At 47.6% G+C, this 283248-nt stretch overlaps 9 protein-coding genes, 2 long non-coding RNA genes and 2 other non-coding genes across 18 annotated transcripts; 6 read left to right on the top strand and 7 right to left on the bottom strand.

Moving 5' to 3' along the window:
• Window positions 1–53206: 53206 nt before the first annotated feature.
• NEMF (nuclear export mediator factor) lies at window positions 53207–84387 on the top strand. 2 transcript variants are annotated; one of them, XM_059723432.1, is made up of 33 exons: window positions 53207–53323; window positions 53516–53584; window positions 54997–55099; window positions 55585–55710; window positions 55804–55952; window positions 56195–56262; window positions 56635–56721; window positions 58419–58495; window positions 60896–60966; window positions 61057–61132; window positions 62174–62236; window positions 62708–62785; window positions 63158–63366; window positions 66343–66528; window positions 66922–66985; window positions 67787–67875; window positions 68422–68525; window positions 69857–69919; window positions 70327–70439; window positions 71573–71630; window positions 71987–72045; window positions 73823–73943; window positions 74086–74392; window positions 75754–75796; window positions 75889–75938; window positions 77682–77829; window positions 78305–78382; window positions 78469–78663; window positions 79171–79203; window positions 80421–80527; window positions 80619–80662; window positions 80765–80844; window positions 84046–84387. In XM_059723432.1, the coding sequence occupies exons 1-33, from the start codon at window positions 53265–53267 to the stop codon at window positions 84121–84123; spliced, it is 3255 nt and encodes a 1084-aa protein (XP_059579415.1). In that variant the 5' UTR covers window positions 53207–53264; the 3' UTR covers window positions 84124–84387. The 2 variants fall into 2 exon arrangements, with proteins under 2 accessions (XP_059579415.1, XP_014456804.1); XM_014601318.3 differs by lacking the exons at window positions 53207–53323; window positions 53516–53584; window positions 54997–55099 and having other exon boundaries at window positions 55621–55710; window positions 55804–55923.
• Window positions 84388–84920: 533 nt separating this feature from the next.
• On the bottom strand, window positions 84921–103171 carry KLHDC2 (kelch domain containing 2). Its single transcript, XM_059723433.1, has 14 exons — window positions 103075–103171; window positions 102229–102700; window positions 100594–100673; window positions 99366–99483; window positions 97929–98044; window positions 96514–96595; window positions 96284–96367; window positions 93781–93861; window positions 93640–93698; window positions 93027–93136; window positions 91732–91804; window positions 86980–87067; window positions 86364–86416; window positions 84921–86054 (listed from the first exon to the last, which is right to left on the bottom strand). Exons 2-14 carry the CDS (start codon window positions 102382–102384, stop codon window positions 85931–85933), a joined length of 1224 nt encoding a protein of 407 aa, XP_059579416.1. The 5' UTR covers window positions 102385–102700; window positions 103075–103171; the 3' UTR covers window positions 84921–85930.
• Window positions 103172–113778: 10607 nt separating this feature from the next.
• Window positions 113779–153769, bottom strand: KLHDC1 (kelch domain containing 1). Of its 2 annotated transcripts, XM_059723430.1 has the most exons (15): window positions 152732–153194; window positions 151515–151585; window positions 150185–150302; window positions 148820–148938; window positions 147729–147807; window positions 144834–144917; window positions 143485–143568; window positions 133649–133707; window positions 131046–131115; window positions 130497–130630; window positions 127008–127120; window positions 126133–126205; window positions 123465–123549; window positions 116531–116583; window positions 113779–114292 (listed from the first exon to the last, which is right to left on the bottom strand). In XM_059723430.1, the coding sequence occupies exons 1-15, from the start codon at window positions 152753–152755 to the stop codon at window positions 114061–114063; spliced, it is 1398 nt and encodes a 465-aa protein (XP_059579413.1). In that variant the 5' UTR covers window positions 152756–153194; the 3' UTR covers window positions 113779–114060. The 2 variants fall into 2 exon arrangements, with proteins under 2 accessions (XP_059579413.1, XP_014456805.1); XM_014601319.3 differs by lacking the exons at window positions 113779–114292; window positions 130497–130630; window positions 131046–131115; window positions 152732–153194 and adding exons at window positions 115600–116206; window positions 153629–153769.
• Window positions 153770–158221: 4452 nt separating this feature from the next.
• On the bottom strand, window positions 158222–158820 carry LOC102562578 (UDP-N-acetylglucosamine transferase subunit ALG13 homolog). Its single transcript, XM_014601300.3, has one exon. The coding sequence runs from the start codon at window positions 158818–158820 to the stop codon at window positions 158257–158259; it is 564 nt and encodes a 187-aa protein (XP_014456786.3). The 3' UTR covers window positions 158222–158256.
• Window positions 158821–158932: 112 nt separating this feature from the next.
• On the top strand, window positions 158933–194171 carry POLE2 (DNA polymerase epsilon 2, accessory subunit). Of its 3 annotated transcripts, XM_059723427.1 has the most exons (20): window positions 158969–159013; window positions 159981–160035; window positions 160827–160927; window positions 164775–164850; window positions 166322–166399; window positions 169738–169831; window positions 171174–171248; window positions 172203–172286; window positions 173714–173770; window positions 174165–174213; window positions 175000–175072; window positions 178246–178418; window positions 182589–182678; window positions 182907–182961; window positions 189491–189550; window positions 189658–189735; window positions 190282–190390; window positions 192415–192591; window positions 192827–192894; window positions 194007–194171. In XM_059723427.1, the coding sequence occupies exons 4-20, from the start codon at window positions 164786–164788 to the stop codon at window positions 194023–194025; spliced, it is 1404 nt and encodes a 467-aa protein (XP_059579410.1). In that variant the 5' UTR covers window positions 158969–159013; window positions 159981–160035; window positions 160827–160927; window positions 164775–164785; the 3' UTR covers window positions 194026–194171. The 3 variants fall into 3 exon arrangements, with proteins under 3 accessions (XP_019351633.2, XP_059579410.1, XP_059579411.1); XM_019496088.2 differs by lacking the exon at window positions 159981–160035 and having other exon boundaries at window positions 158933–159013; XM_059723428.1 differs by lacking the exons at window positions 158969–159013; window positions 159981–160035 and adding an exon at window positions 159022–159206.
• Window positions 194172–195004: 833 nt separating this feature from the next.
• On the bottom strand, window positions 195005–197265 carry LOC109285317 (uncharacterized). Its single transcript, XR_002093064.2, has 2 exons — window positions 197019–197265; window positions 195005–196931 (listed from the first exon to the last, which is right to left on the bottom strand). It is a non-coding gene; the product is annotated as an uncharacterized LOC109285317 (long non-coding RNA).
• Window positions 197266–197534: 269 nt separating this feature from the next.
• On the top strand, window positions 197535–217969 carry DNAAF2 (dynein axonemal assembly factor 2). The gene is made up of 3 exons (XM_014601298.3): window positions 197535–200318; window positions 212171–212317; window positions 215468–217969. The coding sequence occupies exons 1-3, from the start codon at window positions 197535–197537 to the stop codon at window positions 216041–216043; spliced, it is 3507 nt and encodes a 1168-aa protein (XP_014456784.2). The 3' UTR covers window positions 216044–217969.
• A 599-nt stretch (window positions 217970–218568) lies between these two features.
• Window positions 218569–220164, bottom strand: MGAT2 (alpha-1,6-mannosyl-glycoprotein 2-beta-N-acetylglucosaminyltransferase). The gene has a single exon (XM_059723431.1). It carries the CDS (start codon window positions 220070–220072, stop codon window positions 218702–218704), a length of 1371 nt encoding a protein of 456 aa, XP_059579414.1. The 5' UTR covers window positions 220073–220164; the 3' UTR covers window positions 218569–218701.
• Window positions 220165–233167: 13003 nt separating this feature from the next.
• LRR1 (leucine rich repeat protein 1) lies at window positions 233168–244804 on the bottom strand. Its single transcript, XM_059723429.1, has 4 exons — window positions 244579–244804; window positions 244243–244341; window positions 238153–238880; window positions 233168–234264 (listed from the first exon to the last, which is right to left on the bottom strand). The coding sequence occupies exons 1-4, from the start codon at window positions 244747–244749 to the stop codon at window positions 234012–234014; spliced, it is 1251 nt and encodes a 416-aa protein (XP_059579412.1). The 5' UTR covers window positions 244750–244804; the 3' UTR covers window positions 233168–234011.
• Window positions 244805–244939: 135 nt separating this feature from the next.
• Window positions 244940–254228, top strand: LOC106738167 (uncharacterized). 2 transcript variants are annotated; one of them, XR_009460342.1, is made up of 4 exons: window positions 244940–247673; window positions 251870–251966; window positions 253369–253531; window positions 253852–254228. It is a non-coding gene; the product is annotated as an uncharacterized LOC106738167 (long non-coding RNA). The 2 variants fall into 2 exon arrangements; XR_002093050.2 differs by lacking the exon at window positions 253369–253531 and having other exon boundaries at window positions 244982–247673.
• Window positions 254229–255678: 1450 nt separating this feature from the next.
• Window positions 255679–255786, bottom strand: TRNAL-CAA (transfer RNA leucine (anticodon CAA)). Its single transcript has 2 exons — window positions 255749–255786; window positions 255679–255724 (listed from the first exon to the last, which is right to left on the bottom strand). It is a non-coding gene; the product is annotated as a tRNA-Leu (tRNA).
• Window positions 255787–259636: 3850 nt separating this feature from the next.
• On the top strand, window positions 259637–260176 carry RPS29 (ribosomal protein S29). Its single transcript, XM_006277132.3, has 3 exons — window positions 259637–259752; window positions 259853–259952; window positions 260045–260176. Exons 1-3 carry the CDS (start codon window positions 259691–259693, stop codon window positions 260051–260053), a joined length of 171 nt encoding a protein of 56 aa, XP_006277194.3. The 5' UTR covers window positions 259637–259690; the 3' UTR covers window positions 260054–260176.
• Window positions 260177–265604: 5428 nt separating this feature from the next.
• On the top strand, window positions 265605–265712 carry TRNAL-CAA (transfer RNA leucine (anticodon CAA)). The gene is made up of 2 exons: window positions 265605–265642; window positions 265667–265712. It is a non-coding gene; the product is annotated as a tRNA-Leu (tRNA).
• Window positions 265713–283248: the final 17536 nt, after the last annotated feature.

Genomic DNA, 283248 nt, shown 5'->3' with positions numbered 1-283248 from the left:
GGGGAAGGGCTGGAAGAACTGGGATTACTGAGTCTGGGGGAGAGAAGACCAAGGCAGGACATAACAGTCCTCAAATACTTGGAGGGTGGTGAGAAAGAGACCATCCATAAACTGCTCTCCGAGGCTGCATAGGACAGGGCAAGGAGCAAAGCCTCAAACTGCAGCAAGGGAAGTTTAGGTTGGAGACTAGGAGGAACTTTCTTATTACCATAGAATAATAACTCTTATTATAACTTTCTTATGACTTGAGTTTGGCACTGGAACAGGTTGCGGGACCTCCACCCTTCGAAGCCAGCGGCTGGGACGGTTTAGTCAGGGACAATCCTGCCTCAAGCAGGGGGCCGGACCAGATGTTGCCTTGTGGGGGTCCTGTCAGTCCCACGGCTCCGATTCGATGCAGGAAAGGCTGACAGGATATATTCAGGCATGGCCTGGCCAGTATACGCTGCTGCCGAAGTGTAGACAAGCCCTCCAAGTCCTTCAGTGACCCGTGCGTTCAGTGAGCTGCCCTTGCAGGAAGGGCGGACAGCAGAGGATAAGAGCCTACTACCCCTGTTGGCAAGGTTTACAACTTGAACTCAAGTAGCCGGCACCAGGCCTGGCGCTGAAGTGGCGGGATCTAGGTCCTAGGGACCAAGGAAGTGTGCTCCATTGTCAATCCACTAGGTCCCCCACCAGGTAAAGGCAGCTCCCAGTGTTTTGGCAGAGGATGCGTCAGTGGGGGCAGGGTTGCAAGATACATGCCCTTTGGGTCCAGGACTCCCCTTCACTTCAGTACTTGGCCCAATGTAGAGCTAAGTGCATTAAAACCTCTGCAGCTCGCTGCATCCCCATCCCCAGCCTGGCTGACATGAATCTCTGCACTGCTCCCCTGGGACTGCAGACGCTGGTCGTCCTCCTTCCGCTGCAGATCTAACGCAGCCAAGGACATTTTCCAAATGCAGCTGAAACAGGCCATGCACAGCAGAACGGGGGCGCAGCTCCTGCAAGGGTAGACTCAGGACCGAGCCATGTCAGAACCGGAGACAAGATTCATCCTTTTGCTCCAAGAAGCCAGTCAGCCTGGAAGGACAGCTATCCGTCACTCATAACTGCAAAGACAGAACTTGCTCCTGTGAGCGGTCCTTCCCGTGGCACTGTCCCTGTTGTGACCGGGGGTCTATGCAGCCCGGCTGGCAGGAGAGAAGTGGCAAGAGAGGACCTTGTTATTCTGAGAGGGGTTTTGCCCCCAAGCTGTATCCTAGAGGGTTTTCACTGTATATCCACTGTAACCTGGTCTAACAGAGCTGCCAGCCCCTACCGCAGGAACATGGAGAAGACAGACATTAGAAAACGTTTCCAGCCCTTTCATCACTTTATTTTGCTTCTGCTGATCCAGCTTCGAGTTCAAACTCCCACCCAAAACTTACAGTAGGGGCCAACCTTTGGCAGGGGTCAACTGGCAGAGCTGCATGGACTTGAAGGGAACGACGCTGATTTGTATCAGCCCAGGGGCCTGGCCCGCGGTTTCTCATGGCAAGTCCCCAGCGAGAACTAACGATGCCACGATGCTGATGCAAATGAGATGCCTCGAGGGGTTGCAGATAGAGCAAAGCACTGCAAAGAGCCATGCACAAGGTGACAAAAGGCCTTTGGGGGTGGAAGGGGACAGAGAAGAGACTGTTTTCATTACAGATGCTGCAAAGAGGAAAAAAGGTGTCCTTCCTGTCCTCTAAATTACAAGCAGTGCTAATCTCAGCAGCAGCTCAAAAGAACCTTTAAAATGTCATGAGACCTGTTTGACTGCAGCCCGGGTGTCAGTCATGTTGCGTTCGTATAACCAGAGCCCTAAATGTCATCAGATATTAATATCGAAGATACAGGCTTAGCCAAGAGTACACCATGCTATTTACTGAAGCAGCATTTTTTTTTGACATTTGTACTTCTTACCACTCAAAAGAAAAGAAAGAAAAAGACGACTGACAAAGATTTAGGGTCAGCGTCTGACCTACTTCAAGTCATCGCCAGACAGGAGAAAGTCCCTGGCATTTCTAATAGGGAGCCGGTTGTTAAAATCCACCACACTGTTCCTAATGAAGAAAAGGAGATACAACCGGAGGCACGGATTTTGCAGACCCGGCAGACCCAGTTTGCATGTGTCCCGTGGCCCCCCCACAATAGAAAGGGTCTTCAGAGATACTGCCATTGTAATGCAATCCCATGCTAAGCCCTTTGTACAGGCCAGCAGCCCAGAGACAGAGCACAGAAATGAGGGGCTGGAGCGGACCTCAAAAAATCATCGAGTCCAACGTCCCTGCTCTGGGCAGGAACACTGCGGAGATCAAATGACCCAGCCAGGTGTCTGTCCAGTCTCCTCTTGAAGACTTCCAAGGTTGGGGACTGCACCCCCTCCTTGGGAAGTCTGGTCCAGATTCAGGTTGCCCTTACTGTAAAGATGAGCATGCCTGGAGGGCTGGCAGTCACCCCAGCAGAGACAACCCACACTTAGAGCGTCCAAATGAGCCTTGGGCAAGATCTCTGCACCCGGGGAATGTCACCTGGAAAGGACTGGCACCTGCAGATCACACCAGGACGCACGCAAGACGGGATGACACAGTCCACGCTGCGGCCAATTTGAGCAGAACCAGCCTGCACTGGTGCAAAGGAAGGGTCTGCAATCCATGCTAATGCATGCAGGCTACAGCTGCACATTGTTATATCACATGGGCTGGCCCCACAGACCAGCGGCACTTTCATCCCTGGAGGAGAAGCACAGGAGGGTATGTATGGGCCCACCTGGGTCTGCTCTCTGGACCTCACTCCATGCCTGTTTTAGTGGCATAGAGCAGGAGGGAGCCACACTTCCAGCTGGAGGAGCGAGACCCTCCTGACAGAGCCTGCCAGGGTAGGCACAGGCCGGCGACCGGGCCCAGAAGTCACTGTTTTTCCCCGCTCTGACAGCACCACGAGTCATCTTTGGAGTCAACGTCTTGGTTTGCAGAGAGCCAAAATGTTGTTTCTTGGGAAGCCGAATATTTATCTAAGATGACATCTTGGCAAGCGCACGCGAGCGAGCTCATCAGCTTAACAACACAGAGCTCTCCCAGCTCCGTAAAGGTGGGAGAGGGAAAAGTAAACCAGCAGAGAGGACTTACAAAGCGCTATTGCATGTAACGTCTTTATTACAAGGCAGAGAGACCGAGCAAGTGAAGCTGCTTCGTTGTGATGCTTAAGTATCATGTTAGCAGCCTGCTTCATGACCGATACACATGCCCCACCTGGGGACACGGTTAGCTGTCCCAGACCGCTGCACAACAGAAATAAGTCTGAGCTGCTTTCTAGCTCGTATGGAGGCACTGTGGGATTGAAGCCTTCTCATGAATACAAAAGAGGCGATATGGTCACTAGGGAAAATGCACCTGTGAATTGCCATTCTCCGTCTCTCTCTAACTGCCACCATTAATATTTTCTGTGTTCTTCACAGCTGTCAGAACATGCTGTCTTCTGCTTTATTCCCACAGCCTAAATCCTTCTCGCCCACTACATAGCTTGAATGCTAATACCTGACCGTGGCATATTATTCATCTTATCAAAGGCAGGACAAGTATTTCAAAATGCTGTAGTGATTCATGCTAATTAGAGAAACTGCTGCACAATCCCATTCTCTTCCTCTCTCCCCGCCTTCCCAATGCTTACGAGTAAATATAAAATACCCACAGTTTAAGAGGAGCGGAACAGCCCTGGGAACAAGTTGGCAGCACATGGATATATTTTACAATACTTTATGAGCAATAAAATGCATCCCCAAAACACAGCATACTGCCCTGAGCCAGAGCCAGGGCAAATGGCTTGCTTAGAATAGGCCAGACTGTTCAGAGGTGAGCAGAGGAGAAGAGGGGAGGAAAGAGTCATTGCAACAATCATCCTATTAAAGCCAATAAGCAAAGGAGCAAATATTAAGCAAGTTCTTAACAGACAGGTTAGTCAGAGGCCGTGGCAGTGCAAGGGTCTCGTTTAAGTTTTCCATCTACCTGAAGCTCACTGGGGTCTGCGAATCCAGCCGGGGTCCCCAACTAACAAAGGAGAAAACAGCCAGGGCATTGTGTGGCTGAAATTCTCCCTGTTGAGAAGCCAGCATAAGGTCTATACAAACCCTTGCCAGGCTCCTGAACAAGACAAGCCTAGGCTACACTGCCAACTTTTGACAGTTTACCAGGTGTCTCAAGGCATCCAGTGTCCCTCAAGCTCCAGCTCCTGGAGTCAAGTGATTTAGGAAGACATTCAGCTTTCCTCAAAAAGGAAAAAAGGGCAGTTTCCAGCCCTCCCGGCTGCAGAGGCAAGCTGGTAAATGTGATCAGAGCATGCACTGAAGGCACCTGCTGCCACTTGGCATCACTGCCTCTGTCTTCCCATCTCTCACGGCAGGATATTCCTGCCAGCTCTCCTTGCTGGATCTAAAATGTGGCAATGGGACAGGCTGTCACCCTAGACCCCAAAGCAGGGCTACCGCTGCTCTCTGTTCCCTCTGTAGGCATACAGAGTCTTGTTGGCATAGCTGCCAACTTTTGTTCGGTTTGATTTTCATGCAAATTTCTTAAAGAGCCCATTCTCTTATTAGCAAATACTTTCAAATCATTAGTGGATTGGTGTTCATTTAGCCTTGTGGCCAGTGCACTCCATCCTGCGCAGCAGCAGAACAGGACAGGCATCCGTGTGGTCCACAGCTGTGCAGCAACACAAGTGGATGGCTACTGGGGGTGTTGCTGAGGGGAGCTGGGTGCATCCAAGCAGGCTGGAGCCTTTCCCCCTTGCCACACTGCCTTCCCCTTCTGCTGCCTCCCTGCCTGGCCCTGTCCCAGCAAGGGAAAACACAGGAGAGAAGGACTGTGCACTGGGCAGGCACCGCGACGGCCTCTATTGCCCAGATGTGAGCAAGGGAAAGCAGGCATCTTCAGCCCCTTCCAGCTGACAGCCCCAGAAGAAGAGAGAGGGCATGTCCAGTGATGCTTGTGCTCTTTCTCAAGGGTCCAGCTTGAGCCAGCAGCACAGTGCCGGGGGATGGCATAGCGTCCATCCATCACCGAGAGCACCTCCTCCCGTAAGTGGGGGCAGGTTTGCTCACATGGGTTTGAAATGGGGCAGCTGACTCTTAGCCAAGACCCACGGGGTGGTCTCCTGCCTGTATCGTGCTGTGCCCAGGCACCTCTCATGCCCAGCAGGCGTTGAACCCGACCACTCACCAGGTACAGTGCAGATCAGCGGTGGGTTTCAACTACTGGTGCAGACAGGTGTTTTACTTGCACACTTACAGTAAACCACATGGCTCTCTTCCCTGCCTGAGCCTCTGCGCTCCCAGGTGAGACATGCGTCCCTTCCTTGCCCGACCAGATGGCTCTACTGCTTTTCCTAGGCATGTTGCTCTTCCAGACCGGGACAAGTCCTGCTATTTAATAATGATTTAATAGTGGGGAGGGGCTGTTTCAGGGTTAAGGTAGGAGGTTTTCCTCCCAACAGAAGTGCATTTAGCAACAACCGTGTCCTCTGCTCCCCTTTGTCCTGTGCTGTCATTAGCACAGCACGGGGAACAAGCAAGTCTGGATGAAGATCATCAGTGTCTGCAAACTGATCTAGCAAGACTCATTCTCCAGCTGACCAGCATCAGCTTCACCTCCTCCCACAATTCCCAGGTGGGTCACCACTGCCACCCTGCCTTTGCCTGCTGAGGCAGAGCTCCCTGTTGTAGCTTCATAGAGAAAGTCAGAAGCAATTAAGACAGTTCTCAGAAAATGGGACTTTTCTAATCCTCTCCCTCAAAGGGGAAAAAAAGAGGTCCCTAGGAGTGTCCTATGTACTGTAAACTGATGGGTTAGTAGCATTTTATCTGGGGTCTACTTACAGTCAAGAAAAGACATCACTACAAGGAAAAGAAAGGACGATCTCCATGTGATTAAGATGGCAGACTAAGGGTAATGCTGAACAATTACAGTGAGAACATGTTCCCCTCAGTTTTGCAAGTGAAGCAAAAGCATTACTGATAACTACATTGAAGAAGTGTGGCAGTCCCAGATTCACCTGGTTTTTCTCTCGATCTGAGAGCTTTCAGGAATAGCCTGCAACAGGGGCCACCCCTTTACTGCAGTTGTTATATTGCAGCCATGACTTTTGGAAGGTGAAATGTGCTCCTTGGTCTACATGGAAACCAATAGGTAAATGTCTGCCCAGAGCGTGCATGGTTTCACGGGGTCCGGAGCCTCTCGCTTCAGAGGGTTCAAACGTCATCTTGCCGGAGGGCTTGGCAGGGGCTGCAACACGACCCTTGTTCAGTGCAGTCCTCTTCCCACTGCACAACATCGAGACACCAAACTCACCCTTGGTTGCAGTGGAAAGGTGTTCAGAGTGTTTCCATGACCATAAACCAGATACAACTGTTCTGCCCACTTCAGGAAGCTAATTGCCAGACAGGTCTGTAAGCCGCAGCTCCACAGAGCCAGACCCTCACATTTCATCCAGCAGCGCTTGGACTGGGCCCAGCAACTTCATCCTTTCAGTCCTCAGGAGACTAAACTGCTGCGTGCCCCTGGCAGAGGACAGAAGAGACCAGAAGACCACAGCTGCCTGACACCCCCGCACCAAGAGGGACTGGATCACGCGCAGGCGAATCCCACAAGCAATCCAGGCTACAGAGGAAGATGAAAAACACTCCTGGACTCTGTCTGCCTGTCCTGGGGAAGTTTCCTTCCTAACCCCAAGTATCTGTGCAAAGCATAGCAGCCAGGTACCAAGAAGAAGGGCTCTCTGCACCAGCTCAGGGCTCTGGTCCTCCCTTCCAGAACCCTGCAGGCAACCGGCTGGAGCCCCGAAGCATGAGATTTGGGTCCTGTCATAGTCTTCGTGCAGACCTGCAAGTGGGATGAGTACAACGTGGGGTGGGCAGAAATTTTCTCATTCTCTCCTTGGGTCAAGGAGGAGAGGAACGAGCAGAGTGGTCCCTGGAGTCCCATTTCCAGGAGCAGCATGGACCACCAGAGCATCCTGCTGGACCCCTGCATGCACAGGCCACACAATTACCCAGCGGGCACACCGATGCACAACTTTATGGAAGAAATTCAACCTTATCTTAGCGACCTGACGGAGCAGTCCTCTGCTTGGCTCTGCCACTGACTCACTGTCTCTCCGCCCCAAGTTTCCCACTCTAAAGAGTGGTATTTCTCCTCCGCATTGCTCCCCTCCCGACGCATGTGCCCTTGTCCCTGACCCCATCACCTACTGTGCCCCCAGCCCTGCCGTGCCTCGGCTTTTATGCCTTCTTCCAAGACCCTCCTTTCCCATGAAATGCCTTCCTGAATCCTGCGACATGAGTTTCTCCTCCACACAGGCTTGGACCGAGAGGACTACCAGAAACTAACCAACGAATGTTATGGAATTAGAGACGGAGGTGGGACAGGACTTCAGGAGATCACATCCCATCCAACCTCCTGCTCAAAGCAGGACCAACCCATCTAAACCATCACAGCCAAGCGTCTATCTAACCCACTCTTAATATTTGTCAAGGATGGAGATCTCACAACCTGTTGAGGTAATCTGTTCCAGTCTTTCATGGCCTGCACAGCTAGAATAAAGATTTGCCGACTACCCAACATAAAATGTCCCTTGTTGCAGTTTACGACCATTACTTCTTGTCCCATCTCCTGTAGGCACAGAAAAGAGTCTTCCCGTATTTCAAGACTGGTATTAAACCCCCGCAGATCTTTCAAATCACGCTCTCCCAAAAATCACACCCATTTTCTCTTTTCTAGAAGAAATAATCTCAGTTCTTCCAACCTTCCACTACTGTTACCACAGACCAGGTTGCTGTTGGCTTGTTTGCAATAATGGCACACTGTCATCTCATATTCACTTTATGGTCCGCTGTAACCCCATGTCCTTCTCTGCAGTACTGGAGTCGAGCCAGTCGTTTCTCCGGTCTGCATCTGTGCGTACGATTGCTCTGTCCCAAGTGCAATACATTATGCTTTTCCTTATTGAATTTCACCCGATTCGTTTCAAACCATTTCTCTAAACTCTCAGGATCATTCTGGCTTTTAATCTTGCCCTGCAAACTGTCTGTAACTCTACCCATCCTCTGCAAATCATCTGCAAATTTCCTAAGTGTATGCTCAATTCTATCCTTCAAGTCTTAATGAAGATACTGAACAGTACAAGACTAAGGACAGTCCTGCTTAATACCACCTTGCATTTAAAGAGTGGGCCGTTGACTATTACTCTTTGAACACAAAGATCCAACTTCTTAGGCACCCCCTTGGCTTACTACTGAGAATGCCATGGGAGAGTGATAAAAGCCTTTCTAAACTGAAGGTGCATCACATCCACTGCTCTCCCCCACCCACAAAAGCCCATCATCTTGTTGTAGAAGGAAATAGACTGGTCAGGCATCATTTACTCTTTACAAATCCACGTTGGCTATTCCCGATCACCTTGTTGTCCTTCAGGTGCATAGGAGCAGACTCTTTGAGGAGATGCTCCACGATCCATCCAGGTACTGATGTTAAACTAACCAGTCTGTAGTCCCCTGGATCCTCCTTGCTCCCTTTGTTAAGCATGGGTACTATATTTTCCCTTCTCCAGTCATCCCAGGTCCTGGCCTGACTTTCACGAGCGCTCAGAAACGACAGACGATGGCTCTGCAAGTACTTCAGCCAACTGCTTGAGTCCGTTAGGACAAAAGTCATCTTGCCCTACAGACCTGCAAACATCCAGCTGGGCTACACGGTGGGGCAGCAGGAGCTGCAGATTTTTACGAAGTGCTGCTTATCTACTTTTCCCCGCAGGCTTTGTATGTTGTGTGTCTTCTCTGCTTGTGAGCATGGGCAGCAACTCGGCACGGACCGGATTCAGCAAAGCCTGGAAGTACAGGCCTGCCAGTTCATGTGAGCACGTGAGCAGAGGCAGAGGAAGACAACAGGACCGCTCCGCTGAAATGTGTTGATGCTGCATCGACACAAACACAATCGCAGGAATATCATCGAGATCATCGGATGGAAGAAGCGACTGAAATCCAAAATGCCATTGCTGTTACCAGCCTCAGCAAAGCAGTGAAGGATTAACTACGAGGGAGGACTAAACACCCATCTCCTACCTAGCACGGGTCACTTCACCACAGACCATGTGGCACAGTGATATGGAGGAGCTGGCATTGTCCTCTCTTCCCTGTGCCCACTTTCTTGTTCAAATAGGCTTCGGTCTCTGCACCTGTCACTCTCCTAGTCGCTGCAAGATCTTTGACAGTCTGAAAACAATGAAGACACCAGTCACCAAACCCTGCGTTCACCTGTCCGCCGCCTGCCAAGAGACCGGGCAAAAAAAACCACAACCAAAGAATGTAAGACAAACCCCAGAGCTTCGACTTCAGACTACGTTAGGCTGAACTTCAGTAATATATGAAAAACGGTTTTCATTTTATACAACAATGCAGGGGTTTTAAAAAAAAAAAGGAGGGTAAATCTCACACGCTGTAAAAATAAAATCCCATCGCTTCCTGCCAAACAAGATATGAAGCACGTGATTCCTTTTTGCACAATGGCTAAGATGAGGGACCACGGAGACAATGCCATTTCAAAGCACTCTATTACTCACCTGTCAGCCCTAAGCTTGCAACACTGTCATCTCCTTTCTTTCCTTCTTTTTTTAAATTAACAAAGATGAGGATTCAAACTTTTTCCCCTGCAGGTCTGAATACATTAAATACGAAGCACATTCCCTCTTCAGGGATTTCACCACCATTTCATTTCACTTATTGTTTTCGCAGCATTCCTCATAAACTTGTTGAAGACTATTGGGGGAAAAAAAAACCAAACACAAAAAAACAGTAGTTGTTTCCTGCTTGAGCATCAGCCTGAAATGAATCAGTTTAATTTAAATAATCTCAGATCCCACTGGGAAATCCCTATTTAAATTTTAAAAAGATTGTTGTCTCTAGCACTTCTAACCAATCTGGGCAAGTAACGGAGGTATTTCCCAAATTTAGAACAATTTCAGGTTTCAGAAATATGCTCGGGCAAAGCACACCACATTGACAAAAGTTAGTGTATGTGCAGGCTCATGTTCAAACAGTAAAACCAGTTTATAAGAGAACATCGAAGCAAATGAAGGCCTGCTCTGTTGCAGGCTTAAAATACTTACCCCTGTTCTCTGCTTTTAGGAGCAGTAAGGGACACGATGCTACACACACACACACCAAGACACCATCTCCGAGGAAAGTCAGATTGTTGTAGCTGGGCTTTAGAGTTCAAAGGCACTACTGCAGAATGGGAACGTGCCTGTGAGCAAGACTGCAAAAGGATATTTCACTCCTAATTTAGGGGCCACTTGGTCGGTCCTTCTCAGAGCAGAAGGCCTGCTAGAAAAGTTGGGCAGGGGCAGCATTAGATAGCTTCGGTGGACTCTTTTGACTCATGACAATTTTTCTTAGAGGGTCTTGGCTTTTAAATGGGGGGCGAGAGCGGCATGGTTGACTGCTTACAAGTCGCAAGTCCGAGGCCACAACAGAAGTGCTCGTGGTGTTGCCTTGTCAGGTTGCAACGAAGCTGTGGATTTGGCTAAAATACCTTGTCACCAGGATAAGGACAAGGACAAGAAGCTTTTAAATACAAGCTCAGCCCTAGGAGGTAGAAACCCACTATCCTGACCTTTATCCACATCACTTCAGGAGGTAAAAGATTTCTCTGTAAAGACAACTTGCCGTACATCTCGGGCATCAGCCCCAGCCCAGTTGCATCAACCGTGCAAAGGCTGCAATGATCATGCCAACGTAGACCTGACCCTGCAGCCTTGACTGCATGAGCAGATGCCCAAGTCTCATTTGAAGCTTTGGAAAAGGCTCCTGCTCCTCACAGGATCGGGGCCACAGGCTAGTCAGGCTGTTACAACACAAGGACTTTTTTGGTGGGGTTGACCAAGCTACCCGGAGCAAAGGCAGTACATGCACACAACCAACACATTGATCAGCATTTCAGGACTTAAATATGAAGCGAAAAGATGTTACCTCGCCAGGAAAATATAAAAGTAGCTTAAATGCAATTTAAAGGCATCTCTTGGAAAGAAACCATCTTCTGAAAGAGTTTCCATGCACAGAAAATCGTGTCAATCAACATATCTCCTGGCATTAAAATTGGACCCGCAGAAGCAGTGTGCTACACATATTGAGTAGGCCACTATCACTCCAAGACTTTTCTCCTGTTGTAAGAATAATTTTTTCTGAAAGAGCCTTGTGGTGTGAAGAAAATTAAGCTGCCGACTCAATTTGGGAGCAGGCCTGAAATAGTGTTTCTTGAAAGGCTTATGTTTGAGGGGTCACAAATAGCAGATGGAGGTTTGTAATGTGTAGCAAAGTGGAAATCGTATTTTGATAGACTTATCACAGCCCAACTGCCACAACTGCAGCGTCAATAAAGGGGGAGAGGCATCCTGCTGCTGCTGCTGCTGCTGCATGGCGGACCAGACCCGCATGCACTAGAACGAATGCAGCCGTCCCACACCACGCGCCTGCGGAGCAATGACTGTCCCCTCGCTCTGCAGCAGAGGGGTGACCTGCTTGTGTGCACCCATGCATCTCTGCCACTCCAGCATAAGCATGTGCATGGACCTGGAGCAGCGTAGCACAGCGGGCAGGGGTTGTAGCAACACTTGTGCTCTGGGGGTGAAATCTGCCCCTGGACCGAGGGTCAGCGCAAAGCCCAGGCCTGCCTCACCGCTCATTTGGAGGCTGAAGTCTTCCTCAAGCAGAGCAGAAGCTGTAGCTCCCCCCCCACACACACACTCACCTTTCCCAGGTGTGGATTAAGCTTTTTCACTGTGTTTATGTTAAGGTGCAAGACGGGCTGGGGATGGGGGTCCCAGGGCTCTGCTCTCAGGGTGTACCTACACAATGCCGTGCCACGCTAGGTGGTGATCCCCAAGCTGGCTCTAACACGCCGGATACCAGGAGCAGCACGGCCATGTTATCTCAGCACTCCTGCCCATTTCAGCAGCATACACAGGCAGCCAATAGCGCACAGTGCCAGGGTCAGGGTGTAATATGCCCACCTCCAGTGTGCACACCTTGGTGGAGCAACTGCTTGATAACGAGACAGGTGCCTCCAAGTCACCTGGAAAGTACAACAGCACCGTGGGGCCAGGAAGAGAGGAGGGACCTGCTCCGAGTCCAGAAGCTAGGGCTCTGCTGTGCTGCCTTGCCAGGGGGTCGCACACAGCAGCACATGTCGGGGCCCAAGGATCACACCGAGGCTACACCGCTGAGCATCTCTTCACAAGCCAAGAGCATCTCCTGTTACAGAAACCAAACGTAAGCCATTCTCATAGATTTCTAAACCAAGCTGGGAGTGTGGAGGGAGCAACATCTGAAGCAAGGAGAGAGTGCACAGCATCACGCAGCAGGAATACAACAGGTGGGCTGCAAAGACTCTAGAAAGGCCCCATGTCCCTGAAGTCCTTGCAGTTGTCTCCGCAGCTCACCCAGCACTAAAAACCATTCCCCTTGGAGCAGGGAGAGGAGCCAACTGCATCCAGTGCCCATCACAAACCTCCCCCCAGGTTTTGGACGGGAGATCCCTATCCCTGCCATCACGAGCCGGTGGCAGCAGCTGACCCCAAGCACGCTGCTCTTAGGAGACCGAAGCATATTTTGTACTACGCAATGCTCCTCGCTGCGGCTCCCGCAGGTGGGAGCTCTCGTCTCTCTCCATGCGAAGAAGCACGTTTCAGACGCTGAACGCTCTTTAATCAATGCGTATAGTCTTTAATTCATAAAAGCAGGTGCAAGCTGTGGGGAGGAGGCTCCCAGGTGAGCGACTGAACCTGCAGACCAACGAGTCAACAGAGTCCATTATAAAAACATGTTAATCTGCACGGAGTGACTCACCGCCGCCCCCACAACAGCAGCACAATGCAGGGTCCCGGTGACGTGAGGCTGGAGAGCTAATCGCAAGGCTGTCAGGGAGAAATTGTGATTCAAATGGAGAGGGGAAAAAAAATCTAGTTCATTAAAGTGAATTCTGCAGGTAAGGAAGAGAGGAGAGAAAGCAAAACCCCGTTATGATCTCCCTGCCACAACAGAAGGTTTTTACAGCAAGAGACTGATGGTGCGCTAATACCCTTAATTCTATTGAAAACCCATTATTGCACAGCCCCGCTACAAAGCTTGACATTTCTCAACAAGCAGATAACATCTCCCATTACAAAAATCAAATATAAGCCATTATCTCGCATTTCTAAACCAAGCCGGATAGCGCGCAGAGTACCATTTGAAGCAGGGAAGGAGGGCAGGACAACATGCAACAGGAAATGAAACCAGCCTCAGTGTCTGCTCCTGAATAGACAGGCACAGCTCCATGTAACCCCTGGTTAGTCCCAGCCAAGCCCCACTTCTTCTCGTGTCCTATCTGAGATGGTTGATGACAGGTGTTTAGCAGAATTTGCAGATTCGCTAGGATCTGGCAGGGTCGCAGGGAGTGTGCTTCTGCTGTGGCTGTTACAGCCATAGGAAAAACTTATATATCCCCCACTTATATCATGAGCAACATCCTGGCCAACGCAACAGGAGGTGTACCAGAGCCCTCCAGAGAGAAAATACGAATCTCCACAGCATGAGCTAAGCAGCTACATTACCAAGGCAGCGCAGTAATCATCACATAGCCTCTGCACGAGAGCTGATAGCAGAGGGGTAAGAAAATCTACAACATACAACCAGGTGGTTACAAATAGCTAATGCTTCCCAGTGCAATTCCCATCCAAGGCCTGGCAGACTCGAGAGCCACCTCATAGCATGGGGACATCTTTCTTAGGTCCTGATCCCACAGCAGCCAAGACAGGGGAGAGTCCCTGAACTCACATGGGACCCCCCATTTCAGCAGAGGGCAAGCGCAGGGGTCACAGTCTCTGCTCTGGGAAGGTCCCAGGAAAGCCAATTGGAGTTTTTCAAATGAGAAATTCAGGATGTGGCCATTATTGCTGTAATTTTTCTCCCCAGCCTTAAATACAGGCAAAGAACCTTTATGACCTGAGAGCAGAGTCGCTAGTCTTTGCTTTTGCTTATCATTTCTGCACTACAGATACAGCAGATGGGAACTCTCCTGCACCTAGCAGTAAACCTAGGACTGCGCAGAAAGGAGAAACCCTTTTTGCAGAAAACATTGAGGCTGCAGCACATGTCAGAAACAACCAAAAAAACTTTTCCAAGCTTTTTTGTGTGAGAACAAGGGACACTGCTCCGCCCCCACCACCTGCCCATCATTCTTGACGGGCACTTTGCTAGTATTTAAATGATGATTAAATGCATATTGAGAAACATAGGCTCTTCAGCTTGGTGAAGGCATTGCCCTACGATTTGATACCCAGATTCTTATCTTTGCTCTGAAATACGGCGAGTGAAGATTTGAACTCGGGTCTCCTAGATGAGCACCCCCATTCCTCCTGAATGTGTAGTGCTCACTCTTCCTCTGGGGTTGATCAGATTCCATCCTGGAGATGGGAAAACTTTCCTGGTTGAAGTTGTGATAGAGGACCACAGGGCTAACCACCCCCAGCCCCAACCAGCTCTGCAAAAAAGTCAATTTACAGACATAAAAATGCAACTTCTAAAGTATTATTATTCAACATTATTAGCACAGAAGTCCCTATGGGCCTCAAGCAGATGAGGCACCACTGTGCTAAATTCACTGCTGATTACACAAGAGTAGATTTCATAGACATGAGGGCTGGAAGGGACCTCGAAGATCATTAAGTCCAGCCCCCTGCCCCAGGGGCAGGAAGTCAGCTGGGGTCAAAGGATCCCAGCAAGATAAACATCCAAGGTTTCTTGAACGAGTCCAGAATAGGTGCCTGCACCACATCTGGAGGGAGGTCTTGGGGGCTCAGACCATAAAGAAAATTTTTATCATGTCCAGCCAAAAACAGTCTTGGAGGAGTTTATGACCATTAGTCCTTGTCATCCCTTGGGGCGCTCTGGTGAACAGATGTTCCCCCAGATCCTGATGCACAGCCGTTACATACTTATAGGCAGCCAGCAGGTCCCCCCTGAGCCTGAGCTTTTCCAGGCTGAAGAGTCCCATGGCTCTCAGCCTCCCTTCATAAGGCCTGTTCTCCTGCCCTCTGATCATGCACGTGGCTCCTCTGGACTCTCAAGCTTCTCCACTTCTTTCTTGAATTGTGGAGCCCAGAACTGGACTCAGTACTCCAGCTGCGGCCTCATCAGGGCCAAGTACAATGTGAGGATGACATCCTGGGATTTACTTGAGAAGCATCTATGGATGCAAGCCAAAGTTTTGTTTGCTTTATCAGCTGCGACATCGCATTGGTGGCTCACGTTCATCTTGTGGTCAATCATGACCCCCAAGTCTCTTTCAGCCACGGTGCTAGCAAGTGTAATGCCGCCGAGCCTATAAGTATGCTGCAGGCCCACCCCCCCACCCCCCCTCTGAGATGAAGTACATTACATTTATCGGTATTAAACATCATTGGGTTTGTATCCACCCACTTACTAAGTTTATCCAAGTCAGCCTGGATCACTAGCCTGTCCTCAGGTGTGGACGCTATGCCCCAAAGTTTAGTGTCATCAGCGAACAGATGCAAGCCAGCGTTTTGGTCATTTTACTAGCCGCAGCATCGCATTGAAGGCTCATGTTCATCTTGTGGTCAATGATGACCCCCAAGTCTCTTTCTTCCGTAGTGCTAGCCAGTGTAGCACTGCCGAGCCTGTAAGGATGCTGCAGGTTTTTCCTCCCAAGCTGGAGATCCTTGCATTTATCAGCGTTGAACACCATCAGGTTCTCGCCCACCCATTTGCTGAGCCTGTCCAGGTCAGCCTGGATCACCCTCCTGTCTTCAGGTGTGGATGCTTTGCCCCAAAGTTTGGTGTCATCGGTGAACTTGGCCAGTCCGCTTGTAATACCAGTGTCCACATCATTAATGAAGATGTTGAATCATACGGGTCCCAAGACAGAGCCTTGGGGGACACCACTGGTCACTGCACATCATGATGATTGACTTCCATCAATTTCCACCCTCTGGGTCCGACCACGGAGCCAATTTCCAGCCAGCGGATCATGGTGGACCCAAGGCCACAATTGGCCAGTTTCACCAAGAGGTGATCGTAGGATATCAGATCAAAGGCTTTTTTGAAGTCAAGATATATGACATCAATCTCTTCTCCCTTGTCCAGGTGATAGGTCACCTGGTCATAGAAGGAAATGGGATTGGTCAAGCAAGACCTACCCACAACAAACCCATGCTGGCTATCCCTCAGGATGTTGGCGTCGGCCAGTCCATTAAGGATGGCCTCTTTAATAATCTTTTCTAAGACCTTCTCTCAAATAGAGGTCAGGCTGATGGGCCTATAGTTTGCTGGATCCACTTTCCTCCCTTTCTTGAAGATAGACACCACATTGGCCTTCTTCCAATCATCAGGCACTTCACCAGAGCACCAGGAGCTCTCGAAGTCCCGTGCCGGGGCTGGGCTATGATGCTCGCCAGCTCCCTGAGTGCCCTGGGGTGTAGATTGTCAGGGCCGGCTAACTTGAAGGTGTCCAGCCTCTCAAGGTGCTCCTTCATGAGGTCAGCATTGATGGAGGGCAGGGGATCTCCCTCACCCGGACCTCCCTGTCTCGTAGTGGGCATGGGCGTCCCATGGGACTGATGAAAGACCGACACAAAGTACCCACTTAATAGGTTGGCTTTTTTCTGGGCGTCAGTTGTCAGTTGTCCCATCTGGTTTAGCAGGGGTTCAAAGTTGCCCTTGCTTTTCCTCCGGCTCCCCACATATCTGAAAAAGGACTGTTTATTTTCCTTGATATTTCGTTTTCTTTTTATTTACTTTTGATTCAAGAAATGCAGCCACATGCCTGTAGTGGCTCAGGCCAGACACCGGGGGAGGGGGTCTTCTAGAGCACAGCTCTCTGGCACTAGCCAGCATGGGCCATGCATTCACTTCCTCTTCCTGCTGCCCCTCCCCCCCAGGTCTCTGGGGTTTGCAGTCCACAGTCACAGCAGCAGGACTCTGCAGGGTTGCTCATCAACTCCTCTTCCTGCTTCCAAGTGCCTCTGACTGACCCCGCTCCCTGGCCCCAGGTCCCAGACAGCCCCTGCCTCCCCCCTTCCCAACCCTTCTCTGCTGAAGCAGACAGCACAGTCCAGCCCAGGGATGCAGAGCATGCTGGAGGTCTCTTCTTAAATCAGGAAGGGGTCTAGGACAGAAGTTTCATAAACTGGCTTGACCCAAATCAGTTAAGTCTCTGATATTACATTCAACCAGGTTTATTTTAAACCAGTTTCAGCCATTTCAAAACTGGTTTATGTGCACTGAACTTCTGTTCCCTTACACATTTAAACCAGTTTGATGACTTAAGCCAGTTTACGTGCAACTTCTGTACCTAGCCCCAGTGTGCTTCTGGGATGGGTGACTTGGTGTCAACGCTTCCAAGATCCAACTCGTCTGTGCTGTTATTGAGCCTTGCTGAAGCCACACAACAGGCATCCGCAGCAGAGCTCGGCAAGAAGAGAGCGGCAGTCTTCATCGGCACAGTGCTGCTTAAGTAGGAGGCGGCTGCTTTACCAAGGTGCAAAGGTAAACCTGTGCCTTCGGCACTGCTTTATTGCCAGCTGTGATTTCTGCAGCTGCTGAGCCAGGCAGGAGCAAGGGACGCAGGACTTCAGCTAAAACCATGCTTATACCATTTGCATCCAAACAAACTACCAAAAGCCGACACTCAAGCAAGCTGTTCTGTCTGTTCAGCAGCAGCAACTCCAGCACTCGTCCCTCCGGGACCCCCCACTGCCTGCTTCCCAGGCTGAGAACACTCCATTAATCATTGCTAATTGCTTTAATACAACTGCTTGCTAACCCCCTTCTGCTGTTTTCTTATTGATCTCCTGGGACAGGGAGGATTTGTATATTGTAAAAAGCTCTCGGTGGTGCCCAGAAGGAAAGGCCTGTCAGAGCAGAGGGAACGAGGCGGGGGAGTGCAGCGAATGCATGCATCAGGGAAGGGGACATGCTGGCCTTGGGCCTCCCTGCTCTCTGAGGTTGGAGCATCTTGGAGGTGCAGCAAACATAGCCTTGGTCCTCAGAAGAAAGTATAAGTCAAGTCTACACCCCCTCTTCCAACTTGAAACCCTTGGTGGATAGTCCCCTGCTGTCCTCTCACTTCCTTGTGTGCTTTGGAGCCTGCTTGGCTGTTGATGCTCAGCCCTAACCCTGGCTGTCAAAGCCAGAGATACCAGAGGAGCACAGTGAGGAGCACCTCCTACCCCAGAAGTGTGCTGCTCCCATCCAGCCGGCTTGCAGGGGGTACAGGGACATGCAACAGGACAGGCTCAGGGTATGGAGGGGGTAAGGAAACCGGCCTGTGCCCCACCCTGACTGCTGAGAGCAGAGCCTCTGGAAACCTCTGTCACCTCCTGACTTCTCTAGGTCACACCAGGGCCTTGCACAGCACCCAGCGGTGGGAGCAGCGAGTGCGAGAGGCACTCACCCAGACAAAGGGAGCACTGCGAGGAGGCTGCCTGGCTACATACCCACTCAGAGGCCAGGTGACAAATCTCCTTTCCCCTGCGGACTCAGGCCACAAGACTGTTTTGCCCGTCTTTCTCCCTTATCATCATCCCCTGACTGCAGACCACACTGCACTACATTTGCTTCCCTGACTGGGAGCTGTCAAACAGCAATTGCAGAGCAACGCTGCCTGTGCTTCTGTTCATGAACAAAATAACCTTCTCCAAAACCACTCCTTGTAATAGCTCATGCTCATAGCAGAAAGTGCAGGTGCAGCATAGCACGGGCAGGGTTATATACACCTCGGGTACTCCTGGGCTTGTCTCTACTGCTGCAACAGTGGGTCTGTCATTTGGTGGGGGGAGGTTTGGAACATGATTTACCCCAATTCCACCCACCCAAGTCCAGACCTGGAAGTCTGCTGCTCCAGGCTTGTTCCCAGTGACTGTTCTTGAGCTTTCAGCAGACCCGAGAACGGCCTCTGTGGATGAACAGACTCTATCAAATAGGTCTGGAATAAGTCTGCAAGCTTTGGTGGGTGGAAGGTGTAGGGCTTTGTCCTTGCTGGCAGCTGCCCCTGCAGCAGTAGAGAAGCCCACTGAGGAACTGGATTTAGCCAAATGCAACAGGCAACTCGCACCCCCACTGCCCCACAGGAGCAAAGACACAGCAGTCATGGATTACCTGCGAGCATTGGACATGGTGCACGCACAGCGTACTCGGAGGTCTGCCCCACAGGCTGCCAAACTCCGAATATGCCAACTTCAAGGCTAGTACATGCCAAGACAAGTGAAAAGCGCTACCTTGAAGGAGGAGAAATTAGATGCACCCATACAATGCGAGAGCAATCCAGCTGCGCAGCAGTACTGTAAGGAAGGATCTGGGATTATAGTAGATCACAAACTCAGTATGAGTCAATGAAGGGATTTATTTATTTATTTTCAAAAAAAACAAAACAAATCTCATTCATTAACGTGTCAGATTCAAAAAGCAATTACAAAACTCTGCTCAGCATTGGTGAGGCCTCATCTTGAGTGCTCTGTCCAGTTCTGAGCACTGCATTTTAAGAAAGATGTAGACAAACCGGAGAAAGCAGCAAGAATCCCATGAGGCTTAGACAACCAGACTTGCAAGAAACAGCTGAAGGAATCGAGTTTGTTTAGGCTAGAAAAGAAACGACTGAGAAGATAGAAATAAGAATGATCATACAGGACATAAATGGTTGTTACAAAAATGATGGTGGTCAACTGTTCTCCATGTCCACCGCGGGAAGGACAAAAAGATATCAGTTTAAATTTGTGGGTGTGACCTTGGGCAAAATGCAGATGAGAACTTGGGTACCTGAATTCTGTTTAAGTCACAATTTAAGCACCTAAGTCTGAGTGAGCAGTCCGCAAAATCCCTGCCTAACCACCTAGGTGCCTAAGAGTCCAAGAGCACTGATGGTTTTGCCATTAAAAGTTATTGAGATACCCAAGGTTCAGGTCCACCATCTTGGCTGACACCTACACTCTGCTTATGGCTGCTTGGGATTTGCAAATTAGGGATCTCTGCACCAAATCCCATGTGATCCAGTACGTGTACACTCTGAGCACACACCTAATACACAGAGAGCATCGAGTTCAGGATGAAGGGCAGCACCTGTGGTCACTGTCATTCATAAATAATTAATTAATCAATTAATTAAAAAAAAAAACAGTGTTGAGGCTGGAGGGGTCACCCACCTTCTACAGGATAACCAAGTGGTTAGGGCTGTCACCCAGGGAGTGGGAGACCTGGCTCAATTCCTAATGCAACACATCCCCCTTCCCAGGAGAGTGGCCTAATTATCCAGGCATCTGCAAGGCTTAGCTATGGGCATTTCCAGCCTCCCTTGTTGAAGCTGAGCCACCATAGGAATAGCTAGTGATGAAAGCACTCCCCCAGGAAGAGGGGGGAAAATCTGGTCCGTATTCCTGATAGTGACTAAAACGCTATAGTGACTCATTATTGCTAAAACAGTTGCAATAAGAGGTAAAAACCCTGCTAAAGGATCAATTCCCAGGGCAGAAGATTGCTCCTACCAGGAAACCAGCTGAATATTGCACTTGCTTTTTAGGCAAAAGGCAACCAAAGAGAACAGTGCTGTACTTCTGATTGGTTGACTATCATGAGCTTGCCTGGAAAACAGTGACAAAGACAACAGCCTCAGTAACTTGGGATAAATGGCCCAATGATGTGGATCACACTAGAAAGCTCCAACACACTAATATGGCTCTGCTTGGATTTTTAATGCAATGGCTACATTCATTCAGCCCTGATCCAACTTCATAGACATCTCAACCGGACAGTGATGTATTTGAGCCGTTGCAACAACTCTATTTACTGTATTCTTTCACTCCACTAATAAAAAGGTTTCCTTTTTCCTTAGAACAAAAAAAGGGAATAGAATCTATGTTCCCACAGCTCGGCAGGAAGACGAACCCTTCTCAGTAGGGTTCTTAGAAATATTTACTGGCTACTTAGGCATCGCTTTCATTTTACCTGACCGTCAGTGGATCGATACTGACATCAAGCGCTCAGGCCAGCTAACTGCAGATTTTTATTCCTAACAGTGCTCCAGACGTTTCAGGGCTAGAGGTTGCAGCTGTGTTGGTCTAAGGACATAGGAATGCTGATGGCTCTGTTGTGGGGTGTTGTAATTCGGAGGGGATGGGGGGTGGAGATGTGTTGGCAAATTCCTGGATCTTACAGCTGCACCTCCAGAAATGTAATATATCTCATCCAATGCATCAAATGCCTGGATGGAAAATATGTAGGAGACCAAACAACAACTGCGCACCAGAATGAACATGCACCGGAGAGTGGGGGTGGACGGGTCATTTTTGACCTGGAGGGATGTGGGCAGTGGGGTCCCCCAGGGCTCAGTCCTCAGGCCTGCATTGTTCAACATCTTCATCAGTGACTTGGATGAGGGGGTGAAAAGCACCCTGTTCAAATTTGTGGATGACACTAAGATGTGGGGAGAAGTTGGCACGCTGGAGGAGAAGGACAGACTACAACTAGATCTGGACAGGTTACAGGGGTGGGAGGATGAGAACAGGATGGGTTTCAATGCTGACAAGTGCCAGGTGCTGCACCTGGGGGGGAAGACCCAGCAGCAGACCTACAGGCTGGGGAACGCCCTCCTCGTCAGTGCGGAGGCAGAGAAGGATCTTGGAGTCACTGTTAATTCCAAGATGAACGTGGGCTGCTGTAACAGGGGGCCTTCTCGGAGCCGATTTCCCTGTGGCCTGCCCACCTGTTTCTGGGCTAACCGCCTGCTTTCTTTCCTGCCACGCCTTGTTGGTAATTGATTAATTGCTGTTAATAAAGCAGGAGGCTGCCCATTTTCTGCCCCGATGCCAAGGGGCGCTATCTGCGGCCCCATTCCTCCCCTACATCGCAGCCCAAGCCTCGCAGATGGCATCCAGATGTTCTCACAATCACCGGCCCACACTCTGGGCCCCATAATCCTAGTGTTGAACCCCTCTATGATTCCTCCATTCCAGCAGCCTAATCCGCCTTCATCCTAGGCAGCATAGCTCCCTGAGCTGCTTCCCCTTACAGGTGTGGTCCCCCCAGGACCTTTGGCTACTAGCCCTGGCCCAGCTCCAGGCCAGTCGGAGCCCCAGGCCCTTGGCGCTGGGCATTCCTCGCAGTGGGTTCCCGGCTCTTCAACCCTTCTGGTCCTGGCCCCAGCATGGACCAGTCAGGGAAAGTCCAGACAGGCGTGAGTCTATGGCCTCACTCGCTTTCTCCGAAGGTCCACCCTCCAGACCCTACAAAGGGGTAATCCACCCGGTTGTGGGGGCTAGGGGTTAAGGCGCCCTGACCCGCCTTTCACCGGGGTGGTCACTGTCCTGGCATTTCCTGGGGGCTCCCGCACCTCTGAGAGCCCCACCAGGCCACTCACTCCCAGCAGGTGCAGTTTTAGGTTGTGCCCAGGACCAGGAGCCTCCTAGCCATCCCCTACAGCTCCTCCCTTACCTCCAGATGAAACCAGCAGCCCTACAGCCAAGCGGTATTGTTGCCTGGCCCCCAGCAGCAAAACTGCCCTGTTTATATGGGCAGCCCTAGATCCAAAATGGCCGCCGCCCTCATCAGGCACCTGCGGGCTGCTGTCTTCTCGCCCTTAAAGTGGCAGGCACAAACAGTGCCCTGCCACAGCCACCAATGTGAGGAAGCGGTCAGTAAGGCCAACCACACCTTGCTGTGCATCCACAGATGCATCACGAGCAGGTCCAAGGAAGTGATCCTCCCCGTCTATGTGACACTGGTCAGGCCGCGGTTGGAGTACTGTGTCCAGCTCTGGGCACCGCACTTCAGGAGGAATGTGGCCAGCATCAAGAGAGTCCAGAGGAGGGCCGCATGCATGGTCAGGGGGCAGCAGGGCAGGCCCTATGAGGAGAGGCTACGGGACCTGAACCTGTTCAGCCTCCACAAGAGAAGGCCGCGAGGGGATCTGGTGGTCGTTTACAAACTGGCCAAGGGGGACCAGCAGACATTGGGGGAGTCCCTGTTCCCCCGAGCACTACCAGAGATAACGAGGAATAATGGCCGTAAGTTGACAGAGAGTAGATTCAGACTAGATATCAGGAGGCACTACTTCACAGTCAGGGTGGCTAGGATCTGGAACCAACTTCCAGGGGAAGTGGTGCTCACAACTACCCTGGGGTTCTTCAAAAGGAGGCTAGATCGACACCTTGCTGGGGTCGTTTGACTCCTGCCATGGCAGGGGATAGGACTTGATGATCTGCTCAGGTCCCTTCCGACCCTAACAACTTTAAATTATGAAACCTATCAAAGACAAGAATACCCAACTATACATGGGGGCACATTTCTCACAAGAAAACCACCCTCTCTCCAATCTCTCAGTTCTAATACTCAAAGGGAATTTACAAAACACCTTTCACAGATGGGCCTATGGACTTCACTTCATCAACCTCCTGGATACAAAAAGTCAAGGACTAAATATAGACACTGGATGTATGACACATTATAACCTGCCTAACATCTGACTTCCTAGGTACTGCTCTACTGTATCCCAGCTACATTCATTCTCCTCTTCCCCCCTCCCCAAGCCTGTTTCTCACCCACTGACTTCTCAATTTACATCTTCACTCACTGCCTGTCTTGCCTGCATGCCCTCCTCTGGCTTCTTTACTATTCCTTCCATCCAGGAAGAGCACACACCAGCTGCAGATGCTTCTTCAGCCTGACGATGGATATTTATACCCAAAAGTTTGCTAAGAAGAATTTTTCCAACTATTTGAGTTGGTGTAAGAAAAGATACTAGATTTACCCAAAGCACCTTGTCTGCCAGATGTTTCAATAGTGTTGTTGTGGTGTTGTAGCTGTAATGGTCCAGAAAATATGCAAGCAAGGGTTTTTTTGTTCACAGTAACTTTATTGGCCCAACTCTGCCTGCCTTTGACTTTTGTGGACAATTATCTTTTATTGGACTAATAAAAGGTATCATCACCCACAAAAGTCAAAGGCAGGCAAAATTGGGCCAATAAAAGATGCATCACCCACAAAATCCCTTGCATCCCAGAAGATCTAGCCAGCCTCTGTTGCTACTGAAAGGTATCAGCAAGACAATACTCGAGTCCATAAGAGAAATGTAATGCTTTGTTACCCTAAAAGTGACTTTCAGACCCAGCAGCAGGTATCTCTGAATAGAAAGCCTCACATTCCTCCTGCGTTTTGAAGGCAAATCACAACAAAGGAAAACAAACATATGAGTAGTGACAAATGTGCCAAGGATCCTGGCCAAGGTCACCAAGCAGGCTGCACCTGTGACTTTTCCTGGTTTCCTCAAGCATTATTGCTCTCCAGCCGCCAACCAGCGATTCTCCTGATGCGGTCACAAGAGTCTGGCACTCAGACAGGCTCAAAGCATGCCACTGTTTCCTCTGGGAGCAATGACAGTGGTAACAGGGACCAAACAGCCCCCGAAGCAAAGCATTAGCTATTTCAAATGAAAACATTAGAGAGAACAGCTCACAAAACAGCAAGCAAAACCCCTTGACTGAGCAACCCTTTGATTTTTAGTTCTCAGCCTGGTGCTCACCTGTAATTGCTCCTGCATTTGTTAAGAGGTTTCCTATCTAGGTCTATTATGTTTTTTGCTACTTGCCTACCCCTAAGGGTTTATTTATGTTACAGTCCCAGCAGTGGCAGGGCACATGGATGCACCCACTTAGTTTCAAACTGGCCCACTCAAGTCCCAGCAGCTGTCCAGCTGCCACAGCGAGTGTCACAACTTGCAAGCGTGGCACTAGACTGGCTGGCAGCCACCTGCTGCCATGCTCATACATGAAGAGGCTCCAGATCTGCTGAAGGCACCCTGCTCCTCTTCCCCCTCCATTACTATGCGCAAGAAGAGCAGGGCAATGGACCACACTGTCCTGGGGAGCTGTGAAATCTCCTTCCTCGGAGGTTTTCCAAAAAAGAGGGTGGATAAGTACCTGTCCGGGCTGGTGTAGCAACATCTATCCTGCATTTGTCCCGGGGTGGGGGGACTAGATTACTTTTGTGGTCCCTTCTGGCCCTAGGACTCCTTGTTCTGCTGCATTTCTCTTCTAGGAGTAGTTGCAGCATTGAAGCCTGGAGTGGGTCTCTCCATCAAACCCCTTGGTACCGATGTCCATCGGCTGAGCGTTGTCGTTCCTCTCCACACGGTATACACCAGCCGATGATGCCTGCTGGTATCTCTGTCCAGCTTCCTGGAGTCCATCGGCATGAGTCTATGTACTTGTTCTGCTCGAGTGGCTCTTATTACTGTAATTCTTTCTCCGTCTTTGCCATTTTCAAGCACCTCTCTAGGGTTATATCTGGTTCTCTCAGTCTCCTTTGTAAACTAGAATTACATGGCCTACAAACAATGCTGTCCCTAATTAAGGAAGCTTTACTGGATGGCAGAGTTTGCAGCTCTGTCCCATAAGAATCTATTGCATCTTGGTTAAAAAAAAATAACACAAGCTAAAAACCACCACTCTCAGTCTCAGTCTGGCTGGGAGCAGAGTACTCATGGTCACAGCCCTGCTAGGTGCCCCCCAACTAAACACTCACCAAGCTGCTGTGTGAGGTCCCAGATTTAATGGGACTCTTGCTTGGAGCAACCAAGACAGTGCCTAGACTCTGGGCCCTCCTGGACACGGTCTCCTTAAACTGGCCGACGCCACCACAGGTCACGGAGCAGATGGTGGTTCTCTATTAAAAGAGCTATTTACAAAGATGCTGAAACGAGCCTGGGGTTTCCAGTCACACCCACACAGACTGATGCTGCCAGCCGCAGCCATTTTCAAGGGCCTCGGCTAAGTTGCAGAAGTAATGCTGAGCAGGACGCCCAAAGCCTGTTTCTGAGTAACCACCGTGTGCACTTTTGCAGGTGTGACAGCCAAACTTGGTAAGCAAAGCAAGTAAAGGAAATCTCAAAACAATTAAAGAAAGCACAATGCCTAAAAGATGATAAGAGAAGACGATACATTAAAATAATCCATATACACTATATCATAGCCTTATCTTAAAGTAGTAGCAGTAGTGATTGATGTAACCAAATGTATTTGATGTTATTTTGCTATAATAAATACAGTTTTTGTTAAAATGTGTAGATAATTTGTAAAAACAAAAACAGCCCTGTCAGAGAAGACTATAAAGTACAGTAAAGAAGAAACAGGAACAGCACTCCACAATGGGGAAGGAAAGGAGATTAGAAACCCTCCCTCTTTCCCAAGGACAGAAATCTTAACCACCACCGTCCAAGTCCACAAGAGACCTGGTTCTGTCCAGTTGCAAAAGTTTCAATGAAACAAAGAAATTTAAATAAAACCAATCAGCAGTCATTTATTAGAATATTAAAATCAGTCAGTTATGAATATTGGGCATGGGCTGGAAGGAAATTCAGAAAACTTAACAAATTCAAGAAGGCCTGCTGCTACTCAGCATGCCCCTCCTGCCACCTCTCGTGTCTCCCCAGCTGGCAGGGGTGACAGTGTATGTGGTGCTGTTGCAGGAAACCAGGTAAATGTGGGGATAAGGTGTTTGTTCTCATGTTTTAAGTGCAAGCAAATAAAAAGTTGGGCTGTAGATCTGTTTCTGCCTCTTATCATTAGCCTACCCACAAGGTTACCTATAACGTAGGTAGCACCAGCTTCATGCACTTTCTCCAAACTCCTCCCTTCTGCAACCTAGGTTCCTCCATCCTTGTTCCACGCAGGTTACTACCGTTATATTGCACTCTCGGGGTGGGGGCAGCAAGACGTGTGGGCAAATGGCTGAGGTGTGAATATGCCCACCCCGCCTAACCCCCTGAACTCCCTTGGTTAGCCTGATGCACTAGGCTGGATGGCCTCTGCCTGGGCAGCCTGTTGGATCACCCCCTCCAGGAGCAGGAGCCGCCCGAGCTGCAGGCAGTCAGCCCACCGGTGCCTTTTTTCTTGCCTATGATAAAAGTGCACATCTCTGCCATCCGTCTTTGGATGTCAATTTGGAGTTAGAGGCAGTGATCAGGGGGAAGCACCAGCAGGTCCTGCCCCTGGCTCCCACATCATGAGCCACTTCCCTCTGGGCTTTTGTCCAAGCCAGGGACCAGAGTCTGTGCCCATCCTCTCGTTTCTGGACTGCATGCTCAGCTCTAAGAGAAAAGGACTCCTAAACTAAGCAGCCACTTCAACATAATACTTACCCCTTTCTCCTGACCTCCTCCCCTGAGTTTCTTCCTACATCCTGGAGGTGCCATTTTATTTATTTAATTTTTTTTGGCAGCAAAGATTATTTACTTTTCTCCCAATTCCCATCGCTCTCCCTAGTGAAGGGACTGATTGCAAGCACCCTGGGCCTTCCCAGTCAGGCAAGGGGGAAGAGACACCAAACCTGTTCCTCAGGAGTCATCCGATTTAATTCACAAACTCATCGGAAAAGTATATTACGCACATGCACACATGGAGCTTTCTTCTTATTTAGGAGCTGTGCCACCCAAAGACCCAGAATCTACCCTTGCCTCCTGGATCAGGGTGCAGCTTGTGCTTTTTCTCCACTTCAGGTTCATGCAGTCGCTCCTTCTCTTTCCCCTTCCGAGTGCCGCTGGGGTTTCTCTTGCTGCAGATTTATGAGCTGCTTGGTCTTCAAGTGCAGCATTTCTCTTTCAAGCTGCAGCGTTTCCTTCTGGTCTGCAGCCTTCTCCGTGCAGCTGAAATGGTGACCTTGGCCTGCCGCTGCTGCCGCCATCCTCTCCTCCACTTCCCCAGAAGACCATTCCCGAGATCACCCAGCCCAGTCTGGCCAGCAGTCCCCTTAATCTCTGGTATCCCTGATCCTTGCAAGTCCCCTCCCCATCCTAGAATATCATCTTTTCTGTCCTTCCCAGGACAGCAGGCTCATCAGCCGTCTGTCACTTCTTCAGAGTTTAAATTCCTCTCTCTGCATATTTACCCCAGCTGGCTTGTCTTGAGCTGCTTGCCCCTAACTCACCTTTCCCAACCTATGCTAGGTCTTTTCCTGAAAGGGCTACGAGATGGGGTTATGTTTGTTTTGCTGATGTTGGCACCTACTGGGTGTTCATCACTGTTCTTTGTCCAGCACACCGTCTGTTACCCGCCTAATTGTGCCCGAGGTCTCTGCCGATCTCTCCGAGCACATCGCTTCCAAAACCCTTAGTTGTACTTGTTACAGACAGATTTCTTTTCTCCTGGGAGCTATTTTTTATCTCTTTTTTTATGCAAGAGTACTGTGTTATCTTAGCCCAGAAGATACCATCCACCTGTGCTGCTGCTTCATGTGTATTGGCAAGTTGCTTACCTAAAGCCACTGTGTTTCCTCCTTTCTCCCTTGCTTGTTTTTACCGTAACCCACTATTATTTCTATTCTGCAGCTCTGATGCAAGTATTTGTATTATGCAGTTGGGGAACAGACACAAATAGACTGCTTTTTCACTGCCCGGTCCCGGTATAACTGTTTACATTGGTGCAAAGCAAATGTACAGTGCAACCCAATCAGACTTCTTTATCATTCACACACTTGGCAGCATTTCCTCTACTTGTATCCCGGTTGAAATACCTGCAGAGGGTACAGGGCAGAGGTGATCCCAAGGGTGAGGGTAGATGACTTGCCCAAGATAACATGGGGAAGACCCTGAAAGAACTGAAAAAAAGAGTTGAAATCCCCCAGTTCCTAGTGCTGCATGTGAAAGTCATCCCCTCGTGGCGTGCTAGTGGGAGATGGTTGTAAATGCAGATATGCAAGATTTTATGCCAGTGACAATTTGCACTCTGAATTAATGCTTCTATTATAGTTCTGCTGGGCATAAGCACTTAGCTGTTTGGGAATGTGTGATTCCCTTCTCCTCCAATCCAGCTAATATTTATGAGGGTGATATCTTTTACTGAACCAGGTGTATAGCTGGGAGAGAGACACAGACCTGAGGAAAGGTACAACGCTATGCAAAAGCTCATCTACATCCCCCCCCAAATGTACAGGTGGTCCAATAAAAGATACTAGTCTCCCCCCAGATCCTTGCCTCTTGCATTTTTTCCTGGATCATCATGGTTACAACATCACCCCAGCATGAAGCATATCATCCATTCACCATTTCTAATGTTTATGGACACTTCCCACCCACTCTCTCCAAGGAAAATGTGCATTTTAATAAATTAATGTTTTCAACTCACAAAGGGGAAGTACATTTATATACCGTATTGGATATCCCAGCAATGAGCAGGTTTTCAGTTTTGGATGCCATGGTTTAATCATATAATGCACCTCAGTAGCTTCTTAGGTTTTCATCCCATTATGAACAACAGCAGAAATTCTTGCTTTTGAGACAGGAATACAGGCCAGTATAGCCCTGGGCTGTAGTGCTGCTGCCTCTCCACAGGGCATAATGGCAGAGTGCATATTTCTGGCACATAAAGTGTTAAAACAGCTTTTGAAACACACACAACACTGCTTTTATCACAGCACATTTTAAAATAATCTGAAAAGCCACTGTATTACTGCTACAAAACGTAGCCAATTCAACCTGGTTCCAGGACAGCAAGAATCATTCAGAAGTCTTTCCAAATTTAAAAGAAAGCAGTATTTCCATAGCCAGTGGCTCTTATCTGGAACAATGTGAAAAATGGAGTTCATTTAGTAAGACACCTTGGTTCCAAAGTAAGGGAAGTTTATTGTGAAGCCTAAGGTTTCAATAAGGAACTTGCATTGTCCTGAAACTGAATTATCCTGGAAGTCATGCTCACATTTTGATCTAATACATTTTGCCCTTTAACATTTACAACCCTAAAAATAAATAAGCCATTCCTGGTCTTGCCAGGTGCTTATTGCTTCTGATACGTTTCAGTCATTAAAAAAAAAAAAAAAACCAACCCCAAGGATCATGGAGTACTTGGAAATTGTAGGAAAATCTTTCCATTAACAAACACAGCAAAATCAACCAATTAAACAAAAATAAAGGATGGGAAGCAAGTAGGAAGCATAACTGGTTAAGTGTAAATGTACTTATTAAAAGGAAGAACTGCTGATATAAATATCTTCATTAGCCCACTCAAAATCTACATGACTGCAAAGGAAAGAGTGTAAATTATTGAATGCAATGTAGGAGAGGATGGGACCATAAATTAGCTCTCAACATTGCTTGAATTCACTTTATTATATAACCTCCTTAATCTTAAAAGCAAAGCTTATAAAGGGTTGGAAGATGGGAAATACCTCTAAGGAGGATTATATATCATTGGCCTGCACCTGTAGGGAGCAGACCAGAAAAGCTGAGGCTGAAACTGAGCTCACACTGGATATGGGAATCAAGGACAATAAAAAGTCCTTCTTCAGATATGTGGGAAGTTGAAAGAAAAAAATAAAGGCAACATAGGACCCCTGCTGAACCAAACGGGCAGCTGACAACAGACACCCAGGAAAAAGCTAGTCTCCTTGATTACTTTGCATAGGTTTTCCCACTGCCCAAGGGGGATCACCTGCCTGGCAGGACACAGGATTACCAGGGTAAGAGCAACCATACACATACAAATGGCAAAGGCCTTGTGAGGGAACAGCTTGAGAGGCTGGACATCCACAAGTCAGAGGGCCCAGAAGAAGTGCACACAAGAGTGCTAAAAGAGTTGGCTGACATCATAGCACAGCCAATGGCAAGGATATTTGAGAACTCGTGGGGCTCGGGAGAGGTTCCTGAAGATTAGAAGAGGGCCCATGTGGTGCCCATCTTCAAGAAGGAAAGGAAGAAAGACCCAGGGAACTTCAGGTCAATCAGTTTGACCTCAATCCCTGGAAAGATCTTGGAAAAAAAATATTAAAGAATCCATCAACAACAGGCTAACAGAAGGAGTCTTCCCGAGAGATAGCCAACATGGCTTTGTTAGGGGTAGGTCATGCCTGACCAACATCATTTCCTTTTATGACCAGGTGACGTGTCAGCTGGACAGGGGAGGAGAGGCTGATGTCATTTACTTGGATTTCAAAAAAGCCTTTGACTTGTTGGCTCAAAAGACCAGCTCACGGGTTCATAATGAATTCTAATTTATTGTATGGGATGTGAAGTTACCAATAAAATCATAAATGCAAACTTTGAGTTATGAGGGGTACTGGCCACCTTAACACACACCGACATACACTCACTCATTCGAACCCATGTAGTATAGTGTATAGTAGCTTCTGTAGTGGTTGCAAGAGCGCTGGTGTTACTCTATCTACCTATCCGAGGCACTGAGGATCTGCTGTCAATGGTCAGCTTCCTCCAAGGCAATGTCTTCTCCAGGAGGTCACCCGCTTGTCCTTCTGTCTCAGTAGGTCGGGTGCTGGATGAGAGGGCACCACTGAGGGTCATGCTTCACTGCCTTTTATCCCTTTCTGGCAGGCTTGTGTGATCCCCCAGCATCATCGTGGCTGCCCAACCTGGAGGTCGCTGTCCCACGTGGGTCGAGTAGTGCATGACAGTTGTCAGTCACAGTGGTCTCTGCCTGCTGGTTCATGCAGTTTTGGGAGTCAGTTTGTGATTTTGATTAATTTAACAATGGTATTGTTAAGGGTTGCAGGAATAGTCAACAGGGTGGGTGCTCAATTCCAGGAATCAGTTCTTTGGCTTGATTAGGCTGGTAGAGTCAAGTTTTGTGATGGTAAGTTTCTCTGGCTAGGCTATTGTCAATTAACAGCCAGAGGCTCTTGCTTTGTCATTTGATTACCTAGTGATCATCATACATACTTGCATTCACTCAAGGGACCAGCCCAATATAGCAGATTTTAATCACTTTACAATTTCAATGCAGTTTTTAACAATGGTCCAGGGTGTAACTTCATTCTTCAGGGAGTATATTCCTCGAGGGCTTAAAAGTATAAAATATAAAATACAAAATGCATGGTAAAGATGAGAAATATAAAAATGCACTGTGAAAAATACATAAAAATGCAAATGTGAGGTAGTGAGGATCAAAGGCTACTGGGGACAGTTAGTGAGTTAGGTTAGCACCAGGATATCTTTACAGTCTTTGCAGTGGACAGTTTAGTTCTTTTGTTTTCTTTAGTGACACTGAGCTTAATTGAGATATAGATGTAGTTTCTAGGTTTCTCCTATAGAAAGCCACTTCCGCTTTCTGGCTTGCTCTGAGCCGTGCCACACCCATGCGATGAGTGTGCTAGGTCTCTGCAATATTCAGAAGGAAAAAGAAACGCACAAAATGGGGGGTGATGGCAAGAAGGGGCTTCTTGTTATAGACTTGGTCTCCCATGATGTCCTCATGGTAAAATTGGGGAGCTGTGGCATTGGCAATCTTACGGTCTGGTGGCTGAGGAACTGGCTCAGTGGTTGGACCCAGAGAGTGGTAGTCAATGGAACCAAGTCAACATGGTGCATGGAGATGAGTGGTGCCCCTCAGGGTTCAGTCCGACCCCTGCATAGGCAGGAAAGAGTGCCGGGATTAGATGATGATGAAGACATTGAAGAGTATCGGTCCCAGGACCGAGCCCTGCGGGACCCCACTGCCCACACCCTTCCAGGTCAAAACCGACCCATCTACCACGACTCTCTGGGTGCGACCCTCTAGCCAATTCGCCACCCACCGGACTGTGTAGTCATCCAAGTCACAGCCTCTTAACTTGTTCACCAGTATGGGGTGGGATACCGTATCGAAGGCCTTCCTGAAGTCTAAGTATACGACATCCACCCCTCCTCCTGTGTCCAGGCGTTTCGTAACCTGGTCATAGAAAGAGACTAGATTGGTCAGGCATGATCTGCCCGCCACAAACCCATGCTGGTTTCCCCTCAGCATAATTTGTCCTGCCGGGCTCTCACAAATGTGAGCCTTGATAATTTTTTCAGAGACTTTGCCTAGGATGAAGGTGAGACTGACTGGACTATAGTTGCCCGGGTCCTCCTTCCTCCCCTTCTTGAAAATGGGGACCACATTGGCCCTTTTCCAGTCCTCCGGGACTTGGCCTGTGCGCCACGAGTGTTCGAATATTCCTGCCAGTGGCTCTGCAATGATGTCGGCCAGTGCCTTCATCACCCTCGGATGGAGCTCGTCCAGGCCTGCCGACTTAAAGGCATCCAGTTCTTCCAAATGACTCTGCACCATCTCAGGGTCTACTCATGGCAGTCTGGCGCCTTGCTGCTGCCTCTCTACAACCCCAGTGAGAGACTTGTCGTGCCCCTCACTTAGGAACACTGAGGCAAAGAACTCATTGAGGAGTTCAGCCTTGTCCCCCCTGTCTGTCACCAATTGCTTCTGCCCATTTAGCAGAGGTCCTATTCCTCCCTGGGCCTTCCTTTTACTCCCTATATATCTAAAAAACAATTTCTTGTTGTCCTTTACTTGGGATGCCATCCTCAGCTCCATGGTAGCTTTGGCCTGTCTAACTGCCTCCCTACAAGCACGAGCAGAGGAGGTATACTCCTCTTTAGTAATCTCTCCCCGTTTCTGCTTTTTATATGCCCCCCTTTTAGCCCGTAGACTGCTCTGGATTTCTCTGGTCAGCCAGGGAAGCCTCCTGGCCCCTTTCCCCGTTTTTCCCCGCATCGGGATTGTCTCCCTCTGTGCCTGAAGGATCATTTCCTTAAGGCACAGCCATCCTTCCTGGACTCCCATCTCTTCAAAACTCCTACTCTGCAGTGCGTCCTTGACTAATCGCCTGGGTTCATTAAAATCAGCTTTCCTAAAGTCCAGCACTTTCACCCTACTAGTTACCTTACCCACTCGACGTCTTATGGTGACTTCTATTATTTGGTGATCACTGTCCCCCAGGTGACCACTGATCTGTAGGTCTCCTACCATGTCATCCCCCGTTGCCAATACCAGGTCCAGTAAGGCATTCCCCCTAGTGGGACCATGTACCTCCTGCATCAGATGGAGGTCCCGTACACAGGATAGGAACCTATGTAGTATCAGTCTCCCATGGGCGCAAGCACCTACACTGGATATGGTCAAGAAATGCCTGGATGCTCACCTTGTTGGGGTTATCGGACCCCAGCTGAGTTCTTGCCCCTGGGGCAAGGGGCTGGACCCAAGGATCTCACAACGTCCCTTCCAGCCCTAATGTCTATGAAAATAACCTAGGCCCAGATTCTGCAAAAATATATGGTATAAACACATGCATTCCCTTCCCTATTCACACAAAAATGTTAACCACATGCACACAGGTAAGGAAACTAATAATCTTAACCACTCAGTTTGTTGATTCACCCTACTGTATTGAATACAGACTAGGCAGATAGATTGGAAAAAAATCCAAAGAGATCACTGATCTCATGTAAGGATGAGATTTCCTAAAGCTCAGTGATTTATGTGGAAAAAGAACTAGCTAATCAAAGAAATACCCAATTACCGGTGGGGGCACATTTCTCACAGGAGGGCCGCTCTCTCTCCAATCTCTCAGTCCTGATCCTCAAGGGAAACTTACACAACACTTCCCAGAGACGAGCCTATGAGCTCCATTTCATCAACCTGCTGGATATTAGAGATCATGGACTAAACATAGGCAGACAAGGTTCCTTGAGTGAATTTGATATCTTTTATTAGACCAACCCAAATAGTTGGAGAATATTTATTAAGCAAGCTTTCGGGTTCAAAAACCCTTCGTCAGGCTAAGGAAGCGTCAGCAGTTGGTGTGTGCTCTACCAACTGCTGAAACTTCCTTAGCCTGACGAAGGATTTTTGAACCCGAAAGCTTGCTTAATAACTATTCTCCAACTATTTGGGTTGGTCTAATAAAAGATATCAAATTCACCCAAGGAACCTTGTCTAGCTAATCAAAGCACACCTGAAGCTGCTGCCATTACAGGCCATTTAAAATTTTATTTTGATATTGCCTTTTGGAGTCTGTCATGGTTTGGCATAAAATAATCTTCCCCTAATTTCTATAGTTTTGACGCGAGGTAGTAACAATAACTCATTCTGCAAGGAAAATGAACTGTTAGGTGAAAGAAATAGCTACCTGTATCACCAAAACCCCCATGCAGTGCTTAAATTTGTCAGTATTTAATTGTTTTTTCTTCTTGAAACAGCTTGCCCTTTTCCAATTCAATGAAGAGTATAATACCTCAGCTATTCTTCTCCTGTGTTCTTCCATGTCAGTCCTTGTAATTATTCTTATAAAGCCATAAAAAGACCCCTTCATTATTTGATTTGGTCCATGTCGCACTCAAGCTTGAAGTGGAATTACTTGCAGGAAGCAATTTCACGTGCATATCCCTGATGTGGAATGCAGCACATTCCTAGCATCTAATGAAGTAAGTTGTTGCCTATGAAAGCTCATACCTCTTTGAACCAGTTAGTCTGTCAGGTACCACCCTACCCTGCCTTCTGCTTCACTGTAGACTAATTCAACTAATGCCCTCTGTATAGGGTCTTATAACAAGTGAGCATCCTGGGGCCAGTCGGGTCGTTGGCCCGCCCACTTGTCTCTGGGCTAATCGCCCACTGACCGCACCTGCCACACCTTTGATGGTACAATTGAAAGTCAATAATAAGGCGGGAGGCTGCCCATTCACTTACCCTGATGCCAAGGGCCTATGTACACAGCTCCAATCTTCCCTATACCCTGTCCCATGCCTTGCAGATGGCATCCATATCATTCCAGTGCCTCATGTGCAGATTCACTGGGATCTGCACTCCCATACCCTCACACCAGGACCTTCACTTCAGTGCCACACATCGGGGCCCTCACTCCAATGCCCTCACACGTTTTAATTGTAATTCCCCACTCAGTCCCATCTGGGACTCTCAGTCCCATTTTTAATCCCGTACCCTACTAGGGCTCTGTATCCAGCATGCCCCACACTGGGCTTCCTAATCCCTACATGCCCCACAATGGGCTTCTCAATATCCCCAAGCTCATCTTGTTGCCCCAGGAGCTTCGTATTTAGCTCTCCATAGGCTTAGGGCTCCACCCTGGGAGCCTCACACTCGGCTCCTTTGTATGCCTTGCTGTGAGCCTGGGCTGTCTCTGGCCTCTCTACCTAGCCAGGACCAGGAGCCTCCACCTTCCCCCATAGCTCCTACCCTGTACCTCCAAGATGTCATGAGCAGCAGCTCCAACCCAGTGGTGTTCTTCTCCCAGCTGCTAGCAGCAAACTGCTGGCTTCACTGCTCAGAGCCCTGTTCTTATAACAAGCAGCTGGGCCCTGTTCCCAATCAGGCAGTTGTGCCTGATTGAGAGTGCAGCCACCTGCAAGTTGCCTTGCTGCTTGCCCATGACCCTACCTGTAACTGAACAGGATATCTACAACTTCCAGAAATAAAGTTAAAATTAAAGATAAGTGGGGAAATTATATTATTATTATTATTATTAAAAAAACCCCCAAAGCCTAAACTCAAATTGGTTCTGCCCTTCCTGTGTCTCTACAGTGACTCCTTCCATGACTCTTCCAGTGTCTGTAAGAGCTTGGCAAAGTGCCCGCAGGTGTGAGGAGTAATATCACTCCAAGGCTTCATCCTGTCCTATAGCTGTTCTCCCCCTACCTGAGGGAGGGAAGAGATTCTGTGTCTTCAGATCAAACTCTCTTCAGACAGTAATATTATAACTTTCCTCCCGAACATAAGTGTCGTTCAGAGCAAGAGAAATGCAGATCTATTTTGGAAAGAGAAATCTCTGCTGGCTTTCCCTATCTCTCTTCAGTAAGAAATAAGAAACCAAAGACCAGCAGCAAGAGTCATTTGATGGAGACCTGCTGCTTGGGCCATATCTATACCAAATAGCTCCGTAGAAGGAATAGCGTGTACTTAATTTTTATTTGAATGTAATGAGATGCCTCCAGATAGTTTCTGATACCACAGACACAAAAATATACCCCAGATGCTCAGAAGTTAAGACAAAACTGGACCCAGCTGTCTCTTATAATTAAATTTCAAAGGCTCAAGCTGAGAGTTTGAGTGTTGGCTGGAAGTTTAAAAGTGCTGGCAATTAAATATTCACAACTAAAACTAACACTCTGTTAAAATAAGGGGGTGAAGTTCACACTTCCAGTTGGTTTTATTGTTTAGTTTAACTCAAGAATCAAAAAGACAGCAGCACCTTAATGAACATAGCGAAGATTAAAGCCACAGAGCAGACCCTATATGTGTTTAAACTTTAATCCAAGTAGTCCCATTATGAAGCCAGATTAAGCAGGTACTTAGTCTTCATATGATTAGGATGTTTGCTTTATAAAGCAAGGAAGCTCATATTACTTTTAAATAAAATCAGATTTGGGAAGAATCCAACTCAGTTTGAGACGGGAAGTACAATATGTGAAAGGGTAATTCGACTAAAAATTCTAAAGAGCAATTAAATCTACAACAGGCACTGCCCACATTTCTAAACTATCCCATCAATGGTAGTGTCTGTATCATCACATTCTCCCATTTTGACAATATTTCTCTCCACCCCGCTCCACATGTGAACACATGTGCCATGCACATGCTAAGAAAAAACAAAGAATGGTCAGGTGAAACCATCTATGTACAGAAAACTAGTATCAAAATCTTTTAAGCATCATGGATGCAGCAGCTAGAAGCTGCCTGGCTAGAGACCTATGCAAAGTTCTTGGAAACATCTTTCCTTGTAGCTCAGGGAAATTAAACAGAACTGCCAAGCATTGCAGAAGTGCTCCAAGCCCCAGTCACAATCAAGTGTTAGCTGCTGTACCAACACATACAAAGATGGTCCCCATCCTCATTAGCGAGGTCTTTGAAGCAACCTAAAAAGTGTAGGGACTTCTGTATGAATACCAAGCATTTGTATCTACTGGAATTTAAATGCAAATAAACCTTAACAGCTACAAACCCCGTTCAAGCTCGCTTTGTGCCACAGCAAGACACGTCCCCTGCAGATTTCCACCAATGCAACAATCTCTTAGGTCAGTAACATAATTGGAACTTAACCAACTGGAAGCAGCAGTACCACGTCATCCTTATTTGCAAGACAGTTTCCATTTTGATCACAAAATTCAGTGCAGGCTGTCAAAAGGAGCGCATACGTTCTGTAAATGCATCACAATTATGTACTCTCTCGTGGAGATTCTCTCCAATCCTCAGTCTCACCCTCAATGTAAATCAAGTCACTTCAGAGTCAAGCTAATTGTTTTCTCTGTGCTCAGACAGGCATAAAACAAAACAGAAGTCTTATGTCACCTGGATGGAATATCAGATCCGTGCCTGCTGGTTCAAGAGTTTTCCACAGCTTGCATTCGGTAGGAGTCTCATCAGTCCCCTCGCCAAGTTATAGCCAAACTCAGAGCTCACCCATTACAAGAAGGCCCAATCCCAATTCCATTTTATTTTCAAGTTACTTTAATCGTGACGGGTTTTTCTTACGATCCTGGCAGCAGTCTGTCTGGCTCATGTGTGCATTAGCACAACAAAATCCCAACTAGAGGCTTTCTTCCACGTTGGTTTTGGATTGTCATCTGCAAATGAGAAGAGTGGCAAGACTTATTTTTAAATTATTTGGAGAGCTGCCACATCACAGATTGTTCTGAAATTATACTGCCGATGAAGGGTTCACAAAGAGACTGTGTTGCTTACAGATTTTCTGAATTTAAAATGCCATTCAGATTAAAGCTTCATGGGTTTCTTAGGCTTTACAAGCCAGGTACAGACATTACACTTATACCAGTAGACGTGATCAGGTCTACACCCAGATTGAACAGAAGTTTAGCACGCAGACTGGTTTAAAGATAACAGAACTCAGTCTAAGACAGACCTGGATCAATGATTAAGTCTAAGACCGCAATGAAAGTTTATCGAACTTCTATACCAGGTCCTCTTCTGACCCAAGTTAAGTTGCTGTCCTCCAGCATCCCAGGATGCTTTGCAGACCCCGCTAATCTCTTCTCGCAGACAGGTGTGCTAGCAGCCAGCCCACACCCAGCTGCTCTGGCCGAGCACCTAGCCGGCCTCGCCCCCCAGCTCTCACAGCCGAGTCAGCACGGCCCCTCCACCCAGACTCCTACCTACAGCCAGCTGTCAGCCGCAGGCAGGCGGTGGGGGGAGCGCCTGTAGCTCAGTATTTTTCCATCTTTATATGATGTCCCTAGGCAGGGGGAGGGGGTGCTCCGCAGAAGGAAGGATTGGGTCCCTCAGAGCTCCAACAAATGGCAGGTGCCCAGCATGATTCCTGCAAATGTATTGCTGCTGCCCACTCCTTCTGCCACAGAGCGGCCGGGCCACCCCCCGAGCCCAGCCCTAGGTCACCAGAGTAGGTCACTACAGCATGCCCAGCAGCCAATCAGGGGTGGCCTGGCTGCTCAGCTTCCCTTGGGATTCTCCAGCACACCGGGAAGCGTGTAGGAGCGCCCCCTACCTGCTGGCCTTGGCCACTGCAAGTAGCCTACATGCTCTCCCCCCCCCCAACTGCCCAAGGTGAACATGTGTTTTGTTCACTCCCAAATTAACCTAGGGCACTTAGAGTAAAGAACATGATTTAGATTGCTTCCACCTCAGGCTTTCTGAATGTCTGTACCTGGCCGAAGACAAAGAGGTGAGACTTAAAAATATTATTTCAGGTCTACAAATTGTATTATTGCTGTTAGTAAAACAAGCGCCTTCATTGGGAGCAATTTATTCACAGAGTACCAGGAAAGAACAGGCATTTGGCTGTTGCCTGGGAGCTGCAAACTGGCTTTGTAATTTCTGCAGTATCACGACCATTAGTTTTGGAGGCATATATTGGGTGGAAGATTTTTCTAACGAGTAAACTATTTTATTAAACATAACAACACAATACATAGAGACTTTTCTCTGTGGCCTGATCTACATTATAGAAAACTACACCATGTAAGAACAGATGTTACCTAACTAGACATTAACACTTGGTGCAGGCAAGGATGTATTGTGCTTAACACTAAGTCAGTGAGCCATAATTAAATCTAGGACAGAAATATAAAAGGCAAAAAAGCCCTTGTCTAGGCTGAGAGCTAGCTTGTCTTCAACATCATACTAGTCAACATTGATGTATGAATGCAATGCAGCATCTCAAGACTCAAAACTAAAACACAAATTGACTCCAAGAAATTAATTGTGGGAATGCTTTCCCTAATCAAGACAAATCGAACTTATTTATTGTGGGAGATGTAGTCAGCCATGTTTGTCTGAAGCTAGATGGAGAACAGGGCAGGTGACAACTTGCAGACTTACTGTTTCAGAGAAGCCTAATCAGTTAGTCTCTAAGGGGCCACCCTGTCCTGCCTTTTCCTTATTTCTTGTAAGGGAATTTGTGTTGATTATAGCTTGCATTTGGGAAGAGGAAATGCTGGAGCTCACAAGGGAGACATCTGATCTCTTAACTCCAACCGACTTCAGGACTGAGGGCACTCGGCAACATACAGAACTGGTCGAGTGAATGGACAAAAAGGTTTTCCAAACATTTCTTGAAATATTTAGTAAAATGTTGGCTATTGCACTCCAATGGGAATTCCATCAGTGTAACTTTCTGGTCCATATAGTCAACATACATAAAAATACATATTTTTAGTTGTAAATTCAAAATTCAATTCCCCTGAAAAGAAAGAACAAAAATGCCTGAAAATAATGGTGATGCTTTCATATTATTCAAAGAGTTTCTGCTGGTGAGGTAAAAAAAAAAAAAAGTGGTTTTTGTCAAAATAATACAGTGGAATTTTTCTCTGTGATACATATTTTCTCAGAGTATTTCTGAGCAATGAAAAGTTATGGATGCTTACATGTGGGGATCACAAATTAAGGAAAGCTCAAACAATTTTTTTTTTTTAATTCCCTGATCAGAAAAAAAAATCCTGCAAGGATGGTACAGCAAAGAGGTTACAGTCAGAGTTATGTAGATGAATTATCAACTGATAGCAATCAAAATAATAGGGTCCTGTGAGAACAAACCTGGCACTGATGTTCCTATGGCACCGACTGCTTAAGAACAGGACTAGGTAACCTGGTATATTTTCTTATGAGAATTATGAAACAATAACAGCCTTCCCCCAGCACCTTTCGAGCAGCATGTGTGCAGAAGGGATGCTGCAAGGGGGCTCACTGAAGTTAGCACGCCTGGTGAATTATGAATGCAGACTGAAAGCAGGTTTCAGTCTCACCTATCTCAGATGCTCTCAATCACATCATGTCTAAGTTAGGCATGAACGTGCTTAGACCACTACCTATCCTGTTGACCATATTGTCTCCTTGTACCCATCCGTTGTCTTACCTTATACTTGGACTGTACGTTGTCAGAGGCAGGGGCTAGCTCTTTGTTCTCTGTTTGCACAGCATTTGACACCATGGAGCCCAGATCCATAACTGGACTTTATTGGTACTACAGTAATATTATTACTACTGCAACATAGAGGCCTGGATATGAACCCTGCCACATCCCAAATCTCCCTGAAGCTATTTTCAGCTAGTCTTCACCCTTTTTGTTCACAGTGCTGAAGGTCTAGTTTACAATCACTTGAAATGTAATGTTAAAGCATAAAGCCATTGGCTCGTACACACTGGGTCCTGCGTCCAAATGTTATAGGATAGGGCAAGCCTCTCTGCTATGCAGGGAAGAAGAGGAGAGGTGGGGGACCTGTTATAGGTCCCAGCTCCTGAGAAGCATCAGAACAGCCATCTGGAGGACAACAGTCCTTAAGGGTTGATTGGGCACAGCAAGCCCTGGCCGTGCCCTTGGCTTACTCCCCCTGCCAGGGTTGAATGGTGGGGGTTGGCAGAGGCAAGAGTACTTCTCCAGGGCTTGGGATTTCTGCTGCCCGTTCCCTTTGCAGCCACACAGTCACTAAGCAGCTCTGCAGTTTGCCTCCAGACTCTGCAGTTGCCTCTCAAGATTTTAGCCTGACTCTAGTTTCTTCTTCTTGCTGTTTTACCTCAAAACGTGATGGACAGTGCCGACTCTGGCATTTTTTTCCATTATTCAAAATGGCTGACCTTTCCTATACCGTCTTTGGGGCTGAAGCGACATGGTGGCTGCTATTACCCTACAGCAGAGACCCCACCTCCCACATACACACACAGCTTCCCTACAGTAGACCGGGAGGCAAGGCTATACTGGGTCACAATAGCCAACACTTTGCACAATGCTCAGTCAGAAAGGAAAAAGAGTGCTCCTCTGCGCTTTGGGGGCTTAGATAAGACTGGGACTATAAGCAGCAGTGTAGGTAATGCAAATGTGTGTGCGCAGAGTGAAGGGGAATCAGGACATTGATTTAGGGGTTGCAACAAGAGATTGGGAAGGTGCATAGGCAAGAGCTATAGGAGACTGATGGCAGCTCCCCTCAACCCTGCACTGGGGGTGGCAGCTTTCTCCTCCAGCTTCACTAGGCAGAAGGAAAATAAAAAGTCTGACATCACTGATGGCTAGAAAATAGTATTTAGAGGTTTGCTTTTGGGAATTGGCTTGTAAGTAAAGTAGATATGCATCAGAATAATGCTGCCAGGCAGCAGCAAGGGTTAATTGATTTATAAAAAACTTGTCTGTGACAAAGTTTGTTCAAGGCTCAATGTGTCCGATATGGGCAAGTATCATGCAGACACACAGACTGGGGAATTAAAGACATGTGCCACAGTGTGCTATAACATGAGATAAGGGACTCTGCTGTGGTGGCACCAGGTCACAGTGCCCAGCTGCAGGGCCCTTGGGATTTCTGGTTTTAGGGAACAGACCAAATTAGGAGAAGACCAGGAAAGAACCAAATTGGGATGTGTGCACGTGATGGATTTGTGAAACAAAGGAATATGCTGACAGGACAGAACGTGGGCAGTATGACAACCACAAACAGACCAATCAGTGATGCCTAGGATGAAAAGTCATCAGAAGGAGAGAAAGGATACAAAAGGAGGGATTTTAGACAAGCAAAGGGCCTCTGAGAAGGGTACACAAGTGGTCGGTCTGAGGGTTTAGGCCCACCCGGATCAAGGTATCTGGGTCATAAATCTAGTGCCAACAATCATCATATAATAAGTAGTAACAGTAGGAGCAGCGCTACTAGTAGTATTTTAGAACATCAAATTTAACGTAAATCTTACAATTTATTTTAACATACAAAGTTACCAGACATTGAGGCAGACCAGAGCAATCATTGAAAAATAATATAAAAACTGATCTGGAAGAGGTAGGCAAAGACATGAAAAGGTAGAAGGAGATTTTGCAAGATAGGAGATAGACTAGGCTTTAGTTAAGGCAGATATATGTCCTTGAGGCTGGTCAGATTAGGGAGAGGGGAAGGGAGAAGAGAGAGGTAGCAATATTATAATGGTCATCTCATGAACAGATCAGGGAGAGTGCCACAAGTCAGCCCAGTGCTAGAGTCCTATTCAGTTGCTCTAGCAGAGAATATTGTTAGAGAAAGAATAATAAAAAGTGTCAGCGCAGACATACTGAAGTGAAATAGTTGCTGGGGTTAAAAGAGGGGAAAAAGCAAAGATACCAACTAAATATATATATATATATATATATATATATATATATATATCTTGCAAGAAGTGAGATAAATAAGACTTTGTCAACTGTGAAGAGCAGTCAAGGAGGTAATTGCTAGATTTCGGTGTACAAAGAACAATCATCTGCTTTCACCAGGAAGGACTTCCGATTTTAGGGTTAAAAAAATAAAATAAAAAGGAACTTCTAAGAAAACACAGAAGTCAAGTTTTCACAAGAACAGAAAGAAGGGATCCCATCGAAAAGGTTGCAGAAGCACAAAGACTAAAGTGGGTGGTGTCTGTGGCAAGCAAAACTCTTAGTGCGGGGAGTTATATGGGGGAGGCAGGGGACAGGGAACAAAAACAGAGACACACACAATAGATTCAAGCTACCCGAACTGTGAACTCAAGTCTGAGAGTCCTTCACTACCTGTAGGTCACCCACTTTTTTTCATCCTTTATGAGCAGCTCTGTCATCAGAAATGCAGTCTTCCATTTGGGGGGCAGGGGGGCAGGTGTGGGCTCTCTTTTTTTTTATGTAAAACACTCTGGGAGAAAGACATGGGTTTATAGAACAGGGTAAAACAATTTGCAAATTCATTCTGGTTCTGCAAAACCATAAAACTGCCTGAGCTTTGCTCCTCCCCTACTTTCGAAAGGTTGTTCTGGGGAATATCTGTGCTATTTCTTCAGGTTTAATCATTCTACATTTCTAATATGGATTTTTTTTTTAAAGAAAGGAGTCCCTTATTACCCTGAAATCAACAGTGCAACTGGGAAATTAACTTACAGCCAGATTTCCAGCTCCCAACAGAAACTTCGAAAATTCAGGCTGGAAGGGAGCTCAGGAGTCACATCTAGTCCAACCCCCTGCTCCAAGCAAGACCAGCTCCAACTACATCATCCCAGCTTCATCTAGCCAGGTTTTGGAAATATATATGTAACTAATATTTCTGTATGTAAGATCTGAGGCCAGCAATATATATATAATCTAATTCCCAGCCAGGGTTTTCTCTAGCTGAGTCTTAAAAACATCCAAGGATGGAGCTTCCACCACCTCTCGGATGACCTGTTCCAGTGTTTTACTACCCTGCTATTTAGAAAGTTTTTCCTAATATCCAACCTAAACTTCCCTTGCTGCAGCTTAAGACCATTGCTTCTGGTCCAGTTCTACTGGACCACGGCTTCCAAGAGTCCCTTTCAAAAACAACTTTCCAAGAAGCAGCATCAAATCAGCCTTGGCTAATATAGGACCAAGTAGAAGGCAGGGTAGATTTGCACCTTATAGGCTAACCAAGCAGATATATACCCGGTCCTGCACTGCACTCCATTCAGGGGGCTTCTGTGTGGCTCAGAGCAGGATCAGGGCCCTGGTACCTAGTGCTGCCAGGCTGGGCTTTTAAACACTGCTTAATATTAGAATCACTGGAATCGTTATTTCAGGACCTGCTTCTGCAGACAAGCTAAGGAGCCCCCCCCACTTTTTTTTTTTAATCTCAAAGGTTTCCCCCTGTTATAAGTTTACTTTCACCCACCTGGGTTTTTGTTCAGCCCTTTCACTGCTGCGAGCTCTAGGTCCCCATCCTCAAGCCTCGGCTTCAACCCCCACACCGCCCCTCTCCATTTCCCACTCCTCAATAGCTGCCTGCTCAGTTTTAACAAGGGACGTGCCTTTGCTCTGGGAGCCGTGTGACTGAGGTCTTATCCACAGAGGTAGTTACACATTGATGGAGAAGCATTAATAATCCAACATTTTTCCATAACAGCAAGTACAAAGTCATCTATAACCCAGCCGCAATAAGTCACACGCAGGCTCCCCAGATTTCCACAACAGCTCAGCTTAGAAACACGGGACATGAGACCATCTCCCTTTGCACTGCTTCCTAACAGATGTATTAAGAGGATAACATCCAGCTGCATCAGAACGCCCAGGGAGTAGCCAAGCAGTCAAAATGCCTTTGAAGATGCTGATGAGTCCTTAGAAACCACCTGGAAAAATAACACTGTGGAGTGAGGCTAACCTTGATGAAGTCCTTGTGGAAAAACTTCATCTTTGAGTCCTTGAAGAGGACTCTGCTCTAATTAGCCAGCTAAAACCTAACAGGGTCTAGGGGCCAGCGAGGCTGTGCTATGGAGAAGAGTGGGTGGACAGACTTTGGGGCTTTGTGTGAAGGCAGGACCCTGAAGGCAAGAAAATAATGTGCCAGCATGGTGCCAGTGCATCCGCGTGCTCCTATCCTACACCCAAAATGTTCTAGCTGGGCATGGCTGTGTCTGTGGTGACTAATATGCCATCTGGGCTTTCAAACAATCATCTGGAGCTCATTTCTGAGCCCTGCCTGGCCCACAGACGGGCTGTGGCAATGTTTGAATAGCTGGTTGAGGCACGCGGTGATGGCAGTGGTACCACCCCTTCCCTCCTGCAGTTCTTGGAGGGAGGTCATGCTAATGGTAGAAAGGTGTGTTGCCAGAAAACAGTGTCCTCCAGCAATATCTCCATTTGGTGGCTGACTTCCTGGGGCCCATTGCAGCCAGGTGTAATTCGCAGCACCCCTGGGGCCTCTCCAAACTGCAGGGAAGGGCTTGCCCCAGATCCTCCAAGGATTGGTGAGCAGCACTTTAGTCTCTTGCAGCTCCCCATACCCACAGCCATGCCAGTACAGGGCTGAACCTTCTCCCGCTTCCCCTGTGCAAAACCCCCCAATATGCGGGGGTTGGACTCGATGATTGGGGGTCAGACTCGATGATCTATTGAGGTCCCTTCCGACCCTAACATCTATGAATCTGTGAATCTATGAATCTATACGACTCCCCACCTTTGCAGTCACATGCAGAGCAGTCCACACCTGTGCTGCTGCCAGCGAGTCGCCCGCTGAAGCAGGCAGATGCAGCACCCGTGGGATGGGAGCAGGAGCCCAGAATAAACCTTTCTCTCCACCAGGTGTCATTGCTGCGGCACAAACGACTGTAATTGCATGAATACTCGCCCTAGTACAGAGGATGCATTTTAATCTAAAAGCCAGTTGGAAGTTATTTTAATATCTCTTTTTTAAGCTCCAGGAACTTAACAAGAAAAGACTTCTGTGGAAATATGAAAGCAGATGTCAATTTGAATATTGTTCATGATAACGATGGAAAAAACCCTTGCAGTGTGTAGGGAAGGACAGCCGTCCGGCGTATGCTCGTTCTCCCTCTCTCTTTTTTTGTCTAGTCTGAAGATCCAAAATTAGCTTTGATTTCTAATAGCTTCTTAAAGCTCCTGTTCTCAGTTACAACAAGGCTTCTGGAAGTCTGTGTTAGATTGTGCAGAACAAAGTGGGAAATTCTCTCTAGGCACATTCAGGTACATGTCAGACAGCCCTGAGCACAGCAGTGATAAGTGCAGACTTCAGCTTTCTTTACACATTAGCTCTTATACAAATGTTCAGCCTGGTTCTTTACTCATCCCCTGCTCCCTGCCAGGTAGAAATTACCCATATTTTTTCTCAATATCAGTTCCTCCTGCCTTTGGCTAATGTTGGGTCCCCATAGACACTGCTTGCTTGCTATAACCAGACCTTGCAGCCACTCCTGGGAGTAGCACTTACTACTTTGATCGGCAGCATAGCTAAGGGGTGATGGGGAATGAGTGGGGCAGCAGCCCTACCACCACCTTTGTGAGGAGTACAAAAATACCCGTGACTGCAGCACGGGCTGCCCTAGACAGCTGCCCAGGGTACCCAGGTGCCCAGCTATGCCTCTGACTTTGATGAGTCTCATTAATTGTATGACACCAGTTGGCAATGAACCAGCATTACGCAAACCGTCAGTACCTGGCCCACACCAGGGAAACTAATGATCCTCCTAGCAAACCAAATTCTCTGTACTTTCTGAGGAATCCTGGTATCATCGCCACCACCCACCATTGCATTACATCCGGCATAAGTGTCCAGATAATCAGGCCCCTCCTGGGGTTGTGCACCCTTGGGGGTCTAGTCACACTGCAGCTTTTAACTTTGATTTCGTTAGCAGTCAAAGCTCTCATCCCCTTAACCGGCAACAAGGAACTTGGTTCAGTTGCAGTCCCTGCTGCTACTGATTCGGGCATCCATTTGGTCTCTGGAAGACATTAATTTAATGATGCAATTGTGGTTTAAGGAATCTTATCACGGATCCCCAAAATCACACATCCTGCTATGCTGGATGCACACAGCAGGACATGTGATTTTGAGGATCTGGGATAACATTCCTCAGATCCCAGCTGTGCAACTGCTGGCATGCAGGAAGCCCAGTGTGGTGCAGGAAGCAAGGGAATCCCTGACGCTAGGCTCTCTGCTGCCCCGACCTGCAAAGGGTGCCACAGAAAGTGCAGCATCAGAAGCTGGTCTCTGACACTGTGTGTCCAGCAGCACCCCTTCAACTTGAGGTGTGCAGAGAGCCTTCATCTTTAAAGGTCTGGGCGCCAGTAAGTCCCCATGCCAGGCTGCACCCGGACTGCTGCAAGTCCAGGCAGAATGGAACGAGGAAAGGAAAAGCAGCTTGTGTTTCTCGATGATGGAAACTTTTATAGAGGCAAAAGGTACGTGTATGGAATAAGTTTAAGGAACTATCCAAGTTGCTCTCCCGGAAAAAAACGTTGCCTTTTGCTGCCATCTTGAGGTCAAACTATCTGCCATAGATGCAAAAGAACCTGCTCGAAAGTTACAGTATTTTTTTCAGTAAATAATATTTTGTGGTCTCCCTATCATTGATATCATCGTCGCCCCTCCACCCCCACCAAAAAAAAGGAGCAATATAATAGCAATGTCTTCAATAACTAAATAACTAGGCATTTTATTCAGACTGGGTTCCCTTGCTCAATTTATTCAAATTAGGTTATGTTGCTTGTCAGCTGTTGCAATCTAAGGCAAAGGGTAGTCTGGTTAGTCCTAAGAAAAGAGCTGTGCAGTGTGCAGACATTTGATAGCACTGGGAATTAATCTGTTCCCATTTAGCTTTTTTCTGGTATGAATTTAGGGCACGCTTCCTTCCTGCTGCCATTGCATTTAATGGCAACCCTCCTGCTGATTTCCCTGGGACCAAGGTGGAAGCTTCTACAAATACATGCTATTTTTTTGGGGAGTGTATTTCAGGTTAAGCAATAATGGCGAGCAGCTCCAGATACATCGCATACCTAAATGAACCATGGTTGATGCAATTTGCAGATGCAGACTATTCGCCCTTGTCATTCTGTTGTCTAAATCCTGAGTTAAACAAAAGCCCTAATCAAAACGCTGGAAACGTCCAAGCATCCCATTCAGAGTTTTGTATTTAAACCGAGATTCACATCTGAATTCCACATCCAGTGCGTCCTTGTGTTTACAATGCGCTGAACTAAACCTCTGGAGCCCCGACCTCTCTTGATCTGAATACAGGTGCCAATGAAACGCTGTACTTAAGCACGCACCTAGCAGTAAGCATATAAGGAACAATCTCCCCTGCTCAGCAAAGCGTACTTGACCCTTGACTCATATCCCAGTAGGTTCTGTTCATTATAAACTCTTGCAAGGTGGATGGACAAGAGCTCTTATAATTTTGCATTTTTTTTTAGCAGAGCAAACATTGCAATGGGAGTATATCTCTTATACAGAACAAAAATGGCACAAGCTCAGTTTGTATGTTCTTTGCAGGACATCTTTGAGCTAAGAGCCATTCTAACTTGGGTAACCAAGTTTCAAACAGAAAGCCTGAGAATCATCCTAATCTTTTATTCCAGCTTCTACATCCCCTGTTAGCACTTCCCATTACCAACAAGAACATATGTTCTCCCACTCCTGAAGCCAGATAAAGAGGAACCGGTGCAGGCTCTATTAACTTGTTAGCCTTTAGGGTCCAGTGCATCAACTGTTAAACAAGGACAGCAAGTCATGGAGTTACGCCGCAAGGGTTTCCACTTCCTGATGTATAATTTTGTGCATGTTTGTGTGTTCTGTCTAGTTACCTATGTAAGGGAAAAAGACTGCGGGCTGATTCAAGGAAATAGTCATGTGTCAAGTTAGTACATGACAAATTAATTGCAAGAATAATTTAAAACAGTAAGAAAATACCCAAAAATCTTTGCAGATGGAAATGTACCTTTTTATGTGATTATATCTCTTTGAATATGTCAATAAAACAATGTATTTAGCTTTGACATAACTTACTTAAGACCAAGACAAGAAGCTACCAACAGTACTAAGTGGCTGTGGGCTCAAAGGTAAAGTGTCATTGTGGATCAAAAAATGCCTAGTAGACAGAAGGCAAAGTGTTAGATTTAAGGTTAGGTGTTTGCCAGGATGAAAGCTAACTAGATGTAGGGTTGTTTAAATATATTTATAAATAATCTGGAAAAGGGGCAGTTCTGAAAGTAGCAGATGACAAGACCAGATTGGTTTGTGAGGGATGGCAGAGACATGGGCACAAACTAGGGGAACAGGCAATGCAAAGGCAACTGAGATCCAGTAATGATGACCTGATGATCTCTAAGGTCCCTTCCAGCCCCTAACAACTATGAAATTATGAAACTATGTGCACATCAAAATGAAAAGAAAAATGTTCATACAGCTTGCTGGGTTCTCAACTAATTATGTCAACTCAGAAAAACATTTGGTGTTCATAGCAGACAACTCAATAGAGGCCTCTGTCCGATGCACAGTTTGCAGTCAAATATGTTCGGATGCAAAAGGAATGGAATACAGCTGAGGTGACTGACCTGCGTCATGCATGCCACAAGTAACATGGGCAGCCTCCATGTGTGGCATGCAGCAGACACGCTGCAGAAGGGACAGGTAACACAGCGGCAGATAGGGCAGGGAGCAGACAACAGAGTAGGAGATTAGACCAGGAGCACAGGGCCAGAAGCAGAAAGCAGAGCAGCAGATCAGGCAAGGGAAGGGGTTCCAGGTGGTACCCCAGGAGGGCGTGAGGTTAATTTGTGATACTACCAAAAAGGTTGGCTCCCACTGAAATACACTGAATATCATGATGGCCTTAGATAAATCAATGATGTCGCTACATTTGCCTCTTGTGCATAATACTGCAGAGGTCCAGAGAAGTATGGTGGGGCAAATCAAGGGCCTGCAAATACTGCGCCCCCCAGATAGCTCAGTCCCAGCAAGAGAGCAGGGCCCTGGGTGTTTTGGGGCACACTCACCCCACACTGATGCAGGGGGCACGTGCCTGCCTGGCTTCCCTTCCAGCACAAGGGACAAGCCTGGTGCTCACACCAAGCAAGTCAGCAGACACCTGGGTTTCCCAATGGGATCCTGCTGTGAGGGTGTCTCCAGTGATGTGAGGGAGGTGGACCAGGGTGTGTGGGGTGGACATGCCTGGAAGAAACAGCTGTGCCAGACCTGGCTGCTGAGAAACACTTGCCAGGCCGTCGTTCTGCTGCACCCCAGGTAAGAGCCACGGGAGCAGATTCCTCCTTCTCCAGCCCGAGCCCCAGGGGAGCTCTGCCCTGCCTGGCTCCTGTGCAGACCAACACCTCTGGCTAGGCTACTCCATCAGCTGAAGGGCCCAGGACAAGTCATCGCCGATCCCCACCATGCATGCAAGAAATACCCATGCATAGGGTGACATATACAAAAAAGAGGACACCCGTCGGGGGTAGGTACCTCCCCCCTGCCCTGCCACAACCCCAGCACCTGGACAGCTTCCCCCAGCGCTGGCAGGCACCCAGCCCCTTGCACACCCGTCCCCCCTCACACACTCCTGCCACGCACACACACATATACACCATAGCCCCCGGACAGTCCCCAAGCCCTGGCTCTCCAAGCCCGTCCCCCCTAGACTTACCTGCATCCAGCTGCCGAGGCTGCTCCCCTCTGCCTGGCTGCATGTTGGCCACATGCACATGTGCACACAGACGCACATGTGCCCACTGCCTCCAATTCATCTCCCCCCTGCTCTCACCAGCGGAGCAAAGCAAAATCCCAGACATTGGTTCAGATTTTTAAAAAACCCACCCGGACGGAGATTGGAGGGTCCAAAAAGACGACATGCCCTGGAAAACCCAGACGTACGATAACCCTCCCCATGCACGGCCTTGCTAACGGTCTCCCTTCTCCCCCAGCCTCTCCTACCAGTCGCATCCTGGCCAATCCCTCCTGTTGCTGGAGCGGAGGAGCAGCCCTCAGGGAGATGCGGGAGTTGAAGCGGGGACCTGAGGATCAGCATCAGTCCCTGAAGAAGCCTGGCCCAGGGCTGTGGCACTGCGACAGGCCAACCTGTTTCTCCGTCCAGCCCCGGTGCTCCCGTTTCCTGCTAGTCGATACCAGCACGTGCTGAGAGCACTTCTCACCAGAGAGCTCACGTGTCTCTCGTCCCCTCAAAGCCAAGGAGAAGCCAGCGCTCCTGGAGATGCTCCATGACGTGTGTCACCACCGTCTTCTGCAACCAGGCAGGTATCTCGGTGCCTCGGCCCCTTTTACGCTCCCCTGCCTAGAGGGTCAGGGCTGTCCCTGTGGGAGCAGCAGCAGGAGCGGTGGCCACAGGAGTGAAGAATGAAGATTAATCAACTTCTCCTTTGTTCGCTGGCTGGAAGGAGGAGGAGGATGTATTCATTTTTGGGGTGAGTCTCCTCAGCCAGGACAGGTGAGACTCTTTCTCCAACTTATTCTCATGCTTCAAGGTGTAAAGGATACAAACTTGTGCCTTTTGCCTCTTTTGTTAGGAGCCGACTTGCTAAACCCCTGGTAGCTACGTAACATAAGCAGTGCCCCAGACGGCTGCTGTAGGAGGGTGCTTACATTTCTCTGTCACTTTTTGGTGGTGGAGAAGAGGCGAGGCCACAGGCTCACACCTGAGCTTTGGCCCCTTTGGGGGAAGAGGCAGGTACGTGAGTCGGATGGCAGCAAGGCCCGGCGTGCGGCAAGGGCGATTATTGACGGGATTGTAACTGCGCCTTAATTGTGTGTCTGAGGGCGAGCACGAGACGTGCAGCTGTCCCCTCACTCCGTGTCAGCTTGCACAAGAGGCGGTGACCTCCGGCGGGCTGCAGTGTCGTCACGTTGCTACGTCACGTCACTGGCAAAGAAAGTTTGTTCTCTTGAGTTGCACACTCCCTGGTCTCGCCTGGGATCTTCTATGACTTCAGCAACTAAATGTGCAAAAGACAGTGGTCAAGTTTGCTGGGTGCATCTCGGTGCTGTCTGGGGGGGGGCATATTGTTTTCCAACTGGAAGTTTCCCTCAGCTGTTAAAAGAGACTGGAGTCACCCAAAGGGCCTGGCCCAGAGCCGAGCGCGGCACAGGCAGCCGCGCCGTGACGTAACGGGCGGCCCCGCCCCTCGGGGGGTGACGTCACGGCAGGCAGGCTCTAGTAGAGTGCGGGCGCGGAGCCGCTCGCCGGGCGCGGTGGCGCGCGCCTGTAATCCCGCGACTGGGAGGCGGAGGCCGGCGGATCGCTTGAGCTCAGGAGTTCTGGGCTGCAGTGCGCTATGCCGATCGGGTGTCCGCACTAAGTTCGGCATCAATATGGCGATCCCGGGGGAGCCGGGGGTCACCAGGTTGCCTAAGGAGGGGTGAACCGGCCCAGGTCGGAGACGGAGCAGGTCAAAACTCCCGTGCCGATCAGTAGTGGGACCGCACCTGTGAATAGCCCCTGCCGCCTAGCCTGGGCAACACAGTGGGACACGGTCTCTTTTGCCCCCCACCCCCCGCTCCATTGGGGGAGGGGGAGGGTTCTTTCTCTTTTTTTTTTTACACACTGCACGCGCGCGCCGGCAGGGGGCGCTGCGAGCTGGGCGGGAGCCGCGCGCAACGCGCTGCGGACCGCTGCGGCCGCCGTAAGGGGCGGGGCGGCGCATGCGCAGAGGCTGGGCAGTGCTCGGGGCTCCCGGCCGCCTCAGACCCGCCGCCGCCGCCATGAAGTCCCGCTTCAGCACCGTGGACCTGCGCGCCGTCCTGGCCGAGCTCAACGCCAGGTGCGCCCGCCCCCCCCCCGAGACAGTCCCCGCCCCACCCCTGAGACACCCCTTTCCTCTGACCCCCCCCCTCCCCCCGAGAGCCCCCTCCCCGTCCCCTCCCCGTGGCCTTTAATCGTTGCCGAGTCTGACCGTGCACGAAGGAGATCCTAGGCTCACACACGCCTCGTGGGTTGTGTTCTGTTTTAACAGCTTACTGGGGATGCGAGTGTACAACGTCTACGACGTGGATAACAAAACGTACCTTATCCGCCTGCAGAAGTAAGTGGTCTTAACGTTTCTTGACGCTCCGTATTTATTCAGACCTACAAACCGAGCGTAAGTATGGCGCGTCGTTAGCGGTACAGGCTTGTTTCCAGTGGGTGAGGCGCACGGTGCGGTGGTGGTTTTCTGCCTGGAAGAAGCCGTGTGGTTGTGGGAGGTCTTGGGAGCGTGGCAGGACAATCCTTGTGAAGAGGGGTGAAGACAAGTGAGATACAGATAATAACGAAAGAGCGCGTGCCTGGAATAAATAGCCTTTCTCGAGGAAACGCCAAGAGCATCGCGTGGGCTGAAACGGCCAACAGGTCTGACCAGGTTGCAAGTCTCCCGTGCTTGAGACTGGGGTTTATCCAGGTTGATCTGCTCCTGCCTCTTTCTAAATACTGCCTTTCCCTTTCCAACGCGCCAGGCCAGCTCCGCTGTGAGCAAGGAGAGCAGCCTTCTCACGATGACTTTCTTAAGAAGTGCGGTAATCCCAGATGTTGAAGTGATCTGTTTAGTTTTGTAAAATCAACCTTATACATGTAAAAACATACTTTGATTTTTTGTTCCCAACCTGGTCTTAATAGTATTTCTGCTCTGCTAATATTTTCACTCGTTCTTACGCATGGATGAAGGCACACAAGTATCTCTGGTACCTTCATGTTCAGCTCAAATGCCACCATAGATACTTCCTCAGGCCCAGAACACACCAAAAGGATCCAGACCGTGCCAGGACAAGAAATGCAAAACCTGCCAACACAGCTCCACCACCCCCACCCCCCCGCTATCACTACACCCCACAACAGAGCCATCAGCATCCCAGGATCTTACAGCTGCACCTCCAGGAATGTGATATACCTCCTCCAATGACCCAAATGCCCTGATGGAAGAGATGTAGGAGACCTGACAACAACTGCGCACTAGAACGAACGCACACTGGACACCTATCAAAGACAGAAATACCCAATTACCGGTGGGGGCACATTTCTCACAGGAGGGCCACTCTCTCTCCAATCTCTCAGTCCTGATCCTCAAGGGAAACTTACACAACACTTCCCAGAGACGAGCCTATGAGCTCCATTTCATCAACCTCCCGGATACGAGAGATCAGGGACTAAACATAGACATTGGATTTTTGACACATTATAATCTACCTGGCAACTGACTCCCCAGCCCAGCCCAGCCCCTGGCTTCTTCACTTGTCATCCCATCCAGGAAGAGCACACACTGACTGCTGCAGCTTCCTTAGCCTGACGAAGGGTTTTTGAACCCGAAAGCTTGCTTAATAACTATTCTCCAACTATTTGGGTTGGTCTAATAAAAGATATCAAATTCACCCAAGGAACCTTGTCTACCGTAGATATGTAGTTTCTGTAACAAACTGATGGCTTTTAAAGTGTTAAACAGCGATTCTTTTTTTTTCCCAACAGGCCAGAATGCAAGGCTACTCTTCTCCTTGAATCTGGTATACGGATTCACACAACAGAGTTTGAGTGGCCAAAGAATATAATGCCATCTGGCTTTTCAATGAAGGTATATTAACTTACTGTTTGCTTTATGAGAAGATTGGATATCAAAAGACTAACGCTTTGTATTCATTTTGCCAGCTAGTTTAGCAGGAGACCTGAGTGGGTCTCACTTCAGGGTGAGGGCCTTTTTCTCCTTACAATGACCCCAAATGATTCAACTGTTTTTGTTACTATAAGTGTGAGTGCATACCACCAAAAATGTTTCATTTCTTTCCATTTAAATTCATTAGTTTTCATGGGGATGAGTATAGCATAACTTGATTATCGGGTCAGAGTATGACTCGCTCATCTTTATAATACCAAGTTCTACAAGTTTAGCCATTCTTTCATTTATCTGTAGTCAGTGTGGTAAAGCTATTAAATCAATGTCACAGAAGGGGCAGTAGCTGAAGAAATATTTCACTGTAAAATACCATGAGTAGTTTTATTGTTTTACAGCTTCTTGTATATTTGCATGCATTTTAACATCCTCCTTTCCTCCTTTGGCAGTGTCGTAAGCATTTAAAGTCTCGAAGGCTTGTCAGTGTGAAACAGCTGGGCATTGACAGAATTGTGGATTTTCAGTTTGGAAGTGATGAAGCAGCCTATCACCTGATCATTGAGCTCTATGATAGGGTAAGTTGACAACTTTTTTTTTTTTTTTTAGAATAGTATGTTTTAATATGGACTTTAATCATGATTAATTTTTGACATTTTGTGCTATTTCAGGGAAACATTGTTCTAACAGACTACGAGTACACAATTTTAAACATCCTGAGGTTTCGCACAGATGAAGCAGATGATGTTAAATTTGCAGTCCGGGAACGGTACCCAGTGGACAGTGCTAAAGTACCTGCACCTTTACCTACTTTGGAACAGTAATTACATTATTTCTGTAACATCTGTACTGGAAACAAAGCAAAACCACTTCTAAATGTAAAAATAGTATATGTCTAAATAGTTTTTTTAAGCTTGTAGTATTTTTTAGGTGGGCAGGGTGCCTCACATACAGAACTGAAATTATTTGGTTTCTTTTTCTATCAGTAAAATGCCCCAAATTTATTAAGCCCTGCACATACATTGTTTGGGTTGGCAGCTGTCCTCTCTGTTTGTTTCCTAGGCTGACTGAAACAATATCAAATGCACCTAAAGGGGAACTGCTGAAAAGGGTCCTTAACCCACTTCTCCGTAAGTAAAATACTGTCACATACTTCATTTTGTAAAGGATGTGCATTCTTTTTTGACCAAAACAGAATAAATGTTTAAAACAATTTGAAAAACTCTACCAGAAGTTACGAGGCACTACTTTCCTTCTCTATAGATATCTCTTTTTTAAAAGACTAAATGTTTAATCTGAAACCTACCTCTCAAAGTTGTAGGAATGTATCTGGGATTCTTAAAAAAGCACTAGAGGGTGTAGGGCCTTCCCACACAGTGCTTATTGTGTTACTAAGGCCTAAAATTAAATGTCTTATTCAGGGTAGAAATTAATTTAGTCTTGATGTAGACTTCAGCCTGAACGTTAGATTAGCTTTCTCTAATTGCTTTCTCTCTTTATAGCTTATGGAGCAACACTCATTGAACACTGCCTTATAGAAATGGGATTTTCTGGTAGTGTCAAAATAGATCAACATATGGACAGTAAAGGTATGTGAACATGGAATATTTATAAAAATGAAAGCATAGCATATGGCCCGTGTATTCTCAAGTTATGAAATATCATTTCTAAAGAGGTACAAAGCCTTTTAATGCAGAAGTTCTGACTGCATAATTAAGCATTTATTTAACTTTTTCCAGTTTTGGGATGTCCCATATTCTCTTTATACCACATGAATTGTATGTGCCCTAATATTTTTCTATCCCTTTCACTCCGATTCTAAGTATTTATGGGTGTATGTAGACAAAATGGGGACCCTAAATTGAAGCAGCTTCAATTTAGGGCCCTTTAAACCCCCGTGTCATGCACACACTCAGAATTACTTGCCTCTTCGGCAGCAGGAAGGAGAGGGCAAGCTGCTGGTGGGCGGAGCTGTCTCTGGGTTGTCTGGGGTGGGGGTGCTTCCCTCCGTGGCAGCAGTGGCTCCCACCAGGCAGCACCCGGCTCAGGCAGCCCCAGGGGGCACCGCAGCTGCAGAGGGAAGCACCAGACCTCTGCGCAGCTCAGGCAGGCAGGGTCCAAGGGGGGGGGCAGGGAAAATGATCAGGCTTACTGTTGGTTAGGTTTTTTTTTTCCTTGGGTAGAGCCTGCCTTCCCAGGCTGCTGCCAGGCTGCCTCCAGGGGCTTCCTGCAGAGCCCCTGACCTGCTCAGAGCCCGGTGCTTCACTCTGCGACTATAGGGCAGCAAACTAAAACTCTTCGGAGGAGTTTTAGTTTGCTATGCCCCAAGTCGTTTAAGGCGTATTACGCTGCTGAATTTGCTACAGCGGCTAGAATTACTGCACAATACGCTGCCAACACATGCAAACATCAACACCATTAGAGTGGTGCAAAAGCATTTAACCCACTTTAAAGCGTCGTGCACACATACCCCTTGTTTTGTCTACACACAACCTATAGTAGCATCATGGAGGGTACAACTATTCTGGCATTGAAAAGATTAATAAAGGGCTTTTCATAAGAGAGCATTGTACAGAAGAGTTAGTGTCAGAATCCAGAAATCTTATATGGATTGAAATACAAGCTTGAGGATTTTGAATGTATGAAAAAGAGTTTTTTCTTACTCATTTGGAAAATGTAATTACAGATTGAGGTAATAAAGTCAGAATGAATGGTATTGTAGTTGTAATCGATATTTTTGGAAGGAGGGCTGTTTTATTATGTACATCTTTTATGAATAAAAATGATTTAATGCTTGCTTGTTACAGCGTTGTGTGATGTGGTAGTGGAGACATTTTAGCGATGATCTTTCAGAAATAACTATCTTAATCGTATACCCAGGCACAAACTGGCAACTTCCCTTACATATTCTGGTTCATTTGCAGTTGTTTGTGCCAGCACTTAAATATTTTGTGTGAAACTTTTTTTTTAACTGTGTTTATAATATATCTTTTTATGATAAAAAGACACAAATGCGGCTTGCTTTGAAATTGAACAGTTGTAGCTAATGCAAAGAATTGATAACTCAAGATAACTTAGTAAGATGAACTCTTTTTAAAAAACTTGATTATAAGATTGCTGCTTTAAGGGATTTTCACAGGGTAGGATACCTTCTAGAACTGACTGGATAGGTACATTGAAGAAAATTGCCCTGTACCTTTAACTAGAAATGCAGATCAGTCTCAAGCCTACAACTGCTGTTTAAGTAATACACTGTTTATTTTTAAAATACCCAATTTTTCTTTAGAAAATATTGAAAAGCTACTTGCTGCATTACAAAAGGCAGAAGAATACATGAAGATAACTGAAAACTTTAGTGGAAAGGTAAGTCTTCATAGAACCATGCAAATACAATGAAATCTGATCAGTTAGTCACGGGGATAACCTGTCACTGGTCTTTGGTACACCGAATCCCTACTAGAGTCGTATTGATTTGTTCACAAAGCACCGTGGCTGAAAAGTTACTGACCTGTGCCCTCAAGCTATCAGACACTCACAAACCATTGACTACTGTTCTGCTTTTCTTATCTTGGCAAGACGTAGACAGACTGAGGTAAATTAGCTGTGTTAGTCTGAAGTCGAGTAGAAAGCTGGGTAGATTTGCACTTTCTAGACTAACCAAAGTAGATACATAGCACAAGCTTTTGTGAGCAGAAACTCATTTCATGGAACGGTTGATTGTCTACATCTGACGTTATAAAATTATCTTATGTTTTGGACATGAGTGTGTGGGGGATATGACGCAGAGATCTTTGATTATTTTACACCATCATAATTAGATAGGTCTTATATAGTATTTCTGTACAGAGTGTTTTTGTAGTAGAAAAAGTGCACATTAAGTACTTATCTGTATAATCATGCTACTATATATAATAGACCTGAGTGCATACAGCTTGCACATGGAACTTTTGTAATATATTTTTTCATTATAAATTTTGAAAACAATTTTAGTGCGTCTTGATATGGCATGCAAACATTATCTCATGAAAAATTGAAGATGGCTAGCTACCAGTAATTAGTCATTTGTGAATAATTAATCATTATTACTAGTCTTCTTGGAGAGACTAATTAACCATATTTTACTAGATCAATTACATTTAAGAATTCTAAAATTAAACTCTGTAATAAGAGCTAATAATTCTAATTGGAAAGTGATGTACATGTATGCTGCTGTTGTTTCTGTGTTAAGTGCTTGTGCTATGTCTTTTATTAATGTTATGGTGTCATCTACTTATCTCTTTTTTCCTGTGGTCATAACTACCCTGCAAACTGTAATGCTTCTAGAAGTTCAAGTAAATTAGCCCATTATAAATTCCTTGCTGCCACAGCTAGATTGCTTCTGATATCTGAGCTGTCTTATTTGAAATTAGCTTAGGGTGTCTGCACAACATTGTAGACTACAGAGAGACAGATTGTTTTTCTCCAGATACTAACAGAGAATTCATAATGGACCGCTTGCCTTGCAGCTGTCAAATGAGTTAAGGGAATCAATTTAATGCATCTGCTGTCATTGTACTAAAGCATTTTTGCTGATTTTTTTTTTTTAACCTCTAAACTATTTCAAGGCTATCAAAATAATTTCTGTTAGCCTGCTGTTTGCTGAGAAATCAAAATTTAATGTCCTTGTCTTATGTCTTCAAGGTATTCATTTGTTGGTAAGCAACGTGACCATAATTTATTCTACGCTTAATACAATACATAATTAAGTCCTCATTAGAAAGATAGCCAGGTATGCATCTGTTTATTACAATAACAAGTCTTAAGCAAACTTTGAGCTTAGTTCACTCTCACTTCGATTTTAGTAGCCAAATTGAGTGACAGTCTAGCCAATCTTTTTCTTTCATGCTATCAGGGAACAGACTTAGAAAAACATATTTTCTTAATGCCTACATGGAAGAGACTCAGTCGTACCACAGAGTGAGCATTTTGATTCTGATTCACCATGTTTTGCATGCTAATCTAAGTTATGTTGTAGGGTGTAAATTTTGAAAATCTTCAATCTGTTGTTGAAATTCAGTATCCAGTCTGCAATGCAATGGAAAAAGAGCTAGAGATAGATGGGCAGAATTTTACATAATAATTCAGTTAAGCACATAAGTAGGGACCTACCAAAATCACGATTTTGCAGAAATCACGAAATACGACATTGGCCTCGAAAGTGAGCAATGTCTGCAAAATCTGTGCGGGGGGGTGGAGAAAAAAAAACTTACTGAAAATAAAATGCTGGCTCCCCAGAAGGAGCCAGCAGTCCTCACGACGCTGTCACCTGGCTGCACAGCCCACTGGGAGGGCAGGTCTGCCTGTACGAAGGGCAGCCCAAGATGGCTGCTGCTCCTCCCATTGGCAGCAAGGGGCAGGGCCAGATGACAGATAGCCCTCACAACCAATCAGCGGCAAGGGGTGGTGCAATGTGATAGCCCTTGTAGCCAGTCAGCAGCAAGGGGCAGGGCCACTAGGGCTTCAGCCATTCATAGGTATGGGAGCGCTCCGCCATGATCAGCCCATGAATATGGCAGCCGGCCCCGCAAAATCAGCCAGCTGCCTCCTCAAATTAGGCAGATCCCTACACATAAGATCTCGGTACTGAAGAAGTAAACATTTGAGACCAAACGCACTGGGAAACCAAATGTCTTTCACCTGTTCCTATCTTAGCCAGAGAGAGGAAGATACCTTTCTCGTGAAAACCAAATGAATGTGCATGGCTTTTTTAATTATTTTTTTTAGGGTTATATCATACAGAAAAGGGAAAAAAAGCCAAGCCTGGAACCAGATAAGCCTGTAGAAGAGATTCTCACGTAAGTATCTGATGTGTTACCTCCTTTTGCTACTAGTTTGCATACTATAAATTAGTTTTCAAGTGATACTATTAAATGCATATTTTGCAGATATGAGGAATTTCACCCTTTCTTGTTTTCTCAACATTCAAAATGTCCGTACCTGGAATTTGAATCATTTGATAAGGTACAGTGCTTTTGCTGATACTGTACTTAAGTGACTGGCTAGTATGGAAAAAGTTAAAGAAAATGTGGTGCAGAAACTTTTAATAAAAATATAGAGTCCTCAAAAGTAGTGACTAGATTCCATTTGATGGGTAAAATTACTTAAGCAGTAAGTATCCTATAAGTTATGGGGAGGGAGAGAAGCTAAATGAAATGCCGTGTGACGATAAGCTGACTCTGATGGTCCCAGTTTGTGTGTTATGTCTGGTGACTGAAATGCAGCTTGAGGCATTTGGTGCAAGACATGTTCTGAGCGCATTGTCATTCTTAACTTGTTTAAACAAATTTTGTTGGGGTAAAAATAGGAATTTTTAGATGATAGATTTATAGCTGAGGGTAATAGGAAAAGGTATGGTGATCTATAATTTAAAAACCACAAGCACATAGCACAGATTTCCAAAAATATGAACATTTTGCCCTTTTGGGTCCTTAGTTAAATACAGCGGAGTAAATGTGATCTCTAGTCCCCTTTTCATCCTCCTGCAGTTCTTCCCTTTTGCATTTTTTTCTTTTCCTTCATAGTATTGGTGATTTTTAGTAGCTTAAATACATCCAAAAATTATATGTTCAAAGCAGAGTTTCTGCCTGTTGGAGCCACTAAGTAAGAACTGGACTGGCTGTTATGTGCTTGATTTGGAGTTCATTTTGAACAATCAGTTCAGAGATGGCTGTAGCTGTAGTAGTTTCAAAGACTGCACAACCTTTGGGCTAAGGAACAGGTTCCCCTCCATTACCACATTGGTTGGTAATATGGAATTTAGGTTCATTTCAGCAAGGTCCCTAACTAGATGACTAGCTCCGCTCTTAAAACATGGGATGGGCATGAGTACTTTCTTGAACTGATGTCTTTGCTAGATGGAAAGAGCAGGGGAAGAAGCTTAGACCAGGAGAGTCAGGGTTCTGGTTTGCAGTTGCCTCCTCTGTGAACAAAATCTCCCTGGTCCTCTTAATTGTTCCTGATCCAGGTTATTGCACTCTTTGAGATCAGTTTCTTCTCTTGAAGGCAGTGGATGAATTTTATTCCAAACTAGAAGGCCAGAAGATTGACCTGAAAGCTTTGCAACAGGTATGGTCTCATTCAAAAATGGAACAGCTGATGTTACTCCTGCAGAACTCAGGATATTGGGCATTTGCTCAGTATAGGCAAACTGATTGTATATTGCTTGGATAGTGGGAGATGTTTTGTTCAGCTAAAAATAATGGGTTGGCCTGTGTGGAGCAGGCTTGAAGCCAGGTGCATCCAGCACAGTTCTTGTTTGAAAACTGCTTTTACTACTAATGTTGTTACCAAAGTTATGATGCTCCTTGGATGATTATTAATCTGTACACCTGTGTCATTGAGTATCTTGTAACGGAATCCCTATCTAGCAATCACTGAAGTTGCTTTCACTATGCTTTCTGTAACAGTGCTGCACAGAATCCTCTTCCACTGCTTTCTTCTCTGCATTGGAACATGGCACAATGAATATCTAACAACATTTTAGATTATCAAAGGTACAGTTTGTAAGAATTTCTTTCTTCTCCTTTGTTTTGAAAGGAAAGACAAGCAATGAAGAAGCTGGAAAATGTTCGTAAGGATCACGAACATAGACTAGAAGCTCTTCATCAAGCTCAGGTAGAACTGACATGTTTTCATAGGATACGTCTTAAATAAATTATTTTTAACATTCCATGGAGAATGGGGTCTGTCATACTACTAAGTTTTAAATCATAGCCCAAGATTAAATGCTTTCTCACTGGTGAGCACTTTGTACTTTGTTGGGGAGACATGACCTGCCTGCAGTGATTGTCAGTGCTTTGCACTTTCTCTGTAAGGCGTCACCTGACCAGACCTAGTTGCAGGAATTGAAACTTCTCCTTGATTTTTCATGCAGTTTCATTAATTGGATTTATATTTAATTTAAATCAGCATTTTAAGAAAAAAAAATGTTTTGTTCTGTTTGATTGTTTATTTGAGTTATAATAAAGGCTTTTTTTTTTTCTCAAGGAAATTGATAAGGTAAAAGGAGAGCTTGTAGAAATGAACCTCGAGATAGTAGACCGTGCTATCCAAGTGGTTCGCAGTGCATTGGCCAACCAGATAGACTGGACTGAAATTGGAGCGATTGTAAAAGAAGCTCAAGCTCAGGGCGACCCTGTTGCAAGTGCAATCAAAGAATTAAGGCTTCAGACAAATCATATCACAATGCTCTTGAAGTAAGTGTGTTGTAGATCAACAGGTAAATTGCATGAGCAGCAAAGTAACTGGGAAAAGAGGATCTTCATTTCTATTTGCATGGTTTGTCAGTTCCCAGTTGCTCAGTGTGGGATAGCAGTACTAAAGGGACAAGGCTTTATGAGCAGACAGATGGATACACTCAGCTGGAGCTCCAGAGTCCCTCTTCCTTTTTGTTTATTCTTTAACTTAGTTAGTGAAATAGATTGTTTAAATAGACAAAAGCCAAAGGTAACAGCTCATGCTGAAAAGTGGCAGAAAATGTCCCGGAGGCAGTAAAAATGCTTCTGGGGTCACAATCACTCTTGCCTCTGGGACATTTTCTGCCATTTTCAGCATGAGCTGTTACCTTTGAACTGTTTTAAGTAGACAAAAGCCAATATAGCAGGCAACTCCAAGCATGTTGTTCAGTGATCCCTAGAGTTTCTTGTGATACTTTGACCCCAGGGAAAAAAAATCCTTACAAAGATTTAAATGGTGGAGTGCTGGCTGGTAAAAAAATAAAATAAAATAGCCCAGTGGGAGTGTTAGATTTCAAGATACAGATGACTTATTTCTTACAGTAAAAACCTTGACAAGGAGCTTCATATTTGATTGGAGCCTAGAGTGCATTTAGAAAAAAGATTCACCATTTGAGTTACATTACTGTTCAGTGCCAATACAAAAACAAAAAGGTTTTTGAATGTAACAGTGGGCATGTCTACACGTGCGCTGGATTGCGCAGTTCCAGAGCCTCACAGGTTATTTCCTTTGCTGCTGCACAGTAACATCGACATCAGGGTTCGTGCCCACTGACACTATGTCACCATAGCATCTTGTGTAGACGCACCCTGTGGAGTATATTAAAGGTATAAATCCAAAATCTAAATCCTAAATCCTCTGTAATCCTAAATCTGAATCTGAGCTAGTATATGGAAAAGCCCAATAGAGTAGAAAACCGATAGTTGAAAATGTCTTAAAAACTAAGAGAGCTCTCAGAAAGCTCCTCTAAAAGTTAACCTACAGATTTCTAGTTACATAATCCAGCTGCCAAGTACAACAGAAGACTGAACTATCTTGATTCCAGGAATTGGTTTGCACTCCGTATCACAATTTACTTTCTGTGTTGTAAGTCCCACTGATGCTTCAAACTTTATTTTTTTTTTTTTTTGACAAATTAAAGTCACACGAAGTGAATTTCACATCCAGGGTAAAAGAATCAATGAAATAAACAGTCCTACTTAACTCTATGAAGAGCATTACTAAGCTATGTGCTGCTCCTTTGTCATTTGGCTACACTCTGCCAAACAACAATAGAAAGCAAGGCTCACTGTGCTGATAAGGAGCCAAGAACAACTCAGAGCAGTACGTGTTCACAATAGCTGTATGTATATACATTGGCTGTTGATGATTGAACAGGAATTTTACAAAATCTTGCATCATTACCTGCCTATATGTGTAGAGCAGGCTTGTCCAACATACGGTGGCCCGCCAAGCCATTTTCTGTGGCCCACGGTGCTGCGACAGGAAACTAACGTAAACACTGTTTACTTTCGTTCCCACCACTTGTCCCTCCCCCAGCCCCTCAGCAGCTTCCTAATGGCTGCTGAAGGGCTGGGGAAGGGACAAAGTTCCCACACGCACCACTTCAGCTTGACGTTGCCGACGCAGTGCGGCTCCTCCTCTCCCCCTTCATTTCACTGCGTCCCATCCTAGCCCCACCCCTCCCTTCCTCATTTGCATGTTGGCCCCGCCCTGCACTGACCCCGCCGGCTGCGCAGTCTGGAGCAGGTCACGGTGCAGTGGACAGGTGCAGGGGGTGCAGAGGCTGGCGTGGAGGGGTGCTGCGTCCGGGCCCGCAGGAGATGCTGCTGTGGCTGTTGGGGCGGGAAGCTGGCACCACTCCCGCCTCCCCGCATCCCCCCGCGCCCGCAGACATCATGCTGGGGGTGGTAAGTCATGGGCCCTGGGGAGGGAAGGAGCCCTGCCGGGCGGGCTCAGGCTGCCCCAGGGGAGAGGGAGCAGGGGGGTGTCCCTGCACGTCCCACACCCCTCTGTAGGGTCCCCACATGTCCCCCTGGCTGCTGAGCCCAGTCACGCAGGTATGGAAGCATCCTCAAGGCCACCCAGGTGGCAGGGAGGACACAGCAGGGTCAGGTGGCGCCCCTTGACCCCTGCTGCCCCCCCCCCCCCCCCCAGCTGCAGCTGGATTGGACAGGCCGCGTGAGCGCCCGCTCCTGCCGGCCCACTAGGTGATAAAAAGTTCATGATCCGGCCCCACATTCAAAAAGGTTGGACACCCCTGGTGTAGAGCCACAATCTATCCTTTACTTTGCACAGATGTCAGTAATAGAATATCAGACGTCTTATCTTGGTTTTCCTTTTTTGGAACACGTAGCCTCAAAACCATATATACTAAGCATACTTTCTCTTTTAAAAGCATAGCATATTTTTTAAGTTGCTAGCAGGATTGAGCTCCTTAGGTAAGATGGATCACAAATGCTGCAACAGAACAAAGTTTCAGAAGAAAAGTGCTGGTTTGTTAAGCCTGAAATGTTACATTCAAACTTTTACTGAATCCAAAGTAAAGTTCTAGCTTTGTTCAGGTTTCTTTCATGGGACTGGAGACCCTGGAAGCTGCAGCCCTAAGATAGGAGGTGCCTGGCATATCTGCCCTGGAAACTGCCTGCTTGTCTGCCCTGTTCTGTGAAATTGAAGTACTTGTCAGTGTCACACTACCTGCTTCTCTTAGCAGTGAAACCAACAAAAACATCAGCCTCATGTTGCAGGCTGTGATGCTTTTAATTGCAGGATCCTGTGCTTTGTTTGCAGCTAATATTTTAAAAATTGGTTTTGATCCAGTTTGTGCCAAAACCAAATTTGGGGGGAAATGAAATTTCTTGGAGGAAAGCATAATGCTGGATTTTTAAATAAAAGGTCTGGAATATTTCTAATACTGTTCTTTAATGTTGGGTTAGGAACCCTTATGTACTGTCTGAGGAAGAGGAAAATGATGATGAAGCTGATCCAGCAAATGAAGAAAAGAAAGAGTCAAAAGGAAAAAAGAAAAAGAATAAAACCAAACAGCTGAAGAAACCACAGAAAAACAAGCCGTTGTTGGTTGATGTTGATCTCAGCTTGTCTGCCTATGCCAATGCCAAAAAGTAAGATTTAGACCAGGCTTGGTAGTTTACTATCTTAGCTATAGAATGGATGCTTCCCTGCTCTTGCAGTGATGGCTACTGCTGTTTTAGTATCAAGTATTCTCTGACTGCTATGTTAAATGCATGTTGATCACTGAGCATAGACACATGCGCATAAGAGTAGATTCTTTCTCTCCAAAGTGAACATCAGCTCCATACCCTGCATGCCTTGTGAGGGAAAGAAGTAACTGATTGATTAAAGTTTTCAGGTGAACAGGGCTGCACAGTAAGAAAAGAGTTAAGCCACATATAACAGTCCATTACCAGATGGAACACTTACTGCAGATGTGAAGTACAGTGGGAAGAAATGGTCTATATGAATGAATGCTGAGTAAATTGATCTGTGTTTCACAGGTATTATGATCATAAGAGGCACGCAGCGAAAAAAACACAGAAGACAGTTGAAGCTGCAGAGAAGGTATTGATATTTTTTCTGATTTGTTTTGAATATCATGAAAAGCAAAGACCTAAAATACTTCCAATATGTAAAACTTGAACTTTCCTCTGAATTTTCAGATTACTTTTTGCATTTATAATAGTTGGACAACTGCATTTTTTAAGCCTCCCCGCAGTTCATTTCTCTTTATAGCTATTAATTTGCCAAACCGATTTAATCAAATATGAGGCTGATAAATTTCAGCTTTAAAAATGACTTGGTTTTTATCAGTATTGAGACTGTCAAATGGCTTTGTGATGGAACAGAGTAGCTATGATAGCAGGAGCCATAACGATTAGGTATCTGGTAAGTTCTTTAGAGTATACGTTATAGAGAAACTACAAGACTTGGTAATGAAGACCTGTGTTTTTCAAAATCAAAAATGTTTACTGACACAACTGTAATTCTGCATGTTAAGAAATGGTATTTAGGCCTAGAAATACACCTAGGCAGGATAATTTTAGAGATAGCAGGGCCCATCAGTTAGGCTGTTGTTTCTAGGCCTAAATACCATTTCTTAACATGCAGTTGTGTCAGTAAAAGTTGTTCTGAAACATTTATGATTTTGAAAAACGCAGGTCTTCATTACAAAGTCTTGTAGTTTCTCTATAACGTATACGCTAAAGAACTTCAGATACCTAATCGTTATGGCTCCTGCTGTCATAGCTACTGAGCTCCATCAAAAGCCATTTGACAGAATCTCCATATTCCCTCACTGTTGAATTGGTGCTTATATAATTACTTCATTTGTGGATTTGTGATTGTCCATGTTTACCTAAACAGGCATTCAAATCAGCTGAAAAGAAGACAAAGCAAACACTGAAGGAAGTTCAAACAGTTACTACCATTCAGAAAGCAAGGAAGGTTTATTGGCAAGTAATTTTTTATGATTCGCTCTGAGATGTCATAAACTTGTGCATTTTTAAAAGAACACTGTCAAAAAAAATAAGATGAAAATAGCTTTCCAGGTACTACACCTGCCCTGGCTGGCAGCTGCTGTGGTTTCACTGTGATAGGCTCTGACCCTGACTGTAGGGAAGGAAGCCTTCAACAGACCCCTGCATAAGTACATACATCTGCCTGTGCAGATCCTTTTGTGGGATTGAGGCCATATCATCGTAAATGTTTGCCTGGGTCATTTGTATATCCAAGAGAGGAATTAGAGAGCTTGTATAAAAGGTGTAGTACAGCAAATACTGGTAGTATAGAAAAGCAAGGTACAGACAACAAGACTTTTTTGTTTATATTACCTTAATATCAGTGCTTGTATTGAGCTGTACAAAATCAGTATTTAAGAGTACAAGTGGTCAATGATGCAATATCTTTAATTAATGAAAGAGATCTCGGCAAAAACATACCCTCTGTGATAAGTAAAGAGTTCGTTATCTTACGCTAAATGGTATGATACAATTTGACAGGTTTGAGAAGTTCCTGTGGTTCGTTAGCTCTGAAAATTACCTCATTATAGCAGGAAGAGATCAACAGCAGAATGAAATGATTGTGAAGCGATACCTGAAATCAGGTTAGTAAGATTAAATAAGGCATGTCAACACAGATTTTGTTTTCTTTGCTGATCGTCGTGAATTTATGTATTGTGGCTATAAAACTGAAGAATACTGTTAGATCTGTTTATTTTGGTCACTGAGGAATGATGTTATTGGCTTTTTTTGGTTGTTGTAGCTGATAGTTATGGCCGTGGGCCTGGAGTACTGTGGCAAGTGTAGTCCAGTCCCCATGCTCCACTGCCAGCCCAAGCCCACAGCAAACTGCAGGTCCCAGCGCGGAGGGGGAAGGGGTGCTGGGGTGCAGTCACAGGGCACCACACTCAGTAACAAAGGGGCTCCTGCAGCTGCTGCCATGCCAACACCATGCACACAGCAAGGGTCTGAGCACTGGGACTACTGCAGAGATGTTAGGCTGCGCACAGGTTGAGTAAGGTGCTGTGCGAGGGACGTTCCCCTTTGCCAGGCACCTTTGCAAAAGCCGCTTTTCCCTGGTGACCATGGGAACTTAATTGCATGGGGCCCACCGGCGCTGGGGCAGTGGTGTGCTCTGGGGCTCCAAATGCGCCCAGCACTGCGGAGCTGCAGGTAGGACCCGTGAGTGAGGGGGCGACCTGCATGAGAATAAGGTGGTCACCACCTTCCTCATCGAGGGCCAGAGCAGGCAGGAGTTGTGTGTGTGTTAAACGCAAAACAAACAAACAAAAAGGTTTCTTTATGTCAGTAGTTTAAAATGTCTTGCACCATTGCTAAATATCAGTTATTGGATTGACATCAGCCGATGCGGTTGGTTGATCATTGGCTATCAGTATCAGCCAAGAAAATCTTTATTAGTGGTACCTCTGATATAAGCAGCTATTTGTATGTGTTCTCATGTTTAATCTGAAATTCTATACAATCTTTAAAGTCTCTTGGATTTTATTTAGTATGTGTACAAGTGATCTGATGCAGTAATTTAGAAATAACCTGAACTGAGCTCCAAAGCAAATTAACAGACCTTAGCTTTTGCAGCTGCTTGTGTGCGTTTCACAGAGGAGAATGTTTGTGCATAGTTACAATTAGTATTTCCCTGCAGAGCATTACAGTACTTCTGAATTCAGTTTTGCATTCACATACCAAGAGGTCTTGTGTCACGTAAATTGTTATGATGTTGACCTCTGAAAGACTAAATGATGAGAAGTTTGAGATTAACCAGCAATCAGGCCTGTAGTTTGTTCCCCCTGAATGTATGGGGGTTTTGGCTTGATCCAAGTAATTTAGTTTCTGAGTAAAGTTGGGAACCCTCTTATAATAATCACTGTCACTACTGGGGTGCCTTTTGAAATGTACCATCTGATCTCTTCTGTTTTAGGGGACGTATATGTGCATGCTGATCTTCACGGTGCAACAAGTTGTGTCATCAAGAATCCCACAGGTAATTCCATTGAGAGCAAAAACAAACAACCCCAAAACAGCATTTAAAAGGTTGTATTTATAATATAATGTAGACTCTACCTTTGTCCACACTTCACTTTATAGTCTGAGTTTGAGTTTGCTAGTCCAAATTCTATCACTACTAATACTCAGCCCAGTTAGGAAGTTGTCCTCTGACATGATGCATAAGGGAGTTGCTTTCAGAACTGCCTTTCCAAGACTCCACTTTGAGACCCTTTCTGTAATACCTTTTATTTTCTGAAACATAAAATTATGTATGTGTAAAATGTTCATTATTTCACTTCAAACAAAGATTATATTTAATTTTGGTCATAGGACTTAATTGATGTAATTTATTTCCTAAAACACATGTCCACTAACTCTGATATTTAATTGTTCTCATTAAAGGTGATCCGGTCCCTCCACGTACCCTGACTGAGGCAGGCACAATGGCATTATGTTACAGTGCTGCCTGGGATGCCCGTATCATTACTAGTGCGTGGTGGGTTTATCATCATCAGGTAAGAAAACCTTGTGCATTAGTTTTGAGAAGTTAGCCTGAAAGAATCGATGTGGAACTGTAGGTGTGCAACGAGACACCAAAGAGGCAGAGTTGCGTTCCAGTTGGTTATTGCTCTTACAAGTTCTCCCTGAGTGTCCCAAAGTGGTTGGGGTGTGAATTTACGGAATAGGGTCTGTGTGGGGGAAGAAAGGTGGTGAATTTAGCCTCTTGGAAGAGAGTATCGTCTTGAGGAAATGAATTTATAAACATTATTGATTTTTTTTTTTTAATTTCTAAGTAGAATTTTAATTTGTGTATTAAATTACAGGTAATGTGCTTTGGTGGAAAGCATCTAGAGTGGTAAAATGAGCAGGCAACATTAAATAAGACAGTAGTAATCTCTAGTTTAGATTCAGTCACTTTTTCTCATAAACCCAAGTGTGATTTGTCCTTTTTAATATAATTTTTTATGGCCTCATATTGGAACAAAGGTTGATTTTGCACACGTTTGTGGTTTCCCTACTTGCACATCTTTGTGTGGTATTGGATGCTGTCTCAAGTACAGACAGTGAAAGGCTGGTCTCAAGAAAGTTCTGCTGTTTCACAGTCAGATTACCAGTCTTTTCTGCTGTGATTTGAACCCTTTCATCTCAAGACTTAAGGCTTTTTTCCCCTAACTAAGAAGGGACCTCCTGTGAGCACAGCACTGGCATTGCCCTATACCAGAGGAATGGGGAGGTTTACTTTGCAGTGCCCAGTTAAGTCAGCTTTTCAAAACACTGAAAATAAACTGAACTGGCCCATTTTAAAGCTAGAAGGAACTATTTCATCATCTAGTCTGATCTTCTGGATGACACAGACCAGAGCTTTCTAGACCATGACCAATAACTTGTTACTGAGCTAGCGCATCTCTCCTAGTCAGACAGTGAATTGTTATTTTAAGTCTGAATCACACGAGGTTGTTCCTCAGCAAATCCTCCCTGTAGCACTCGGCAGTACTGCAGAGTCACAAAATTATTCCCTAGAAACCAAAAACATAGATGGCCTAAGTGTCAGGTTTTACTACTGTTGATACTTGGTGATGCATGGTTTTTCTCGGTATTATTTGAAAGATAAGAGTTACCAACTTGTGCTGCATGGTACTTTGTTTAGGTATCTAAAACAGCACCAACCGGAGAATACCTGACTACCGGAAGCTTCATGATCAGAGGTGAGAATTAAAAGGTTGCTGTCCACCTGAAAATACAGCTCTGTCTGACAACTCTCTACCTTCAAGTAGCACTGAAACGTTGTTTATGTTGGTTAATGTTTTGAGCCGAACACAGAAGTGTGGGGAGGGGGAGGCTTGGCTTATGTGGGGAAAGGCAACTTAAATTGCTTTCCCATTCCTCTAATCCCAGTGTCGCTTTGGAGCCAAAATAGGCCCCAGTTTAAGTTTATTGAAACCTAAAGCAGTTACAGAAGATCCCTGATCTCATGTGGCTGTTAGTTCCTGTACCTGGAGCGTGGGCTGGGATAATCGTTGCAGTTTGTGTACTGAAACTGTTTTGTACATTTCTTTTCCAGGGAAAAAAAATTTCCTTCCACCTTCAAATCTTATGATGGGCTTTAGCTTCTTGTTTAAGGTATTGTCTTATTCGCTGATAGTATGCATCTCCTTGTCACTCTGATAGGTTATAATTTTGTGTTTCTGTCACAACAATGCTATGTTGCCTAAGCACATTTCCCTGTCAAGAATTCTGTCAGTGTGCCCTGCATGGACGAGGACCCTCTTAATGTAGCTCACAGGCATGGGACATGCAGCTTAGAAATACCAGGCAGAGAATACAGACTGTGGGCAATGGTCAGTGATTCTGAAAGGAAGCGGAGATTCTGGTTGCCAACTTGAAGACTGACATTTTTTAGTTCTTCACTTTCAGGTTCCTTGAAAGTGCTACTGGCTTTTTATTCAGCTTTCCATGCGCTTTACTTAGACCAACACTTCCAATTGTAATTTAGGTGCAGGTGGCCTCTCCCTCCCCACTTCCTTCCCCCTGGTTTTCCAGAAAGCCAGGGAGAAGTAGGCATTTTGTTAGTGGAATGGTACCAGATAAGAAATATAGTTATAGGAATCCTAAATCCCACGTGTGCTTTTTCTGATCCTTGCAGCTTCTGCTTCTTCCCTTTGTGCACCATCCTCCTCTTCCTTGGTCCCTGCTCTGCATAGGCTTTCTGTATGCTGTGGGAAAAACAGGCTTCCTTCTCCATTGTGTGATGTTAGCTTACAGTACTATAACGGGTCTACAGTATTAGGGGGGACCTACACTGTGACTTATCAGCTGTTCCTGCCCCTGACATGGTGGGCAGCAGCAGCTGCTGATGGATGATGTACCATTCATCCATCCGGCACAGCCATCTCAGACACTCAGCTGTGTTGTCTTTTCCCACTTTGGAGTTCTTTGAAAATGTTTGTCGGTCCTGCATCCCAGTGTGCTTCAGCACCTGCGTGCTCCTTCACAGCACGGGAATCCTGCTGCACAGCAGTCTCCAGTGCCGCTTCAGTGCAGCTGTTGGAACCGGGAGCGCCTATTTTTGTCTTACCTACTAGTGTCTTCACACCTGTCTCTCTCTCCTCATTGCAGCTAATCTCAGAAAATGCTGCTTCTGCCAGTTCAGTATTTTTTTTACTGACATGAGGCTCCCAATCTTAAACCTTCTCTGTTTAAAACAAATGAACCCTGTGAGCACAATTGCTTCTAGCTTTCTTCCGCCAATTCTGTTGGAAGTGTTGGCAGAAGTTTCTGAAGCTCATCGTTTGTATTCTGACCAGTGGGTATGTGACTAGATGAAATAGGATACCACTAGCCTTGTGCTTCCCGGGACATGTTTTCCAGGCTGGGTTTAGAAGATGCATATTCCTTAGTGGTAAAATCGCTCAGAAAAGAGGAGCTCTAAACTAAAAGTGAGGAAGCCAAGCGTTTATGTAAATAGCATTAAACTCCTGGCCTTAATCACCAGGGAGAGAAATGTGCATGAAATGTGAGAGAGAATTTAGGAAACTCGAAGAGTTTCACAGGAGGGGTATGAGACTGAAGGGCAAACTGGAACAACAGGAAGGTGATGCTGAAATAAACAAGGGACTCTAAGACCCCCCACAAGGGTTTCCAAAGGATGGCTAGTATTGATGGTGTAGTGAGCCTCATCCTCCAGCTCTCACTGAAGTAAAACTACATTCTTTCCCCTAATCTGAATGAGAGCTGGATTGGGCCCCTGATGAACATCAGCATCAGGCTCCCAAACATCACTGGGATGGTGTGAAGTGCCTAGTGTTCCAGCACTGAAGTATCTCCTTGTGTTTGCTGTAAGCCATGTTCCTCGGAATCAACTTTTTGTCCAGTAAAAAGGACCTACTTCTCTCACTAGGTGGATGAAAGTTGTGTTTGGAGACACAGAGAAGAAAGGAAAGTCAAAGTGCAGGATGAGGATGTGGAAACTGTGACCAGTGGTAGCAACGAACTGGAGTTGGAAGACATTGAACTCCTAGGTATTATCCGGGGGATAACGTAATAGGAGGTGCTGCAAACTAATAAAAACCCCCTGAGGTATGCAGTCAGCATTCTGATTTGTGCAATTTTAGTCTAGTGTCTTTAATCTGAAATGTTTTTTCCTACGTCTTCTATAAACAGCACCAGAAGGAGATGACAGCAGCAGTGATGAAGAGAAGGCAGAGCCTCAAGAAGCACCTAATGGTGTAAACATCAAGACTGAAACTAGCCTGGAGGAAGCTCTTGCTGAAACTATCCACGAGGAGGCTGTTGCTGACCCAGACAGGGACAGGATAAACAATCCAGCAGCACAGGAGGAAACCTCCGAAGAAGATGGTGCAGAATCTGAAGAAGAGGTTGAAGGTCAGGAGCTTGCAAGCGAAGTGAAAGATGAGGAGATGCAGTATCCAGACACTGCCATCGATCTGTCACATCTCCAGTCACAAAGGTAACTGAAGGAGCCGTGATATTTTCCAGTAGTGCCACCATTGCTACTGCCTTAGAGGGCTGTTTGAAGGTGACCGGGGAGGCTATTCCTGTCCCTGGTGTGTTGGACAGCAGCAGCAGCTGAGTGTGTGGTAGCCCCACTGCACCCTCTCTGGCCATTTTGCCCAGATCTTCCTCTTGCACCATTTTGCTTCCCCCTTCTGTGTATTGTTGTCACCCCTGCAATTCCGCATTCTCTGGTTCGGAAGTGGAAACACCAAGGTCACTTCTGTTTTTATCCTGCTTGCCAGGGCCTGAATTTATTGCCATCTGGCTGTCCATAGGAAATGGGCCCTAGTGGGTAGTCCTTACTACCGCAGATTCTCACAAAAGACATTAGTTAGAGAATGGAGTAGGCCTCAGAATAAAATACTCTGATCCTAGACAATGAGGCATTTCAGGACGAGCTTATGCAAAAACTACCAGCTGTCCTAAGGAATAGGACTTCACTTTCTTGCAGCCTTGGTTTCTTTTTAATACATATTTCATGTGAAATAAGCATTTGTGTATGGAACAGAGAGCTAACAAACACATATTAGTCTAGAGAAGAGAAGACCGAGGGGGATTGAATAGCAGCCTTCAGCTCCCTTCAGGGGGGCTGCAAAGAGGATGGAGCTGGGCTGGTCTCAGTGGGGGCAGATGACAGAAAAAGGAGCAACGGTCTCTAGTTGCAACAAGGGAAGTTGAGGTTGGATATTAGGAAGAATTTCCTTGCCAGGAGGGTAGTAAAACACTGCAACAGATTACCCAGAGAGGTGGTAGAAGCTCCATCCTTGGGAGTTTTGAAGACCTGGCTTGACAAAGCTTTAGCTGGGATGATGTAGTTGGGGCTGGTCCTGCTTGGAGCAGAGGGTTGGACTAGTTGTGACCTCCTGAGGTCCCTTCAACCCTCATTTTCCATGATTTCTATGATTTCTGTTCCCAATATATCAGACACCAAGCCCCTCCTCCCCCTGTCCTCAAAGCTGAAGCTTTCAAAAGAAACCTAACTTGATTGACTGAGGTTCCTTTGCAAATCTTAGCTCAAGAGACAGGCATTTGACCCTGGGTTAATGTATCTAGCTATTGACGTAAAAGAGAGTTCCATGACTATTATAGAGGACAATGAAATAGTATGCCAGAGTGCATTGATTTATAATCACCTCGGGTGCAGCAAATTTTCTGATATACATTCAAGAAAAGAAATGATGTTTCCTGGATATGTTGCCTAGTAGATACCCCTCTGAGAGCTTGTCTCAGCTGTGGCTGCCTCTAAGTTAAAGCAGTTTGGTAATACAGTTCATTCTCTAAAGACACGTGCTGTGCCTTTCCATTTCTTCACAGATCCCAGCAGAAGATGATTATAAAAGAGGAAGTATCCGACTTGGTAAGCCCCCAATAAGCTTTTCAAACAAATAGCCCAACTTTATGCTTTGTGCTAGTGGAAGTAATGAAATCTAGCTCTATTTCACTTTATAGAGCGATAGCAAGTCACATGGGCGAAGGCATTTGTCAGCCAAGGAGAGAAGGTAAGAATGTCCTTCCATCCGAGGGAAGGAAAGGTCTAAATACATCTCTGTTTAAGGAAATGTTTGTTTCTCAAGCAGGAGCCCTGTCTGAAGAAAGTATAAGCAGCCTGTTCCCTTCCATCTTGAGTTCACAGTGTCGATATTGACTTGCTCTGAGTAAGGCATTGCCTGCTCCAAAGCCCCCACTCAGATCTGCTCTTGATTTCCAACATGCAGCTAGCACTGCCCTTGGCTCTCTCAAGCAGTTGGTAGAGTTGTCAGGCAACCCCAGCTCAGTTCATATAGATGCTAATGCAGATAGATGAGCTGAAGAGATAGATACCAGGAAATGCTGATCAGTGAAGTGTTTCAGGCAGTTGAATTGCCTGGATTGTCAGTCTTATGCCTCCAAATGGGGTTCTGCCACCAACAGCCCTCTGCACCAGAGCATCAGGGCCCGCTCCTCAGCAGTATTCAAGTGTCTAAAGTCCTTTGAAGCCCTCACCCCATGGGATAGAGGCACATGCTCCATGTCTCAGCTTCTCAGTGCTTGTCAGAGGGTCTTGACAAAATAATTGTGCAGCCCACACTGACAGTCTCTCTGCATCAGGTGTTGTGCAGTATAAGGGAGATCTCAGCATTTCTTCTATCGGCATGGCCTCCCTGGGCTGGCATGTATAGTCTGGAGAGCAAGCTGGATGCAGGAGCTAATCCTTAGGAGGCCAAGATAATGATTGTGTTTGCTTTAAAAACCACGTGGTTCCCCAGACAGACATGTCAAAGTACACGGAGGTGGTTTCCTCTGTGAATAGGATTTTAACAGCATTGCTTGCAGTAGCAGAGACAGGGCTCCATGACCCAGGTGGTCCATTCCTTAGAAGATCCCAATTCTTGTCTGCCCAGTCCTGAATTAACTGGTCAAGGTATGAATGTCTATATACTGCTCAGTGTGTCAAAGGTGTTAGGGAGGAAATACAGTTATTCCTCCCATACTCCTCATAAGCATAATGATAGAAGCTGTCATGCCCAGAGTCCAGGCTGGCCAGATTTGGTGTGCTGCCTTTTCCAGAGACACTAGGAGGGTTTGGGATTGCCAGCGTGCTGTGCTTGCAGCTTGCATTGGGAATAGCTTATTCTTCAGGGACCAGTGCTGGACCAAGCTGCAGAAGAAGGCTCTGCCATTCACTTTCTCCAAGGGAAAGCAAGACTTATTTAATTCACTGAATGGCGAGGTTGTGGGAACAGTTGGCCATTTGTTATTGGTGTTGTAGCCCCACTAGTATTAGTCCTTGCAGATTTGTAGAGCTGCAGGAGGTAAGAGAACATGTAGACAGTCTGATGTTAAGAGCAGGAAATCGGAACTTTTTGGTTTGCCACAGGTATAAAGAAGAGAAAGTGGCTTAGCTGTAAATTCTGTTCCTCGGAGAGATTCAGGATTTCTGTCAAAGAGAATATCCTGCCTTTTTTGAGCAGTCCATGGTTTGTTTGGTGGGAATGGGTCCTGATTGTCACATATTGGTTGGAACAGCAAGGAAGCTTGATTCCCGAGGGGGAGGTGAGAGGGACAGGACACTAACGGATTAGAGCCTTGAGTTTGGGGAAGTCCCACCTTAGCCGCACACAGAGACAAGTCCAGAAGTGACCACAGTGTGCATCTTCTGGGAACCAACTTGTAATGGTTGTCTATGTTTTTACTATTGAATTAATTAAAGGCGAGTTATTTTGGAGGGGATGTCTTAAATGATTTGCTCTCGTTTCATGTAGAGAAATGAAGAAAAGGAAGCAGCAAAATGACACAGAAAACTTGGAGGCATTAGAAGAAAGGGAAAAAGAGAGTAACTCTCTGCTAACACCACCTGCTGCTGCCAGTAAGAGCATGTCGGCCCCTCAGCCCGTGAAACGAGGACAGAAGGTAGACAACAAGAAGCTGCAGAAACGACTGTTTCACCCCAGTGAAGAGAGGCCTTGACTTGTGAAGGGTTCATTTTGTCACACTTGTGCAGTATTCTTTTTTGTATGGTCAGAGATGTTGCGGTATCTAAACACCTTGAGACTTTACTGACCACTTGTCATAGAGTCATAGGAGAGGACCCTTGGGAGGTCACATCTAGTCCGACCCGTTCGTGGCAGGAACACTCATCCAGATAAATCTTTGTCTAACCTGCAGTTGGTAAAAACCAGTTGCTGAGTGATTGCATATTTCCCTGACAAAAACTGAGATTCTGTTGGACCGGTGTAGTGTTAACTCTTAGAGGAATCCAGGGAGACCAAATGCCATGTGTGAGTGAAGGACAGATCAGGAGTTTGATCTGTAAATTTCTCTGGGTTAATGTTTCCAGAAATCTTTGTGCTTTACTGATAGCCCGCTACTTTTATTTCTCCTACAGAGTAAAATGAAAAAAATGAAAGAGAAGTACAAGGATCAGGATGAAGAAGATCGTGAACTTATAATGAAGCTCTTGGGTGTAAGCATCTCTTAACTGCCTGTCCTTCTTACCGATTGCTCTGTGTTTGGTGTAGGTTCTCAGTCATTTGTGCGTGTGAAATCTAGTCTGCAGGGTCAAACAAAGATGATAAATTGAAGAAAGGGAAGAAAGGAAAAACAAAAGAAGAGCCAGTGAAGCGACCACCTCAGAAACCAAAGAGTGGACAGCGGGCAAACGAAGGCGTGAAAGAAACGCCTCCAGGCGGAGTGGTGTTGCACGACTCGCAGGATGTAGCCCCAGAAGAGCAGCAGGATGAGAAGGTAAATGCTGCGCACTCGCTCTGCCCCTGCTTTCCTGGCACCTGGCTGCTCAGGCTCTGCTAAGCCATAGGTTTGCTGCAATTATAATGTTACGGAGTCCATGTAACATGTCAGTGTGGCACCGTATTTTGTCCCTCTCTGGAACACAGCCATCAGGAGCTGACATTGAGAGATGCACTGGTCGGCTGAGTTTTACTGGGGATCCCTTTGTGTTGCGTTCTGTAAATCATGTAGCTGAAATATGATTGAGTAGGTAGATGATGCAGCTCAGTCATTCCAGCCCAGTCTCTCTCCCAGCCTTGCACATACCGAGGACGTTTGGGAGGAGGAAGAAAAAGCTCTAAGGAATACAGCGGTACAAATGTGCTTGGCTTCTCCCTTAATGTGAGCTCTGGTTCTGTTGCGTTGAGGAGCCTGTTTGTGTGTGCTGTGAACGTGAGCTTCTGGAAGAAGTAGTTTCATGTTCTGCAAGTTCTAATGTTTCATTTATTTACATCCCTCACGCAGGATGAACAAGATCAAGATCAGCAGGGAATTGAGGTAAACGTTTATCTTCTAGCCTCTACTAAAATACCAAGATACAAGTGTTTAGAGACAGCTGAGAGCCTCCCTGCTCATCAGTAACGTCGGCCTGGCTTCTGAGGTTGTCTGAACCACTCACCTTGTTACAGGAGGATCACCAAAGCATTTAGTTTCCAAGTTTTTTGTTGTGTTTTTTCATAGAAGTTGGGGGCTGGAAGGGGCCTTATGAGATCAGGTCCAACCCGCCTGCCCTGAGTTTGAGGAGATTGTCACAGAGGTTATACTCTCGGCCTGCCAGAAGCAGCACTAAACAGTTGGAAGTCTGTTGCCTGTGACCTTGGTGTAGACCCCAGGAATTCAGCCCTTGCCTTTATTACAGAGAAGTAAGGCTGGAAGGGGCCTCAAGAGATCATCTAGTTCACCCAGGGATCAAACCTGTCACCTTGATGTTATTAGCACCACACTAACCAACTGCTCCTATGACAGAATAACACTTGGGGTTACTATGTATGCTTAGCATATGAATGGTCAGTCTGGATAAAGGCATTCCTTTTCAGATGGAGAAGTTTGCCTTTTGCTTTCACCTGGAAAACTCCAGGGGCCTCCAGACAGACAGCAGGTGATCCCACATCCCTAGTAAAGCCTGACTATGATGAAAATTGGTCTTTAGTTTAAAAGTTGCAGTTCACTTCCAGACGTTAAAAAAAACACTAAACCCAAGAACCAGAGAACACTTTTGCTCAGAAAATGTCTGTAGAGATGGTTCACAGAAGTAATCAGTACTTGTTTAAAAAAAAGAAAGAAAGCACTTACCAGAGGGAGACAAGGTTTGGGTGAATCTGATATCTTTTATTAGACCGACTTAAATTCAGGTCAGGCTGAGGAAGCCTCTGCGATTGGTGTGTGCTGTTCGTGGACACAGTGAATGTCATTGGAGAGGCAGCTGTGCTGTCTTTCTGAATAAGGAGGTCTTCATTGACCAAGCAGAAATATAAACCCCACCCAGGAAGTCCCAGACACCACGCCTGAAACTGAAATTTATTTTACCTTGTGCCTTCAGATACCTTGTTGAAAAGTCAGGGCTGTCTGTCCAAAAGCCTGTTCTATGCTGAATATATTTCAGTGAAGTAAGTGGCAGAGCTAACAGTGCATCTCAGTTTTCTCTTTGACAGTTTTCTCTTTGGCTTGGAGGGTGTTGTGGTTTTACAGCAGGGACTCTGTGTTTGCTCTTCCAGGAAGGAGAGACTTTGCTGGATTCTTTAACAGGCCAGCCTTACCTTGACGACGTACTCCTCTTCGCCATACCAATATGCGCGCCGTACACCACCATGACAAACTATAAGTGAGTTGCAGCAATCTGTCTGGAAAAAATCTTTGGCAATTTTCTAAAGCATTTTGAGCTAATTATATAATTTTTTTTTTTCTTTTGAAAGATATAAAGTGAAGCTTACACCGGGCACCCAGAAGAAAGGAAAAGGTACTTGCTGTGTAGAGCACTATGATCTTTTTTAACCTATTTGTTTAGGAAGGTATTTTCAGATACCATCTTAAATCTTTTTTTTTCCTTTACTCTTTCCAGCTGCTAAGACTGCCTTGCATAACTTCATGCATTCCAAAGAAGTGACTGCAAGAGAGAAAGATTTATTTCGCAGTGTAAAGGTAAATAACTCTCTGGCTTGTACAAAGCGTATTGCAGCTAGAATGAAGAGGAGTGCCGGTCGGTTCTGATCGGAGACACTTCTCAGAAGAAAGTGTTTTCTGTTTTATTTTTGCATTCATCAGAAGGCGCAAAAATATATAGATTTTAAAGACCAACCTTTGCTGACCCATGGGTGACACAAGTGAGCCCAGTGCTGCAGACATCATAACTTGCTTCCCCTGTCAACCTTTTTTAATTTCCTGAAGTTTTAGGGTTTGTGATCACCATGTTGTCAGCAGCCCTGGGTTCTGGATTGTCGATCTAGTTTGACCTGCATGTCACAGGACTTTAATTTCACCTGGGTACCCAGCATGGAGCTGAACAACTGCTCACTTGATTAGAAAGGACTTCAGCTATTAGTTCCTGATGCATTTTCATTGCTAGTTTAAAGAGCCTTTTACTACTTTCTGTTTCTTCCTTGTGAAGGTACTTGCATGTAATTAAATCAGTTCTAAGTTTAGACAGATTGGGTCTCATAGTTTTATAGTTTCATAGTAGCTAGGTTCAGGAGGGACCTGAACAGATCATCTAGCCTGACCCCCTGCCACAGGCAGGAATGAATGCTGGGTTCACAAGACCCCAGACAGGTGATCGTCCAACCTTCTCTTGAATTTGCCCAAGGTAGGGGCGAGGACCACGTCACTGGGAAGTTGGTTCCAGATTTTGGCCACCCTAACTGTAAAATATTGCCTTCTGATCTCCAACTTAAACCTATTCTCCATCAGCTTATGACCATTGCTTCTCGTCACCCCAGGTGGTGCTGGGCAGAAAACGGCTCTGCCTATTTGCTGTTGATCTCCCCTGATGAGTGTGTAGACAGCCACCAGGTCCCCCTCAGCCTTCACTTGCTGAGACTGAACAGATTCAGGTCCCTCAGTCTCTGCTTGTAGGGCCTGCCCTGCTGCCCTCTCACCAAGTGAGTGGCCTCCTCTGAACCCCCTCCAGGCTGGCCACATCCCTCTTGAAGTGCAGCGCCCAGTACTGAATGCAGTACTCTAACTGCGGCCTGACCAAAGTCGCATAGAGGGGGAGGATCACCTCTCTGGACCGACTTGAGATGCACCTTTGGATGCATGACAAGGTACGGCTGGCCTTGCTGGCTGTGGTCTGGCATTGGCGGCTCACGTTCATCTTGGAGTCAATAATGACTCCGAGATCCCTTCCCGCCTCTGTGCTTTCAAGAAGGGAACTCCCCAGCCTGTACGTATGCTGTGGATTCCTTCTCCCAAGGTGCAGCACCCTGCATTTGTCTGTGTTGAACCCCATCCTATTCTCATCCGCCCACTTCTGTAGTCTGTCTCAATCTAGTTGCAGCCTCTCTCTCCCTTCAAGTGTGTCCACCTCACCCCACATCTTAGTGTCATCAGCAAACTTGGACAGCGTGCTTTCCACCCCCTTGTCCAAGTCGCTGATGAAGATGTTAAACAGAGCAGGCCCGAGGACCGAGCCCTGGGGGACCCCACTGCTCACATCTCACCAGGTTGAGTACAACCCGTCCACCACTGCACTCTGGGTGCACCCCATCAGCCAGGTTTTTACCCATCCAGCTGTGCAGGCATCACATCAATGCCACAGTCGCTTAATTTATTGAGAGGATGGGGTGAGAGACAGTGTCAAAGGCCTTCTTGAAGTCTAGAAAGACTACATCCACAGCAACACCATCATCCAGGGATTTAGTTACTTGGTCGTAAAGGGCAATCAGGTTGGTCAGGCAGGATCTGCCTTTGATGAACCCATGCTGATTGCCCCTGAGCATGATCTCCCCTGCCGGCCCCCCACTGATGTGCTCCTGGATGATTCTCTCCAAGATCTTCCTGAGCACCGAGGTGAGGCTTACAGGCCTATAGTTACGTGGGTCCTCCTTCCTCCCTTCCTTGAAAATCGGGACCACATTAGCCAGTTTCCAATCCCCCGGCACCTGGCCAGATGACCATGAACGCTCATACAGCCGGGCCAAGGGCTCCGCAATGACCCCTGCCAGCTCCCTCAACACCCTTGGGTGGAGAGCATGTAGACCTGCAGATTTAAAAATGTCCAGCCCTTCCAGAAGATCCCCAACTACATCTGTGCTGACTGAAGGCCTAACAGAGCTATCCCCAAGATTGTCCCTACCTCTGGTAGGTGGGATGTCCTGGTCCCTGTTCAAGAAAACGGAGGCAAAGAAACTGTTAAAAATATCAGTTTTCTTGTCTGGCGTGGCCACAAGATTACCGTTTGTGTCTTGCAGGGGCCCTACATTGCCTGGTTCACCAGCCTTAGTCCTTTTTTGTGGCTTTCCTTTGCGCAGTCTCCATTTTAAAATGTGTGCCGTACTGTGGCACCTTAGAGTGACAGAAAATGATCTCCGAACCACTACTCCTGTTACATATCTAAGGGTCCCATCGTCCTGTCAGGCATGCCAGGAGTTCATTATGTGCCCCTTAAACCCTCCTGGGAGCTGCTGCTTTCCCAGGATGTTCTGTAGGTATGGCTTGCTGTCTTTGTTCCTTGGTGTGTGATCTATTAGATTTATATCCTGTCCTATCCAAAAGGCTCGGCAGTTCTTGCATTTTTTTGCACGGGCCCTGCTCTGCAGGATTGCTGCAGTCCTCATTTCTCATCTGCAGATTTTAAGCTGTGATATCTCAAGGTCAGTTTTGAAGAGCGTCAGGCCTAAAATTGATCCTGATAATATCACGTTAAATAGAACTCTCTGATGGTGTCTCATCACCAAGCACTTTAAGTGCATTAATGAGAACTACTGAATCTGCCAGGGTGTTCTGGCGATCCATTGCTTTCATCAGTGGGAGCTGCAGTCCTTTCGTGGGTTCGTGATCCTCTTAACGCAGAGGGGACCGACTTTTTTGGCAGTCGTAGCAAACCCTCCCCAAGCATCACTTGGATGCCCTTCTTCTGGCCAGTCTGCTGCTGGTACTGCCTGTTCCCTCCCCCGGGTCCCGGGGGCACTGCAGGTTGGCCACGCCACTCGAATGAGTTAGGAGGCTTTAGAGTTGTACGCTGTGAGCTGTCTGGCGCAGCCTCACCCTCGCTGCAAAGTGCCACTGCTATTGCTGATAGTTGTGTAACCTCATTTGCAGCAACTATTCCAAAAAGGGAAGAGGAAGCTGGTGAGCAGAACTCTTTACACTGTATGTGATCTTAATTCTTGCTTTGTTTTATAGGACACTGACTTATCGAGAAATATTCCTGGTAAAGTGAAAGTATCTGCACCTAATCTCCTGAGTAAGAAGAAAAAATGATTGCTGATATCTATGTAATCAACAGTAAGCAAGTTCCTGGAGCTGCCTGTAGAAGAGGGTAATGCCACACCTGCTATCTGGGCTTCTTCCAGCCTCCTGATCGACTAAGTTAACTGTTTAAAAGAATATAATCGACTTGACTAACCTGGTCAACAGGCAGAGATGGACTAAGGCAAAATCTGACTTGTGCCTAGACATATTTATAAGGACTTGGTACATGGGGTTCAAGTGTACAAGTAAATTAGTATTGGCCTCTGCTCAGAGGAGACTGGTTTCATGTGGTTCCTTGTTCTGTCCTTGCAGGACTTCAGTACAGCTGGCAGGATAGTTTGTCTCCACGCTTCTGGGCAGAGGCATGGCAGGCTGTTCAGTGACCCTCTATGTGCAGAAGGGGACACACTGTTTCCCAGCTTATTAGAAATAATGTGTTGTGGCCTGTGGTAACTTTGTGAATGACAAGTAACGAGTCATTAAGGGCCAGAGGTGGGTGGCAAAACAGCCATTTCAGTCTGGTTTCTAAGCAGCTTGCTCCAGGCAAGTGGTACAGACTGGGGGTCCCCACCCACACGGGTAGGACTGGATGCTGGATGGTATAAACACTGCCCTGGCCCTGAGGCTTGGAGGCATTTTACTCTGCTTAGCACTCCTGTGTGATTTCTGAACTGTAGCCACCAGGGTCGTTTGAAAGCAGTTGTGCTATGTGGAGTGCTGTGTGGATCCAAATCAAACCTGTCCTGCAATTCTGCTACAATGAAAAGAACTGACACAGGAAGTAGAGTGCTGAAAGTGACTTGCTCTCATTTTTAAAGCCCTTTATTTGTATTGGTTTCAAGGATTTAACTGCGATCTCCCATCAGTAGTGGCTGAGCTGGAGCCCATGGAGACTGAGCATGAGTAAGGCAGATGCAGACAGTTCTTGGCATGGATTAGACAGCAGCCCACACCAAGTAAAGTTTTCCAGTTAAGCGGAGCAGAGCGGGCACATTTGAGCTGGTTCCACAAGACGCGTGGGGCTCAGAAGCAAGGATGTTAGGCAAAGCTACCTCCAGGCAGAGCTGACCATCCTCAGCCAAGGGCGCTAAGTACCTCAGGAGCCTCCACTGCTGCCTAACAGTGGAGGCTTAATAAGTGAAGCTCCTGAGAGGCGAAAGGCAAAGGAGGCGCGAGCCACATTTCACCACAGAGGCTCTAAAACGCTAGAAAACAAGTCAGAAGCAAACGCAGGAGAAGCAGTCACAACAACAGGAGTTTCCCAGTGGAGAAGCTATTCCCAGAACAAAGAAACTCAAGGTTTTCTATCACTATACACTTATAGATTGTTTTTGTTTTCTAACATTTAAATACTAGCACAGGCCATTCAGGGAATCTATCCTCAGATTACTGTACTTACTGATCACTACTAGCATAATGCTGTGTCTTGCCCCGTTTAGTGAGTACTGTCGATCCTCAAACTATTGTCTTACCTACTCTACCTCTTGGCACTGGAGAGCTGACCCCCTCCGAAACAGGTTTCTTACAGTCACTTAATGAAAGGGTGGCAGTAAGTTGAGCAGACCCGCTACTGGTTAAGCACTGGATACATCTCCACTTGCATTAAATACATTTATTGCAAACATCTTTACACAAAAATAGGTTCTCTCTAGGCCATTCACATGCACCTTAAAGCCGAGAAGCTACTACCTACAACAATGCCGATTTGTAATCTATACAAGTTTCACGCCTGCCACACTTAGTTGGTAAAATTAATACATCTTTTAGAAACGCTCATCCATGCACTTCTTGTTCGGTGTGATTGAAAGCGGGAGTCTTAGGAGCCAGACGTATTGTTACTGCCAAACCGCTGGTTGACACTATGAAGCAAGTGTTTTGGGAGGCAGTTCCAGGAGCTGGCTAACATCTCTTTAAAGCAGATAACTGCTTCTAGGCACAGCCTGGAAAAAAAGAAAAGGAGAGTCTCTTAATAGGAGCTGACCTCTTCCAATACCATAAATAGCAACAGGTCAGAAACTTCTACACGAGAGCTACTCTGCTGTTTGTTCCTTTGAAACTATTAGCTCTTAAGTGGCAGTAGCCATAATATTGGCTTTGTTACACCAGCGATTAATGGCCTTCCTTGGTAAACAAGCCAATAAAAGTTCCCCAAAGCCCCTATGCACGCCCAGGCACCAAGTCCTGAGTGCAGTGAGGGAGCAGACAGTAATACTAAAGTAAAGGCAGGGGTTCCTGTTTTTTTGTTTTACCTCACAAGAGATTTTGGTTGCAGAGAAAACACAAGAATCTCGTTGCTGTGAGCCTGGAAAGAGAGAGAGAGAGAGGTTTCTGGTTAAGTACATTTATATTGTAACATTTGGGAGCCCGAGACATGAGCTAAGCTCAGTGTGCTACAGGATGTATAGCACAGAACAGCCTCCGCGGGCCTGGCCCAGAGAGCTCACAGCACGCCGGGCACTTAAGTGCCAGCAGTCTGGTGAGCCACACGCAGGAGGGTTTTGAGGTAGGAGGAGGCAGGACATGCTTGTGTGAAAGTTTAGAAAGGCAGGCAGCGAACACTGCACCATGGGCTGGTGGAGCAGAAGTCAACCCACCAGTACAGACAGGGGAAGAGAGAGATGAAAGCAAGCAGCTTGTCTGATGCAACAGAGAAGGGGGAGCCCAAAGACAGCTCATTCCTTAAATCAGCAGCAGCTGAACAGGTTTTTTCCTTCTGAAGCTTTACTGGTCTCACTGGCAGTAGGAAAAGGTGTTTCACATCCCAGACCGGGTACGCGCTGCACTGGGGAGGGAGGGGGTGTTCCTGCCGACAGCAGTGCTAGGGTGGAAACACGACGCAGGCCAGATTCTGACAGCCAGACTTACCGCTTTGGAGTGGGCAAGCAAATTGTTGGCACAGCCACCAAACACGATCACCTCCCCTTCCTCGCTGGCACAAGCCGTGTGCCACAGCCTGCAAATGACAGGGGAGAGGCAAAAGGCAACATCAGCCATTACAGGAGAATGCTAAAGCGTAATATGCAAACATGAGGTTCCACTCAGGCTCACTTCATGAATACTTAGCGCTGCACGGGGCAGGATAGCCCTCATCTGACCGAGTGCTTGGGTGAGAAAGCGAAGCAGGGCCGAGCAGCTCAAAAACACCTCACGCAGACAGGCAGTCCTGTCGGTAGGCTCGAGAAGCTGCGCTTGGATGCCGATCTGTTTAACAGCTAGTCTGTAACTCGTTACACTACACGAGGTTTGCTGCCACAGCTTTAAGTACTTAATCCAAGTTTCCGAACCCCACAGGAAGACCAGTAGTTCAAAGCGCCGCAACATAAGATGGGTGGAAGGTTAGCTCAGCACGCCAGGGCAATATTTGCCAATCCGATCGCCAGTGACAAAGTTCTTTTCCCACTGCCTATCCTGAGCGCGGTATCCCGCAGCGCACAATCCAGGCAGACTTGGCGTCCAACACCTAGGCCAGCATTAGGGACACCTATGCCTGAGCACAGAGTCTGCTGGAGTGTGGCAATTGCCGCGCTCCGCCAGCCTCCTGCAGCTCGTGTATCAGCATCCCCACATGCTTAAAAATGGTGCTGGGGGCACTTTAGCTAAAGCTTGTCGAACGAGCTGTAGTTCAAGCACCCCCGCCACCATTTTTAAGTGTGGAGATGCTGACACACAAGACGTGGAAGTATTTCAATGAGAGTGGCTCTCAGGGTCACCACCCCTCCCCACACCATCCCCAGAGCACGTGTAGAAGTGCTCTGGGTGCCTCAGCCCGCTTCCTGCGACATGCCGCTTTGTCTATCCCAGTATCCGAGAGTGGTTGGCTTAAGCCCAGTAGCACTCAAAACTGTGGTCCCTTCCAAAACATTTCAGCAAGGCGTTAGTGCCTGGTACAGATCATGCTGATGAGGGGGGCTGGCTTTGAGGCTTTTTAGAGACTGGCCAGGTTAGAGCTGGAGTCCTCTGGGTGATCCCATGGCCAGCGACAGTCCAGGGTCCTCAGCACCCCGGGCTGGCAGAACCAGCAGGGTGGCTGATCGCTGACAAAAACACCAGTGGGACTCTAAGGAGGCCTAGGGCGTAGCTTAGGGATGAGGGTAAGAAGCTTCCCTTGCCTTGTTTTTCCGTTTCCAAACTTGGGGGCAGTTTCATAGATTTCATAGACATTCGGGCTGGAAGGGACCTCAGAAGATCATCGAGTCCAGCCTCCTGCCCAAAGGAAGGGCAGGACGTCAGCTGGGGTCATAGGATCCCAGCAAGATAAGCATCTAGTTTCATCTTGAAGGTGTTCAATGAAGGCGCTTGAACAACCTCCGGCGGCAGGCTGTTCCAGACCTTGGGGGCTCGGACAGTAAAGAAATTCTTCCTTATGTCCAGCCTGAAACGGTCTTGTAGTAGTTTGTGACCATTCGACCTCGTCATCCCTTGGGGCGCTCTGGTGAACAAGCGTTCCCCTAGATACTGGTGGTCACCCCTGATAAACTTGTAGGTGGCCATCAGATCACCCCTGAGCCTGCGCTTTTCCAGGCTAAAGAGCCCCAGGGCTCTCAGCCTGCCATTGTAGGGTCTGCTTCCCTGCCCTCTGACCATGCGCGTGGCTCTTCTCTGGACTCTCTCAAGCTTCTCCACATCCTTTTTGAATTGTGGAGCCCAAAACTGGACGCAGTACTCCAGCTGCGGCCTCACTAAGGCCGAGTACAGGGGGAGAATGACGTCCTGGGATTTGCTTGAGAAGCATCTATGGATGCAAGCCAGCGTTTTGGTCGCTTTACTAGCCGCAGCATCACATTGCAGGCTCATGTTCATCTTGTGGTCAATGATGACCCCCAAGTCTCTTTCTTCCATAGCGCTAACCAACATAGCACTGCCGAGCCTATAAGGATGCTGCAGGTTTTTCTTCCCAAGGTGGAGAACCTTGCATTTATCGGCGTTGAACTCCATCAGATTCTCATCCGCCCACTTGCTGAGCCTGTCCAGGTCAGCCTGGATCACCTTTCTGTCCTTAGGTGTGGATGCTTTGTCCCAAAGTTTGGTGTCATCGGCGAACTTGGCCAGTCCGCTTCTGACTCCAGTGTCCACATCGTTAATGAAGATGTTGAACAGTATGGGTCCAAGGACAGAGCCTTGGGGGACCCCACTGGTCACAGGGCACCACGATGAGTGACTTCCATCAATTACTACCCTCTGGGTCTGACCCCGGAGCCAATTTTCCAGCCAGTGGATCGTGGGGGACCCAAGGTGACAATTGGCCAGTTTCTCCAAGAGACGATCATGGGACACCAGATCGAAGGCTTTTTTGAAGTCAAGATATATGACATCAATCTCATCTCCCTTGTCCAGGTGAGAGGTCACCTGGTCGTAGAAGGAAATGAGATTGGTCAAGCAAGACCTACCCGCAACAAACCCGTGCTGGCTATCCCTTAAGATGTTGGTGTCGGCCAGTCCATTAAGGATGGCCTCTTTAATAAACTTTTCTAAGATCTTCCCCGGGGTAGAAGTCAGGCTGATGGGCCTATAGTTAGCCGGATCCACTTTCCTCCCTTTCTTGAAGATAGGCACCACATTGGCCTTCTTCCAGTCTTCGGGCACTACACCAGAGCGCCAAGAGTTTTCAAAGATCTGCGCTAGAGGCTGGGCTATGATGCTCGCCAGCTCCTTGAGTACCCTGGGGTGAAGATTGTCAGGGCCGGCTGACTTGAAGGTATCCAGCTTCTCAAGATGTTCCTTCACAAAGTCAGCATTAATGGAGGGCAGGGGATCACCCTCACCCGGACTTCCCGGCCCTGTAGCGGGCATGGGCGTCCCATGGAGCTGATGAAAGGCTGACGCAAAGTACCTATTTAATAGGTTGGCTTTTTCCTGGGCGTCAGTTGCCCCATCTGGTTCAGCAGGGGTCCAACGTTGCCCCTGCTTTTCCTCCAGCTCCCCACATATCTGAAAAAGGACTTTTTATTGTCCTTGATGCTCAAAGCTAGCTGGAGTTCAGTTGCAGCCTTGGCTTTCCTGGTCAGCTCCCTACAGGACCAGACCAGTGCAGAATAATCCCCCTTGGAGGTGACTCCCATCCTCCATCCTTTGTAGGCCTTTCTTTTTAGCCTCAGGAGGTCTGCTAGGTCCCTGGAGAGCCAGGGGGGCTGCTGTGCCCTCTTGCTGCCTTTCCTCCGAGATGGAATAGACTTAGTTTGGGCATTGAGGATCGCTCCCTTGAGGAGCAACCACTCTTCTTGAACTCCCCTCTCCCTGCGGTCACAGTCCCTTAGGGCCTCACTGACAAGCCTCCTGAGCTTGTCAAAGTCGGCTTTCCTGAAGTCAAGGACTTGCGTGTTGCTGACTGACTTGCCAGCTTTTCGGCGGATGGTGAAGGTGATCAGCTCGTGGTCGCTGTCACCCAGCTTCCCATCGATCACTAGGTTGCCGACTAGGTCATCCCCAGTAGCCAGTACCAGGTCGAGCAGCACTTTGCCTCTCGTTGGCCCATAGACTTCTTGAGTCAGGTAGAGGTCAGCCACGCACGAGAGGAAGCTCTGCGACCGCTCAGATTTCCTCCCACGAGATGTCTGGGTAATTGAAGTCACCCATGACAACCATGGTCCTGGAGCAAGCTGCCTCAGCCAGTTCCTGGGCAAACTCCTGGTCTAGCTCAGGACTTTGGGTGGGAGGTCTGTAATAGACTCCCACCATTGTGTCCCCTGTGCCGTGTTCCCCACGGATTTTAACCCAGAGGGTCTCCAGCCGTCCACCCTGGTCGCCAATATCGGCTTGCAGAGACGCGTAGCTTTCCTTAACATAGAGAGCTACACCCCCGCCCCTTCTCTCTACATGATCCCTTCTGCACAGGGTATAGCCATCTATCCCTGTGGTCCAGTCATGGGTGGAGTCCCACCAGGTCTCCGTGATCCCTATGACATCGTAATCGTTTGCAGTGAGCAGGAGGATGAGTTCCTCCTGCTTATTCCCCAGGCTCCTGGCATTAGTGTACAGGCAGGCAAGTGCCCCCTGGGGGGCTCCTTCCTTGCCCACAGATTTTACCAGGGCTGGGGCCGGGGTGGGCTCCCTTGAGTGCCGTGATCCGCTGGCTTTGCAAGGATTGCTCAGCGGGCCAGCAGTGGCGGTAGTGCCCCCGTCCCCCAGCGGGCTTAGTTTAAAGCCCGGTGGAGCAGGTCAGCCAGTCTGGCTGAGAAGAGCCTCCTCCCCCAGGGGAGAGAGGTGGAGACCATCTCTTCCCAGCAGCTCGCTGCCTCTCTCGCCAAAGAGCGGGCTGTGGTCATGAAAGCCAAAGCCTTCCTGACGACACCAGCGCCGCAGTCTTTGGTTGACCACATAGATCCTCCCGTCCCTTCCTGCGTAAATTCTTACTGGCAGCCTGTGGAAATACAGGCATCTAAGCGAGAGGTACTGACTGCTCATGAATCACCAGAATCCTCTCAACAGACATTCAGGTCCGCCTCTGGCAGCAGCGACACGCTTCCTTCGGAAAGCTGCTGCTCATCTGATGCATCATGTCTGAAAACGGGGCTGCTGGGATACACGTGGGACTCAGGGCTCTCTCTGTACTAATGCCAGGCTGCCTCACTGGTCTGTGCAACTCAAGACAACGACAAGCCCCCACACGCAACCCCTTACCTTGGTTTTTCTGAATAGTTATGCTCAAACTGTATCCACTCATTCTTGCTGATACAATAAATCCAAGCGTCACCTGAGAACAAAAAGACACAACACCAAAGGTGTCACCACTGCCAAACTGAGCATAGATTTTGGCATGTCGTCAGCATCCAACCTGACAAACTGCAGACTCCCTGCCGGCTGCGTGAAAGCTCGTCCTTGGTAATGGCTGATGTTTACCAGGGCACGGGGGGAACCTGCGCTCCCTTGTTGACAGTAAATTTTACTATGATTGTTACCCTCTAAATAGCACCTGCTCTTACAACCAGTAATTGATGTTGCTCCGCAGGGTGGTCAGCTCCCACTGCAAGGAGATGCAACAAGCATAATCCAGCCAGCTTTAGCACCGTTAGCCAGGCTGGCCAGCAGAAGGAATGGCCAACCGGAGGGCCTAATACGCACATGGATGCGCTTTTAGTCCAATCACCAGCCCCCTCACATCCAGCTGAACTATGCGTTTACTAACCAGCTAGGTACCAAGCAGATGAGGTGTGGTGCCTAAACTGTATTTATGGAGTAAAAACAGTTTATCTTATTTCTCTTACCCTGCCTAGAGCTGAGCTAGCCAGCAGGTACAGCCAGTCACTGCTCTGAGCCTCCCCCGTTCTCAGCTATTCCAGACCTCCCCAATTCCTCCCAGGAGCTGGTTCCACTGTGCAGATTCAGTCCACTCCCAAACAGGCTCGCATACCACCCCTGGGGCGGTTTACCCCTTACAGCCTGCCCAACAAAGCCTACAGTAACACAGAGTGTTATTCCATACTGTCAGCAAACTGGTTCTAGTAAGGGAAGGTCTCATGTCTCAGCCTGCATTACCTGCTTCGGAAGGATTTTAAAATTGGCCTGGGACATTTACCAGATCTTCATCACCTAAGGCAAGAGCCCAAATAGAAACTGAGCACGATGTGCAACTTGATTTGAAAGTTTAATTCACAGGCCCGAGGAGGGACCTGCTGAGCTTGATGGTGGTAGGTGAAGAGCTCACAGGCTCTACACGCTGTGTAGTCAACAGCTGGGACTCAGGACAGCAGAGTTTGATTCCTGCTTCTTCCACTGTCTGCTGGATAACTTTGGGCAATTCACTTGCCTGTGCCTCCATTTCTCCCATAACTGGACTTCTGCTAATTCTCGAGGCGGAAGGCACCAGGCGATGGCCAGGTATTACGCTGCTGGCAGAGAGTCTGCAGCTGAACCAGAGTTTATACATGCAACTGCTCAGACTGAGACAAAAAAAGTAGTTTCCTGGAGCTACTTACTCAGTGGCTGCTTATCGGTGGTAAATCCTCCGAAGAGAAAGAGGTGATCTGATGAGATTGGCGTTAAAGAATGCCAGGATCGGCCTACTGGGCAAATGCCTTGTGTAATGCTGCATTCAAACAAAAGCACTGCACATTAACGGCTAGCTACAATGAAAAACAGCCCCTCCCCCCCCTTTTTTTTAATTTTTCAGATATTTAATCATCCGCGTGGTTTAGTGCTGTGAAGTACTGTGATCAACTACTAGCAACAGCTTCAAAGTTCTTGTTTAGGGTGCACAGCTCAGTTTTTAGATGTCAGGTCAGACTTTCTAGAAGAAATCCTTGAAGATATCAAACTAAATCAATGAGGATAGTCTCCTAATGGCAACTGGTGAGGAGCTGGCAGCAAGAAAGTATTTTGTTTATTCAGATAATTTAAAAAAGAAAGAGATTAAGTAAAGAAACAAGGTAACGGAGCATAGCCAAGTTTGGATCCGTCTCTGGAAGCAAAGCATAAAGGATCGTAAATGCTCTGAATTTCTATTAGAGTCACTTTTCCAGTGAAAAAGCACGGGTGCTTATTCAGTTGCATGCCAGCTTAGAGAGCCAGTTGGAAAGTTTTGATACCTACGTTTCATTCCATTCCCAGGTGTCCAAGTTAAGGTAATAAAGGTCATTCATTCTAGAGTCCTAAAACAAAAAAGAAGAATCAATTGAAGCACTCAATTTGGGGATTCAGAAGCAAAAGCTGTAAGATTGTGCTCACACTTACTCGGTATCTGCCTCCAAATACGTAACCTCTGTTCCCAACAGTAGCACAGGCATGGGCTGCCCGAGGCGAAGGTGTTTTACCCTGTAACAGGAGAAGACAAAATGAAAAGGAAGACTTGGTTGGCAGCATTCCCCAAGCAGCAGCACAGCTCTGAGGCGTGACACCTGGTCAGAGACCTCTGATCCCTTTAGAAGGGAAATGTCATTTACATCCGAAATGTAACTGAATGCCATTTCCCACAGGCCAACCACCAGCCCGTGGGCACAGAAACGGTTGGTTAGCCCTGGTCTGCAATGGTGGGTGTGGGTATGTGAAGCTGGAAAAGAGATTAATAAGGAAAAAGAAGGGTTGCTTTTTCCTTGAAGCCTTAAGACTACTGAATAGGGTTACCATACGCCCGGGTTTTCTCTTTTTGAATCCTCCCATCTTCGTCCTGGCGGTTTTTTAAAATATCAGCTGTCTCCACTCAACTTCAAAGTTTTTCCTGGCACTTCCTGGCTTGCCCCAGCAAGGAGCTGCTTGGGGCTGGGGAGAGTGGGGCAGGGCGATTGGAAGCAGGGGGTCAGGAGCGTGGGGCACTGGCAGGGCCAGGAGCTGTAGGTCGGGGGTGAGGGGTACCAGCACGGTCTGGGGGATGAGGTGCTGTGGGCTGGCAGAGAGGGTCAGGAGCAGGGCACGTGCATATCACTGCCCCCAACGGTCGTACCACTCCTGACCCCTCCCTTAACAGGTGTCCTCTTTTCTGAAACTGGAAATATAGTAACCCTACTATTGAGTCCTGCATCAAAGCAAGATGCAGACCGTCAGGGATGTTTACTGGGAACTCTCAGACCTTGAAAGGGTGAAGTGATGAATCATCAACTAATTTATCTTGCATTTATTTCTGGGATTTTTTTTGAGATAGAGGTAAAGTGTTTTAAGCGCAATCGAAATAAGAAGCCTTCCCATTTCAAACCAGGTTTCACTTCCTTGGTATTTGTTTGCTCCTCAACTGAATGACTGCTTTAAAAAGTCCACTGTGTGAAATCACAGCTCACAGACATCTTCTTTACTCTGATCCTCATTATTGTTCTTCACTATAATTCAGCAGCAAAGTGAAATTCCCAAACTCTCCCGAGCTGTCAGCTTGTACGAATTCCACTTTGCCGACTGCCCTTCCAAGATCGCAATGCCTGCGTGGGAGGGGAAGCAAAACAGTGGAAAAAACCAAAATGAGGAGATATCACAAGGGAGCCCAAACAGACAGCAAGCGTCCCACTTCCTGGAGGAGAGGAGTTGGGATATATCTGCTACATTGCAATGAAAGCTGAATTCCACTGATGTGCTAAAAAACTGTAATTAAATTAAAAAACCCTTTGCATATGTAAGGGGAACTTTCCAGGCTCGTCCTACCAACGGCGCTTCAAAGCACCTATACAGTGCTTTTCTTCACAAGGACAAAGCCACTTACAGACTCAGAGCCTGGCAGAATCTCTGCGTGAGAGAGCAACAATCTCAGTTTCACAGACAGGAAAAGTGAGGTAGAGAAAACGAAGAGAACTTGCGCAGCCCCAGCGTTTGGTAGAGCTGGAAGCAGAATCCAGATCCCCTGACATCCAGTTTCATGCCAACCATAAGACCAGTGCCCATTCCTTGCAGTAGGCCATAGCAACACTGCACGTTCCAGGAAGTGCAACAGGAACGGCCGACACTTGTAACAGTGCAAAAGCAACAGAGCATTCAGCCTGCCTTGGCTGTGAACGAGTGCTTTAAGTCACTGCACAGCAATCCCTCCAACTCATCAAAATGGAACGCAGGAATCGGCAGACTGGCTGAGGCCCAAGATCCCTCCAGTTCAGGACCCTACAACTGAGGCAGCCAGCACCAGAGAGCTAAGCAAAGAAGTGCAAGCAGCCTCCTGCGCAAGCAGCACTGACAGGCTCGAGAAAACTGCCCTCTGACCGCTTAGGACACTGGTAGCATGCACACATGGTGTAGGGTAGGGCAAGAGGACAGGGGGCATGGGCAGCAACCGATTTCCCAGGGATTTCAAACACTTCTTAGTGGCAAACAGCCTTTGCCCATCTCTCCTTCAGCAAAACACCAGAGAAGCACCAAGCAGAGCTAGAGCTCAACTGTGCGATGGGACCCTCGGGCCAAAGCACTACAGGAAGTGGAGAGGTAAGGAATAAAACAGAAGGAGCCCAGCAAGTGACTGGAATGCAATGCAGAAGTGGCACTTCAGAGCAAAGTCAGCCACTCTAAGCTGCTACTGAAGCCAGCCACTGCTAGGAGGCCCTGGATGTATCCATGGAGAGTTCTGAGTGGCAGCCACTCTCCATCTTAATTAGGATAGAAGCGCAACCAAGAAGTGTTTGGGAATACAGCCCTAGCAGTCGACAGACATTTGCATAGGAGCTGCCTCTCTTTGAAGCTAGTGGAGGCCCTGAAAATAGCAGGACAAAAACCAGTTCTGCTGCACAGCTGCTATTTCATGTCAGATTTCCTTTTTAAAAACACTTACTGTGGTTATCGGTTGGCTCCAAGTGAACGTTTCAGTGTCCAGAACGTGTACATGGTCGTTCCAGCCTCTGGGATGACCCGAATTCTTAGAAAAATTGATATTGAGACAACATTACATTTTGAGAGAACACTTCTCCCTTGTCTTCTGTTTGTGAAGTGCACAAGCAGAAGACAAGTTTTCAGCATGTTAAATAGGCGGGCGGGGGGGGTGGGGGGGTGGCAGGTACTCACCCAAAAGGAAGTTTCATCGAATTCAAAAGTTCCTCGTTGCTTCTCCTCAGGAAAGTAGCCATAACCTCCAAAAAATATTAGCCTATTTAACAGAAATTGAACACATATTAGCTGGCAGTCCTGGGCTGTAATCTCATGCACTACAAGTCAGTGCTCAGGAACGGCAGTAAGTGAACAAAATACAAGGAAACCCAGCAGGCTCCCAAGGTTTTATTCAGGCAGCAAGTGATCTATGTGCTGGGGGCTCCCGTCGCTGCCTGTACGTCATCAGCCACACTCCAAGCCCTGAACCTGCTTCCCAAGAACTGCGGCCTGAGCTTGTAAGTTCTGCTCAGGTTCTAGGTGTGAAGCCACCTGGGCTCCACCTCCCTCTCTATTCAGCCACTTTGCAGTACAGACTCAAATCATGGGGGGTCACACATGTACCTCTCCCCTGACATCACTACTGCTCCCATTCTTTCCTCACAACTCTGTCCCTCCCCTCCCCGGGAGCAGAATGGCACTGGTATCACTTTGCTCACCATTTAGTCCACCGCTTCCTTCACAGACTGCTCTGTGCTGCCAGACTAATCCCTGCTCTGTGAAGCCAAGAACGTCTTCCTAGCACACAGCTCCCCAGTCACAGGAGTACATGCAGTCTTGGGGGACCACCTGGAGGGAATGCTCAAAGACCCACCATTTCAGTGGCAGCAATGCAAACACACATCACTGCAACACCGTCCTGAATTAGTTCGCTTAATTTGGCATTCACTGGACTAGGAAGCAGAACCAGGAGCACGCCAAGCACCTTGACACGAAGGGGACACCCCATCCTGAAGTTCAGCAACACATCTGCTTTGTGCCTGTGTTACACCAGGCTTAGCAAGGCACTTGCTAGTATGCAGTCAGGCAGAAGGAAAAGCAGGTGCGGTACACCTCAGATAACACCTCCGAGAGGCAAGAGCAACAACCCACTTCGTCAGATGCAGCACCTGGTGAAGTAGGTTGTTGCCTACTAAAGCTCATGCCACTCAAATACTAAGATGCCACACTGCCCTACCTTCTGTCTGACTAGACTAAAATGACTAACCACCTGGCAACACTTTGCAATGCAGACATCATCCCATCTAGAAGGGAAGTGTTCCTTACTTTTGGAGGTGTTAAACGCTGAACACTTAAAACACTGATATGTGGACCCAATTTAGGATTTTAAGCATGTTTGTATGCCTTTTTATACACAAGTATTATATAAATATAAAATTATGTTTAAGAACACCTTAAGTTTTGTGTTTGTGTGCACACACACAGCATGCAAAGTGTATTCCCTTCACCAATTCTGGTCACACCAGATACAGGACACTGACAAGAACAACAGATAAAGGGGGGGGGACACATCCAGTCAATGAGAGAATTAGAGTTGTTTGCATAATCCTTACTTGTTTTTATAAACCCAAACTCCAAGTTTGTCCTTAGATGATGGGGGAACTCCTTGACAGTCTACTCTTACCCACTGCAACACATTGTCCTTAGCTCTTGAGTTTAACATGTAGAACTGAAAGAAAAAGAGAGACTTTGTTAACCTACACAGTGAGCTTAAATCTAAAGAGTAACCAATGTTTATTAAATGTTTGAATCCTAGATTATTATGCAACGCTACACAATTCCGTCTCCCCCCGCCAAGCTTCATGCAGTACAAGTTCAAGTACAGGGCCAAGGACACTCGGCATCTGACAGCAACCAGCCTTATCACTGCTCGTCTCCCATGACAGGACGACTGGCATTGAATTTACTCCCATCCAGAGGCTGACACAGGATGGCTGGAGGAGTGTAGAAAGCAATGGCTCTCTCCATTCTACTGCGACTTGAATCCAGTCATCGAATTTTTATGATACAGGCATCTCTCCACTTTGTGTATGATTTTATATGTAAATGAATAACTGAAACTCTAGCTTTAAATGAACTCTAAAATCTAATCTTGTCATAAACAGGAAGCAAATCATACTTCAACTCCAGCTTTAGAGTATCTTCAGATATAACCTCTGAGGTTACACTCAGTGGGCACATCTACGCTTCCACATTTACTTTGCAGTAATCAAAATTACTGCACAGTACAGGCGCACATCTACACACGCATACCTGTACTGTACAGTAAATATGGTGCCTTATGCCGACTTGAGAGTAAATTACCATTTGATACCGTCACGCAGATATCAAATTTACGCCTGATTGGTTACAGCGCGGTAATGCCCATTAAGACACCTTACTGTGCAGTGTCTGTGAACTGACTTGGGACTAACTTTAACTACTAATCAAGCTACTGAAACCAGGTCAAGGCATCCTTGATTTCCACCCCAGTAGGAGCTTAAGATTTCAGTAGACTCTGGAAACTCCAACCTTGCAAACTGCTCAGGTAGTATGACTGCAGAACACGTTTGGCTAGTACACCAGGATTATCACCGCAACTCATGCAACTATTGGATAGAGTTGACCTATTATTTCTTGTCAGCCAAAAGATTCTTTGGCAGGTGAAAAAGGACGTTGCTTGGATTACTTCAATTTGAGGACGAGACTGAGGTCAAGAAAGAGTTAATCTGCATGTTCCAAGCAAAGAAAGGCAGATGAAGATATCCTGTTGGAGAGGCTGTGGAAGACTCAGCGACCTCCTGCACACTGATGTTCACTGTGACAGAGACTCTGCTAACCCCGTCTATCTGCCCAGAAGAAACCTGTTGTAGTGTATGAGGCGGTATTTTCCTGCTTTGGATGAGTTTGTAACGAGCTCAGAACTCACCTGCCTGCATTCAGTATAAAATGGGGTTGAACGTTATTCACTGATGAAGGGTAACAATGTAATTCATCTTTGAGTTGCTGACCTTATTTGTATTGCCACGTGCATGATGTCCGCCAAATAAATACACCACTTGGTCAACACACACAGCACAACTTCCAGACATGGAAGGTGGAACATCCCCCTCTGTTTTACTTTTCTTCCTAGAAAGACAGTTTTAAAACACCTTCATACAATAAACAGAAACTGGATTAGTATTTTGTTGAGAGAAAAAGCATTTAGTCTGGCAGTCTGAGTTAAAAGCTGAGCACAGGTATGCATGAGAGGCATGCAGGACTGGTTATCAGTCATCCCTGTCTTCTTCCAATATTTGAAACATGCTAATTAGGGAATCAACCATTTATTTTACTTTATTTGGGGGAAGGAGTCCTCTGTGCCTGATGCAGAGGCCTGAAGACTCCTTCACCTCCAGGAAGAAATGGGTAAATCCTCAAGCAGAGAAGACTTTCCCTCTCCACCCAGAAAATAAATACATCTTAGTAAAAAGAAGATTTTCACTTCACCCTGCTTTCATTTCTGCTAAATGTATTCATAAAAACATACTTCTGTGCCCAGGGCTTCAAGTGGCCACAAGGACAGCAACTGCAGACAGGCGAGACAGACTACAGCCAGTCAGTGCTGCTCACTGAGGAGTCAAGGGTGCTCAACACCTTGCAGGTTGAGTTGTATTGGGAGCTCAGACAGCATCTGCTCCACCCAACAACAGACAGGCAGCTATTGCACAACTTCCAGTTTTCTGTTAATCTAGGAGGCAAGAGTCCTAGCTACAGCTGAGGAGGTACTTTGGACTTAAAATATATATATGGTTACAAAACTACAAAGAGCAGGCTATTTAAATACAAGCTTATTTCAACATTTACTGTAACACAAAATACAAATATATTGGGAGCAGAGAACCTACAAATTATATTCCTAAATATGGGGTCTCAAACATTTCAGTGATAGCCATACCTTACGGAGGGTCTTATTAAACATCTATTCTATGAGGCTCATATAATAAACCTTGTAACAATCATGGTCATTTGCTTAATTCTATTTTTCCCCACATAAGCAGTTTCACACATTTACAGTTTTGTGGTGGGTTTTGCAGCTAGAGACAAAGCATGCCTGTTCTACACCAGCAGCCAGGTCCTGGCAGATCATGAGCAACTCTTGCATGAACTGTCTCTGTGGCTTAAAGATCCAACTTGAGATTTCCACTTTTGCTCTCTTAAATTAGTGCTTGTATTTTGAAAGCTATTTATGTACTGTACCATCTTCCAGTCTCCATGTTGTAGATCCATATTTCATCTTTAGGCAGATAAAAGTCATAAAAGCCCCTCACTTGAGCATTCTGCAGGGATAAGATGACAAGGAAAAGCTACCATTAGAGAAAAGTTTGACATTTAAAACTGAGTAAGTTCAAGAGTTTTAGGTCCCCCCAAAGCCAACCTAGTTGTAGTGGTTATGGAAGAGAATAGGATGAGGGGTCAGTAAGGGTAGTGTATGCTGCAGTCCTTCGATTCCTGCTTGTTTAGCAGCCCTCAGGAAGCAGACACAAAACAAAATGATTTGAGCAGCCTCAGGACCATGCTCGCTCGAGCTGGGAATCAGGCCATCTCATAAGTGACTACAAGAGCAGGCAAGTGTTAATGGGGGAGAAAAATCACTTCCTCAGCTGTAAACAAGGCACTAGAGCAGCAGTGCTCAAGCTTCTGCTGGCACAGGCCAAAAGAGTGGCTCCAGGCTGGTGAGCGGACCAGACAGGACACTAGGAGCTGGTGCAGGCACAAAGCTACAGGTTCAGGGCCCACACCTCTTCCAGCTGACCCATATGCCTGGTTCAGGCCCAGGGCAACTTCCGTGTGCCGGTCTGGCGTGCACAGGACTCCCCATGGGTCCAGAAGTTTGGCAGCAGGGCAGCAGCAATTGCTGCTACTGTTCCCCTACAGCCAAACTGCTGAGCCCACGGGGACCCCTGAGTGCTGGATGAGATGGTCCCATGCGCTGGATCTGACCCACAGGCTGGGCTTGAGTATCAGCACTAGAGCCTTACTTCAGGACATTTGAAGGCAAATTTAACTCGCTGGAGCTTATCCTACCTCTTGCCTTCGAGTAAAAATCATGCACACACGTGATTAGCAATCTATTCAGGATATGCACGTTCTAATGCATCTAGAGCAGGGGTTGTCAACTGGGGGTACATGCACCCCGGGGTACTCGTGAAGGCCCTAGGGGGTACGCGCAGGCAGGCAGGCAGGGGTGGAGAACCACCACCCCGCACTGCCGCCACCAGGAGCAGGGGTGGGATGAGGGCAGTGGCACCCCTCTGCAAGCCGCACAGCGCCACCCAGCCGCTCGGACCTGGGGGAAGGGAGAGGGGGAAACCTGCACGCGGCGGCGGCTGCCACCACCATCCAACAACCCACACTGCTGCCGCTCCGCATCCAGCTACGCGCCACCCCCCGCCCCCCGCAAGTGGCCACCAGGAGCACACTTATTAAAAAAAAGACTGAAAATCCCTGACCTAGAGTAAAGGTGAACACGCACATCTGACTTCAGTCCGCTAGCAATACTTCCTCCTCTCCCAGACGTTATACCAGGCAAGAAAACCCAAACCAACAGAAAAACTGCTTCCTACAGAAAACCACTTGCAAACATAAAGTAAATTATTCTCTAGATTAACAAGGGCTTCACACCATTTTTAAAGCCTTAAAGATCATCTTAAAACCCTAATTAAGCGCTCGGCACGTGAAGCCTCCTTTTGACAGCTGTTACGTTACACAGTCTGGCCGCACGCAGAGAAGACCCTAACGAGCGACACCCGGGCGAGCGCACAGACGAGCTCTTTGTCAGACGGGGACATCGCGTAGATGGCAGTAAAGGAAGAGCAGCCCAGAGAGGCGTACCTTGTAGCCGCCCCAGACGTACATGCACTGTCCATCGGTCACCGCCACGTGCCCGCTGCGCTCCGCGGGGCTGTCGATCTCCAGCTGCTCGAAGCCGTCCTCGGCCGGAGCGGGGACCTCCTCGTCTGCCTGGAGCTCCTCGTTGTCGTCCGCCATGTCGACGCCGCCCTGCGCTCACGACGCGCGACACGGGACGGGACGGGGGGGTCAGGGCAGAGGCCGCGGAGCCGTTCCTGACACGGTCCTGCGACGCGCGGGTTTCAGCGGGGCGCCCCACAAGTCCCGGCTGCCATCTGTGACCCGCGTCCCTCTCCCGCGCGGGCGCTCGTGTCGGTTGACAGCAGACGATACGATACGCCGCGCGCGTGCAGCGAAACCAGGCTCAGAGCCCAGGCTCGCCCTCAGGGGTTTCTTGGGAAAAGTCCCGGTTGCTGCACCGGCATCCAGCCAGGACGCTGCCGACGCCGCGAGCCTTGCGGGGAAGAGAGAAAAAATCCCCGTAAAACCTCCCGAGCACGAGGCGCGCGAGGCGAGACGAGACGAAAACGGCCTGGAAGTGCAGCCCGGGGCGCCCCCTCGCCTGGCTCCCGCAGCCCGACCCCTGCGCGCTCCCAGCTGGCCCGGCCCGGCCCGGCCCGGCCCGCCTCACGGGGGGAGCCGGCGGCAGCTCGCGGGGCCCGCGCCGGCCGTTTTTCCTAACGTCCAACTCGCCGCGGCCGGAGCGCGCTGCCCCGTGGTGCCCGGACACCAGCCCCGCTCCATCCCGCGGCGCCCCGCCCGCCGCCACACCACACCACGCCCCGCCCGGGCTGGGGGGGGCCGGGCCGGATCCCGCCGCCTACTCACCGCCCTCCGCTCCCCTCAGCAGCCGCACGCACCCCCGCATCCGGCGCCGCGGCCCGTACTTCCGGCGTTAGCCCCACCCCCACAGCCGGCGCCGCGGTTCGTACTTCCGGCGCTGGCCCGACCCTCGCCGGGATGCGCGCGCAACCCCGCGGTGGGGCCACGCCCCCGGCAGCCCCTGGCGGCGCGGGAAGCGGGACACGTGCTGAGTCCGCCCGCGCTGCCTCGGGCACGTGGGGCGCGTTGCGGTCGCCTGGAAACAAACAGACATGACTTCCTGCGCCCGCTTTTCAGAAAACGAGGATCCCTGCACGAGATAGTGGGGCGACCGAGGGGAATCCGGGACAGACGCTGCCCCGGGGTCTTGCAGAACTTGATGTTCATATTTTGGGACCGGCCTGCCCACTGAGGAAGGGGTGGTCACACCTCACACGACCAGCGGCGCGGTTTTGCGGTGCGCTACGCATCTGGCCCTGAATGAGGAGCTGGGGTCATGGGCAGAATCCTTCCCGGGTCACCCCAAAACGCAGGTCTCCGCCACCGCGGTCCGCTGCAGCCCTGCCTGCCCCCACGCGCCGCGTTCGCATGGCAGCCCGACGATCCACCGTGTTACGTGCGCTGCCCATGACTACGGAGCTGAGTTTGGGGTGGGATGATGGGGCGAAATCCTCCTGGGCTCACCCCAAACCGCAGTCTGCAGCGCTGGGCACTCCCTGTGCAGAGAACAGCGCGACCAGAAGGGCCGTTCACACGACAGCCCCGAGGCCTGCGCGCTACGTACGTTGCTGAGAGGAAGGAGCTGAGTTTGGCTGGGGTTACGGGGCAAAAAGCTCCTTGGATAACCCCCAAATACATGTCTGTGCCACCAAGGGACTCGCCGGGAGATGCCCGGGCAGCCCCCTTTCCCACCTGAAGCTCGGGGGTTGTGCGCCTGCCTGCCAGCTTAGAGACCACAGCCCTACGTGCTAAGGACGTTGCACCAAATAAGGAGCTGCTTTGGGCTGGGATTATGTGGCAAAACCCACCTCGATCACCCCAAACCAGACATCCCCGTCACACGGGGGTTCCTGGAAGAAGCCTGTGTAGGTCCGAGCCTGACCTGAGCCTAGTTTTTGAGTACCAGACTGCCAGCTGACATGTGCTGTGTGCATAACCCCAATAAGGAGCTGAGTTTAGGCCAGTATTACATGGCAAAATCCCAAAACACAAATTGCTGGCACCCGGAGACTCTCCTGAAGAAGCCTGGGAGGCCCCTGCCTGACCCAAAACTTGGTTTTTGTGTGCCAGCCTCTCAACTGACAACCCTCCAGACCTGATATGTACATTGACCAAAAAAGGAGCTGACTTTGGGCTGTGACTATGGGTGAAAATCCTTTTTGTGTCACCCCAAACCACATGTCCCCAACACTGGGGGACTCCCCCAAAGAAGACAGTCAGACATATTTGCAAACGTATCAGTTTGCTAAAACAAAGGTTTTCTCATTGCAGGCACAAAGCAGTTGGGGTAACGTAGGATACTGGCGACTATTTTGTGTTTCCACATCCTTGGTGAGACAGAGCTGGGCTTTTAGAAATAAGAAAGGCTGGATGTGGAGAGACACCCGACACTGAAGAAGAGTTCTCCAAGGCTCTTAGCAAGGAAAGTGTCCCAAGCCATGTCGTTGCTCTACAAATGTCTCACAAACAGTAAGGACACCAAACAGATGACTCCTTTGCACTGGCAGCCCCTGCAGACAAGCTGGCTCCAAACATACTGGCACCTGCCTTTCCTTTGGACTAAAGCAGCAAGGCTGAGGGGAGGATACTGGTGCGTGGGCAGCTCGCTGTCTCCATATGCACTGCCCGGGCTTGTGTGCCCTGGAGAGGTCACTCCAGCCTCACTGTATCTTTCAAGCAAGGATTACGTTCAGCCAGAGGATGCCTCACTCGGCGTAATTCTGTTGTCCTGTGAGTCAGGCAGATGCCTACTGCTGCTACTATTGATGCTAATACTGGGATTTTCAGTTCTCATCTGTCTTCTGTGTTGTTATTGGAAGGAATAGTATGCATCGATTATGATGATTTATTTTTGCAATTAATACCATGTTTGCCTGAATCCAAGAAGGCTTTGAATGTAGGGTGACCACCCCAAATAGGTAGATTTCATACACAGAAAATTATAACATTATAATTCTATAACTTGCTGTAAATTTCCATATCTAGTCCTCATTATTGGAGGGTTTTCTTAAACCTGCCCCCAGCTGTGGAGGGGGGGAAGCAGGCAGCCTGCCCCTGCCCCTTGCTCCCTTGCCATTTGCCCCTCATGCCTGTGCACTGCCACCTGTCCCCCGATCCACAACCCACCGCTGGCCCCATTCACCTGCACCCCCACCCCATTCTCAGCCCATGCTGCCACCTGATCGCTGTCACATGTTGCTGCCCAGCCTTGCTGCTGCTTGATCCCCAGCACCTGCTGCATCCCGTTCCCAGTGCATGCTGCTGCCCCATGCCCTGCCAGATCCCTGCCCTAGACGACTGCTTGCTCCTGGACCTCACTGGAGACAGAGAGCTGGTACTCAGATCCAAGATGAGGCATGCTTTCCCCACACTACTCATCTTGGATTCTAGTAAATACAAGTTTAGAAGAATCAGTGTGGGTTTATAAACACACCGTATGTTTCCATGTGAAAAAAAAATAAAGGAAATAATATTTATAATGTGGAATTTCCTATTGGAAAGCAATTTAAATACATGTTTTATTTGACCTTAATAAATGACAAATAAATAGAAAACAACAACAGGCAGAAAGTAGAAACAAATAATTTTAAATGAATAACTTGACACATTCATAGTGAAAAGCCATGATGAAAGCTTATCCAAAAAATCCTCATATTGGCTTATATTTCTGTCTGAGAAGGCTGTTGCAGGTTTAATAAGGAAAACCAAAGCAGAAAAACCAGGGTGTAATTCTTAACATGGTCTGAGCCTGAACCAAGTAGTAAAAAAATGCAACCATGTCCCATTGTCATTCAGGTAGGACCTATGCTCATAGTAGTATGTAGCCAAAAACTTCATATTTCTATGCATGTGTTCTGCATGTTTGACGAAGGTTATGTTCCACAGTAACAACTTTATATATTCCTTATCTGCACGCCCTCGCTAGTACGCAGAAGGTACACAGGTTGGAAGGGCTACTCAAGCCTGTTTCCACTATTTGAAGCCTTGGATCATACTGTTTGGCATTAAAGTGCACAATTGTAAGAAGGCAGGCATCTTCTTTGGGTAGATGGGATATCTTTTATTAGACCAACTGAGTAGTTGGAAAAAAGTTCTTTGCAAGCTATCGGGTGCAATCACCCTTCTTTAGACATAGGGAGTCTCTGCTGTGCTGAGATCTTCAAGAATGAGAGAAGCTAAAAGTGTGACAGGATGTCAGTGAGAATGTAAACCGGTGGAAATCAGGAAAACAATGGGTAAAGGAGGGAGGTAGGGAGGGAGGGGAAGACAAGAGAGAAATAATGCCAAAGGTAAGCAAGGGAGACTGCTGTAGTTGAGTTCTCCAAGGTAGAAGAGAGGCAGTCTGTGAAAAAGTAAATAGCTGGAAATTGGGAAGACAAGGGGTAGAGAAGGAGAGGAGGGGAAGAAGGTGAGGAGAGGCGGAAGTGTAAATGGTAAGGTCACGGGTTATAGGTTGTAGCTGTGTTGGTCTAAGGATGTAGGTCGGGGCAGGCAATTATTTTGGGTGGAGGGCCTCTTACCCAGTTTTGGCAAGCTACCGAGGGCCACCATGCCCTTTGACAGGTGCCCCGCCCCCTGGTCACCATCTTGGGACCAATGTCCCAGGACCAGCACTGGTGGGGCGCAGGCTGGCAGGGGTCTGTGGAGCCGGGCTGGGCTGCAGCAGCAGGGAGTGGAGGGAGCTGGCTTGGCTCCATAGAGCCCCTGCCAGCCGGGACCCTGTACTCCTGCCGCCCTGCTCTGGGCCCTGCCAGCGCTGGCCCCGAGACACCAGTGTGGGCCCCATGCACGCACTCACTCCCAGTGCCCCCCAGCCCCATGGTACAGGTGGGGCGCAGCGCACAGCCCTGATCCCCTGCTCCCCAGCAGGGGACAAGCTGGTGCTGAGCGTGGGAAAAAGTGGCCCCTCGCCTGCCCCATGGCCAGCGCTCCCTGCAGCAGCTGCTTACAGCCCTCACAGGGCTCTCCAGAGCAGGAACAGACAGCCCCACGCGGGCTGCGAGCAGCTTCAGCAGGGAGTGCCGGCCACAGGGCAGGCAAGGGGCTGCTTTTCCCCCATGATCAGCCCTAGCATGTAACCCAGCCCCGCTGGGCCCCATGCTGGCTCTGGGCTTGCCTGTTGGGGCTGCACACAGAGGCAGCAACTGCAGCCCTCCCCACCCCGCTTGCCGTGCCAGGCAGTGTTTGCCACCGCCGCGGCTCTGTGCTGCCCAGCATGCAAGCTCCAGGCGGGCAGCAGCAGGAAACACTGCCTGGTATGGCAAGTGGGGGGGGGCGGCCCACAGGTGCTGTCGCTGTGCATAGCCCCGACGGGCAAGCCCGGAGCCGGTGGTGTCCAGGCTGGCAGTGGGGGCGGGTTACAAGGTGGTGCTGAGCGTGGGTAAAGCAGCCCCTCGCCTGTCCCATGCCCAGCGCCCCACACTGCAGCTGCTCGCAGCCCACGTGGGGCTGCCTGTGCCTGCTCCGAACAGCCCCACACGGGCTGCGAATGGCTGCAGCAGGGAGCTCTGGCCACAGGGCGGGTGAGCAGCCACTTTTCCCTGGTCCCCCCACCCCCCCCACACACACACTTTCCCCTGCCCCTTACCTGAGGTCTGGCACAGGGCAGCCACGTGGTCCCAGGCCAGAAGCCCCTGCTGGGGGGGCCGGATGGGGGGGCGGGGCCGGGGGGGCCCTGCTGTTGCAGGAGCCCGCCGAAGATTCCCCTGGGTCCTACTGCCCCTGGTTCCTGTCATTTTTGACAGGAAATAAGGACAGATCAATATTAATTTTCCAAAATTTTTAGGGGCCCTGCGGGCCGTATAGAATGGCCTCGTGGGCCAGATCTGGCCTTTGGGCCGTATTTTGCCCACCCCTGTTATAGGCAGACAAGGTTCTTTGGGTAAATCTGATATCATTTATTAGACCAACTCAAACAGTTGGAATATTTCTCCTTAACAAGCTTTCGGATAGAAATACCCTTCGTCAGGCTGAGGAAGCATCTGCAGTTGATGTGTGCTCTTCCTGGATGGAATTGTTGGCTACAAATGACCAACTCAAGATCCTTAAAATTCTAGTTTATTAGACAGATTGAAATGTTGCGATGAAATCAAATCATAAACCTTGGGGCCAATCCCCTCAAGGACACACTCGCGCGTGCGCGCACGCACGCACGCACACACACACACACACACACACAGTAACTAGCTATGAATATCTGATCTGTGAAGCACCAGAGTCAAGTATACCTATCCCACAAGCGTTGGAGTCTGCTGTCGGTGACCAGTCGAGGCTTCTTCCAACATGGTGTTGTCTTGGTCGCTGGTGGTCCTTCTGGCTGGACAGGTAGGGTGCCGGTCAAGTTGAAGATCAAGAGGGGGCCATTGAGGGTCACTCTTCATTGCCTTTTATCTGTCCTTGGCAGATTTTGGTGACTCCCCAGTTTTCGGGCTTGCCCAATCCAGGGGTCATTGACCCTTGTGGGACATCCCCCTTGGTGGCTATTGGATGGCAGCTGTCAGCACCAGGGGTCACGTCCGCAGGTACGTGCAGTTTTGGGAGTCCATTGATGTATTTTGATTAATTTATCGTTGTCATGAATAGGGCTCTGGGAGCGGTCAATCTGGTGATATTCAGCCCCAAAAGTTGGTCTTCGGCTCTGGTTAATACAACCCGGGGCTTCTGTCCCTTTAACAACGAAGGTTCAGGGAGTTCCCGGCTGCCACACTGGCCCCTAGCATTTCTTTCCTTAATCTGAGGTTTGGTAGGTGTCAATTGTGGCTGGTTAACTTGTTACTGTAGTTAGCTACTGTGTTACACATTCAATTACTGATCCACTCACTCATTCAGGGGTTGGCCTGATACAGGGAGGCGGCAGTTCGATTCCCGCCCTTGCCAGCATTGTTACAGGGTAAAGAGTATAAAAATACAAGAGCATCAAATATAAATGCCATGGCACACAAATAGATAAAAATATCAAAATACAATAAGGGGGGGATATAAATGCACACCTACAAAATGTAGAACACCTATGTCATTTCATAAAACATGATTCCTTATACCAGAAAGAAAAATACCCGAATAATTCTATATCTTGTAGTGAGAGAGGGAGAAGAAGAAAGGAGGAAGGAAGAAAAGATGGAAGAGAAAAGACATATCCAAAGAGGGGAATTATTGATGGAAGGGGAGCCTCCTTGTTACACTGGGTGGGGAGGCAGGCAGGAAAAGGGGCTTCCTGTTACAGATTGAGTAGTAAAGAAGCCAGAGGCTGGTATGCAGGCCAGACAGGCAGTCAGTGAAGATGTAAATTGAGGAGTCAGTGGGTGAGAGTGAGTCAGTGGGTAAGGTCAGGCAGGTACCTGGTGAATCAGGTGCCAGGCAGGTTGCAATGTGTCATAAATCCAATGTCTATATTCAGGTCCATGGTTTTTTTTGTATCCAAGTAGATTTATGAAGTGAAGTTCATAGGCTCGTCTGCAAAAGGTGTTTTGTAAATTCCCTTCAGAACTGAGAGATCGGAGAGGGAATGATTGTCCTGTGAGAAGTGTGCACCCACAGGTAGTTGGGTATTCCTGTCCTTGAGAGATTTTCAGCGTGCGTTCATTCTGGTGTGCAGTTGTTTGGTTTCACCTACGTATTTTCCATCAGGGCATTTGGTGCACTGGATGAGATAGGTTACATTTCTGGAGGTGCAGGTGTAAGATTCAGGAATGGTGATGGTTTTGTTGTGGGGTGTAGTGATTGTGGGGGTGGTGGAGATCTGTTGGCTGGTTTTGAATTTCTTGTCCCAGCATAGCCTGGAACCATTAGGTGTGGTTCGGGTCATAGGGAGTTTGCTTCTGGTGATGAGGTTGGCGAGGTTTGGTGCTTGTAAGAGGCACGTGAGAGAGTGTAAGGTGAGAGGCAGCCTCCCAGCCCTCCCTTCTAAATCTGAAACGTCTGTTATTGATGCCAAATTACACCAAGGTGACCAAAAGGTTGGCCCCGTTGTAACCCCTGCAGTAGTCTACAGTGGGGTGGCCCTCGGTTTTGGTGCAAAGCACAGTTGTGGGTAAAGGGGAGAGAGTCCAGGCAGCAATCACTCCCTGGATGTATTCAGTCGACTCCTCAGATTGGAAGTGCTTCTGAGCACAGCGCTCTGTAGTGGACGTAGGTGATGCACTACAGTAAAAGCATCTGGAAAAGCCCCAGAGCCAAACCACTGGTATAAGGCAGGACCTAAAAGACCTGGGGCTCCACGGCAGCCTGAAGAGGATCAGCAGAAACCCCTGGCAGGACAGAGGAGTGATAGCTACCCCCAGCAGCATGAAGAAGTGGTGTAGACCCCCAGAAGAGCAATGGAGCCCCCCGGCCTTGTGGAGGAGTGATAGAGATCTCCAGCGGAGCGGCAAAGACCCCCAGTGGAGCAGGGGAGATCTCTGGAGGCAGATCCACAGTAGTGCTCCATAGTATCGCTCTACAGCATCAGTGTGACAGTAACTCCTATGCAGACCTCCCTATCCAGCCCCTGTACCTTGGGCTGGCATAGGAGATGGAGCCCCAGGAGAAGGGCAGCAACCCCTGGCAGTGGGGAGCACCGGGTCTCTGGGATGAGCCTCCCTACCCAGCACTTACCCCTGGATGGCAGCCCTACATGAGACTCCCTTCCCCAGTGACAGAGCTAGATGGTAGCTCCCTGGGTTGGTTTGCTGCTCACTGTAATTGTGATCAATTTTGAGCTACAGCTAAAAGTTAATAGTTAAGATTTTGCTTCGGGTGTGCCCTTGCTCCCCTCTCCTCTTGTAATAAACCTGTTTTTGTCGAGTTGTGAATGGGCGCATCTGTTCACACGAGAACACCCAGTGCAAATTTACTTTACCAAGCTTCTGGCTGGGGGCTCGAGGCAAATTTGACAAGTTGATGTAACATTCCCATATGTTCAATAAGGATAAATGCAAAGTGTTTCATCTGGGGAGAAGTAAGTAACCAGCGACATGAATATAGGTTAGGAGGAGATGTCCTGGCCAGCACCGCAGAGATCTTGGGGTGATGGTTGATCACAGGATGAATATGAGCCACTAGTGCAGCGCTGTTGTCAACAGAGCTAATAGCACACTGGGATGCATTAGCCGATGCATCGTGAGCAGGGCTAAGGAAGTGATACTTCCTCTCTACTTGATGCTGGTGAGAGCCCAGCTGGAGGACCGTGTCCAGTTCTGGGTGCCGCGCTTCAAACAAGATGTGGAGAATCTTGAAAGGTTCAGAGAAGGGCCATGAGAATGATTAAGGGCCTGGAGAACAAACCTCTTCGGACAGACTAAGAGATGAAGACTGAGGGGGAACTTGGTGGCCGTTTATAAGTATGTACAGGGTGAATATTGGGAGCTGGGAAAAAAACTGTTCACTAGGGCGCCCCGGGGGAGGACAAGGAGCAATGGCCATAAACTGTCAGAGGATGGCTTCAAGTTGGACGTAAAGAAGAACGTCTTTACGGTAAGGGTGACCCGAATCTGGACTAGACTTCCCAAGGAGGGGGTGCAGTCCCCAACCTTGGAAGTCTTCAAGAGCAGACTGGACAGACACCTGGCTGGGATCAAGTGATTTCAGCCTAAAAGCAGCTCCTCGTTCATAGCGATGTAAATGGCGCACAGGTCTGGGGGCTGGCTGTTGGCAGGCTGGCATGTGAAAAACAAAGTTTGGGTCAGGAAACGCTGTGCCCAGGCTGTTTCACAAGAGTCTGCCGGAGGTGGTAATGTGAGTTTTGAGGTGGTCCAAAAAGGTTTTGCCTGATGATCCCATCAAAACCCAGCTCTTTATTTGGGGCGATGTATTTGTTACGCGGGCCTGAGAGGTTCTGTTGTCAGGATGGCACTCAAAAACTGAGCTTCAGGTCGGTCTGGACTCTGCCCAGTCTTTCTAGGGAGGGTCTCCAGATGGCAGAAGCTTGTGTTTTGTGGTGATCAGGGATCCGTTTTCCTTTTCCTGTGGAAAAAATGCAAAAAACATGGATTTTCCCTTTTAACAGAGAAAAAACGTGGACTTTTAATTTTAACAGAAAAAACACGTGGGTTTTCCACTTTTGCAAAGAGCTCTCTACAGGTCGGCAGACTTCCAGCCTGCAAGGGGCTGGGGGGAGTGGGAGGGGTGAATGGGGGGGCACATGCCCCCCAGATCTGTGTGCAGGGCTGTGGTGGATGCAGGCTGCCCGATGCAGACTTGGGCTCCTCACCCTGCTGCCCTCCTCCCTGGGACCTCTGCAACCCAGCAGGGGGGCACCCAGTGTGGCAGGGGACAGAGGGGCCAGGTGGGGAAGCTCCTTGCCGTTGCAAGCCCCGTGCTGCCCACCCAGCAGCAGAGGGGATGGCAGCGGAGTTGTGCCCCTCACTGCTGCCGGGCAGGCAGGGGGGCTGTGTTGCCATGGTGTTGCAGGGATTGCAGCAATGAGGAGCTTCCCCACCCAGCCCCACTCTGCCCTGCCACACTGGGTCCTGCTCGCTGGACTGCAGGTGCCCCGGGCAGATGGCATCAAGGCGGGGAGCCCACGTCCCCACCATGGGCTCCGCTCTGGCCGTGCGGCCCACAGGGGAGGGGGAGCCGGGCTCTGTTCTGCGGCAGCCAGGGTTCGAGTGCTGTTACAGGGGCTGCGGACCTGGGTCCCTGGCCCCGTAGCGCTGGCAGCTGGGAGCCCCTCTGGCAGGGCTGGAGAGGGCTGTGGGTGGGGAGTGAGGGGCCTGGACTTGCATCCTGGTTTGCAAAGGGGGCAGGGGGAGCTCTGATTTTCCCAAAGCCCAAATCAAATGCCAAAAGTTACAAGTATTTAGAATTTCTTGTACTATCGTGATTGAGGCACTGGTGGGCTTACAAATTGCTTTGAAATTGTAAGAGTATCAGTAAACCATTGTGTTTATTCAGGGCTGTATACTCAATCCATGATATTATTTTACATTTTGATTATTAAATATACTTCTTCCTCATGAAATTCTAGCTCTTTATTTTTCCCAATTCATTGCTAATGTGTAAAAATGAGCTTTGAAAAAATAACCAGAAACCAGGAATAAGGAACCAACTTCAGCCTCATCTGGATACAGAGAATTTAAAGCTTGGCTTTAATTTGAGGGGAAAATGAAGCCTTTCCTATTTGGGAAGCCACGTGGCCAGGGCCAAAGGCTGTTTTTCTCAGTGGACAGTGTGAAAATACCAATTAGGTAAAAGTGACAGAAGTTAAGGGAAAAGGTACGGAGAGGTGAGAACCAGTGGTGTGAAGCCGAGCTGCTGGCAAAAGCACTCTGTCTGGAGTCCAAGGCAAGTGAGAGGAAGCAAGGAGCAGGAGGCACACCTTGCTGCCTTCAGCTCTCGCTGGAGAGCAGGAGAACGAAGAGGGCATGGATGTTGCTGCCCCAGGAGAGAAGTGCTGAGGGTACATGTGCTCCAGCTTAGGCAACATGTAAAGAAGAATAAGTACTCCTAAAAGAAACGCTTTCTGTGCTGGAATGGAAAATGTCAAGTGTGTGATCATCATTGACTTACAAAGAGTCTGTGAAAAACCCGTATTTTATTGTATTTTATCTTTAACAGTAAACAAGGAACTACTGCAAATCCTATGAAACACGGATTTAAAAAAACATGGTGCTAAAGGCACTTTTTATAACGTCTGGAACAAAATCTGAACTCAGTCTCTACTGAAGAAAGTTCCCTGTGTTTTCACTCCTGCTTAAGCTAATGCTTCTTTCTCCAAGAGCCTTTCCCAAGTGCACCAACAACAAAATTCTTTGTATTAATTGATCCAGCATTTCCACTGCAACCTGAAATACGACATTACACCTCCCTTACTTCTGACTGTGATAAATGTCCACCAGCAACTGTCCTACTAGTGCACTGGATGTGCTGTTGCATGTCCCTAGTTTTGTCTTCACACTCCCTCAACTGTAAATGTTGACAGTGGCACAGGTGCAGCAGAAGAAATAAAGCAAAAGGATTACGAACTGAAGATGCCCCCAGGATATTCTGATTCGTCTCCTCGACTGTAGGCAAAAGTCTCTTCTCACATCTGTATAACAGAAAAGTAGGATCTTCTAAGCATGCAAATCTTTTTGCTGATATCCCTGGGAGTTTTGCATATGCAGTGAAGCAGAACACCACAGCTGAGTATTACTACCTACATCTGAGGGGAAATTGTCCTCAGTGGCACTGATGGAGATACTCAATCCAAAAGCTGCCTCCTACAAATTTCTATTAATTCCAAATAACTAGCCTTACCCCCTTATCTAGCAAACCTATATGTATACACATGAAAGAAATACATCCAAAAGCATTTTAAAATGTTTTGATTTCCAATCATAAAAACTGAGGATGGAAGTAGAGGAAGGTTTTCAGATTTGATCAGAGCAGTTCAAAGGAGGGTCTGAAGTGCTCTCATAAGCTTTGATTCTTCAAAGAATCAGATGTATGTTTCAGCATTTAAATCATCCCATTTAAAACCTATTTTGTTCTACTGGATTAAGTTAAATATTTGAGAGTTCCTGCAGGATCTGGGTCAGAGCAATTATTAGTAATTAATATAAGCATTGCAACAGGGTATATCTGAAATATTTCCTTGCTATGTGGGGTAAATGCTGCATATGCAATAACACATTAACAAGTGCAGAGTGTTGATACTATGGTCATCACCTGAGAAAATCCTAAACCCCCTGGGACCACTTCAATAATCTGAATGGTTTACATGTGAGGGGGAATTCTTTTTAACATAAAGACCACAATTTTAATTCCCATTAGCAGATTTTTTTTAAGAAAAAAAATAATCAAATGGCTTCTTAGTTGAAGGAAGTATGAAAGTATGGCTTAACTGTGATATTCGGTCACCAAGTATTTCCCTTAAGATATATATTCACTATAAAACTTCCTTTCCTACATAGGTTTTATAGTCAAACTGTAAAAATGGTAAAAACTAATCAAAACTGGTCTACATTCAAATATGTTGCATACATAAAACATTAATGACAGCATCTCTATTAACTGAATGCTTGAAAAAGATGGGAAAATAGTAAATAATATATATACTTTTAACAATAAATAAACATAAAATATTTCAAACCTAAAATATAAAATTTACATATCCAAAATACAATATATATATAATCTATTTTGAAAAAGTTTCACTGATTACAGAATTAGTGAAACACAGATGAACTGTATTTGTATTTCCATATACAAATAATGGAGCTCATTTAATGTCCACAGTTATACAACTTGTTGATTTCTCTGCTTTTGAGTAGGATTGTTAGCTCCAAGTATCAATAATTAGGCTTGCACGTGTGCTGTCACATCAAATAATAGCATTTGGAATTATAACCATAATAATATAAATTGTTTTTTAATAATTGCAAAAGTACAGCTTATCAAAATATTGTGCCAAACTAATTTCAGCAGGTGCTGATGTGCCAAATTTGAAAATAAGATTTTAAATCTAAGACATTTTATCCCTCTGAAAAGGTTCAATATGCTATGTGACTTTCATTCAGAAAAAATAAGTATTAAGAACTGGCTCATTAAGACCACAACAGCAAAAATTAACCTAAAAAATCTGAAGGGGGTGGAATTATTATCATATATACAATATATACCTCTTTCTTACACTTCAGGAAACAAAAAGGATTTACTTGTTCAAACTTGTTCAAAGCTCAGCTAAACAAACAGTTGATTTGTAGCATTAGTAAATACAGTAGCAACTAACAAACTTTGCTGTACACTGTAATTACATGTAGTGTTCAATAATGTTATTACTGTTGCTCAGGTGACACTTATTTGATCTTGTCTTTCAGTTTCAGCTCTTTTCTCCTGACGATATTTAACTGCCGCCCAAAAGGTTATCTTTTTCAATACTTGCTGTAAAAGTCTGGGTGGTAACCAGGATATTTGAGTCTTTAAAAAAGTGGCATTTTTGCCAATGCAGTCAAGGCACAACCTACAAAAGAAGTCAGGATTTACAGAAGTCTTATAAACTAAGGATATATCAATGAAACATCTTTAAAATCAACTCATATATAAATGAAATCACCATTCTGCAAAACAATTAAACCTTTCATACTGTTTTGCAATATTATACATAATACATTTACAATATTAACTAAAACAATGGTTTTATAGTTTACCAGCCTCTCCATGAATAAATGGTTCTAAGTGCTTTATGTTAAAAAAATAAATAAAATCAAACCCTCTTCAGATATTAAAAACAGTACAACAGCTGCTGGCCCTAGATTCATTGTACCTCTGTATAATCTCAGCTTACCTAAGAAGTGAGTATGGTTCTGTCTGAAAGATCAGTAAGTCACTGCAGTGTCCCTAATGAAAAAAATACCAACAAAAAAAGAAAAACAATTAGGAAATGACCAAAATAGATTTAAATCTATCATTCCCCTTTGCTTGCCAAGACAGCCTATGTGCCACAACCCTAAATAGAACCACCATTATTTGCTTTGATGGATAAATATAAAATCACAAACAAAGAGCAGATTTAGGCTAGATATCAGGAAACATTTCTTCACAGTAAGGGTGGCCAAAATCTGGAATGGCCTTCCAAGGGAGGTGGTGCTCTCCCCTACATTGGGGGTCTTTAGAAAAGGCTAGGTAGGCATCTGGCTGGGCTCATCTGACCCCAGCGCTCTTTACTGCCCAGGCAGGGGGTTGGACTCGATGATCTGTTGAGGTCCCTTCTGACCCTAGCATCTATAAATCTATGAATGAATCCATGAAAAATGTAGACTTATAAGCATGCCTGAAGTCTGTTTTTAGATTAACACCTAACCAAAATCTAATATTTAGATTAACACTTAGTTTACAAAAATGCTAACCATCTCCCTAGAGGAAGGACTTTGGGGACACATAACCCAATGAGATATGTATGGCCACATTTTCTACAGTATTGTGTTTTCCAGTGCATCTTCAGTCCTGTACCGACTGATGTCAGAATGCGTCTTTCACCAAGTACTGGAGTATGCAGTCTTGGACCTTTAGGGACACACCACTGGTACCTGGATGGCAGTAAAGCCCCAATAGCTAGTCACTTACGACACTAAGCTAAAAAAGCTAAGGAGTTGTGAGGATAGAGTACATATTAAAAGGTATTTTTAAAGAAAGTAGTAATGGTAGATAGAGAGATGCTTGGGAGAAGTCAATATAAAAAGGGAAAGCCAAGCAATTGCATTACATGATATAAAAATAATGAGTGTTTTGTTTGATCAGAAATCTTTAAAATGGTAAAGAATCAAATTAGAAAGAGTTTAAACAATTCAGAACCATCAGAATGGAAACATTAACTTACATAACCAATAATACTATTATTACTACCCTAGCTCTCTTTCTACTTTACCTCTTATTGTTACACTTACTTGTCATGTCTACATTTAAGTCAACCACAGCAAACACTTATACACATGCGTAGCATTCATGAGTATGATTATATGGCAGAAGACAACACAGTCCAGGAATAAATGAGCTAGCTCTACATGTGCCGGCTCCAGAACTGGATGCAGTACAGCTGCATTAGCATGGTGCTGCTCTGGGAATAAGAAGACCTCCATCTCTATGCAGCTAATTAGCCCACAGTACTCCACTTACACAGCTATGCTGGTTTGGTTTCCAAGCTAGCGCATAATGAGCTGGCTCAGCGCATCTCTTCACGGCGCACCACATCGACTAGGCTCATTGGGGGAAGGGGAGGATGAAGTTGGAGGGAGCCTCAGACCACCAAACCAAGTGTCGCCCACAAGAACAGCCCAGCCAAAACAGACAATGAGCTCAAGAAATACCCAGATAAAAGACCCGGATAGTCCTGGGATTAGGGGGGGGCGATGCATATACCATCAGGAGGCCTTAAATGCCTATACACTAATGCTTGTAGTATGTGGAACAAGCAGGAGGAATTTGCCCTCCTGCTAGCTAACACAAACCCAGACATAGTGGGGCTCACCGAAATGTGGTAGGATCCAATGTACGACTGGGCAGTGAACATCAAGGGCTATAGGCTGTACAGGAGGGACTGGACAGGGAGGAAAGGCGGGGGTGTGGCGCTCTATGTCAAGGAACAATTCACATCCCCAACGAGCAGCACTGGATCAGAGGAGGGGCAGATTGACGTGCTCTGGGTCAGAATACAAGGGGGTCAGGGGGAAAGGGAGTTAATGGTGGCGGTCTACTACAGACCACCCAACCAAGGAGAAGAGCTGGACCAGGAATTCTCAGGTCAGCTCACAGAGGCAGTTAAGCCAAAGGATGTGATCATCATGGGTGACCTAAACTATCCAAACATCGGCTGGGAAGAGCAGTCAGCCAGATCTGACCACTCACGTAGGTTTCTAGCCGTGTTACAGAACCTCCATCTAACCCAGGAGGTGCACAGTCCCACCAGGGAAAATGCCCTGTTAGACCTGGTCCTGGCTACGAGTGACGATCTGGTAAGAGACTGTGGGTGCTCCACCACCTGGGTGACAGCGTCATCGCCTATTGGAATTCACCATCCAGCACAGGGTATCAAAGGCCTGCAGCCAGACAGCAGCCCTAGACTTCAGAAGGGCGGATTTCATTGAGCTAAGGAGACTAGTCAGGGAGGCACTGAGGTCCCAGAGGGGCGGGGAGTTGGGAGTCCAAGAAGAGTGGTCGTTCCTGAAGGAGACAATCCTCCAAGCCCAAAGGGTGGCAATCCCAACACGGATCAAAGGGGGAAGAGTGCTCAAAAGCCCCCATGGAACCAAAAGCCAAACTAATTACCAAAAGCATCCAGGAACATCTCAAAGTTAAGGAGGCATACACCCAATGGAAGGGAGGGGCCATCACCAGGGAGGACTGTATGGGGGCTGTTAGGAAGGCCAAGGCGGAGATGTAACTGGGACTAGTGACCCAGATCAAGGATAACAAGAAATTCTTTTTTAAATACACAGCGGGTAAAAAGAAGGTTCCGGGTAACGTGGGGCCTCTGCAGGACACGATTGGAAATCTGGTGGTTTCACCAGATGACAAAGCTAACCAATTTAACAATTTCTTTGCCTCCATTTTTCTGAGCGGGGACCAGAACTTCCCTCCCACCGGGATCCTGGACAGACCCAGGAGAGGCACAGCCAGGCCCAGGGTGAGTGAGGACCTAGTCAGGGAACTTCTGGAGGGGCTGGACGTGTTCAAATCAGCAGGTCCTGACAATCTACACCCCAGAGCGCTGAGGGAATTGGCAGACGTCATTGCGGGACCCCTGGCACAGCTTTACGAGCGCTCATGGTGCTCTGGTGTGGTGCCAGAGGACTGGAAAAGGGCCAATGTGGTCCCCATTTTCAAAAAAGGGAGGAGGGAGGACCCAGGAAATTATAGGGATGTTAGTTTTACCTCGGTCTTGGGGAAGCTCTTTGAGAAAATTATCCAGGTGCACATCTGCGAGGGGACGGCAGGGGAGTGTATGCTTAGGGGCAACCAACATGAGCTCATTAGAGGCAGGTCCTGTCAGACCAACCTGGTGGCCTTCTATGGCCAGGGCATAAAATCCTTGGATGCAGGTGTCGCGGTGGACGTAGTCTTTCTGGACTTTAGGAAGGCCTTCGACACTGTCTCTCACCCCATTCTCATTAAAAAATTAGGAGATTGTGGTGTCGACACTTACACAGTCAGATGGGTTGCCAATTGGCTGGAGGGCCGCACCCAGAGAGTGGTGGTGGACGGGTCGTTTTCGACCTGGAGGGCTGTGGGCAGTGGGGTCCCCCAGGGCTCGGTCCTCGGGCCCGCACTGTTCAACATCTTCATCAGCGACTTGGACGAGGGGGTGAAAAGCACTTTGTTCAAATTCACAGATGACACTAAGATGTGGGGGGAAGTGGGCACGCTAGAAGGGAGGGACAGGCTGCAACTGGATTTGGACAGGTTACAGGGGTGGGCGGATGAGAACAGGATGGGATTCAATACTGACAAGTGCAAGGTGCTGCACTTAGGGAGAAAGAACAAGCAGCACACCTACAGGCTGGGGAACTCCCCTCTCGTCAGCACAGAGGCAGAACAGGATCTTGGAGTCATTATAGACTCCAAGATGAACATGGGCTGCCAACGTGGGGACGTAGTCAGGAAGACCAACTGCACCTTGTCATGCATCCACAGATGCATCACGAGCAGGTCCAAGGAAGTGATCCTCCCCGTCTATGCAACACTGGTCAGGCTGCAGTTGGAGTACTGCATCCAGTTCTGGGCGCTGCACTTCAGAAGGGATGTGGACAACATCGAGAGGGTCCAGAGGAGCGCCACTCGGATGGTCAGGAGTCAGCAGGGCAGGCCCTACGAGGAGAGGCTACAGGACCTGAACCCATTCAGCCTCCACAAGAGAAGGCTGAGAGGGGACCTGGTGGCCACCTATAAACTGGCCAAGGGAAACCAGCAGGCAACGGGAGAGTCCCTGTTCCCCCGAGCACTACTGGGAGTAACAAGGAATAATGGCCATAAGTTGACGGAGAGTAGATTCAGACTAGATATCACGAGGCACTACTTCACAGTCAGGGCAGCTAGGATATGCAACCAACTTCCAAGGGAAGTGGTGCTTACTCCTACCCTGGGGGGTCTTCAGAAGGAGGCTAGACAGACACCTTGCCGGAGTCGTTTGACCCCAGCATCCTTTCCTGCCCATGGCAGGGGGTCCGACTTGATGATCTGCTCAAGTCCCTTCCGGCCCTACCAACTATGAAACTATGGATGTATCCAAAATGATTTCAGCAGAACTCCTTACATGCCGGGTTCAGCAGAGGTAGCTAGGCCTGAGCCTGGTGTGCTGAGTTGGGAGGGAACAGCACAAGACCAATCAGGGCACATGGCACCTGATCTAGGTGTGTGGGGATGGGGGAGTCAGTGTGGGGCCCAATCCTGGCAAGGCATATTGGGCCTGATTCTGGCACCCAAGGCCCGATCCAATCTGCAGACTGACCCTAAGGGTAGAGCACCACTGCTCTAGATGATTGAAGAGCTGCTGTTAGACCTTCTAGTATCTGTTCCTGCAAACAGGCTAGCAAAGCATCCTCTGGGAATTATCTGGATGGATTTAAGTGGTAAACAGTGTGCCTATCAGTATGGACATGCGTACACTTGGAGCCACTTCAAAAGGGAAGCAGCTGTTCCATTCTCATCGTTACATGTGGCTAAGCAGGGAACAATGTGAATGTATCAAAACCCCTTCAACTTTAACAAACTCTGCTTCATCTAAATGTAAAGGTGGAGGGGTTTTTCTGCATTCTTATCATTCTCAGCTTATCCACACAGTAACAATTAGAACCTACTAGCTGCTGCCCTTTTGGGTGTGGACACACATGGAACCCACTCAAAACGGGTGTCACAAATCCCACCAAAATTTGGGGTGTTTGTGGAGCATCATGCAGTTTCTCTTATGCTTGTTTTACTAACATGGCTCATGTGGCCTTGTTGAAAGGCCATTGTTATGCTGTATTCCTTCATGTCACTTTTATCACTGTGTGGTTGATGCTATGCTGCCTGTACATATCTTTATGATTTTAGATGTGGTTCAATCAAGGGAACTGAGGGATGCATACTTAAGGAAAAGGGCACAGGTGAAACTGCTAAGTATCGCTTGCCATTGTGTTACTAGGGCAAGAACAACTGCCACTCCCAAACACAGGCAGATGGGTTATTGTGGGGATGGGCACCCTAGGGACTGGCTGCTAGTAATGGGAAATTTAACCCCTTAATGGCAAAGGCATCTCTGAGTAATGAGCCATTAGGTAGAGAAATTTCAGTTGCCCCAGACAGGAGAGAAATTTCTCCAGTAGGGGTGTCAAACCCATGTGGACCCACAAGCCAGAGTGGGGCCTGATGTACCAGATCAAGCTTACAGGGGTAGTCTGGTACAGCCACAGCATGTGCCCTGGATCACCCATGCAGGCTGACTCTAGCCCCACACACCATATGCAGCACGTGCCAGCCCTAGCTCTGGGCCCAAGCATGACATAGGGCATGTGGAGTCAGTCTGTGGTGCACTATGCACAGCACATGAGGCCACACTGGGGCAAGTGATCCGTGTAACATCCACACCAGACCTACCCTGCATGCTGGATCCAGTATGCAGGGCTGTTCTGTAGATTCAATCTAGACCAGCCCAGATCCGGCGCGCAGGGTTGGTCTGGCATGGGAGTTGCATGCAGAACGTGCCCCAGACCAACCTGAAACCTTGTGCACCAGACAGGTTCTGCAAGCCACATGTAGTGTGCAAGGCTGGGGCCAGTGCATGTTGTACACAGCAGGCAGTACTGTAGGCCAGATATGGCTCCACAGGCGTTATCTTTGATACCCCTGTTCTAGAGGATTCTGACAGGCATGAGCAATTAGGACAGTACTGATGGGGGTGGGAAAGGGTTGGCTTGGAGGCATTTTAGGGGCTACCTAAAATTGTCCTTTAATTTTGGATTATCCTAGGCTTGGGGAAGAGTCCAGGTCCCCAGTGGTCAGAGCTGGCAGGATCAACAGGAAGGCTGATCCATGAAAATACTGGCAGGACTCTCTAAAGGACTAAGTTGTACTCAGACGAGAGGGTAAGATACCTGTCTTTTTGTTCTGTCTTCCAACGATATGGTCAGTTTTTCTTGTATATTTTTTTCTTCCAATATAATAAATCTTTTTGCTTTTGTGTCCTTACTGACTGCCTGTGGTAGAGCATGATCACAGGGTGAATGATATTCCAGCCTAACCCATTCTATGGAAAGGGGGATCTAAAATTCTTTCACACCCTTTACACATAACAATTAGAACATACCACCTCTTGCCCTTTGAAATGTTCCCCTTTTGAAATAATTACAAATGTACATGTGTCCGTACCCTGTATGGCTTTTGCCCTGCACATTTTTATAGCACTCAGTCCCGCCACTAAAGTTAGAGGCTGGGCTCTGCATATGGGTCATACTTTGTCTTAAAGCACAAAAACTAATGCAATATGCAATACTACCAAATAATATACATTACATATAAATGTGTGTGTGTATATTCAGAACTCTGAAGATCACAACTCTAGTTGGTGTAAATCAACTCAGCTCCACTAAAGCCAATGATGTATAAACAATATAAACATTGGTTTATAACAACTGCAGATTTGACCCTGAATGTTCAGACATTTATGAATTTTCAGTCATTTTAATGAATTAATATAATTTAAGTCATTTTTATGATAGTACTAGAGCTTTATTATAAAATTAACTCACTGTGTCCATGAAATGCAAATCATCTTTGCTTCCACCAAATACCATCACCTCCCCTTCTTTGCCAAGACAGGCTGTATGCCACAACCTAAAAAATTATAAATATAATGAGTGACTGAATAATAATGGTTATTTGCCTATTATTAGTAAAACAACTAAATTAGCTGACTTAGTGTTTTTATTCATGTGAAAAGAAAACTGAATAAGGACACAATAAACATACTTAAAAGGAGCACTCCATTTTGTAAATGCTAAGACTTACCAAGAAGAACTTTAAACATTTTAAAACTTTTATTTTAGTGAAAAATATAGCATTCCAGGAGGCTCCAACACTTAAAATAAAATTTGAAAGATCAAATTATTCACATCTTTACCAATATGAGAAGATTAGAAGTAGGGAAGAGCAATATGATTAGGCATTTTACTTTGAAGGGGCTTTGTTGAACAATTTTCCTATACACCAATATATCAATGTGCCTGTCACGCTTCTCTGTAGGTTAGTTATACATATTTTGACTTAAATTATCAGTACTCTACATAAAATGCTACAGTGGAAAAATTAGATAATTATAAAATATCTCTGTTCTTATAAATATTTTATTTTATAACGTTTTCCACTTTATTATTAATTCATAAATAGAGTACTGACTGAGTTGAGGTTGTGAGTTCTTTGGTGCTGACTCTCATTCCTGGATTCTAAAACTGCAGTCACAGAACACAGGCCCTTCTGTGTCAGCTCCCATCAATTTCTGCCTCACCCAAGATTTATGTGGATCATTTTCTTTTTGCTACACATTTACCAAAATCAAGCTCAAGAGAAATGTATTGTGCATATGAAATAGCTTGGAAAAAAATCTTATCTTACAAACTTATCAGATTCACATAAACAGGTTCCACTGTGCTGCATTTATTTATTTAAGGATTAACTAACCAAATTCTGTGCTGTTTTTTGCTAGCATTATCCCCAGTAACGGGGATAAGAAGGGATAAGAGTCGCTGCAGAACTGGGGCCCTTATGTTTATTTAGCTACTAACAAAAGTATGCATAAATGGAATTGTCATTCAAAATGCATTCATATTTTCTTACTTCATTCATTTCAGTAATTATGCACTCTTCTCCTTACACTAAACTGTATCCCACCTTTTCTCTTCCTCATACCTGTAGATAGGTCTGTCTCTGTCTTATCTGCATTAGGGAAACTGTGGCCTGGACTTCCTCATCGAAGAACACTGGAAAGCCTTTCCTGCCTTGACTTTGTTGACATTCTAGCTTGCAACCTGATGCTTTTTCTATAGACTGATAGAGTTTATGTCCTCTCACAGCTGCTCTAACTTATCATCACCTAAACATTCTAATAAAGCATGTTATTTACATAATGCATAAGCTGAATTAACAATCTTTTCACACAGTCTCTCTACCTACAATTAGAGTCATGACATAGTTTATACTTTAGTTAAACAGTGAGAGTTTACAGTTTAAACATAAAATTAATTCTGGGGGGAGATGGTGGGAGGGAGGGGATTCAAAGTGGGAGGAAGGGAGAGGAAGGGAGGAAAGGTTTTTTATAGATGTCAGAGAGATTATTCATTATGCATCATTCAAAACAAAAATAATTCAGAATTTTTAGGGGTACCACCATAAATATTGTTTTAATTGAAACTCAGGTAAATATAGCAATAAACTTGTGCATGTGACACATGCTACATTTTTATATATGTATATATCAATATATATATTTCTACCTACACATTTAAGAAACTGTTCTCAAATCATTCCATGGCAGAGGTTCGGATTAAAGACCTTCTATATTGCAGAAGTCCTGCACTAATCCTCTGCATATATGAAGGCACAAGGCACAGGTATAATGCTCTGCACCAGTTTGAAATAATCCAGCATAGAAAGGGACCCTGGGTATAGACCAGAGCAGATGCCTTTATTCTGTTTACTGGGCTAGAAGGAAAGCCTGTGCAAGTCAATCACAGAACAAATTTCAGTGAGGTCTGAGATCTCAGATCTATCCACTTGCTAAAAATCTGATCATAGGATTCACATATATTACTCTAAACTATGGTCTGGAGGAGTGCCTGTCAAGTGGTTCTTTGGCCTGCCCCATTCAGGACAATCATATAAAGCTGGGTCACTTTTATATGATCCAGTAGCTACTTTATGGGAGAAAGTGTAACTAGGGAACTGGAAAGGAGGTCAGATGATAGTTTCTATTTGTGACTCTGCCATGACCTGCAGAATTACCTAGGACAAATAACTCCATCTCTCGCTACCTCAGCTTCTTCATAAGAAAAAAAATGAAAAATGTTATATACCTTCCTGTGCATAGCATTTTGAGAACTATAGATGGAAAATGCTACATGAAAGCCAAGTAAAACTTGTACTTGGAAATAAAATGCCAGCTTGACTTGACATGAAGTTCTTTCTTTACAAAAACTATTAATGCCAGCATTCATTATAATGTATAATAAATACTGAAGATAACAGACAACACATAGTAATGAAAAACCATAAAACATAAGTTGTTTAAGCTCAGTTTCTAAAATATTTTGATAAATACGTTATTTTAAAGGAATATGTTTTGACTTAATGCAACATATAACTGTTTTAAAATAATCAGTAGTTTCAGTAAATGCTATTCTTTCTTTCTTTCTTTCTTTTTACCTAGGCCTGCTCTTTGGTAAGTGGGTAAGTTGTCTCCATCCATTTGTTGTAGTACTATGAATCCAACCATCACCTGCAAATAAGGAAAAATATACATCTTAGGACTCCTTCTTGGGGAATAAAATAGTACCTTTTTGTTTTATATTATCATTATTACATATTATCACATCAAGAAACTGCTCATTATAGTTAATGAATTAACAACCACCATTTCAATGTTTTCATAACTGAACACAGTAAATTCTCTTTTGTTCACAATAGAAAAAGTCAATTACGTCGACATCTGGACTTAAAACACATTTAAAAAAATAAAATATTCAAGTCAAATTAGGAAGACTGCTTTAAAATGACAGAACTATATTCATCATTGTGAAGCCTGCTGTGCCTCAGATAATTCATAAATCTTAAAACCACCCCTCAGTATTCCTTCACTTTCTTTATCTCTCTCTCCCTATATCGGTTACTGTTTAGACATTAACCTCAACTATTCTTTTTTCATTTAAGTAAAAAGTTCTCCAACTTTTTACTTGGAGGTTGCATAGGTCAAACTGGGACATGTGACTAATGCTACATTTATCCAAAAACACCTATTATCTCTAAACTATTATTTGTGTGTTGTTAGTGCTATTACTGGTGCAATTCAGTTGATGACAATTAAGTGAATGAATGAAAATTTCCCCCTTGTCTTTTACATTTTAAACTCTTTGTACTGTATTATGTGTATCTACAGTGCTATATAAAATCATAAACTCTCTGAATAACTATTCATGCAGTGTGAGAATCATAAAACAACACCTAGAACAAAACAGCTTCAAAACAGAGATGAATATATATAACATCCTGGTTAGCACTAAAAAAACTTTTAAATTACTTACTGAGTGGAACATTATCTGAACTCAGTCCACCAAAGAGGAAAAGCTTGTCATCCCCTACAGAGGTCAAAGTGTGCCAAGATCGATCTTTTGGTTTCTCTCCATTAGTATGAATACTTGGTAAAACAAACAAAAAACAATTTAAAAGAATGCTAAAACTAAACTTGTCTGGCAGTTCATTGCATTCTAAAACAGGCAGGGACCCTCCTCTGATGGAAAAGGCTATCTTGGAGTAAACCTCAACTATGCTCTACAACACAATGCTGTTCAAAACTGAAACAAAAAGTCTTGTACTAATTGTTATTAGTACAAGCTATTACATTATTTAATATTATTAGTTATTATTATTTAATAGCTGCGGAGTAAAGTGTCACTGTCTACACGTGGAATGCTATTAGGCTACAGTAATAAGTAATTAATAAGTAACTAATTAACACAGCCATAATTGTTCTCTGAACATACCATTTACAATAATTATATTTACAAATCTCAAACTCATAGCAGGATTTTTTAAAACCAGTGATGTGATTATTTAATGCACACGATCAGTTTTATTTTAGGAAATGAAGAATAATGTACTGAAAATGCACAGGCTAAATAGGTGAACTCACTTCTATTATTCAAGCCAAATGTAACTAGTGGGGCTACAGAATACTATAGTTCTTCTGTTCCTGAGAAGAGTTATATCTTTAATGAGTGTAAGTGGTCAGGACATTGGCTTTACCTCTTATCCAAAAAGATGCTACATATCACAGTGCCACAGATTCACCCAGACTTGAAGGGAGGAAAGCCACCTTTTGAGAAACTTCAACTATTTTCTGAGATGAGGTGTTTCTTGGAACTCCCCAAAGAACTGTACTCTTTGAATGATGAACAGCTTGCCAGGTCTATGTGAATTGCAAAACAAGGCAGGTGTACATCTGTAATATTTTAAAAAAATCATGGCTGTGTCTCATAAAAAGTGTGGTTCTTCCAGATGTCATCTGTGTAGATCCCACACCAGGTGCAAAAAAAGTCTCAGGTGCTTTGGGATAAGAGTCTGAACAGTCACTGGGCTGCACCTGTATTGGATATGTATCTTTGCATGTTCCCACTAACGACATAAAGAACAGAGCGGTTATAATCATCCCTTGCTTCCCCCATCAATTCAGAATCTTTGTTGAAAGAGAAATCTGAAAAATCAGGGGTAGAGGGCAGGTCAAGTGACTCACATGGATAACACCAGAAAGAGGCAGTTACCATGAGGGTTTTATTTTATTTTTGGATATGTGCCCTGTGTTTCCCAGTCTAGATGACTGCTAAGCAATGCCCTACCTGGAAGGCCAGACTGTAGCGTCCTAGCTACCACTAGTCATTGTAACAGGCCACGTCTACATGCGTGCTTAACTACAGAGTAGACTAATTAGCTGCAGAGTGAAATGTCACTGTCTATACATGCAACACTATTAGGCTGCAGTAAACTAATTAACGCCACCATAAGCTAGTAAAGTGGTAGGGACACTAGGGGACAGTACTATCTAATGGCAGGATAATTAACAGCGATTAAATGTATGTGTAGACACTGACCGCAGGTGTAAATCGTGCCCACTCAGCAGGGGGCCAGACTCCTGCCTGCCACCTAGCCATACAGCTCTGCACTTTTAGCACCCTCATGCCCCAGACAGCCCTGACGCTACCCAATGCCACCATGTGGAGCCTGGGCTGATCCCCCAACCCCGGTGCCTCCAGCCCTAGTGTAAAATGCTCTGCCCCAGCTCAAATTGCTGCTGTCTCAGGCATAGGTGCTGCGCTTGGGAGTAGTTTACTCCAGGTCAAACTGCTCCAGAGCTTATTGCTTCAGATTAACTGTATGTGTGGACGTGCCCGTAGTGTCCTAAAAAATATGACATCTTATCTAGCATCCAGGTCAGGAGCATAATGTTTAAAACAAAGTAAGGAGTTTAGTCCAAATCACTGCCTTGCTGAACTCAGGTATAGGAATGTTTCTAAAACATGCAGGAGAGGCAGCTTGTGTTATACAACAATGAGCTTTGAAATTTGTAGAAAAAGATGAGTAAGACAGAAATGCCATGAAGATATGGGGGTCTGCCTAAAGAGGTTCATCCCAAACAAGATACTTTAACACGGCACCAAAATCATCCAAGATGTGAAGTTCTTTCTCCTGGAGAGGAATGAGATTTTGGAAAGAAAACAGGGAGGTCAACAGATAGATTCAAACTGAAGTCTGACACAACAGTGGGAATAAATTTTGGATGAGATCTCAGCACCACCTCAGCTGCGTGAGGAGGATCAACCATGAGTCTCTGCAATTTGCCAACCCCTCTGATTGATACAATGTTAAGACTCTATGCTAGCGGAGGCCATTAACTGGTGGGTAATTATGGAGTAATCCCTTGATAAATCTAGATATAGTGAGATAGAAGAAAACAGAATATGACAAGATGGGGAGGCAGCAGGGTCAAAACTGTTTCAGTGAATGGATCTAAATGGAAATGATGCAAATGGCAGTCCACAGAGTTTCAAATGTAAAAAATATCATGGATTTTGGGGACAGACACATTAAATTGGTCAACTTGTATGCAGGACTATGGAAACTTGCATGTGGAGACCTTTCAATTTTTCAGTAGGAATTCTTGTACTCGAAATCTCTGTCATTAGCTCTCAAGTACACTATTGTGTAATTATCTAATTTTGGATCCGTCTGAAGCATGTGACTGGTTCTGTGATTTTCGGCTCTCACTGTGCAGAAGTACAATCATGCCTAAGTAGACATTCTGAGGCGATTATCTGACCAGATGCTGCATCTTGTCTTATATTCCATAGTACCCTAATTATCAGAATTCAGCAGATATGTGTATATGGAACCTTGCTCCTACACTGCAAGAAAGCTGCCTTGCAAAGTGTCATGGCTCTCAGATCTTGGAAAACTAGAAACTTCATGTTCAATTTGGAGGCAAAGAAATCTATACTGTGGTTTCACCATCAGTGAAATGTTGGAGTGATGAGGAAGCTTTCCGAAAACATTTGTGGTTGGTAATAAATTGTCTGCTAGAGAAATATGACAAATCACTGTTTGTTCTTGAGATACAGAGGGTCACTGACCATCCAATTTTAATGACATCATTACTTCAGGATTGCCAATTCCATTAGGGCTGGCTTCTAGCAGATGCTGCCTTGCTTGTTTATATAATGCTTTTTAGAAGTATTCTGTAAAAGTCTGCATTTTAGAATTTTTTAAAATAGGGAGGAATGTTTTGATGCATTTTAACTAGAATATACACACAGAATCACATTCTTTTAGGGCCAAGTTTTGTACTGCAAGAAGGTTTGTGTATCTGCTGAATATTATTATACATGCATCTGTAATTAGCAGGTTTGTAGGAAGAGGTATATTCTGAGCACCAGGCCCAGTGATGACAGAGTATAAGTCACAGAAAACATGCAAACCTACTTGATAATACATCATGGAGCGATACACCATACTTACGGTACCTTGCATTGTAAATTGATGTAGGTGCCATAAATATGGTTAAGGGTGTTGTGTGCACACTGACATGTGTCTTAGCAGTCCAAGGCTGGTTCTTACTGTAGCTGATGTGTTCATTTTGATTCTGGGTATAAATCATCTGCACATACCAAAATCAGTCCTTGAGAAGCTATGCATTTTTAGACTTGGAGTTAATTAAAATCAACATTCTAGTGACAGGCTGAAGGACAATTTTTCAAAATTTGCCACAAAGCCGAACCGTCACAACAGGTAAAGAACAAAGTTCAGGGCTATAGAAACATCCTATTAAGGCCAGTGTTTGAGAAACCAAACTATATATGGATAAATATGAATGCTTTGTCTTTTCAGCTACAACTCTGTAACAGCTAGGCATTTTGTAGTAACACCCAGTGCTGTGGAGAAGCTGAATGACAGAATGTAGAACTGGTAATGATCACAAATTACACATATTGTAATTTACACAGAATATGGAACTGAAATTAGGTTAATTTTAGGATAAGGTAGAGGTACAAAGAGACAGGTAAAAATAGCACCTTGAGTGGAATCCACACAGACTTATCATCAAAGCAGTTGTATTCCATTGTCTTGCACAGTGAGAGACAACTTCAGGAAGAACAGACACAATCACAATAAATCATTTGTTCCTGTTCATCATGATTCCTTATCTTCAGTGTATTCTATCAAAAATGTTACTTTCAAAGAACAACAAATAACATAGTTTCTCCCACACAGCATACCCCAGAACAAGAGATGTACCTTATTTTTGAAAGGTAGAAGGAAGAAAAAAGACTTTTCCTTCAAAATACTGGTAAGTAGCAATAAGTAACTGAGTACCAGCAACTAGGTAGTAGGGCTGTGCAAAGCTTCGGTAGCTGATTCGATTTGGAGGAGATTCGGTCCGATTTGGGGACCAAATCTCCAAATCCAAATTGAATTGGGAGACCAAGTAAAAGCTCTGAATCAATTTGAAACATCCAAATCGATTAAGAAAACGATTCAGAAAAGTTTATGGCCAATTCAGAGATTTGGCCATAGACTAGACAGGCAGCTGACGCAGCTGCCTCCAGTTGGCAAGTCTGTTGGGCTTGGGGGACGGGGGAGGGAAGGGTGTGGGGAGGGGAGGGATTGGGGCTGGGACAAGCTGCCCAGCTGGAGCAGGGGACGTGTTACACAGAGAGGGGGGTGGGGGGAGAGTGGAATGCAGGCATGGCAGCACTGGGAGCAGGGGCTCTGCCCTGCTGCCGTTTGCCCAGCGGGGGTGGGGGGGGCCGGCAGGATGTGGGCAAGCCTTGCTTTAGGCGGAAGGGGACAAGCAGCAGCAGGGCATAGTCCCCGCTCCCAGCGCTGCCGCGCCTGCATCCTCTGTCCACCCTTCCCACTCCCCACGCCAGCTAGCAAGTGGAGGCAGGGCAGAGCCCCTGCTCCCAGTGCTAATGCAGGCGCAGCAGCGCTGGGAGCAGGGGCTATGCTCTGCTGCTGCCCGGAGGAAGCCATACGTGCATCGCTGCGCCACCCTTCCCCCTGAAGGCAGCAGGGTATGGCCCCCACAGCTCTCCCCACCAGGGCAGAGGCAGATACAGCTGGGGGAGACGCAGGAGAAGCCCCCATGGCTCCCCTACCCAGCCCCATCCCTCACCCGACACTTAAAAAAAAAAGCCCTGCACTCATCTGCTGCGGGAGTGCCGATTGGGGCCTCTGGGGCCTCATGGCAGAGCCCCCCCCATGCAGCGCAGGGCAGTGGGGATTGCCTCCCATCGCGCACACTGTCTGGGAGCTGGGGTGGCTCTAGCAGTCAGCCGGAGCATGGCAGCACTCAGCCCCAGCTCCCAGGCAGTGCATGGCACCCTGTCAAGCCGCACTGCGCCTACCCCATGGGGCAGCTGTCACTTGGGTGCCAAGTGTGGGGGGCAATCCCCGCTGCCCCGCACTGCGGGGGGAGGCTCTGCCACGAGCTCTCAGAGGACCCAATTGCTGTTCCTGCAACCAGTGAGTACGGGGCTTTTTTTTTATTTTTTATAAAGTGCTGGAAATAGGCTGGGGCTGGGCAGGCCACCCATGGGGGCTTCTCCTGCAGCTCTTCCCACCCATGGAGAGACAGGCACAGCCGGAAGAGCCATAGAAGAACCTGCAGCCACCCGGCTGTGCCTGCTTCTCCCCGGCCGATCTGAATCACCGAATCTCTCCGAATCAGCGCCAAATCTTCCAAAGTTGATTTGGCTGTATCAATTCGGGACAGTGATCTGAATCAGCAAATTGAATCACTGTCCCCTGAATCGGCCAAATCCAAATCAAATTCTTCCCTATTCGCACAGGTCTACTAGATAGTCCAGCATGGTCATTCTGCTGTTCTCCATGGAGCAGTACAGCTTTATTTTCACTTTCCCCACCAGACACTTAGGATACAGACACTGCTATTACCCAGTTTTCAGCAGCTGATTTTTGGAAAAAGGTGCATGCACATGTGAGAAAAATATGGTATGTTGTTGAAAAATAACTATGTAGGATGCTGTCCCATTTTAGATCCTATTATTTTTGTTTAAAGAACTGTTTCTTGAGAAAATGGAAATGTATCTTTCCCTGCTTTAACCTATAAAAGCTTTAGAAAAGTAGTATAAACCATGTTCAAAAAACATGCAACAGTAAAATGGCATACTTGAATGTGAAAATGAGGCAGTTAAATCACTACAGGCTATGCTGAAATTGTGTTCCCTACCATCAGTGGTGCTTTGGAGCACAATAGAGAGCTTTTTAACAGCAACTATCATATTAAGTTACACTGGGCACATCTACATGGGCCCTTTAATACGCATTAGCCTATTTTAAGTGTGCATTAAAGCATCACAAAAAACCCCATGCACTTTCACTAGTGTGCATTAAAATAGGCTAATGTGTCTTTTTCTAGCATCTCACAATGGAGGTACTAAATTTAATGCGCACTAGCAAAAGTGCATTAGTGAACTGAAGACAAAATGTACCAGCTTTTTAAATAGTCCCCGGATCAAATTTTCTCCCCAGAAAAACTTGTAGCATTAAAACATACATTAAACATACATTAAAATATCAAATGTAGCATTAAAACATACTGTTAAATAGTTCCACTCTCTTATATACAACTTTAAGTACCACACAAACTTACCTTCCAGACCAAGTCCAGGTATCTAAGTTCAGACAGTGCAAATCATTCATTCTACTTTGCTAAAACAACAAAATCCCAGATGATTTATTAATTGTCTAATATAACACACATATTTCAGAAAGATATTTCCTAAAACATATTTTTTAAGTAACATTTTTTTAAAAGAACATTGTAGCCAGGTAGTTAAGGGTTGTGAAAATTCCAGACAAGCAGAATTTATTCTTATGTAAAAAGACATTTTTTTAACATAACTTTAACACTGGCTTTTTTTTGCTAGAAAGATTTAATATTCATATTTAAAGTCAAACAATCTGTGTAACTCTTTAATATCTATTATAAAAGTAAAAGCAAAACATGGATCCCTGATAAATAACAATAAGCGTGTATATTTCTGTGTATATGTTTCGAGAGGCTAACAAAGAACAGTTAATTTTTCAGAATAACAGTATATGTATAGTGTGGGGAAAGTAGAAGAGGGGAGGATAAAACTTCATTTGCTTGATTGTAAAAAAAAATTGTAATGACCTGTGACCACCCTAATTTCTTTCTGTGAATCGCCTGCGCATCACAACCCGTCAGCTGTGAAACAGGAAAATTTATCCTACCTTACCTGAAAATTTCCTTTTTTTCCTAGCAGGAAAATCCACAGATCCATTACAATGGTTCTTACTCCTACTTGCTGCTTTTTAGAGCCAGATATCAGGCTTGCCAATCAAAGTAGCGAGTGTGATTACTCCCAGCCAGCAAGTCAAGACAAGATACTTTAAGGTTGGTTTCATAGAGCTAATTCCTTTAGATTTTAATTTTCAGATTACTAAAATGATCGAGAAATTTCTAAACTCTTCCCACTGTAAAGCAATTTCAAACTCCACCTCAACTTCTATATAGCATATAACTATATTATACCCATAAAGAAAATGGAGAACAACACAATTTAAGCTTTCTTTAGGACTATAATCCTTGTGCCACCTGTGCTGGATAGGTGGGCTCCCTCCCATTCAGAAAATAAATATTCAGGTAAGATAAATGTTCCTATGCTCGTCAGGAAAAATCCTCTCAGGTTCATTATAATGCAAATGTTCGGTGGTAGTGTCAGGAGAGAAAAGAAATGGTGAACGAGGTGATAGATCTCCATCTCCCTTATCTTCTCTCTTTAAATACTTCAATTACCCTCAGTTATGTAGGGATGGAGGTGTGTACATTTAATTTGTAAAGCATGAAACTAAGATCAAATAGCCATCCTACATCTCTCTCTCTGTGGGCATGCCTACATGTTGCCATACGGTGATGTTGCTACAGTGCCATGTTTTAGTACTTCCTTTTAGAAGTACTAAAACATGATGCAGTATGGGTTGTTCCTGTGCCATGCTCGACATGCACAGGTACATTTCCCAGCTACATTGCCATGGTGGTGCACTATTGCTGGGGAGCGCACTGCTATGACAACGTAGCTGGTGATCACATGTAGATACATGTGACTGCTTCGTACCATAGCATGCTATACGGCAATGTAGTGCGTCATTATATTGCCGTAGGGTAATGTGTAGATGCACCCTGTATGTTTGTTATGATCCTTCAGACCAGGAAACTTCCACGACTCTACATGAATGTACACTGACGTTCTAAAAGGAAAAGGCCTTCTAGCTTTGAAAACTTTAAAAATGTACCAATTAATCTTCTACTAACTGAAATCTCAGCAGCAATTTTATTTTTTAGGTGCTCTGCATGGGGACAAAATGGATGGAAAATAAAATTTCTTGTAAGCAAGTTTATTTTGGGAATAACTGTTGTGTTGGCGCACACTGCCTCTCATGAGGGGTGCAATACTGCCATTCCTCAATAACATCTTAACTTCTGTAAACAGCCCTTGCCAAAGCGAATGCCAGAATGACAGCCTTTGAAGGCAGAAAATCTTGAACACTTCTGACAAGGGCCCAAAAGTGCATTAATGAGCTTTTACTAGTGTGCGTTAAATGTAGTACCAGCAATATGAGGTACTAAATCAATGCAAATTAGTCTGTGCTAATGCATTAACGCACACATGTAAACGTGCCCAGTGTTTAGGACATGTAATAGAAAGTGTAGTTGCTGGGTGTAATCCTCAAATACATAGTTTAAAGAAGCACAGCAACTCAAAGTATTCCTATGTCTGGATAACAAAGTTGCTCCAGAATATGCTTGCTGACTCCAGTGACTTGGAAATGGCTATCACTTGGACTCTCATACTTTATTGTAAAAGTTGCAAAATATATTTTGCCCTTGCATTGACTTGATCCAACTAGGCTGATTTAAATCCTGTACACACATACAGACATAAGATATTCTGCTTGTGGAATATTTTATCAGGTTAAAAAAAACAAAGGTGGTATAAGCACACTTGAATATCTTCCTGCAACTGATCTCTCTCAGTTAATGCAGTTGGATTTATTTTTTCTTGATCTTGACACAAATTTGACAAGAGCAGATGCTTCTCAGAAAAGAGTCAGAGCTGTATAGCAGATGCCATCAGAAGGAATTAAAGAAGCAGGACCTACTGGGGAAATCTGGGCCCTCCCATTCACTTAGACTGTCTTGGAGAATGGTTGTGAACAGTAGTGTAACTGAGGGGGGCAACCAGCATAGCAGCCACGAAAGCCACTTTTGTTGAGGGGCTGTTGCAGAAATAGCCACAACATCATGGCAACCAACACACCCCCAAGAACTGCACAGCAGCCCAGGGTGCAGAACTGCCTGGTTGTGCCTCTGGTTGTGAACAGAAAAACTATAATTCTTTTGGCCATTACTGTAGCTACAGCTTTTTAATTTATCCACAGAAACTATAAATTGGGGAACTGTTTGTTGTGGAGGGGAGGAGGAAGGGGGCTACAGGTGTAATGAAAGGGAGGTAGTCAAGGCTTGACTACTCTCTAATGAGAGATCTTGGGCTATAGATGCCTTTATCCCAGATAGATCCTTCACTTTCTCAATCAGCTGGGTTGATATTTATCTCCTCCCTGTCAGTGTTTGTGAATACAGATTTCTTTTTTTCCTTCATTTTTCCTCTGGAACAGAAAGATTTATTATCTCATAGTCAGGCTGATTATCTAGTTCCTTCTTCCATTCTGATAAAAGTTATTATTCAGGTGTTGAAGCCCACTGATATCATGTTCTATTATTTAATTTTGGACAAAATTGTTCCCTCTGTGAACTTCATCGGTGTTGATACTGGCATAGATTTTCTCAACCAACCTTCCCCAATTCCAAAATACGGTAAGTTTTCCGTACCTTAACAAGACAATGGCACCAAGGGATGAATACTCTGAGCTCAAGAAATTAACACATTTCTGAAAATGTGTAATCTCACAACAGAATGTTATGGCCAGACATCTGTTCTTATCCAAGACAGCAAACTGAGAAATTTAACTAGAGAACAAATGACACTGCTCTTTGTGACCACTGGTTTCTGAATTTTCTCCTCTGATAGGTATAATCTGCTGTGGAGGTAGATACCTCTGAAGGTCCCCAGAAGTAATAATGACCGCATAGTATCAATCTGGTTCTTGACAGAGTTGACATACCATGTTGTTCCAGACTAAAGTCTCATTGCAGTGCTTTTTCCAGAAGCATGCTGTCATTTTAGCATAAGTATACATAAACTCTGGTGTGTCCAAGGAAAACGTAATGTTAACTAATGTTTTGGAAAACATTTTCAGGCAAACAGGCACTATCTGTTGTATATGAAGTTAAGCTATCCCTTCTGGGAAATTCATATAATACATGGGTAGAGGTTATTTAGATCAAATACTCACAGAATAAACATGGAAGTAGCAGTTATGCTGGAATTTAGAATCCCCATCCTAAACTATGACTTCCAAAGGAGTCCGTTTAAGAGCTCCTATTTAATGGTTCCTCTGGCTTAAATACTAGAAAGGGAAGCCTTCTTGTTCCCTGGTAAATCAACAACCCCAGTTGGAAGCAAAACTATATTTCTATACTGTATTCATATTCTGGTGCCTCATATTCTAGTCTTTATTTTGCATGGAAGAAGGGTATTTTAATACCCCAGTTCTAGGTTACACTTGATTCCAAATGCATGCAGACTATATATCTGTCCTAAGATTCAGTCTTCTAATACAGCACTGATAAAGCTCTTCAACATTTATTGCCATTTGCTCCCCCATTTAAGGAACCATATCACACAAACCCAGTCTGCAATCATAATCGCTTGGGAAAAATGCAGAGTATTTTCCTGCAACATCTCCTATGTTTCTTATACCACTTGGTGTATTCAGTCAGCTAGTGAGGTATCCTTACTATAATTCTTAGCTGGATCAGTGTGCCAAGATCAGTAATAAGGTCTGCATGTCCTTTTGAGCTAGAAGGCCTCCTCAGAGTTCACATTTATTTAAAAAGGGTTACATGGCAGCTCCATTTATAGTGACTCAAGTGCCTGCTACCTGGGACACTTAAGAGTGAGCAGTACCTGATTTTCCTGGGAACCGGCTTTCTATCATGGTCCCAGGCAGACCTGGTGCTACGACACAGAGTTATAGCTCGCTGCTCTGACTGTGAATTTCAGGCTGAAAATCTCAAAGAGTTTGCATCTCCCACAACAGCTACTATTAAGGAAATCTTTCTAAATGAAGGCTCCCACTCCAGAATAACTTCTGATCTTGAATGATAAGAGTAGGCAAAGGGAATCTGACCATGCATGCACTGATCTTGCATACAATGAAGTCAGCAGATGAATAAAGGGCTGTTGAGATGACTTTGTTTTTGTTATTACAATATTCTTTAATTAAAGACTAAACATTTCATTGACCAGACATGAGAATTTCATTAATTTTTCAAAGCATAAATCATAGCAGATTTACCTGTGAGTGAACTAATGCCCCTCCTCTTTCACTTCCTCCAATTTCATTCTTAAGAGGCTTCCTGGTAGAATAGAGTCCACATAATACTCCCAAGAGCAGTTTCAAATGACTCCTCCAAATAACACTGATTCTGAGGTTCTTCCTCTACCAGCTCTAGCCCCAAGTTGGGAAAAAGCTGCCCTTGTTCTTAGGAAAACGATTATAAGGATCATCTTCACACTTCTTGGACCTTTATTGTTCCTTGTAGAGCCTTTATCCTGCAAAGATTATTTTCTATCATGGCAAAATAGAAGAAAAGGAGAAAGAGAGAGTCCCTGTACAACTTGCTTTGCATTTTACTGGGGAAAATGAGGCTTAGAAGTTTCCTCCATGGAGGAATGACTACTGTGTCAAAAGCTGTAGTGTCCTTCACTCATGTCTTTACCTTTCCTTTTCCATTTCTTGGTTCTACAGTAACCTCACAAGGCCCAGTTACTGAGTGTATTCTCCCCTCCCCCTTATTTGTAAGGCAGAATGAAAATTGATAATAGGATTTCATGGATGAAGCGAAAATAGATCTGCTGCTACATTACAGAAATAACTGCAGAGGTGGTCACACAGAAATAAGAGAAACAATTATATGCTCTCTTGAAATGGTCCCCAAGTGGGCTCCTTGAACTTTTCTTTTGCCTTAAGGAAACAGAAGCTGCCTGTGGATAGCCCAGGGATGAGGTGTTGGGAGCACCCTTTTTTGTATTTCTGATTTCTACAGTCTAACAAGCAGAGCTAAATAAGCAGCCACGCGGCAATGAACCCTATAAGCAAACAAGGCAGAGTCCCATATGAACTGACTCACACTGTTAAATGGAGCTGCAAAACAGAAATAATTAGTGGGGCCAAGAGGCCCCTTACTGCTTATTTGTTTCTTCATGGCTGGGTTGCTTTGCCTCTTACCCCCTCAAAGTGGGTTTTATGAAGGAGTGAGAAGAAGGTGAGGCACAGCTGATACTCAGTGAACAAGACTGCTTTAGCCCAAAAGGAGTGGCACAGAAAAGCCATAGGACAGGTATGGTTCAATTAGCCCAGAAGATATAGCAGAGGCAACCTCTAGCACGTGAGAGTTGCTTGCCCGGGCATTGTTGTAAGCCTTTCCAGTTGGTAGCTTCTCTATCCCTCTGGTGTCTTCAAGGTGTTTCTGATAGATGATCATTCAGAAATGCTGTGCTGGAAATTGATGTTGCTAGCTGCCTTTGTGTCAAAAGGGGGTTTCCAGCAATTTTGCTACAAAATCGATATCCTCAGACTATGCAACAGCTGCCAGATAATATTTAGAATCCAAAAACAAAAACAAAAAAAATTAAAAGAATCACTTTTTTTCTGGCAGCTGAAAAAGTGATTCTTTTTTTTTGTTTTGGTTTCTTTTCTTGGCAGGAAATCTGGTGAAACCTTCCTGCAACAACTCAAAGCAATTCAAATGGATTAGTCAGCTCCTACTCTAACCTAATTGATGTCTGACTTCTGCCTCCTAGGAAATAAAGTGGGAGTAAGACATTTTGTAATGGATCTGTAGACTATCTGGAACAACAATGTGCTATAGTATATAAATTCTCTCTCAAATGAGAAGGAGAATTGGGACAGCTGAAGTGGGTGCCATTTTAAGTCTAGTTTGCACTTTTTTATAGCACAATAAAAACTTCTGTTCCATTACACATAGTTATCTCAGTTTGCAGTCCTTTTGGGAACCACAGCTTCCTTCTCTTTCAGACGCACAAAAAACTATACAAGCAGTCAGTGCCATATTGCTAAAAGCTACTTCACTGATAATCATAACAAGAGTGGGATGCAATTGTAATTGGAAGGGATTTACAACGCCCTACTCGCCAGCTGAACTTAATTCACCACAAAAGGCTCCAAGTTGCTTGGCAACAGAGAGGGGTAAAGTCTTAAGAAAAAGACAGAGTATCTGTAACAGAAATCAAATTTAAAAGATAGTAAGCAGGACACATTAATTTAATTTGGTCTATTTATGTTATTTAAAAACTGTTATGTTTGTCTTATTTGATCCTACTTTCTTATATTTCTAGTTCATTCTAAGTTTTGTAGAAGCTAGGGAATATGCAACTAGCAATTCAACGCTGCTATGCACGTAAGAGGTCGAGACACATCATAAAAGGAAAAAAAAACTACCCTGGTAGAAAATTCAAAGATCATAGGACGTGATTAAGGGTATTTAATATCTTTCATCAGATGGTATTTCATTTGTTTATAAAGTATTGGTAAAACAGGAAGCACACTTGATAATTCATAGGGGAATGTCCTGCTCTCACCTTTTAGTGGCTCATTAATGTTGTCAAGCTATTACTTAAAAGTTCATCTTCCTAAGGTAAGGTATACTGATTCTCATGACTCCTGGCCTAATAATAGCCTTGAAATTGAAAGGACTTATTAGCACAGACAGGAACTGAGACAGGCTAGGAGGATTAACCACTATACCCATAGGCTGGACAATTTTCTGATTGCCAAAAGAGCCTCTTCCTTAGATTGTATTTGTAAACTCACAGGATGTTTTACTATCAAGTTAGAGGAGAGGGGTCAAAGAAATACACCTTACTCTTGGAATATAGTTAGAAATGTTTCGATGGTTCTATGGGGAGTTTATTTTGTAATCTCAGATCAGCTATGAAAAAGTACAGTATGATCCTTATTCTCAAGGTAAAATATTCCACGGCCAGGGCCGTTCCTAGCGGGAGTGAACTGGGGCGACTGCCATGGGCCCTGCACTTTGGGGAGCCTCATGGCCAGTGCAGTATAGGTCCTGCCATGGCTGCCACTGCCAAGCACCACTGGCTCCGCTGCTGAGTGCTACCAGCTCCAGCCGCTCGCTGCCACCCCCCGGCTCCCCCCACCAAACTCTGCCAGCTCTGGCCGCTCACTGCCACCCCCCTCCCCCAACCCTGCTCACCCCACAGGCCCGTCTCCCCCTGCACGGGCTGATATGCCCCAGGCCCCGCACATCTCTCGGGACGGCTCTGTCCATGTTGCTTGAAAAGCAGAGTTGTCAACCATGATCTTCATTCATATTGGCATACTGGGTCAGACCAAAGGTTCACCTAGCTCAGTAACCCAATCTTTGACAGTGACAAGTTGTAGAGGCTTTAGAGGAAGAATATAAGAAACGGTAGGTATTGAGTGATCCACCATCACCTCCATACCTCCTGTCAAGCTTTCCAAGTTACCAGCAACCATAGCTCTGAGGATATCCTAGGCCTGAGAGCATATCCTTACTACATTTAATAGCTTCTTATGGACTTATCTTCCATAAATTGATCTAATCCTTTTTTGAATTCAGTTATATGGCTGGTCTCACTACCAAGTTTTGGCAATTTTTTGTTAGCTATTAAAATACATTGGGCCCAGGTAATTAAGTATGTTGAAGATAAAGACTGAGACCAAGAACCAATCTTGATGATCTATGTAGAGCAGGGGTGGGCAAAATGCAGCCTGAGGGCCAGATACAGCCCACCAGATGATTCTATCTGGCTCGTGGGGCCCCTAAAAATTTTAGAAAATTAATATTTATCTGCCCTGACTGCCTGTCATGTGGCCCTCGATGGCTTGCCAAAACTCACTAAGTGGCCCTCCGCTCAAAATAATTGCCCGCCCCTGACAGAGAGAGAGAGGACAGGCTTGATATGCTTGCCTATGTTGCTGATGTCACATGCTGCACTGTTCTATATCACCTGCAGTTACCTAAGGCCAGCAGCTTTATCTCCAAATCACAGGACCCTCTCTCACTCATTACATATGTTCAGTGTAGCCAATTAGTGATTCCTTAGCTGACTTTCAGTGTTTCCCAACTGAGAAAAGCTTAGTTTGGTAACTTTCATGTCTTTTAAAACAAAATCATTTGTATATAATATTATGGTTTTTTAAGTATTTTCTCCAAATTGTAAACTCTGTAATAGCGTCTGACTGCATGTGAGAGTCAGAGAGAGATGTGGATAGTGCTATAAATTCCCTCATTGTTTAGGAGAGACAGCATTAAAGAAAATTAAAACATTTGTTAAAATGTATCACTTGCTAACAAATCATTAATTAAAATATAAAAAATAAACAGTCTGACCATATAGAAGCCTTTAAAGTTATTTTAATACGGAATATTAACAACCCACCATTTGCTTGAAGGTGACATATCAAAAACCATATTTTAAATATTTTTTTCATCATACTGCCAGTGGTTTATTATGTTGAAATACCAGTGGTAATATATAGCCAGGCAAATGTTATAGGTTTTTAAGCAGTTTATGCATCCTTAAACATCCTATAAAACAACATATGTATTGTCATATTTCTTAATGGCCCATGGGTTCTATATTCAACTGATAATGTGACTAACCACTGCTAGCTGTACAATGTTGATTGATATGAGTTTCTCTTTTGTGTGTGACATTTACCCACCAGCTGAAAGTAAAAACTTATGCAATAATAATCTGTTATGTGAATGTTTTATCTTGGGCTTGATGAAGCAACTTTAGTTAAACTACCCTAACATATGTTAAAAAATTGCTCTAAAAATGTTTGATTAGATTCTTCTCTGCACTTGCTAGACAATGTGCAAAAAATTATATAAAAATGGAAATGGAGATCTCTTGACATTTAGCTACAGCTGTATGCCAAACATAACACAGTCACATTGTGCCAAAAAGGGCACCTCAGCTGGCAATTATGGAGGCAGGTAAAAAACAAACATCCACCCTCCTTTTTTTTTGGAGAGGGATTTGTGCCTCTTTCATCTAGACTGAATACAGAGAACAGATGTCTACTACCCTTTGTGGGGCACACAGAGGAAAAAAAGGCATCTAGGGACACCTCTCACAAATATAGTGGCTAGGACCACAGACATTATGGGCTTTATTGGTGCTATGTAGATAAACTGCTATCAATAAGTAACTGGCAAACACATTACATTACTACAAATTAATTATTCATTAAATAGGTACTAACCAGTACTCGTCCTCCAAAGATATAACCCTTATTTCCCAGCACAGCACATGTATGAGCTGCTCGAGGCTGAGGTGGCTCTCCACCCTGAAAGAAATGATGCAAAGACACTTGAAGATGTTACCCTGTACAGTACCAGTTAAGGCTGCAATCAATCAGGTATAAATTGCAAAAAGAGGACTGAAATATATCCTTTATTTTCCAAAACATTTGCAAAACCAAAAAGAAACAATTTGAGAAGAACATCCAAGACTCCGCTTAGATTAAATGCTGCAAAAAAAAGTTAACACTAAATTCCCGTGCATTTTGGTGTTTACTTTGTTCTCTTTTGGCTTGATTTATCAATGCAATACATTATTCCAGCTTACTGCCAGTGAAATTCCAGTGACTCGCTTTAATTTTCCCTCATATAAGTCTGCAAGAGCACTGATGAGTAAGTCCTGTGGGGGCCTGATTTTCTATGGTGCAAAGCATCACCTGACAGTTCTGAACTAGAAATCAGATCCTTAACAGTTTTATGCAGTATCCATTGATGATACTATTGAGAGTTTGTCCCTTGTAAATAAGAAATAGAAATTGCAGGGCTGGGTCTTACTTTTCAGAGGTACATTTCCTCCGACATCTAGTTTTATAAGAACATTAGAACACCACACAAAAGCCACTTAAGCACTCCCAGAACGTTATGAGGCTCTATGCTATGCTTTGATCCTAATGTTAATTGATATAAAAAAAATTACATTCCATTGTACATTCCTTTGTACTGAGAGATTGTTCAAGGTAATAGATGTTTTTATACACAGGATGTCAGGTACCTTTCTAATAGCCGGTAAGTAGCATCAGTTTGCTACAAGCTTGCTAGAGCTTTTGTAACACTAAACCTTTAATGAAATAAAAATATAAAATAGAGCAACTGCAAATATACAGTACTCATTCTTCAGGTGTATATGTTCCCCCTATGCTAAACATAATGTTCCCTACATATACACCCCTGTACAAATAGACCCCCTACGTACATATACATATATACATACATACATATACATATATATCTATATATTCAACCCCTCTTTGAATCCTTGCTATGCCCTTGGCCTCTGTAGCACCTGTGGCAATAAGTCCCAGTCCAATTACTTTTTCATATGGGTATTTCCTTTTATCAGTTTAGCATCCGCCACCTTTTACTAGACTGTTGCCTTGTTCTTGTGTTGTAAGACAAGGAGAACATAAGTACTTCAATATTATTAGCCCAAGAAATACTAACATTTTCCAAACTCTGAAGTCCAGTAATTGTTCAATACGTGGCAGTTACAAAACTATGTATAGAATGATTAAGCATTTACAAAAATACTCACTCTAATTGTTGGCTGAAACCAAGTCTGTGTGTTTGTATCAAAGACATGAACATCATTGTGCCATCCCCAGTATATTTGCCCTTCCTGAAACAGGAGAGTTAAATACATTTTTTAAATATAATTTTAAATTTAATCTCACAATTCCTGTGGTTTGTCAAAAAGTTTTAGGCATAAAAATGACAAGTTAAAAGAAAGTAAATGAATTATGAGGAAATTCATGTCCTTATTTGTATTTTAACAATATACCCTTAGTAACATTTTCAAAATGATTTAAACATTTTGCAGTGCAAACGTCATTGAAAGGGAATGGGATTTGGGCCTCTAAATGCTGAAGAAACTTTTGAAAACAGAATTTAGACTGCCATGATTTAGAAAAGTTTACTATCAAACTTTTAGGCTAAGTACAGACAGTCAAAAAGCCTGAGGCTGAATCCATTTAATCCTACAGATTTCTCTGAACTGCCCCCTAGACTGAACCAATAAGCAAGTGAAATGACTTTTCAACCCAGAAAGGCAGCCAGACCCCTTTAGCGGCCCATACCAGTACCTGGAGGATGCTAGAGCAGGCCTCCCAGCCTGCTCACCACTGCACAAAGCCCAGAGCCCAGCGATTCCCTCAGCCACATCATTTCCTCCGCCTCTGGCCAGCTGAGAAGCAGGAATGGGGGAAACTGCCCCCACCCTGGCACTGGACCCCCAGCTGGGACTGCCCCGGCATGGGGAAAGGGGGAAGCCCCCAGCAGAGAATTTCAGCTTCTCTCCCCCATGCCCAGAGTTGGACAAGTCCCCCAGTCACTCCCCCTCCTCAGCCCCAGGCAGGCTAAGGAGCAGGCATGGGGAGAAAACCCCATCTCGCCACCGGACCACCAGCTGGGGTCTCCCTGGCAAGGGGGGAGGGGCGATGCCCCCAGTGAGGCTTTTGTCCCTCTGTCCCCACCCTCCACCCACCCGGAGCCGGGCAAGTCCCCCAGCCATGTCCCCTCCTTGGGTCCCCTAGCCATGCCCCCTCCTGGGGCAGCAGGCCAGCTGAGGAGGGAGTGGGGGGAAATGCCCCCATCCCCCAGCAGGTCTGCCAGCAGAGGAGGGTTGTGGCCAGGTGATAAGCCCAGTTCCCAGCTTGGGCGGGGGGAATAAAGCCCCCACTGTGCACTTCCACCCCACCTGCATTGGGTACAGAGCCAGGGGTGGGGGGCAAGCCCAGTGGGGCTGACTCCCAGGCAGGGGAGAAGCCCACAGTGGGGGTTTACCCGTCCCCCCCCATGGGCAACTGGTGCCTCCCAAGTGTGCAGGGGCACTTCCGCTGGCACTTCCAGTTTCGCTGTTGGTGCTTCCAGGGGGTGCACAGCTGATCTCAGGGGGTACACGTGCTGGAGCAGAGAACGCAGCCCAGGGCTATGAGTTAACTTGTAACAGAAAAGGATCTGAGAAAGAAGTTTCATAAACCGGTCTGACCTAAATCAGTTAAGTCTGATATTGCATCCATCCAGGTTTACTTTAAACCAATTTTGGGAATTTTTAAAGCAGTTTAACTGCACTGAACTTCTGTTCTGTTACAGGTTTAAACCAGCTCCTGATCACTTAAGCCAGTTTGTGCATAGCTTCTGTCCCTAGCCTTAGCAGAATGTGCTTAATATAATCAAATTGTTTACTTCCTTGGTAAGATATTTTCTTGTAGGTTAATGCTAATATATGATTTAAGGCAGTGCTTCTCAACTGGTGGGTTGCAACCCAAAAGTGGGTCATTTAGAGCCAGTGGGTGCACGTGCATCTACCTGGGCAGACACACGTGGCCAGCATACAGTGAGGCTGAGTCATGGAAGCAGCCCCAGCCACTGGGCGCAGATAAGTGTATGGGGAGCAGGGGATGGAAGTTCAGGGGACTGTCAGGAGGGTGCGCATGCATGCGTGTGTATGTGCGTACACGCATGGGTGCTGAGGACGATGGCCAGATGCAGGGCTGCAGCAGGGCAGGAGTATTGGTAAGGAGAAGGTGCCTGACCCTTCAGCAGGGGAAAGAGGTGGGGGTGGTTCTTTGCAGCAGGGAGCTGCATGCCTGGATGGTGGGCACGGGGCTGGTGCCCATACACGTAAGGGCCTGCACTCGCTACTCATGCTCCAGCCCAAGTGGGATGGGGGTATCCAGAGGTCCTCTGGCAGGGCCGGTCAGAGGCATGGGACTGTAGACTGGGAGTAAGGGGCATCATCATCATGGCCCAGAGGGGGATAAGGGACTGTGACATGGGGGTGAGGGGCTCTGGCAAGGGACTTTGGGTCAGGTATTGGCAGCGCCAGTGGGGTGTGGATCAGGACAAACCACTGATCTTGGCAAATGGGTCCCAGAATTTAAAAAGTTGAGAACCACTAATTTAAGGGACCTGTTCTAAATGCTCATCTAGCTCTTGTTAATAGCAGTAACAGTTGCTCACACACAGAGTCTGCCTATTCATGTTCCAATTAGGATATTGTAAGTCAGACATCTTAAAATAAAGATGCTTATTGTGTATAATTCAATAAGTGAAGATATTTGTATATATTTAAAGTTCCATATTCATATTTCCCACTATAACTTCAAGGAAATCAATGCTAGAATTTTCTTTAAATGGAAATTTTAGAATTGAATAAAATATCCCCCATTTTCTACTTTAATAATATTTTTGTGTCCCTTTATTTGGAAAACGCAGTCTTGTGTTCCTACAATATGTAGGAAAAACAACTGTGACTTCAATCTTAAATAGAAGATTAAGTTCTAAGTTAATATTGATGAAAATGCATAGTGACAAATTAAAGAGAAAACAGAATCTCTCATACCAATTGGCTGCAGTGCAACAAGTATTCTTCAATAATCAAAAGGAACTAGCCATTCTAAAACGGTAACAAGTTTCACAGGTCTCTTACCCAAAATGCATCGTGAACATCAAAACAGTCACTCAGTTCATTGTGTTTCCTACATCCATAACCACCAAAATATATTAACCTGAAAGAACAAAAAAATTGAAGAACTCAATTTGTTTTAAATGAAAGTTCAGTTTAGTATTTTGATAAACTGCACCTTTTAATTCTTATTTCATTTAGAAATATGAATCAATTAACCTCCCCTTCATTAATCTGTAAACAAAGGAAAATATTTCATACTATATATATTGATGTTCTAGTTCCTTTTTAAATTCTTTTGACTCTCTTGCTCTCCTGTTTTTAAGTTATTCTGTTTTTCTTAGTGTAAACCACCCTGAGGCTTTGTTGGGAAGGGCAACATATTAATTAATTAATTAACACACTAATTTTATGATGCAGGCAGAGTCACCATACACATAAATGTGCCTGACACAAACCTGCAAAAGCAAGGGAATGAATTTTGAAATGGAAATACAGAGACATCATGTAATTGTGTCACTACCTGGAAGACATGGAATGCAGAAATCAATTAAATTTTTATTCTGTTCTGTACACATTGTATATCATCTTTGTTTACAATGGTGTTCACAAACTGCCTTGCATGCTATTTACCGTTTTCTTAATGACCAATGCTACTATCCTATCTAGACTCTCCCATGAAAAGTATAGGACCTGAAGTAAAATGTTTACATATTTTACTTAAATATACTTAAATAATTAAAGCTACATTTAAAAACCAATTTTGCCAAGTAGCTCTTACAATATAAATATTGAGACTTCAAAAAATGTACATATTGAATAAAAATATATACATAATTTAAATCAATAAAATAAAAATATATGGCATAGTGCCTATTATCCAAGACTCTCAAAGCACTTCACAACGTTTAATTAAATCTGACAACACCCCTCCAAAATGAAGTTATAGGTACTATTATTCCAGTTTTACAGAAAATGGAGGTACAAACGAAGAAATCTTTCCAAAGTCACATAGGCGGTCATAATCAGAACTACAGTTTCCTGAGTACCAGCCTTGTGTTACAGCACTTCTTCCCTTTGATTAATAGGTATTAAAAATATTCTTGATGTGTTACCTGTCCTTATACACCCAGCAGGAAAGCTTGTCACGTGGTGTAGGAGGTTGACCTTTAAAATTTGTAATTTTTTTCCACCTATAGGTTCCATTTTTTGTTCGCAAATTAACATAATATAGCTTAAAAGAAAAAATTAATATTTTCAGTATAAAGTAAATGATTTTGAAGAATCAAGCACAACTCATCAATAGCTGTGATGAAAAAGAGCAAAAGAAAATCATAATTATTCCTTAAAAAAAGTCAGTGTAATTGACAGCATGTAGTGACTATGTTGAAAAGAGATTGATCTGCTGACAGCTTGTACATAAGCAAAGTACAGCTAGAAGCAATGAAATCTTGCACATCTGAAGTCAGCTGAAACACAGATGTCAAACACAGGGCCCACAGGCTGCATCTGTCCTGCAGAGCCTTGTCATCTGGCCCATGGGGCTCCCAGAGAAGTGCAGAATTTGCGGGTTAGGCAAGCTGGGGTGAGACCCCTTGCTGAAATCCAGAATATGGAACACCACTGGGGATGTGTGCCAGAAGTGGTGGGGGCTGAACAAGAGTTGCATTAATCCCCATGGCTCCTGGATGTCACCTGCCTTGTTGCCAGAGGTGGGTCCAGACCCAGTCTGCAAGGAACTTTGTGGTCTAGATCTGGCCCAGGGAACCAACCAGTTTGACACCCATAAACTAAAGTTTTGCAATTGACTTCAACAAGGTCAGTATTTCACCCTTTGTTTCTACCAACCTGAAACACTTCTGCCTGACCTAGTCTGGACTGTATAAACTAGGGGTTTAAAAATCAGTGCTTCTTGTAAATTAAGCATATGAACTTGTTTACTAATCTAAACTGACACTGACACTAATGCTTCTAATGCATTAATAGACTAAAATAACTTATTTCTTATATTTCACTAATGATTAGCATTTAACAGTTGTCCACAATCATCAGGAAAACCAGCCATCCTATTAATGTTGACTAATTATTATCTGACCATCCAAAGAAATAACCAACAAGCCACTAAAGAGAAAAGACAAAGTGAAAATGTGAAATCAGTCTAATTATGGTGGCAAACTTATTTTTTCCAATAGAAATAAGATTAGTCTAGGGAAATACTAGCAAGTTTTAAAAATTGAAATCTTAACATGTTGGCATTACCATAACCCATTCAAAACTAGCAGTGAAGACAAAGGGAGCTGTGCACAGGCTCAGAGATTACAGAATGAGATCCACAATTTAAGTACAACACTTCTGCATTAAAACCAAAACTTCAGCCTTAGATTTTCTCTGTTTAACTGTAAAGCGTTCTCTGCTTTGTTAGAAGTCTATGTTATTAGTCATTCAATTACAATACACTCAGTATTAAAAAAAAACATTACCCGATTACTGTATCCTTTATCATCAAATCCACCAAATATGTACAGGCTCCCATTAATGCAAGCTCCACAGCTTCCTGACATAGAGGTAGGTAACTCTCCTTCCATTAGGTGCATTGTCCTGCAATTCAACAAACTCATTAAATCTTATAATTAGGTTCCTACATAACTGTTTAGCAAATGAAAGAATGTAAGCAATACGACTAAGGAATTTCCTGGGTTATCGAAGCCAATACCCTGCTATAAAAGGCAACCGTGTCGTGCAATACTAAATTTAAAAAGTTCAATTTGAAGACTTTTCTTCTCCGACTTTTTCTAGTTAAAGTCTGTTCCATATTTTCAGTGATTTGATGGTCCTTCAAATGTTCAACTTAACTATATTGGTGCTTAGTTTATACTCATTTGCTCTTACACAAACCTTGCCTTTTAGTTCTAATTAGATTGTGAGTTGTTTCAGGACAGTGACCAAGTGGGACTACATGATTATATAGTCCCACGGTTGCTGTAATACCTTTGGTTGTATGTAATATCAGAAAGATCACTACAGTTGACTGTATTAGATTCATGCTGTGTGGTGGAAAAGTTATTTCTAATTAATTTTGTGCATAAAATGATTAAGTATGAAGCATACTGAAAACAAAAAATATATTAAAGAACGTTATTAAGACTGCAAGGTCAAACACTCAACATTTAAGAAACACCAGAATTAAGGCTGCCTGTGCAACCTTAAAGGACTTTCTTTGTGCCTATGCATAATGATCCAGTCTTTAATTACATTTTCACATGCCATTTTTCCCCCACAGAATTTCTGCCTCATTTAGTACAAAGGATAGACCGAACTTAATTTTCAGTTATTTATGGAATCACTGATTTCCTCATGGGGTTTTCTAATATTTAAATGTTCCTAAAATTGTAAGGAGGTGATGAAGTACATCATTTTAAAGTGGGAAAATAAGGCGCAGAGAGATTCAAGTAAAAATTATTCACTAATTTTGGGTGCCAAGTCTGACACAACTAGAACCTGGCTTTGCAGGGTGCTTAGTATAACAGTATTTGCATATTCAAGAACAGTTTCAGGAACTTCAGTTGCAGTTTTGAGTGTTTTGTACTTCTGCAAATCTGACTAAGTTAAGTACCCAGAAACTTAGAAGCACAAATTAGCAACTTGCCTACCCTTACACAGGTGCTCTATATTACAGATAGGGACAGAATACAAGTTTATAGAAACACAAAATAGGCCTAATTTATGTAGCTGAAACATTTTTTACCATAAATAATAATAATCAGTCAAAGCAGCACAGTTTGTAAGTTAATAATAAAAAATGTGACTTACCATAATGCAGTGTCAATTTCATAGACCCAAAGTTCATCATTTGGTAAATATACTTCATTTTCTTCAATTGACTATAAAGAAAAAGGTAAGCAAAATATGTTTCAGTTATGCTTCATAGACCATTACAGCTTATTACAAACCTGTAGCTTACAAAACACAGGACATTCAATACCTCTGCACTTTCAGTCTGGGCAAAGATCTCAAAAGCAACATTAGGTCCTCCAAGAATGAACCCAGAAAAAATGAGGGAGACCAGATTTGAAATTCCTGATAAAAACTCTGAGAGAAGGTTGCAGTCCTCAGAAGGGCTGATAATCATGGATCTGGGTTTTCCGTTTGCCATGGAAAAATACAGATTTCCTCCTTAAAAAGGAGAAAAGTGTGGATTTTCCACCTTTAAAGGAGAAAACCACGGAAAACTATGGATTTCCCTTTGCAGGTTGGCCGAATTCCAGCCTGCAAGGGGCTGCATGGGGCTGGGAGGACAGGGAAGTAGGGGATGCCACATGCAGCATGCCCCCGTGCATATATGCATGTGGCAGCTAGGAAGTGAAGAACAGCTCCCTCCAGGTAAAAAAACCAAAATCAAATGCCAAAATAAAGAGGTATTTAGAAATTATTTTATTACAAGGATTGAGGCACGGTTTGGCTTACAGATGACTTTAAAATTGTAACTATATTAATAAAATGTTGTGTTCAAGGCCCGCCCCCCCGCATCTGGGAGGAGGACAGGTAGGCAGGGGCCACGACCGTGGGCAGCGACACATACAGGGAGTGGATCACACCTCTGCTCTTGGGCCTGACCCCGTGCTGTCACCGCCTGTCCAGCTCCCGGGTGCCACCCCGTCTGCCCACAACCCCGTCCCATCTGCCCAGTGGAGCGTGCCCTGCCTGTGGTGGTCCTGGCTGGCTGGCCCGTCCTGTCCAGCGCTCAGCGGGTGCAGGGTGGACAGGCCCGGGACAGATGGTATCAATTCACCCCCATTCCCACCCAAACAATTCACTAAAATGCCTAAAGTGGCCGTCTAGCCAAAAGAAATGCCGACCCCAGCTTCTGTCCCTCTGTTCAAGGTCAGTGACACCATACTTGGGGTCAAGGAGGAGTTTTTTCCCATGGACAGATTGGTACAGACTGCGGAGGGGAGTCTGCACATCCTCTCCCCGGGATCTCGACTGTATATTAACAACCTTGTACAGCCGCAGGGCAGTGGCTTTACCCGTGACAGGTCGGGGTGTGACATCTTGTGCTGTATGGGGTGACGGTGTCACTTTGCTGAAGGGTTGGTAGGGTGCACATTCGTCTGGTGTTATGGAGGACAGCCCGGTTTTCCGCTACCTGCAACCCCCACTTAACGCTGTTTCACTTAGCGCTATTTCGCTATAGCGGTCATTTGAAATCGATAGCTGATTTCACTGAGCGCTCAGCGAGTTTCATTATAACGCTCGCGGTTACCGTCTTGGGTCATCAAATACTTTCAGTTTCACTTAACGCTTGTTTCACGTAACGCTTGGTTTTTCAGGAACCGATTACGAGCGCTAAGCGGGGGTTACCTGTACGCTGTCCTACTGAGAGGAAACCGGACACCTTTATGTCCTCTATTTTCCTCCAGACTTCCCCCAGTCTGACACAAAGGCACCCGGTTTCATCTGGATAGGACAGAGCAGCACAAAACCAAGTTGTCCTCTATAAAACCGGACGAACGGCCACCCCAGAGGTCGGACAGTAGGTTTGCCAGGCTGGTTTGCACAGGGCTACTGGGCATCCAGCCCTGCTCCTCTTGGCCGGACCCCTCTGGGGGACTCAGCAGGCGTGCGGGCGGGAGGTGTGAGGTACAGTGTGTCCGGGGCGGGACCGGGGGGGGGGGGGGGGGAGGGGGATGTCTAGTAGGAGAGGCTGGACGTCAAGGGAGACACGCGACCCCACAGGCACGTGGGAGGCAGGAGTGGCCGTTAGGGCCGTTACAGCCGTTGGGAGCGAGCGCGCAGCTGACGCGATTCGAAACGCCCGCGCGCAGCGCCCCTCCGCCAATCAGCGGCCGAGGCGCGCGAAGCAGCTCCCCTCCCCCTCCCCCAGGCCCCGCGCGCGGCGCCCTGCGGGCAGCAAGCCGCCTTACCACGTAGCCCCCCCACACGTAGAGGCAATGGCCGTCCACCACGGCGCAGTGGCCGCTCCGCTCCTCGGCTACGCAGAACCGATCGCGGGCCTCCGCCGCCATCTTGGGGGTGGGGACGGGCCCTGCCTCCGCGCTCGCGTCCCAGCAGCGCCTCCGCGGCCCGGGCACCTGCTGCGGACGGGAAGCGCGGAGGGTCCAAATGGTGGGACAGCCCGGCCCGGGCGGCGCCGCGCGCGCACGTGGGGCCGGCGCGAGTCCCCTTCCCGCGTCGCCCCGGTCTTCCTCACGGCTGGAGGAAGGTTACGCTGCCGCTTGCCAAGAGGGGCTCGCGCCTGGCCAGGGTGCCTTGAGCCCCAAGAGGCTGAGGGCAGCCGGTGTCTCAGTCCCTCAGGGGCGGCGTGCAGGCTGTCCACACTAGACGCTTGCCACGCAGTAGCTTAGCTCCTGCGCAGCGTTATGAGGCCGCTGTGGCGACCGTCACAAAACCGTGTGCTGGCAGCGCTACCACACAGTAAGCGTTCACACGGTGCTTCGTGGAGGAAGTACTCAACTATGCAGTACAGGCGACCCCCGCTTAACGCTGTTTTGCCTGGCGCTGTTTTGCGATAACGCTCTTTTTAAATGGATACCTGATTTCGCTTGGCGCTCAGCGAGTTTTGCTATAATGCTCGCGGTCGCTATCTTGGGTCGTTAATAACAATCGTGGTTGCTGTCTCCGCTCGTCGCTTCAGGCTTGGTTTTTCAGGAACCGTTTAAGAGTGCGATGCGGGAGTTGCCTGTAACTACGACACAGCAGTGAATGTGTAGACCACAGGTGGGCAAAATGTGGCCCACGGGCCACGTGCAGCCTGCCAGGCTATTCTATCTGGCCTGTAGGGCCCCTAAAAAATTTAGAAAATTAATATTTATCTGCCCTGGGCTGCCTGTCATGCGGCCCTCAATGGCTTGGCAAAACTCAGTAAGCGGCCCTCTGCCCAAAATAATTGCCCGCCCCTGGTGCAGACGCACCACATTGTGTTATCCCAAGACCTTGTGTTTCTTAAGCCCCCTTTCAGCAGGCAGGGGATTTGTTGGAGCGGAGGGATATCATTACTGAAGTAGGGTGGCCCCAACAGCTGGGCAAAATGGCTTTGAAGCTGACCAAGGTGTCTGGGTGCCTTCTCCCCCAGTGTTGCAACCACCTATGAATGTGCCAGGGGCTTGTCTAGTGAAACCTACAGCAAGGAAGAGGGCATGATTAATAGGCTGATAAAACAATCCAAAAGAAGAAAGATACAGCATGCACACGCACCACTGGGAATACCAGATTCCCAGCCAAAGAAACTTGTCGCAATTACAAAAGAGCTGACTATGGGGAATAATGATGAAAAAATTATGATCAAGGCTTTTACTATTTCACTGGAGGAAAAAACGATGTTGTAAGGAATACTGGTACAATACTGGAACAGCTGATAAAGAATACAAAGGTAGAAGGATACTGGTTTCTAACTTGGAACCATAAGACATAAGAAAGAAGAGATACTTACATCACAGAGCTGAAGACTGGCATCCATAAGTAACTTTGAAGACATTCAAGATTCGAAATTAAAACAATCGTCTCAGCCAACATGATTATAGCGTAAAGAACAGAATTGCTGAGATAAATGCTTCCAAATAACTTTTCATTCCATCCAGGAAGAGCACACACCAACTGCTGAAGCTTCCTTAGCCTGACGAAGGGTTTTTGAACTCGAAAGCTTGCCTAATAACTATTCTCCAACCATTTGGGCTGGTCTAATAAAAGATATCAGATTCACACAAGGAACCTTGTCTCCAAATAACTAGGTAGTTTAAGAGTAATGTAGCCATGACAGTGCAGAAATTATGCCTCCAAACAAAAGAGGGTAGCTGAAGTGTTCAGAGAAAGAATCTAAATAAATTATTGCTGCCACTAGTGCAGAACACATCTACAGGCTACAGTTAAAGGAATCCAGTAAGCAGGACAGAGACAGACTGACTAGGAACAGTAGCACCATGGTCTAGCACAAGCTTGGGCAAAATACAACCCAGGAGCCAGATCTGGTCCATGGTGGGACTTTGACTCTGGCACCATCCGGCCTGTGGTGCATCTCACTGCCCCTGGGCGTGCAACAGGGCTTGGGCAGGTTGGTGGCTGGACTCCATTTCCTGGCAGCCCCAGCAGCAGTCTCCTTTTTGCTACCACTGCTGCCAGCCCCATGGAGACTGCGCCAGGACTTGTGCGGACAGAGCCTGAGCCCCAGGCAGAGCGCACAACCCTGGCCCCGACCCCAGCCCACTCCACGTTCGGGGTCAGGATCTTTGCAGCACCCGCACTGGATTCACCCATCCCAGTCATGATGGACAGCTGCAGCTGGGCAGAAGCTGCTGCTGGGGGCAGGGAAAAAGCAGGACCTCCCCTGCTGCTGCTGAACCCTTCTGACTGCAGCCGCCCAGAGCTTGCACTGGGGGCTACCCTGCCGTTCCTCCCTGCTGGGTGCGGAAGCCCAGAGACCGCAGTGGAGGCCCCAGGTGAGCGGCCCCTGCTGAAGCTGCTACCCGCAACTCCTTATGTGGCCCATGGGGCAAAATAATTGCCCACCCCTGGTCTAGCACATGCCGGAAAGCATATGGAAAGCAATGTGAAATCAAAAAGATAATGGGCAACAGTTAAAGAGCTATGATAAACAGCCACTCGTGTCCTCATGCAGCAGCTGCTACAGGAAGTAAAAAACTATGTGCAGTGTTTGAGGATGTGGAGATTCCCAATGAAAAGGAGGATATCTGCTGTAACTTCAGCAGAAACAAAGGCTCTCCATATCCATTTGCTGCAGAAGAAAGCTGGCAGTCATTCAACTGCCTGAATAGCAAGAATGCTATTGGTCCAGTAACTAATGTTATTTCAAGTAGTTTGTGAAGCCAGGAGTAATCTAATCCCAGCTACACAGTTAAAGAACAATATTAGACTGAAGGAACATGATGAAGTGTTGGCAATATACAATATACAGCACAGGAATGGTCAGAGCCCCACGAACAGGCATTTCAAAGTACAACTAAATCATAAGTGATGCACCAGTCCTAAAGTCCAGTAAGCCTGTGGAATAGCTAGACTTGCAATCTATAATGCCTCAGAAAAAAGACTAGCAGCAGCACTGATGGAAAGCTTGCATTTGCTAGTAGACTTTTGAGAGCCTGGCAGACCTAGATGTGCTCAAACAAGAAAAACTCTTATGAAGCACAAGTTAGACACGCACTCTGATCATGAACTGGTACAGAGCCTGAATAAGAAGCCCCTGCTGAGTGTACCCAGGCAACTAAAATGCCCCCTATTTGGATTCCAGGACTGCGATAACGGGGAAGGGGACTGAAAGAAGGGTCTGAACAGACTTTGGGCATGGTGTTAGCCTTGCCTGGGCTGGGCAGACAGGTAAGCAGCTCTGCTTAGAGTATATGTGGAACAGCGTTAGGTGTGGAGAGGAAAGTGCTCTATGACAAAAAGTGACTGTACAGCTCTGAAATCCTGTCTCTGGGGATAGGTTTTGAACACAACTGTTCAGTCTTAATGATGGGTGTTATAGGGTCATAATTTCTGTGAGGCAGACTACAGACACTGAGGTACAATTGTGCCTGAGAATTGTGTTTGGAAAAAAGTGTCTTAGGGTGCCTATACACGAGCAGCGAGGCTGCTGCACTGTGCTGGCGTCCCAGTGCCTCGGAGCAGACTTGATTAATCGAGTCTGCTGGAGCTTGGCAATTGCCACTCCAGCAGCCTCCTGTGTCTCGAACAAGCTTTAGTTCAAGCACCCCCACTGCCATGTTTAAGTGTGGGGATGCTGATACACGACATACAGTGGTGCTTTATTAAAGTGGGTCCCAGACAGAGCTGCTGTAATTAAACTACGCCCCCCCCCCCCCGAGTACATGTAAAAAAAGTGCCCTTATGTTTCACCAATGGGCAAGGGTACACTGCCTCACGATCCACACGTTCAGTGCCAGATAGGGATCTGGAGAGAAAACAACTCCCCTGGGTTTTCACAAAGCAGAAGGAAAGGAAAGTCATCCCAGAGCCTGATAGCAAAAGACAGTATAGTATAATAAACAGGTTCAAAAAAGGCCCATTAATAGCTATGAAATAGAATAGTCGGGGATGTTGCTTGATATCCCTAAACCAAGGATGCTTGATGCCAGAGAGGTTATGATAAAGTACGGATTATATGCTGGAAAGTCCTGTTCATATGGTCTCTGTCCAAAGCATCTCCGCTTGCCACTCGGAGACAAGATCCTGGGTTAGGTGGTCTTACCCACTATGGCACTTCTTGCGTTCTTATGGCAACGGAGACAGAGCCTAGGACGGGTAGGCAACCCCCGGCACGGGTGTCAGCGTGGCACGCAGTTTGTGTTTGTGCCTGGGGTGGACGGCAGGGAGGGCACCGGGGCCGTGCTGCCACAACAAGGATCAGCACCTCACAGCTCTGCGGAGCGCGCCAACGTGGCACAGGCCCCGGAGCTTGCGGGTGTCCTTGGCGCTCTCTTGCCGACCCCTGGTCTAAGACCACTGCAGCTGAGACGCAAAGAGCACGCCCAGACAGACAGACACACGAGGCCAGGCATTTTTATTTTCCCCGAGGGCCTTATTCAAGGCCAAGAACATCATCCAAGAAGGCGGCAAATTTTTCCGGCCGCCCAGGAGGAAAGGGCTTCAGGAGGGACAAGTCCACGGACTGCAGGGTCTCGGCGAGCGTGCTGCAAGTGCAGTAGACGAGGTGGCCGTCTCGGCGGAGCTGCCTGGCCAGCTCCAGCTGATGATTGTCCATCAGGGTTTCGTTGATCACCACCACCAGCGGCTTGCCCTCGCCCAGCGTCTCCAAGCAGCTGCCCGCGCCCGCGTGGCTGATGACCAGGTCGGCTTGGCGCAGGTCTTCGGCCAGCGAGTCCTTGAAGCGGAACACCTCGAGCGCGAAGTCGGGGGCGCGCACGGGCCGCGGGGCCCGCGTGCCCCGGCCGATCTGCAGCACCAGCCTGCCGTAGCCCAGGCCCCGCAGCACGCGCAGGCACGGCGCGGCGGACACGGCCGCGATCAGCTCGTCGAAGCAGGTGGTGCCCACGGTGACGAAGGCCGACTTGGTGGCGCCGGGCGCGGGCCGGGCCTCCAGTGGGCAGCCCCCCGCGCCTGGGGCAGCGGAGGAGACCGCCATGGCTTGTAGGAGAGCCGGCCTCGCGCCCAGGCACCAGCCCCCGCGCGCGGGCGCGGGCGCGGGGCTGCGGCCACGAGGAGCGCGGGCCCGCGGAGCAGGAGGAGGAGGCGGAGCCCGCGACCAAGATGGCGGCCGAGAAGCTGCGGAGCAGACTGGGTGCCGCCTTCCGCCTGCACGGGCTGCTGCTCCGCGCGTGAGTGCCCGCCCGCCTGCCCGCGGGGCCCGGAGCGAGCGAGCGAGCGAGGGAGGCGGCTCCGCTCTCGGCCCCGCCGTGACACGGGTGTGGGGAGCTGCCCGGTCCGGTCCGGTCCCCGTGCTGTCCGCGAGGGCCGGCGTGCGCACGGGGCTGGCTCGCAGCTCCTTTCCCACGGGACCAACGGGACTGGGTGTGAGGAAGGGAGCCCTCGTGACTTTTAAGATTTGTTCCAAGTCGGAGAATGTTTTCCCCGTGTATTCTTCGTTCCCTTGGCTTCCTTCTCCTGGTTTTCTACTCATCTTGTTCATGCCTTGTCCGGTTTTGCCCCTTCCCCCCCCCCCCCAGAATGGGTGTAAAGGCGTCGGAGAGTCCGCGCAGGGAACAGCAATGGTCTGGGGGGCTGGGGACAGCGCTGGTGAGGAGAGGAGAAGTCGAGGGAACTGGGCTGATTGAGTCTGGAGAAGAAGACCGAGGGGGGTTGAACAGCAGCCTTCACCTCCCTGCAGGGGGGCTGCAACGAGGATGGAGCTGGGCTGGTCTCAGTGGGGGCAGATGGCAGGATAAGGAGCAATGGGCTGAGGCTGCAGCAAGGGAAGTTGAGGTTGGATGTTAGGAAAACCCTCCTGGTGAGAAAGTTATTGTAGAAAATGCAGGTTGGAAGGGACCTCCAGAGGTCATTTAGTCCAACTGCGTCCTCCGTGCAGGACCAGCCCCAAGTAGATCATCCCAGCCAGGGCTTTCTTGAGCTGGGTCTTAAAAGCCTCCAAGGATGGAGAGTCCACCACCGTGCTAGGTAATCTGTTCTAGTGTTTTATGACCTTTTTAACAAGAGAGGTTTTCCTCGTATCCAAACCAAACTTCCCTTGCTGCATCTGGAGACCATTGCTCCTTGTTCTGTCATCTGCCCCCACTGAGGACAGTGACTTTTCTAAATAGTCCCTACCCTGTTCTTTCACCACTGTAGGATGCTCACCTCCTCCCCAAACTGCTGCTTGGTGCAGTAGCCTGTGAAGATTGAGGTGAAAGGCATCGAGCACTTCAGCCTTTTCCGCAACATCTGTCGCTAGGTTGCCTCCCCAATTCAGTAAAGGACCCACACTTCCCCTGATCCTCCTCTTGTTGCTGTGAAGCACTGGAACAGGTTACCCAGAGAGGTGGTGCAGTCTCCATCCTTGGAGGTTTTCAAGGTCCCGGTTGACAAAACTTGGGCCGGGTTGATGTAGTTGGGGCTGGTCCTGCTTGGAGCAGGGGTTGGACTAGGTGTGACCTCCTGAGGCCCCTTCAACCCTCATTTTCTATAATTCTGTGTTTCTTTGGCCTTTCATCTTCTGGCACTGAAGAGACACTAAGAAAAATTATTTGGATAATGTTCTGAAGATTTTATTTACACCACGGCCTTAGCACCCTATACATTTAAATAATGGAAGTGTCTTCCACAGATGTTTCTTTATTTATAAAACATCAAACTTGAAGTAGTCTTCTCTAAAAAGCCCACACGGGGTTTGGGGGGGGTGGGGGAAGTAGGACAGGATTATAGTATGAGCCTCTTCCCACAGATCAGGTTGCTAGGGCCTGTTTCACATTTAATTTTGGTGGTTTTTTTAGGGATTTTAATTTCAGAGACTCTTTGATTGATAAGGATGCAGGACTAGGCTTGTTATTTCCACCCTTTTCCTTTCAAATAACCACAAGCTGTATAACATTTTATGTACATCAAATGATATACTATAGTAGTGTAGTGTTGTAAAGTATATATTTTGTTTACTGACTATTCATTTCCTTTCTTGGCTAACTTTTCTATTTACACCAGTGATGCCATTAAGTATCTCACTGAATCTCTTCAGTCTGTCGGTGAATTAGAGCTGGAAGATGCCATCGAGAACATCATTGAAGCTGTTGAAAAACAGCCTTGTAAGTAACCATTTTTTTCAAAGCCTTCTAATTTAATTCTACCCTTGTCATACTAGTTTTACAGAAATAAGCCTCCTAGCAGCTTACACAGTAAGTCAGGGGTGGTCAGCTTGTGGTACATGTGCTAGAAATGACGTGGGTAGTGTGGCAGATGGAGGCCTTGGGGGACAGGGAGTACAGTGGCAGATAGGACAGAGCAGCAGATTGGGCAGGGGAAGGAGATCAGTGGTACTCGGCAGGGTGGGGAAGGGAGCATGGGGGAGAAGGTCAGTGCTTGCCAAAAATGTTGGTCCCTGGTGCACTAAGGTGTCATTTTAGATCTATTGAGATCCTGTTTTGCTGAATTCATAGATTAATAGCTTGTAGAGTTGGAAGGGACCACAATGGGTCATTATGTCTGACCCCCTGCCCCTGGCAGGAAAGAAGACCGAGGTCAGATGACCCCAGCCAGGTGACTATGTAGACTCCTCTTGAAGACCTCCAAGCTAAGTGATAACAACCACCTCTCTTGGAAGCCCATTCCAGATCCTGGTCACCCTTACTGTGAAAAATTTCTTCCTAATATCTAACCTAAATCCACTCTCAACTAGTTTACACCCATTATTCCTAGTCACTCCCTGGGGCGCCCTAGTAAACAGCGCTTCCCCTATTCCCCGTTGACCTCTCCTAATAAATTTATAGGCGGCCACAAAATCTCCCCTAAGCCGTCTCTTGTGAAGGCTGAAGAGATTCAGCTCTCTCAACCTCCCTCCGTAGGGTCTATCACAAAGGCCACTAATCATGCGAGTGGCCTCCTCTGGACCCTCTTCAGATTCCCCGCGTCCCTCTTGAAGTGCGGCGCCCAAAACTGCACACAGTACTCCAACTGTGGCCTGACCAATGCCACATAGAGGGGGAGCAGCACCTCCTTTGTTCTATTAGTCATGCACCTGCTAATGCACGACAAGGTGCGATTGGCCTTGTTACACTGCCGGCTCATGTTCATCTTGGAGTCAATTATGACTCCAAGTTCCCTCTCTGCCTCTGAGCTGCTGAGAAGGACCTTTCCTAACCTACAGGTGTGCTGGGATTCCTCCTTCCCAGGTGGAGTACCTTACATTTCTCTTTATTAAACTGCATCCTATTTCTCTCTGTCCATTGCTCCAACCTGTCCAGGTCGGCCTGAATCTGCTCCCTGCCCTCCGGTGTACTAACTTTGCCCCATAACTTGGTATCATCAATGAACTTGGAAAGGGTGCTCTCCACGCCCTTGTCCAAATTGCTGATGAAGATATTAAATAATATCGGTCTGAGGACCGAGCCCTGCGGGACCCCACTGCCCACCTCCCTCCAGGCTGAGAAAGAACCATCCACCACCTCTCTCTGGTGCGGTCCCTAAGCCAGCTGGCCACCCACCCAACCGTGTAGGCGTCCACTCCACAGTCTGCTAGCTTCCCAATGAGGATAGGGTGCAAAACTGTGTCGAAGGCCTTCCTAAAGTCCAGGAAGATGACATCAGCCTTGGCTCCCACGTCCAGGCAGTGTGTGACCTGGTCATAGAAGGCTACAAGGTTTGTCAGGCAGGATCTACCTGTGACAAACCTGTGCTGGTTTCCTCTCAGCATCGTTTCCCCTGCTGGGCCTGCACAAATGTGTTCCTTGATTATTTTCTCTAGCATTTTCCCAGGAATAGTGGTAAGACTGACTGATCTAAAGTTGCCCGGCTCATCCCTTCTCCCTTTCTTGAAAATGGGTACCACATTGGCCCTTCTCCAGTCCTCAGGGACCTGGCTGGAGCACCACGAGTGCTCGAACAGCTGTGCCAGTGGCTCAGCTATGACACTGGCCAGTTCTTTCAGCAGCCGTGGATGGAGGTCATCCAGGCCTGCTGGCTTGTACCCATCCAGCTCCTGCAGGAGCTCCTTAACTATTTCAGAACTAACCGTAGGCGGACTGGTGCCATGTGGACATCCGTCAAGGTTTATCATGTTAATAGTAGCCAACGTAATTTTGCCACTGAAAATTTGGCAGCTCTTTCTTCTGACTGTATTAGAAGGACCAAAGCTTGTATCACAAGTCAACTGAGACTATTGTAGCTTTTTACAATTTCCTTTTTAAGTTACTTCTGTATATTTGAGCACTAGTATGTGTGTGCTTCTGTCTTTGCATCTGAACCTGTAACATTTAAAGCCTTGAAATAGCCTAGAGCATTCATGGTGGTTGAGAAATGAATCCAGTAGATTTCAGGCCCAAATCTACCACAGGATTTAGGCAAAATGTAGTTACCTAAATCCAAAAGTGCTTTCCATAAATCCCCCACCTAACTCCTTCAGCATGGGAAAGTCTCTAGACACCCACGTTTTTGCCAGTAAAGCTTCCTAGATAACAAGAAATATCTTTTTATGCATGCCCAGAACTGCCACAATCTTGGTAGAGCTGTGCCAAACTTTGATTGGGATCCACAAATTAGATGTTCCTATACTGAAGCCCTCCGAGGGTCCCAGTCCAGTAGCCATGCTCAGAGTCTATTTTTGTGCATTGTGTTCATCAGTTACTGGATAAAATGCATCAATAGCCTTGGGAGTAGGGCCCCAAAATGTAGGATTCACTTCCCACAGGAAAATCCTCATTGCTGCAAAATCATGCTCACTCTTGCTTTTATTTCCTTGTGCTATGAATCTTGCATTCTTTGCTGCACAGTAGTCCAGTTTCAAGAGTAAGGGTAGAAAATGCCCCATTGTAGGCTGATGGTTAAGAAACTACCCTGGGAGGTGGAAGACATAGGTTTGAACCCCGTCAGGCTGAGGAGAGCATTGAACCCAGGTTTCCCACTTCTTGGGCATGCGGTGTATCCACAATGTTATTATATAAAAGATGGGTACCATCATACCATCTTTTTTTTTTCCTTTTTCTTTTTGAGAGAGTGCCAGTTGGCCATACCCAGAATAGTTTAGGAGCCGAAGTCCAGCAAAGAGTCTGGGGCTCAGAATTCTAAACTCACATAGGCACCTAACTCAGAGCTTCAGAGGGAGCAGCGGGAGGTGCGACTTCAGACAAACCCTTTTTTCAGCATTTCCTATTGGCTTGCTAAGGTGCACTCTTGCACATCCATTCCTAGGCACCTAATTTCCCCTGTGTATTGTACAGGGTGCTAAGGCCCTGTGCTTGAGGTTGTGAGTTCCACTCTGGGAGCCAGGAGCCTGATAGGTAGGTGAGATGACTCTGAGTATTACTGTACCTCATTCTTTTGTGGATCTGGACCTGGGTGCTTCCTTTGAGACCCAACAAACTGTACATTTCTTCCCATGGGGAGGCAGCATTTATATATATATATATATTTTTTTTTTAACTATATATATTTGTTAATTTTATATATTTGTTAATTTTTATATATATATATATATATGTTCTCAAGTGAACATTCTGTACAATTTAACTTCAGGATTGTGTTAACCTCTCTAAAAATTAAGGGTAACAGTAATCCCCTCTAACAAGATTCTGGAAAAGTGAGCCTGCAGATTATGAGAACTCAAATCAGATGTTTGGTAGGGTACTTGGAGAAGTTTACAGGGACTGACTGTAAGAGTCTTGTTCTAATTTCTCAGTAAATTAACTATGGCTGCTGTATGATCTTTTGTATAGAATTATAGTTTTCTGGTAGGGATATTTAGTGAATAGCATGTAGATATAGAAAAATTAGGATGTCAGTAACTTCCTGAAAACGTAGTTATTTGTAAAAAATATTTATTTGACGATGAGTGAGAGAGAATATTGAGCCATTTTTGTCAAATATTTGAGGCTTACTTGATGTGGTTGTTGTCATTTTCCATAGTCTCTAATTTTAATTTTCTGAAATGTTCTTTTTCAGTGTCAACCAATATGATTGAACTATCCACAGTGGAAGCAGCAGTCCAAGAATGTAGCCAGTCATTAGATGAAACGATGTACGGTGACATACATTTATTTTTATTTGATGTTTATGGTAGATAGAGTGGATTCACTTATTTCTTCTTGAGGAAATGAATGTCAGACACTTTCTGTAGTGCTAAGCAGGCAGTAATTGCTCTGTTTTGCTTTTAAAACTTGGTAATGTTCTGTCTTTGGAAATCAGTTCAGCGAGAGAGAACTCTAGGGAATTGTAATGCAGTTCTTACATTCTGAAATTAAAAAGGTGTTGCTTTTTGTTACATATATTGAATAATTAAATTATCTATGAAGATATGTAAATAGACATTTTTTGGAATTACCTTTATTTCTGTGTGCTTATGTTGAACTTTGATTTCTTCTGATTAGAATCAGTCATATTATTTTTCTGCTTTTCTTATCACATTTTTTTTTCTTGAAATACTTTACAGCAGTTTTTTTTTTCCCAAGTGGCCACTTATTTTGCTTTTACTAGGCTTACTAGCTGTTGAAAGCTATATCCCATTTTCAAGCTCAGATAAATAGTGGTATTAATTATTTGGACTGCTGAGAGCATTGTCTGTATCTGTATGATAGATATTGGTTTAACATTTATTTGTAATGTTTTGAGGCTAGCAATGCAAACTAACTAAAGCAGATAATATATTAAGTCAGTCAATAAAGTAGTGTAACCCATAGTTTCTATGTAAGTGGGCATGGTCCCATTTGACTATGAATGTAGTATTTTCTGTCCATTTATGAAAACCTTAAAAACATAGTTCGTGTGTGATTTTTTTTTTTCTTTCCTTCACATCTGTTTTATAACATATGCACAGTAGTTCATCTGTGTTTAGGCCTGAATTTTGAAGAGAAATCTGTATGGCTAGATCCTCATGGCAGAGTCCTGCTGAGGCCAATAGAACTCCATAGGCCAAAGGGTCCAACTGTCTGAATCTTGTGAATTATCTTATGATAAAGACAAAGCCTCTATAAGAGAGGCATATTGGACCAACACTTCTGCAGTTCTCTCTGGGTCAGTGAATGTTTTGTGCTTTTAAACTTCAGTTACTGCTGACGTTAAAGGTCAATGTAATTGTTTTCTACTTTGAAGTTGATCTAGTTAGCGTGTGGTAATAGAATATACTAGAGAATGGAGATCAACCAGTAAATTCTGTGGTGGATAACATTTCTCTTAAATGTTCCAATAAGATGTACACATACCTAGTAACCACTATTTAAACATTCATATATTTTCAAACAAGGTACTAATATAAATTAAGAAAGAAAGAAAAGAGCATGTTATGTATTTTCCCCTCTAGTTGATTTGCAAAAATTCTGTAAATAAGAAGCTGGTACAATGGCTGGGATGCAGGCAGGAAAGGGATGAAGGATGTAAGTTAGCTGTTTTTTGTTTTGTTTTTTATATGAGAGTGTTTCTGTTGGACGCTAAAATGAACTATTCTTTGAAATAGACCTTTCCTCAAATAAAGATTTACATTATTGTGATTTCAGAGAAAACGTTTTCAGTATTATTGGGGCCTTCGATGTTCCACGTTATATTTATAATTCAGAAAGGAAGAAGTTTCTACCGTAAGTCTTTCCTGTCTTAAGTTTCACCTGCTTGTTTAAAAAGTCTTTTTTGTGTGGTTAAAGTTGCTTTCTCAAAACTCTTGCTCTTAGATCCTTGCTCGTCTCTCGATTGCCGATGTGGGAACACTGCTTTTATGAAACTTTGATTACAACAAACTTTTTTTGAGACACAGAGAAGCTTTTTCCCCTAAGTAGGGTTTATATTTTCTATACACGATTGAATGGGTTCATTAGGTTAGCCTGCTTTATCATCCTGGTAAATTTATAGATTCATAGATTCGTAGATGCTAGGGTCGGAAGGGACCTCAATAGATCATCGAGTCCGACCCCCTGCATAAGCAGGATAGAGTGCTGGGTTCAGATGACCCCAGCTAGATGCTTATCTAACCTCCTCTTGAAGACCCCCAGGGTAGGGGAGAGCACCACCTCCCTTGGGAGCCCGTTCCAGACCTTGGCCACTCGAACTGTGAAGAAGTTCTTCCTAATGTCCAATCTAAATCTGCTCTCTGCTAGCTTGTGGCCATTATTTCTTGTAACCCCTGGGGGCGCCTTGGTGAATTAAACCTCACCAATTCCCTTCTGTGCCCCCGTGATGAACTTATAGGCAGCCACAGGGTCACCTCTCAACCTTCTCTTGTGGAGGCTGAAAAGGTCCAGTTTCTCTAGTCTCTCCTTGTAGGGCTTGGCCTGCAAGCCCTTAACCATACGAGTGGCCCTTCTCTGGACCCTCTCCAGGTTATCCACATCCCTCTTGAAGTGCAGTGCCCAAAATTGCACACAGTACTCCAACTGCGGTCTAACCAGTGCCCGATAGAGGGGAAGTATCACCTCCTTGGATCTGTTTGTCATGCATCTGCTGATGCACAATAAAGCGCCATTAGCTTTTCTGATGGCTTCGTCACACTGCCGACTCATGTTCATCTTGGAGTCCACTAGGGCTCCAAGATCCCTTTCCGCTTCCGTGCCACCCAGCAGGTAATTTCCTAGGCAGTAGGTATGCTGGACATTTTTCCTCCCTAGGTGCAGCACTTTGCATTTCTCCTTGTTGAACTGCATTCTGTTGTTTTCTGCCCATATGTCCAACCTGTCCAGGTCTGCTTGTAGTTGTTCCCTGCCCTCCGGTGTGTCTGCTTCTCCGCACAGTTTTGTGTCATCCGCAAACTTGGACAGTACACTTCACTCCCTCATCCAAGTCGCTGATGAAGACATTGAAGAGTATCGGTCCTAAGACCGAGCCCTGCGGGACCCTACTGCCCACACCCTTCCAGGTCGATACCGACCCATCCACTACGACTCTCTGGGTGCGACCCTCCAGTCAATTCGCCACCCACTGGACTGTGTAGTCATCCACATCACAGCCTCTTAACTTGTTCACCAGTATGGGGTGGGATACCGTATCGAAGGCCTTCCTGAAGTCTAAGTATACGACATCCACCCCTACTCCTGTGTCCAGGTGTTTTGTAACCTGGTCATAAAAAGAGATTAGATTAGTCAGGCATGATCTACCTGCTACGAACCCGTGCTGGTTTCCTCTCAGCATAATTTGTCCTGCTGGGCTTTTGCAAATGTGAGCCTTGATAATTTTTTCATAGATTCATAGATGTTAGGGTCGGAAGGAACCTCAATAGATCATCAAGTCCAACCCCCTGCATAAGCAGGAAAGAGTGCTGGGTCTAGATGACCCCAGCTAGATACTCGTCTAACCTCCTCTTGAAGACCCCCAGGGTAGGGGAGAGCACCACCTCCCTTGGGAGCCCGTTCCAGACCTTGGCCACTCGAACTGTGAAGAAGTTCTTCCTTATGTCCAGTCTAAATCTGCTCTCTACTAGCTTGTGGCCATTGTTTCTTGTAACCCCCGGGGGCGCCTTGGTGAATAAATCCTCACCAATTCCCTTCTGTGCCCCCGTAAAGACTTTGTTTTCGAAGACTTTGCCTAGGATGGAGGTGAGGCTGACTGGCCTATAGTTGCTTGGGTCCTCCTTCCTCCCCTTCTTGAAAATGGGGACCACATTGGCCCTTTTCCAGTCCTCTGGGATAAACATTGATAAGCAAGTATATAGATACTGTTGGACTACCGGTCAAGTTTTTTTCAATAACATGTCATAGAAAATAGGCCTGGAAGACATCAAGATATCATTTGCTCCAACCCTCTCCTCAAGTCAGGCTTCTGTCTGTCTTAAACTGTCCTAAACAAATATTTGTCCAATCTGCATTTAAACACTCAGCAATGTAGATTCCACAGTCTCCAAGTGATACTTTTGCAGTTCTCAACGACCCTCAGAGTGAAAAAGGTCTTCTGATATCCAACCTAAGTCTCCCTTGTTGCAGTCTAAGCCCATTACTACTTGCCCTGTCCCCTTATGGATAAAGCAGACAGTTGTGCAGCATCCTCTTTATAAGAACCCTTTTTGTTTTTGAAGTCTGGCAGTATCCCCTCAGTCTTTTCTTCTCTAGGCTAAATATTCCCAGTTCTTCCAGCTGTTCCACACGTCTTGTTTTCTAGACCTCTAATCATTTTTGTTGCTCTCCTTTGCACTCTCTCCAATTTGTCCACTGCTTTCATCTCTATGTCCTGTTATACCGTATAGTGCAGCCTATGATGCTGTTGGCTCTAGGCTATCTGTGTTCATCAGTCAGGAAACATGGTTAGTTATACGTTGTTATGTGATATTTGGTGAACAAAGGGGCAGAAGTCCATGTAACATTAAATCTATCTCCCTAGATGAGATTTCTTTCATGCCTGAATGAAAGTTTATTTTCTGTGTCTAATTTTTAATAAATTCTATAGATCCATTGCTTATGGTACAGCATATAATAATCTTTTTTTTTCCAGTTAGCTGATCATTGTGAAGAAAATATATCTATTTTCCTTTAAAGTGCAACTCTGTTAGCTTTAGTTTAGGATTTTGCTGGACTTATAAGAGCATTCTACATGTTTGCTGTAGAAATCTAATTTTGAATCCCAGTCTATAGCTTCAGAGGTTGGGGGGGGTGGGGGGGCAGGGTGATGAGAGTCCTATTAAAACGTTGTGTTACGCCAGAGGAAAGATAATACCTTTATTTGAGCCATTTATAGAATGGAGTTCTGGAAAATGCTATTCCACTAGAAAGACATAATGTAGATCTGCAAGATGACAAGGTTAAAGAAGGGGAAATTAGTGTAATTGTCACTTTGCATAAGCACAAAGATCTCTAGCAGAAAACTCTCTCATTACACAAATAATATTATGTAATAACATTGAAGACTGTAATTTCCTACTGCCTTAGAGATTTAGATTAATAAATCATTGTTGTTTTTTGTTTGTGTCTGGTTTAAGCATGACTTGAATTTTTTCCAGTCTATCAATGACTAGCCATCCTCCACCAAATTTATTTGGAACCGCCAGGGATAAAGCAGAGTTGTTTCGTGAACGATATACTATGTTGCAGCAGGTAAGAAAAAAGTTTTGACTTTTTTTTAATGAAAGACAAGAATTAAGTGCAACGTTTTGAGACAGATCATAATATGTAGAGCAAGGCATCTATGATGTGGGCTGCTAGTGTCACCTTTAGTTGTCAACTTAATAAAAGTCAGGATATATACCAAATTGCATTGACTTTCCTTTGAAATTTTGCAGCCTTAGGGATTCTGATGTGTATCAGTATCTTATTTAGTGTCATGTTTAAAGAGTAAACTGTGAATAGCATTCAGAATAACAACCAGCCCTTCAAGTCAGTGCTGAATGTGTCAAACTGCATCTATCTTAAACGTTTTAAAATTTAAGGGAAATTGTAAGTAAATGTCCTGCCGGGTTGTGGGCGACCATTGGGGATCAAGGTGCCAACCAGGGTCAGGAGGAGTGAGCAGAATCCAGGGACAAGCCAGATTAGGAAGCCAGGAAGTCAGTCTGAGAGCAGGGTTTAGGAAAAAGCCAAGTCCGGAAGCCAGGAGCTCAAGCAGAGAGTCAGAGCATAAGCCAAAGAGAGCAGCAAAGTGGTCTGGGTTCGGGTTGAGCCCTGTTGCCTTTCCTCTTCCTGTGTAGGGGTTTATATGGGGGAAGTGGAAGATTGGCTGATGCCAACCAGCCACTCTGGTGGGGTTAGGCCCTGCTGGAGGTTTCAGCCCATCTTGGATCAGTCTCGTCAATCAGCCATAGGGTAGCAGCCTGGGAAGAGCAGCCATGTTGGACAGGTTGATGCCCCAGGTTCGAGGCTTGGTTTGTGATGCGATGCAAACTATTTGAAATTTTTTTTTAGGGGGGATGAATTTATTTCTTGCTGCGCTTATTTTTATCAAGCATTTAAAAATGTTCAGCTGCATACAGGCCATATAAACCAAAGAACGATGTTGTGGTGCTGATAAATTTTCTTTATGCTCTTTGCAATTTAATTTAAAAAATGTTGCCTGGTAAATGTCAATCCCAGTTGTTCAAAGATGTCTGTGCTTAACTTTCTATTACATAAGCCCCTTATGCATTTACTGCCTCTCTTACATGGGTCTCTATATATCATTTACCTTACAGGGGCCTGCTCCCCAATTGGGGACTCCTAATTATAAATGACGCATCTTGCATGGCTTTAAAAAGTTTCCTCCCAAACCTATGCTTCATTCCAGTTGGTCAGGGTTATGGTCTGTTATTTAGAAGTAAATCCTTTCTTAATTAAATTTATTGTGTTCCCTAAATCAAAAGTGGTTGGTTAAAATGGAATAAAGGTAATATTTTTGCATAACTTGCCCAGTGAATCCTTTTTTGGTGGTGATCATTTTTAACTAGATTAATCCTGGTTTATTTAGAGGACTCATAGACATGAGCTGTTTACTCCCTCTGCGATTGGTGCTCAACCTGATGACGGCAGGAACAAATTCCAGGTAAAAAATCGTATTTTCTTGGGCTGACACAGGAATGTGATGGATGATGTGATACATTGCATTCCCTCTTGGTACCTACATTTTAATCCCAGTATATGGAGAGTAAGTGAAGATGAGTTTAATTATTGTCTCAGTCTGCGTGATGGAAAACTCCATAACTGGGCACAATTGAGCGCTAAGAGCAAGCTTTTAACAAGAACCAAAGAGAAGTGCTTCCATTATATTTGTTTTTTACCACCCATCTCTCCTTTTTAAAAGCACTGCATTCACAAATTCAGAGCTATTGGAGCTTTGGGTAGAGGTGATATCTTTTATTAGACCAACTAAATAGATAGAAAAAAAATGTTCTTTGCAAACTTTTGGGTACAAGCGCCCTTCTTCAGACCTGAAGAAGGGCATTTGTGCCCAAAAGCTTGCAAAGAACAATTTTTTTCCAACTATTTAGTTGGTCTAATAAAAGATACTACCTCTACCCAAAGAACCTTGTCTTCTCATGTCTTTAGACCATCCCAGTTACTATTAACAGCAGCAGAGTCTCCCAGTGCCTGAAGAAGGGTGTTTGTGCCCAAAAGCTTGCAAAGAACTTTTTTTCAACTATTTAGTTGATTTAATAAAGGATTTCACGTTTATCCAAAGAACTTTGCCTTGCTACTCTTGATACATTTATTCAGTGGCAGGATTTGGCCCAATCTATTCCATTTTAGTTCATTTTTTAAATAAATGTCTCCTATGTTCTTATTTTTGATGCATACTTAAAGTTTTTCTCCCCTTAACTCTGTGTATTTGACACTGAGAAATGTATCTTCAAATTTCTAATAAGTCTGAGCCATATAATTACCTACTTAAGTATGTAAGCTGCAGCATGCACTATATAGCAGCTTAGCTTCCTCACTTAAGAACAGGTTTATGAAAGGTATAATTTAAATCTCTCCTTATTCACTGTCTTGTTTCCAGCTTAAAACAATAGAATCTCTGCTTGGCAATACAGCTAAAATTGGGGAAGTGATTGTTCTAGGAATGATAACCCAGCTGAAGGAGGTAGGTCACATTTTATTAGGGCTCTTTTGAGTTGGTCTGCTTTCAGTACTACAGATTTTTTATGAGATGGCCTAAATACATCACTGATATCTTGATTTTGTTCCTACTTAGGTAGATGGCAAAACTCTTACTGACTTTTGTAACGCCAGTTCTTTAAAAGGACACTTCCTTAGGAAGCGTTAATAATGTATGCATAAGGATAATTATTTTTCTCTTCAGAATACAGAGCACATCAACTTAGTGTAAATTTGGTTAGTAAGTCATCACCAGTTATTAGAGATATTTTAATTTTATCTACAGAACCTTGAAATGTGTTTTTCTGTGAACTTTTCAGTACACGTGCATACACAATTCGATTTAGAGAAGAAACAAAAATCAAAATACCTTCTTTAGTTATGCATCAGTTAAAGGGTAAAATTATAAATAACATATTTTATCAGATAAGTGTTTGTTTTGATTCTCTAATCTCATAATGTTTTAAAAATAAGCTTATTTGTTTAAATCGTTCCTAGATGTATAAGCTGGAAGCCTATTCTGACACGGTTTTTTTCAAGGCTCTAGTCAGATTGAAACTAAAGTGTTTTTTAAGTGTAAATAACCTACATGCTTTCTCTTGACTAAACCAATCAGTATTTTATCCTTATAGGGGCCAAAACCATAAAATATGAGTGCTATGCTTAAAACAGCTCTGGTTCTGTCACTAACGCAATATTTTGGCTAATGGCAAAGCTGTACAGTTGGAGGCTTGGTTTTGGGAACTGGCTTGTTTTTCATGAACTAGCACAACAGCAAATCATACGGGTTTTTTTATGAAGAAGCCAGGGATAGATTTTTTCCTGGCTGGGTAATCCATTTTTTGAAAATGGTTTGGAAAGTTGAGTGTGATATCTCCTCTGTCCAACATTTAAATAAAGGGAATATGCCAATTAGAAAACAATGGTTACTTACATGTTGTTATATGCACAAAGGGGCAGGAGTCTATGTAACGTTAAATCTGTCTCCTTCGATGAGACTGAGATTGCATTCATGCCTGAAAACCATATGTGTTTGTTTTCTGTGTCTGATTTTTCATAAACTCCATAGACACTGTTGATGGTACAGCATTTAATCATCTCTTTTTTTCTAGTTAGCTGATTGTTGTAAAGAAATTATAACTTGTAAACCAGAGTGGAAGGATAATTGGATATCTACCAAATGTAGGGGAAAGCTTGATTTTTTTTTTCTCCTAATGTCTTTTCTGGTATGTAACTACATGGTACTTGCTGGAGTTGGGAAATTATATCTAATCTGCTTCTCTTTGATTCTGGAAGATTCCAACATTAGTGTGCACTTCATTTTGCATCTTTCTAGAAAATTATAGCATATTTATATTGACCCAGTGGTATAGAATGTGGATTTAATATTGGGGTTTGTTTTTTGTTTTGTAGGGAAAATTTTTCTTGGAAGATCCTACAGGGATTGTCCAGCTGGAGCTTAGTAAAGCAATATCCTTTAGATGTCACTTAAGGGTTTAAGAAAATTTCAGGAAACAAATGCTGCAAAACTATATAATTTAGAAATTACTTTTTAATGGATATGTTTTGCTGCAAACTTACCCTTTCCCCCTGCTAGTAACTGAGTTGCCATAGTTAAAAAATATTTCAGAAAGGACCTTTTTCCAGGTTTTAGAATTCACCTTTCGAGGCCAGTTCCTATTCCCATGAGATTTATCCTGCCAGCTACCAGATGATCACCTGAGCCTCGTGCAGCCTGCAGTGTTTCTGGCCTTATTTATACCAAAACAAAACAAACTTTAGTTAGAGAACCCATATTTTAAAGGTTTTTGAAACAAAACACGCTCCCATCTAACAAGAGTATCATTCCCTAACTGCTTTGCACCAGTTCCACAGCGGCTTGTATACCGAGTCATGCTTTGTTTTGGCTGAAGGTAAAGTAGATGTTTTTTGTTACTTCTTAATGTGTTATCTCTTCTCTTTGTACTGTTACAATAACACTATATTTTCTCTGGGGAGGGAGGGGGTGTCAAAAAAGTGAAAGATTTATGTCATTGTTTATGTTCATGGGACTTGTCCCTGGACTGGATGGGTGATTAGAAACTCTAGATCCTGAACTTGGATGTCTTGATGCATCCAATTCCCATGAAGTCAACTGTATCTAGAGTTCCTCAGCATCTCTCAGGCTTGGGCCGTTGGTTTGTGTGGATAGGACGTTCATGAAAATAAACATAGTTCAGTTATAAATTGTAGAACAACTTAATAATCAAGTAAAACATTCAACAAGATTGAAAATACTGTGTTTTGCTGACAGAGTCCCAGTCTTTCACACACCTTGATGGGACTTGTTAGAAAGGCACATTTTTACCAAGGATTTGTATGGCTAGGGACTCAGATGTTTTGTAGTAAACTTTGATGGTGGCATGATTTAGAAATTTGTTAGAAGGATTTTAATTCATAAATAGCTGTAACCCCAACAAGCATTATAACAACATATATCGTATCACCATCTTATTTTATGGTAATATACCAGTATAAATTTGTTTTAAAAACATAATATTCTAATGAAGTAAATGGAAGATAAAAGAAAGGATGGATGCTTGGCTAAATTGTCTTTCTATTCTGTACTCTTGTTCTATACACAGAAGGAGCAATTTTAAAATAAGATACAGTGTAACTAAAGATACTAAAGAGTATTCCCATTTTTTAAAACTTTCTAGGTTGGTATGAGGATCAAGTATTTCATGTGAATGCTTTTGGATTTCCACCCACTGAGCCTTCGGCTATCACAAGGTATAAAACTGACTTTAAAATGATCTCATTCTGACTTAACATTTTATCGTAGAAACACGGAGCTGGAAGGCACCTACTGTCCTGTCAAATCCAGTCCCCTGTGCTCACAGGCAGTCATTTACTCAGTGAATTTCCCCAAGCCCTCAAACACAGCTGCAAGTTACATTACCTGAAACAGCAAGAATACATTATAACATGCCATAGCTAAAAGCAGAGGAGATGAAGTCACTTGCAAATCATAGTGTCTGTTTACGTTTTCCTAGGTTTAATTTGGACTGCAGCTCTCAAATGTGGATGTCTGTAGTCCAAATTCAAATTAGCTCCAGTCTGAATTAGGCAATGTAAACTGTATTAATTAACATGTATATTCAGCATTGCTTTTAGAAAAAATACAGTCTAGGAAGTCAAATAAGCATTGCAAAAATCAGTCCCCTCAAGGGAAACTCAGTTGGGTTTTTATAATATAACACCCAAGGGTGTTGAGGGAACTGGCAGGGGTCACCGTGGAGCCCTCGGCCCGGCTGTACGAGCATTCGTGGTCATCTGGCCAGGTGCTGGGGGATTGGAAACTGGCTAATGTGGTCCCAATTTTCAAGAAAGGGAGGAAGGAGGACCCAAGTAACTATAGGCCTGTAAGCCTTACCTCGGTGCTCAGGAAAATCTTGGAGAGAATCATCGAGCACATCTGCAGGGGGCCTGCAGGAGAGATCATGCTCAGGGGCAATCAGCATGGGTTCATCAAAGGCAGATCCTGCCTGACCAACCTGATTGCCTTTTATGACCAAGTAACTAAATCCTTGAATGACAGTGTCACCGTGGACCTAGTCTTTCTAGACTTTAAGAAGGCCTTTGACACTGTCTCTCACCCCATCCTCATCAGTAAATGAAGCGACTGTGGCATTGATGTGATACCTGCACAGTTGGATGGGTAAAAAATTGGCTGATGGGGCGCACCCAAAGAGTAGTGGTGGATGGGTTGTACTCAGCCTGGCAAGATGTGAGCAGTGGGGTCCCCCAGGGCTCGGTCCTCGGGCCTGCTCTGTTTAACATCTTCATCAGCGACTTGGACAAGGGGGTGGAAAGCACGCTGTCCAAGTTTGCTGATGACACTAAGATGTGGGGCAAGGTGGACACACTTGAAGGGAGAGAGAGGCTGCAACTAGATTGAGACAGACTACAGAAGTGGGCAGATGAGAATAGGATGGGGTTCAACACAGACAAATGCAGGGTGCTGCACCTTGGGAGAAGGAATCCACAGCATACATACAGACTGGGGAGTTCCCTTCTTGAAAGCACAGAGGCGGAAAGGGATCTCGGAGTCATTATTGACTCCAAGATGAACATGAGCCGCCAATGCCGGACCACAGCCAGCAAGGCCAGCCGTACTTTGTCATGCATCCAAAGGTGCATCTCAAGCCGGTCCAGAGAGGTGATACTCCCTCTCTATGCGACTTTGGTCAGGCCGCAGTTAGAGTACTGCGTTCAGTACTGGGCGCCGCACTTCAAAAGGGTTGTGGCCAGCCTGGAGAGGGTTCAGAGGAGGGCCACCCGCTTGGTGAGAGGGCAGCAGGGCAGGCCCTACAAGCAGAGACTGAGGGACCTGAACCTGTTCAGCCTCAGCAAGAGGAGGCTGAGGGGGGACCTGGTGGCTGCCTACACGCTCGTCAGGGGAGATCGGCAGCGAATAGGCAGAGCCCTTTTCTCCCCAGCACCACCTGGGGTGATGAGGAACAACGGTAATAAGCTGATGGAGAATAGGTTTAGGTTAGAGATCAGAAGGCAATATTTTAGAGTTAGGGTGGCCAAAACCTGGAACCAACTTCCCAGGGAAGTGGTCCTCACCCCTACCTTGGGCAAGTTCAAGAGGAGGTTGGACAATCACCTGTTTGGGGTCTTGTGAACCCAGCATTCATTCCTGCCTGTGGCAGGGGGTCAGGCTAGATTATCTGTTCAGGTCCCTCCTGACCCTAGCTACTATGAAACTGAGGCTATGAGGCACAAAGTAACACCTTCACAAAGTCAAATGTGCCAACACCACCTCACCCTGTTTAAGTATCAGATCAGTCGCACAGCACTGAAGATAACTACAGTATAGCAGTGCTTAAACAGGCTGATTATCACCTCCTAATTACTTCCAACCTGCATAAGATCACACACACAGGCTGGATTTGTTAAGAGGCTGTCAGTGATTGTCTGTTAACCCTTAATTTGAATTGAAATTTGATTTTAACTGTGTGATACAAATCAATTAACACAGTTTAGGATGCTGAACATTTCTACAGATGGCCAGTATTGTTATTTGTATAGCATTCGATCATGTGTCTGTCTGTCTTTTAAAAATTGGAAAGAAAAGCTGGACTTGCTGGTCCATTTGGATCTGACTGGAAGTCTGTTGCATTAAGGAAAGACTTTCAGTGGCCAGTGGAATGGAGTTTAGATAGGGCCACTTCTGTTATAGTACTGATGATGATCTAAGTACTATACGATGATGCTCAAGCCCTGGCCTGTGGGCCAGTCTAGCCTGTGGGGCTTCCCACAAGTCAGGAAATCTGGCAGTGGGGGAGCAGCAGCAAATAATACTTCCTCTCCTCCCCCCACTGTCAAATTTTTAAGGTTCCTCCCACCCCAAACACACACAGCCCACCTGGGGCCTGACCACATCCCCTTCTCTGCTCCCAACCCCCTGCAGCTGGGTTTGGACTGAGCCCCACTCCCTCCCCCTGTGTGACTATATCAGGTTTGTGCTGCCCACTGCCCTCTATGCAGCTGGCTTGGCCCCAACATACCTTGCCCCATCCTGCACACCAGAGCTAGTCCGCTAGCTGGATTTGACTTGCAGACAGACTGAGCACTGGCCCTCAGGGCCAAAATGTTGGCATCACTGATCTAAGCTTTTTGGGGTTGGAGTTTGGATAACTACTGCAAGGGAATGGGAAAAGGGATGAATTTGAAGAATGTCAGGGCCTTTGATAACTGTAATAAAGGATGACAAGGCAAAACTTCATGGTCTTCTTTCTACATTTGTGCACACATGCAGCACAAAAGTTCATTTTCTAATTTGTTATTTATATAGCAAAAGTTTATAGTGATGGGGAATGTGAGTCAGAAACGGGAGTGATTTAGGAAGAAAATGGGGTTAGCTCAAAAATGACAAAAATGCTTTTGTTATGTAGGTCATATTATGGGAACATAAACTTTTTTGGAGGGCCTTGCTCGACTTCAGTAAAAGCATCTGCAAAACTGAAACAACTGGAAGATGAAAATGTAGATGCTATGTTTGTCTTTGTTTCTGATGTTTGGCTGGACCAAGCAGAAGTGTTAGAAAAGCTTCACACTATGTTTTCAGGTAGGTGCAATATTCTGTCTTTTTATGTGGTTCTTAATTTTAAGGAGGTTTCACCCAATTGGCTTGATATAGCTTGGTGCCCGAGCAGTTTAAACATGCTCTTTTGCCAAGAAGTGCTAGTATTTTTATTTAAAGGTGTACAGTATTACTAAAACCAATCTGGTGTTTTTAAACAGATTCTAAGAAAAGCAATCAGGACTTGTGGCAGAGGTGATATCTTTTATTAGACTAGCTTGATTTTTGCAGAAAAAAGTATTTAATTGCAAGCTTTCAGGTGCAAACAAAGCAATGACAGTCCTGTGGCCACGTAGTTACTGACTGTCTGCTTTTAGAGGTCTCGCTGTCATCATCATGAACGTGTGACTGAACAGTCTGGGAACCACTGCTCTAAGAGGCTGCTACTGCATTTCACAGCTGGTATTATCCTTCTTATTTGGATCACTCTCTAACAGGTTTGAAAACGTTGCATTTTTGCAAAAAGTTTTGAGTTCGCAAACCTCTCCATGTGTCACTTCATACCTGTATTGTTTTGAATTATAGCCATTTTGCATAGTGTGGCAATAGTGTTATGTTAGCACACGACTGGCCCTGGATATTTACAAGTGGCTCCTGGTACAAAAAGGTTGAGAACCACTGAACTAGATGACTTCCTGAGATCTCTTCCAACCCTCGTTTTCTATGATTCTATACTTTTTTAGAATCCAAAACTCCCTTCTGAACTTTGGCTGGTTTTACCTGTGTCAAGGCACTGTTTGTGCCTGCCACTTCAAGGGCCTGAAGACAGCAGCTGGCAGGTGCCTGATGAGGGCAGCCATTTTAGATCCAGGGTTTCCCATATAAATGGGTCATTTTGCTGGTGGAAGGCCAGGCAACAACATTGCCTGGCTGCAGGTACCAACTGGAGGTAAGGACAGGAGCTGTAGGGGTTGGTCAGGAGGCTTCTGGCCCTGGGCATGACCTCAAACTGCACCCTGCTGGTAGTGGGTGGCCTGGTGGGGCTCTCAGTGGCGCAGGAGCCCCCAGGAAATGCAAGGCCAGTTGTCACAGGCCAGCTGGGCACTGTGAGTGTATCAGTTTTATCACGGCCCAACTGGGCTGTTTGATTCAGTTTCGGATCGAGGAGGCAAAAGTTGGGAGTGGAATAAAAGTAAATTTATTATAGCTTACACACACACAACAGTTAACAGAAAGATATCTGCGATAAGCAGATAAGGCAGTATAAAAGAGCTAATAGTAAAATAATAATAACACATAATAATAACAGATAGATAGATAGATCAATCTGTCACAGGCCAACTGGGCACTGTGAGGGTATTAGCCACACTGGGCTGTTCAAAACAACAGATAGACAGACATGGGTTGGCAGCTTATCGATAGTCCCTCAATGCCAGGTGCATGCCGAGTGATTCCAGCCAAGTCAGGTGTCCCTGACGATCGACGTTGTCAGAGGGATTACCGGGGAAGGTCCTTAGCTCAGGATCCGATCCTCACTCACACTGGGAGTCTGGGGTCCAGGCGTGGGACAGAAATGACCATTCTGTTCCCTCCTTCCTGCTGGTTACCTGATACATGTGTTTTTTATACCTAGTCTTATGTTAATCTGTTGGCCTCAGGGCCACAGACAATATTGCCCTATAGCTGTTACCCTATGGGATTGAAAGGTGTTAAAATTATCATAAAAGGTTACTACCCAGACTCAGGTTTATCCAATAAGCAAATTATGATGCAGCACCTTTAGGTTTGAAATTGACATCGCTCCACCTAAATCCCAACCCCTTTTAGGCTTCAGTTGAATATGCTTTCTTGGGATACGCTTTCCTGGAATGTGTTTGGGTGTGCCTAGCAGTTAGATCCAGTTTTTATCGCTAAGGCTGAACCCTGAGCAAAAAACGGTTAGGCCAGCTAATCTCACAGCTACAGTTTTGCTTCTGGGGCCCAGTCAGTTCCATGAACAGTTAATTTATTAGTTTGGTTAAACTTATGACAGACAAGTTACATTTGCAGTTTACAAACTTGCAAGCTTATATTAACTAATATTACCTATTTAGGCAAAATACCAAATGCCTCCAAGAAGCACATATTATTGCTTATTAATCCCTCTGGTTCTGGCTATCACACCAGTGACCACCCTGTTGAAAGGTGGATCGGGGCACCTCAACCCCAGCTCCCACCTTTGGGTCAGGACATCGGAGGTAGAAGGGGGTCAGGTATGGCTATGGCCACCTGAGCTCACCTGAGGAGGGAAGCCCTGAGACCCTGAGTAGAGGGGGTGTTGTGTAAGATCTCAGGGTAGCACCACAACTTGCTGCTCCGGGGGGGGAGTGAGAGTCCCCTGTGAGACCCTGGAGCACCAGTCGTGGTGGGAGTCACCCCATCGCCCCACATCCAGGAAGGGGGTCCCAGAGAGAGTGTGGGGCTAGTGAGGCTGGAAGTAGAGTGCCCCCTCGACTGGTCAGTGCTGGGGCCAGGACCAAGAAGGTCAAAAGGGCCAGGTGCCCACCACGAGGGGCACCCAGAGTTCTGGGCCTGGGGCCCCGCCTGGTCTTGGAGGTGAGGCCAGGGCCTGTGTCCTGAGGGGGGCCAACACCCGAGAGGGGGGCCAGCTACAGGGAGCTCAGCAGCCTGAATGAAGGTGGCGTAGTCTGCCTGAGTGGAGGAATCAGAGGAGGTTCCTGCCAGGGGGATTCTGGAGCCTAGTGTGGGGCTGGTGTGACTAATAACATCTGGATGCCATCTGCGAGGCTTGGGCCATGGTGTAGGGGAGGTACGGAGCCGCGGACAACTCCGAATATTGGGGTGCAGTAATGAGCAGCCTCTCCCACCTTATTTAACATATTATTATTCCAACAAGGCGTGGCGGGTGAGATAGGCCAGCAGCATGCCCAAAGGCGGGGGGAGGGGGGAGGCTAGCTGTGGCTAGTGGGGATACCCACATTGCCACATTACCAATAAAAATATGTTATGATTTTGTTCTCAAGACATCCACTGTCAATCAGCATCGTCACGTTAGTAATGTTTACAATGCTTGGATGGTAAATGCTTGAGAGATCTGTGAATTGCCTCGCTGCATTCCAAAAGCGTTTTGGAACAACGTATACTTTCTGTATTGGATGGAATACAAGTAGTTGAAGGTATAAAAAAGGAGCCACCACTCAAAGGTGGAAAATAACTCTTCACTTATGGAAAATTGGAAACCAGTCACCAAACTCCTCTGTCATCGGAAGTTGTGAAAACCAATTCATTCTTTTGACAAATATTGATAGCAACCTTGAAGTGAAGTGAATAAACTTCAGATTGCATGTGATAAAGGGACTCTAATCAGTGAAGTTGCTATATTGAGTCAATGGCATAACTAGGGTGGGGTGAACAGGGCAATGACTTTGGGGTGGGGGCAGAGGACATAGGGGGGGGGGGGGAAAGCAGTTGCTGCCAGTAGCTACATGATCACAATTGTGATTGCACAGAAAGTGGAAGTTGCTGCTGCTCCTCTGTCCGCAGGAGTGCCTGTCTGCATCCCTATGCTACTGTACTGAGTCATACTTTTCAAGATGTATCTAGCAACTTTGCTGCTTCAAAAATTAGATTAAAGAGTAGGACTTACACAAAAGAATAATACATTACACTTTTTTAAATCTACAGAAATATTATTTTTTTTAATGAGAGAATGATTAGGAGCTAAATTCATTTCCCTTGGCGTAACCAATTCATTTATAAAGTATTTTTAAAGAGGGAAGTGTACATATGTATATAATATGCTAGCGTACGATATGCTATATGTATACATTTGCCTTTTGTAATATTTTAAAGAGAAATAATATGCTTTTCAAATTGTGTTATTTACGTTTTTATATATTTGGTATAATAATCACATGTGATTTCTTGTGTCTGCTAACCATTGACCAAATCTGTTCCCCTTGGAGGTGAAACAGACCGTCATTGATAGTAGTTATAGAGGATTTGCTGTTAATAAAGTGGTACATCATAGTCCTCTCTGTTTCCAACTTGTCTACTAAATTCCTGCTTTAAAAAATTGTGTATCTGCACTAGCAGTGACAAAGCATTGTCCAAGTTTCTGACCCTAATGAAATGGATGAGAAGGTAAACTATGCATCAGTGAGAAATAGTAAAGCACAAAGTAATTGTGATGAATTATTAATATGTCTTTCCCAGGTTATTCTGCTGCACCTCCAACTTGCTTTTTCTTTTGTGGAAATTTTTCATCTGCGCCATTTGGGAATAATCAGATTCAGTCACTAAAAGGTATGCAAGTATGTAAGCATATTTACTGCTAATTAAAGTGGGCAACATATTAATGATGAAAGCATTTTAATAGTGAAAAAAATATTGTATGTTTTTAAAAGTGACAGAAATTTGACATGTTGAAAGTTTTGGATAGTAAATGGAAAGTGTAAACCTATTGTCCAGCCAGGTACAATCTCCTTAAAAAAAAAACAAAAAAAACCTCTGCATTTTTTTTTCTGACTCTAGGTTCCCTGAAGACTCTTGCAGACATAATTTGTGAATATCCCAACATTCATAAAAGGTAAGTGTCCAACTCTTGTGTAACAATAATGTTTGCTGTGTGAAAATTTTTAACAGAATAGTTGTGTTTCCGGCTTTCAAAGATTAAAGACAGCAAGTTTCTGACATAGTATAGGTTATCTGTGATCATGGAGTCTTCCATGCCTTGAAACAAGGCCATATCATTATTTTGGAAGTGTATAAGGTTTTGACTGAGCCTCTAACAGCTTCTTACAGTGATTGAATGTTTGAATAAAAGTTAAACCAATTCTCTATCTCTGGACTTTTTCTCTAGGAACAGTCATGGGAATTAACTAGTTATAACGAGTTATAAAGTTAAAAACAGCTAACTTTTAACTTTAACTAGTTAAATTTTTTAGCTGTCAACTTTAACTTTTTTAAAAGTATAAGTTAAAAGTTTAAAAAATTGAAATCTGGCTTTCCCAGAGTTTTTCCTGACACAGCCACTCCCTAAGATTTACATGGAACGATATTTCTTTATTGAAACTCTAGGACTTCTTGTTTGAGAGGCAGAGAGTAGTGTGGCTTCCTATGAGAGATGGTCTCTTAAGAACTACAAGTCCCAGAGTTCCTTAGTTCATGCTAAAAACTAGAACTCTTGGTTCCAAAATGATACCTTTTATTAGACCAACTGGAAAATGGCAAGAAAACTGTCCTTTTCTGCAAGCTTTCGGGATCAAAGTCCCTTTGTCAGGCTCTGGGAAAAGTGTAGATGGTACAAGATGGTAACAAGTATGGATGGCTATACCCTGTTCAGAAGGGATCGTGTAGAGAGAAGGGGCGGGGGTGTAGCTCTCTATGTTAAGGAAAGCTACGCGTCCCTGCAAGCCGATATTGGCGACCAGGGTGGACGGCTGGAGACCCTCTGGGTTAAAATCCGTGGGGAACACGGCACAGGGGACACAATGGTGGGAGTCTATTACAGACCTCCCACCCAAAGTCCTGAGCTTGACCAGGAGTTTGCCCAGGAACTGGCTGAGGCAGCTTGCTCCAGGACCATGGTTGTCATGGGTGACTTCAATCACCCGGACATCTCGTGGGAGGATCGCTCAGCAAAATCTGAGCGGTCGCAGAGCTTCCTCTCGTGCGTGGATGACCTCTACCTGACTCAAGAAGTCTATGGGCCAACGAGAGGCAAAGCGCTGCTCGACCTGGTACTGGCTACTGGGGAGGACCTAGTCGGCAACCTAGTGATCGATGGGAAGCTGGGTGACAGCGACCACGAGCTGATCACCTTCACCATCTGCCAAAAAGCTGGCAAGTCAGTCAGCAACACGCAAGTCCTTGACTTCAGGAAAGCCGACTTTGACAAGCTCAGGAGGCTTGTCAGTGAGGCCCTAAGGGACTGTGACCACAGGGAGAGGGGAGTTCAAGAAGAGTGGTTGCTCCTCAAGGGAGCGATCCTCAATGTCCAAACTAAGTCTATTCCATCTCGGAGGAAAGGCAGCAAGAGGGCACAGCAGCCCCCCTGGCTCTCCAGGGACCTAGCAGACCTCCTGAGGCTAAAAAGAAAGGCCTACAAAGGATGGAGGATGGGAGTCACCTCCAAGGGGGATTATTCTGCACTGGTCTGGTCCTGTAGGGAGCTGACCAGGAAAGCCAAGGCTGCAGCTGGACTCCAGCTAGCTTTGAGCATCAAGGACAATAAAAAGTCCTTTTTCAGATATGTGGGGAGCCGGAGGAAAAGCAGGGGCAACGTTGGACCCCTGCTGAACCAGATGGGGCAACTGACGCCCAGGAAAAAGCCAACCTATTAAATAGGTACTTTGCGTCGGTCTTTCATCAGCCCCATGGGACGCCCATGCCCGCTACAGGGCCGGGAAGTCCGGGTGAGGGTGATCCCCTGCCCTCCATTAATGCTGACTTTGTGAAGGAACATCTTGAGAAGCTGGATACCTTCAAGTCAGCCGGCCCTGACAATCTTCACCCCAGGGTACTCAAGGAGCTGGCGAGCATCATAGCCCAGCCTCTAGCGCGGATCTTTGAAAACTCTTGGTGCTGTGGTGTAGTGCCCGAAGACTGGAAGAAGGCCAACGTGGTGCCTATCTTCAAGAAAGGGAGGAAAGTGGATCCGGCTAACTATAGGCCCATCAGCCTGACTTCTACCCCGGGGAAGATCTTAGAAAAGTTTATTAAAGAGGCCATCCTTAATGGACTGGCCGACGCCAACATCTTAAGGGATAGCCAGCACGGGTTTGTTGCGGGTAGGTCTTGCTTGACCAATCTCATTTCCTTCTACGACCAGGTGACCTCTCACCTGGACAAGGGAGATGAGATTGATGTCATATATCTTGACTTCAAAAAAGCCTTCGATCTGGTGTCCCATGATCGTCTCTTGGAGAAACTGGCCAATTGTCGCCTTGGGTCCTCCACGATCCACTGGCTGGAAAATTGGCTCCGGGGTCAGACCCAGAGGGTAGTAATTGATGGAAGTCACTCATCGTGGTGTCCTGTAACCAGTAGGTCCCCCAGGGCTCTGTCCTTGGACCCATACTGTTCAACATCTTCATCAATGATGTGGACACTGGAGTCAGAAGCGGACTGGCCAAGTTCGCAGATGACACCAAACTTTGGGGCAAAGCATCCACACCAGAAGACAGGCGGATGATCCAGGCTGACCTGGACAGGCTCAGCAAGGGGGCGGATGAGAATCTGATGGTGTTCAACGCCGATAAATGCAAGGTTCTCCACCTTGGGAAAAAAAACCCACAGCATCCTTATAGGCTCGGCAGTGGCTAGCACTATGGAAGAAAGAGACTTGGGGGTCATCATTGACCACAAGATGAACATGAGCCTGCAGTGCGATGCTGCGGCTAGTAAATCGACCAAAACACTGGCTTGCATCCATAGATGCTTCTCAAGCAAATCCCAGGACGTCATTCTCCCCCTATACTCGGCCTTAGTGAGGCCGCAGCTGGAGTACTGCGTCCAGTTTTGGGCTCCACAATTCAAAAAGGATGTGGAGAAGCTTGAGAGAGTCCAGAGAAGAGCCACGCGCATGATCAGAGCTCAGGGAAGCAGACCCTACGATGACAGGCTGAGAGCCCTGGGGCTCTTTAGCCTGGAAAAGCGCAGGCTCAGGGGTGATCTGATGGCCACCTACAAGTTTATCAGGGGTGACCACCAGTATCTGGGGGAACGTTTGTTCACCAGAGCGCCCCAAGGGATGACGAGGTCGAATGGTCACAAACTACGACAAGATCGTTTCAGGCTGGACATAAGGAAGAATTTCTTTACTGTCCGAGCCCCCAAGGTCTGGAACAGCCTGCCACCGGAGGTGGTTCAAGCGCCTTCATTGAACACCTTCAAGATGAAACTAGATGCTTATCTTGCTGGGATCCTGTGACCCCAGCTGACGTCCTGCCCTTTGGGCGGGGGGCTTGGTTCGATGATCTTCCGAGGTCCCTTCCAGCCCTAATGTCTATGAAATCTGTGAAGTCCCCATAGGTAGGAAATAAACTTCATTTTTGCACAGAGGGAGCTGAAGATGGAAGTCTGTCCCTCTGGGTCCATGAGAGTGTCTTTGTGAGCTGTGTTGAGTAGCTCTTTAGTTCATGCTGGCATTTTCTGTGCATTTGCAGAAGTCAACAGGGCAGCTAGTTGGCTGCAGGAGAGGGAACAAGCACAAACAAGTGGAGACATTGATCCCAGTATGAGTGGGAGCAAGTAGTGAAGGTGAAGCAGATGATGACTTTTTTAATTTTAATGAAGATCAGAACCAACAGCCCAGGACCCAAGAAGTTGAGCATTACTTCTCATCTGTGACAGAGGTGTAAGTTGTAGCTGTGTTGATCTAAGGATATAGGCAGAGAAGGTTCTTTGTGTGAATCTGATATCTTTTCTTAGACCAACTTAAATCATTGGAAAACAATTTTTAAGCAAGCTTTCGGGTTCAAAAACCCTTCGTCAGGCTAAGGAAGTCTCTGCAGCTGGTGTGTGCTCTTCCTGGATGGAGTGAAAAGTAAAGAAGCGAGAGGCTGGGCTGGTGTGCCTGCAAGACAGGCAGGCGGTGAAGCTGTAGACTGAGGAGTCAGTGGGTGAGAGACAGGCTGGGGGGGGACGGGGAGGGGGAGAGAAGGGGGATGAATAGTGGAGAAGTACCTGGGGAGTCAGATGTCAGGCAGGTAATAATGTGTCATAAATCCAACATCTATATTTAGTCCATGATTTTTAGCGTCCAGGAGGCTGATGAAGTGGAGTTCATAGGTTTGTCTCTGGGAAATGTATGGTAAGTTTCTTTTGAGGGTCAGGACTGAGAGATTAGAGAGAGAGTGGCTTTCTAGTGAGAAATGTGCCCCACAAATCATTGGGTATTCCTGTCTTTGATAGATTTCCGGTGTGCGTTCATTCTGGTGCGCAGTTGTTGTCTGGTCTCCTACGTATCTTCCATCAGGGCATTTGGTGCATTGGATGAGGTATATCACATTTCTGGAGGTGCAGCTGTAAGATCCGGGAATACTGATGGCTCTGTTGTGGGGTGTAGTAATTGTGTGGGTGGTGGAGCTGTGTTGGCAGGTTTTGCATTTCTTGTCATGGCATGCTCTGGATCCATTTGGTGTGCTCTGGGCCTGAGGAAGTTTGCTTCTGGTGATGAGGTTAGCGAGGTTTGGTGCTTGTTTGAAGGCTAGGATGGGTGGCTCTGGGAAGATCTCTTTTAGAAAGAGACCCTATTCTTGTATGGGTTGCAGTTGAGGATTTTCCGTACGGGTTTGAGGGAGGGGTGATATGTCATAACCAGCAGTGTGCAATTTTTGTAGTGGGTTTTATTCTGTACTGCAGCAGTTCTTCAGAGACGAGCCTATGAACTCCACTTCATCAACCTCCTGGATACTAAAAATCATGGACTAAATATAGACATTGGATTTATGACACGTTGTAACCTGCCTGACATCTAACTCCCCAGGTACTTCTCCACTATTCATCCATTCCCACCCATTGACTTCTCAGTCTACATCTTCACTGCTTGCCCGGTTTGTATGCACACCAGCCCAGCCTCTGGCTTCTTTACTTTTCATTCCATCCAGGAAGAGCACGCACCAACTGCAGACACTTCTTAGCCTGACAAAAGGTTTTTTAACTCAAAAGCTTGCTTAAAAATTGTTTTCCAACTATTTAAGTTGGTCTAATAAAAGATATCAGAGTCGCCCAAAGAACCTTGTCTGCCTGTTCTCATCTGTGAGAAGATTACCTGAGATGTCACCTACTATGAAAAAACTATTCATCTGTTATAACACAAGCATTCCCTAATCTGCCCATGTAGAGCGATTGTTCAGTAGCGGGGCTTAGCTTTGCAAGACAGAAAAGGAAAATTGTTAGATGTAAATTTTGAAATGCAGCTTTTGCTGAAGTGCAATAAGCATGTTTAAACACTTTCTGCTATGCAACTGAACATCCTTTCTCTCATTTAAACTGATTTTCTCATTTCAGTCTAATTTTGATGTTCAGACACTTTCATTATTTCTAATTCAGATGTAGTTCATACCCTTTTGTTACCTTTTTGAGCAAGAAAAATTGTAACAACAGAGGTTTTCGTGGTAACAGTGATTTGTCACCTGGCTGTGAATATCTCCTTTCTTTTGTTCTGGTATACCTATACAATGCACTGACTGTTACAAAGTACTTCACATAGAGAGGGGTGAGAAGGATCTAACATTACATAGATATTGGTAAATTGTTATTCTGAAAACTGTGAGACAAGTATAACATTGTTTTCAGATAAAGCAGGGTGAGTTCCAAGCAAATTAGTGGGCTTCTGTGTGCTTATGGAAAAGAAACCCACTAATTGTATTTGAAAATGTAAAATGATGCTAAGAGGCAATTCACTGTGTTTCACGCATTTCTCAGCAATCAACTTTTAAATAGTTACTCTCTTTTTAACTTACCTTTTAATTAGTTGAAAGTGGAAATATTTAACTTTAACTTAAGTTAATTTTAAAGGCTGCTAACTTTTAACTTTAACCAGTTATATTTTTCATAAACTTTTTTCCCATGACTGTCTAGGAGTTCTGCTTCCTTCACGCCTCCCTTGAAAGCAATGGGGGCTGCTCATACAAATTCTTTGCAAGACCTGGGGCCTTTTATAAATGAAAACATACATATATTCCATGAAAGTAACTGAAGGCCTTCAAGCTGTGTAAACCCCACAAAGATTCAGAAATACTGTCTGATACAGAATTACCTCCTCCTCCACCGTTCTTCCCAGCCACTAGTCAAATAAAAGGGAAGACATGCTGTAAATGACCTTTCTGCAGTGTTCTTGTTTCTCAGGCCTGTCAAAGCCTCCTTCCCTGGTAGTAGGGCTATATGCCCTCTTTACATAGGTTTGAGGGTCTGGAGGGCAGAGTTGTGGGGGAGATGCTCTGAGTTTGCAGCAGGAATCTCCAAGTACCTGGAGCCGCTCACCAGAATAGGGTGCCATGGCATGACATAAATTGAGCAGCTTTGTGGGTTACTTCACAGTACGTTGCCTGTACTTGCATCATTGCAGATATGAGTGTAATAAATAGAACATTTGCCTTGACTGTTTACAGCAGCCGATTTGTGTTCATTCCTGGCCCTGAAGATCCTGGTCCTGGTCCTATTTTACCACGGTAATTTGCCTTATTATAGTTTTAAACATTTTGAGACTTTCTGTGCCTAGTAAAAAACTGGTAGGGTAAACACATCCTCTATAGTCAATCTGTTGCTGTTTATTTAGGCCACCGCTAGCAGAATGCATCACTCAGGAATTCAAGGAGCTGGTGCCATTTTCCGTTTTCACTACAAATCCTTGCAGGTAAGCATGTAACTTTGATATTAACCATAGAAAGCAAAACAGTTACTGCTTAACTGAGTGACCAGTTTAAGTGCAGAAGTAACGTTCTTAAAATACGTGCTGAAATTTTAAACTGTTAGCTAGCTACAGCAAAAATATTGGGGAGTTAAAGTTGTAAACATATTATTAGTAAAATAAACACTACCTAGAAACTGTTTCTACTTTATTCAGAAAAAGAGGAACCTAAACATACACTAACCAAAAAAAAGATCTCTGCAGAAATAGTATAAGAACACAAGATCCCTTCCTCTCCTAGATGTTCAGTAGCAGAACTGTTAAACAGAGGCTTCTCATATGGAACATGTCCATTTTTCTGTCTAGAGGAAGGGGAGCTGGGAGAGGTCAGGGTGCGGAGGTAGTCTTTTCATTGTAATTTATCTAACGTTTTTGCTGCTCTAACTGATAAAGGCAGTGTTTGTGCAATATTTGATCACACCTTTCATAAACTATCATTTCAATTTTCCAATGCCAGGAAAATTAATACTTAATTCAATATTATCTAATCAGGGTACAGTACTGCACACAAGAAATCATCATCTTTCGTGAAGATTTAGTAAACAAGATGTGCAGAAACTGTGTCCACTTTCCTAGCAGCAACTTGGATGTTCCTAACCATGTAAGTTAAACACATGTCCCACATTTCTTTTTGAGATCACTCTGATTTACTGTATTTAACACAGGGACTATGAATTCCCATCCTTTGACCTACACCTTAATATAACAATACCTCATAATAGTTAAAATATTTGGTGACTGAATGGTGTTGTAAAGATGGTTCACTGCATATAATGGTACTATTGAATAAGAAATCTCTATAGTAAAATAACTAAACATTTTACCAGTAAAGTAACTGATAGTATGACAAGTTGTTTTTCACATCCTTCTCTGAGTGGGTCCCAGTGGTGGGGCGCACATGCCCATGTACACGAACTTCCCAGCAGGCAGTATCTCTTAGTACACGTTGCCAGGGAAGTCTGGCTCCTAAATGAAAGGTTTAGCACAGTTTGTCCTCCTGTACTTTGACCAATTTATCAGTGACATTTGCAATAGAGCAATATGTGCATTTCTCTAAAGGTCACTTCTTTCTACTTCTTCTCCACTGAAAGTCTTAATCCTTTCTGTGACATAACCCCAGAGCAATCAATTGTGAGGTCTCAAGATTTACGATTCCAATTTAGCGAACAATCTGATGGAACATGTTCTTCTAATCAAATCAGAAATGTTTCATGAATCATATTGTGCCTGAAGGACTATGTAGGCTGCTGTTTTGTCTCCAAAGCCCATGAAGGACTGATGCAACACCCAGGTCTGGGGTATTTGGAGATCAGAGTGTTGACTGAGCCTGCATAGTCCTTTTTGGGTCATAGGTACTGAAAACTTGCACATTTTCCTGTTTGCTTTGAGGCTGCTCCCTCACTGCCATGCATATCAGTGGAGCTTTTGTTAACAGAATCCATTCAGAGGCACAAATGTACACGTTTTCATTTTCTATATCCATGATAAGCATGTCTTTCTCCCTTCTGTTATACGTATTGGCAGAGATGCTTTCTGCATTACAGAGCACAATGCTTACCTTTAAGACTGGGGGCATTTTGGTGCAGTCTTAGTGCTGTCCACCTTTTCTGTCCGTGTCATTTCAGAAATGTAAATTATGTTTGTGTCCATGCAAAAGAAATGATTGGGAGGAAAGATCCTTGCCCTTGACACTGTAGACCAGAGGCTTCCAACCTGTGGTCCATGGACTCTGTGGGGGTCCACAGACTATGCCCAAGTGGTCTGTAAAAGATGACTATAAAAAATGAAAAGTATATGAATACCCACACTTACAATTTAAAGGCGCCTGCACCTCCATTAAAAATTTTCTAGGGGTCAGCAAATTAAAAAAGCTTGAAAACCTTTTGGCACCTTCAGGTCTTGTGCAATGTTCTTGAAACTGTTGAGTCACTTGTAAAATGCAATTCTTCCTTTAATAGTGCAGCTGGTGGGTGCTGTGTCACTGGGTGGATGGTCCTGAAATGAGGAATTGGGCTCAACCTCACCTGTGATTGATTGACCTATGACAGGAAGTGACTCTGTTGGGAGACAGCTGCAGGGGCAGGAAGCCCTGGATCAGATACATGAAGTAGGTTGATTCCAGTGGCAGACCTCCCAGCAGAGTGATTCTCACATAAGTGGCCAGGAGAATGGCAATTTGTAAGGAACTAGGTTCCTACGGAAGGATAAGAGACTAGGTTTATATGTAGAATTTATGTTAAACTATTTTCTTGTTAAAGAAAGCTGAAGCCCTGAGAGAGAGGGCCTGGACCAATACCTGGGTGTAGTGTCAGTTCTTTCTGAGCCAGTGAGATGGGCCAGCAGCCTTACAACGTCCTCCAGACATCGTGCGATCCACAAAGTGGCTGTGGGGTTATTTTACTAACAAGGCTTCACACCAGAAATAAGCATGAGACCGCTTTTGAAATGCATGTGCTATTTACTACTAGTATTATTAGTTAATAAATAGGGAGAACTACACGAAAACATCTCAAGTACAAAATTGCTTTTTATGGGAAACTGACACCTGCAGTTATTGCAGACACGAGTTTTGGTTTATAAAAATAGTCCACACTAACTTCACTCCTTTTTTTTTTGCCTTTGTAGTTTGTAAAGACTATTTTATCTCAAGGACACCTGACTCCACTTCCACTTTACGTCAGTCCTGTATATTGGGCTTATGACTATACCCTGAGAGTGTATCCTGTGCCAGATATGGTTGTCATTGCAGACAAATATGACCCCTTCACTGTCAACAATGCTGACTGCATTTGCATAAATCCTGTAAGACTTTTTATGCTCTTTATGCTTTATGTTATGATGACCAAAATAAGTCGTCATAACACTGTTGGCAGTGTGATATGAAATATCTTTTAAAATGAAATGTAATCAGTGAAAAAATATTAGGGGAACTTGAGTGCCTAACTATTACAAAAAGAAAGCAGAGAGAGGTGGTAGTTACACTGTACCTTTTGTTATGTGCACAATAACTTCGGGAATCCTTGCTTTTTCATTATAGGGTTCTTTCCCAAAGAGCGGATTTTCATTCAAGGTGTTCTATCCCTCCAACAGAACAGTTGAAGACAGGTAAATATATCCAGTATATGACTTTATTATCACATAACACATCTGACCACTTCTGACTTCGATTCTATTCTAGAGGCAAGCAGGAATAGTCAGTGATTACTCCAAAATGTAATATGTCCGTGTATAGTCTCCTGAGGGAAAGGGAAGCAAAGGCTACTTTTTGGTTTCTGTGGCAGACATGCAACTCCCATTGAAACAAATAACAGTTGTGCATATACATCCAAGGGCAAGAAATGGCCCTTTTTAACCACGGTGAATTTGTATTGATAGCGTGGTGTTTTATAAATAATTAAATAATACCTTTAAAATGTCTTATACCACAAATGTTCCAACGTCTAGTGCACACTGTTTTATACATATGCAAGTTTATATGTACAGTCAGAGTTCTGAATGTCTAGAAGACAGACTTTACAAATTTTAAAAAAGGGATTAGGGTGATGGTTAGATGTAACAATTCACAATTAAAAAGAAAAGGTACTGTGTACTTCCTGATACTCTACGTTCAAGAAAAAAAATATTTTTTGGGAATGATGTTATGTTGTGTTCCCTTATTTTAGTCAGGCAAGCTTTTGCACTTTACTGTGCTGTAATGATTTAGTTACATTGTTTCTTTATTGTAACTTGAGTGAATTACATCACAGTACGGTATAGTTCTTTCCACCATATTTTGGATCAGGATCACATCCACGTTTTGCAGCGGGCTTGGTTTAGTTGCTTTAATTTCTAGTATTTTATATCTTTCTGTGAACTTTATAATCTAATAGTAATTGGAAATCATAGCACCAGTGAAATAAAAGCACTGTGTTTCTTGGAGTTTACATTTGCAATATCTACTATGTATTTAATTGCTCAAAATAAAAGCCTATAGAGAAATGTAAAAATTCCCCTTAAGTAGAACTCTGTGATTTTTGTTTAATAAGTTGCCATCTGATAATAGCATTCATGCAGAGATAGAAAATATCAAACCACCTGACAGTAAACAGGTTACATATTTAAAAACTTAATGAAAGTTTTTAGGTATCAAAAACTGCAGGAGTAAGTAAATCTCTTTCTTCAAAACAGTGATATATATTTGTTTTAAAAACCTAAGTGCTTCTTGTTTGTATTTTCAGCAAACTACAGGATCTTTGAAACTTCACTGACAAATGAAGCATTCTGTTCCAACATGCTGCAGTGCTATTTTTTTGTTGTTTTATATGGATTAATTTTATAATAATTTACATATTATTCTGTACTGAATGCCAGCATTTTTGTAAATAAATACTTACATAAAATAACTGTTTCATAGGAAAATGATGATTGATAGGATGCCATCTGAATTCATATAAACCATAGGGGTGGTAGTTCATATATTCAGAGACATTAGGGGCTGGAAGTGACCTCTTGAGATCATGAGGTCCAGCCGCCCTGTGCTTGTGCAGGTAAGGCTGCTGGGGTCAGATCTTAGCAGAGGGCTGCTCTCTCCTCCCATACTGAAGTCTCACTGGATTAGCCACTCTGAAAGACTGGGAGAGGCAATCTAGAGCAAGGGTGGCCAGAGTTGCTCACCCTGGGACACATCTGATCCTCCACTGAAGTTCAAGAGCCAGAGAGTAGGAGGGGGTGAAGGGAGGGATGCTGAGCGACCTGGCTTTGTTCCCCCCCCCCCCCCGCGCCTGCCAGCAGTCATTAGGTACTGGCAGCAGGATCAGACTCCTGCTGCCGCAGCGCAGAGCCACTCTGGCTTTCCCCATGGGGGGCGTGCTCCAGGGTAAGTGGTACGGCTGCAGCCTCTGCCCCAGCAGCCTGGCACCTGAGCCTGCAGTCCTGGAAGTGGGTGGGCTTCACCCTATTTCTGGAGAGCCACGAGTACCATGCCAGCGCACAGTTTGGCCACTGTAGATTTAAAGGCTGCAGGGTCATTAGCCCTTCTGCACAGACCAGGCACAAATTGAAGCAAAAATGTATCTGAAATAGATTTCATTTTCTATTCAATGTTTCACTCGGAATTAATGCGTCTAACGTAACATTATGTACGCTTTCAGTATTTTGCATGACTGTTTACAGAATATAAAATGTAATGGCATCAGTCCATTTTAATAGTTTTAAATGTCAGAAACCAACTGTGACGCACTGATCTGAAAACCTTTATTTGTCCAGTATCTCTTTCTGCTATGGTATTACTTAGTACAGCTGAAGCACGTGGAAACTCCAGTCTTGGACCAGTACCATGGCATGCAAGCACCGTGCAAACAGAGTAACTGTCCCTGTCCTTAATACGAAAAGTGTACATGAGGGAGTAACAGAAAGCAATATTATTCTTGGTATGGGGGAGGTGGGGTTGTGGTGAACCAGGAGCCTAACCTTTGTCAACTTTTACATAAAAATTACAGCAAGACTGTGTTAGGGAAGCATCTGAAGAACGTGAGGGTGTTTTGCTAAGTGCCGTAAAAGCAACAGAGTAAGAAAGTCCTACCCAGCCTTCAATAGATGACAGTCTGAATAAGGAAATGAGATCATGCTGGGATGAGAGGTTTAGCTGCGTGGATAGAAAAGCAGCAGAGGTGTGTGAAGCAAGCTCAATTCGGATTCAGATTCGGCCCGAATCGGGGACAGCGGTTTGATTCGTTGATTCGGATCACTGTCCCCAATTCAATTCGGCCAAATCCAAATCTGAGGATTCAATGCCAATTTGGAGAATCGGCGATTCGGCCACAGGCACAGCTTTGCATGTTTTTTCTATGTACCTCGAGGTACCGAGCGCGGCTTGTGAACGGTGTGATGTCGGGGTGGATGGAGCATCCCATAGGAATGCGAGGGGAGGCAGCAAACCCAGAAGCGGTCCGGTAGTGCTTTTGTTCCTCTTCTGGGTCTGCGGCCGAGCACGCTGGGGCGCCCCCCGCGCTTCTGTGGGATACTCCGTGCGTAGAAAAAACATTTAAAGCCATGTCTACATCCGAATCACCAAATCTCTCTGACTCGATTCAGAGGGTTCTGATTCAATTCGGAGAGATTTGAATCTCTGATTCGATTCGGAGTCGGCCGCTGAATCGGGGACTGAAGTTTCGCACAGCCCTAAAAAGCACTAAGAGACATTAGGCAAAAAGAAACTGCAAGATTTAGAGGGAAGGTGGATGAGAGGAACAACGGAGAGGTCAGGGTTGAAGATGAAGCCCAGGTTATAGGCTCCAAAAAAAGGCAGGGAATACGGTGGTGTCCACAGTCAGCAAGAAGGCAGTAGGGTAGGGTTGAAGAAGGACGTTGTGATCGCCAGACAGCCTTGAGATTTTTATTTTGGACTTGGACTTGTATTCAGGAAATAGGTCAGAATGAACCCCGTAGAGCTGGGCGGGAGGGCGAGGAGAATCGGGAAAGGACGGTCTGAAAAGCCAAAGGAGACGAGACTTCAAAGAGACGAGCACAGCTGATGCTACCAAAGGCGGCCAGCAGATGATGGAGGACGGCGCGCTGTTTCTGAGACCTGTCAAATGCAAACACGGCTTCAGGAGCAAGGACAGTCAGGGAAGGAATCCCAGACACGCTCAAAGAGCCTCGGCTGGAGGGCCAGCAGTGTCCATGGGGTCCGGAGAGCTATTGAAAGAAGAGGAAGACAAACATAGGTGCACGGCGGAGCGCCAGAAAACAGGAAGAGGGCATGGAGAAGACAGACAAAAAACTGGCACGGGGGATTGGGAAGGCAGGGTGTCGCTGCAACGAGGGGAGCAGGGAGCAGAGGAGACGGCCGACTGAGAAACCACGGTGTCTGGCGGCGCAGAGGAGGCAGACGGCTGTGTATTTCCTCCGTATGTCAGAAGGAGTGGGGGGGGATTGATCTTGCTACTAAGAAGAAAGACGGAGCAGGGTGGAGAGGGAACAGGACTCGCGGTTCCCAGAACGAACGCTCAACCAGAAAACAAAATGAAAGGTCACTTGTCACGGAGTTTGCTTGAGACGCTAGGCAAGGAGGGAGCGTGGGGGTATCGACGTGGACCCCACCATGGAAAGAAGACAGGCGAGGAGCAAGAGGGAGCACATCGTGGTGGTTGCCAAGGTGGGCCCTGCAATGGAGAAGAGACAGGTGAGGAGAACGACAGCGACCTGCACCGCGAACTGAAAGGGAAGAGGACAGGGTTGGTTTTAATGACCTAAAAGTAGGGGTGTGCCTCTACGACGCGCCCAGGCCGCTGACTGCGAAATACTGCTGCCTGCTACTCGCGGCACCAGCGCCGCGGGGGGCGGGGCGGGGCGGGGCCTCAGCGCGCCGCCGCCATCTTGTTTGGCCGCTCTCCATAGCGACCAGGTGTGTGGGGGGGGGAGAGAGAGAGAGAGAGAGACTACTGGCGCCGCCATCTTGTTTGGCCGCTCTCCATAGCGACCAGGTGTGTGGGGGGGAGAGAGAGAGAGAGACAGACTACTGGCGCCGCCATCTTGTTTGGCCGCTCTCCATAGCAACCAGACTGGGCGTAGCGGCGCCGCCGCCATCTTACTTGGCCGGCCTCCACGGTGACATCTTGCCGGGCCGGTTTCCCCGGTAACCGGAGCAGCAGCGGCGCCATTTTGTTTGCGCCGTCTCCACGGCGACCGGAGCAGCGCGGCGCCGCCATCTTGTTGCTGCGGTTTCCCCAGTAACAGCGGCGCGGGCCGGCCGCAGGGCGCGGGCGATGGCGGGTGCGGGAGCGGGCGCGGAGCCGCTGGAGCTGACGGGCGAGGAGGTGGAGCGGCTGCGGGCCGCGTTCCGCGACGAGCGGTTCCGCGCGCTGCTGGCCGAGTACGCGGCGGAGCTGTCGGACCCGGCGGCGCGGCGGCGCTACGAGGAGGAGGTGACGGCGCTGGAGCGCGAGCGCGGCGTGGACGTGCGCTTCGTGCACCCGGAGCCGGGCTACGTGCTGCGCACCAGCCAGGACGGCGCCGGCCGCTGCTACCTCAACGTGTGCAGCAGCCCGCTGCTGGGCCGGCCGCAGGTGCACGCCGAGCCGGGCGGGCAGCGCTGGGCCCTGCCGCACTGCGTGGCGCCGGGCCGCGAGCACCTGGGCCGCGCCGGCCGCTTCCTGCTCTACGACGTGGTCTTCCACCCCGACGCGCTGCGCCTGGCGGCCCGCAGCGCCCGCTTCCGCCGCCTGCTCAGCGACACGGCGCTGGACGCGGTGCAGGCCCGCTTCGGCCTGCGGCTCGACCGCAACAACGCGCGCCCGCTGCGCCGCCGCGCCTACAAGGGCGTCCCGCAGCCCGCCGTGCTCCGCACGCCGCTGCCCGGCGCGCCCCCAACGCCGCCCGCCGGCCCGCTGCCGCCCTTCCCCTACCCCTGCCCGCCGCCCGACACAGCCCCCCCTCCGCCGCCGCCTCCTCCTCCGCCGCCGCCTCCGCCCGGCCCCACCGAGCCGCGCTGGACGCTGCGGCACCGCACGCACGTGGATCTGCAGGACTACCGCCTGGCGCGGGACGCGGCGCCCGGCCCCGTGCCGCACGAGCTCGTGCTGGCCGTGGAGCTGCCGCTGCTGCGCTCCGCCGCCAGCGCCGCCCTCGACGTGTGCGGCCGCGACCTGCGCCTCGACTCGGCGCGGCCCGCCTACCGCCTGCGCCTGCGCCTGCCCTACGCCGTGGACCAGGCCCGCGCCCGCGCCACCTTCGACACGGCCGCGCGCCGCCTGCTCGTCACCCTGCCCGTGCTGCGCCGCCCCGCCGCTGCCCCGGAGCCAGCCCAGAGCGGTGAGGGTCCTGCCGGAGCCCCCAGCGACAGCACACCCGTACGCACCGCTGCCCCGGGCCCAGCTGGGAGCCGCGAGGGCCCTGCCGGGGACCCCAGCAGCAGCATAGCTGCATTTACCTCTGCCACCAGTGCCTCAGAGCCAACTGAGAGCCGCGAGGGCCCTGCCGGGGACCCCAGCGACAGCACAGTCACAGCCGCCTCTGCCAGCGGGGCCTTGGAGCTAGCCGAGAGCAGCGAGGGCCCTGCCAGAGCCCCCAGCAGCAGCACAGGGACAGCCACGTGTCCCCACAGCAGTGGCCTGGCCCCTGCCAGAGCCCCCAGTAACACCACAGCTACAACCACCTGTGCCAGCAGTGCCCCAGAGCCAGCTGAGAGCCGCGAGGGCCCTGCCAGAGCCCCCAGCAGCAGTGCAGCCACAACTGCCTCTGCCAGCAGTGCTTTGGAGCCAGACGAGAGCAGTGAGGGTCCTGCCACAGACCCCAGCGACAGCACAGCCATATCCACCTGTGACAGCAGTGCCTTGGAGCCAGCTGAGAGCCGTGAGGGCCCTGCTGGAGACCCCAGCAGCAGCACAGCCGTATCCACCTGTGCCAGCAGTGCCCCGGGCCCAGCTGAGAGTAGCGAGGGCCCTGCCAGAGACCCCAGTGACAGCACAGGGGCAACCGTGTGTCTCCACAGCAGCACCGAGCACCACAGCAGCGGCCCGGCCCCTGCCGGAGCCCCCAGTAACAGCACAGCTACAACCACCTGTGCCAGCAGTGCCCAGCCTGCTGTACCCACCAAGTGCCCCTTCAGCAGCTCGGTCTCTGCTGGAGCCCCCAGTGACAGCTCAGATATATCCACTTGTGCCAGCAGCGCCCTGGGCCTGGCTGGGCCCGCTGTGCACCCCTGCAGCAGCAGCAAGGGCCCTCCTGGATCCCCCAGCAGGAGCACGGATCGTCTTGCCTGTCCCAGTGCTGTGCCCAGCCAGTGCCCCTGCAGCGGCCCAGTCCCTGCTGCATCCCCTAGCAAGCCCAGCACCAGCCTAGACCTATCAGTGCCTGCTGAGTGCCCCTGTAGCAGCTCAGCTTCTGTATCCTCCAGCGACAGTGCAGCTCTAACCACCTGCTCCAGCACTGACCTCGTGTGCCCCAGCAGTAGCCGACCTGCTGTGGTCTCTAGCGATAGCCTGAGTGTTCCTGCCTGTCCCAGCAACAACACAGAGCGTGCGGTGCCCACCGAGCACCACAGCAGCATAGATCTCCCTCTGTGCCCCAGTAGTGCCCAGGCTGCTGCCGCCTCCCCAAACAACAGCTCAGATCTTCCTGCTTGTCCCAGCAGCAGCCTGGACTCTGCTACACCCTCTGAGTGGTGCTGCAGCCACGTGGATCTCCCTGTGAACTCCAGCAGCTGCCCTAGCTCTCCCATGGCCACCAGCAGCATGACCCCTCCTGTGTGTCCCCCCTTCCAGTGTACCCAAGATGAAGAATCCCTCACTTTGCTCGTGCAGGTACCAGGCATCCAGCCGCAGAGTGTCAACGGGGAGGTTGGCACAAACCACTACAGACTCAGCTTCTCCACCAAGGACACTGCTTCCTACTCCTTCTTCCTGCAGTTTCCTTTTGAAAACAAGTTGACTGCCCCTGAGACTGGTGTTAATGTGTCCCCCAATAACGCTGTCATAGGGCTGGCCAAGTCTCCTGAGAGCACTGGACTTTGGAAGAAGCTGTCCTTTGGCTTAAATAGCCACACTTTGCAGGTAATGACGTCTTCAATGTATTCAGCTTCAAAACTTTCTTTGCTTGTTTGTAAAACATACCATTGGCTTGGGGAGATCATTTATGAGATGTGGAACATTTCACGTGTAAGCTGCCTGTTCAAGTTCAAATCAAGTTGGCGTGATGGGAAGTCACTAGTGTCTGGCAGCTTTTATCACAAGTGAGCAATAAGTCTTATCCAGTTCACAGCTGGTAGGAGCTGCCTTGTGAAGATCACCCCTGGCGGGTGTTCTGGAACCCAAGACCCCGCACTGAGTAAGATGGAGGCATTACTGGTTAATGTTCAGCGTGGGGCGTAGTCCAGTGAAGAAGGGCCTCAGAAACAGGAAGGCAGCAGGGCAGGCAGGAAGGAGGGAGGAGCTAGGAGGGCAAGGGGCGACTAGTACCCATAGCTAGCCTGCTCCCTTCCTCCCTCTCCCTCCCTGCCAGTGTGGCAGCTGTAGTGGACTTCGAAAGCCCCTCTCATGCTACTGCTACCCATGGCTTCATGTGTACTGTGTAGTCTGATGGGGCATGCTGCCACCTCCTCTTCACCCTGTCAAAGGCCCTGGGAAGTGGTTCCCAGCAACAGCTGCATCCAAACAGATGTATGTGGGGCCTCCAGCTGCCTGTGCTGCTGCAGGCAATGGCTGCGGCCCCTGCTCTGCAGTGGGGTGGAGTGGGGCAGGTGCCTACCTGGGGCTCCACACGGCCCAGCCAGGGCTGGGTATGTGTTATTGGTTACCTGTTTATCCAGTATAATTAGAGGAGGTTTAACAGATGGTTTTTAAAATGGTATTTACATTCCTAATTTTAAATAATCAAGTTTTCAAAGCTTGACCTGATTTTTACGTGGCCAAATGGAAGCCACATCCCATGAGCATAGAAGTAGATGCTAGTGAGAAGACAGTGTCAGAAGTGGAAAACGTATTGGCTGGCCCTCCATGAAGCCCTTCCAGCAAACTATTCAGGACATATTTTGCAGCATTTCATAGAACTCAGGGCTTGGATATGTATGTAGGTGAAACCATGAGGTTTTAGGCATGCTGTCTTTAAACCATGCCACCAGGTACCAAGCTTCCCTGATATGCATTTTGCACCATCATATGCAAATAGGAGTAGATCTGTGTCAACTTTTGCTTCCTGCAGCGTCTTGAACAAGCATTTTCTTGTCCTGCACGTTAGTACAGCATTATTGCACCTGGTCATCATTTTGGCAGGTCTTGTGCTCTGGTCTGTGTATGATAAATTCAGGTGTACACAGATGCGGGCTTAATATATAATTACCCGAGGCTCCAGCAGCCTGCTGCATAGTCTCACAGCATGCACTAATCTAGATGGACCTCTGGCCAGGGTTCTCAGAGACTGCATTATGTTACCATTTATCATTTTAAATGGTTTTTCAAAGATTTTTTGCATAATCTTTCCTGAACCCTTTCCAGGAGGCTTGGAAGAGTAATAAATCTGTTTGAGAAACCTTCATCTAATGTGCTTGGAATGCCATGACTGTCTGATTTATTAGCTTCTTGTAGCTGCTGACCTTTAAATGCTGATGTACATGGATTCATTATGAGTGGTGCAACATGTGGCAAGGGAAGCCGTTTTCAGTCACAAATTATTAAAAGGTTACTCTGATTTGATTGGTTGAGACATGCAAGTGCCTCTTGGAGTTACAGATCTTGCAGTTAAGTAAACTTATGGTCTAATAAATGTGTTGGGTGGAGAGGAGCAGGAAGGAAATGTGGGATTGGTCCTAGGCCACCAGGAGCTCACCAGTGTATAGGATTACAAAAAATCTTCTGAGTTGCAGTCCTTTTGGATACTTGGTGTCCACATTGAAACAATTGAGGTCATCTGAAGTAATTAATTCTGCTTGGCTTTTTTGCTAAAACTTTTGTCACAGATGAATGTCACATTCATTGGGAGAAGGAAAATATATCAAATGTATATATAAACATAACTACCCTTGTGACCTATGGTCTTTGCCTTGTAACTTCTCTGCTCACTTGGACTATTTCTAGTATAGAAGAGGGTATTTCCTGCTACGTCTTCCCATTGATACATACCTTTTAACATTTCTTTTCTTTTTCGATGTATCTGTTCTGCTAGGTTAAATTGTATTTAAACATTCAGTTCCTGTGCCTGGACTATATGTTTCAGTTCTCTGCCAACATGCGTGGTCTCCTTTTGCCTCAGATACATTTGTGCCAGTCAGAGCCATGTTTCCTGTAGACAGTCTAGAGAGTTCAAGTCAGTCATGGAAGTGTACGTGCCCTGCGAAAACAGTTTCTTCTGGAAAATGAAGCGGCAGCGTTTCAAATGACTGCCCTGTGGCAGTTGGCACACAGCATTACAACGGGGACTTTCAGCCATCTAGCCATTTGTCCAGGCCTCGTGTCATCCTCAGTATTTCATTCTTGTCAGCCCATCTGTCTAAACCAGGCCTCCATTTTTTTCTTTGACTGTGTCAGATAACTACAGTACGTTTGTACGAAAAGAGGCTGGTGTCTTCTTCTGGCATGTAGTACCACTCAGAGACTTCAACTTTTTTCGGGGTAGTGGCCTAACTAGGAATTTATGGTTCAAGAATTACTTGGAACATATTTAAATTCTCCCCTCTGCCCCTCCCTGTCCGGGTTTACGTTCAGGAAACATCTGCTGCTATGCAGAGTACTCAAGAGACTTTATTCAAGGTTTTTATAGTTTTGAAACTGGTGGTTATGCCCTAAAATTATCCTGTTTCAGGGGAAAAGTTAAAGGGACACACAATTCTAACGCTTGATCTCCTTTTGTTTCTCCTGACTCGTTTCTGGTATGTTCAGGAATAGATTGATTAGGGTTCTGCAGGTGGTTGTGCACCCACCTTTTCTGGTAGTCTTCATATATTATTGCATATACTATTCCCTTACTCCTAAAGCTTCTGATTGCGTTCAACATCTAGTGCTGCAAGAAAAGTTGTATTTTTTTTAATTATTACTATAACTTTTACCCTCTTTTCCCTTGAGAACAAAGCAGCCCTGTGTACCAAAACCTCAAATCAAACTAATCCAGTTTAGGGGAATATTGGAGATTTAAACTCATAGGCTGTGGTCACATTAATATTCTTGGATTTTAACACGTATACATTATCATCATAGGAAATAGCTTAGACTATGGCCTTTGGATGAGCTCCAGGAAACGACAGCAGTGATATGCCACGTATATGGACCGACAATAAAAATGCTGTGGTGCATTTTGTGTTGGTTCAGTTTATTCTGTTTGCGAAAAGTTCTTAGGAAATCTATTGGAAAGGACTTTGTTCAGCGATAAAAGCACTCAGTTTGATTCCTGCAACACTGACAGGTCTGTGTAGAATGATTTATATGTAGAGACCTACCGAATTTGTGTGATTTTCATGGAAATCACAAATTTGGGCAGTCTCCGTTTTAAAAAAAAAAAAAAAAAAGCGAGCTCACTGCAAAAAAAGAAAAAAAACCAACCAAAACCCTTCCCTGCAAGCAGGGAAAAAGGCAGGTACACCTGCAGTCTTGGAGTAAGGGGTGGGCAGGGGGAGGGCAAGAGGCCGGGGGCTGCACAGGCACCTGGACGGTGATCCCGGGCTGGCTGTGGCCAGCAGCCAGAAAGCTGCAAATGGCTGCACCAGGATCCACAGAGCCCGGCACAGCTCATTGCACACGTGCACCCACTGCCGGCAGCGAGCCGTGCCAAGGCTCTGTAGACTCTGATGCAGCTGCTTGTAGCCTTCTAGCTGCCCGCCACAGCCAGCTCAGGACCATGGTCCAGCTTTGGGATGACCCAAAATCGCAGCTTAATTACCCTGATTAAGCCCAGGAAACCATTAATTCATGCTTAATAACCCATGGATTAATGGCTTCCCTGGGTTTTATCAAGGTAACTAAGCCATGGTTTCAGGCCATCTGGCAATCTTTGGGGAGGGGTGGGACTGCTGGCCAGTCGGAGGCATTGTGGGGAGGGGGGCACCACCATGCTCAGCCCTCAAAAATGGCAGCTAGCCCTGGGAGCTGCCTGTGACATCGGCCGGCTGCCTCCTTGAGTTTGGCAGACCCTGTTTATTTGCAAACAAGAATGCCAGCAGGGTTGGCAATTTATCTTGCAGCTGGATCTTCTGGGTGTGGACACACAAGCACTTGGAGCCCTTTCAAAAGGGGAACAAAAGAGGAGCATCTGGCACAGTCTGATTGCATGTGTGAGCAAACTGAGAACTGTTCAAATGTAGTAAACATGGTCTAACTTTGTCTGGAAACAGGTGTCACCTTTGTGCCACCATAAAAACTTTTTTGATGGCACAGAGTAAAAGCAAATAGACATCCATGTCCTTTGTTGTGAAACAAATGCCCGAATTTCTGGCCATGGCAAAAGGAGGTAAGAATTTGTGCTGCTTTTTCAAGGCAGACACCTATTTGCTTTATGGTGCGAGAATGCAAGCAGCCTGGAGCTGCCCCAGGCAGGCACTCCAGAGGCTTGTGGGGCTCAGTCCTGCATCCCCCAGGAATTCCTCTGCAGAATTGAGCCCCTTAAGCCCTGGAAGCACCTGCCTGGTTTTCCTCACTTACAGGGAGACATGCCTCTGGGAATCTCCAGGGCACATCTCTGTAAACAGGGAATCCTATCTTTCATGCTTGTGGAGATGCACCCCAGAGATGCCCAGGGGCACATCTCTGCATCACCCTGTTGAGAGGGCTCCAAGCCTCTGCACCCTCATTAAGCCACAGTTCTCATTTCCATATTCTAGCTCTGTGTGTGTTTGACTTGTGAAAGTTTCAAGACGGGGGATAGTTGCTGTCTATACACACCTGGGAGAGAAAAGGGCTACTTCAGTTAGAGGGCAATGCTGGCACTAGAGCAAATGAGTATAAACTGGCAGTAATTCAGCTAAAGGTTCTTCATTAAATCCAAAGGCCAACTGTGCAAGTAAACGCTTATTTGACACACGTGTTCTAAAATGCTGTGACGGATCCTCACTGTGCATTAGATGGCAACGTTAACAGCACTCACTAGTGACTGCGCCCACACAGCAGTTGCGGTTACAAGCATTTGATCAGCATGCTTACAACTGAGCTAGCCAGGGAGATTCAGGCTGTCCCATGCTGGTTGCCTTCAGCAGATTTAGCTCACGGTAGCAAAGAAGCACCCTCTTCTCTTGCTCTATTTCCCCCACTCCCCCTAGATATTTCCATTACATGTTATCTTCTCCATTGCTGTCTTTCTGCCAGTCCAGAATGCTAAAAGTTGTAGTTATGTACATGACTTTGCACTGTTGGAAGAGAATATAAGACTGTACATGGTAGTACATGGGCACATAGTCAGTGTATGTGAACATGATCTTGAACGTGCAGTTAGCCACACAGCCAACCTTAACACCCCATGCCTCAGGCTAATAAGTTGCAGTACAGCGATATAATAGGAAGAGAAATAAGAGGTGGTGCTCTCCCCTACCCTGGGGGTCTTCAAGAGGAGGTTAGATAGGCATCTAGCTGGGGTCATCTAGACCCAGCACTCTTTCCTGCATATGCAGGGGGTCAGACTCGATGATCTATTGAGGTCCCTTCCGACCCTAACATCTATGAATCTATGAATCTATGACCCCATGCATGGTAACTGCATCGGTATGGAGCTGTGAGGTGGCAAGACACTCTGAGATAAGGGTTTTAGCAACCAGTATACAGGAACATGATTCCTACACGTGAATAAATTTAGGCTGCAGATTAGGTTTCTGATCTTAAAAATCCTTAATTTCTGGCTCAGCAGGAATAGCAGGAATGGAAAACCTAACTAGAATCCTAGATTGAGAATGGACCTTACAGGTTATCTAGCCTTCAGGATTGTTGTTCCTCAGCTGTAGCAGGTAGATTCACAGATTGTAAGGCTGGAAGGGACCTCAGAAAATCATCAGGTGCAGCCCCCCGCATCAAGCAGGAAAGACAACTGGGGGCAGGTGACCCCAGCAAGGTGACTGTCTAGTCTCTTGAAGATTTCCAGGGTCAGCGATTGCACCTCTGGAGGGAGCTTATTCCAGTCTGGACACCCTGATTGTGAAGAAGTTTTTCCTAATGTTGAGCCTGAATCAGTCTTCCAGGTCTTTGTGGCCATTGCTCCTGGTTTTCCTCTCAGGTGCCCTAGTGAACAGTTGCTCGCCGAGCCCTGGATGTACTTCCCTAGTGTAGGGATAACCTGCTACCAGGTCCCCTCCCAGCCTTCTTTTCCTCAGGCTGCAGAGTCCCAGGTCCCTCAGCCTTTCCTCGTATGGCTTGCCGTGTATGACTCTGATCACATGGGTGGCTCTTTGGACTCTTTCAAGCTTGTCCACGTCCTTGTTAAAGTGCAGTGCCCAGAACTGGACGCAGTCCTCCAGCTGCGGTCTCACCCAAAGAATCACCTCCTTGGTTTTGCTGGAGATGCATCGATTGATGCATACCAGAGTATTATTTACCCTACCAGCTACAGCATTGCACTGCCAGCTCATACTCTGGTCTATTATTACCCCCAGGTCCCTTTCATTCGCGGTGCGGGTCAGTTTGTGCCACCAAGCCTGTAGGTGTGTTGGGCGTTGCTCGTCCCGAGTCGGAGCACTTTACATTTCTCGATGTTGAACTTCATCAGGTTCTGATCCTCCCAACTTGCCAGCCTGTCTAGGTCCGCCTGTATCTGTAGCCTATCTTCAAGTGTGACCACGTTCCCCCATAACTTGGTGTCATCCGCAAACTTGGCCAGTGAGCTCTTCACCCCCACGTCCAAATCGTTAATAAAAATGTTGAAAAGTACTGGACCAAGCACCGACCCCTGCGGGCTACCAGTGCCCACTTCTTGCCAGGATGACACAGATCGGACTCTCTGGGTCTTATCCTGTAGCCAGTTTCTCACCCACCCGACTGTCCTGAAGTTAAGCCCACATTCCTCCAATTTTCTCGTGAGGACATCTTAGGATACTAGATCAAAGGCCTTTTGGAAGTCAAGATGGCCCATCAAGCCTCGCTTTGAGAACCTCCAAGAACGGAAAGTCCTCAAGTTCATCCTAGAACTGAGTTGCAGAATTGTACAAAATCAATTGGGCATGTGGTCTGTAAATGTAAGTCCTTTTCTGATACTGGAATCAGAACTAAAGGGGGATGCAAACAGTTTAGCCCCAAATTTGGCATACTGTTAACATTGTTATAGTCTGTTTGAGAGAGTCTTCTGGATTGCGACTAGGAGTCGGATTAGAAACACACACGACCAAGAGTGCTGTTGCTAATGACACCAGTTCTGCGGAGAATAGCCTCCCTCCACCACCTCTTGTGCTGGCCTTGCTGGCTTTGCAGTTGCAGCAGTTAATTAACAGCCTTCTCCGAGATGTGCTGAGGTTGATGATGCACATCAACGTTTTTGAACAATCAGAGCTCTTTAAATTGAAATGGTTTCTACTAACATGCATTTTAATTTAATCTTCATTCAGCTAAAGGAAAGGCAAATGAATGTACCGCAAAAGGAGGATGAGAAGTACATAAGGAAAATAAATTTAAATGTCAAAGTTCTAGGATAGTACCATAAATCTCAGCAAACAGATTATAACTGAGAAAATCTGCTATATGGGATCATTTTAATCACAATGCTGATACTTTTTTCTCCACTGTTGGTTGTCCCGCACCTAAGCATACAAGCAATAACAACATCCTGACTTGCTTCTTTGCCTAGACTTGCATTCTCATAACATCCATGGGGATAAAAAAGAGCCTCATATATATTTACCATGAATGTAGCATTTGAATTAGTTGTTACCTCATCTGAGCAGGCTGATGATGACAGTAATATTACAAAAAAAAAAAAATAAAAAAATGGTGTGATTGTGTCTGTACAGTACTGTACACTGTGGTGCCCTGATTTCATAGATTTCAGAGACATTAGGGCTGGAAGGGACCTCAGAAGATCATCGAATCCAGCCCCCAAATTCATGATTCATGTCTACCTATTATGCACTACCCTAAATAAAAAAAGAAAAAGTCTTAAATGTTTTTCTTTGAGAGAAATATAGGGCATTGAGAGCATAGTGGTAAGGCAATATTAAACCTGATAAAACTAGTTTCTAATAATTAGAAAAAAATCAGACTGAGTTAACAACAGAGCAGTCACATGGGCTGTACCATTGTTAAACAGGAAATAGGATAGAATTTATTTAACAATTGGTATTAGAGAGCCAGGGAACAAACATGAATTGTTGCTGCTTGTCCTGCCTGTAATACACTCCTAGGTACGGAGTGTGGGGGCGGGGAGGGAGAGGGGTTATGACATGCCTCTGAACAGCACAGGAAAGTACAAAAGTCTAGGACAGGACAGAACAGCACAGGAAACAAAATGGGTACATTTTATTTCCAATGGGCAGTGGCAGGGAAGACAAAAAAACCAGAAAACTTTAGGAGGTTTTCCTTGTCCTTGATGCCAAAACAGTAAGTTGTGTTTGTGTTCAGGATAAGTGGATGTTTTCCATTTGATTCTGTGATTTGGCAAGTCACATTAAGGATCAGTCATGCTAATTATTAGCATCCAAGCACTTGACTTCTAGTGAGTTTTAATCAGTTCATCTGCAAGTAGCAGCCTGAACTAAATGCTACTTCCCATCATAAGAGTCTGTCTCCTGCAGAAGGATGTCCTGTAGTATAGAACAAGCTTTCTTTCCATCCAGTTCTGATATTTCTCTGCTCCATTTTCTGTAATTTTTCTCTTTCTGCTTTTAAAAGATTTTCATAAACATTCTCCCCCAGGCTTTGGAAGTTGCTTATGAACTCTTAGCAAGATTGTTGAGTACCAGAATGTCCCTTATTGTGTTATCTTGTAATTAAAGGTTTGGAGGGTGTGCCTGCACCTTTGTAGTCCCAAAGCAGCCACCTATCTAAGGTTCAGTTTCCGGAAGCAGCGGTCTGTACTGTTGGTGTAAGGAGAGCTCCTGGTTTTAAGTTGCATTTCTAAAGTAACTGCCTTCTACATTCCCACCTGCCTTATCTTTATTTTAGTACTGCCTTCTCATGTGCTAAACCCAGTGCAAGTACTCGGTGAGAGCTGGGCCCTTCCTCAAAAGGTTTTCGGTCTAAATAGACCAGACTGAGAGACAATGGGGAGAAAGGAAAATCATTAACACCTGTTACGTAGAACGGGGCGGCCAAGCTGCCGCACAAGTGGTGCAGGTCACCTGTGTGTGACACGTGGCAGACTGGAGAGGGGGCAGGCAGCGGAGCAGTAGAATGGGGAGGGAGCAGAAAGCAGAGCAACAGATCCAGCAAGGGAAGGACATAGGAGTGGCGTTAAGGGAGGATATGGGGCTAATCTGTGGCACCCGTGCTAAAAAGGTTGGCCACCAGTGACACAGAAGAACCTAAGCAGAAGGCAGGACAAGGTGGCACCTTAGAGACTAACTTGCTCGGAGAGCCTGAACCTGAGAGAGGTTTTCCCAAGGTAATGTGTGGAGGTCTGCTGACTTGCAGCCCAACCCCAAGTGGAGTCACCTTTCCTCTCCACTTGCTGTGCCCTCACATTTAAGTGTAGCAACCTTGTGCCCGTTACCTTGGAGGTGGAGGGGGAAAAACACCATGCCACCCTCCCCTCCCCCACTCATATGAAATCCTGGCTTTTGCTAGAAAAGCCCTGTGCTCTCCCTTACTTGGAAATGCCAGTGTAACTGTGGAGGATGTTACTTGCACAACTGGCATGTGGTTTACATTTTTTTGAGGGATGACCCTTGCCATTTTGGACAGGAATGTTTAGCCACACCCCTTCGGTCACGTGCCTGTTGTCCAGGTGCCTGATCCCGATTATCTCTTGTTTGCAGTTGAGAACACTCCAAAAAAGGAAGCTTGGCAAATTTGGCTCAAGCTCTGTGCACGAACTGATACTTAAAAAGGATGAACTTTCTCTTTCGGTGCCACCCATCCTCCCCAGTCTATAATTTGGGGGCTTATGGGGGTGATCTCGTGCTGCACCCCATTTGTGGTCACTGTTTCCTCTGTGACGTTTGGTAACACTGAGCAGTTGCAGAGGAAAATTCACAAACTGCCAGTGAACAATTTTAGGTGTCCCCAAGCAGAGTGCCATGAGGCCATATAACCAAGACAGACCTCAAGGGGACTCTAAATGTAAGCGCCAGGTCACTGTTTGCTGGAGAGCAAAGCAATGCAGGTTAGTGCAGTAAAAATACCAGGAGGAGCTGGAAACCCTTAAGTCCTAATCCCCCCTGTGCCAACAACCTGCTGCCAAGTCTGCATCAGCATGTGGATGTCAGTGCCCAAGTCCTCCACAATGTGCAATAAAAGTTCTCATTACCGGCGGCAGGACTGCTGGCGTGGCCAAGCCCTCCCGTGTTCTTGTGTGAATGATCGCTCTGGAACCTCCCTCACGTGCTTCTGCCTTGCACGATGAACTCTGGTCTGGAAACAGATTTAGCCCCATACTTTGCAGATCAGCTGTTTATGTATGAGGTCTGGATAGCAATGCCTTACCTACCAGTGGTAAGAGCAGGAAACTGTTTAATTTCCCAACAGGGCCTTGTTTTAAAAGAGGAGACTTTAATCTTTGAGGGCGCTTTTACATGTGCTTTAAAATTCAAGTGCCCTCGTCGCCATTCGTAAGGGCGGAGATGCTGATACACGAGACAGAGGCTGCTGGAGCGTGGCAATTGCCACACTCCAGTAGACTTGATTAATCAAGTCTGCTCCGACGTGCTGGAAATTCAATGCGTCAGAGCAGCCTCCGCACTTGTGTATAGGCGCCCTGAGAGCCCAGATGTGACACAGCTGCTGGATGTGAACTTCTAGAGGGCTGACAATATACAAAATTGCCTCACTGCTTCTCGCTCCAACAGCATGTCACTGGTGGCTGGACTTAGGCATTCCAGCACTTACTGTGCAGCTAGAACAAAAAAAAGACTATAGGAATGAGGGACTTAAAAGGATTACTATAAATAACCAAAGAATGGAGGATTTTAAGGGAAAAGAGGGGGTCAGCATGTTTTCCACTATTTATCAGTGAAGACAAATTGCAAAAATAGAAAAAGATACTAAAAAATACAGAAGGCGTTTTTGTTTTTAAGCATCAGTAAGAGTCCCCTGGGCCTACTTCTGGGACTGTTAATCATTAAAATCATTGTGCTCCTTGTTAAATATTACAGCAGGTTTAAGATGTAAAACTTCTCACCACATGCTTCATCCACAGTGCACCTACGCTGCATATTCAGAGCTTTAAAAGGTAGCTTGGAGTTTGGTTTTGTTATGGTTCAACGTAGGCTCTCTCTCTTCCACGTGACCGGTTTTTACTCTTACCTGACCGATGATCCGAAACAAGCTCCTTGTATGGATCTGAAATAGATCTTGTCATGGATCTTTACGTTTCCACTCTAGAATTCGAACGACTAAAATGAGCTAGAGTTACAGTCTAATGAAGGGTTAGCATTTTCCTAATATAGATACTCAAGCAAATCCATTGATGCAGAACTTCTTTTCTTTTCCTTTCTTTTCAATATTAAAGGACAAATAAGGACAACTGAAAGATTTATTGTTACAAGTAACTCAGGTGGGCACCTTAACTAAATGTACGGCCTGTGGAAAATACACAGCCCCTTCAGCCCCTTTCCTGTGAAGTCGCCTGTATTTTGAAATGCACTGATTTCATATTTGTATCTTACCCTAGCTGAATGTCCAATGTAAAATGAATGAAATCAGAAGTTCAAAAGTTATTTTTTGTACTTGGCATGCAAGTATCTCTGCTGGGTGTTTGGAGTCAGCTTTCTGCTTTTGTTTGGAAGGTTTCTGGCTATAAAAAGGCAAAAGCATAGTCCGACAAGGATGTCACTGATCCTCTTTCTTTTCTTTAGGAAAGGTGGTTTGTCAGTGAAGAAAACGTTGATGAATTTCTGGGCAGCATCTTAAGCTCTTCATTTTCCAAACAGTCAGCACTAGAAACCCAGCCCTTAATTGAAATACTTAATGTTACTGAGGACAACAGTCAAATCAGATTAAAGGTAAGGCTCTGTGTTGCAATACTGCCTCTGCCTATTGATTGATGACAGGTGTATAAAACCTCACTGAAATGGCTTTGTTCCTGCTGTATTTATATAGATCCTCCTGAAAAGAGCCTAAGGGAAGAAATGTTTGTACATGTAAATGTTTTTTTGGAAATACTAGTTGACCTTAAACTCCATTTCACTTAATTGAAGTGAAACTTCCTGTTTTGTTGTGATGAGAGATTTCATAAGCACTGCCCTCCTGACTCATAACCAAATGCATAACTTCCTCATTTGTGTGTTACACATGTGATTATTTTTGTTCATTCTCAGTATTCACGGGCTGTGAATAGGGGCTCAGCATGAGACCAGGAAGCAGGATTTCTTGGGACGCAGTTCCAGCACTGCTGCTCGCATGTGCCAGGGCACTTACCTTCTTCGTTCTCCCCGTCTGCACAGAATACGTAGTGCACTGCCTCTGAGGTTAAATATTATCACCATTTTATGGAAAAGGAAACCGGAGCACAGAGGCTAAGCAACTTGTCTGCAGTCATGCAGGAAATATGGCCGTGTCAGGAAGAGAATCCACCTCTCCCAGCATCTCATTTTCAGCTTTCACCAGAATATCACTATTCCCTTCTCTGCTGCCCAGCTACAGAGATTCAGTTCAGTTACTACATACAAGACATTTTGAAGTTACTTCCTTGATACCAGAAAAAGTATAAATGGAAACATAAACATGCTTTCTTTGCTTTCTCCATTTAACTTTTTACACAATAACCTCACGCTTCCTTTCTCTAGCGACCGTTTCCTCTCTTGCAGGTAGGCATTTTTCATATTAACAAAGGAAAACAAAGTGTTTTCATGATAGAAAAACATAAGGCAGCAAGTACAAAACCGATGGGGCTTTAGAAGACAGTACCTGGACAGACAAAGCTTTTTATAACAGATTAAATTTCAAGCTGACTCTTCAGAGGCATGCCTACAGCTGCATACCTGGCCTTAGGTATGGTTTAGCTACTTATCAGAAAAGCAGGTCAGAAGTGGAATGTGGACTTTCAGACGAGGGTGCAGAGCGTGGAGCTTGCCCTGGGGCCAGTGCATCCACTCAAGATGCTCCTATCTGTTCTGGTTATTTATTCACTAGACTGAGGTTATCCACCTGTAATACAAAGGTTGTGGGGAGAGGTGGTTAGCCATGTTAGAAGTCATGCAGAAAGCAGGGAAGAGGTACACCTTAGAGACTAAGTAAATCAGAGAGATATTGGATTTTGTCTGAAAGGTGCATCTCTACCATGCCTCCCACAAAGATTGGGCTGGCACATACAAGCACGTATACATGTTTCTCAAGTAACAGCAAAAGCTGGATTGCACTGGTTTAGGGAATCACTATGGCAATCCCTTGTCTTGCAATTTAAGCCAGTAATTTGATTTCGAATGTTTTCACTTTCATGCAGCTCTTGGTTTTCAGTGGGCTGCAGAACTTTATATTTCCATTGCATCAGGACACCATGGACGGCTTCGGAGGAAAGGTGGAGCCTGGGGGTTGTTGGATAAGCCGATATGGCTTTTGGCATGCAGGAAAAGGCAGGCAGGAAGGTCTTGGGTTGAGCAGCAGGTGAAACCGCCACTCTCAGGAAACAGTAGCATAAGAGTGACATTGTAGGCATGATGATCCACAGATTACAAGGCAAGGATGCCTTAAGGCCCTGCCATGTTACACACAAAATGCAGTTCACCCGTCAGTCACATCTTAAATTGTGACCCAGCCACATGGTAAAACAATGTTGTCATAAAACAAGGAATAAGGCAGAGTTATCCCACAAAAAAACCCGTATAATAATTCTGCAGCTGTTTCCTATGATGCCATTAATTGAAGGTGTGGCCTGGTGCACCCCTGCAGCTGCAAGCCCTGTTGACTGATGGGACTCCTAGCCAGGTGAGCACATGGTGTGGCCCTGCGGCTGGGAGCCCGGATCAGGTGACAGGACTCCCAGCCATGGGAACTTGCTACTCGCTGGTGTAGGGGGAACACATGCTTCATGATCCTGGGCTCCCCCTTTACCAACAATAAGATGTGATGGGATCAGCTGCTTGATCCCGTAATTGTATCTGCTGCCGTGCACGTGTGCGAGAAGTGCAATTGTGTGGATCATGCATTCGATTCTATTGTGTCTTTACCTGCATGTCTGATAGGGCTTAGGATGATATCTTGAATTAGACCAACTGCATAGTTGGGATAAAGTTAGAGAAGCTTTTGAGATCTGAGGAGAAATGTCTTGCATTTGAAAGCTTCTCTAACTCTATCCCAACTCTGTAGTTGGTCCAGTAAAAGATCATCCTCTGGAAAAGAATGCTTTTTCTCCTTGCAGACAGGATGAGGGACTTTGGCAGGAGGGTTTTGGATGTGGGAGTAAACAAGGTTGGATAGGTGGTAAGTATTTGAACTCTTAGTTCCAAGGGCCAGGCAAACTTTGCAGTGAACTAATCTGCTGCAGTTCCCTACAAGCTGACTATTCACTGACAGTGGTCAAGAAACACCATAGATATCTCTGCCACAGGAGTCAAGAGCTAGCAATGTATATAAAGGCTTGGAATCTGCTCACCTGGTTTCAGAGTTGGAGCTGGTTTCTAGATTAGTTTTGTGCTGACTTAGAACACGGTATTAGTTAAACGTTCTTTGTCTAACGGGTGCAGCGGCCTTCCTAATCCAAACTACTGGAAACATTTCTCCCCCCACACTGAAGTGTAGATTCTGCGGCCAGTTTGCAGTCATAGGCCTATGGGAAATGCAAAGCTGTCCACATAACATAACCCAAGGGCAATCGCCTGGCCTTTTTTGATAGACATCATGACTGTTTAGCAGCTCCCCCACAGCACGCGCTCTCTCCAGAACAGGCAATAACCTTGGCAAGAGGCAAAACACCTCTGCACAATCCATTCCAACCTGCAAGCCTCAACCTTTTGACTCAGACTGAGAAACCAGCAGCACCATTCTGAGTCAGCTGTGTGCAAACAGATGTAACACTGCTTACGTGTGTCATAGGACTAGATGCCTTCCGAATCCTTCAGTCCGCCTCTGACAGCATTTGTGCGTGTTCACTCAGCCTCAACTATTATGATACACAAGAACAATTAATCTGTTTTGGTTTTTTTTTCTCTCAACAGCCACAGGCAGTCGCTCATTCTGAACTCGGTGGAAAAGAGCAAACTGTTAACAATACAGGGGAAGAGCCAGTTGAGAGAGGGAATGGAAACTGCCTCCAAACAAAGACAGAAACTAACCGGGCTGCAGCTGACACACACACAAAAGAACACGCTACAGAAACAGACTCTGCTTCTGGACCTTCACGGGCAGCAGCTGAAACAATGGCAAAAGCAGGTTGTAGTTCAAGCCATTATTTGCAACAGGACTCTGCTGAGATGAGTGTAGCGATTCCTGTGAAAGCGCAGAGACACAAACCAGAGCTGGCACTTACTTTGTCCACAGAGCAGTGCACCGCATCCTTAGACCATGCAAAGCAGGAATCTCTTCCTTTGGAGAAAGAGACAAATATCAGAGAGAAAGAAGCAGTCACTGGTTCAGAACCAGGAGCTGAGAGCCAGCATAATCCAGACCACAGACCTGCTTCTCCAGTGATAAAGGAAATTAACACACAGGATGGGAGCATGCAAATCATTCGGGATCACACAACTCGCTGTGCAGTTGTTTTTCAGAACTCTGCGTTATATGAATTAGACTAATTTGTTTCAGTTAAGAGGTTTTCTGTCGCGTCTATAACACCAGCGCCCCTGCACTGTACACCAAAAATTACCTTGATCTGATATTCAGTGAGGTTCAATCTGCTGTCAATAATTTTTGTATTTGAGTGGTTTTAAACTTTGCCTGTAATTGGTTTCTGTTCAGATATAGAAATGTAAGCCAGACAAACTGTCTCTCTAGCTTACCATCCTTCCAGGAAGCGGAGCTCAGATCTCAAATAGTTCAGCCATCTAACTTGTCATTTTGTATCCGTTAGTACATACACTTCACTGCTGTAATGCCCTCCTTCTTAATTTATCCAGCCTACCCATACTGTTGAAGTAAACAGCTCATAAGCCCTCACTTCATTGGACTAAACTGCCAACAATTTTTAGTAATCAATGGGATTTCCTCATTAGCTGGAGAAATTCACTTTCTAATTAACTGGTCTCCTTACAAAATTGTTTATCGGGCTCGATCCTAAATTAGCATTTTCCATCAACCTGGACTATCAAATTACACCAACAGAACTATTAGTTGAAGAACTTGTTCCTTTGCCAGCTCCTACCAGATCCAGCATTTTCCACTGTTTGCATTTATGCATATAGTCCTTATTTTACTTACACTTAAGCATCAAGTTCTTCTGTCTGGTTTTTTTCTACCCGTCAAAGACAATTCCTCAAGGTTTTAATGGCTGTACTGTTGTCTTGGAAGTCAGAGGAAGCACAGTTTAAACAGAGAGCATTTGGATTTTAACGATAAACTATCAGTTCCCTTTTCTGGTGCTTTTAAAAGAGCTGCTGCTTTCACGAAGGGGTCCTTTAGCAGTACAGGAAGAAAATATCTTTGAACAAAAACAGGATCAAATTCATTTTACAAGTCAAAGTGTGCAGGACCCAAGATGAAGCTGGTTACGTTATTTTGCTAACTACAAGCACGCCTTGTGGTTGTACGTAACTCCATGTAGGAGTACAGCAGCTTAGTGCTTGTGACAGCTCAGAAATCTGGCAGTTAAATTACCCAGCAGAAAAAGAATTTATTTTGGCAACAAAACACTGTTTTGGAAAGAAAAAAAGAGCCTAGAGAGGTGGTTTTAGAAAAAATGTAGGGACATTGTTCCCTCTCCACTGAGCATATGTAAGCAATTTAGTCCTGTGCCATAAAGCAGGAGGCAGACGAGAGAGAAATTCTGTTCTCAGGTTTGTTTGGTTTTTGTTTGTTTTGCTTTAAAAAAAAAAAAATGCATCAGCAAAGTTTCAGCAAGCTGATAATCCTTTCAGACAGGGCCCTACAGTCACTGACCTCCAGTTATCCTCATCAGAAAATTGAGCAATTTATTTAGACTTACTGTAACATGCCCCTACAAACTCACTAGGGCTTAGAAGCATTAAATGATGCTTAACCGACTCTGTCCATCTGCTGTGCACGTTCTCCGCTGTATGAAAATGTTCTTATGCAGTTCAGTGGAATCTGTTCTGAATCTGTTCCACAAAGAAGCTTCTTCAACCAAACTATCAAGACTAGCTATGCCTGACTGCTAGAAGCCTTTGAAACAGATGTTTCATTACCCTCAGAACAGTCTAATAAGTCAATGTTTCGATTTAACAAATGGCATTGTTTGGTACTGTTCACAGCTTTTGGCTCTAATTCACTATATTTCCATTTTACAGCAGTGTTTTTATTGTCCAATTTACACGGCTGACTAACTTGAAAGCCTAAGTATTTTGCATCTTTGTTCTGAAGGAGGTGTACTGTCACGGGTTTGTTTCTCTATTTTATCTCAATTACCAAACGCCCTTAAATTTTTAATGAAATTTAATGTACACCATTTGAATGGCTAATGTTATTTGTTCAATTCTTTGTATAAGAACAGAATTTATTTTGTCATAGCAAGAAAATACAACAATAAAACTCATTGTTTCCCAGAATCAAGGACTGGCAGTTTTACCAAAAAAAAAAAAAAATTATTTTTATTTTGGCAGAACTAAAAAAAAAAAATAAAAAAAATAAAAAAAAATCTACAATAAACAAAAACCAATGATTTTCTGTGTGTAATAATCAAATACACAGCAAATAAAACAGAACACCTTCGCAGGGGCAAAGGTTCCAGGTCTCAAGCAAGCCTAAAAATGAGACGAGGCTGTGGAATTTGGAGCAACTGTCCTGCTCTCTCTCCCCCTCTGAACACGGCAGCGCTCGGGGTTTAAAGCAACACACGACTGTCCCTTTGCAAACTGCCCAGGGGTCAGCCCAGCTCAACCCTCACCCTTGCTGCTGCTGTGCTGTAAAAGTGGTGGGTCTGGTTCATTTTAAATGACTGTCTCCCTGTCCGCGCAGGGCCAAGGAAGGACAAACCGGGCCCGAGCTAAGGTGCGCGCTGACAGTGGGTTTTGTTTTCCGTAAACGCACAAAAAGTTGCTTTTCGCACCTGGGTGCGGGTTGCGCACCAGGAGCGCGACCCCAGGCTAGGACCCGCCCCGCCTCACCACGTCCCCCCACCGCCCCGTGACAAAGGACAGTTCTGGGGCACCTTTGCCACGGGCGTTTATTCATTCTTAAAGCAGAAACCAGGTCACGAATGCGCCGACCCGCTCCAGCGTCCGACCCGCTCGGGGGGAGGAGGAAGAGGGGTGAGGCGAGAGGGCCCCCGGCCCAGCAGCTCACTGCAACTTGTGGTAGCTCTTGCAGAGCTCGTGGTCGCGGATGTCTCCCCAGCCGCCGTTCTTGACATGGGGGGCAACAGGGGCCAGCGGGTAGCGCTTGCTGATGCTCATGGCGTCGGGGAAGAGGTGCTGCCGGTTGGCGTCCAGCAGGGCATCCACCTTGGCGACCAGGGCGCCGGGCCGGCAGGCCTGCTTGTGGTGCATGCCACAGTCGTCGCCAGTGTGGAAGACGCGGGGCACCTCGGGCACCAGCACCTTCCAGAAGCGCGGCAGGCAGGCCACGGTCAGGTGCTGCAGCGTCCAGTCCCAGTTGTAGTCGTCGTAGGTGCAGAAGGCGTCGGCGCAGGCCCGCAGCTGCTGGTAGATGTCCCGCCCGAAGGCCATGCCCATGTTGTGCTCCGTGGAGCGCCACGTCTTCAGCTCCACCTTGTCGGCGCGGCCCGCGAACGCCGCCGCCGCCTCGCCCTCCCCCCCGCCGCCCCGGCGCCGGCCCGGCAGCCCGTAGCCGCCCAGCGCCAGCACCTGGCAGTCGGGGCAGTGGCGCTGCTGCAGGCCCTGCAGGTGGGCCAGCACGTGCAGGAAGTCGGGCGCCACGTAGTGGTCCTCCTCCAGGAAGACGACGGGGCCGGGCAGGTCGCGCAGGGCGCGCACGCGGCCCCACAGGAAGTGCAGCTTCCACCACCAGTGGTGCTTGGCCTGGGCGAAGGGCGCCTCGCGGTAGTGGCCGAAGGCGTCGGGGAAGGCGGCGTTGAGGCAGCCGGTGCGGCGGGCGGCGGCCACGCCCAGGTCGCGGGGGCAGTCGCGGGGGTCGCGCCCCGGGAACTCGTGGGGGTAGAGCTGCAGGCTGAAGGGGAAGAAGACCTGCAGCACGGCGCAGAAGTCCACGGCGCGCGCCAGCGCCTCCAGCTCGGCCGACCACACGTCGTGGCTCAGCACCAGCAGCGCGCGCTCCACGCCCCGCGCGCGCCGCAGCGAGCCCAGCAGCAGGCGCAGGTGCTCGGCCCGCGCGTGCACCTGCACCACCAGCGCCACCTCGGCGCGCGGGAACCGGCCCGCGCCCAGCACGCGCTGCTCGAAGTTGCGCCGGTACACGAGCGCGCGCAGCCACGTCGCGTTCACGCCGCCCGTGGGGCCCGGGCCGGGGCCGGGGCCGGGGCCGGGCGCGGGGGCGCTGGCGGCGGCCGGCTCCGAGGTGGCGGAGGCGTTGAGGGCGGCGGCGACGGCGGGCGGGCTGCCGGGCCGGCGCGTGGCCGTGGCCGGGGGGTCGCGGCGGGGCGCGCGGCCGGCCGAGCCCCACAGCGCGAGCGCGCAGGCGGCCAGCGCCAGCGCCAGCAGCAGCACCTTGCGCTTGTGCACGCGCAGCCGCATGGTCCCGGCCTAGCGCCTCATGGCGGCGGCGCCCGGGGCGGCGCGGGGCCCCGGCGGGCGGCGGCGGCGGAGGAAGAGGCGGACGCGCTGTCACGGCATGGCCCCGCCCCCCCACCGTACACGTGGACGCACGCCATTGGCCGCGAGCCGCCGGCGCCACCCTCCTATTGGGCAGCACCCCTGCGCCGCCTGATGACGTCTCAACGGCTGCGGAGGGGCGGTGCGAGGTGAGGGCGTGGCGGCGGGCGGCCGTTGGGTGACGTCACGCGCCGCCCGTTCTCCTCACGGCTGCCTCAGGCCCGTGCCCCGCCGGTGCGCGCAGCCCTGCTGTCGGGGGGGCCGCACCTGGTCAGGACTGCGGATGCGGCCTCCCCCCGCAGTGCCGAGCACACGGGAGCATCCGTCCCTCCGCGCCGGGTGCGCTCCAGCCCCCGGCCCTGCAGGGCCCGTAGGAACGTGAGAGCCGCCATGGACTAGGTCAGGCCCGCGTCCGTCTTCGCAGGGCTTGACCCCCTGAGCTACCGGCCGGGGACGGGGAGCTCCCTGTGCTGCCCGGGGAGGAGGAGCCCCGCGGCCTGGCGTCCTGCCTCTCTGCTCCCTACGGCCTTCGGGGCAGTGCCGGCCGTCTCGCCGTGCCTGGAGCCCGTGCCGGCGGCGATCCAGGCAGAGCCGTCTCCCGCCATCGGTACCTGGCGCGGGACCTCCTGGAGCTCGCTCGCCCGCTCGCGCGCCCTCCTGCCCCTCGACCAGGGGAAGGTGATGGCAGGTACATCACAGGCACTCGCGCTGCGCGTGGCCAAGCTGACCCGGACGCTGACGGAGCCCGGCCCAGCCCAGCGGGGAGTGCGTCGAGGTTGCCGGCTGTCAGGGCCGCTCCACGCCATCGCCCTCCAGCTCTTCCTGTGCGCGAGCAGGCGGCAGGACCGGTGCTCCGAGAGCTGGCCGTGCGGCTGGTCTTGTTGGTGTACGCCAGTGACATGCTCCGCTTGGTGGCCTCCTCTACCCGGGTCAGCTGGGTCGAGCTCTGGCCTGATAGTGGGCAACAGGTGGCAGCTGGGTTTGCTCCCACCGGTGCCCCAGGGCGCCTGCTAGGATGGGGCCTCGCTGTTCTGCCTGGCGCTCCACCCGTCCCCGAGCCACTCCGGAGAGCTGGCACCAACGAGGTCAGGGGTCGGAGCGGCTGCAGGCGCGGGCGGCCTGCTGCACTACCTCTTCCTTTGTGGGAAGGTGCCGGTCGTCAATCAGCTGGTCCTGTCCATGCGCTGGCATCTCTTCAGCACCCTGCCTGGGCCACCTAGGGGTCTCCAGGTACAGGCGCTGGGGCTCTCCTTGCCAGGGTCCTGCTGGAAAACCCAGAGCTGGTGGTGCCAGTGATGGGGGTGCCCGGGGGGTGCCGGAGGATGGTCCTCGCCCCCATCATCCCTATTGGGGACCTCCTGGACTATACCGAGCAGGGGTGCGCAGATCCCACCGCACTGGCCTGGCACGCGGAGCTGCCCACACTGCATGCACTCCGATGCCACTCCAGGAGGTCAAGGCTGTCCTGCCAGACGGCCCTCGCCTATATCGACCAGGGTCTGCGCAAGGGCAGTCCCTGCCCCCGCTATCCCCAAATCCTACAGAACTTGCCTTGGAGGTCCCTACGTCAGCAGGCTGCATGGCACTCCCCACCACACCATCTCAGCAAGCTGGGGGTTACCAAGGCTTTCAAACCACTGCCAGCTCTATGCGCTTGTGGTCTGCACCCTCCACCATCCTGTCCTTGTGTCCTGGGACACGCTCGGTGAAGATGAGGGCCCCCGGTGGATGAGCATATATTTCACCTTGATCCCACAGACCACCGGATACCTCAGCTGGCAGCTCCTGCACGGAGCCGTCACCACGGGCATGTATCTGGCATGGTTCACGGATGCCCCAGACACCTGCCTCTTCTGTGAGCAGGGGGAGACCCTGGGTGCATGCCTGCCTGGAGCGTGCCAGGCTGCAGCCCCTTCACTGCCTCCTGCTGAGGTGCTGGCTGTACTACTCTCACTTGTTTATTTGTGCACTCCCCATCCATGCCCCCACAAGCCCCAAGACCCTGGTCCTGCTGCAGACCTCCTGATTCTGGCTAAGCTAGCTATCTACCTGACCAAGAAGGAGGCTCTGGCCAGGAGGACCCCCGAGGACTGTGACCATTTTCCTGTCCCTTGTCCGCTTACTTCTCTGAGCAGAGTTTCACTGAGCAGTGTCCACTGGCTCTTTGGACTCATTCGAGGGCCAGCAGGCGATGTCCAGCATGCCCTGCTCAGTGTCTCCCTTCAGTGCACTCTTACAGACCTTTGACCTTCACTCCTGTCCCTACTTTTCCTTTAGTTGTCTCAAGAAATCAGTGTTATGTCTTTAGTGGCCTCCCCCTTAGAGGAGGCTTGTAGTTTTACTTGGTGGACCTAGGCCCACACCAATGGCATAACAAATAGGCCCGTGTAACAGCTGCAGAGAGTGGATGCTGAAAGAGAGTGACCTGGGTCTGACCAGGGTCTTCCCCTGTTCCTCTCTCCCTTGCAGCCTCCAGCCTTTAAGGTCCAGGAAGTTCTGATTCAGAGGCTGTGCCCCTCACTCCCTGCTCATTAGCTCCTGGTGTCCCTTTCCTCCAGCAATGTGTCTAGTCCCTGCTTGACTCAGGCTTTCTGAGTCAGCATCCACCACCTCTGATTGCAATGAGCTCCACACTTTAATGCCACCTGGGTGAAACAGAACTTCCTTGTGTTCATTTTGAACTTACTACTAGTTTCATGTGACCCCTAGCTCTTCTCTGGTAAGACAGTCAATAATAACTCCCTATCGACCTTCTCAGCCTGTAAACCTGTATCATGCTCCCCCTCAAGCATCTCTTATCTAAACTGTACAGGCCTGGCCTCATTAGTCTCCCCTTACACAGAAGTTCCTCCATAGCACTCATTATCCTTGTTGCCCTTCTCTTGACCTGTACCACTAGCACAGACTCCAAAGCCACACTGCAGAACCATTCCCTACACCATCATGTCTCCGTTGTCCCACTGCTGTGCTCTGCCTAGCCCATTCTTAGGCCTTTTTGGCCCTGGGTCCTTTGTGCTGCCCAAGCAGAGCTGGTTTAATTCCTTCCCAGCAAGTTGTGGGAGAACCTGAGTGTCCTCAGGAGATGGGGGAACATGGGATGGGCATTGGAGGATTGTCAGCATTTGTGAGATCCTGGCCCCTCACTGCAGTGGGGCATGTTACCAGCCTGGGCTGAAAGCACCACTTAGCCTGGGCAAGAGGTTGATCCCTGTGGATGGGAGGGAAGGGGCATTTTACATCGTGAAAGTAAGACCTCAGGCTTATTCTGATGCTGCAAAGCACTCTGGGAATGTGTGCACTATAGTATAAAGCGTAGTGTGCTGGCCTGTGTCAGACCACGGGTTTGGGTCATGCGTAGTGAGTGGGAGCTGCCTGCGCCAGCACCACTCTGTGCCAGATGAATATTCCTGTCCCTTCACCCTGGCCCAAGGAGCCCTAGGGCAAGACCTTGGCCTCGCGTTGCAGTGTGTGTGACCAGGCGAAGATCAGGGGGAAACAAACTGCCCAACGTGTGCTTCATCTCTTGGGGAGAGGACGAGAGAACGAGTGCCTGCCAATGGGTGTTAATTGTGTGATTTCATGCTCTACTGGCAAGTGGCAACTCAGGGAGGATGAGCGTGGTCTAAAAGCCTGTACAGAAGGACCCTGGAAACAGCAGTCCCACACCATGCTGCTGACAGCCCCCAGGCCAGGGAGACTGCTGTACCCACTGCTGACAGCCCACAGAGCTTGGCGCTGAAACAAGGCAGCCGCGATGCCAAAGAGCCAGTATGTACCGCTCCTCACACTGGGCTGACAGCTCTTTCCATTTGCCCCAAAAGACTCCTCTCTCTCTAAGCACAGCTACACCCAGCACGGCAAAGGCAGGTAACCACCACACATTGTCACCTGCTAGTGTTTTGTGTCTGCTGAGGACACACACCAGACCATTCCCAGGGGCCACTGCCCGATCCAGGAGGCTGAGCACAGTGGTGCTGCCAGGGTGGTGTGCGCCTCAATTCTATGTCTTGTTTCCAGGCGTTTAGAGTTCAGCGGTGCTCTGAAGGGATGTGGAGCCCTTACGTCTAAGTACCTGGAGGCAGCAGCAAGTACCCAGGTTGCCCTTTGAGATTTCACTGAAAGGCAAGGCCTGACCTCTCACCAACAGGCTCGCCCCAGGAAGCAATCCTGGCCCTCCCATGCTGGGAGCCAGTGGGGCAGCAGTAGCTGAAGCCTGCCCCTCATGCTTTCATAGATTCATAGATGTTAGGGTCGGAAGGGACCTCAATAGATCATCGAGTCCGACCCCTGCATAAGCAGGAAAGAGTGCTGGGTCTAGATGACCCCAGCTAGATACTCATCTAGCCTCCTCTTGAAGACCCCCAGGGTAGGGGAGAGCACCACCTCCCTTGGGAGCCTGTTCCAGACCTTGGCCACTCGAACTGTGAAGAAATTCTTCCTAATGTCCAGTCTAAATCTGCTCTCTGCTAGCTTGTGGCCATTGTTTCTTGTAACCCCCGGGGGCGCCTTGGTGAATAAGTACTCACCAATTCCCTTCTGTGCCCCCGTGATGAACTTCTAGGCAGCTACAAGGTCGCCTCTCAACCTTCTCTTGCGGAGGCTGAAAAGGTCCAGGTTCTCTAGTCTCTCCTCGTAGGGCCTGGTCTGCAAGCCCTTAACCATACGAGTTGCCCTTCTCCGGACCCTCTCCAGGTTATCCGCATCCTTCTTGAAGTGTGGCGCCCAGAATTGCACGCAGTACTCCAACTGCGGTCTGACCAGCGCCCGATAGAGGGGAAGTATCACCTCCTTGGACCTATTCGTCATGCATCTGCTGATGCATGATAAAGTGCCATTGGCTTTTCTGATGGCTTCGTCACACTGCCGGCTCATGTTCATCTTGGAGTCCACTAGGACTCCAAGATCCCTTTCCACCTCTGTGCCACCCAGCAGGTCATTCCCTAGGCTGTAGGTGTGCTGGACATTTTTCCTCCCTAGGTGCAGCACTTTGCATTTCTCCTTGTTGAACTGCATCCTGTTGTTTTCTGCCCACTTGTCCAACCTGTCCAGGTCTGCCTGCAGCTGTTCCCTGCCCCCCGGCGTGTCCACTTCTCCCCATAGCTTTGTGTCATCTGCAGACTTGGACAGAGTACATTTCACTCCCACGTCCAAGTCGCTGATGAAGACATTAAAGAGTATCGGTCCAAGGACTGAGCCCTGCGGGACCCCACTGCCCACATCCTTCCAGGTCGAGACCGACCCATCCACCACGACTCTTTGGGTGCGACCCTCTAGCCAATTCGCTACCCACCGGACTGTGCAGTCATCCACATCACAGCCTCTTAGCTTGTTCACCAGTATGGGGTGGGATACCGTATCGAAGGCCTTCCTGAAGTCTAAGTATACGACATCCACCCCTCCTCCTGTGTCCAGGCGTTTCGTAACCTGGTCATAGAAAGAGACTAGGTTGGTCAGGCACGATTTGCCCGCCACAAACCCGTGCTGGTTTCCCCTCAGCATAATTTGCCCTGCCGGGCTCTCACAAATGTGAGCCTTGATAATTTTTTCAAAGACTTTACCAAGGATGGAGGTGAGACTGACTGGCCTATAGTTGCCCGGGTCCTCCTTCCTCCCCTTCTTGAAAATGGGGACCACGTTATCCCTTTTCCAGTCCTCCGGGACTTGGCCCGTGTGCCACGAGCGTTCGAATATTCCTGCCAGTGGCTCTGCAATGATGTTGGCCAGTGCCTTCAGCACCCTCGGATGGAGCCATCCGGGCCTGCCGACTTAAAGGCATCCTGTTCTTCCAAGTGACTCTGCACCACCTCAGGGTCTACGCATGGCAGTCTGGCGCCTTGCTGCTGCCTCTCTACAACCCCAGTGAGAGACTTGTCGTGCCCCTCGCTTAGGAACACTGAGGCAAAGAACTCGAGGAGTTCAGCCTTGTCCCCCCCGTCCGTCACCAATTGTTTCTGCCCATTTAGCAGTGGTCCTATTCCTTCCTGGGCCTTCCTTTTACTTCCAATATATCTAAAAAACAATTTCTTGTTGTCTTTTACTTGGGTTGCCATCCTCAGCTCCATGGTCGCTTTGGCCCGCCTAACTGCCTCCCTACAAGCACGAGCAGAGGAGGTATATTCATCTTTAGTGATCTCACCCTGTTTCCACTTTTTATGTGCTCCCCTTTTGGTCCTTAGGCTGCCCTGGATTTCTCTGGTCAGCCATGGAAGCCTCCTGGCCCCTTTCCCTTTTTTGCCTCGCTCGGGGATCGTCTTGCTTTGTGCCCGAAGGATCGTTTCCTTTAGGCACAGCCACCCTTCTTGGGCTCCCATCCCTTCAAATCTCCTACTCTGCAGTGCATCCTTGACTAATCGCCTGAGTGCAATGAGATCAGCTTTCCTAAAGTCTAGCACTTTCACCCTACTAGTTACCTTACCCACTCGACGTCTTATGTTGAATTCTATTATAAGGTGATCGCTGTCTCCCAAATGGCTACCGATCTGGAGGTCCCCTATCATGTCATCTCCTGTTGCCAATACCAGATCCAGTATGGCATTCCCCCTAGTGGGACCATGCACCTCCTGTGTCAGGTGGAGGTCCTGTACACAGGTTAGAAACCTGCGTGAGCGATGGGACCTTGCTGTCTGCGTCTCCCAGCAGATGTCCGGGTAGTTTAGGTCCCTCATGACTACCGCCTCTTTAGCTTTTATGGTCTCCGAGAGTTGCCTCAGGAGCCCCGCATCTATTTCTTCCCGTTGGTGTGGGGGTCTGTAGCAGACCCCTACCACCAAATCCCTTTCTCCTTGCCCCCCCATGTAGCCTAACCCACAATCCTTCTACTTCCTCAACCTTTGATTCTGTCTTGATGAGGGTTGATGTATATTGCTCACTGACATAAAGTGCAACCCCCCCCACCCCTTTCTTCCCCGACCTGTCCTTTCTATACAATCTATAGCCCTCAATATGTACCGCCCAGTCATGGGATGAATCCCACCAGGTCTCTGTTAGCCCCACTAAGTCATAGGTGTTTAGTGCAAGCAGGAGCGCTAATTCATCCCAATTTCTTATCTTATTTCAATCGCAATTTCTTATATTGCCTCTTCAGCTCATCTCCTTCCCCCTCAGCTTTCTAGTAGTTCATCTCCTCTCCAGGGAGTTCCTACTATCCCTGCACTTTTCTGAGACTCCCTGCTCTTTTCACATCAGCCCCCATGAAACTTCCCTGTTGAAGTGCTCTGCACCCACCTCCTGTAGCATAGAGCCCTGCCTTCTCTTTGCTGCTTGAGTAGCTCAGGGGGAAGCAGGTGCCCCATGTCCTGCACAACACAATACTACTCCTGTGCATAGGTACTGCTGTGCAATGCAGCACACTCAAATGGGTGGGACACCCCCATGAGCCACGAATAGGCCCAGCAGCTATCAGAGTGCTTCTTGTGCTGCAGCTGCTAGGGTGCTGTCCCCATATAGCTAGCCAGATAGCTCACCTAGAGATCACACGCAGGTGCTCTAATCTGCTGCCAGAACTGGTAAGCTGCATGCTAGCTGCAAGCAAGAGGAGAGAACACTGGGGAAGGAATTTATGAAGAGCTGCTTTAAGTGGGTCTTAAGCCAGGGAAGACCAGCTGTAGCAAAGAGACCCAGGGCTTTTCCCCAGGAGGAATCTTCAGCAGCAGCATTTATACCTAGTGCTGTAAACCTTCAGTCCATGAAGCAATAGCTTTCCAGCTCGCATGCCTCCTGGTGTTACCTGCCCCTTCCCCAGTCTCCGCAGGTGCTAAGGAATGCCAGAGCATTGCAACGCTTCAGAGGTACCTGAGGGAGTCTGGGTTTGTGCTACCTCTGCATATGTGCATGCTAACTTTGTAAGCCTAATAGTTACGTGTAAACTGAAATGGCTAGCTTTTGTTGTGGACATACCTAATGCCCATTTACAAGGGCAGTGCCTTTGCTATCATCATCTACGATTGCTGCCACTCTGCAAACAGCAGCGCTGTCAGGCTTCAGCCAGAAGCTTGTGGAAAGGTCTGCTGGCAGTGCTGCATTCCAGCTGACTCCCCCTCGGGCCATGAAGCTCCCCTGCTTTTCATTCCATTTATCAGGGCCTGCTGCTCACTTTTTTCCATGCAACTTACAGTCAAAACCCATGCTGCCTCCTCAGTGTCTTGGCAGATTATTGCTACCTCCTCTCTGCCCCTGTGGTGTTGAGTTCTGGGGGTACACTTAGTGTGTGGAAGAGATCGTATACACAGATACGTCATGGTGCACATGACTTCGGAGGAGAGGCCGAGGGAACGGGGCTTCTTTAGTGTGGAGAAGAGAGGACCGAGGGGGGTTTGATAGCAGCCTTTAACTCCCTGCAGGGGGGCTGCAAAGAGGATGGAGCTGGGCTGGTCTCAGTGGGGGCAGACGACAGGACAAGGAGCAATGGGCTCAAGCTGCAGCAAGGAAGGTTTAGGTTGGATATTAGGAAAAACTTTCTCACTAGGAGGTGGTGAAGCACTGGAACAGGCTCCCCTGAGAGGTGGTGAAATCTCTGTCCTTGGAGGTTTTCAGGCTCGGCTTGACAAAGCACTGGCTGGAATGATGTAGTTGGGACTGGTCCTGCTGTGAGCAGAGGGTTGGACTGAATGTGACCTCCTGGGGTCTCTTCCAGCCCCTATTTTCTACGATTCCCTGATGAGGTTTGTGAGTAGCCTCGGTTATTTCCATACTTGTTAATACTTCATGCCCCAAAGAAAACAGTAAGGAGCTCTGGAGATCCTGGCTCTGTTTTTTGTTTGACCTTGGATGAATTGGTGGAAATTGCAGCACAATCTCAACAGGGGCTAACAGAACTTCTCCACTTTGCAAGAGGCATTCATGTACCACATCAACAGATAAGCTGGACAAATCGGAGAGAAAGTGGCCAAACACCTGTGCAAATCCCTGTGCCGACACAATCAGTCTTTATGGACAAAATGGTTTGTTTTCATTGGGTTTAACTCCTTTGGTGCTACTTTAAAGTCAAAAGGGAACAAAACCGTAGCTACTCATTACATTATCCTTAACTAGAGAGATTTGACAGGTTGCTTTCAAACCGAGGCTTATTCTGAAGAATTTCAAAATAGCCCCCTTATGCAAAAATGTGGGTGCTTACACTTCCAGCTGTAGTGCAAACAAGTGAGCTGCCACCAGAGTATTTCCCTGTGCAGGGGAGCTTTCTAGTGACTCCTGGCTCTAAGGCACCCAGCCAATTTTCCTCATGCTTTGAAGAAATTATTTCCTTTGCCTTCACCTTGTGACACTCAAGTCAAAAAGTAAAGATGAGGGGGAAGAAAGACTAAAGGAGTCCCATAAGCCTGAGTGAGAGAAGTGAAAAGCCAAAGTCATATCTGATCCCTTGGGTTCAGATCTGATCACCTGTCCGGGGCTTTTAGTGCTGTATCTCAGTACAACAACCCGAATAGGGCTGTACATTGTGTTCATGCAAAGCTCTCCCAGAAGCATGTGGCATAATGTAAGTGGCTGCAGTGAGAACACAGCAGGTTTTGCCAGTTTCTGTTTTCTTTGAGAGTTTCTGTTCCACAACCTGAGGTCAGGAGGGGCCTCCCGTGCCAGGTGCCACACGCCTTGTATAGCTACTCACAGCTGCACTCAGCTCAAGGGTGACCTCAGCTGGTTGAAAGTGACCTTGAGTAAGGCTGGCATAGCGCTGACGGGTGTCAGGCAGCATTCGGAGGAGTCTTCAGGTCCAGCACAACCTCTCACGCTGGCCCATCCAGCTCGCAGCACAGCAGGGCTTCTGGCAGTCTCAGGAACAACCCTTCCGCGTTGCATCTGTGAGCAATGGTTTCTACCACTTCCGGCTGCTCAGGATACTCCAGCTGCACTGGCATCAGTTACTCACCCCCATGGCACTTCCCGGCTGGATGCCAGCAATGCAACATGCTCAGGCATGGTCTCTGCGTTTGCTAACCATCGCAGCCCGCCAACAGTCTACTGCAGGGCTTCTCAACCAGGGTGTCACAGCACCCTGGCCAGGGGACGCAAGGTCCTTTGAAGGGTGCTGTGCACTATTAGCATTATGCGACTCACAAGACCAACCCGGCCATTTCAAATAGGAATCTACGGTGCCAGGAACATTCTGCCCCCGCGGCGGGCTCCCTCGCCTCTTCTCAGTAGAATTGTGCTAGTATTGATTGTTCCCATAGCCAAGACACGTGAAAGCTAAAAACTGGCATCTACAAGGGGCATCTAAATGCAAAAAGGCTGGGAACCACTGGTTTGCTGTGAACACATTCAATCTCCCCTCCCCTCGCAGACTACCCATTCAAACCCATCTTCACAACACTCAGCGAGCCAGGCTCAGGCTACCCACACTGCCTCCAGCTCTGGGATGAGCCTGTGGCCAAACAACTTCCCTCCTCTCCATGGTGGGGAGAAGTCTGGCTTCAAACAAGTGCAGAAGCTAGCGACTACTTCAGACCTCAACACTTCCCACATTTCTTTTCCCTTGCCGTCACGAACACGTGTATTTGAGAGGCACCACAGCACGCACAGGTTCCCTCGAGAGAAGGCAAGAGCATGACAGATGTCAGTCACCTTGTGGGATGCAGGCCGGCAGGCGCTCAAGGCTTCGTGATGAGCACAGCGCTCAGACACCTGAGGAAGAGCCCCCGTGTCAAGCTAAAGGAAAACGATTCCTCCTTACTTAGCTGCTTTCCATGCTAAAAGCCACCAGCCCCACTTCCCGCATACAGGCCTCAACCCTTCCTGGCCAGTGATGGCTTCCTCGTGATAGGCCCTCCTGAGTTGTCATTGCTGTATCTGTTTGTTAATGAGCTTCCAGCTTTGTGTTCTCTACTCTTCTGAAACCTGGGTAACTACCTGTAGAAATCCTGCTTCCAAGTCAGTGACCTGCACTTGAGACACAAGGACGGCCTCAGCGCACGTGGGTTTAGACTGCCTTACAGGAGATGGTAGCCTGTTTGTACATCTCTTCTGCGTTCACAAGATTCATTTTAAATGGAGGCATTCAGCTTCCTGCTTTGCACTCACTCAGTGATTAAACAGCCATGCATATGGGAAAGGGTGATCTAGTGTTTCCTTAGCTCTTCAGGCTAGAGTAGTACTTCACTGTTTACATGAAAGGACAGTGCAGTGAAGACCTAACATTTACTCTGGTCATTGTAGGTGGTTTTAGTGACAGTAAAATTAATTTCCAGACTGTGTAGATCAACCTTAGAAGGTTCCTTTTCCTGAAGAGTACTGCTCTTACTCAAATCTAAGATGACCCCCACCTCCCCTTCGATTCAGGTGCAGGCCAGGCAAGCAGCTACTACAGCTCTGGACGGGGCCAGGGTGGCCCATGTGGTGGGGAAATGGTCATGAAATAGGGGAAGCATGGAAGAAGGGGGTGCACAGTGCAAGGGGGCACGCAGGAGAAGGGCCACCACTACTTCCTGGCCTGGTGCTCCATGTGCCCAGCAGAGATGGAGCTAGAGCAGCTGCAAAAGTAAGCAGCTGGTGGTAGGGGAGCAGGCACAAGAGGCGGACAAGTGGCAGAGGGATTGGGGGGGTGGGACAGACAAGGGGTGTGGGGCAGACTGCCTGCCCCCCACCACCTGCTTTTCCTGTGGCAGTGGTGGATGAATTTAAAAGGATCCTCCAATCACTAGATTCTAGACCTGGGAAACTGAAACACATTTATAATCTTCAGAATTTTCTAGAGCCTAGTTATGGGGGTTGTCTTAAATTCAAAGTCATTTTAGTTTCAAGGGGAAAATGGAAATGCTGTATTTACCTGAACCTGACGAGTCAGTAAGCTTGCTTTGACATGTACTTCCGCTCGGAGATCTTGGCATAAGCTTGAGGACAGAACGGTCTGAAATCCCAGAAGTGCGAAGGTAGAGATGAGATGCAGTGATAACAGATGTAAAGGGGAGTACTAACAGGTCCCCGTTTTCTGTGAATTTTCTGCCCCCACCAGTCAGATACTGCTTTCCTTCGGCTACGTGTCAGTGTAACTTGTAGGTCACTCTGGAGAGGAGCTCTTTATTTGCTTAAACCTGTGACTGTCCCTCATTTTCCCATTCACTCTACATACAGTTGTCATCATGACATCTTACGTCAGATGTGGAAAGGCACGAACTATACAATCCAGCCTAAGGTAGTCATGATGCCTGCTTCAGCATAGCAATGTCAGCTTTGTATTCTCTTCCAAAAATGTCACGTGGCCTAAGGCACTCAACCTCCTTCAGCTCAAGGAGTCTGAACGCTGCTCAATAGGCTGGTGCGAAGTGGCTGGTATTCACTTTGGATTCAGCCGAATCAGGGGACAGCGGTTTGACTCGGCGATTCGAATCAGTGTGTCGAATCAAACAGGCCCCATCCCCCACCTGCTCTCCCAGCCCTGTCAATGGCTGCTCTGCCTAGCCCCAGCATCCTGCCCCGCGCTGTGTAGGGGCTCTGCCACGAGCCCCCAGAGGCCGATGGCCACTGCAGCAGTCAGTGAGTGCAGGGCTTTCTTTTTTTAAAAGCTGGGACGCTGGGGCCAGGCGGGGCAGCTATCGACGGGGCTGGGAGAGCGGGCAGGGCATGGGGTCTGGCAGGGGTCCCCCCATGCTCCACTCCTCCAGCTCCCGCCCCCTACTTACCAGTACAGAGTCCGTGTCAGCTCCCTGCGGCAGCAAGCGGGGACTGCCTGAATCGCAGAATCGATTCAGAGAGCTTTGAATTGATTTGGACTTTTTTATTGGTCTCCTGATTCGATTCGGACTTGGAGATTCAGCTGCCAAATCGGGCTGAATCTCCTCCAAATCAAAATCAGCACCTGAAGCTTCATACAGCCCTACTGTTCAAGACACTCTTTTATTTAGTATTTCAGCCACTGTCCAGCATCAAGACAATTAACAATACGGAGTGTCTCTAAACACTTCATTATCTTGGCCAGTACATGACCCTGGAGCTAAGCCGTGGAAAGCACTGAGAAATGGAAATAAATAAAAATATAATTGCAACTTCACTCAAGGTTTGTATAAATTCACATGTACAAGTGGAAGAACTTCAGTGTTTAATAAATGAAGTAATCACATCATGGACAGTTAAAAAAAATCCTTAAAAACAGCTGTGATGCTTAGAAAGTAGCAGGAAATACTGTTTAGGTTGTGACTGCAGAACCAATTTCTTTCAAATGACAAAGTTACAAAAACATACAAATAGTTGGTCTGATAGAAACACAACACTGTTGCACCCAAAGTTGAGCATGCGCGCCCAGAACTCTTGGCTGGAACCAAACAGTTTTCAAAGTAGTCAGTGTAACTTCTTTCAGCAGCACAGTACGGAGCTGCTCCACAGAAGACAAGCGTGGAAAGACACGAGGGGTTCCTGCTCTCTTAGCAGGGAACGCACTGCCCAGCACCCTCACTGAAGAAGAGAAGACTCCATCCTAGGAACAGAGTCCATCTATCCCCTGCACACATCAAATTTATAGCATCAAGCAAACAACAGAAGTTAGGAAGAGCAGCAAAATTCATTCATTTCCCTTCTTTTGGCAAGAAGTGATCATTTCAGTCCACAGCATAAGGAAAAAACACCTGTGAAGCTTTGGACAACACAAAAAAGCCAAAATACAATCCTAAGAAGTTCCAAACTGAGAGCTATCTTGTCCTTTGCAGTGAAGTGTAAGTATTTAAGACTCGTGAAATGCGAGAGGACAGACAGATCACAGCAGGCTTATAGTGAGAAGGCTTTATAAGTCTGAGAGAGTCGACCATTTGTAGCACGCACCCAATGGTTTGTCTCCGTGTCATAACAGCCGACGTGGATAACCCAGCAGCGGTTGGTTTCTGAGTCCTCCAGCACTGAATGAAGTTTCCATAGAGCTTCTGCTGCTCCTACAAGGTCACCTACTGCTTTGCAGGTATCTATCCAGGAACTGGGAATAACAGGTTAGGGAGCAAAAGTAGCAGACAATGGGTGCCTCTGTACCTCCCATGTTATCCACAAGGACCACGGTATGAGCTACGTGATGGAGATTCATGGTCACAGTTGTTTGAATGAAGCTGGTTAGACAAGCACTTCCACACTGACATGTTTTAGCCACTTCCAAGTCTTCACAGAGGTGGGAAGGAAGGAGATGATGACCATATGGGATTCTGTTGGGAAAGATAACTACGCATGAAAACACTGCAAAATGAACCCGCGCCAGCCAGGTTCATTACAGCAGCAAAAAAACAAACAGAATAACCAGCCCTCAGCAACAGGAAGCAGCAGTGCAAGTTTGGAAACCTTCTCTCGCTGTACAAAGCTCAATGACTGTTCTGGCCTGCTGAGGAGGAATTACCTGCTGTGCTTCTCCAGCGCAGAAGTAAACAGAGTGGGGTCACATTCCTGACTGTCTGACGAAGATTCAGGAACCTAGCCCCAGAGACGCATCAAAACAAGAGCCACGGGGTCATGCTGGAGGAAAAGCCCAATGCGCTGGTAGGGCAGAGACACGATAAGAAGAGTGGCAGAGGAATGCAACGACTAGGCCACCCATCTGCCTTTGCAGTCAGATCTCTACGCGACTTCTCCCTTGCAATCCAGCCCTAACACTCAGAGGCGTCAGCATCTAACACAGGGGTGGGCAAAGTGGTGGATCCAGCTGGTGGCCAGACTCCACTTCCCAGCAGTCCCTGCCCGTGTGGCTGTGGCTGGTTTCCATGGAGACCCCAGTAGCAGCTATGCGTGGAGCCAGGGTTTCTGTGGAAATCGTCTGCAGCAGCGCTGGCCTGGTGTGGAGCTGCTCCACAGCTGGGATGGGACCTTGCAACAGTGACAGCATGGTCCAGAGGCAGGGCAGAGCCGCAATCCGCTGCCTGCATGCCCCTACCTGGAGCATACAGGGTGCAGATCGCAGCTCTGGCCCATGCTATCGCTGCTGCAAGATCCCAGCCCAGCTGTGGAGCAGCTCCATGCCCTGCGAGTAGGGGTGGTGCTAAGGAGGGGGGGGCTTTCACCACCCCCAAAATTTCCCATAGCCTCCACTCCCAGCACTGCTTCCACAGCTGCCCACCCTGCACAGGTGGAAGCAGCTGATCCTGCCCCGGTCCTGCCAACAACACCCCCTGCCCCCCCGCCAGGAAGAGGTTGACACCCCAGTGCTGCTGGGGCTGATCTCCATGGAAACCCTGGCCCTGCACTATCCCTGCTGCTGGGGTCTCCATGGAAGCCAGCCCCAGCCACGTGGGCAGGGGCTGCTGGGAAATGGAGTCCACTGTCAGCCAGACTTTGCCCACCCCTCATCTAACATGTAGAAGACAGCAGTGTCCCAGAGGGCTTTACTCTGAGAAGACAAGCAGGAGATAGGATTTTTATGAAGATGCCTCATTTCTTCGTACAGACAAACTGGTATGCCACCCTGGACATCCTTGCCACAGGCTCATGGCTGAGCTAACTGGTGCCACTGAAGAGTCATGCTAGATCAAGAACCAGGACCAAGGAATGGCACCTTCTCAGTCTCCCTTCATTCCCTGAATTCAACTGGCAATGAGCTAGAGCAATTACACCTGCTACAGGGAAAAGGGAATTCCTGGTGTTGCCTTAAACTACCTTCTTTCACAAACACTGCAGGATCAACCGCAGTAACAGGAGAACCGTTTGCAGCTCAGACGTCTCTCTCCAGGCCTAGGCGGATGTAAGAGTAGGTGCTGCAGACTCCTGCCTAATCCACCTGAGATGCAGTCCTTCCTGTGCACCGCACGCCTAGAACCCCTTGCCCCCGGCTGCTGCAGAATCTCTTTCTCTGGCCTAGATAAGTGCAATCTTGACTTGCTCAGTCCATCCTGAACACAGCTGGAAAGATGGTTCTCTCAGGCCATATCACATCCCCCTTTGCATTCCTCCAGACTCGCCCTTGCCTAGTCCAGACCACACATCATCTCTCTCAAAGCCCCTCAGGATTCACGCTCGCCCACTGCACAGCTCATTCAATGCTGTTCAGCTCAGGAGTTAGCTGCACAGCCCAAGACAGCATCTTAGGTTGTCAAACAAACACACAGCCTAGCCCCCTCCAGGTGGGGAGGAGCCCCTTGTAAACATTCCCCTTCACTCTCCTTTATCAAGATGCCCGCAGGCTGCTGACCTGCTCTGATTACTGCTGACCAAGGGTTTAACCTTCCCAGCTCCCATATCTATCTCCTGCCTCTTATCTAACAGGCTAATGGTTCTCTTGAGCAGGGACCATCTCTCTGTTCTACATTTCTGTACCAGGGCCGTGACTAGGGGTTCCTAGGCACTACAGTGAAACAATTCAGTAACTACGAAATCCAACTGCCAGTGTAGCATGGATCCTATCTGAGTTGCTGACTCTTTCTAGCATGCTCCGTTCTGTTTGCAGTCCCACACTGTACAGCAAAAGCTTTGTTATCTGGCATCCATGAAGAATGGGGGGTGCCGGATTACAAAATATGCCAGGTTAACTGGGAGGCCCAAACAGGCGTCTTTGCCTGCTCGGGCTGCCACCTCTCCTGCCACGTCGCCAACCCTCTTGCCGCCACATTCCCACCCCTCCCACAGGCCCTGAGGGCCAGGGAGGCGGGCCCCGCGCTGGCTGCAATGCCCTGGGCCGTGGGGGCTCGGCAGCACGGGCTGCTTTGCCTTGGGCCCGGGAGCTTGCCGAAACCCGAAGTGCTGTGGCGTGTTCGTTTCGCTTTTACCTTATAACCTGGCATGCCAGTTAACGCAGCTTTTACTATAGTTCGGAGAGGAAAAACTGGTTTGCAGAGCTTTGCCAAGACTATGTACAAACTCAGCTGGGAAAGCAGGTGTCTGGTAGTAGAACTGGGAACCAGATTTGCGCTAACCAGCAAGCACACAGTAGAGGGCCCTGGACACCTACACATACTGGTCTTGGAGTTCAGGTTGCAAGTGACCACGTGTTTTAAGTTTTATTTTTTTGGAGAAAGATTCCCATGTTTCAGGATCTACATGTCAGTCTTCACCTGCTTCTGCCTCAATGCCTTGTGTTCCACCTGCCTCACCTCCCAACTAACCCCAGCCCCTTACTCCTGCGTGGTCTTGTCTTATGACACAGCAACTGCAGTATTTCCCATACTTTCCTCTCCTAAGGGCTTTTGTGAGCATAGCTGCTTCACCCCTAATGCTAATGTTATCATTTGTTTCTCAGGCAGCAGTCACTAGAGAGCTGCTACAGAGGCAGACAGACAGGAAACTCTGGCTTTGCACCGAGCCTATTTATGTCTGGCAACACACAGGACAACAGTTATTTTAACTATGTCAGAGATGAGGTTTGTTACATTAAAGAGGAAACCCCCATAACCTGCTCCCTAAAGCCAACTAGCCATCTGATGTCCCTAAAGCCAACTAGCTGTTCAAGAAAGCCAGCAGGAAGACAAAGTCCTCAGTGAATAAGTCATGTGAATTATGACAACATATTCACTTTCCAAGAAGCCGCATCACATTTAACCACTACTTGGCTCCTCTGGGGTGCTGTTCACACCAAAAGCAGAACAATGTTAAAGCACTGCGGGTGGCTATGGGTTCATTTATGGGTTATCCTCTCGTCATTTCTGAAGGCAGTACATTAGCAACCTAGATTCAGGCTAGCAGATTTATGTACCTTGGTTATACAAATGTAGTTCGGGGAATACAAAGATGAGCGGCAACCAGATTTGAAAGCAACTTTAAGCCAGAAGCCTGGATGAACAATCACCCCACTATGAATCCTCCATGTGTAGTTTCTGGAGCAGTGGAGGAACGTGGAAGTTGCTGCCTTCTTGCGACTAGGCTGGTCTCAATACTCCGACAGCCTGCACGCTTTTTCCCCAACACTTTTCAAATCATCAAATTACAAATAAAGCAATCTCAGACTTGCACTGATATTACACAGAGTGTTAAGAGGCAAACCCACAAACTGCACTGAAAGCAAGCTTTTTTGTTACACTGCAGTCTATTATAATTGCTCCCAATATATTTAAACTGTAAGATTAAACCTGCCAAGTTATTCATCAAAGCAACAGACCAATCACTCTTATTCTTACCTGTAATTTATTGTTGCTCTTGCTGCAGACTCTAATAAAGTTAATGGTATTTTTAGCTGTATGCTGGGAACAAGTGGATTAGGCTGCTCAAAGGGGTTTCCAAAGAGATCCAGGTTCTCAAGAGACAGCTTTCTGAAGTCACTGGGCAGAAAAGGGAGCTTATTGCGGGCTGCTGACAGGAAGCGCAGTTGACTTAATTGGCCCATTCTGAACGGCAACCTGATCAACTCGTTGTCATCCAGCTTTAAATGAACGAGCTCTTGCAACTGACAAAACTGGATCGGAAGTGCTTTAATTTTATTCTGGCTGAGGTCCAAGAGCTGGAGAGACTTCTGAAGTGTGGAGTTGCACAGAGCCACACTGAAGGACTCCAAGTGATTGTCGTGCAGGTGAAGTTCCTGCAGGCAGACAAGGTCACCGATAGTTGCTGGCAACTGTTTGATATGATTGTGGCTCAAATCCAGTTTGAGGAGTTTCTTCAGGCACAGCATGCGCATATCAACTCGGGCAAGCTTACAGTACGAGGCCTGGAGGTGCTCGAGGGAGTAAGGGAAGTTCTTGGTGAGCGGGTAATCTTTCCGTGATGTGATGATCATCTTCGTTTTAGGTTTTTCAATTTCTGACGTCTTTGCTGGTACCAGGGCTGCAAGTGGCAGTGCTTCAACATCAGTACCTCGGTGAGCCAGCCTCACAGCTGAGAGGAAGTTTTTCAAATGACTGGCATTCGCCTACAACAATCAAAGAATAGGAGAACATTTTAGTTTCACACCTTCTGCATTTCTGCTAGCACTTTCCAAACTATTTTGTACACAAGAGCATGTGAGGAGACAGTCAGCAGAGTAACGAAAATGGTGGAGGGCTGTTTTGCATTCAGGCTTGTTTTGCATTCTCTATTCACTGTGTTCAAGAACAAATGGCAGGAAAATGGAATCAAAAGTTCTGACCTCTTTGACTCAGCCAGGCCAAACGAAACCTACTGTATAGCCCCAAAACAAACAAAACACAGAATCTGTCGCTGAAAAATGAGTGCTGGAAAAGGACAGCAAGTCCCAGAAGGGACAAGATAAAATGGCTTTTTGTACAGAAACCTGCACAAGGTCAAAGGGGAGACAAAGATTTAATGCTACGGAGGCAGCAATTTCTGAAGGTCCTAGAAAGAAAAAAGCAGCGGGGTTGGCATGTTGTGTTTAAGCAGAGCGGAATAACTGGAATAACACTTGCAGAACAAAGGAGATGCCCAGACAGTTTAAGTGATTGCTCAGAGTCATATAAGCAGCTTCTTGTAGAGCCGGGGTCTTCCCGTATTTACTCAAATCCAAGATGAGCGCTGTCCCCCCTCCTCCCCAATCCATATGAGAAAGAAAGCCCTTCATCTTAGATTCAGAGAAAAGTGGAAGGGGGAGGGGAGGAGCTTGCTGCAGTTCTGACAATGGCCCTGAGCCTGGGTTGGGGCCAAAGTCAGACCCACAGCATCTGGCTGCCCATCCCACCCCATATATAGAATCTAATTATTGGGGGGTGTCTTAAATTCAGGGTCATCTTGAATTTGGCTAAACACAGTACTACTTTCAGCCGTGTGTCTGAAACCAGTGACCATCCTCGGTTTAGCCACGTCTGTGATGATGGTGATTTACCGTGGAGAGATCCGAGTAAAGATCCAGCACGGTTTTACTATACTTGGCAAACAGTATTGGAATAATTAAGGCTACGTCTATGACACCTAACCCATTTTCCAAGTATTCCAATACACATACACCTCAACGGGCATGGTCAGTCACTAAGCTACAAGGCACTTAGAAAACAGAAAGGAAACAGACAAGGCGCTCGCAGACACGGCACTCACCCAAGAAGCAGGAGAGGAAGGAGAAATGTTCTTGTCATCCAGGCACTGTGCTATGACAGACTTGCTCAAGCTAGCGCACTGATCTACCTGCTTCAGTTCTCCATCTGTAAAATGATGAACAGCTTTCCAACCCTTCATGCTTGTTTAAACTTCTGTAGAGCAGGGAACTGCCTCTTATAAAGTGTCTACGCGCTATTGTAATACAGATACCAAACTGAGTTTGGTTAAGACTGCAGGAGGGCCAGATCAGTCTGACCACATTGCTAGCAGTATGACCGGCCAGCTTATTCAGCCAGCAGACATCTAACGACTAGTCATTCCCAATGTGATGTCATGCACGCTGTTCTGTCATGTTGCACAGCTCAAGCAGATCTAAACTCTCAGGCCCACCCCTTATACTAACGCCTAGCAGTCTCACAGGTAAGCCCTGAGTCAACTGCAAAGAGATCCAAACTCAGGGCGTAACTCTGTTTTGAACAGCAAATCAAACTGGACTGCAAGATCCTCAAGACCTGTAGAGATAAGGTGCAACTTCACACCAAAACAGAAGTAACTATTAATACTACCTTTGCTCTAGCACCAAGGATCACAGTGGATGCTCACTTCTGAAGGGTAATAAGGAGGCTAGGCTATCACAAAGAAATTAAATTGTTCTGTAACCTGAATGATGAAATCTTGTCTTCAGTTCCCTCAAGAAAAAAAAAAATAAAATCTCACCCCAAAAAGGAATCTGTGAGCAAAGTTCAAGACCCCTAAACAAGGTGTTGTTTGAAGGACAAAAACAGGTCTATAAAACAGGCAAAAAGGGGCACTCGGGGACAGGGTTTTGCAATAGTCACTATGTAATGGAAGGGATGAAGTAGACATTCCTTGCACCTATCAGACTTTCATGCAATGCTGCAGGTACAAGAAGAATAATAGTCTCAAATAGTCTCATACTGCATCATCTTTTGCTACAGGCTTTTAAAGTACTAGTGAATTGCCCATCAAGAATGACATGGGGGGGGGGGGAACAGGGACAGGACAGAGTGCTGCTACCCACCACCCCACCCTGCCGGTGCCCCCCAGGAGCTGGGGGGGAGGAGGGGGGGCTTGTCCTGCCATCCCCTCCGCACTGCCTCTGCCTCCTTGCCCCCATTTCTGTTCCCTCTGTTGCTGCCGCTGACAAACAGCCAATCAGAGTGTGAATAACACATTACGGACAGACAGACTTAGGCTTTTAGGATGTTAGGATAGAACTAGACAGGTGTTCCAAAGAACTGCCCAATTCAGACAGAAGAGTTCCTAGTCTACAACAAAAGTTGTAAGAGGGGACCAGAAGGGGCAGGAAAAATTCTTGGCAGGAAGACTGATTAAGTTGGATTTCTTGCTTTAGGAGAGTTTAACCCATGGCAACACCAGCTCTTGAAGTATTTCAGTATTTCAAGCAAATGGATTCCTAGAGCCCGAAGCGCATTCTGGATGTGACAATGCTTCCACCAGAAGCACAATCCTTCAGGTTTAAAATGGGGACTCCATCTAAGCCACTGTTGTCAATTTTGGGAAAGATCAAAGCAAAAAAGCTTCTCGTTCACCCCGGGTTTTAAACTTACCATATGCACAATCTACCTTCAATGGCTTGGAGAAAGCCCAACATTAACAACAAAGTGAATTCTATGGGGATGCTGCAACCTAGACTGAAGGAGGAACAAGCCCCACTTGGCTGGGATGGTTTTGGTCAGGGATGTGCCTGCCGTGAGCAGGGGCTGGACTAGATGACCTCCAAAGGGACTTTCAGGCAACCTTCCCAAGGGGTCTAGGAAGGCAGCCAAGCAGTTTCATGTGGTGCACATAAAAAAAACCCCACGCAGACCTCCAGACCCACAGAGATGCATCACCAGTATCTGTTACCTTGATTTATATGTCACCAGTAGCCTCCTGAGCAGCTAAAGTGACCTTCAGATGTTTGCTTGGAGGGAAAAGAGAGACTCTTACTCTGCCCTTTCAGGATGAATGCTCAAGCAGGAGGAGGCTGGTTCAGAATACAGAACGGCCCCCTGCTTTTGTGAAATACAATGGGAGAAATTTTCATGGCAACAGCTTCACCCACTGGCAAGTCGAGTAAAATCACAGGCTCGTTGCTTCAGCTAGTGCAACGGCTCTGTCTACCTGGAGCTTGACTGATCCCTTTGCTACTATATAATATGTGGAAAAATTCTGACACCTGCACTTCTTTGCATTTAACGAGAGGAGACAGCTTCCTTTTGCCAGTGTGGCTTTTGCTCTCTTGTGGATGATAATGTGATGTTTAAGCAGTTATTCACTGCACCACACTCCAGAAAGCCTCATCTAGAGCACCTTGATTCTGGCTAGGGCTGCACAAACAGAAACATCCAGAGAAAGGGAACCCCGAAGCAAAGGTCTAGAGACCACTACCTCCGGCAGCCGCACTGAAATGAAAGGCTGGCCCAGGAAGGGGCTACCCAGGACTGGAACCGAGGTAGATTTTCCTGGGTCAGGGCAGATTTACCTCTGTTGAAGGGGATTGCCCAACTTGGTCACACATTTCCTTTGAGGTACGTGGGGGTTTTTTTGGGATATCCCATTCACATACCCAGGATCTCAGAAAGCACTGCTGCCAAACAATTAAAGGTTTTCCCTCCTGACAGGGCGAAGTGGCAAAACATGAGCGTCTTCAAAGACACTGCCCCAGAACCATGCCAAAAAAGACAGGAAATTACCCTCTTCTTTCCTGCTTGTTTGTACCTGTCAGTGCTACAGCCTCTGCATAACAGCCTCTGTCCCTACAACAAGCATTCATTTGTCAAGGGCTGCTCATGCTGTTCACGTGAAAGGGGATTTCACCTTTTCTGTAACTCTAGCACAGCTACTTTCTTGTTCACCAGGACGTTAAGCTTTTTAATTCAGCTTAATTCCTTCAACAACTGTGCTTCAGAGGCAGGATATATTTTCTCATGCTGAGGATACACGAGTACTGTATTCACATCAGTGACTATGACCTCCTACGGCATGCCTAGCCAGCATGAGCACCAGTAGCAGCTGAGCCATGCTGGCAAGGATCTCAGTGCAAGGCAGCACCTTCCTTCTCAGGGGGGTTTTGCAGCTAGACTGCCACTGGCACCCGAGCTACCTCGCTGAAAGCTAGTTCAGGTACGTCTGCTCTGCAGTGCAGCGCAACCACAGCTAGAATCCACATCAACGTCGCGAATATGTGAAGTCACGATCACACAGAAAAATGGAACGGCTCCTGAAACAGGTGGCTCGTCTTTTTGTTTACTACAAGTCATTTAAAATTTTATAAAATAATCTCCTGTTTACTTTCCGTAACAAGGTTATGAAAGAGGGAAGGAAAAACCGTTGCCCGGAAGACGGAATAAGCTGGATTTCACGTTTATCCTTAGAAAACCTGACAAACTTCTCAAGTTTGTGTTGCGGCTAATTATTCACTTTGAACAGAGGTGTCTTCTATAACAGAGCTGCCCGACTTCAAAGGGGCTGAGGGCCGCACGCCCCTTCCCCTGCCCCGCACACCCATGCACCTTCCCACTGCACCTGCTGCACTCCTGGCCTCTCCCTGCCGCACGGGACACGACTCGCCATTAGCTCCCTCCAGGCTGTGGGCTCCCCTAGCAGGCACCAGAGAGGAATTTGGAGAAGGGGGGACCTGGAGCCCTGGCTGCTACTGCAGCCAGAGCAATACAGGAGCAGTGTCCGGGTGGGAGCCCAGAGGCCCCAATTTAACCCCCCTGCTCGCTGGGCAACCCTGTTTTATAAGAACAGACAAACACACCGTTTCCTGTCTAACTCGCTGGGTTAAGAGTACACATTCCCCCCCGGCCACAGACCGATGTGGAAATTTCATTTGAAAAGTGCTGGAGCAGGCTCAGCACTGTTACGAGGAAGCGAGAACGGGCTGAGTCACCTCTACTGACTCACTCCCATACCTGCCACCGTCACCGCCGCTGACGTCAGTCCCACGCGCTGCCCCGTCCGCAGCACACCTCAGCGCAACACCTCGCGCAGGCATCACGCCTGGGAAACCCAGCTCGTGCCAGCGGTGCCGGCTCGGAAGGCTGCGGGGGCTGCGCCAAGGACATCGGGGGCGCTCACTTTTCCAGCGCGCGCCAGGCGCTCCCTCGCTAAAAAAAGGGACGTCCAACGCGCGCCCAGACAAGCGCGCACGTCGAGCGGAGAACGGGGAAGCCGCGGCCGGCAGCTCCGAACACGACGCCCCCGCGCCCACGTACCTTGCTGAGACGGACGTCCACGGCGGGCTCCTTCAGGCGGACGGTGGCTTTCCCCTCCTCCACGAACCTGGTGAAGAACTGCTCGATGTTCTCCTTCAGCTGCGGGAACGGGAGAGGCCGCGGCGGGCGGTCACAGCGCAGCACCCGCACACGCTCCGCACGCCCGGGGGCCGCGGACCCTCGCCCCCCGCGCACGTGGGACAGGCTGCAGGGGCGGGGCTTGCTTGCACAGGGGCGGGGCCTGCCCGTGGGGGGCGCCAGGGGCGGGGCCTGTCTGTGGGGGTCTCCCGAGGGCGGGGCGGGGCGGGGGTCCCGGGGGGGAGGGGTGGGGCTCACCTTGTAGCGGGCGCCGGCGCGCTGTCGGGCGGTGCAGACGACGAGGCAGGCGCCGTGCGGGCCGGGCGGGCGGCCCAGCAGGAGCAGCGCGCGGGTGCCCCGGCCCCGGCCGCGTAGGCCGCTGGCGGGCAGGAGGCGGCTCACCACCTCCACGTCGCACTGCAGCCGCATCCCGCCCGCCCGCCGGGCCCCGGCGCCTCTCCCGCAGGCGCCGCGGCGGACACCCACCTGCCCGCCCGCCCGCCCGCCGCAGGCCCCGCGCTTCCCGCCGCAGGCGGCGCCACGGCCACCCGCCCCGAAGGCCCCCGCGCGGCCGCCGCCCTGGCCCCGCCCCCTGGGGGTGGGGCCCGCGCTGCCTCCGCGTCGGTCCCTTGGCGTCGCTAGGCAGCGGGGGCGGGGCCTCCTGGGCGCCGCCATGTTTGCCCGGCGCTCCCTTGTTGGGAAGGAGGCGCGTAGTGATGGCGGGAAAGATGGAGTTCTTTCCCGAAACGGCTCTCGGACAGATTCGGGGTGTGGGTCTACGGCTGCTCGGCCACGCGCGCCTGCAGGAGCGCACGTGTTCCAGGGGATCGACAAGCGTCCCCGGTCAGCACTGACTGAGGAGAGCGTGGCCACAAGAGCGCTGCAGGAGGCGGTGCGCGCCGAGCCTCCCTTCAGCCTGGAGGGCAGCGTTACCGCGCCTGCCCGCCACCCTTCAGCGCCGCTGTTGTACGGACGAGTGGAAACGAATGTATCCCTCATCCAGATCCGCACTGTGGAGTTTGACCAAGAAGTTAAAATACGTTCAGTTCTGTGTTTTTGTTTCTATGTAGAATCGTCTCGAGGCGCAGAAATCGAGAGAGATCAACGCTCCGTTTTGGTATGGGAAAGCCGAGTGCAAATTTGAAGGGTGTATTTCATTACTGATGAGATCAAAGATAGGCCAGGAAGGCGTGATCCACGTGTGAAAATGGAAATTCAAGTGAACGAAACACAACACAAAGCCGGTGAATTGAACAAAGGCATACGTGCCAGCAAGAAAGACAAGAATTAAGGGGAGACCTGAAGGCAGACGCACCACGCCAGCTGAGAAATAAGTTGCTACGTCCGTCTGACCCTGCCATACTGTTGGCTGGTAACTTGCGTGAAGTAAAAACTGGCATTGTTTTGCAAAAAACAGCTGGTGAGGGTAACCGTGAGGGAAGAACTGACCCTAACATTACATCTGGATTGCCTCAACATCCGAGGAACGCCAGATGCCACTGCAAACATGACGTAGAAACTGCACACACCTCCTTGCAGTACTTCACTGTGTCACCTTTCATGCTGTACGTGCATGTCAACCTTCACCTACTTTTTGATTTTCAGAGAGCAAAGCTGTAGCCTATACCTTGATGCCTCGGGTCTGTTGTTAAGAGAACCCCATCATGTGTGGTTCTCTTAAAACATCACATCTTGCATTATGCATCGTGTGCAAAGTGCCTGTCCAACTCAACAAACATCCTGCCAGTGGCAGAGATGCTAATTGCTGACCAGAGTACACCAACCATATCACATTGACTGACTTTGCTTTCTCAAGATACTCTTAGAGTAACTGGTCATCAGCTTAGACCACAAAAAGTAGAGTGCAGCTTCAGCTGGGCTTTAATACATGCAGCTATTCAGGTTTTCAACTGGATGACTGCCATACATTACTTGAATGCCTGTTTTGAAGTATGTACTGGGAAAAGGAAAGCTGATTTTACAATTTTGCACATGTGTGCCTCACATATAGTCAAAATAATCCATGGGCATGTATCCAAAGTTGCTGTTTCTAAAGATGTCAAGGAGTTTTTCTGTGCTCATTTGTCTTACTGCAAAATGCAAAAACGATATACGAGTATAGGAAAGTAATTCAGAAGTTCTGCATAATTTTCAGTGCATCACATCTCGACGCACAATGCAGGGAGAGAGGTAAGATGAAAAGAGGTAAAGAAATGGATACAAACCCAGCCGATCTCTAAAACTATTCTATCCTTTAACCAGAAAACTGTGATTGATCAGAAACAGGAATCAATCTGTAAAAATTCTCCTTTTGCTCAATTGTTCATCGCGCAGTTTGGATAAAAACGATCAGGAGAATAAGAAATCCTCTGAACAGCTATTATTCTACTGAATTGCAAAAACCTTAGTCAAATATGTGCCAACATAACATTATGGAGTGGCATTATGTTACAAGCAATAAAATGGCCACAAACTGGGGACTGCAATGCAAATGTTGCAAATTGGTTCAGAATTGTCAAAAATCTGGTTTTGACGGACAAGCTCTACTGCAGAACTCCTAACTTTGTAGAAGTTATGAAAGACACCGTTCAAGGTAAGATGCGTTCAATAGCAATAGGCAGACAAGGTTCCTTGGGTGAATTTGATATCTTTTATTCGACCAACCCAAATGGTTGGAGAATAGTTATTAAGCAAGCTTTCGGGTTCAAAAACCCTTCATCAGGCTAAGGAAGCTTCAGCAGTTGGTGTGTGCTCTTCAATAGCAATAGGCATTTTACCCGACTGAAGCATAAACGATAAATCTAAGAGGAAAATAACCGACTGTGTTGCTAATCAAAGCATTTCAGAGCCTCTTGCTCGCTTGGAAACATGGAATGACGGTCCCTGTTCCACACTGAAGCAGCAAGCTAAGTATTCTCAGGCTCCTTCAGAACAGGAACACAAATAACGGTTGCCTTGTCTTCCTTGGAGTGCTGGCATCCAAATCAAACAGAAGGGTGCAATTCACCAACACTTGCACCATTGACAACCTTTGATATATCATTTATTTGATATTTAAAAAATACCAGGCAATAAAAACTGAGTTTGAACTTCTCCAAAGAAGTGATGTATTCCAATGTCTTCTCTGAGTGAATGAGGCATTTAGCAGCAACAACTGAAATGAAGGGAAATGGCAGTGGTTGACAGTTTCAAAAATTTTCAGGAAGGCGCACATGGGATTGCTATGGAACTGAGGAAATTATGGTGACACTTCCACTCTCTGATCTCTATAGCACAGCGCAGTTCTCCGTTTGCTCCAACTCAGAATGTCCACAGAAGAACAGGACATTGAAATCAGCATCAATTTTTGCATGGTAGGTACACATTTTCCTATTGAACTTAAGGATTCATAGATTCATAGATGTTAGGATCGGAAGGGACCTCAATAGATCATCGAGTCTGACCCCCTGTATAAGCAGGAAAGAGTTCTGGGTCTAGATGACCCCAGCTAGATACTCATCCAACCTCCTCTTGAAGACCCCCAGGGTAGGGGAGAGCACCACGTCCCTTGGGAGCCCGTTCCAGACCTTGGCCACTCGAACTGTGAAGAAGTTCTTCCTAATGTCCAATCTAAATCTGCTCGTTGCTAGCTTGTGGCCATTGTTTCTTGTAACCCCCGGGGGCACCTTGGTGAATAAATGCTCACCAATTCCCTTCTGTGCCCCCGTGATGAACTTATAGGCAGCCACAAGGTCGTCTCTCAACCTTCTCTTGCGGAGGCTGAAGAGGTCCAGTTTCTCTAGTCTTTCCTCATAGGGCTTGGTCTGCAGGCCCTTGACCATACGAGTGGCCCTTCTCTGGAACCTCTCCAGGTTATCCGCATCCCTCTTGAAGTGTGGCGCCCAGAATTGCACGCAATACTCCAACTGCGGTCTGACCAGCGCTCTATAGAGGGGAAGTATCACCTCCCTGGACCTATTCGTCATGCATCTGCTGATGCACGATAAAGTGCCATTGGCTTTTCTGATGGCTTCTTCACACTGACGACTCATGTTCATCTTGGAGTCCACTAGGACTTCAAGATCCCTTTCCACTTGCATGCCACCCAGCAGGTCATTCCCTAGGCTGTAGGTGTGCTGGACATTTTTCCTCCCTAGGTGCAGCACTTTGCATTTCTCCTTGTTGAACTGCATCCTGTTGTTTTCTGCCCACTTGTCCAACCTGTCCAGGTCTGCCTGCAGCTGTTCCCTGCCCTCTGGTGTGTCCACTTCTCCCCATAGCTTTGTGTCATCTGCAAACTTGGACAGAGTACAAATGTGAGCCTCGATAATTTTTTCAAAGATTTTGCCAAGGATGGAGGTGAGACTGACTGGCCTATAGTTACCGAGGTCCTCCTTCCACCTCTTCTTGAAAAGTACCACATTGGCCCTTTTCCAGTCCTCCGGGACTTGGCCCGTGCGTCACGAGCTTTCAAATATTCCCGCCAGTGGCTCTGCAGTGACGTCGGCCAGGGCCTTCAGCACCCTCAGATGAAGCTCATCTGGGCCTGCCGACTTAAAGGCATCCAGTTCCTCCAAGTGACTCTGCACCATCTCAGGATCTACGCATGGCAGTCTGGCGCCTTGCTGCTGCCTCTCTACAACCCCAGTGAGAGACTTGTCGTGCCCCTCACTTAGGAACACTGAGGCAAAGAACTCGTTGAGGAGTTCAGCCTTGTCCCCCCTATCTGTCACCAATTGTTTCTGCCCATTTAGCAGGGGTCCTATTCCTCCCTGGGCCTTCCTTTTACTTCCAATATATCTAAAAAACAATTTCTTGTTGTCTTTTACTTGGGTTGCCATCCTCAGCTCCATGGTAGCTTTGGCCCGTCTAACTGCCTCCTTACAAGCACGAGCAGAGGAGGTATATTTGTCTTTGGTGATCTCTCCCTGTTTCCACTTTTTATGTGCTCCCCTTTTGGCCCTTAGGCTGCCCTGGATTTCTCTGGTCAGCCATGGAAGCCTCCTGGCCCCTTTCCCTCTTTTGCCTCGCTCGGGGATCGTCTTGCTTTGTGCCCGAAGGATCGTTTCCTTTAGGCACAGCCACCCTTCCTGGGCTCCCATCCCTTCAAAACTCCTACTCTGCAGTGCTTCCTTGACTAATTGCCTGAGTGCATTGAGATCAGCTTTCCTAAAGTCTAGCACTTTCACCCTACTAGTTACCTTACCCACTCGCCGTCTTATGTTGAATTCTATTATTAGGTGATCACTGTCCCCCAGATGGCTACCGATCTGGAGGTCCGCTACCATGTCATCCCCCGTTACCATTACCAGATCCAGTATGGCATTCCCCCTAGTAGGACCGTGCACCTCCTGTGTCAGGTGGAGGTCCTGTATACAGGTTAGAAACCTGCGTGAGCGGTGGGACTTTGCTGTCTGTGACTCCCAGCAGATGTCCGGGTAGTTTAGGTCCCCCATGACTACCGCCTCTTTAGCTTTTATGGTCTCCGAGAGTTGCCTCAGGAGCCCCGAATCTCTTTCTTCCCCTTGATGTGGGGGTCTGTAGCAGACCCCTACCACCAAATCCCTTTCTCCTTGCCCCCCATGTAGCCTAACCCACAATCCTTCTACTTCCTCAACCTTTGATTCCGTCTTGATGAGGGTTGATGTATATTGCTCACTGACATAGTGCGCAACCCCTCCCCCTTTCTTCCCCACCCTTTCCTTTCTGTACAATCTATAGCCCTCAATATGTTTCAAGGGTTGGTTTTAGATCTCATATAGGGGAAAATGGAAGAGTTAAGATCTAAAGGAGAACATAATTATTAATACATGCCCTTCAGTTAATATATATAGGTGTCCCTATAGCAATTGGGATCATTAAACCTGTGTTATGAATGTATTATTCTGTCAGTACACAAAACTTAGGGATATCTGGGAGGCTTAGGTTGTGTCTACACCGTGGGCACGTCTACACGAGACGTGTTAATGCACATCAGCTTAATTTAATGCACATTAAGGGTGTGCATCTACACATGCACACCCTTAATGCGCATTAAAAGTGGCAAATTTAAGCTAATTGCGCCTACATTTGATACCTGCAAGTGCAGGTATCAAATTGAGGTGTGATTAGTTAAAGTGCATTAATGCACATGTAGACGCATTAAAGTGTATTAATGCTGTGTGTGTGGACTGACTTGGGACTAAATTGAGTCCTGAGTCAGTCCACACGCACAGTGTTAATGCACTGTAACGCCTGCATGTGTAGACACCTGCCTAAACCGACTTACTGAGCATTAAACTAATGCACATGAAAATTAGGTGTGCTTAAATGCACATGTAGCATGCTTCTACACATGATGAAATGACCCTTTTTAGCAGTTCGATTGCCCTTCTATAATGGCTTCATTGTGTCACGTGTTACACGTGGCAGAGTATTGCGATTTAATTTCATCGCACTGAACCTGTATGGTGGCATATTACGATGTAAATGACTTTGTTACATAGCAAAGTAAAAGACATACTGATGTTTTTAAGTTTGCTACCTAACAAATGGCAGCGATACCTCCATCCTCAGGCCCGCCCGGGCTTCCAGCACATTGTGCACCATCCCCGCCTTCACCAGACTCCAGCATACCCAGCTTGCTTCTGGGGCAGCACAGGGAGGTGGCAGGAGGGTGGTTGGGTGGGCTGGCAGCTGGAGAAGGTGGTGGGGATGGTGCACAGGGCACTGGAAGCCTGGGTGGACTCATGGAGGCTCGGGCTTGGGCTTCCAGCACCCCGGGCATTGTCCCTACTGCCTTGTCTGGCTGCCAGCACACCCAGACACCCTCCCGTGCTGCCCCAAGAGCAAGATAACCTGTTCTCAGGCGGTCCCAGGCAGCGGGATGGCAGCAGGTGTGTGGATGGGACTACATGGCGAGCTGGAAGCCCTAGCCAAACCCCCCCACAAAAACTGGCAAGGAGCCCGATCCTTTTTTGTTTTCTGGCAGAGCTTGCCCGTGGCCAGTGGGTGAGCTGCCAGCGGCATCTGAGCTGTGGGGAGCCTTGGTCTTCCCCTCTGCAGCAGTGTTGCCCCCATGAGGCTGCCCGGGCGGGCTGCTAGCTCCAAGCAGCTCTGCACGTGCTGCAATTAAAAACCCACTGTTTCAATTCAGGAGGAACTAAACTCCTGTTATGTATGAGCGGCCCTAGGCATGTCCTGCTTGTTCTGTCATATATCTGAGGAAGAGTGCCAGTGGGCATGTCCCATTTGCATCCACACTGACAGTAGGGCATGCTGTTTTCTTTCTGTGGAGGAAGGACCATGAGCATATACAGTCCTTCCACTTGCTACTCAGTGGCTCACCTTCTAGTAAGCACTGTACGGCTACAACACAGCAGTGGTAACCAGTGCTTCTGTTCACGCTGGGATTTCAGATGTGCTACACTTTCTGTAGTCTGAAAACTCTGGGCTGGCTGTAGTTATCACCAGAGCTAGCTGGCCTTCCCAACTGTACATCGTTCTGCAATCTGTGATGCCTGTCCATCCAACTTTTTCATTGTGTGAAGCAGGGTAATCTTAATCTGCATGTTTTATATTTTACATACAGCTTAGATGATGTCAGCAAACTTCAGAATCTCCTTGTTCCATGGCTGAAAGATGGAAGATACCCCTACCCCATGCCAAGTTGGGTTCAAGGGTGACTTGTAAGTGTTGATACTGGGGGGGGCACAAGGTAGCTCCTGGAAGGCTGTGTGGCCTAATGGCTAAGATGTCTTCTGACTTCCATTCAGAGGGTTTAAGTCCCTCAATGGTCTTTTTTCCACCTTCAGTTAAAAAAAATAATTACATTCAACCTGCAGTAGGTTGAGCAGGGGGAGGGGGAGAGAGCAGCCAGGCCCAGTGCCATTCCCCTGCCTTTTCCTGTGCAGCTGGGGGACACGGCAGGCAGGCAGCCATGGGGAGACGCTGCTAGAGAGTCTGACTGCTTGTAGCCAGCCTGAGCTCTGGGCAGCTGCAGCAGGCAGCGGGCAGGCTGCAAACAGCTGCTTCAGGCTCCACAGCCCCGGCATGAGCTCCATGCTGGCGGTGACTGCACGCGCATCTCAGAGCGGACAGTGGGAGAGCTGTGTTGCCTCAGGCCCTGTCTCCACCGTCCGCTCCGAGGCGCATGTGCACCTGCTGGTATGGAGCTGATGCTGGAGCCCGGAGCAGCTGTTTGCAGCCTCCCAGCTGCAGCCGGCCCAGGCTCTGGTAGCTGCTGCCAACCGCGGAGCCGAGGCTGCTTGTAGCAGGGCTTGCAGCTGAACCCGCCTGACTCCCACCTGCTCTGAGCCCAGCCCCGGCCCAGCCCCCTCACTGGGATGAGGCTGGCGCTGCCCCATCCCAGGAGCACCGCATCTTTTGTGGGCTTAGCTGCGCGGGGTGGGTTGGTCTGATGGGCAGGCTCCATGTTGGGGCCATGGCCAGCTACACTGCAGCCTGGCTCCCTGGGGAAACACGGGCTCTGGCGGGACCAGGCTGTTGTTGGGTTGGACCTTGTCCAGTGGCCCAGGAGCCCGGCTCCGTGTGCCTGTGCATCTGGTTCTCTGCGTTTGTCTGCCTCTGTCTGGTTCTGTGTGTCTGTGTGTGCACACATGTGTCTGGTTCCAGATATGTGCGTGCATGTGTCTTTTCTGGGTGTGTTCTGGTTCTCTGTGTTTGTGCACGTGGTTCTCTGTGTGCGTGTCTGGTTCTCTCTCTGCTCTCCTTTTTCTTTCTCTCCTTTCTCGTCTCTCTTCTTTTCTCCTCATTGCAACATGCTCAACAAAAAAGGAATACACAACAGCAAAGGCAACTTTTATGATTATTAAATATACTAATATGCAGTGCATCCTGCCATGTACCCTGCCCCCCCCCCCCCCATTTTGTTTTTCTGGCACTCTGGCACCTTCCAAGGTAGAGAGTGTGGTTTTTCTGGCACTCCAGCCAAAAAACATTGCCTACCCCTGCACTAGTACAACTGCTCAAATAGAGATGTCACAATGGATCACGAGTAAGTTTTGCATAAATTATTATCATCACGTTTTCAAGCAAATGGCAAATACTTTCCCTATTTTAACATTTCAGTGTCAAAGGTAACAAGTGCAGAGGAACACGGAAATTGAGTTAAACATCAATTCATTAACGAAAAACCATGCATCTTACTCATAACACTTGCAGCAGATCTGGCTCAGAGAAGAATTGAAAAATGTGATCTCTTTCCACCCCTGATTTCTATATGTGGCATTAAGTAAGTTTGTAGTATAAGATTATACTGGAGCCGTGATGACATTAAGTAAATTGAAGTAAACCTATATGCTTACCTGTGTATCAAATCACCAAACTATGCTTTCTCAAATGCCATTTGCTGGCTTTCCAGAGAGGGTAGTAGCCTGTTTCCTTGCCCACAAAATCCCTTTCTTGTAACTTCTATTTAGGTCTTCTGTATTTAAGGAGACGGTATGTTGCTAGTTAAACCATGTCACCAGTCCTGATAGTTCAACAGAAAACATGAGACATGCAAATATATCAGAGTTCAAGTTCACTAAAACAAAGATTTTGTCATTGCAGGTACAAAGTGGCTGGGGTAAAGTACAATATTGGCAAACATTTGATGTGTTTCTGTGAACTTGGTGATAGTGAGAGCTGGCAGTACTACGATGGACTTTTAGAATATAAAAAGGTCGGATGTGAAGATACACCAGCAACTGAAGAAGAGTTCTCCGAAGCTCTTAGGAAGGAAAGTGTATCAAGCCATGTTGTTGCTGTATGAACATTTTAGAAATAATAAGGACATCTGCAAGGATAGACATGGGTACTGAAATACATACCAAAGTGTAACAGGGCACCCCCAAAAAATGTGTAATACCCTGTTCTGAGGCCAGTTCTCCCTGCTTTTTCCCACTGTGCCTTGATGTTCATATATAAATAAATATTGCAGGAGGGTACTTTGATCTTACTATCATGACCATTCATAGTTTCATAGTTGGTTGGGTCGGAAGGGACCTGAGCAGATCAAGTCCGACCCCCTGCCTGGGCAGGAAAGAGCGCTGGGGTCAAACACCCCCGGCTAGGTGATTGTCCAGCCTCCTCTTGAAGACCCCAGGGTAGGGGTGAGCACCACTTCCCTTGGAACTCAGTTCCAGCTCCTACCTGCCCTGACTGTGAAGTCGCGCCTCCTGATGTCTATCCTGAATCTACTCTCCGTCAGCTTATGGCTGTTATTCCTTGTTACTCCCAGTAGTGCTCAGGGGAAGAAAGACTCTCCCATTGCCTGCTGGTTTCCCTTGGCCAGTTGATAGGTGGCCACCAGATCCCCTCTCAGCCTTCTCTTGTGGAGGCTGAACAGGTTCAGGTCCCGTAGCCTCTCCTCGTAGGGCCTGCCCTGCTGCCCCCTGACCATGCAAGTGGCCCTCCTCTGGACCCTCTCCGTGCTGTCCACATCCCTTCTGAAGTGCAGCGCCCAGAACTAGACGCAGTACTCCAGCTGTGGCCTGACCAGTGTCACATAGAGGGGGAGGATCACCTCCTTGGACCCGCTCACAATGCATCTGGATGCACGACAAGGTGCGGTTGGCTTTCCTGACCGTGTCCCCACACTGTCGGCCCATGTTCATTTTGGCATCAGTAATGACTCCAAGATCCTGTTCTGCCTCTGTGCTGAGAGGGGAGTTCCCCAGCCTGTAGGTCTGCTGCTGGGTCTTCCTCCCGAGGTGCAGCACCTTGCACTTGTCAATGTTGAAACCCATCCTGTTCTCATTCGCCCATCTCTGTAACCTGTCCAAATCTAGTAGCCTGTCCCTCTCCTCCAGTGTGCCCACTTCCCCCTACAACTTAGTGCCATCCATGAATTTGAACAAGGTGCTTTTCAGCCCCTTGTCCAAGTCACTGATGAAGATGTTGAACAGTGCGGGCCCGAGGACCGAGCCCTGGGGGACCCCACTGCCCACAGCCCTCCAGGTCTAAAACGACCCATCCACCACCACTCTCTGGGTGCGGCCCTCCAGCCAATTTGCAACCCATCTGACTGTGTAGGTGTCGACACCACAGTCACCTAATTTTTTAATGTCCCAGTCCCTGCTCAGAAAAATGGAGGCAAAGAATTTGTTAAAGAGGTTAGCTTTGTCATCTGCTGCGACCACCAGATTGCCAAGCGTGTCCTGCAGAGGCCCCACATTACCCAATGCCTTCTTTTTACTCCCTATGTATTTAAAAAAGGATGTCTTGTTATCCTTGATCCAGGTCGCTAGTCCCAGTTCCGTCTCCACTTTAGCCTTCCTAACAGCCCCCCTGCAGCCCGTAGCAATAGAGGGGTAGTCCTCCCGGATGATGGCCCCTCCCGTCCATCGGGTGTACATCTCCTTTTTAGCTTAGAGATGTTCCTGGATGAAAAAGGCCTGTCAGGAGTGGGATTTGAACCCACGCCTCCATACAGAGACCAGAACACCCAGCAGAGGGAAGGCAGAGTCTTGAGTCTGGCGCCTTAGACCACTCGGCCATCCTGACACACAGATAGCTGGCCTTGGTCCTGATCTTCAGGCCAGTCATGCCGCTCCTGACCGCCCCTACACCATGTCCTGCACCACGCAGACGGTGTCCTTCCAGACGGCATACCTTCTGCTGATACAGCTCCTCACTGGGCCCTCCAGCCCCTCGGCCTCTCTCAGCCCCACTCGGGACCTTCAGACCCCTTGGTTTCTCTCTTGGCCCCTCTCACATTGCCAGATCCCTCCGTCTCTCCTCCGGCCCCTCGGACCCCCTGGCTCTCTCGCACAACCACTCACCGGGCTGTCGGCCCCTCCGTCTCTCGGCTGTCCCCTCTCGTTTTGGTCTCCATCTTAGACCCTGTTGACTCCTCCCTCTCCCCGCCGCTCTCCAGGCCTTTGGACCCAGTCGGCCCTACGCCGCGCTCTGACCCCTCCCTGGGCTGTACTCTATGGCTTAGGCCTCCGGCCCCTCCCTCACTAGGCCTCGCTGTCCGACTCAAGTAGGGTGCAGTCTTCGGGCCAGCCTGATCTCACTCGTCCCTCCCCGGGCTCCTCCGCAACGTCCTACACCCCTCCTGGGCTGCGAACCACAAGGCTGCTTGGCCCCGGCTCCATCTCACATCTCGCTCCTCTATCTGCGGCCCCGGCTCGCTCGGACTTCGGACCCCGCACCCGGCCCCCAGGAACCTCTGCCATCCCCTAGTCCCTACCCAAACCCCCAGATGTTGCAGATGTCGTTCTCCTCGCTGGCATTCAGGACCTGCCACCTTCCTGCTGGAGGTTACATAACCCGGCAACCTCTCGGGGTGCCAATGGCCTTGCGAGAAGAGCACCTCAGAGCGGGCGTTAGTCTTACCCCTGGCGGAGGAGGAAATGCCGTCAAAACATTGTGGCACCAAAGCCCGCTCCAGGGTAGGTAGGGTAGGGGAGACCGGGCTCTTTAACTCAAGTCAGGGCAGCCACGCTTTTAAGGAAAGACACAGGCGTGGGCAAAAGGAAAGGATCCCAGAGAGGAGTCGCTCCCTGCAGGTGCTCGACGAACTCTTCAGATTAAAAGTGCTTGTGAAGTGGGCCAACACCGTATTGCACTGGAACTAGAGTACTAGAGCAAAACCCTCTGGGGAAAACTCCCAGAGCCTCCCACTGATACAGGGCACGACCCGGCCGATATGGGGCTCGCAGGGGTCGGCTCGCCCCTGATGGTCACCCAGCAACCAGCTCTGGGCTGTGGATAAAGGGTCACAGCTCAGGCTTTCTTAGGGAGCAACCCGTTCCCTTGCAGTAAACTTGCTTTAATTTAGCATTTGCTGGTGAGCGAGCAGGTTTTTTTAAACCACAACCCCCAGTTCTCCAGCTTTTTTTACTTTTCCAATTTCTGGGTGGCAGCTGGAGGTAAATGCAAAAAACAGGTGAAACCCCCTGGGGGTCTCTATACCCCCAAGGAGTGGTGCTTGACCTGGAGCAGCTCCGAGTTGATCTGATAAAAGATCCCCTCTGCCCTCAGAGCAACGTGGCTACAGCCACCAACCCGGTAGTGTCTTTAGCCCGAGTCGTTCATTAAGGAGAATACGTTCATTAAGGAGAATGACTATGTATTAGTATCAATGAGCTTGGAGCAGTGGCAGCAGTGACCCCTGCTGGCGGCCGCATGGACCCACAGCTGCACTGCCAGCACGCGCCGGCAGGAGGTGCTGCAGAGCACGCGGTGCAGGTGCTGGGGTGCGTGCCTTACACAGCCCCTGGGCATAGTTATGCTAAAACAAAACACAAACCCCCATGTCCCACTGTGTTGCCCAGGCTAGGCGGCAGGGGCTATTCACAGGTGCGGTCCCACTACTGATCGGCACGGGAGTTTTGACCTGCTCCGTCTCCGACCTGGGCCGGTTCACCCCTCCTTAGGCAACCTGGTGACCCCTGGCTCCCCCGGGATCGCCATATTGATGGCGAGCTTAGTGAGGACACCCGATCGGCATAGCCCAGGGGCTCTGGTGGGAGCAGGATGTTGTTGAGGTGGACTTTGTCTAGTGACCCAGGAGTCGAGCTCCATGCGCCCGTGCACCTGGTTCTATGCATTTGCTTGCCTCTGTCTGGTTCTGTGTGTCTGCGTGTGCACGCACGTCTGGTTCCGGATATGTGTGCGCATGTGTCTTTTCTGGGTGTGTTCTGGTTGTGTTTGTGCATGTGGTTCTCTGTGTGCAGGTGTCTGGTCCTCTCTCCTCTTTCTCTTGTCTCTTTTTTTCCTCTCTCTCTCATTGCAACATGCTTAACAAAAAAGGAAGGAATACACAACAGCAAAGGCAACATTTATGATTATTAAATATACTAATATGCAGTGTATCCTGCCATGTACCCTGCCCCCCCCCCCCCCTCCTCATTTTATTTTTCTGGCACTCTGGCACCTTCCAAGGTAGACAGTGTGGTTTTTCTGGCACTCCAGCCAAAAAACATTGCCTACCCCTGGAGTAGTAGAACTCCTCAAACAGAGATGTCAGAATGGATCAGTTAAATTTTGCATCGATTTTGTGGCTCCCTGCAGCTGTTCGACGAACTCTTCAGATTAAAAGTGCTTGTGAAGTGGGCCAACACCATACTGCGCTGGAACTAGAGTACTAGAGCAAAACCCTCTGGGGAAAACTCCCAGAGCCTCCCACTGATACAGGGCACGACCCGGCCGATGTGGGGCTCGCCCCGACGGTCACCCAGCAACCAGCTCTGGGCTGCGGATAAAGGGTCACAGCTCAGGCTTTCTTAGGGAGCACCGCGTCCCCTTGCAATAAACTTGCTTTAATTTAGCAGTTGCTGGTTCTTTAAACCACAACCCCCGGTTTTCCAGCTTTTTTTCCTTTTCCAATTTCTGGGTGGCAGCTGGAGGTAAATGCAAAAGCAGGTGAAACCCCCTGGGGGTCTCTATACCCCCACGGGGGGCGAGGGCTTGACCTGGAGCAGCTCCGAGAGTTGATCTGATAAAAACCCCCCTCTGCCCTCAGAGCAACGCGGCTACAGCCACCAACCCGGCAGCGCCTTTAGCCGAGTCGTTCATTAAGGAGAATACGTTCATTGAGGACGCTGCATTGGTATCAATGAGCCGGGAGCGGCGGCAGCAGCGACTCCTGCTGGCGGCCGCGCGGAGCCGCGGGTGCAGTGCCGGCGCGCGCCGGCGGGAGGCGCTGCGGAGCGCGCGGTGCAGGTGCGGGGGTGCGTGCCTCGCACGGGTTGCGCGTGCTAAAACAATGCGGTGTGCTAAAACGAAACGCACACCCCAGTTGTGCGGCGTTGCGAGGGACAAAAGAGACCGTGTCCCACTGTGTTGCCCAGGCTAGGCGGCAGGGGCTATTCACAGGTGCGGTCCCACTACTGATCGGCACGGGAGTTTTGACCTGCTCCGTCTCCGACCTGGGCCGGTTCACCCCTCCTTAGGCAACCTGGTGACCCCCGGCTCCCCCGGGATCGCCATATTGATGCCGAACTTAGTGCGGACACCCGATCGGCATAGCGCACTGCAGCCCAGAACTCCTGAGCTCAAGCGATCCGCCGGCCTCCGCCTCCCAGTCGCGGGATTACAGGCGCGCGCCACCGCGCCCGGCGAGCGGCTCCGCGCCCGCACCCTACTAGAGCCTGCCTGCCGTGACGTCACCTCCCCGAGGGGCGGGGGAGTGCTCCCGCTCTGCGCCTGCGCGCCGCTGCGCCGCGGGCGGGGTGCTGTCTTCAATGACATCGTGGAGGGGTTGTGTGTTTGCGCCTGCGCGCCGTTCCGCTGGGGGAGGAGGCGGTGTCCTCCCAGTGACATCAGGGAGGGGCTCTGTGCGCCCCTGCCGCGCGGGCTGCCGGGAGGTTCCGGCCGGCGGGTTGATTAGCGCATGCGCGGGCCGCCATCTTTCTTTCGTTGCCGCGTGAGGAGAGCAGCCGCCGCCGCCGCCGCCGCCATGGGCCACCAGCAGCTCTACTGGAGCCACCCCAGGAAGTTCGGGCAGGGCTCGCGCTCCTGGTCAGTGGATCCTTCCCCTCCCCCTCCCCTTCCCTTCCCTTCCCCGCGGGATGGCGGGGGGGCAGTGCTGACCGCCCGCCGGGCCCCTCTGTCCCCGCAGCCGCGTGTGCTCCAACCGGCACGGCCTGATCCGCAAGTACGGGCTCAACATGTGCCGGCAGTGCTTCCGCCAGTACGCCAAGGACATCGGCTTCATCAAGGTACGGGGCGGGGCGGGCGGGCCGGGCCGGGCGGGGGCGAGGGGCCGGGGCGCCGCAGGGCGAGCTGACGGCCTGCGCCCTCCTCCTTCCAGCTGGACTGAAGGCTGTGGACGAGAAGATGCCGTTTCGCCGACCCGGCCGTCGGCGCCACACCGCGACCCACCAAGACTTCGCTGCTTTGTTTTCTACGTCAAATAAAGAGGCCTGACCACGGCCCAATCTTTCGTTGGCTCCGGGTGCTTGAATGCCCGCACGGGGAGCGCTCGGGTTCGCCTCCGCTGGGCCGGTCTCCTGTGTCTCGCTTCGTCTTAAGTATGCCTGAAAAAGAAAGAAGCTCCTGCTTACGCGGGTGTCGCACAGAGACGTCTCCGTGTGCGTCCGGTGCAAGTGGGGGGCGGATCCTGCTCGCATCCGGGCCTGGGGTGACAGGAAACGGACGTTGCCTTTCGAGTCCCCCGGAACGGCTCCGTACAAACGAAGGGAGCGCCCGCGCTCTCGCCTCCCACCCGTAGCCAGAGCAGGTCGCTGTCTATCTGCTACGAGTTTATTAAGGGCAGACAACGGAGTTGGGGACGCGCTGTTTACCAGGGCACCCCTCGGAGTAACTAGGAATAACGGGCGCAAACGAGTGGAGACTAGATTCAGGTTAGACATTAGGAGGAAATTTTTCACGGTAAGAACGGGCTGCCAGGAGAGGTGTTGCTGTCTGTCCCCCAACTGGAGGTCTTCGAGAGGAGGCTTGGCTGGGGTCGTCTGACCTCTCTTCCTGCCGGGGCAGGGGCTCGGACACGATGACCCATCGGGTCCCTTCTGACTCCACAACCGACGAGCGCGTCACTGCAGAAGGGCAGGTAGTCGAGCACGTCCGTTCGGGGTTTCGGTGCAGCAGCCCTGAGCGTTGGACTTGTTGAATAATTGCGTATCAAATTAGAAACAGCTCATTTGGGGCAAGGGAGAAGACTCGGATGCTAGGGTCAGAAGGGGCTTCAACAGTAGCATTCGAGGTGTGCTATTGTGTGATTTTTTTTTTTTTATTTAATTTATTTTTTTCCACGCTTTACATTCAAGCGTCTAGCAGCGAGGCAAGCCAGCCCGTGGGAGCAGCCACTGGGTTCCCGGTTGCGCTGCCTTGTGCAGCGCGGCTCCGCTTGCCGCTCCCCACACCCGACTCCTTGCTCGGTGGGGCGGATGTCGGAGCGCGCCGGGATGCTGAGGTCCGTCCGAGTTGGGTGCCTGCGAATTTCAGCAGCCGGTATCGTGAGTGGGGCCTTGGCTAACGTTGACCAATATAAAAAAAAATATCTCTTGTCAGGGCAAGCCTGGATCTCATCCTGTCACAATTTTTTTTAGCTTCTCTTGTTCCTCGGTATCTCGGATCTGCAGAGACTCCTCGCTGTGCCTGAAGAAGGGTGACTGCGCCCAAAAGCTGACCGAGAACTTCTTTCTTTCCAGCTACTCGGTCTAATAAAAGATCTCGCATCTACTCAAAGAACCTTGCCTGCCCGTGTCCTTAAGCCATCATGGCTACAACCAAATAGCCAGGTTTACACTACAGTTTCTATTTAATTTTAGTCATGTTATTCTGACTCGTAGGGTGGTATGCCTATAAGAAGTGTTCATAGCCCTGAAACAACTGGAAGTAGAGATCTAAACCTTTAAATAACCCTGCTTAAGTACCCCTAAGAGTGTACCTACACCCGGTTGCCCACCCCTGTATATTAAAGGCAAGTAAAAATGATTTTTATACATTATACTGCACACAGTATTCAAGTTCCTGACCACATTTTTCCCATAAGCTTTTAGTTTTGCCAACCACGGGAACTTTCCAGAACCTATCCCCTGCAGTTGACAAGGGAAACCTGTATACATTGTTCTGTTCTACACCAGTAAGTTAAAAGCATGTTGGGTTGTGTGGCCTTGAAACAGTTCTGGCATCTGGGGAACCCTTTAATGAGGGTTGATGTGAGCTGAGTGCAGAGTCATCCAGGGTAGTTTTAAGTGAAGCTTTGTTTTGTCTTCAAGCGAAAATTTTCATGTCCCAAATCAAATTGGCCAAATCAATTCTAAATCCATGTGAATCATTCAAGAACCTCGTGTGGCCCAGCTATCTGCAAGCATCCTCCACCCCTACCTGGGGCTTTAGATGCTTCCAAATCCTTTGGCAGGCATCCTGCATGCAGGTCCAAGCCCAGAGGCTTGGGGTTCGGATGCCCCTGTGTTTCGCCTGCTTGCCTTCAGCTGTATGCCCATGGGAGCAAGCTAGGGAGGAATTTGCCATTTCCATAAAATCCAGCTGCTGGAAGTGAAAGTGGGAAGCTAACTATGCGTTGCCTCCATCAGGGTACTACTCCCTGCCAGTAGGAAAACCACCTTGGTGAACACAGTATTTCAACTGTCAGGTAAGTTTTTGGCTTTTTTTAAGTGCTTGGGCACTAGAGCAATCAGCCCAGAACTTGGGTTAGGCTTGCTGTTTTTGCAGAATACATTAGTCTGTGCTGACCTTTGGGTTGCTGTGGCTAGATAGTTTCTAGTACTCTGAGTGAGCTGGGTTATCTGCAGGCTGCAGTGCTGCCTGCGAGATAGATGCACACGTAGCACCTGAGCAATACACATCAAAAAGCAGTACGCATCCTCAACAGCACGGGGTCAGAGGAGGGGGAGACTGAAGTGCTCTGGGTCAGAATACAAGGTGGGAGAAAGGGACTTAATGGTGGGTGTCTACTATTGACCACCCACCCAGGGGGAAGAGCTGGACCAGGAGTTCTCAGATCAGCTCGTGGAGGCAGTTAAGTCAAGGGACGTGGTCGTCATGGGTGACCTAAACTACCTGGACATTTGCTGGGAGGGCAGTCAGCCTGGTCTGACCCCTCACATAGGTTCCTAGCTGAGTTGCAGGACTTCCACCTAAGCCAGAAGGTGCACGGTCCCACCAGGGGAATGCCTTGTTGGGCCTGGTCCTGGCCACAGGCGATGACCTGGTGAGGGGACTGCGGGTGCTGGCAACAGCGATCATCGCCTACTGGAATTCGCCATCCAGCGCAGGGTGTCAAAGGCCTGCAGCAAGGCAGCAGCCTTGGACTTCAGGAGTCTGCACTTGTTACCTTTGACACTGAAATGTTAAAATAGGGAAAGTATTTGCTTGAAAACATGATGATAGTAATCGATGCAAAATTTAACTGATCCATTCTGACATCTCTGTTTGAGGAGTTCTACTACTCCAGGGGTAGGCAATGTTTTTTGGCTGGAGTGCCAGAAAAACCACACTGTCTACCTTGGAAGGTGCCAGAGTGCCAGAAAAATAAAATGAGGGGGGGGGGGGGCAGGGTACATGGCAGGATACACTGCATATTAGTATATTTAATAATCATAAATGTTGCCTTTGCTGTTGTGTATTCCTTCCTTTTTTGTTAAGCATGTTGCAATGAGAGAGAGAGGAAAAAAAGAGACAAGAGAAAGAGGAGAGAGGACCAGACACCTGCACACAGAGAACCACATGCACAAACACAACCAGAACACACCCAGAAAAGACACATGCGCACACATATCCGGAACCAGACGTGCGTGCACACGCAGACACACAGAACCAGACAGAGGCAAGCAAATGCATAGAACCAGGTGCACAGGCGCATGGAGCTGGACTCCTGGGTCACTAGACAAAGTCCACCCCAACAACACCCTGCTCCCACCAGAGCCCCTGGGCTATGCCGATCGGGTGTCCTCACTAAGCTTGGCATCAATATGGCGATCCCGGGGGAGCCAGGGGTCACCAGGTTGCCTAAGGAGGGATGAACCGGCCCAGGTCGGAGACGGAGCAGGTCAAAACTCCCGTGCCGATCAGTAGTGGGACCGCACCTGTGAATAGCCCCTGCCGCCTAGCCTGGGCAACACAGTGGGACATGGGGGTTTGTGTTTTGTTTTAGCATAACTATGCCCAGGGGCTGTGTAAGGCACGCACCCCAGCACCTGCACCGCGTGCTCTGCAGCACCTCCTGCCGGCGCGTGCTGGCAGTGCAGCTGTGGGTCCATGCGGCCGCCAGCAGGGGTCACTGCTGCCACTGCTCCAAGCTCATTGATACTAATACATAGTCATTCTCCTTAATGAACGTATTCTCCTTAATGAACGACTCGGGCTAAAGACACTACCGGGTTGGTGGCTGTAGCCACGTTGCTCTGAGGGCAGAGGGGATCTTTTATCAGATCAACTCGGAGCTGCTCCAGGTCAAGCACCACTCCTTGGGGGTATAGAGACCCCCAGGGGGTTTCACCTGTTTTTTGCATTTACCTCCAGCTGCCACCCAGAAATTGGAAAAGTAAAAAAAGCTGGAGAATTGGGGGTTGTGGTTTAAAAAAACCTGCTCGCTCACCAGCAAATGCTAAATTAAAGCAAGTTTACTGCAAGGGAACGGGTTGCTCCCTAAGAAAGCCTGAGCTGTGACCCTTTATCCACAGCCCAGAGCTGGTTGCTGGGTGACCGTTGGGGCGAGCCCCACATCGGCCGGGTCGTGCCCTGTATCAGTGGGAGGCTCTGGGAGTTTTCCCCAGAGGGTTTTGCTCTAGTACTCTAGTTCCAGCGCAGTATGGTGTTGGCCCACTTCACAAGCACTTTTAATCTGAAGAGTTCGTCGAACACCTGCAGGGAGTGACTCCTCTCTGGGATCCTTTCCTTTTGCCCACGCCTGTGTCTTTCCTTAAAAGCGTGGCTGCCCTGACTTGAGTTAAAGAGCCCGGTCTCCCCTACCCTACCTACCGTGGAGCGGGCTTTGGTGCCACAATGTTTTGACGGCATTTCCTCCTCCGCCAGGGGTAAGACTAACGCCCGCTCTGAGGTGCTCTTCTCGCAAGGCCATTGGCACCCCGAGAGGTTGCCGGGTTATGTAACCTCCAGCAGGAAGGTGGCAGGTCCTGAATGCCAGCGAGGAGAACGACATCTGCAACATCTGGGGGTTTGGGTAGGGACTAGGGGATGGCAGAGGTTCCTGGGGACCGGGTGCGGGGTCCGAAGTCCGAGCGAGCCGTGGCCGGAGATAGAGGAGCGAGATGTGAGATGGAGCCGGGGCCAAGCAGCCTTGTGGTTCGCAGCCCAGGAGGGGTGTAGGACGTTGCGGAGGAGCCCGGGGAGGGACGAGTGAGATCAGGCTGGCCCGAAGACTGCACCCTACTTGAGTCGGACAGCGAGGCCTAGTGAGGGAGGGGCCGGAGGCCTAAGCCATAGAGTACAGCCCAGGGAGGGGTCAGAGCGCGGCGTAGGGCCGACTGGGTCCAAAGGCCTGGAGAGCGGCGGGGAGAGGGAGGAGTCAACGGGGTCTAAGATGGAGACCAAAACGAGAGGGGACAGCCGAGAGACGGAGGGGCCGACAGCCCGGTGAGTGGTTGTGCGAGAGAGCCAGGGGGTCCGAGGGGCCGGAGGAGAGACGGAGGGATCTGGCAATGTGAGAGGGGCCAAGAGAGCCCAGGGCTCCTCACTGGGCCTCTCTGAAGGTCCCGAGTGGGGCTGAGAGAGGCCGAGGGGCTGGAGGGCCCAGTGAGGAGCTGTATCAGCAGAAGGTATGCCGTCTGGAAGGACCCCGTCTGCGTGGCGCAGAATGTGGTGTACGGATGGTGTGGAGCCGTGTAACTGGCCTGAAGGTCCGGACCAAGGCCAGCTGTCTGTGTGTCAGGATGGCCGAGTGGTCTAAGGCGCCAGACTCAAGGCTCTGCCTTCCCTCTGCTGGGTGTTCTGGTCTCTGTATGGAGGCGTGGGTTCAAATCCCACTCCTGACAGGCCTTTTTCATTCAGGAACATCTCTAAGCTAAAAAGGAGGTGTACACCCGATGGACGGGAGGGGCCATCATCCGGGAGGACTACCCCTCTATTGCTACGGGCTGTAGGGGGGCTGTTAGGAAGGCTAAAGCGGAGACGGAACCGGGACTAGCTACATGCAACGTAACGTGGAGCCTCTGCAGGACACGCTTGGCAATCTGGTGGTCGCAGCAGATGACAAAGCTAACCTCTTTAACAAATTCTTTGCCTCCATTTTTCTGAGCAGGGACTGGGACATCCCCCCCCACCGGGATCCCCGACAGATTCAGGAGAGGCACCGCCAGGCCCAGGGTGAGTGAGGACCTAGTCAGGGAACTGGAGGGACTGGACGTGTTCAAACCAGCAGGTTCAGATGATCTCCACCCCAGAGTCCTGAGGGAATTGGCAGACGTCATTGCGGGACCCCTGGCATGGCTTTACGAGCACTCATGGTGCTCTGATGGGGTGCCGGAGGACTGGAAAAGGGCCATTGTGGTCCCCATTTTCAAAAATGGGAGGAGGGAGGACCCAGGAAACCACAGGCCCGTTAGTCTTACCTCGATCCTGGGGAAGGTCTTCAAGAAGGTTATCCAGGAGCACATCTGCGAGGGGCTGGCAGGGGAGATTATGCTCAGGGGCAACCAACATGGGTTCATTAGGAGCAGGTCCTGTCAGACCAACCTGGTGCCTTCTATGGCCAGGTCACAAAATCCTTGGACGCAGGTGTCACAGTGGACGTAGTCTTTCTGGACTTCAGGAAAGCCTTTGACACTGTCTCTTACCCCATTCTTACTAAAAAATTAGGTGACTGTGGTATCGTTGCCTACACAGTCAGATGGGTTGCCAATTGGCTGGAGGGCCGCACCCAGAGGGTGGTGGTGGACGGGTCGTTTTCGACCTGGAGGGCTGTGGGCAGTGGGGTCCCGCAGGGCTCAGCCCTCGGACCCGCGCTGTTCAATATCTTCATCAGCAACTTGGACGAGGGGGTGAAAAGCACCTTGTTCAAATTCACAGATGGCACTAAGATGTGGGGGGAAGTGGACACGCTGGAGTAGAGGGACAGGCTGCAACTAGATCTGGACAGGTTACAGGGGTGGGTGGATGAGAACAGGATGGGTTTCAACACTGACAAGTGCAAGGTGCTGCACCTGGGGAGGAAGACCCAGCAGTAGACCTACAGGCTGGGGAACTCCCCTCTTGTCAGCACAGAGGCAGAACAGGATCTTGGAGTCATTATTGACTCCAAGATGAACGTGGGCCGGCAGTGTGGGGACGCGGTCAGGAAGGCCAACTGCATCTCGTCGTGCATCCACAGATGCATCACGAGCAGGTCCAAGGAGGTGAATCTCCCTCTCTATGCGACACTGGTCAGGCTGCAGTTGGAGTACTGCATCCAGTTCTGGGTGCCGCACTTCAGGAGGGATGTGGACAACATGGAGAGGGTCCAGAGGAGGCCACCCGCATGATCAGGGGGCAGCAGAGCAGACCCTACAAGGAAAGGCGACGGGACCTGAACCTGTTCAGCCTCCACAAGAGAAGGCTGAGGGGGATCTGGTGGCTGCCTATAAACTTACCGGGGGGACCAGCAGGAAACGGGATAGGCCCTGTTCCCCCAAGCACTACTGGGAGTAACTAGGAATAACGGTCACAAGCTGGCAGAGGGTAGATTCAGGCTAGACATCAGGAGGCGCGACTTCACTGTCAGGGCGGCTAGGATCTGGAACCAACTTCCAAGGGAAGTGGTGCTGGCTCCTACCCTGGGGGTCTTCAAAACGAGGCTAGATAATCACCTTAACAAGGTCGTTTGACCCCAGTGCTCTTTCCTACCCATGGCAGGGGGTCAGACTTGATGATCTGCTCAGGTCCCTTCTGGCCCTACCTACTATGAAACTGAGTACTTGTGGGTGAGCACTTAGTGTGTCCCTGGAGGGGATGCTGCCCAGTCACTCCTCTGTTTCAAACCTGGAAATGCAGCTGTGACACAGCTTGGAGGGCATTCCTGCCTCCCGCACCAGCCTGTAGCCACACCTGAGATGCACAGAGAGCGAGAGAACGCCGACTGGCATGAGTATATTTTTATTATACTCTCCAAGCTCAGAGGGAGGTCAGTCTCACCGTGCACCGGCGGGGCAGGAGTGCTAAGAAGCCCCCATGGCTCAGCAAAGGCATCCAGGGATGCCCAAGGGCAAAAAAGGAGGCATACAAATAGTGGAAGCAAAGGGCTATCACCAAGGAGGCTTACACCTCTGTTGCTCGGGACTGCAGGGAGGCTGTAAGGAAGGCCAAGTCAGAGACAGAGCTAGGGCTGGTGGCCAGAATTAAGGATAATAAAAAGTCCTTCAAATACATTGGAAGTAAGAAGAAGGCATCGGGTAACGTGGGGCCCCTACAGGACAGGCTCGGCAATCTGGTGATTGTGGCATACAAAAAAGCTGACCTCTTGAACGAATTCTTTGCCTCCATATTTCTGAACAGGGACCAGGACATCTCCCACATAAGGATTACGGATAGACCCAGGGGCGGCACCACCATGATTAGGGTCAGGAACTACCTAATTAGGGAACTTTTGGAGGGGCTGGGCCTGTTTACATCAGCAGGTCCAGATGCTCTTCACCCAAGGGTGCTGAGGGAATTGGTGGGGGTCATAGCCGGGCCCCTGGCATGGTGCTCGTGGGGCACTGGCCAGGTACCAGAGGATTGGAAAAGGGCCAATGTGGTCCCCATTTACAAGAAGGGGAGAAAGGAGGATGCGGGTAACTATAGGCCAGTTAGTTTCACCTCGGTCCTTGGGAAGACCTTTGAGAAAATTATCCAGGAGCACATCTGCAAGGGCTCAGCAGGGGAGGTAATGCTCAGGGGCAACCAACACGGGTTCATTGCGAGCAGGTCATGCCTGACTAACCTGGTTTCTTTCTATGATCAGGTCACAAAGTCCCTGGACAAAGGTGTTAGGGTGGATGTCGTCTTCCTGGACTTTAAGAAGGCCTTTGACATGGTTTCCCACCACATCATCTTAAAAAAACCCAGGCAACTGTGGCATTGATGCCTACACAGTCAGATGGGTGGCAAATTGGCTAGATGGTCGCACCCAGAGAGTGGTGGTGGACGGGTTGTTTTCGACCTGGAGGGCTGTGGGCAGTGGGGTCCCCCAGAGCTTGGTCCTCGGACCCGCACTGTTCAACATCTTCATCAGTGATCTGGACATGGGTGTGGAAATTCATGGCTGTTCAAATTCACTGACGACACCAAGATGTGGGGCGATGTGGGCACGCTGGAGGGGAGGGACAGAATCCAGCTAGATCATAGTTTCATAGTAGCTAGGGTCAGGAGGGACCTGAACAGATCATCTAGCCTGACCCCTGCCGCAGGCAGGAAGGAATGCTGGGTTCACAAGACCCCAGACAGGTGATCGTCAAACCTCCCCTTGAACTTGCCCAAGGTAGGGGTGAGGACCACTTCCCTGGGAAGCTGGTTCCAGATTTTGGCCACCCTAACTGTAAAATATTGCCTTCTGATCTCAACCTAAACCTATTCTCCATCAGCTTATGACCATTGTTCCTTGTCACCCCAGGTGGTGCTGGGGAGATCGAGACAGGTTACAGAGGTGGGTGGATGAGAATAGGAAAAGCACACACCAACTACTGAAGCTTCCTTAGCCTGACGAAGGGTTTTTGAACCCGAAAGCTTGCTTAATAACTATTCTCCAACCATTTGGGTTGGTCTAATAAAAGATATCAAATTCACCCAAGGAACCTTGTCTGCCTATGTCCTTAGACCAACATGGCTACAACCCAAACCCCTGAGAATAGGATGGAGTTCAATGCAGACAAGTGCAAGGTGCTGCATCTAGGGAGAAGGAACCTGCAACGCACCTATAGGCTGGGGACACCCTTCTTGTCAACATGACGGCAGAAAAGGATCTTGTAGCCATTGTTGACTCCAGGATGGACATGACCCGCCAATGTGAGGACGCAATCAGTAAAGCTAACCGGACCCTATCGTGCATCTCAAGCAGGTCCAAGGAGGTGATCCTCCCCCTCTATGCAGCACTGGTCAGGCCACAGGTGGAGTACTGTGTCCAGTTCTGGGCGCCACACTTCAGGAGGGATGTGGACAACATGGAGAGGGTCCAGAGGAGGCCACTCACATGATCCAGGGTCAGCAGCGCAGACCCTACAAAGAGAGGCTACAGGACCTGAACCTGTTCAGCCTCCACAAGAGAAGGCTGAGGGGGATCTAGTGGCCATTTACAAACTCACCAGGGGGGCCCAGCAGGAATTGGGGGAGGCTCTGTTCTCCCGGGCACCACCCGGGGTTACTACGAATAACAGCCACAAATTGTTAGAGAGAAGGTTCAGGCCGGACATCAGGAGACTACTTTAGGGTTAGGGCTGCCAGGCTGTGCAATGGGCTCCCAAGGGAGATGGTGCTCTCTCCTACCTTGGGGGTCTTCAAGAGGAGGCTGGACAGATATTTGGCTGGGGTGTTACGACCCTGGTGCCCTTTCCTGCCCAGGGCAGGGGGTCGCACCTGATGATCTGTTTAGGTCCCTTCTGACTGTAAGTCAGACTATGATGCTATTATAAAGTGTTGCTGCCACTCCCAGACTTGCATTAGTATGGAGGGTTATTATGCCTGCTCTTGAGGACGAAGTGCTGTGCCAGTAACCAACTATTTCTGTAGCTTAGGTACGATGTGTGCTATCAACTCCAGAGTTACTCCTGGAGCTTTCTATTCACAGGAGCAAGCTTCTGGCTATCTGCGCGCACGTGTGAGAGAAACAGGTGGTTCTGATTAAATCATTGTATCAGCCAGTAGCTACAAACCAAGTGCAGCAATTAGTGGGTTAAATTATGCAGGTCAGACGAGACAATAGCTGTTTCATTTTTTGGAACTAATCCACATAGTGAACAGTTGCAGTATGTATGCTTATTTTGAATGACTGTTTCCAGCATTGGGTTAAAAAGACAAAAAACCCTTCACTAGATGCGTCTGATCTTCAACTTGCTGGTACGCAATAGCCCGAGGGGATTTATATGAGCGAGTACTGGACATTCTTGCAGTTGCTTTTGTGTTCAGTTCTTGGGCCCGGTTTACAGAGGCATGGTGGTATAGCCAGGCTTCACACTGTAACGGACTGAGAGAAGCTAAGAAACCACTTTTCATTTGCATGTTGTTGTTAATTCCCTCAATGCAAGCACCGAGGCTCGTGCTCAGTGAAGCTGAGTGTTCATGGATTGTGCTTCCTGAACTAGAATGAGCTGAAAAATGGACAGAAAGGTTTCTCTGCTCAGACTTAAAGCTTGTGACTGGCTTCATTGCAACTTGGCTGTAAAAGCTGTCTTTGGGATTCACTCTGGTAATTTTTTTTTAAGTTAGCAAAGGACCACATTTTGATTTGGAACCATTTAAGTCACAGCTTTATCCTGGTCTTGAATTTGACGTTCTGCTCTCATCCTCTCTGCTGGATTTGAAGTAGTCGCCCTCCTCGGGATGGTAACGGAAGCCTGCGTTGATGAACAAGAAAAAGCAGACTACTAGTACAAGTAGGAGGTCACAGCATTTGCATTTTTGAGACTCCACGGGAGATAATGGAAATCCCCGAGGCTTGGAGAAACACAAACATCATTTTGGTTCTCAGAAGGGACGACCAGGGAAGTATAGACCAGGCAAGCTAACCTCAGCTCCCAAAAAGATTGCAGAACAAGCTGCTAGGTAATACGTAAATACCTAGAGCAAGCTGAGATGACAAACAGCCAGGGTAGATTTATGTACATGGATTTTTTTTTGCTAAACCTAGACATTTAGGAGCATTCCTATCTGCTTCATGTCAAGCTAAGGCCCCGATATGGCGAGTGAGACCTGGGTGCTGGTTCCTTACTCTGAGTAATCCTAATGGAATCAGTGGATTATTTTCAGTAGGAAAGCTAAGGACATGCCTGCATTGGTAGCATCAAGGTATAAGAATGAAACTCTTGGCTTGTGGCACCTTCAGTTAAGTTAAATGACAGGTAAGCAAGTCTTTTTTTCCCAGTGCTACAACCCTGGGTCGATGTTACAAGCGGCTTCTCCGTTTTGCTGCTGTAAAGATCCCGGACCAGATTCTCCACAATGCCCCGACTGCCTTACCCTGCTCGCGGGGACAATCTAGGCTTATGGCTGCTTCCACAGGCCATTTTGCAAAGCAGTTGCAACGTGATGCTGAATCTGTCCCTGCTTCTGGGTCCTGGGATGGAGTCAAGATTCAATTATAACTCAGTTAATTACTTCTGCTTCTCTCTTCTTGGTTACTTGTTGGAAACCTTTCAGTGTAAAGGTCAGCTCTATCTGCAAACTGCAACAACAAAGGGTAATTTCTCTGACGCTCACCAGCTTTACAGCCGATGCCAATGAATACAAAGAGAGCATCTTATTAGAGACTGTCTGCCGATTTCTAGCTCGCTTGAATGTTGCTTCGAGAACGGGAGGAAAGTGGTTGGTTGGATTTTTATACTGACTAATTTGATTAATCTTGTTGATGTTAAGGGGACTGTCTCACAGGTAGGCCAAGTATTTGACCTTTCAATGTTATTTTAACTTTGTTCCACCTCCATGGATACATAATGTGTTTTTAAAGAGTGGCAAAACCCATTCATTTGTTAAGTGCGCCAGTGTAATTGTTGTTCTTAGGCCCCTGGCAGTGACTGTGGGGCTCCAGAATTGGGACTGGCTCTCCCATATATTGATTTATGGAAACATGCAGATTTGTACAAGGTGTTTGCAGCCATCTGAGGTAGGTGGTGGGATCAGGCTGAGGCTAACATCCCGAGCTCAGCGACACAGGTGCTTGTCAGAAGGGCAGGAACTGGGAGTGCAGAGTTTCCTGAGCGGATGGGCCCCACACTTACCCCGTAAGGAGTGGGATTGGAGGGTCTTTAAGCACCTTCGCTGTGCTTGAGGCACTTTGCTGTCCGGCAGCCCCGGGCTCCCCCTCCCAGCTTGTTTCCACTGCCTGTAGGTCCTTCATCTACAAATAGCAGAGCTGGGGGTTTCACACTGGAAGTGGCACAGCTTTTCTCTCCACCCCGAGGAACTTGTGCAGAGTCTAGCAGCCCGTCCGGCTGCATCGCAGCATCCTGAGTTCAAGCAAGTCCCCTGTGCCGACGGGCTGAGCCGCTGCCGTACCGTGCCAGACCTTTGCAGCGGAAACGAGAAAAATCCATACGCTTGGATCCAGGACCCAGGTGCTGCAGAGATGTAGGTCACTAAAACCAGCAGCAGGTACAGCCTGATAATGGACAGTACCTCCTGGTTTTAACATTAAAGGCGCTGCTCATTTCTGCTTCACAAATAAAAAAAAAGGCAGATTACCAGACAGTCTGACAGGGCTGTAAAAAGTCAGATGCAGAAAAATTAATAAAGAAGCCAAATGAGGAGGAAAAAAACAAACCCCTGTGGGAATCCTATTGTTGTAATTCATAGACTGCCCTGCATTTGATTTACAGGTACTTCTGTTACTGTTTCATGTGCATATAAATAGAAGTTATGCTTGTGACACTTTCTGCCCATAAATATCAGAGTCATTTCTGTCCCCTAGACACGGTGTTGATGAGCATGGTACAAAAGCCGAGACAGATTTACACATGTGGTTAAGTGTTGCTGTTCCCGTTTGGATGGGAAGAATTGTTCCCAGCGCACAGAGGAAGAGTCCAGCGGCCCAGGCGCGAGCATCACAGGCAGCCCACCAGATTTCAGTTCCCCCCACTGTAATGTGGGGTGAGCCGCCCGGGTGATGTATTCCTCAACATGGCATCAGGTAATCAGCCCCTAGGTGAGCTGCTGGCTGTGAGAGCTAGCGGCACAAGCTCCCCCTTCAATGCATGGGGGGCTGAGGGGGTTTTGGAAGGGGTTGTCAGAGGCTAGCTTGGTGCAGAGCTGTCCAGGAGTGACCTGCGGAGGAAAGGGGCAATGCATAGCCCCTAACTGGCTGCATCTGGCCAAGCAAGGGCCTCCCTCATCAGGGCATCCCGAGCTGCAAACTCTCCTGGAGTTAGGCCTCAGAAGTTCAGACAGCCCACACCCTGTTTCCCTGTCCCATTTGTGACTGAATAACACCCTAGGCTAATCTAGCAGAAATAATTATAGACAACGAGGGTGGAAGGGAGCTCAGGAGGTCACATCTAGTCCAACCCCTGCTCCAAGCAGGACCAGCCCCAACTACATCATCCCAGACAAGGCTTTGTCTACCTGGCTCTTAAACACCTCCAGGGATGGAGACGGCACCACCTCTCTGGGTAACCTGGTCCAGTGCTTCACCACCCTCCTAGTGAGAGAGTTTTTCCTAATACCCAACCTCACCTTCTCTTGCTGCAGCTGGAGCCCATTGCTCCTTGTCCTGTATCTGCCCCCACTGAGGACAGTCCAGCTCCAGCCTCTTTTGAACCCCCCCTTCAGGCAGTTGAAGACTGCTATTAAGTCCCCTCTCATTTTCCTTTTCTCTAGACTAGCCCAGGTCCCTCACCTCTCCTCACGAGTCATGTCCTTTAGCCCCCAAACCATTTTCATTGCCCTCCGCTGGACTCTCTCGATTTGTCCGTATCCTTTCTATAGTGGGGGGTCCAAGCCTGAACACAGGTCTCCTCATCTGGACTGGGCTGTGGTTTCAGACCCCTGCTCTGCACAGTCTGCAGCAGGGATTTCAGCTTGTGTTGTGAGTGACCGCGCTAACCGCAGAGCACCTCTACGCCCGTGTCCTTGCAAAGTGCCATGGCCAACCAGTGAGGTATGCCTGGTAGAGAGCAGGCTTGTCTGGGACTCACAGCCTCAGTGGTGGCTCCATTTCCCTGCTGTCGGCCATGTGCTAAGTCAGGAGCAGGCCTGATGAGGTCCCACAACTTCAAGGTCAGAGGCTCTGAGTAAAATTGGGAGGAGCCTTAATGAGGTGCCAACAGCTGAACACAGACCTCTACTGCAAAGTAATGAGGTGTGAAGAGCTGCAGGCCTGCTGTTCTGTGAGACCCGTAACACCATGCAATTCCCATGAAAGGCGGTGGGAGCAGTGCATGGTCTTCGTCTCTCAGCGTGGGAATATGGCTGTGTGACGATGACTTAAAAAGTCCCTTTTTACCCAGTTGCTGTGCTCCCACTTGGGCTCAGCGTGAGATCTGCAGCCCTCAGCCATGGGAGGTCGTTTTTACAGCTGTGCTGCCCCGAGCCCCGCACAACAGGAGGGCGAGAGAGTTGCATCCTCCTCCTCCTTCTCCTCCTCCTCCTCGGGGGCTGAGTTGCACCCTGGGAAACCGAGGGAAACTCCCTGAAATGAGCTGCAGAGCTGGCAGTGAACTCATACAGCGGACAGCTGTTTGTGTCAGGCTGCTTGTAAGCCTCCCCAGAGGCATTGGGTGTTACTTGTGGCAGGCTCAGGTGTGGTTGTAGTTGTAGGGCAGGTGTGCTCAGCCCCCAGCTCGCAGGTCAGATCCAGCCCGTGGAGCCATGCATCTCGCAGGCCCCCCCAGGTTTGAAAACTGGTGCAGGACAGTGGTGGCACTGTTTAATTGCTGCTGTCCTGCTGCCAAATTTCCCCAGGTGCGGGGAGCCCCATGAGCCAGGCAGCGTGGCTGGCCCTGTGCACTAGGTCTGGTGTGCTGGGTAGCGTGGGGCCCGATCCTGACATGCAAGGATGGGCAAAGGCAGCATAGGATTCAACTGGGGAGGGTGGCACAGGCCCAGTCCTGGTGCCCAGGGCCAGATCCCAGGTGCGAGGGGTCGGGGGCACGGCAGTGCAGGCCCAATCTGGGCACGCCGGGATGGGTGGAGGCAGCATGGCCCCAATCCAGGTTCCCAGGGCCAGCCAGGTGGGGTCTGCTTTGAGCCCACAGAGCCTGGTTCAGTTTGCAAACTGGCCCTGCAGCACTCATCCAGCCCACAGGGCCCAACGCCTGCGCACCCGTGCTGCAGAGCACTTATTGCTGGCTGCTACACGAGGAGAGAGCCCAGCTTGGCCTGAGTCTTTTGGGATGGGAGCCAGAGACAAGGACAGCCGTGTCCAGGGAAGCTCACCGTGTCTGATAGAGGAACAATCAGGAGAAATGGCAAATATGGAAACTCGTGCCACATTTCAGCTGCCTCCGAGCACAACAGCACTTTAGTTGTTTCACCTTTGAACCTCTCTGGATGATGCCTTGCCAGCCCCATCCCCCACCTACTTCCCTGATTTCATTAGCAATGAATGGGAATAGAGCCTGTACCCTCCGTATGTGCTGTCCTGTCTCCGGGATCTCCAAGCCAATAGCTACCCAGATGAAGTCCTTGACTCTTCTGCTGGATACTATTAGTTCTGCACCCCCAACACGGCGAGAAGAGAGCTGATGTTTTCTAAAGAAATATACATGCATACATATATCTATATATATGCATGTATGTATCTATATATACATACATATATCTATAGCTATATAGCTAGATAGATAGTTATAGATATATGTATGTATATTTGGTTAGCAATATATATTGCTGACCACTAAACGACAGTGAATCAGGGGGACTGAACAAGGGTTGCATATATAGCATTGCAATGAAGTGAGTGTTTAGGAAATAACTCTGGATGCCAGCAGGGTTTGGTCACCCTCCAGGAGTGCTCAAGGCGCTCTGTTTTACATTGTTACGTCTGCAAGGGAATGAAGAATCGGATTTGGATACTGCTGGAGCCGCCCTCCCAGAGCCCGGGGCGGGAGGTAAAGCTGGGCGGCAGATGCTTCGGACAAGGTGAGATCATGATTGGAAGATCCATCCACCCAGGCTCCGGGGATCTGCTAGACCGGGTGCTGGAGGCCGTTTCCTCTGCAAAGCGGTGCGGTGAATGATGCTAGTTTACAGCAACTGAGGATCTGTCCCTTTCAGTAAGGTACCCAGACAGCTGTGGTCTCCTCCACAACACCCCGGTCTTGGCCCAAACTATCTAGGGATCCCAAATGCAAAGCAGCTTCCTACTTAAAACTATGCTTGTGAATGACCTTGTGCACATTAAAACACCTTCATACCTTGTAATTTCATAAAGGCCATAAATGTTCTTGCCTGTTTTCCTCTTCTATTGCTCCTGTCTCCCAAGCCTAGCAGGGACGTGGCGTAGTACAAGCTATAATTCCATTTACCTTATTGCTGCCTTAACTGTATATTTATTGCCCAATATACAACAAACGTTAGGTGCCAAAACTTGAATTTCCTGTGCTCATAGTGCAAATTGCATTTCGTTGCTTCCCAAAGCTGATGGAAACAAACTACTAATGTGCACAGATGTGAGGTGCAGCAACTTATTTAGAAATCAAATGACTTCTGAAGAGCTGCTGATTCCCCTAAAGCACAAGTAAAATCCAAATATTCTTCAAGGACTTTCACATTAATACCAAACAACTCCTGATCCTCATCTATTTGCCTATAGGGAAATAAAGTTGCATAGCGAGGTGAACTAAATGATATTGATGTGCTAGCTTTAAAACAGATGAACCTGTAATTGCTGAAATACATTTTATGTGGCAGTTGGAGTGTTTGGAAAGCACTAAAATGGCATCCGATTATCTGCCAGGCTAAATCTCTGATTGTTAGAAGCTCCAGTAGGAATTTGCAAGGGTAAAATGCAGGCTTTTGAACCCAGCCCTCGGCTAGAAAGTGAAGCCATCGTCTGACATATTCAAATGAAAAAGTATGACTCCCGCAGGGAAGACTTTGCAGCAAATGCTAAGCTCTGCACCCCGTGAGAAGCCTCCCTTGCCAGGACCGTGTCCCACAGAAAACAAGGTCCACGAGATAGATGTAGGACCCCAGCCGGCTCAGCATCCATCCGGGGGCAGACCCCATTCATTGCTCCACTCCAGCGCTTGGCCGCTAGCTCGTTCCAGAGCCTGCCCGCGTTGCCTTCAGACAGCAGAAAGCAGCTTCCAGCGAGCGACTGTCCAGCCTTCCCCGCCACGCTCGGGACAGTGCTGTCTCCATGGGGTTTTCAGCTCGGCCACGCAGCCGCGCTTGGGAGCACAGCGCAGGCGGACGAGGACTCGCGTGCTGGAGCAGGCAACAGCAGGTGCGGCAATTCCCGCGGGCCTGTGCGAGTTGAGCCTACCCTGCGGTTCTCGCCCCGGCCTGTAAGCTAGAGATAAGGTTTCCCTGCCTTACAGGCAGGCTGTGAGGATGCAATCCAAGCCCAGGGAGAGGGCCAGGTTAAACGACTGTCCAGACTGGCAATATGCTTTGCACCAATATGCTTGCAATACCCACGGGAGAGAAGGGCGGGAGGGGACCGCAGGAGGCAGCTCAGCTCCCTGAACCGAGTGTCTGCTAACCTGCTCATAAAAACTCGCGCGGATGAGATCCCGCGGCCTGTCTGGGCAGGCTGTTGCAGTGCTGACCGCCCCTGGAGTTGAGAAAGTTCTTCCTAATCTCCCACCTGCATTTCCTTTGCTGCACTTTAAGCTCCTTGCGACCACAGAGAACAGTCTGTCACCCTCCTTTGTGGCTGCCTTTCGGGTATTTCGAGACTGTTTTCAAGTCTCCCTTAGTCTTCTCAAGGTGGAATAGTCCAAGTTCTTCCAACCTTTCCTCATTCGTCACGCTTCCCAGACCGCTAGTCATTTTTTGTTCGTGTCTGTTGGATTCTTTCTTATTTCTCCAGGTTTAAGAGCCCAGAACTGGACGCAGGACTCCAGATGAAGTCTCACCGGTGCTGAATAGAGCAGAAGCATCACTCCCCTTGATTAGTAAGTGATGCTCATATTAATACAGCTCAGTCTGCTGCTAGTCTTTTTGGGCAGGAAGAGCACGCTGTTGGTTCATATTCAGCTGATGGTCCATTGTAACCCTCAGGTCCTTCACTGCAGTGCTATTGTATATGTATAGGACAGAACATGCTATTGTTGTGTCCTAAATTCAGGACTTTGCGCCTGCCCCTGTTGAATGCTTGATGAGAAATCTGCCGGAGCCACGATGTGAGCTAGCACAAATGGATCGCCCATTTTCTTTCCTATGCGGTTAAGCAAAAGATGTCTCATACGACGAGGCAGGTGCGTGTTTCAGCTGAGATGACAATCCAGGCTTTGGCCTGACAGATCCAAAAGAGTTTTCTGAAGCCACCTATAATTGACTGCAGCATCCAAGCTCTGTGGGAAGACTGGGTTCCTGCATCTCAACCTGCTTTACAATAAACTCCTGACTTTTCTGATCATGTAGAAAACCTTCAGAACGCGAACAGATGGAAACCAAAGCTGAGCAGTTTGCCTGCCTCTGCAGAAGAAAGGGCGAGGAACGTCGCTGCAGCTACATTATGCATTTTACACAGCAATGTAAGGGAGTATGTAGTGCCGTGCTGGGTGAGACCAATGGTCCATCTCACCCTGCGTCCTGCCACTGACAGGGGCAAATAGCAGATGCTTTAGAGGAAGAGCACAGGAATGGGGCAGAGGAGCGGGCTGCAGAGATTGCACGAACATTTAATCTTCCTATCGGCCTCTCCGGCCTTGAGCAAAGACTCATCATCACTCAGTAGTGGGTTGTCTGGGAGAGACGGATCTAACCGAGCCGTACCAGGCACCTCAGGGATGCTTTCATACGGTGGCTTCAAGCTGTTTCTAAATGATCTTTCGGCCAAGGGGCAGAGTGCAGGGTTGGTACAACAACCTCGTCTTCCAGAGAAGGGCAGTTCTGGAATTAAAAGGCTTTACTGATTCCTAAGATTATTTTGCAACCGGTTTAATGCTGCTGGGGCCTTAACCACCTAACCGTGTGTAACACTGCTGCAGACACCGCGAGGGGACGGTTCAGTTCAGGGGCTCTGCACCACTTGATTGTCTTGGCTTGAGCCCCCACCTAGAAACTCGTTTTTGCTGGGTGTTCCCACAGGAACCAGCTTCCCCACTCGCAAGCAATTTAAAATTGTAACAAGGTTCATTAGTTGGGGGGGAACGGGAGGCTAAAACATGTTATTTACAGTCAAAACAAGCACAAAGGAGGTTTTCACTCCCCCCCATGCATACCAGAGGGGAATATGCAGATAAGGGGCACAACCCTCCGTCGTCTGCCCTTGCATACCCATGCAAGCACCGCAGCGAGGCTGTCATGCCGGTACAGCAGCCGTGGGGTCACAGGTGCATTTTAAAGCAATGCAAGATCAAGCTAGGGATGGATGTACGTGGCCTAGGGATGGATGTACGTGGCCTAGCTCCGTGCCTGACTTCAGAAGCTAGATGGCAGCGCGGTCACACAGTTGAGACGTATCTGCCTTGCCGCCGGAGCTGCTGCTGTCGCTGTTCCAGGGCTCGGCGGCTTTCCTGGTGGTAAAGCTGTCTGAAAGCACTCTACTTTTCATACCCAAGTGAGACGCGGTGTCCTGGAAGGGTCGGCCACGCCACGTCCGTGCCCATCACGTCACTGCCGTCCCATCGGGAACTGCCGGAGCGGCTTTGAGTCCTGTATTTTTCACGTGACGTCCTCAGTCATGCCAGGGCTGCGGAGGGCCAAGCTGCGTCCCGTTGCAAACCCACAGGTCTGTCCGACCCCTCGTGCGGGTGTCCCTCCTCTTGGACACGTGCGAGCGAGTGGAAGGACAGCCACAGAGCTGCGCTGCCAGCCCCAGCCTCTGCCTTGTGGACATCATTGCTCGCACCCCCTGGACCATGCCCATGCCGTGGGCACGGACTCGCTCTGTGCCTGCAGGTGCCACGTGGAGCAATGGAAGCTGAAGTGATGCTGAACGTCCGGTTTGCTTCACAGCACCATAGAGGCAGAGGCAACCATGCGGTGCTGGGGAAGCAGAAACCCCTTCGGTTGAGGTGAGCCCTGGGGGCTTTGATACTGGAAGGGAACTGTTGATCGGCTCATCTGAGCTCCTGCATAGCACGGGCCTTGTAATTGCACCCGGGTCCTGGAGGTGCAGACCAAAGACTGTCGGTGTCACAGAGCGGGGAGCAAGGGGGAGCACAGGATTACCCAGAATCGTGGTCGGCTCCTTAGCAAGAAGAGCATCAGTAGCACTCCTGCTCCCTAGTCGCATGCCCAGAGTACCGGGTGAGGCCTGGGAAAAAGCCCGGGGAAATGATAAGGTAGATGGTGGGTGAGGAGGCTCTTGAGAGGAGGCCCAGAGCTCTCCACTCGAGCGTGGGCTGGACGAGATCTGGGACCCATCTCCGTGCTTGAGTCATATGAACTTGAAGCCCCAACTGCAAGTATCCCCGGAGCAAATTCACATTTAGACAAGCTTCAAGGCCCTTCCCACCAGATTCTACAACCCACATTGTCTGACTTCGGGAAGCTCTCTTGCAGCCTGCAAGCTGCTCGGGGGACAATCTCCTCACTATAAGAGCGTACAGCACCCGGCACAGTGGAAAACTAACTTTGCTGAGGCCTTGTAGAACCACTGCAAGACAAATAATAAATAAGAACGACCAAAGTATCCTCTCTGGCACGTGCAGCGGAGGGTTTCTGCAAGGTGCATCACCCACAGAACAGGGAAAAGCCTGCAGATGGGCTGGCTCTGGTGGTGGAGGGTGATGAGGGTCCTTGGTCTCCTTTTTCTGGTGATGCCCTAAGTGCAGACTGCCATGATCCATGCCCTAAGCACTTCCAAATCAGCCCTAATTATCCCACTGATGTCACGTGAACGGCTTGTCCAGAAGCACCGCTGCGCCCGTTCCTTCGATTCCTTCCCTCCTCCTGTGTGGCTAAAGGTGTTTGCAGGAGAACGAGATCCCCGTCTTCTCGAGGCTTCTCCTGCTGCTCCCCACCTCCCACGAGATCACATCATCCTGCCTCCCGGATGTCCACAGCCACCGGGGCACGACGGCACGTGGGGAAAGAGCAACGAGAGCCCGAGCTCTGAAAAATCAAAGTCCTGTTCACAGACAAGTGCTTTGATAGCAGACCTGATCCAGACCCTCTCCATTATGCGAGCCCCAGGAAATTCATGAGGACCCGTGACCCTCCCACGTGCTGTCAACGGCCGAGGGCACGGGCTGCACGGAGGGCGTGCTGGGTTGTGCGAGGGATCTGTGCGGCGTGGCACAGGCTTGTTGGGCTCCCCAGATTTCAGGCCGTATTTGCACCACCCATCTGAGAGGGGCACGACACGAGTTACACACACAGGACGCCCTGCACGCCCTTCACCCTCCTGCAAAAGGGTCCAGTACGGTCCCAACCCAAGCACAGAAAGGCAGACGAGGGGCCAGGTGATGCTGGCGGCTTCCCCTAGGTAATCCCACAGCCTCTCTGCTACCTCGACGTGGTAGGGCCAGGCGTGTTAGAGCATCCCGGACAGACAGAAGCTGGTCCAGCGCGTAGTGAGCAGGAGCACTTCTAAATAAAACATTTTCAGTGACATCGGCAGCTTTTTAGCTCCCGCGGCTTGTTCAAGGTCCATATTCATCCCGAACAATGTTTATATATGGCATGTAAAATCTATTTCGATCAAATCGTTTCCATAACTGAATATTTATGCCGACATCTACAGAGTATGCTCCTTGCCTGAACTGAAAACTATTTTTCCAGTTATATATGTTGACTTGCTTTGTGTTAAAACTGCTTTAAACAAACTTAAAATCAAATTGATTTCTTCCTGTCTGTGGGTTTTCCACTTTATTCTCGATATTGACTTCCTGAGAAGCGGTTAAATATTTTATTATTATTAATTTCACATCTAACAGCCCCTGTATCTTTTTTATCATGTCGTATAACGGCATTGATGTTCACAGTGCCAGGGCGCGCTCGCTATCTAGCTCCTACACTCATCCAATGCCTCAGCTTTACTCTGGAATTAATCAGCTTCGATAGCCCTTTATTGCATCATACGCTCAGCATTAGCTCTTAAATAATATTGTGCTAAGTAAATTCAAAGGCTCAGCCCCATGACAGTAATGGAGTCCAGGAGAGTCTTTTTTAATTAGGGCCAGTCTACAAGCGCGAGAGTTTGGACGCTATATTTATATCTCGAGGGAGCGCTGGTTCCCTCTTGCGTGATTGTATTTATTGCTTGCGAGACAGACAGGTTTATGGTCCTTGAAAAACGAAACCTATAATTTCTTCCTGTGCAGGGCACCTGCGGGGCAGGTGTGCGTCGCTTTGGATAATATGTTAGAATTCCCCTTCCGCCGAGACCCAGGCAGCTTCATTTCCTTTCGCCTGTTGGCCACCACGGTTCTCACATCTATTTTCTTCACAGTTTGGGGGCTTGTGAAGACTGCTTTTTCAGAATAATTAGGCCAAGACCTTAATTTCTCAGCAGCCCCTCTCATAAGTTCTGCTTGGAGGAATAGGGTTGTTATTTTCTTTTACCTTCCTTCTGTCCACCTCTGTCTTCTCGATGTGATCTGTTGTGAGTGATCTGGAGAGGGTGCTGCATTTCGGAGGGAGAGTTGCGAAGTGACCGGTGTCTATCCCAACCATGCAGCTGGCCCAATAAACGGTTTCACCCACAAGAGTCTGCCTCTCCCCGGTCTACCATAAATCATTCTTCACAACTCCAGTTTTACATCGGCGCAACTTCGTTGATGTTAGTGGAATTAT

This window comes from Alligator mississippiensis, chromosome 2, assembly GCF_030867095.1.
Source record: "Alligator mississippiensis isolate rAllMis1 chromosome 2, rAllMis1, whole genome shotgun sequence".
Taxonomy (NCBI): Eukaryota; Metazoa; Chordata; order Crocodylia; family Alligatoridae; genus Alligator; species Alligator mississippiensis.
Note: the sequence above shows the minus strand (reverse complement) of the source record. Positions and strands in the feature narration are given on the sequence as shown.

Excerpts from the sequence above, each read along its gene's own strand:
- NEMF (XM_059723432.1), top strand. The coding sequence starts at position 53,265 with ATGAAGTCCCGCTTCAGCACCGTGGACCTGCGCGCCGTCCTGGCCGAG. Across the intron at positions 66,529-66,921 it reads GCCTATGCCAATGCCAAAAA|GTATTATGATCATAAGAGGC; the intron begins GTAAGATTTAGA and ends TGTGTTTCACAG. Across the intron at positions 68,526-69,856 it reads GAAGCGATACCTGAAATCAG|GGGACGTATATGTGCATGCT; the intron begins GTTAGTAAGATT and ends CTTCTGTTTTAG.
- KLHDC2 (XM_059723433.1), bottom strand. The coding sequence starts at position 102,384 with ATGGCGGACGACAACGAGGAGCTCCAGGCAGACGAGGAGGTCCCCGCT. Across the intron at positions 100,674-102,228 it reads ACGTCTGGGGCGGCTACAAG|AATGCTCAAGTGAGGGGCTT; the intron begins GTACGCCTCTCT and ends TTATCCCTGCAG. Across the intron at positions 99,484-100,593 it reads AACATGGAGACTGGAAGATG|GAAGAAAAGTAAAACAGAGG; the intron begins GTACAGTACATA and ends CTGTCTTTCTAG.
- KLHDC1 (XM_059723430.1), bottom strand. The coding sequence starts at position 152,755 with ATGTCACACCCCGACCTGTCACGG. Across the intron at positions 130,631-131,045 it reads CTGTGTGGATTCCACTCAAG|ATGATTTATACCCAGAATCA; the intron begins GTGCTATTTTTA and ends TGGTATGTGCAG. Across the intron at positions 114,293-116,530 it reads GAACCATACTCACTTCTTAG|ATGTGAGAAGAGACTTTTGC; the intron begins GTAAGCTGAGAT and ends TCTGTTATACAG.
- LOC102562578 (XM_014601300.3), bottom strand. The coding sequence starts at position 158,820 with ATGGCGGTCTCCTCCGCTGCCCCAGGCGCGGGGGGCTGCCCACTGGAG.
- POLE2 (XM_019496088.2), top strand. The coding sequence starts at position 158,946 with ATGGCGGCCGAGAAGCTGCGGAGCAGACTGGGTGCCGCCTTCCGCCTG. Across the intron at positions 166,400-169,737 it reads GAAAGGAAGAAGTTTCTACC|TCTATCAATGACTAGCCATC; the intron begins GTAAGTCTTTCC and ends AATTTTTTCCAG. Across the intron at positions 189,551-189,657 it reads CCTGGTCCTATTTTACCACG|GCCACCGCTAGCAGAATGCA; the intron begins GTAATTTGCCTT and ends CTGTTTATTTAG.
- DNAAF2 (XM_014601298.3), top strand. The coding sequence starts at position 197,535 with ATGGCGGGTGCGGGAGCGGGCGCGGAGCCGCTGGAGCTGACGGGCGAG. Across the intron at positions 200,319-212,170 it reads TAAATAGCCACACTTTGCAG|GAAAGGTGGTTTGTCAGTGA; the intron begins GTAATGACGTCT and ends TCTTTTCTTTAG. Across the intron at positions 212,318-215,467 it reads ACAGTCAAATCAGATTAAAG|CCACAGGCAGTCGCTCATTC; the intron begins GTAAGGCTCTGT and ends TTCTCTCAACAG.
- MGAT2 (XM_059723431.1), bottom strand. The coding sequence starts at position 220,072 with ATGCGGCTGCGCGTGCACAAGCGCAAGGTGCTGCTGCTGGCGCTGGCG.
- LRR1 (XM_059723429.1), bottom strand. The coding sequence starts at position 244,749 with ATGCGGCTGCAGTGCGACGTGGAGGTGGTGAGCCGCCTCCTGCCCGCC. Across the intron at positions 244,342-244,578 it reads GCGCCGGCGCCCGCTACAAG|CTGAAGGAGAACATCGAGCA; the intron begins GTGAGCCCCACC and ends CCGTTCCCGCAG. Across the intron at positions 234,265-238,152 it reads AGAGCAACAATAAATTACAG|AATCCCATATGGTCATCATC; the intron begins GTAAGAATAAGA and ends CTTTCCCAACAG.
- RPS29 (XM_006277132.3), top strand. The coding sequence starts at position 259,691 with ATGGGCCACCAGCAGCTCTACTGGAGCCACCCCAGGAAGTTCGGGCAG. Across the intron at positions 259,753-259,852 it reads GGGCAGGGCTCGCGCTCCTG|CCGCGTGTGCTCCAACCGGC; the intron begins GTCAGTGGATCC and ends CTGTCCCCGCAG.